This window comes from Ornithorhynchus anatinus, chromosome X1, assembly GCF_004115215.2.
Source record: "Ornithorhynchus anatinus isolate Pmale09 chromosome X1, mOrnAna1.pri.v4, whole genome shotgun sequence".
Taxonomy (NCBI): Eukaryota; Metazoa; Chordata; class Mammalia; order Monotremata; family Ornithorhynchidae; genus Ornithorhynchus; species Ornithorhynchus anatinus.
This window is the reverse complement of record NC_041749.1, coordinates 41,752,703-41,964,494: the sequence shown is the minus strand read 5'-3', so window position 1 is coordinate 41,964,494 and position 211,792 is coordinate 41,752,703. Positions and strand designations below refer to the sequence as shown.

Sequence of the window (211,792 nt, the reverse complement as noted above, 5' to 3'; positions counted from 1 at the left end):
GGCCCTGGGCGTCCGCCTCGACGAGCCGTCCTCCCCCCTGCCGGTCCTTGGCCTGCTCTCCCTCTCCTCTCTGGCTAGAGAAGCGGCCGGGCTCAGTGGAAAGAGCCCGGGCTCGGGAGTCAGAGGGCATGGGTTCGAATCCCGGCTCCGCCACTTCGCTGGGTGGCTGTGGGCAAGTCACTTCTCCGTGCCTCAGTTCCCTCATCTGCAAAATGGGGATTAACTGTGAGCCTCATGTGGGACAACCTGATCACCCTGCATCTCCCCCAGCGCTTAGAACAGTGCTCTGCACATAGTAAGCGCTTAACAGATACCAACATTATTATTTTCCAAGATGATCCTGATCCCGGCTCCGCCACTTGCCAGCTGGGTGATTTTGAGACAGGCACTTCTCCGTGCCTCAGTTCCCTCATCTGTAAAATGGGGATTAACTGTGAGCCTCACATGGCACAACCTGATGACCCTGTGGCCACTCCAGCGCTTAGAACAGTGCTCTGCACATAGTAAGCACTTAACAGATACCAACATTATCATTTTCCAAGATGATCCTGATCCCGGCTCCGCCACTTCCAGCTGGGCGACTTTGAGCCAGTCACTTCTCCGTGACTCAGTTCCCTCATCTAATAATAATAATGTTGGTATTTGTTAAGCGCCTACTATATGCAGAGCACTTTTCTAAGCGCTGGGGGAGACACAAAGGAATCAGGTTGTCCCACGTGGGGCTCACAGTCTTTATCCCCATTTTACAGATGAGGTAACTGAGGCACCGAGAAGTGAAGTGATGCCCACTGTCACACAGCTGACAAGTGGTGGAGCCGGGATTCGAACCCATGACCTCTGACTCCAAAGCCCGTGCTCTTTCCACTGAACCACGCTGCTTCTAGAAAATGGGGATGAAGACTGTGAGCGCCACATGGGACAAACAGTGCTTGGCACATAGTAAGCGCTTAACAGATACTACCATTATTATTATTATCCAGGCCTTTCATTCCTTCAAGCGGATAGAGAAGCAGCGTGGCTCCGGGGAAAGAGCACGGGCTGGGGATTCAGAGGTCATGGGTTCCGCCAATTGTCAGGCAGGTGACTGTGGGCAAGTTACTTCATTTCTCTGTGCCTCAGTTTCCTCATTTGTAAAATGGGGATGAAGACCGTGAGCCTCACGTGGGACAACCTGATCATCTTGTATCTACCCCAGTGCTTGGCACATATTCATTCATTCAATAGTATTTATTGAGCGCTTACTATGGGCAGAGCACTGTACTAAGCGCTTGGAATAAACAAGTCGGCAACAGAAAGAGACAGTCCCTGCCGTTTGACGGGCTTACGGTCTAATCGGGGGAAACGGACAGACGAGAACAATGGCAATAAATAGAGTCAAGGGGAAGAACATCTCGTAAAAACAATGGCAACTAAATAGAATCAAGGCGATGTACAATTCATTAACAAAATAAATAGGGTAACGAAAATATATACAGTTGAGCGGACGAATACAGTGCTGAGGGGATGGGAAGGGAGAGGTGGAGGAGCAGAGGGAAAAGGGGAAAAAGAGGGTTTAGCTGCGGAGAGGTAAAGGGGGGATGGCAGAGGGAGTAGAGGGAGAAGAGGAGCTCAGTCTGGGAATGCCTCTTGGAGGAGGTGAGTTTTAAGTAGGGTTTTGAAGAGGGAAAGAGAATCAGTTTGGCGGAGGTGAGGCGGGAGGGCGTTCCAGGACCGCGGGAGGACGTGACCCGGGGGTCGACGGCGGGATAGGCAAGACCGAGGGGCGGTGAGGAGGTGGGCGGCGGAGAAGCGGAGCGTGCGGGGTGGGTGGTAGAAAGATAGAAGGGAGGAGAGGTAGGAAGGGGCAAGGTGATGGAGAGCCTCGAAGCCTAGAGTGAGGAGTTTTTGTTTGGAGCGGAGGTTGATAGGCAACCACTGGAGTTGTTTAAGAAGGGGAGTGACATACCCAGATCGTTTCTGCAGGAAGATGAGCCGGGCAGCGGAGTGAAGAATAGACTGGAGTGGGGCGAGAGAGGAGGAAGGGAGGTCAGAGAGAAGGCTGACACAGTAGTCTAGCCGGGATATAACGAGAGCCCGTAACAGTAAGGTAGCCGTTTGGGTGGAGAGGAAAGGGCGGATCTTGGCGATATTGTAGAGGTGAAACCGGCAGGTCTCGGTAACGGATAGGATGCGTGGGGTGAACGAGAGAGACGCGTCAAGGATGACACCGAGATTGCGGGCCCGAGAGACGGGAAGGATGGTCGTGCCATCGACGGTGATAGAGAAGTCTGGGAGAGGACCGGGTTTGGGAGGGAAGATGAGGAGCTCAGTCTTGCTCATGTTGAGTTTTAGGTGGCGGGCCGACATCCAGGTGGAGACGTCCTGGAGGCGGGAGGAGATGCGAGCCTGAAGGGAGGGGGAGAGGACAGGGGCAGAGATGTAGATCTGCGTGTCATCTGTGTAGAGATGGTAGTCAAAGCCGTGAGAGTGAATGCGTTCACCGAGGGAGTGAGTGTAAATGGAGAACAGAAGAGGGCCAAGAACTGACCCTTGAGGAACTCCAACAGTTAAAGGATGGGAGGGGGAGGAGGCTCCAGCAAAGGAGACCGAGAATGACCGGCCAGAGAGGTGAGAGGAGAACCGGGAGAGGACAGAGTCCGTGAAGCCAAGGTGAGATAAGGTATGGAGGAGGAGGGGATGGTCGACAGTGTCAAAGGCAGCAGAGAGGTCAAGGAGGATTAGAATGGAGTAGGAGCCATTGGATTTGGCAAGAAGGAGGTCACGGGTGACCTTAGAGAGAGCAGTCTCGGTAGAGTGGAGGGAACGGAAGCCAGATTGGAGGGGGTCTAGGAGAGAATGGGAGTTAAGGAATTCTAAGCATCGATTGTAGACGACTCGTTCTAGGATTTTGGAAAGGAAGGGTAGTAGGGAGATAGGGCAATAACTGGAGGGGGAAGTGGGGTCAAGAGTGGGTTTTTTTAGGATGGGGGAGACGTGGGCATGTTTGAAGGCAGAGGGGAAGGAGCCCTTGGAGATTGAGTGGTTTGTACTGTCCTGAACAAAGAAAAACCGTTCATTTGTATTTTTTTCTACAGTTTACAGTTCACTAAATCACTTAAATGATGAATAACATTAAAAAAAGACCCAAATAAAAGTAATTGTGGTGTTAAGTGCTAACTGCGTGCCAGAAACTGTACTAAGCACTGGGGTAGGTACAAGCAAATCAGGTTGGACACAGTCCCTGTCCCATGAGGGGCTCAGTCTTAACCCCCATTTTACAGATGAGGTAATTGAAGTCCAGAAAAGTCAAGTGACTTGACCAAGGTCACACCGCAGACAAGTGGCAGAGCCAGGTTTAGAACCCACACCTTCCCAGGTGTGAATCCCAGGCCTGTGCTCTATCCACTACGTCATGCTGGTGTAGTCCAGGTCCCACCACAAGCTCTGTGGTCTTAGAAATCTCATACGGCTGGATCTGAACTTAGCAAGATTTATTTTCTGATTTAAAACAGATTTTTCAAATAGAAAAAATATTGTTACACTCTGCAGTAATTCAATGAACGGTATTTACTGTGCACTTCCTGTGTGCAGAGTACTGTTCTAAGCTCTTGGGAGAGGACAATATAAGAGAGTTGGTAGACACATTCCCTAGTTTACAACTTACAGGGGCAGAGCCTCATCATCAATCCAAAATTTGAGGGGGAAGAGCCTTGTATATGCGATGAAGTTTTCTGAAATCCCATTCAAGTCCCACCCCAAAATCCGTGTTCAGGCATCTTGATGTCACCACATCACCCTGATGGACAGCATTTCAGGCTTTTCCAGCATTTCAGGTTTTTGGCCTCTCTCTCCCCACCCAGCTGCCGCTCTCAAGAGCCACAGGAGAGATGGACAGTGTGGTGAGGAGAGTAGCATCGAGGTCCCAGTACTCTTAGGCAGCAGTTGTCAATCACATGGGGAAACAGCATGGCCTAGCAGAAAGAGCACGGGCCTGGGAGTCAGAGAATCTTGGTCCTAATCATATCTCCACCACTTGTTTACTGTGTGAACTTGGCCAAGTCACTTAACTTCTCTGTGGCTCAGTTTCCTCATCTGCCAAATCGTGATTAAATCCTCCTCCCTCCAACATAGACTGTGAACCCCATATGGGACAGGGACTGTGTCTGACCAGATTATCTTGTATCTATGCCAGCAGAACAGTGCCTGGCACTTAACAAGTACCATTAAAAAAAAAAAAAGGGGCCAGTCAAGCTAATCAGCAGGCACACAAGGAACTCGATTTGTGGATGCATAGGCTGGTGCTGAAATACATCACATTGTTTTTCTATTCCCTTTGGGATTGAGTAACGAGGGAGAAGTCACTTTTTAACCTTGGAAACAGGATGGTATGGAATTTGGGAAGGGAAAAAAGAGTGCTTGTTTTGCCATGTGCAGATAGCCTAGGTTCCCATTTCATTATTTGAAAAAGAGATGATAATATTGACTCATGTTGAAGAGGGTGTGGGGAAGTAAAATATAAATTCTTAAAGAGTTTTTCAAATAAAGCTGTTCCCTGACAGTTTATGATTTTAAATTCATTCATACAATTGTATTTACCGAGGGCTTACTGTTTACAAAGCACTGCACTAAGCGCTTGGGACAGTACAATACCACAGTAAACAGACACATTCTCTGCCCACATGAACTTACAGTCTAGAGGGGGAGACAGACATTAATATAAATAAATAAATTACAGATTACAGATATGTGCATAAGTGCTGTGAGCCTGGGAAGGGGAATGAATAAAGGGAGCAAGTCAGGGCGATGCAGAAGGGAGTGGGAAAAGAGGAAAGAAGGGCTTAGTCAAGTCAGGCCTCTTGGAGAGATATACCTTCAATAAGGCTTTGAAGGTGGGGAGAATCACTGTCAGATTTGAGGGAGGGAGGGCGTTCCAGGCCAGAGGCAGGATGTGGGCGAGAGGTCAGCAGCGAGACAAGATCGAGTTACAGCGAGAAGGATAGCATTAGAGGAGTTAAGTGTGCGGGCTGGGTTGTACGGTAGGGGAGTAGCGAGGTGAGATAGGAGAGGGCAAGGTGATTAAGTGCTTTAAAGACAATGGTGAGGAGTTTTTGTCTGATGCGGAGCTGGATGGGCAACCACTGCTTTTTATGTAAAGTATGTGGATTATGAAAAATCGCAATTAATAAATCTACATTGAGAATCCTTGTTAAAGTGCTCTTTTAACTTGGTGACTGGATAAAGCCTGTGATACTGAAAGACTTGTGTTTTTAGACACTCCCCAAACTACCCTGAATCCTCCAGCTTTTCATCCTTGCCCACAGTCCACTTCTTTCAGTGCAGGCCACAGTTCTTGCTGAAAAAATGACATACCACGTCGCCCTTCAGAGCAAGCAACCATTCCAGATCATCCACATTTCTCAATCCCTATTTGTATGTGTGTATGTCTGTATGTGTATATTACTGCGTAGGAAGGTTGGTGTGGGTGCAATCAAAAGGAGAAACACATAAGACGTTTTCATTGTGTGCCAAAACTTTGAACAAAGTCAATTCTGAGTAATTCAATAGGGTGGAGAGGCTGCTTCTGGGCTATCTGAAATTCTTCCTCCCCTTAGGGACTAATACTGAGATGGTCAGTTTCTTTAAAACATAAACCAACTGTTTTACAAACAGATAACCACTTGTATCAAACAGTAAAGAAAACTATTTATTAAAAATATCGCATGTGTAACAGAAATGAAATGTTTGATTAGATAGACCTATTGGCTGAAGTGACAGTAAAAACTCCTTATATATTATACGTGAAACAGTGGTGGATGGGTGGCCAGTGATGGTACTAAAGAAATCGGGACACCTCTTTTCCACCATCATAATGTAACATAAGTAGAGTAACATAATGATATGAAAAACACCCACCCAATATGCTCCTCACCAAAGTTTGCAAAACCTACTTACTTGCTGGAAATGTCACTGGGTATTTATTGAGCACTTACTGTGCACAGAGCACTGCACTAAGCATTCAAGAAAGTACATTACAATGGAGTTGCAGGACACGATCCCTGAGTACGTGGACCTTACTGTCTAGAGGGGGAGATGGACATTAAAATAATTTACAGATAGCAGAATGTAAGAATCGATAAGTACGTAAGTGCACTGGGGCTGAGGACGAGATGAATATGAAGTGCTGAAGGGGTACAGATCTGAGAGCTTAGGCAATGCCGAAAAGAGGATGGGTAGGAAAATAAGGGCTTAGGGAAGAGCTTCGGAATGCTCGGGAATCACTGCTTTCCCTTCCCAGGGCCCTCAGAACTATGAGGGCCACTTCTGAGCTATGGGACTCAGTGGCAGGAGTCAAATCATGAAGAGACTAGGCAATGAAAATAAAATACCAAATATATGTTATGAGATAAGCAGCAGGGGTCTATTGAAAGGGCACAGGAGATCTGGATTCTAATCCTGGCTCCCCGACTGGCCTGTTTTTGTGATCTTGGCCAAGTCTCTCTGCCTCAGTTTCATCATCTATAAAATGGAGATTAAATACCTCTTCTCCCTCCCCCTTAGATTATGAGCCCCATGTGGGACAGGGACTATGTCCAATCTGATATCTTGTATCTGCCCCAATGCTTAGCACAGAATTTGGTGAGGATTTGTTCTTGTCTCTTTTGCTGTTTTAATGTTTTATTGTTTCACTGTTCCCCCTGTTCCTGTCCTCAGTCCTTTCCTCCATCTACATTCATAGATTGTAAACCTCTCGAGGGAGAGGGTCCATGTCTAATCACCACCTATGTACTTTTCCCCAGAGTTTAGGACAGTACTTAACACTACTACTAGGAGTACTCAATTACTGCGAGTACTACTCTTCAGTCATTCATTCAGTCGTATTTACTGAGCACTTACTGTGTGCAGAGCACAGAACCAAGCCCTTGGGAGGGTACAAATCAACAACAGACATTCCCTGTCCAAAATGAGCTTAAAGTCTAGAAGAGGAGAGACAGGCATTACTCTTAATAAATTTCAGATATGTGCCTAAGTCCTTTAGGGCTGGAACAGGAGAAGAACAAAGGGAGCAAGTCAGGGTAACTCAGAAGGGAGTGGGAGAAGAGGAAACAGGGAGAAGGGCAAAGAATTAGAAAGTGTTTTCTCATTATCCACACATTATCATTAAGACATCTGGTGCCACTGCAGACCCAGTGGGAAGGCCAGCTGAAAATCAGGCTGGCAGATATAAAGGAAGAGGAAGAAGAGGAGGAGAAAAAGAATAATTGTGGTATTTGTTAAGCGCTTACTATGTGCCACGTACTGTACTAAGTGCTGGGATAGAAACAATCTAATCAGGACCCACTTGGGGCTCATAGTTTAAGTAGGAGGGGGAGCAGATATTGAACCCCCATTTTTCAGATGAAGTACTGAGGCACAGAGAAGTGACTTGCCTAAGGTCACACAGCGGATACATGGTGGAGTCAGAATTCCATGACTCTTAGGTCCTCTGATTCCCAGGCCTCTGCTCTTTCCACTAGTCCAAACTGCTTCTCCTCTAGTGGTAGCTTTAGGTCAAAAGTAGTACTCTTTATGTATTGCTTTATCTTCAGCTTTCAATCATTTTGGATGTTGTCTGTCATTTCTTTAGACTCTGTTCCAGGACAGTAAATATATATTAAGAGCAATAAGTTGTGAAAGCTTAGTAATAAATGTGGAGGCATTAAGTTGTAAGTACCAGTTTTACCCAGGAAAAAACATCTCCAGTTTAGAATAATTAACCAACATTCATTATCGTATGACTTCTGACTGAAATAATAATATGACCTTTTGCAGTGCTAACAATTCACTATATAACTGTGGAAAAAGCATCTGTCATGCCAGGTGCAGATTATGGGAAATACAAATTTATGATTAAGAGACAAGCGTACCATAGCCATAGGGAACAACTGGATAGGGACCAGTAAGCACTTAATAAATACGACAATTATTAGTGTTATTTGCAGTAGTTAGAAAGCTAACTGTGTGCAGAGAACTGTACTAAGCACTTGGGAAAATGCTATATAACAGAGTGGGTAGTTACATTCCCTGCCCATAAGGAGTTTACAGCCTAGAGGAGGAAGCTTGTTGTAGGCAGGGAACAGGTCTTTCACACTTTGTACAGTGCTCGTACACATTAAGCACTCGATAAATGACTGACTGAGGAGCTTAGAGCCTAGAGAAGCTCCTCATTAATAAATTCAGTCACGCAGACAGACGATCACCTTCTCCCTTTCTGGGATAGATGAGCTAAGAGGGCAGATTGCGAGTGACTCATTGGCTACCAGAACTAAGGATTTCTGTCCAGGGGTGGAACTTTGAACCATGGCATGCGGCCCTCAGCATAAGGTCCTTTTAGGAGTAATAGGGCTCCCCTTTGGATTCCAAATGAGGCACCACTAGTCTATAGCTTCTGGGGCAACTAAACCACTATGGTAGCCTTGAGCAAGCAAGGTAGCTGGAGTGCAGAGGCCCTTTCAAACATCAGCAAACTAAATTTGCAGGCTTAGTTGTTTCAAAGGCTGCAGACAAGAAAGAACAAGCAACTCTACCCTCCATATTACAGCAATCTCACATGCGCTAACTAACCTCTTCCTCAATTCCTCCCAGTTGTGAGTTCAGTCATCTCAATTGCACCTGTGCCGTATATATTTCAAATTATCCTTTTCCCTTCCCAGATGGAAGGCTGCAGGAATCCCTCCAGCCACCGTCAAAAGGACGGGGAATGTGCTTGAGCCAAAGGGCGATCAGATAGGCTGTTGAAAATGTGGGGCTGAATCTATTTGCCAATGGTTATATAGAGTGGGACAGCAAAGGCCTATTTTGGCCCAAGATCAAACAAGCTAATTACTCATGGCCCTTCTAACAAGCAGTGTCCGCCCAGGGATGCATCATTCATACTTTCTTTAGAACTTTTGAAAGGTGCCGAACTCAAGATTATTTGCTTAGATGCTAAGTAGGATGATCACAGGTAGAGGAAATACAAGTTTCTCCATTCTGCAGCATCACTGTGCCTGAACTCTGAGCTGGACGCCCTATCACTAGTGTTGAAAGGATAGTTCTCTTCTCCTCTCCCCTAGTCAATAGTATTGAGTGCTGACTTTGTGCAGAACATTTGTACTAAAGCAGTTGGGAGAGTACAGTACTTTTGATAGGCACAATCCCTGCCTTCAAAGAGTTTACCACCTAGTGGGAGACAGCAGTTAAAATAAATTATCGGGAAGGGAAGGGAAGGAACCAAGGATAAGGATATATACATAAGTGCTGTGGGGGCTGGGAAGGGAGTATCTAAGGGTTTAGGGACTAGGACTAAGTGCATTAGGAGGCAGAAAGGAGAGAAAATAGGGTAGGAGATGAGAGCTTAGTCTGGGGTGGCTAAAATGATACTTCTTACTTTGTGCCCGGTCGAGCTGGGCCTATTTGAAATCCACAACGCCCAATCCTATACTCTATTTAAACCAGTGTTGAGAAGCTTTACTTCATTTGCAATCTCTGAGCCGTCACCCATCCCACTCCCTAGAGCAGACTTCGAAGAATCCTGAAGGGAATGACATGAGAGAACAAAAGCCGATGAAAGAGATATCACCAATTATATATCTAGTATAGAAAGTACCTTCATTGTAATTTATTCAAGGCCATTATAGCTATGCCTTATACTTACTTAAAGGGTGTATTTTATCATATCATCTTGAAGGAGTTCAGAAACAAGCAGGTGCTATCCTGCCCATTAAGAGAGAGGGAGGGTAAGCAATTTTTTGATAGACTCAAGTTTTGCCCATATTAGCAATATGAATTCGGCTGCAGAAGAGAACAGAGAGACATTATTGAAACTATCCTTGTAGAGTTGATATTTAGAAAGACTGGAAGCCAGACCAATATCATCATTATAGGTTGTGGGTTTACCTGAAGTGTTACTAATTGGACAACTCTCAGACTGCTCTCTGTGGTGCAATCTGACTAAAGAATTAGTTGCAGCTTGGAATCTCCCTTCAAGAAGAGGCAATTTAAATATGAAAATAATAAAGCCAATCCAGCTTCCATTCCAAACTTCAAGACCCCTTTTAGGTGACTGATTTGAAACTTACGGTACTAATAATAACAGTTAGTTCCCAGCGCTTAGAACAGTGCTTGGCACAGAGTAAGCACTTAACAAATGCCATCATTATTATTATTACTATTTTTAGGATATTTATCATCATGATCACCAACAATATTTATTGAGTGCATACTGTTTGCAGTTTACTAAGTGCTTGGCAGAGTACAATACAACAGAGTTAGCAGATACATTCCCTGTCCACACTGAGCTTTCAGCTAAGCCCTGAGGCAGATACAAGGTAGTCACATGAGACACAGTCCCTGCTCCACCTGGACTTAAACTAGGAATAGGCTAGGCACATGCCTGGAACCTCATCTTGTCTTATGCTATCGAGTTGTCTCCGACCCATAGCAGCCCCGACACCAATCGTATTTATTGAGCGCTTACTATGCACATCTCTACACTAATCGTATTTATTGAGCGCTTACTATGCACATCTCTCCCAGAACGCCCCACCTCCATCTGCCATCGTTCTGGTAGTGTAGCCATAGAGTTTTCTTGGTAAAAATACAGAAGCAGTTTTACCACTGCTTTCTTCTACACAGTAAACTTGAGTCTCCACCCATGACTCTCTCTCTTGCTGCTGCAGCCCAGCACAAGTGAGTTTTGACTTACAGCAGATTGCCCTCCACTCGCCAGCCATTGGCCAAGCTAGGAATGGAATGGGTAGGCCTCTGTTTGAGTCTCCCTCCCATAGCCGAGACTGGTAGAGTACTGGAAACTCTTCAGGTGCGATCCTGAGAAGGGGTACCTTTAACCTAAGGAGGAGAAAACCTTATATTTTCCTCGAGAAATTGAACTGTCACATTTTGACAGAAAGAGTCAAAGATTCTTTGACAGAAAGATTGAGAGACCAATAAATAGAAAGATTTTCTATTTCCCCTAAGGGCAGATACTAAGGAATATTTGAATGAGCTCCTATTTCTCCAGTCCTTTTCCCTAGAGGAGAGACTGGTCTTAAAGATAGACCATAGGGATCCTTCTGAGTTCCACATCGGGTCTTGTGGCTCCAGATAAATCGTTCGTTTTCTCTGTACCTCAATGTCTCCGCTGCAAAGAGGAGCCAACATCGACCCCCTAATTTCCTGCCTGGAAAGCTGTAAGAATTCATTAGGTGACTAATCGGCGCTGACTGGAGCGCTCCAAAAATGAGCTCGGTATCAGACAGGGTCTAATGTGTGAAAGCAGGACTGTCCCATCGAGATAGTCTCTTAGACCCTAGCTGTGGCTTGTCCTTCGCTCAAAAAGGCTGTGCCTCTGCTCCAACTGGTTTCACTACTAAACGCTTGTTTCTGATTCAGTCTATATGGCTGGAATGGGCAGATCTCCCATTACTAAGTTAAAGGGCCATAAAGCCTTATAAATATATCTGTCATCATTCTGGAGCACAGGTGCACATGCACCTAACTTTGGAGTGCATTGGCCAGGGCCTGACACAACTTGAGAAAACCTGTAAGTTTACGTAGGTGAAACAGCAGACGTTTCAAAATAAGCCGCTCTTCCTCCCGAGGTTTTTAGGAATTAAAATGGAGCCAAAATTGAGCTCATAAAAGTGCATGGGAATATGTGCCACAAACCTTCACCCCTCTCGACACGACTGGTAAGGATGAGAGAACGTGAGCGGTGGTATGGGACCGACATTTTCGTGCTGGACCTCGGCCTTGACGTCTCAGGACGGGGGCCTACGTTCGTTCTCAGCGGGCATCTCAATCATGCTCGCCATAGCCGAGTAACCTGGAATGTTCGCATACCTCTCAGCCAACTCGACCATCTTCTCAGTTGCCACCCTGCTAAGAGTTGCCTGCCAGGGCTGGGCATGTGCCCTCATTCAGTTAATCGTATTTACTGAGTGCTTACTATGTGCAAAGCCCTGTACTAAGCGCTTGTTCAAAATGAAGCAGCGAGGGGTGCAGTACATCAGTCTGACCTCACCGAGAAAATGAATCCTGGATTGTGCCCCCCTACCCCAAATCCAAAAGACATCAGAACATTTCTGAGAATCAGACTTTGGGTCCATTGGGAAATGTATTTCCCCTCCCCTTTTCAATTCTCTTAGTACTTGCTTTTTCCCCAGAATGGGTGCCTGTGGAAACATGATGCCTGTAATGCTTTATGCCAAAGGTGTGGCAACTGGAACACATGCCACAAGTGGGCATTTATGATAGGTAGCATCACTGCATTGGGATGCTGGGAGTACCCAAGTGTCGAAATGCAGGGGATGGGGACACAGCTTCCAACCCCCACCCCTCATCACCACTGCTGCCTTCACTTGGCTAGGAGCTGAGGGCCGTGAGGCTCTGTTATATGGGACTCTCCCAAGTGCTTAGTACAGTGCTGTGTACCCAGTAAGCGCCAATAAATAGAATGAGCAAATGGATGCTAAAGAGTGGAGAAAAAAACAACCCAGGAAACAACACAGCCTTGTCTGATTGTATCTGCTCTCAGTTTCAAGTCAAGAGCTTGGCCTAGAGGAAAGAGCATGGAGTGACTGCTGGTGCATTTGGTTCTAGTCCCAGCTTTGTTGTGTGACCTTGAGGAAGTGACTTAACCTCTCTGGGCTTCTGTTTCCTCATCCGTAAATTGGGGATAAAATACCTGTCCCATCCCCTTTGCTCCACCCCTCTAACCTCTTAGATTATTAGCTCCGGCGGGGGACAGGGATTGAATCTGATCTGATTATCTCACGTCTCTGCCCGGACTGGATTCAATTAAGAGTTCGGTACCATAATCATCATTTTCTCTATGAACACCAGATATTCTTCGGAATTATCATAATGCAGGTTTACTGTGTGATTTCCAGCAGATCGTTTAGTCACATCATTCCCCAGTTTACAAAGTAAACTCCCTCGGTGAACTCATTCGCTCTCACGGCTTTGACTACCATCTCTACGCAGATGACACGCAGATCTACATCTCCGCCCCTGTCCTCTCCCCCTCCCTTCAGGCTCGCATCTCCTCCTGCCTCCAGGATGTCTCCACCTGGATGTCGGCCCGCCACCTAAAACTCAACATGAGCAAGACTGAGCTCCTCATCTTCCCTCCCAAACCCAGTCCTCTCCCAGACTTCTCTATCACCGTCGATGGCACGACCATCCTTCCCGTCTCTCGGGCCCGCAATCTTGGTGTCATCCTTGACGCGTCTCTCTCGTTCACCCCACGCATCCTATCCGTTACCGAGACCTGCCGGTTTCACCTCTACAATATCGCCAAGATCCGCCCTTTCCTCTCCACCCAAATGGCTACCTTACTGTTACGGGCTCTCGTTATATCCCGGCTAGACTACTGTGTCAGCCTTCTCTCTGACCTCCCTTCCTCCTCTCTCGCCCCGCTCCGGTCTATTCTTCACTCCGCTGCCCGGCTCATCTTCCTGCAGAAACGATCTGGGCATGTCACTCCCCTTCTTAAACAACTCCAGTGGTTGCCTATCAACCTCCGCTCCAAACAAAAACTCCTCACTCTAGGCTTCGAGGCTCTCCATCACCTTGCCCCTTCCTACCTCTCCTCCCTTCTCTCTTTCTACCACCCACCCCGCACGCTCCACTCCTCTGCCGCCCACCTCCTCACCGTCCCTCGGTCTCGCCTATCCCGCCGTCGACCCCTGGATCACGTCCTCCCGCGGTCCTGGAACGCCCTCCCTCCTCACCTCCGCCAAACTGATTCTCTTTCCCTCTTCAAAACCCTACTTAAAACTCACCTCCTCCAAGAGGCGTTCCCAGACTGAGCTCCTCTTCTCCCTCTACTCCCTCTGCCATCCCCCCTTTACCTCTCCGCAGCTAAACCCTCTTTTTCCCCTTTTCCCTCTGCTCCTCCACCTCTCCCTTCCCATCCCCTCAGCACTGTATTCGTCCGCTCAACTGTATATATTTTCGTTACCCTATTTATTTTGTTAATGAATTGTACATCGCCTTGATTCTATTTAGTTGCCATTGTTTTTACGAGATGTTCTTCCCCTCGACTCTATTTATTGCCATTGTTCTTGTCTGTCCGTCTCCCCCGATTAGACTGTAAGCCCGTCAAACGGCAGGGACTGTCTCTATCTGTTGCCGACTTGTTCATCCCAAGCGCTTAGTACAGTGCTCTGCACATAGTAAGCGCTCAATAAATACTATTGAATGAATGAATGAAAGTACAAACTGGCACTGGTTCTAACTGCTCATTTGTAAAGCGCTTGAGGATATCTGAACAGAGTAATGCTGGGGATTACCCAATTGCATACCCCAACTGGGACTCTCCGAGCCCCCTCCCTAGGAGCCTTGGCGAAAGGGATGTGCTGCTGGGGGCCCTAAATTAGGAAGCTAATCCTTACTGGGCATATATCTACCTCTGTACCTTCATCGAACACCTTCATACAGAAAGTTCCATCTGCCTATTCAGTTCTCTGGATTTATGTACATATCTTTAAATTATATACTATTAATTATTTATATTTATCTCCCCCTCTAGACTGTAAACTCATTATGGGCAGGCAACTTGTCCACTAATTGTGGAACTGTACCTTCCAAGCGCTTAGTACAGTGCTCTGCACACAGTAAGAACTCAATAAATAACATTGATTGACTGATTTTCACATCATGGTCATTTTTCAAACTTCTCCAGACTTTCTACTTAGGCAGACCAGATAATTCCTCCTCTGGGGACTTCACTGTCTCTCTGAGCAGAGCGAGCCATTTGGTACAATTGTTCTATTGTATTCTCCCAAGAGCTTAGTACAGTGCTCTGCACACAGTAAGCGCTCAGTAAATACAGTTGACTGACTGGTGTATCCCTTCTGGCCTATCATATGCATTAGAAAAACAAGAGCCCACGGCCCTGTTACAGTCACCCCAGAAGCCCTTCAGTAGGGTCTAGTTGCCACTGTTCACTAAGACCACAGGCAAAAATACAAAGTCCATGTGGATAAACCATCAACTTGCTGAATATTTATTTCTTTTAACAACAGAAAAAACTCCCTTAACTATTTCTCCCTGTTATGTATTCCCCCACCTGCCGCTCCGACAGTTGTCAAGTCTCAGGGCCCTGCAACAAAACACACCTGACTCCCATATTTCAGTCGTCAGTGTAAATATTTGACTTTTTTTTTCCTCTACACCTACTTTTCAAGAATGCAATCTTACAAGCGTGTTTCCTCCCCCCCCCTCCCCCCCCCCCCCCCGGAAGAATCTCACCTTTTCCACTAATTATATTGTAGTCTTTCAATTAAGTCTATGTGCATACGGAGCAAAAGGCTTTCGGTTAGTGTGCGAATCAGAACCACCCAGGAAAAGGCCGTGGAAAATCCAATCAAAGCAAACTCTGGCTGTGAGTCATATGATTGTATGAATCATACTTTAATGGGAACCGGCAGTAGGTTTCTGCAGCACAACACCCAATTAAAGCAGCTGCTATTCAGAAAGCTCAAATATGGTAAATATTCTCCCTTGCCATAAACTCTAACAATGGGCACTCTCTTTCTGTAGGATCAGTTGCTGAATGGTTCAGCGCCTTCCCAGCGTTCGCTTCCTATTTGACCAAATTCTTTCTTGGAAAGGCCCTCCTGGCAAATGTGCCGGGAAGCACCAGGGAAAAGCAGATGAAGCCCGCTGCACTGACAAGTTCCACATCTCACACAGTCCTTGGCTACGTAACAAGAGCAGGGCACTTGGAAGGTCACGGAAGAAACTGCTCTTCTAAGAATACGCAGGCAGGAATAAGCAGTGATTTCAGTAGTGTCTTTTTCCCCCAAATACGGTTTTTAATATACCAAACTGAGTTACTTATGGAGGAAGTTTCTGTGAAAGGGGTGGGGTTACTCTCTTGCAGCTTGGGGAAAATCCAGCCAGGAAATTGTATTTATAAATGCTAAACTCAATCTGGCCTGGAGTGGCTTTTTTCCTTACGTAATCTGGAACCATGGAAAGGCTCTGCTGTCTCTCTTTCAGATTTAAAAATGGCCTGCAAACTTCACCACATTCTGCACATAAAATCTGCATCCAGACCAATGGGCTTTGCCTCAGGCTTTGGAACCCCATCGTTCTGAGATGACGGAGGCATTGATTTAAAAAAAACAACAGTTTGGATCCTTTCTGCAGGGTTAGCCAGGGAACGGAACAAACAGGCTCATTAATGATCCCAACACAAACCTTCCGGCAGCAGCCATCCCCTTCACCTACCCGCCTCCAGCTCCACATTAGTTTCTTGTCTCACATCTGATTGATTGCACTGAGGAGACGCACAGAACTTATCTAGTCTGTAAACTCTTTGTGGGCAGGGAATGTGTCTACCAACTCTGTTTATTGTACTCTCCCAAGTGCTTAGTATAGTGCTCTGCACACAGTATGTGCTCAATAAATACAACTGGGGGGTGGGGGGAGTTAGGGAGCCTGGGTCATTGCAAGCCATCGCCTTTAAACCCGATTTCAACTGGCAGCCCTGATAAATCTCTCCACCTAGTTCTTAGGGTTCACTGTTAATAACTACAGTTGATAATAATAATAATAATAATGTTGGTATTTGTTAAGCGCTTACTATGTGCAGAGCACTGTTCTAAGTGCTGGGGTAGACATAGGGGAATCAGGTTGTCCCACGTGGGGCTCACAGTCTTAATCCCCATTTTACAGATGAGGAAACTGAGGCCCAGAGAAGTGAAGTGACTTGCCCACAGTCACACAGCTGACAAGTGGCAGAGCCAGGATTCAAACCCATGACCTCTGACTCCAAAGCCCGTGCTGTTTCCACTGAGCCACACTGCTTCTTTGAGGTGTCTAGGTCAAACCTGCTACTGGGAGGAATAGGAAAAAAAATGAAGTCAACGCCCACTCCAGTTTTTTGATAAAAGCCTCCATGTTCCTACAGATGTTTTTTCAGGACTGTTGGTGATTGTTTCCATTTTTATTGCCCTCAGAAAATAATTAAAACATGAAATGCTATCCCAAAGTCGCTGAAGAAACTTGTCTTCGCAATCAAGCTTTTGCTTTCCAAAACTGACAAGCGAACTTGTCCAGCACATCTGGATAATATGAGTTGAAGGAGCGTGGCCTAGTGGATGGAGGACAGGCCTCAGAGTGGGAAAGACGTGGGTTCTAATCCCTGCTCCGCCACTTGTCTGCTGTGTGACCTTGGACTGGTCACTTAGCTCCCCTGTGCCTCAGTTCCCTATCTGTAAAATAATAATAATGTTGGTATTTGTTAAGTGCTTACCATGTGCAGAGCACTGTTCTAAGTGCTGGGGTAGATACAGGGTAATCAGTTCGTCCCACATGAGGCTCACAGTCTTAATCCCCATTTTACAGATGAGGGAGCTGAAGCCCGGAGAAGTTAAGTGACTTGCCCAAGGTCACCCAGCAGACAAGTGGCAGAGCCAGGATTAGAACCCACGACCTCTGACTCCCCAGCCCGGGCTCTTTCCACTGAGCCACGCTGTGAGCCCCATGTGGGACCTGGACTGAATTCAATTGGATTAGCTTGTATCTTCCCCAGCGCTTAGTACAGTGCCGGGCACGTACTAAGTGCCTAACAAACATCATTTAGAAAACAACAGACTCAAGAGTGCCATGTAATGCTTTGGGGCCAGATAACCAATGAGGCAATTTCCTCCAGCTCATGCTTATTTCTTACAAATCACAAGACTGTTTGTTGACAGGCTTCTCCTCTGCAGTGTAGTTCCCTCTCAGGTTTAACACCCTTTGAAAAAATTTCCCTCAGCACCATGAAATTCCAGCCAAACAGCAGCACAACCCTGAAAGCCCAGTAGGCGTCAGCAAGACACTCCACAGAGTCAAGTACAGTACTCCAAATTCAAAAACCACTTGCAATAGATCCCCTGGCAGGCAGCTGGTAGAAGGGAAGGGGCAGAGGGGTTCTTTGCTGGACTCTGATGCAGCTTCCTTCCTGATGGCTCCACAGCTCTGACCTGCCTCCCTGCATCACGCATCCCTTCTATTCTCCAGTCCCACCCCCTGGGGCTCCTCAAGCAGTAGTAATAATAATGTTGGTATTTGTTAAGCGCTTACTATGTGCAGAGCACCGTTCTAAGCGCTGGGGTGGATACAGGGTAATCAGGTTGCCCCCCATGGGGCTGAGAGTTAATCCCCATTTTACAGATGAGGGAACTGAAGCACAGAGAAGTGAAGTGACCTGCCCGCAGTCACACAGCTGACAAGTGGCCGGGAGCTGGGGAAATCAACGTCCAGAAACGTAAAGTGCCACACGTCAGTTTCCAAGGGCCTCTGAGAAAGAAGGGGGAGTGGAAGTCACGTCTGCGTTCAGAACCTAGCCTTTTCGTCTTTTTTAATACTTCTTGATAAGTGCTTCCTATGTTCCGGGCACGTACTAAGCACTGGGGTAGGTACAAGCTAATCAGATCGGATACAGTCCATAGCCCCATTTTTCAGATGAAGTAACAGAGGTACACAGGTTACATAATAATAATGTTGGTATCTGTTAAGCGCCTACTATGGGCCGAGCACTGTTCTAAGCACTGGGGTAGATACAGGATAATCAGGTTGTCCCACATGAGGCTCACAGTCTTAATCCCCATTTTACAGGTGAGGTAACTGAGGCACCGAGAAGTTAAGTGACTTGTCCAACATCACACAGCAGATACGTGGCGGGGCTGGGGTTAGAACCCAGATCCTTCGGACTCCCAGTACTGTGCTCTGGTCATTAGGCCGTGCTGCTTCTCGAGACTCTTGCTGCTCCACTCCACTGCGATGTCTTATACTCAGCACCCTGGATGCTGTGTTCCGGGTGAGGAGTAGAGGTGTAAAACGTATAGACATTTTGAAGCTGAGGGGGGAGGAATGGTTTTGGGATTCTTTCATCCAGAAAAAAATCCAACCATGAAATTTTAGAAAATGTTTTAATTCAGTACGTGCCATACGTCCCTTATCAAGTCTAATGGTAACCTGAAATTTTAAGATTTTAAGAAGGGAAAATTGATGTTAATACGCAGCACCCAAAATTGTCCATTTTTGCCCTTTGGCCTCAGTTTTCCTCCCTCAGTCAGTAACGACAAAAGGAAAGAAGATATATGGATTAGGCACTGCTCTCCCCTTGGGCACGCCAGGGGGGCCCGGGATCAATCCAATTTAGTTAGCACTGACCCTTTGTGGGGCAGGGTACTGAGCGCTTGACTAAGGAGCAGTGGAGGGCGCAGGGCTTGCCTCCTGCCATCTGGATCCCTGGACCAAAGGCATGCCAGCCAGAACTCCGGGCCCGTGCTGCCTAGGGCACATCCCTTACTTGCCGCACGGCAGCCCCCTCAGGCCTCCCCAGGACTTGGGAGCTCCGAGCCTGGGATCAGCATGGTGGAGTCGATAGAGCACGGTTCTAATCCCGCTCCACCATGTGTCTGCTGGGTAACCTTGGGCAAGTCACTTCACATCTCTGGACCTCAGTTACCTCATCTGCAAAATGGGGATTAAGAGTGTAAGTTCCATGAGGGACAGGGACTGCATCTGACCTGATAACCTCATATCTACCCCAGGACTTAGAACAGTGCTTGGTACGTAGTAAGCACTTAGATACCATCATTATTATTATCACTGCCACCCACTTTTGGGGGGCTACTGCTGGGCCTGGGCAGAGGTGGGGAGGGGGTCCAAGCAGCTACTGCACAAGCAGCAGCATCACCTCAGGTACCTAGTAGTTCCCAGCTTTCAAATATACCCCCAAATGGTACTTAGCATCTGTGCCTGGAGGGGTAGACACCTTGGAGGGCACTACCCCCATCCACACTCCCAGCGCCTCTCATTCCAGATGGAGGGGGATCGGGATCATTGGCATTCCTCGGATGATTGTTCCCAGCAATGTTCCCAGTGTGCACCAGGGTGCACCAGTGTCTCCCAGCTAATGAGTAATGGGAGAAAAATCAAGTTTTAAAAAAGAAACTGTCATCAGTAACCAAAAGGAAGCTTGTATCCTCTGGATTTTGAAAGCCCGCTCCACATCCCCAGCAGTTTGACTCCAGAAAGAGACATGTGGATATTTTTAGCAAATAGGCTCATAATGACCCAAATAAGGCCCATCGTAGCAACATATGGAAACTGTGTTTGTCTTAACAGCAATTTCATTACCCTATGAAAAAATTATTACCTGACTGGGGAAAAAACATTGCCTAAGTTTTCAAATTTCTCCATTAGAAATGAAACATTTTTCCCCAATCTTTCCATTTATTTTTACAGACTTCAAGCCTCTAAATTTGGAGTAAAGAATGGTCAGGAAATGTTTAAATCACTTGGAGGGCTGCTTTGTTGTCTCTACCTACTCTGCTCCTGTCGGGCTCCAGAGGAAAATGAATCCTGCTTCACAACTTCCACAAATCACCACGCCTGGAAAAATCTATTCAGCCTATAAAATCTGCACTGGCTTCATCCTTATTTAGAAATAGAACATCTTTTCCTCCTCGAAAAAGCACTCTCACCCAAACACGGACTTTTCAGCTCATGATTCCTCCCCAAATAGAGATTCCCTAGATGTAATAATAATTGTGGTATTTGTTAAGCGCTCACTACGTACCAGGCACTGTACTAAGCGCTGGGGGGGGATACAAGCAAATCAGGTTGGACAAAGTCCTTGCCCCACATGGGCTCACAGTCTTAATGCCGATATTACAGATGAGGTAACTGAGGCACAGGGAAGTTAAGTGATTTGCCCAAAGCCACGAAGCAGACAAGTGGCTCCGCCAGGATTAGAACCTACAACCTTCTGACTCCAAGGCCCGTACTCTAACCACTATGCCATGCTGCTTGCAAAGGAGAAATATAGCATTCAACCTTTCTTTTCGGTGTCCTATCTTGACCTCTTTCTCCCCCGGGGGGGCAATTTCTTTTAGACCATAGGCAAACGCGGGCAGGGTTGGCAAGATGAAAACTTGGGCTCAGTGTGGAGCATGCCATGCCAAGGAGTTGGGGTGGGTTTAACCCTCCACTCCCAGTTAGCTTTGCGGGCAGGGAAAAGGAAAGGCCTGGGGTCAGATTCTTCTCTTGTATAGAGCAGTAAATGCATTGTGCTTGGAGAGAAGTTCAGGAGGCAAATTGTATGTGTGTGTCTGTGTGTGTACATACATGCACATGTCCACTGGGCTTGCTGGGAATGAATGGCATTAGAAAATATATGGAGCTGCAAATAGGAAACAAAATAGGTTAAGCAAAAAAGAAAAACAAAAAGGCAGGACCCTCTGTGATTAAGGTGAAGCCAGACAGGGTGCTCCAAGAATAACACAGATATGATCTGTCTGGAAAGATATATATTAAGGTGAGTTTAGCTGTGTGGGTGCACACTCATAAAGGTGAGGCAGGAGACCTAAAACCACTCCACAAACCCCACCCTCCAGAGGCGTGCACCAACACACCCAAGAGGAAGATCATAGGTCTAATAAAAGACCGAGAGCCAGTTCGTCAGACACAAAGCTTAGCTAGGGAGGTCTGGTACACCATAAGGGAAAGGGTTTTAATGGGTGGTAAGCATTCGGGTGGATGCCTATGGATTTCATTGCCACAGGATATGAAGGAAGCAGGAAACAGTGATAGGTTTAAGTGGGATTTGGATACATTCTTGAGCAATAAATCCATTATAAGGAAAAAGGGTTGCTGGAATGCTCAGGAATGGTTTATGTACCTTCAAGGTTGATAGGTTGAATGGTTGTTAATGGGAAAATTTACAGATATTCAAAGGTGCAACCCTTAACTACTTCAGGCAAAGCAACCAACACGGTTCTTTCCAGGATCATTTAGGGTCTCCGTTGGGGTCAGAATACTGGGTTGGAAGGACCGTTAGCCCAGTAATGACCTTTCTTAAGATAGGGGAAGCTTGGGCCACAATGGCTTGTGGATAAAAAAAAAGTTACAATTGGCCTACCACACCTATGCTCACATGTGTTGCTTGATGGACAGTAGGACATGCAAAAACCTTCCTAATCAGTGTCAAGGGCTAGCTGGAACTCTGTCTTTGGAACTCTGTTAATCAAATTCTGTGAGTTTCAACAATAAATGTGTTAACCTGTTTTGATATCTGTCCCCCACCTTCTAGATTGTAAACCCGGTGTGGGCAGTGATTGTCCCTCTTGACTGCCAAGCATTTAGTAGTGCTGTGCACATAGTAAGCGCTCAATAAATACTATTGAATGAATGAATGAATGGCTGAATTGTACTTTCCAAGCACTTAGTACAGTGCTCTGAACACAGTAAGTGCTCAATAAATACCCCTCAATGATTGAATGAATTTCCATGTAACCCTCGTTGTCCTTCATATATAAAGATACAACTGTGCTCTTCACACTGTGAAATTCATCTTGGGGTGCATAAGGAACTGAGAAGACTAATGTGGAATCTACAGTCACACCCTCATTTTGCTCATGCAAACACTGTCCCTGTGCGATAGTGGCCTAGTGGGTAGAGCATGGATCTAGGATTCAGAAGGACCTGGGTTCTAATCCCAGCTCCACCACTTGTCTGCTGGGTGACCCTGGGTAAGTTACTTCACTTCTCTGGGCCTCAGTTACCTCATCTGTAAAATGGGAATGTCCATGTGTCCAACCTGATTAACTTGTATCTACCCCAGCACTTACAACAGTGTATAGCACATAGTAAGAGCTTAACAAGTACCATTATGATTATTATTATGTTTATCATTTACAAGCAGCTGACACCATTTTCACTTTTGCCTCTTTGTCTTAATGATTTTTCAGGAATTCTTGCAAAGTAGAACTACTCCTGTCCAGACTGCAGACTGGCTCATCTATCTGCAGCAGTAAATTCCCTGTTTTCAAATAGGATGCAGCATTGTCTGAGGCTCTGTTTTACTCTACCTGAAATGGTTTCCCTGGCCTTCTAGATTTTAGTTTCCCAATGTTTGTTGCCATACAGCAGCTGCTTGGGTGTCACCCATTTTCCTCAAGTGTTCCACCCAGCACAGTTATGTTGCAGCATGCAAAGTTTCTGTGCTAGAAGACTGAGTTTGTTCTAGAACTTCAGGGTATATGAGCTAGTCCTGCCTTTTGATGTTAAGTAGCGCTGGTAACAGGAGAAACAGGGAGGACAAAGAGAAATCAGCAGCAGACGCTGCAAACGTTAAACAACAATAGAAGGGATGGCCTTTGGGTGCGTCCAGGGTATCCAGGACTGTGAACTCAGGACTGACTTTTTCAGTCACAAATGCGCTTCAAGTCTCACCTGATATTTTGCTGCAGCCACAGTCTCTGCTTCCCAAAGAATGGGCTGGCCTTCTTCATTCGGTTTTCCAATTTCTTGCCACCTGTTGCATCATGGCTCAGTGTGCTATCTAGGTAATGTAATTTCACGACAGTAAATGAAGAGCACAGAGTAAATTGTGCAAGAGGGTTACACAAGGCTATCAGGTCCCAGCCTCTGTCACCAGGCAGGTGAATGACTAGTTATGGAAAGTAACTATTCTTTTCTTAAAGAACTCCGGGATGAAGTTATACTGCTATATTGGACTCTCCCAGGTACTTAGTACAGTGCTCTTCACTCAGTAAGCACTCAAATATGATTGATTGACTGATTGATGACGCCTTCACATGGTCCACGTTGGAATGTATTCTTTCTCTAGTAGTCAAGGTACTCTTCCTTATGCCTGACCAAATAATTCCTGTTTTAGTTCACTTCCTATTGTTTTGTCTTTATTAGAAGTAGAGAGCCACTAGTCAGCATCAGCCTCCTCACACGAACCTTTCATGTCGCCGAAGTCTGCATGAACACAGGGTTCGTTTATTTTGAGCCACTTGATTGATTGATTATGGTATTTCTGAAGCGCTGGGTAAGTAGATACATCCTACATGGGGTTCGTGGTCTAAAAAGGAGACTGTGAGCCCATTGCTGGGAAGGGGTTGTCTCTGTTGCCGAATTGTACTTTCCAAGAGCTTAGTACAGTGCTCTGCACACAGTAAGTGCTCAATAAATACAATTGAATGAATGAATTAATGAAAGGAAGGAGAACAGGTATTGCATCCCCATTTTGCAGTAGAGGAAACTGAGGCACAGAAATTAAGTCAATTGCCTAAAGTCATATGGCAGACAAGTGACAGTGTCAGGGTTAGAACCTAGGCCCTTTGACTTCCAGGCCTATGCTCTTTCCACTAGCCCACACTGCTGTTCAGTCATTTATCTGATTTTCACCAAACTAGGATTCAAAATAATAAAAATAGGGTCCATCCTAAATTCAGGGAAATCTATGGGAAAAGATGGGGAAGAGAGGCCAGTCTGGATCCCCTGAAAAGGCCTTTATCACCATGGCTGAGCTAGATTCTCTTTTCTTATGCTGTCGAGGTGTCGGCGGCCCATAGCGGCGCCATGGACACATCTCTCCCAGAATGCCCCAACTCCATCTACAATCGTTCTGGTAATATATCCATAGAGTTTTCTTGGTAAAAGTACGCAAGCAGTTTACCACTGCCTCCTTCCATTCAGTAAACTTGAGTTTCCACCCTTGACTCTCTCCCATGCCACTGCTGCCCAGCACAGGTGGGTTTTGACTTGTAGCAGATCACCTTCCACTCCCCTGCCACTGCCCAAACTAGGAATGGAATGGGTAGGCCTCTGCTTGACTCTCCCTCCCATAGTCAAGTCTGGAACAGTACTGGAACTCTCCAGGTGTGACCTTGAGAGGGGTGAGCCCCATGAGGGACAGGGACTGAGTCCAACCTGATCTGCCTGTAACCATTCCAATGCTTAGTGATGCCTGGCACACAGTAAGCGCTTAATACCATAATTATTGTTATTGCTATTATTATCATCTAGCCATCTAATACTCACCAGCCTTCTTCTCTTCTCCAAGTTGAATGTCCCCATTTTTTTAGCCTTTTCTCAGAAGACCTACTCTCCAGTTCTTTCATCATTTAGCCATCCTTTTCTCTACTTCCTTCATTGCTTATTGGCTCCAGAAATGCTAAATCCCCTGTTTTTAATACTTTTGAGAGTACCGGAGAAAGGAAGCAATCAATCAATAGTATTTACTGATCATTTACTGTGTTCATACGATCTAATGGAAGAGAAGCATAGGGCAGCACTGAGGCAGAGCAAATCGGGAGGTTCCTATAAATGTCTGCAGGCATCATCAATCCCCTCAGAGCACCCACTTCACCAGGAGGGGGAATTTCAAAATCCCAGGAGGACTTGAGATACAAAAGCAGAATACTGTGACAACTACTTAACTTGGGAGGGCTAGCTTTCTCTCCCATCCAGCTGTATGCCAGAATTGGAAAGTCTGGTCACCTTTCATCACTGCTCCATATTTGTTCCTCAGAAAAGAGAGCCTTGTGAAACCCAAAGCCCTGGGAATGGACAGGAAAATCAGTGGTGGGAAAGAGTTGGTGAGAGGGAAAAGGTCCCAATTAAACGAACATTCTTGGCACATGACTAAGCATTACGCTAAAAGGGTTCTCCTGGTTTTGGCTTTCCGTTTTCATTAAGGAAGCAGCGGTCACGGCCGAGAGTATTGTACATGATTTCCTGCAATAATTAGGCTATTTTGCAATTCATTTCAATGGGCTCAGCACTAAGCTCTTCTGTAGCTGGAAGCCCGGGCACTAAGTGCTTCTATGTGGCCCCGTAATCACTACATTCACCAGGGTGTGTAAATATGGTATGAGGGGTTTGGGGTTAATTTTTTAAAATCTGTAGAAATACAGTCCCTGCCCATAAAGGATGGTAGGGAAGAGGGGGGAGGAGAAAATGGAGAGGCAAATATAGAAACAATGAGCAATTACGCATTAAAAATAACATCAACCATTAAAACAGATGCTGCTCCGCAAGATTGTTCAGAGTGGCATGGGCGTCCCCTGCTCTACAACATTCCCGCTTTTCCCTAGCCTAAAACCCAGTGGTATCCCCCAACAAGCTAGGACCAGTGCCAGTCCTGCAATCCTTAGCTTCTTGCCCTCCTGTCCCAGATCCAGGTCAGGTATACCTTTCAAGCGGCTCCTGCTGTGGGTAGCCACCTCGAGGAAGGGAGTCCTTGGCTTTGCCAGCCTGTGATACCCAGACCTTGCAGATCCCATGAATGGATACCCAAGTGGAGGACATGCTGATCTGTGCAACTCCAATCAATCAATCGATCGTACTTATTGAGTGCTTACTGTGTGCAGGACACCGTACTAAACGCTTGGGAGAGTACCACACGACAGAATTGGTCGACGCGTTCCCTGCCCACGACGAGCTTACAAATCCAACTCATGCATGCCGCGTTGCCCAGCAGGAAGAACAAGAGGTTCATTTCTTGGATGGGCCCTGTATGCAGCACCCGTGGAGGATGGGCGCAGGCACAGTTGAAAGCTGCTAGGATGCACACTTGTCTCCGCTTATGCGGTTACGGTCCTTGCTCAGCTGGGCAAGCAACTTGAGGAGGGCAGAAAAGACAGAGGAAAGGGAGTAGTTTTCACAAAGTCATTTAGAGGAACATATATTTGAGCCTGGATTAGATGCCATGTCTTCCGTTATATCTTTTGCTCTTTGTGGTGGTACAACTGGGTACGAAAGTAGCTCTAGGCAAACATATCTGAAAGTAGAGAGGGGACGGTACGTTTCTCTTTAAAGTTTTCTCACTTAAAAAAAAAAATCACATCAGGCAATAAATTGACGTACTGTATTTATTGCACAAATTTTCCCTAAAATTGGGAATGGTTATTATAATACAAGTGCACATTTTGAGAAATATATACAAAACAAGAGATAACAAGTATGTACATTTTACCCAGCATTTTACACAGACCACCATCTAAATAATTTAGAGAAAGCAGAAAATTGTCATAAAACATCTATTGGAGCTAATAGGAAAGAGTATGCAATGTGTAAAATCCTGTTTTTATTTATTTTCTTTTGATTGAGCATCCCAGTGTTTGCTGCTTGCAACAAAAATAACTCTGCTAGAATATATGTTTAGTGCACTTAACCATTTCAGCCTTATAATTAAGACATATTAATGAAGGTAGGGAATATTTTAAATCAAAAAGATTAGTTCATATATAAAGAGCAAACAAATTAAGTCAGTACTATAATGTTGTTAAAAGATCCCTTTTTCATTTGTTTTGGTATGTACCAGTTTCTGTCTGTACCATAAGGGGAAGGTTCGATGACAAAATTTGACCAAACTAGGCTAAAACGTCTTCCAAAGTGGCGGCTCTGTAACCAAGTCGAGCAACTCTCACAGTCCCCAGAAGCTCGGTAATCGGGTCCCACATTGAGAGTTCATGACTCAGTGAAGAACTGGAGCTGACAGCTTGCACCGTTACCTTGGGGGCCCAAGAAATTTCAGAAAGGATTGCCTTCACCAATGAACCTTATTTTCTGTAGTCACTTTTTTGCTTTAAAATTCAGAAATTTGGTTCGTGTTATTTAGCACTACAATCAATTCTGTCACCGCAGGCAAAAAGAAATGAAGAGTACCTAGAATTTCAATCCTTCTCAATATTCTGCATTCTAGCAGAAGGTGATCTGGGTTGACAGTCAGTGTCTGAACGTGTTTTCCAAACCCCAGATGACGGCTAGCACAGAGAATACGAAATAGGTCGGGGAAAAAGTATCTTCAAATAAGATCGCAAAGACCATATCTGGCGCAGTCTAGTTATCTGCATAGATGGGCTTCACGGTTGGCATAAAGATTAGATTTCAACACTCCGTTATGATAAACTTTTATATAAGTAAAAATAATTGCTTATACATGAAACACTTTTAGATCGAAGACTAAAGGAGCCCTATAAATTCAAGGTTAAAGTAACTGCAAACTTTCAGAGACAACTCATTACACAAATCAGCGAGGAGATCTTTAAAGAAAGCGGAGGCTTATTTACAGGAGGGGAAGTGCTTTGGACACCCAATGAGCGGGATATTGAGGGTCTTTTGGACGATCGATCGGCAAGAGGCAATAAAGGGTACACACCTCCCCTCCTCAGTCCGGGGGAGGGTCTGGGAAGCTTTCCCTACCCCCAGAAAACAGAGAAAAGATGGGGAATGGGGTCTCCCTGGAGACCGGTGTTGCTAATGCCCTCCCAGGTGCTGAGGAGGGAATGGAGAACACCAACGGAAGCGTGAGCACAAATGACCAGAATCTGCAACATGGGAGATCAACGAAGTTATGCGACAATGCAGTCTTCGATTACACTGAGGTAGTAGAGCATGTTGAAAACTTTATCCACCCACCTACGGTATTTACATTACTTACAACAGTTTGGTTCCAAGTCGGCTATTCCTACAAGCAACGCACGAGTTTATGGTATATACACAGTCGGTGACATCTGAAGAATGGAAATCCGCTGTAACCGATTAGGATGGTCTGCTGGTAAATTCCAGAGTTTATAGAAAACGATCAGAATAATTTTAGATCCTGGGTTATTAAAACGGTTTCGACATTATTAGAAAACAATGCACTAAAGGTCCAGTTCCCACTCAATTTCGAAGGGGTGACTCTGAAAGACTGATCTCTTTTTTTACCTGAGCATTTTTAAGGATAATAGTCCCTTTATTATTTTTTTATTTTTTGCCGACACTTTGGTACTTTTTGAAATCCCAGTTTTTATTATTCCACTAGCTGCCCCTGCTGTGAAACAATAAGCTGTTCAAGGATGAACTTAAACTGACCAACAGAAACCAAGTTGAACAATAGTATGCTTGCCTTTTGGGGACCCCAAACTCCTCAGCCTTTAAAAAACAAGTTTGCTTTTCTAGTCTCAAAAAAAAAAAGTGAAACAAAAGCATCACCATAAAGTTACATTTCCATGTTAAAAACAATTAATACCAGTTAAAACACCCACAAAAAAGGAAATGATCAATCACATTTACACAATGTTTTTCTCTACTTGTCTCTGCCCTCTAGGAAAACAAATATCAATTTGCACAGACGTGTGTGTGTGTGTGTGTGTGTATTATACTCCAACATATATATTTCTCTAAGCTCAGTGTCATTAACCAGCTGTTTACCGACTTTTAGCTAAGAGCCTTAAACAGCTTAAAAAAAAACACTTGCTTTGAGCAACAGCCAGAAACAGCCAATTTGGTGGAAAAACAAATCAGTGTTCCTTAAGAGTTAAGATTTGAAAACTGTACATCTGGGCACTCAGTCACAAGACGGCTTCCTCCTCCTCCTCCTCTCTTCCTCCTCAGCAAAACTGTAGCAAGCATTTCAGTTTCCATTTTAAATTGTTCATTGTTCTCCAACATTGTAGAAGTTTCCAAGTGACTCTTAACTTGGGTCTCTCCAAATGCTCTTACCACTATTATTAATCCTGGCTAGGTTTTACTTGATTTTTTTTTTAAACTAATGGTCGAGGCAAAAGAAAACAGTCATAAAATATGGTACAATGTGCTGATTAGGAGGCTCAATTGGCTCAACCAGCTGATCGGTTCAGTCGCTCCAGGCAGAGAAGTCAGCACAAGAATACTGTGTGGGTCTGTTTCCTTGTCTTCTAATAAGTAATGTCTTTGCCTTTTGGCATTTTAAAGGAGTATCTGAGCAACATATGGTGAGTGAGTGCTTGCAACAGCTGCCAGAAGAGGAAGGTCACTGGATTCAATTCTAAAACAAAGAGAAAATACGATTGTAAAAATGAGGTTGAACAGTAATAAGTCCGCTAAAAGGGAGATCTACCATAAACGCCAAGTCATTATTCCAACAACTCCAACTGGATGCTGGATTTATAAAGCTTCTGAACTAAAAAAAAAAGATATTTAGAGGTCTATATTATAAAAGCACTTGGGCATTCACCAACAGGGGCAGGGTACCAGGATTTCAGTACTTCAAAGCACCCACCGAGGTGGAATGCTTTCCAAATGGCAAAGGGGGCTGCAAAGTTACTGCCCCAGAGTCAGATCTGACTGCAGCCTAAGGGCAGGACTGCCTTTTCGCTCTGAAAGGGCAACAGTCTCTTGACCTGGACTCACTCCATTTCCAATTCTGAGGTTCTCAGTTCCTGGACTAGAATATATGCACATCCAGGATCTGCTACTCAATCACTGCACAGTGACAGAACTACCACCCTCTTGACTTGGGACCCCAAGGCATCATTCAATCAATTAGTGGTATTATTGAGCGCTCTCTATGTGCACAGCACTGTACTAAGTGCTTAAGAGAGGCCATCCTTCCAGAGCACTCATGAAAACAGGTCTTAATTTCCTAAGCGCTGGGCAGAAGCACCAGCTGCAACCTTCCTCTGCCTCACCTCCTTGGTCAGAGACATTTCAGGAGATGACAACAAGGTTGGCTTTAACCAGAAACATTCTATTTATTATTAAGTGCCGTCGAGTCGTTTCCGATTCTTAGCAACTCCATGGATATACTTTCTCCAGAACGTCCTGTCCTCTGCCATAATCCACAACCTTTCTAATGGTTCCTCCATTATCATTGTTATGGTCTCTATCCATCTAGCTGCCGGTCTGCCTCTTCCACGTTTTCCCTGGACTTTTCCTGGCATTAGTAGTGTCTTCTCCAGAGAATTAGTCCTCCTGATTATGTGTCCAAAATATGCTAATCTAAATCGAGTCATTTGACCTTCCAAAGACCACTTTGGTTTAATTTACTCTAAAATCCATTTGTTTCTCAGGCAGTCCTTGGTAGTCCAACCCTCCAACTTTACAACCAGCATTTCGGAGAAATCAGAGATGAAAAATGTAGAGGGAAAACTCCTGTTCCCTTCGCTCTGTTGACCTCTCCCATTTTGTTCAAGTATGGATACTTGTGGATCCTTATTTCCCGGGCACTGCCCGTTAAGAGCTCCTCTGTGGTTCCCTCTTTCAATACTTTGAGGAAGGAGCAGAGAAAATGGGGGATCCTTATGGGGAAACCTCACAGCATCTTTCTCTAATGAGCTTCCAGTGAGCTGAATACACACAAATAGGATGGCTTGATTTATTGGTGGTGAAGATCTGAGGAACTGTAGCTTTTCCAGAGAATGAGTATGAGGTCACAGGAAGCTAAGTTGGGTGTGTGTGGGGGAGGGTCGGGGGCGAGAGGGGCGCTCAGGGAGTGGTTTAAAATTACAAGCCATGTCCCTACTCTGACATCAGAACAAAATAACCTTTCAGCCACACAAGAGAGAAATTCTGTCAAATAGGGAAGGAAAGTGACCGTAATAAAAGGGCGGGAGGTAGAGATGAGGTTGCTGGAGGTGGATCCGGGGCTAGAGTTTTGAGGTGGGGAAGAAATCAAGATGGCTTCCCCCTCTGTCCCCCACACACCCCATTCCAAAAGAGCTGTGATGCCCTGTTCCTTGAGCCCTAGACTCAAGCCAGAGTAGCCTGTGGTGGCTCGGCATGGCAGTGGACCAGAGCGGGAGGGAGTGGACAGGGCACTGGTCACCCGGCACACCACGCAGATCTGAAAGCATCAGGGAGGATCCTGCCCGGACGCGCCCTCCATCCAGAAACCACATGGCCTAGCCTGATCAGTACCTGTTTGAGGACATAGAGTCCTCAGGAATGGCTCTCTCACCCATTCCCTGAACAAAACAGTTCAGCCTCATCCCTGGGTGTAATTCAGCAAACCAGTCTGTCAATATGCAATCTCCCCTAAGAACGAGGAAGGGGCAGGAAAGCAAATACAGAAATAAAAGAGCTTTTCTCTAGCTGTGCACTTACCCCAGCACCATGCCAAGCTCCTTGACGTGAACTCGCATCTGTCCTTTCAGATACTCGGATAGCATTTTGCTTTTGAAATAGAGCTCTTGCAACCGATCTTCCAGGTGCATGACACACTGTGGCCAAAAGAACAAACAAAACCATTAGGAGAAAAAAGCCCCAGACTCTCTAGAAATTCTCTGTCTGCCATGATGCCAACAGAAACGATTTTTTGAGGAACCAGAGGCCTGATTGGCAAGTTAATTACATTCAGGTTCTGGAAGGGAAGTCCACCTCTGTACAACTTTGCAGCCCACACTTGATCCACTGAAGTGCTTTTCAGTGGCCTTTTCAAATCATTCGCCTTTACAGAACAAAGTTCCTTGAAAGCTGGAAACGGCCACCTTTCTAAGATTTGGTCACAAATGGGAAGCATCTCAACAGCAGATAGACCACAGGCATGGTGGATGGAGGGTCTTCAGCACAGGTGGCCAGGTTTTATATGAGATTCATAATTTTTTTCACAAGGCTACCGCAGCCCATAAAGGGCCATTGTGTAAGAATCACCACCTGGCACACGGCTTGTCTTCTTTTGTTTCCCAGAAGAGAAGACAACGGTTTCCAATGGCGTTTCAGGTCAGCTGCACAACCCTGGTCTAATAAACTACTACCTTAAAACCGGCTTGTTCACTCACAAAATTTGGAGATAAGTTGTGCTTGTATAGCTGAAGGGTGGAATGCAGCAGGCCGGAGACCAGACTGGACACGAGCACTTCCTTTCCCAATCTGTTATCTGTCGCCCGTCTCTGGCTGCTAGCCACTTGCACTGTCCACTTGTCCATGTCTGCGATAATGCAGACAGCTTCCGCAATGGGCTCGTCCAGCACGGGATGCTGGGAACAAAGGGACAAGTGATTAGAGGCTCTGGAGAAGGCAAAAAGACAGGATAATAGTAGTGGAAGGTTCAGAACTTTGGGATGTGGGAAACAAAGGGAGAAAAATCTCATTATAACAACAGGCTGGGCAGTTGTGTAATCTAGCAAAAATGTTCAGATATATCCGACTCATTAAATGGTAGGTCTAAGAGAACATTTAAAATGCAAAATTATGTTTGAAAAGGACACCAAGTACACAAATCCACAGCACTGACATACGCATCGTATACTCTCGCATTGTCCCTATCTGTAATTATTTTTAACTTCTGTCTCCCCATCTAGGCTGTATGTTCTTTTGGGGCAGGGATCAGGCATACCAACTCTACTGTATTTTACTTAATACAGTGCATTGCGCACCAAAAGCACTCAATAAATGACATTGATTGATTGATTAATCCTGTCCAGTTTACAAATACACAAAAATTACCGTACAGTCACCTGAACACCTGAAGGTACTACTTAACGGTCAGCCTCCCTCTCTTGCCTTATGGTGGGAGGATGAGTTCAAGATGAGTTTTAATGGCTGGCTGATTTTTAAGAACAATGTGTATGGCCCCCTAACAAATTAAGAACGATAAACAAATGCAATGGCAATGGTTATAACTCGGTCTCACGGTCACAAATTTAATTTCTCTGTAGGCTCGAGAACATCTTTGTAGCTTAAATGACTGCTTTGGTGTATCTGACCATGCCAGACTGCTTTAGGCTGGGGTGTTTCAAACTCTGGGAAACAGAGCCATTCTACTCAGCTAATTTATGTAACTTTATTTTGCACAGGACCGTTAGCTAAAAAGCACCTCCCCAAATCACCTCTTCAATCACACTGATGGACAACTCCAAGGGTTCATAGCACTCTAAGCAAAACTGGGTAAAGCCAGTAGAAATGATCCCTGCCCTTCTGAGCTGAACATCTAGCAGAATAACTTGGGGTCAGTGATCTCATACATAAGGCATTCATTTCTTTCTAAACACAGCAATTCTTTTCTTTTTTAGAGAGAGGCAAGAAAAATGCTTGTAGTAATAGTAATAATAGTAATACCCTTTTCTCCCAAGTACCCAATGGGAAATACAAAATGAGCAAATGACACATCCTCTGTCCACAAGAAATTTACACTCTAACCAAGGAGACAGACATATCAGCTCTCAGAAACAGAGTACTCAAAATAAACAACTGAATGCACAATTGAAAAGCCACATATACAGAAGTGATGAAGTTGGACATAAATAAGAACCTAATGGGTTTATATGCATTGGAATGCCGGGAAGACACGCTGGACGAGGTGGGCTGTGAGTATTTGAAGAGCTGTGGTCTTTTCAACTTGGGGAAGGAGGTAGTTCCAAGCTGGGAGAAAAGTGTGAGCAAGGGACAGAGATGGGAGAGAAAAGGTCCACTCAGGGCTCACTTAGAAGGTTAGCTTAGCTTAGGAGGAATGAAGAGAGCGGGTTGGAGAGTAACAAATGAATAGAGAAGATATGTAAGGTGGCACAAATTAGTGGGGATCCTTGGAGACATTAAAAGCAAATAAAAGAGCTAGTCTGTAAAGGAATATATTAGTGCTTCAAAATAACAATTATGGAAATATAGCAAGAGTACTTTAATACAGAATGGGACATATCTGGGTGACATCCACTGATGAGTTAGACATTTGCAACCACTTTTTAAAAAATGGGATATCTTTTGAAATTGTCTTTAAATATTCCTCCTATGGTCTCTTCACCACACTATTTTACCAGTTTACATGTTCAAAAAATTGGTCTTTTATGCCCCAAATTCACCTATTAGAATGTGAGCCCCATGTGGGACCTGACCACAGTGCTTTCTCTTACCCCAAGCTGCCCCACCCTTGCTTTCAAAATTCTGACTGATTGTTTATAAGGAAAAGAACCACTGTCCATTGAGAATTTCTTTTATTGGAATGGAACAACATTGATATCTGGGTATCGTTGGGAATACTGACTGCATGCTTTAAACAGTTGTTAATCGGGAGAGTAAGTGCACCACCAAAACTGTATTTGCCCATAATCCGGAGCTCTAGAAGAAAAGTTAGTGGGTTTATAAACTGCAAGGGTCTTGATTTCCCCAAGGTTATATTTGGACACTGTGAGGTCTTCTAGTAAACTTCAAACAATTCACTTAGAAGTGGTCAGCTTGGGGCCTGGCTTTCTGTCTGAGGAATGAATCCCCACTCCCTTTTCAATCAGACCAATTTAGATCATTTGGTCCGTTATTACATTTTTGTTTACTCTAAAAAAGTGAGTTTTAAAATGAATCCTTTTTGATTATGACAATACACCTCGAGCCCAGTGGGGGCAAAGGAAAATCCAGTGAAAATGATCTGGCTTCACAGCATGCCCAGGGAAATCAGCATACTTACACTTGGGGTGGGAGGGGAGAAAAAGGGGTGGGGGAGCATCTCTCTAACCTGGGTCACCTTGAACTAAGCATTAAAGTGTGTAATTGGAGAAATCAAGGATATTCATTTCAGTGGACAGATTGAGATCCTGAACACTTACTGGGGCAAATATTATGAGCATCTGTCCAATCAATAAATCAACCAATGACATTTATTGTGGTATTTGTTAAACGCTTACTGTGTGCCAGGCACTGTACTAAGCAACTAAGCAAATCAGGCTGGGCACAGTCCCTGTCCCACATGGGGCTCAGAGTCTCATCCCCATTTTCCAGATGAGGGAACTGAGGCCCAGAGAAGTAAAGCGAGTTGCCCAAGGTCACGCCGCAGACATGTGTCAGAGCTGGAATTAGAACCCATGACCTTCTGACTCCCAGGCCCTTGCTCCATCCACTATGCCATGCTACTGGGTGCAGTGCACTATACTAAGCACTTGGGAAAGCACAATACAATACGGTCGTGAGACACGATCCCTGCTCACAGGGAACTGACAGAGGGGGAGGCAGGCACTGGAATAAATGACAGATAAAGGAAGTGGCAGAGTATAAGGAGGATGACATGCAAATTCATGAAGCGTTCCATATTTTTATGCCTGTCCACTTTTTTTGTTTTGTTTGCTGTCTCCACCTTGTTGACTGTGAGCCCGTTTTTGGGCAGGGATTGTCTCTATCTGTTGCCGAATCCCTCCCCTCCTCAAAAATCTCCAGGGGTTGTCTATCAACTTTCGCATGAAGCAAAACCTCCTCACTATTGGCTTCAAAGCTCTCCATCCCCTTGCCCCCTTCTACCTCATCTCCCTTCTCTCCTTCTACAGCCCAGCCCGCACACCCTGCTCCTCTGCCGCTAACCTCCTCACTGTGCCTCATTCTCCCCTGTCCTGCTGTTGACGCCTGGCCACATCCTAGCTCTGGCCTGGAATGCCCTCCTTCCTCACATCCACCAAACTAGCTCTTTTCCTCCCTTCAAAGCCCTACTGAGAGCTCACCTCCTTCAGGAGGCCTTCCTAGACTGAGCCCTCCTTTTCCTCTGCCCCTCCTCCCCTCCCCGTTGCCCTTATTCCCTACCTCTGCTCCAGCCCCTCCCTCCACAAGCACTTGTGTATATTTGTACATATTTATTACTCTATTCTATTAAATGATGTGTATATACCTATAATTCTATTTATGTTGATGGAATTGATGCCTCGCTACTTGTTTTATTTTGTTGTCTGTCTCCGCCTTCTAGACTGAGAGCCTGTTGTTGGGTAGGGATTGTCTGTCTCTATCTGTTGCCAAATTATACTTTCCAAGGGCTTAGTACAGTGCTCTGCACACAGTAAGCACTCAGTAAATATGACTGAATGAATTGTACTTTCCAAGTGCTTACTACAGTGCTCTGCACATAGTAAGGGCTCAATAAATAAGATTGAATGAATGGATATGTACATATCTGCTGTGGGACTAAGTGAGTATCCAAATGCTTAAGGGGTACACAGCCAAGAGCCTAGGCTGGGTACCCCTTAAGCCACTTGATGTATAACACTCTACTAGGTCCTTGAGAATATATAAAAAAAAATGAATCAAAGATATTTCCTGTCCACAAAGAGGATATAAGACCAACATGTAAAACTCAAATGTCAAAACTGCCCTAAACTTTCCTCTCCCCACCTCCCAGTGCAGAAACTATCCTAAGGCTTTGAAATAGTCGCTCTGCATCACCTGCCCTCCTCCAGTCTGTCTGAATCCTTCTAGCAAGGTAAAGCAGACTTTCCCATAAACAGCATTTTTGCAATCCCAAATCTGGGAAATGGGGAGAAAATGATCCTAAAATCCCTCCCTTTCACAGAGGGCTGCTGAGAATTGATGAGAAATCACAGAAGAAATCTCTGATTCTTGCCATTTGGAAGTGGTGCACTTTATCAGGCAACCTCTTGTAGATTGAACAGTGATCACTGCCAGAGAGCTGGTCAAGCATGACACTGACAGAGGGGCAGTAAGTGAGACACGGCTGCCCAATTAATCTAATTTGCAGGAAGTTGGTGTAGGGTACATCATTTATTGCATTGGCAAATCACTTCAGGAAAGTGGTAATTAAGTTAAGTGCTCTTCCCATAGCACTTATGTACATATCTTTAAATTATATATTATAAATTACTTCTTTGGTCATAATAACGTCTGTCTCCCCCTCTAGACTGTAAGCTCGTTATTGGCAGGGAACGCGTCCACCGACTCCGTTTTACTGTACTTTTCCAAGAACCTAGTTCAGTGCCCTGCACATAGAAAGCACTCTATAAATACCACTGGCAGATTGATACCTCGTAAAAATATTCATTAGTATCCGAAGATATCCACTAACAGGATTTGATTGTAGTTTTGATATTTTTAATGATACTTATTAAGCGCTTATTATGTGCCAGGCACTGCACTAAGCGCTGGGGTTGATACAAGATAATCAGGTTGGACAGAGTCCCTGCCCCACAAGGGGCTCACAGTATTTTACAGTTTGGATAACTGAGGCATTGAAAAGTGGAGTGATTGGCTCAAGGTCACACAGCAGCCACGTGGCGGAGCCGGGATTAGAATCCAGGTCATCCTGACTGCCAGATTCATGCTCCATCCTTGACCATGCTGATTTATATCTGATTTGCCACCTGATTTCCATCCTTTTTTTTTTTTCCATTTTAAGCTATTTTTACACTTTGGCAGCAGGGTTAGAATGGTGTGTTTTTTTTCCTTCTAAAAAGACACTGGGCAAAGATGTTGTTGGAAGAGATCCTGGCTTCCTTTGACATTAACAACTCCCTACTTTAATACTCACGGTTTCCAAAATTCAACTACAAGAGTATATAAGTGAAATAAGGTATTCCTAACTCTCTTTCTGAGGCCTCCACAAATTATGAATTCTAGCTAGCATAGTAATAATAGTAACAATAATGGCATTTGTTAAACACTTACTATGTGCAAAGCACTGTTCTAAGCACAGGGGAGGATACAAGGTGATCAGGTTGTCCCACGTGGGGCTCACAGTCTTAATCCCCTTTTTACAGATGAGGTAACTGAGGCACAGAGAAGTTAAGTGACTAGGCCACAGTCACACAGCTGACAAGCGGCTGAGCCAGGATTTGAACCCATGACCTCTGACTCCCAAGCCCATGTTCTTTCCACTGAGCCATGCTGCTTGTGACAGCTTCCTGCAAATACACCTGTTCCCCTTTCGCTGACTTTCTCTCCACTTTAAAAGCATATTAAAAGCACATATACAACCCTATTTTCCATCTTAACTGGTAGATGAGTAGAGAGTGCATGTACTCTGAGGGGAAGAGGGACAACAGACCCTAAAAGTACATCATAGTCATAATTTGTCTCTGCTTGCTCATTTGATTCAATAAACGTGTTTTCTTCGGTCGTGTGGTGACATTCCTTCGGGGATGGATCTCATTACCTGAACGGCATGGGACAGGTCGGACACCAAACACTGCCGAAGCTTCTCATCAGATCCCACTCCTTGCAGAACAAAGTCCGGAACGTAAGACGAACAGTAGCCACCCAGTAGGGACCTTCCAAAATTAGCTATGTTGGGTTTGACAGAGTTCACTTCGATTAATTTTGACCTGCAAGGAAGGATTGCAACGGACATGTCTTCACATTCAGTTTGATCCATTAGTTTTTAGTTTCTAGTATCATCATTTTCCTTTCAATAGGCTCAGCCATTTAAGTACAGTGAAGGAAGCTTCAACCCAGGGGCAATTTAAAAGTCCCAAATTCCCCTTCCCATTTTGAACAGGAAAACAGGGTTCATGTTTCATTTTGTAGCTGACGGTGCATTAAGAAAACCTTAATGTTGGACACTGATTAAGTTCTACAAAGACGTTGCCTGACCCATCATCTGTGTAGGATGAAGAAACTAGAATTCCTTGCATTGCTTAGTTGAACGGAACCACTCCGAGTGACAAGCAGCAAAGTAAATAACCCAGAACTTCAAGGCTAGTTCTTAGACCCAGAGTCAGTCCTGGTTGCCCCCTCCTACCTCACCTCACTACTCTCCTGCTATGTCCCAGGCCACACACTTCGCTCCTCTGATGCCAACCTTCTCACTGTACCTCAGTCTCATCTGTGTCACCTTCAATCTCTTGCCCATGTCCTGCCTCTGGCCTGGAATACTTTCCCTCTTCATATCCAAACAGATAACGACTCTCCCCACCTTCAGAGTCTTCCTGAGGGTACATCTCCTCCAGGAGGCCTTCCCTGACAGCCCTCCTTTCCTCTTCATCCACTCCCTTTTGTGTTACCTTGACTTGCTCCCTTTATTCACCCCCTTCCAAGCCCCACAGCACTTATGTATCTATCTGTAATTTCATTTATATTAATGGCTGTCTCCCCCTCTAGACCGAAAGTTTGTTGTGGGCAGGGATTACGTCCGTTATACTGTTACATTTTGTACTCTCCCAAGTGCTTAGTCCAGTGCTCTGCACACAGTAAGCACTCAATAAATACGACTGACTGACTGATTGGCCCAATTATGCCCTAAGCCCTACTTCTGGCCTCAACCCCAGATCGGCTCTGAATCGCATCCCCAGGTCCCTGCATCCAGGGCCTGCATCCTGCCTAACTGTAGCTTTCATTTTACCCTTTCCCCTTCCCAGCATCCTCTGCAAAACCTCCTTTGGGAGCCAAGATAGAGCTGTGGAGCAGAAGCTCTATGAAAAATGTTCCTTAGAGGTGCAATGAGGTATTTTGCTGCCCAGAATTTGGGGTACCCCCACAATCCCCACCTGGGATAGGAGAAGTCCTGACAAACCCGCTGAACTATAGCTGACTCAGGAGGCAGGGCGGGATGGGAGCGGACAGGTGCGCTAATTGCTGCATTTATGCCTCAGGCTATTGTTCCCTCCACTTTTCCCTCACACCGCTCCCCACAGCTGTGCATAACCCTGCGTGGTCCACTGGAATATGTGGATCGTGTAGTCCTATCGCCCATCTTTACTGTAGCCGCTGACCTGAAGGGGACGTGGCATCGCACTTCTCCTAAATGAAAGAAAAGTGACATCCCCGGAGCCCCCGGGGAGAAGTGAAGTTCCTTACCCAGGGAAAGGGATTTCATCCTCTTCTGTCCATTCTTCTTGCTCTCCTCCATAGTAACGGCTGCTCTGCCTGGATACGTCGTGCCCTGCCTCTTCACTCTCGCTGTCCCCCAGGGCACTGTCTGAGCTTTCGTTTCTCGGAATGTCCCAGTCAGTTCCTGTAGCCATTTTTTTCTCTACATTCTCCTTGTCCCCATGGGGGATGTGAATAGAGATCGTGTCTCTTTGGTCCTGCTGAGGAAAGCAGTCTTTGCATGAATCCTGGTGAACAGAGTCCATGAATTTACAAAATCCACTGGGCTGTTGGCTGTTCTTAGTACACAATCTTTTAGAAAAATCTACCCCGCTACAGTGCTCCAAAAGGTCTGTGCTTGTTTTAACTGGAATATCATCGATAGTCCTAGTTTCAATCGAGTCGTCATTGAAATATTCGTCGAATAAACTCATGTTTTCCGTATTTGAATGATTCCAATTTGGAAGTTCCCTGGGGACGCTGGGAAACATTTCATTTATCCCGGGGTCTCTGATTTGGTCCTCAATCATCTGCTTCGTTTCTCGATGCTCGTCGGCAGCTATCCTTTCCTCCTTCGCCGGCTTGACGTGATGCCTCGTGATCTGATCCACCACCGCTTGACTTCGGATCTCGGTATCGGAGTCGGGTGACATGGAATCGCCGATCAGGAACGTCACCTTGGCCTGAGCCGGGTCGCAAGAAAACGCGGCCGACACGAGCTTATCCGGGGGCTTCTTTTCCACTGCTCTACCTGCGGATCGCATCACTTTGACTGCCTGGCTCCCAGAATCCAGTGATTCCTCGGTTCTCCAAGCCTCTGCCGTTGGCCCTGAGCCCGGTTCTGCCATCGCACACTTGTCTAGGGGTGTGGAGCCTGTGCAGACTACGGTCTCTAACTTGGCATCCAGACAGGTTCTCAGTTGATCTCTGCACTGCTTAATGTCCATGGCATTTTCCTGGCAATCAGAAGATGGGATCCTGCACTCCTCTGAAGAAGTTTCCAGCAGCTCCTTTGACGTATTGAGAAAATCTCTCTCTTGCTGCGAAACTCCCTCTAAACTGGGCCCGACAAGGGGGCACTTGCAGTATTTACAGGTACAACTGGGAGTGCCTGTTTCTTCCGAATCTCTGAAGAGTAAGCTGCTCTTGTTTCGGTGCATCGTGACGAGCACGTACTCAGATTCCTCCACTTCGCCTTTCTCCAGGGTGGTGGTGATAACGGTGCCCGGCATGACTATGGCTTCATCCTCGCCGTTCTCCAGAAGGTGGGTCTCTTGGAGCTCGGAGCATCTTATAAAGTAGGTAAGAAAATAAAGCAACCTTTGGACCATATCTTGTCTTTTGCCAACCACCACTGTTCTTGCTAATCTCACGGGTGAGCCGATTGCTCCATACAGGTCTCCTGAAATAGAAAAGGCAGTGAATACAGGCACTCTTCCGCTTCAACTGTAGAGATATCCTAGGGAGACGGTTAGCCAGTTTGGTTTTTTATTTGCGTCTGGTGATTACACTGTGTGTTACCAGTTAGTCTGGTTTTAGGAGTAACGCAGGCTCCTAAAAATTGGGTCCAGGTCTTGCCAGGGGAAAGGCTTCTTGGCTGCTTTCCCAAGGCTCACCACCAGATAGGTGTTGGTCCGGGACCAGGCCTAGGCACTCACTCTGCTCTACCCACCACCCCCAGTCGACGAAGCTTGATGATACAGAGCGATGGCAGCTGGGGGAGTCTTCCCCTGTCCCATCTCTGCCCACACCCCAGAGACAGAGCAGCTCCCCTCCCCACTATGGATTCTAAACTATCTTCTGGACCACAGAAAGGGGAGGGGAGGGAGGAGGTCTTAGAGAAGAGAATTGGAAGCAAGAAGTGAATTTTTCTGAGGAGCGGTCGGAGGGAAGGAGGCAGGGAGAGGTTGTTTGTTCTGTTTTTAAAATTCCCTGCATTTCTGGAGCAACTTGGAAATGGCATTACACCACTAAGGGCAAAGGCCTTCAAGTATATTTGAGTCGTTACCACAGCTCAGATCAGAAAAGGTGATCTATTACTTCAAAGGCCTCAACAAAGATCACCCGGGCCGCTAAAAGCAGCTCCAGAAGAGTGAGCTAAGGAAGGCGAACCAAACTCGATCTGAATCACGTTGCCTTTACAGGCTTGTCGGGACCCAGATTTTCCAATATTCCTGAATGAAACAGACTTTAAATTTTAATCTCACCGTCTAGACGTGTGCTTCCTGAGGGGGATAGAGAAGCTAGTAAGGTTGAAACCGATCAGCATGGTCAGATCATCTCATCCCTGACTAGCCCTCATTTTGGATTTAAATTCTTTGTTCATTTTTAAACAAGGATTACAGATAATGCTGGGATTTAATATATTGAAGTTTCCTGCTTTGTAAAACCACACAGACTAAATCAACTGGGGGAACAGAGGTCACCCAGATCAATCCACTAGCCCTGTGAGCCTGACTGGATTTCCACTAGCCCAGCAGGGTGACCTCCAGTGGAAACACCTCCGGGCCCACTGAAGATTGCTGCGAACCCCAACATCCCTCTCACCCTTCGGCATCTACCTCAGAAGGGGAGGCTGTGACCGAGAACTGACCTAACCCTAAAATGGATGCCACCTAGGGCCCACCTGCTACCTTTTTCTCCTCAGTGATCAGGAAAGCAGATGAAAAACAACAAAGGTAACCTTCCATCCGTCCCTCCTCCCCGCCCCCTGCCCGGCTCCTCCAAGTCCAGCCCCTCTCCAGTTGGTGGATTTCCCTGATGGTAAGTGGAAATCTGAGCTACCTCACAGGATCGGTGGAACCTGAGCTGGGGTGGCAAGGACTGGGAAGCTGACTGACTGAAGGGTGGCAGGTTTTGAGGGGATGGAGTGGGGAATGCTTTGCTCCGAGAAGTTGTGGCCTTACAAATCCTTAACAATACCCTCCTTCGGATGAAGGCTGAATTAGTAAGCCAAAGCTTTCCAGGGCTTACCCAGTTGTGCCCACAGTGGGTTGTAGGGATGAGTCTTTGCCAACATGTCTACGCTCTGCGAGGAATGTTTTTCTAGGAAGATTTTAATGGGTGGCTGGCCATTGGGCATGACTGTGGGGACCCAGGCAAGATGGTTGGTCAGGACTGCGGTCAAGAGAGCTGGTAGGAATCTGAAAAGAATGTTGAGGTCAGTTTTCCTGCTCTGCCCTTGAACACTCTCAATTACATAATATAGCATACATATTTGTCAATTCCACCCAGATCCAGAAAACACAAATCCCCTTGGCATATTTTGAACCATCTAAAAATAGGCACCGGGCCTGAATACGCTTACTGAAAACCTAGAAAGATTACTGCATTTTTCAAAGGGGACTCTACCAGGCCTCCCTTTCCTTTTTTCAATTTCAGAAACTGTACTTTTTCTACATAATTATGCAATTAGAGTCAGAAAATAACTAATCCCCTAGATGATCTAACATGAAATACGGTGGTGAGGGGAGAAAAGGATGATTTCTAATTTTTCCAGATGTATATGTAGCTGTCTTCTCATATAGGGAATATATCCCTTATCGGCAGTATTAGCTATGGAAGGGGAAGGCTAACCTTCCCCAGTGAGGTCAATTCAACTTTATTCTTTTTTCTTTTTTCCATGAGCACAGATTTGAATGTAGTATTTCCAGGGGAAAATGCAATGTTACAACCCTCCAACATTTTATTCCCACCTAGGTGCTCATCAGGTTATCTTCCCTGCAGAAGCTTGATTCAGTTGGAGATGGAGAGCAGGAGTGTGGGAGGAGACACTGGGAGAGAAACACAATGCCGATCCCATCCCAGAGCTTCTCAGAGCTCTGCAGAGATTCTGGCTCCAGAAATCAAGCCCAGGATTCACCCATCTTGCTCCTCGGATCCCTTCCTCCCTTCCCACCACTGGGGCATGTGGCCAGCAAGGGCAAGCAACCAAACTGACTGAAGGTTTTAAGGGATATGAGGGTGGGAAGGATGCATCTCCACAGCCTAGGGTCCTAATAGCTCCTTCAGTGTACAGGAGGGGGCAGGTTTTTTTTTTCTTTATGGTATTTGTTAAGCACATACTACGTACCAGACTCTGTACTAAGTACTGTGTTGACAGAAGCAGCGTGGCTCAGTGGAAGGAGCACAGGCTTGGGCGTCAGAGGTCATGGGTTCTAATCCCGCCTCCTCCACTTATCAGCTGACCCTGGGCAAGTCACTTAACTTCTCTGTGCCTCAGTTACCTCATCTGTAAAATGGGGATTAAGACTGTGAGCTCCACGAGGGACAACCTGATTACCTTGTACCCCCTAGTGATTAGAACAGTGCTTGGCACATAGTAAGCGCTTAACAAATGCCATCATTATTACTACTATTATTATTCAAGCTAATCAGGTTGATGATGATGATGGTATTTGTTAAGTGCTTACTATGTGCCAAGCACTGTTCTAAGTGTTGGGGTAGATACAAAGTAATTAGATTGTCGCACATGCGGCTCACAGTCTCACTTATACTCCCTATTTTAAAGATGAGGGAACTGAGGCAAAAAGAAGTTAAGTGGCTTGCCCAAGGTCACACAGCAGACAGGTGGCGGAGCTGGGATAAGAACCTACGTCTTTTGACTCCCAAGCCCATAATCTCTCCAACTGTTTCCACTAAACCACGCTGCTTCTCTGCTTCAGTCCCTGTCCCACATGGGACTCATAGTCTTAATCCCCACTTCACAGATGAGGTAACTGTGGCACAGAGAAGTTAAGTGATTCACCCAACTTCACAGAGCAGACAAGTGGGGGACTCCCAGGCCCGTGATCTATCCACTAGGCCACGCTGCTTCTCAGTTCCCTTGAAAGGGTCTCGCACTGCTACGGAAACTAGAGCCGGGGAAGAGGGAAACAAAGGAGTTACTCTTTTTTCAGATTCATCAAATTGAAATGGAGCCATACCCTATTACAGCCAAATGTGATGGGTAAAACAACATTATGACATTACAATTCATTTGAAAAAAAACCCATCCGCTTAGGGAGGTTTCTCCAAAGTATTACTCCATTTTTCTGTATATTAATATCAGTAGGGGTCTGGTGGATTTTGTAGTATTTTCATCTGGGGAGCAAGGAAAGAAAAATTAGAGCAGAGAGGGCTTTTCATGCCACCTTTCTAAAGTGTATCATAGAATCCTGAGGTTCTTTCAGATCCTCGCTTAGTGTTGTTGGCAAAAGTCATTATGCATCGACAAATTAAACCAAAAACACTTTGCAACACCTTCTAATGTCCAGCAGCAGCAGCAGCACTGTGGCTCAGAGAGAAGCAGCATTGCCTAATGGCTAGAACATGGGCCTGGGAGTCAGAAGGACCTGGTTCTAATCCTGGTTCTGCCGCTTGTCTGCTGTGTGATGTTGGGTGAGTCGCTTCACTTCTCCCTGTCTCAGTTACCTCATCTACAAAATGGAGATTAAGGCTGTTAGCCCCATGTGGGACATGGACTGTGTCCAACCTAACTACCTTGTATCTATGCCAACGCTTACAGTACAGTGCCTGGCACATAGTGATGCTTAACAAATACCACTAAAAAAAAAAAAAGGCTGAGTTAGAGAGTTCTTTTTCAATTAGCATCCCGTTGTCTTCAGTGAGTAGCAGGGAACATTTAAGACTTGCCACGGACAGTCTGAAAAGCAGCTGGGTGCAGTAGAAAAGCAACTCTTGAAGGTACACTGCTGCATCTGTAACTCTTGAAGCCCACCTTGAAATTGACCTCTCAGAATGGGGGGCTTTGTTGAAAAGAGTTCAGATGGAATCACCACCTCTAACTCTTCCTGGCAGAACGGGCAGGGGGTTCACAGCCCTGGATTTTCCCTCCCGAGCCCTGCGGTTTAAGAGACGCCACCCTCCTGACCCCCTCCACCGTCTTTAGGGTCGTGGTCTGCCCGCTAAAGCAGGGCAGGCAGAAGGAGCAGCAGCAGTCATACCTGCACATGAATGTGGGGAAAGTTGTGACTACGCACGGCTCTGACGGAGCAGTGAAACGCCTGAAAACCTCTTTAACAGTAATGGACCGCAGCTCATGTTGCTTTGGCTGCTGTCATCAAACGTTAAAATGGCAAAAACAATCAATTCATTTTGTTTATGGTATTTGTGAAGTACATACTATGTGCCTAGAACTATACTAAGCCCTGGGTGAGATTCAAGATAATCAGGTTGGACAGAGTCCTTGTCCCACATGGGGCTCACAGCTTTAAACTCTATTTCTGCAGATAAGGGAACTGAGGCACAGAGAAGTGAAACTACTTGCCTAAGGTCACCAAGCACACGAGAGGCAGAGCTGGGATTAAAACCCAGGTCCTTCCTCTGACTCCCAGGCCCACGCTCTATCCGCTAGGTCACGTCGCTTCCCATTCTTCCCCTTACTCTTCTTGGGTGTGATTTTCACCTGAAACTTCCCTGTAGGTCAGGGATGGGGTCAGAATGATTATCCTTGGGCCCTTTTCCAGCGCTCAGTACAGTAAACTGTACAAAGCCCTCAACTGATGATGAGGATAATTATAACAGAAACAAAATCAAGACAAGGGCAGACCACTGAAATCTACAAGCAGCCACTTGCAGAACTGGATCCCTTTCCTGGCCTAACATTTACTAGTGGGCATATCAAGTAATATGTTCCTGCTACTATTAGGTATTACTTATGCAAGTCTTGGGGGAAAAGGCTGTGGTACCTCAGATGAGGCTTCTCAGAAGTTTTGAGGAAGGTACGGCAGCCAAGGCAAAGGTGTGTGCATCTGTACTCACGGTTCATTTCGCGGAAAAGGATGGGGTATTGGGGAATTCTAACACATTACGCATTTGGCGCCCACTGAATGGGTGTAATTCATTTTCAACTGAATTCACTCATCTAGGAAGATCCAGCTGACACATAATAGACTAGGACTATGGTCTCCCCACTACCCTCCACCTCTTTCTCTGAAGTTCTGAAGTTCCTTTTTGGATCTTTTCCTTTGACTTTATTTTGCCCAGAGAACCAGTGTGGCCCGATGAAGAGAGACTGGGACTGGTCTCCACCATCTGTCTGTTGTATGTTCTCTGTGCCTCAGTTTCCTCATTTATAAAATGAGGATTAAATCCAACACCCTCTGACTTGGACCATGAGCCCCATCATCATCAATGGCATTTATTGAGCACTTACTACGTTCAGAACACTTTACTAAGAGCTCGGACATTGCAACAGAGTTGGTAGACAGAGTTGGTAGTTGGTAGACACTAAGAAAAGCAGCGTGGCTTAGTGGAAAGAGCCCGGGCTTGGGAGTCAGAGGTCATGGGTGCTAATCCCGGCTTCTCCACTTATCAGCTGTGTGATCTGGGGTAAGTTAAGACTGTGAGCCCCACATGGGACAACCTGATTACTTGTATCTCCCACCGCGCTTAGAACAGTGTTTTGCACATAGTAAGCACTTAACAAATACCATCATCGTCATCATCACATTTCCTTTCTACAACAAGTTTACAATCTAAAGGGGGAGACAGACATTAATATAAGCCAATAATTCATAATGCCCATGTGGGACAGAAATTGTGTCTAATCCGATTAGGTTGAATCCATCCCAGTGCTTAGTATAGAGTTGGCACAAAGTAAGTGTTTAATACCATAAAAAAAGAGCAACTGCTCTAATAATAGGTTTTTGATTCCCCTCAACCTTGGTTGTTTGGTCTGGACCCCCAGTGAACAGTAAGATTTGCATCTGACGATGAATAAAAAGTGTAAAACAGAATAAATAAAGAGTCATTTTTTAAATGGTCATACTGGTTTCTGGAAGCATTTTCCATTAAAAAGGCAAACTCCTTCATAAAACGATGGCAAAGTTGATTCTTTTCCGGCGTCCCAGACATCATCGTAAGCCAGACCGGTTCTCCAATCCGAGGCATCGTATAAAGGTTACATATTGTTGTTCTAGAGACAAAAAAGAGGAGGGAGGTAAGTAAAGAAAAATACACAGGGTTATGAAATTCCTACCCCTTCCAGGCACATGGGATAAAGGTTAAAAACCTCGTGCTGTCCTCTTTGACCAAAAACCATAAAACCACAAACCAAAGATTTCACTCACCATGAACCTCTCACGTCCCTGATGTGCCAACCAACAGAAAACACGTTTCCCTATTGTCCCGGAAATATAATAAACCCACGCATGTAACAGAGAGCAGATGTCAAATGTAGACATGCCCACTGAGGAAATACAAACTATTTAAACTATTTGAATCTACTGACAAAGGCAACAAAGTCACCCTAAATAATATTTCACACACCGAGAAGAAGATCTCTTCCGGGACAAATGAGTCCTTATAAAGGAGAGCCAAGTGAACACAATTAAGGCTCACCAGATCGGGCAGACTCCAATACCCCTTGTCAATCCCGGACACGATGGTTAAAGGAGAGAAGCAGCGGGTCCTAGTGGAAAGAACTAGGGCCGGGGACTCAGAGGACCTGTGTTGTCGCCCCACTTCTGCCACTTGCTTGCCGTGACATTGGGCAAATCACTTAACGTCTCTCTGCCTCGGTTTCCTCCCCTGTAAAATGGGGACTCAATACCTGTTCTCTTCTTAGACTGTGAGTCCCATGTGGGACAGGGTATGTGCCTAATCTACATATCTGGTATCTTCCCCAGTGCTTAATACAAATTTAATAATTATGGCATTCATTCAGGGCTTACTCTGTGCCAAGCACTGTACTAAACGCTGAACACCATCTGCTGAGAGGTCCATGCCCTCTGAGTCTACCAAGGGGGCTTTGCTGATGTGGTGACAGTGGCAGTGACCACGGATGGCCACTAGATGGCAGGAGGGGCAGTGAGTCATCTAGGGGTTATTTTGGGGGGGGGGGTATTTGTTAAGCGCTTACTATGTGCAGAGCACTGTTCTAAGCGCTGGAGTACATACAGGGTCATCAGGTTGTCCCACGTGAGGCTCACAATCTTAATCCCCATTTTACAGATGAGGGAACTGAGGCACAGAGAAGTGAAGTGACTTGCCCACAGTCACACTGCTGACAAGTGGCAGAGCTGGGATTCGAGCCCATGACTGACTCCCGAGCCTGGGCTCTTTCCACTGAGCCAAACTGCTTCTCTAATCTGGTCCCCGAAGCCACTTGGGTGAGGTGGGGAGCGTTGCCCTGGCTACTTCTACCAATGGCTCCTCACTTCTCCCCATCGACCAGTGCCCCTGGTTCTGGCCATCTGGGCCGTGGTGGCCAGGAAAACTAGATGCAATGGGGACTCCTCCTCCAGGAGGCCTTCCCAGACTCAGCCCTCCCTTTCCCTCTGCTCCTCCTCCCCTTCCCATTCCCCCTACTCCCTCCCTCTGCTCTTTCCCCTTCCCCTCCCCACAGCATTTGTACATATTTGTATACTCTATTTTATTAATGGTTCTATTTATCTATTTTGATGGTACTGCTGCCTATTTGTTTTGTTTGGTTCTCTGTCTCCCCCTTCTAGACTGTGAGCCCGTTGTTGGGTAGGGATTGTCTCTATCTGTTGCCGAATTGTACTTCCCAAGCGCTTAGTGCTCTGCACACAGAAAGCCTTCAATAAATACGATTGAATGAATGACTAGAACACACCTGCAATCGATCGACAGTATTTACCGAGTGCTTACCGTGTGCAGACCACTGTACTATGCTCTTGGAAGAGTACGATATAACAATATAACAGAGGCATTCCCTGCCCACAGCGAGCTTACAGTCTAGAGGGGGAGGCAGACATTAGGAAAAAATAAATTACAGATATTCTATCGTATTTAATGAGCACTTACTGTGTGCAGAGCACTGTACTAAGCGCTTGGAAAGCACAACTCAGCAATAAAGAGAGACAATCCCCGTCCACACCGGGCTTGGACATAAGTGCTGAGGGGCTGGGAGGGGGGACGAATAAAGGGGGCAAATCAGGGTGACGCAGGAGGGAGCTGAAGGAAAAGAGGGCTTAGTCAGGGAGGTGTTGTTCTCATTCCCGCTGGGGTGGCGGAAAGGAGAAAGGGATGGGTTCACCTTGAGGGTATGGAGGGGGAACTGGGTGCCAGCTCTGGATGGCAGGGAAGGAAGGCAGCGATCTCAGCCGCATCGAGGCGGGGCCGAGAGCGCACACGGAGGGCTGGCCGCAAATGCCAGATGCCTCGTTCGGCTCCGAGGGTGAAGATGGCAGATCAGCAGATCAGCAGGCAGATCAGCAGCTTTTACACCCGGCCTGGTGTGCGCGGAGCAGGCTGGGGGCACACGGAGACTTCCTCAGCCACATGGAGGGTCGAGGGTGCTCGGGGCACACATCTCGCTCTGCTGCGATGGAACAGAGGGGCTGGGGAAGCCCAGCAGTTGTTTTTACATTGGACCCGGGGACCTGACTGATCAAGTGGGTTATAACGGGTGGGGAGGGAGGGGGTCCAGGATAATGCCAAGGTTGTGGTTGGTGAGATAGGGAGGGTGGTGGCACTGTCAACAGTTGGATGAGTTGGGCACGTTGAGCTTGAGTTGCTGGGGGGATATCCAACTAGCGATGTCCTGGAGGCAGGAGGATTTGCAAATTTGCAGTGGAGGAGATAGGTCTGGGCTAATGAGGTAGATATGGGAGTCAGCTATTTAGAGATGACTTTGAAGCCATGGGAGTGGATGAACTCCTCATGAGAGTGAGTGTAAACTGAAAAAAGAAGATGGAGAACTGAACCTTGAGGGATCCTCACCATTAGGAAGTGGGAGGCAGAGGAAGAGGCGGTGAAAGAGACCAAGAAGGAACAACCAGAGAGGTAGAAAGAGGACCAGGAGAGAACAGTTCAGAGAAACCAGGGTTACATTTTGTTTCCAGTAAAAGCAGTGATCATCAGTGACAAAGGCTTCTGAGTCGTATCAGACGTTAGAAAGGATTAGAGTCCAACAGATTTGTGAGGAGGAGGTTGGACTGTAAGCTCATTGTCAGCAGGGAATGTGTTTCTTGTTATATTGTACTCTTCCAAGTGCTTAGTATAGTGCTCAGCACATAGTAAGTGCTCAATAAATACAATTAACTACTGACCGCTTGACTTGGAGAGAGTATTTTCAGTGCAATGGTGAAGGTGGGAGAAACCATATCAAAGAGGGTTAAAGAGGAAGTCAGAAGAGGGAAAGTGGAGGCACTTATAAAAAACCCATTCAAAGAATATGGATAAGAATGGTAAGAGGGAGATGGGGCGATAGCTTGCATATGAGACACATGGGTATCTCTGAGAGCAGACGGGAATAGAGCTATTGGAGAGTGAGCAGTTAAAGATGGTGGTCAGGAAGAGAGGAAGAATGCATGCAAGTTTCTTAATAAGAGATGGGGTCAGAGGTGCAGGTGGAGATGATAAATATCGAAAGCAGGCGGAACATTTCCTGTTGAGAAATGGCTGGGAAAGATGAGAGAGTGGATGGGGCCGAGGGAGGAGTTGTCATCCAAGAAGTAGCTGATGAGGTCAGCGGGGGTGAAAGATGGATGCGGCGGGGGCACTGGGGATTTAAGGGGGTAGTTAAAAGCCTAGGAGAGTGGGAATGAGAGCCAATGAGGGAGGAGAAAATTAGTGTCTCCGGACACAGGAGAAAGCAGAGGGGAGGGTAGAGTTACAGCAGGTGAGCATGAATTTAAAATGGATGAAGGTGGCCTGTTGCTTGGATTTCTGGCAAAAGTGCTCTTTGGTGCTTGCACATGAGCAGAAGCATCATCCGTGGAAGTGACTCAGGCCTGTGGGCTGTAAGGTAAGAACAACAGAGAAACAGGAGTGCAAGAAAATTGAGTTTGATGGAAAGGATGGAGTTGACGGCCAGGGCCAATGCTGTTACTCACTGTAATGCTGACAAGTCACTCATTCTCTCTTCCATGGGATGTGATGGAGAGACCAGGAAAAATACCCTGAGACTATAAAAGTGAAATACACAAGGGGGTAATGGTATCCTAGCTCCACATTTTGGTGGCAGGATTCTAAACTAGGATGGCTCTGGGGATCCAAGGCCGGATAAGAGCAGAGAAGCCCTGGACCCAGCATTCTCAGGGCTTAGGCCACCTTGGATTCACACCCAAACTTTTCACCTCAGACCTGGTTGTCGGGAGTAGGGAGATCTCTGGGTCCCCAACTCTCCTGCATAGCTCAGTATTGTCCTTCATGGCCTTTCCTGGACTGTCTCATCAGAACCCCTGATTTCATCCCACCACTCTACCACTTTCTCATCAAAAAATAAAACAATCTGGAACGTAAGTGACCAATCCTTCAAGCTGTGCAGAAAAAATGCTGTCAAAATTGGAGAGCACCCCATTCTGAAGGAAGGAAATCTTAGGTTATGCACATCTGAGACTAGGGGATATACTATTTGTGGGGTGGAGTGGTCCTTGGCCTCGGGGAGGAAGGAATGGTCTGGCCAAAAAAAAATCCTAAAGTGGTGTCAAGAATAATGGCATCAAGTTGCCATGGGCATCCCTTGTGGGTTTTGGGGTGGGGGAGAGAGAAGGAGAGAGGTCCATTCGGAAGGGCTTATAGGACACTTTTGTCCAGAAAATGTACAAGATAGAAATGATATAGAGTAGGGAAAACTGAAGAAAAATTGAAGCCTTAAAAAGTGAGAATAACCACAAAATTGGAAGTCAATACAACATAAGGACAATGGGGATGGTAGTCCCCGACAGCATTTAAGCTGGACTCCCAGACTTGCTCAAGCCCTGAGGGCTTCCATTCAGGGCTCAATACATCCCAAAAAGTGGGTTTCATTCATTCAATAGTATTTATCGAGCGCTTACTATGTGCAGAGCACTGTACTAAGCGCTTGGAATGTACAATTGGGCAACAGATAGAGGCAATCCCTGCCCATTGACGAGTTTCTTAGCTGATGGCTCTCTGAAGCAGTCCCCCACCCACAGGTCCCCTAAAAATCCCTGTACCCATAACACCCCTAGGTACACAATAAGCATGTGGCACCTACGAGCACGTACTAGTCTTACCAAAGTCTCCAATCATATCTGTAATTTCTTCATTTATATTAATGGCTGTCTCTCCCTCTAGACTGCAAGTTCATTGTGGGCAGGGAACATTTCTACCAACTTGTCTTAGTACAGTGCTCTGCACACAGTATGCGCTCAATAAATATAATTGATTAATGATTAATTACTGGCCAAAGGCAGGGAGTTCCTCTTAGACAGTCACTTCAGAAAAAAATCAACACTTGAAAGTTCTGTAGTAGCAACCTTTTCTGTAAGACGTTAAAATGTTCTCACTATTGTTAAGCTTCAAAACTTTCACATGTGGGTGGATATCACAGGAATCCTTCTGCACTGACTGGATTTTCCTAGCACCTTTCCTCCAACGAGTTCAAGATTTGGCCCGAGAAGTGAGCATATTCTCCTCTTAGATCCCAAGGTTTGAGGAAGTTTGGCGTTAGTGCCGAGTAGCGGGGGAAATCACGAAAAGTGAACAGGAAAACCCCGTGCAGAGAGGGATCTGGGAGTGATTTGGGCTCCATTCATTTAACAATTAGAACCCGAGTAGATTCTTTCCCCGATCCATTGATTTTGCTTCTCCTGCGGGAACTCGGCCTGGAATGTAAGCTTGTTGTGGGCAGGGAACATGCCAGCTAATTCTGTTGTACTGTACTCTCCCAAGCGCTTAGTATAATGCTCTGCACCATAGTAAGCGCTCAATAAAAACGACTGACTGATTCATAGAGTAACTTAACTCTTTCAAGGATGAACCCTGATTCATGTTTAGGACTGGTATAGGATCAGGTTTCCCTAGATTAATGCAGCAAACTATGCATTTGTGAGGTGACTGGACAGTCATTTGCAATGGCTCCCTGATGGGGTGGCGAATGCGACAAACAGAGACATATAGGAAACCCAAGGCCGGCTCTAGACTCAGGGGGGATTGCCCCCGCCAAACAACCAATCAACTAATGATATTCATATTGTGTGCAGAACAGGTCTTGACACTGTCCTTAACACCACCCTTCCTTAATGGAGGAACCTGGGAAAGGCAAGGGACCCTGCACCTCTTCTTCTACCTGGTACACTGACCCCAATTTCTGGGAGAATAAAGAACCAGAGACACGTCAGGTTGGAAAGGAATCCGCCGATTCATCTTGTCATCATGCTCTGCTCTGCTGTTTGCCAAGGGACTGCAGTTAGGGAGGGAGCACCTGCTGGCTGGCCTCCAAAAGGAAGCCATGAACAGTACAGTGTCCTCACCGCTGCTACAATCGGGTCCGTGTGCTATTTCCTAGCCCTGTTCAGATGTGAGGCCAGCGTCTATCCAATCAGTCCATCAATGGCGTGGTGTAGTGGATAGAGCCCGGGCCTGGGAGAGAGAAGGCCCACTTGTCTGTTGTGTGACCTTGGGCAAGTCACTTTACTTCTCTATGCCTCAGTTACCTCATCTGTAAAATGGGGATTAAGACTGTGAGCCCTACGGGGGCCAACCTGAGAATCTTGCATCTACTCCAGTGCTTAGAAGAGTGCTTGGCACATAGTAAGTGCTTAACAAATACCAAAATAATAATAATAAAAAATTACAGACAGGAAAAATGGCAGAGTACAGGCATATGCACCTAAGTGCTGTGGAGCTGAGGGAGAGACAGCAGTAAAGTATTTATTAAGCTCTTACTGTGTGCAGAGCCCTGTACTAAGCCCTAGAAAAGAACACATAGTTGGCAATGAGACACAGTTTCTGTCCCTCAGGGGGCTCTTAAATGTAAAGTGCTCAAGAGGAATAGATCTGACTGCACAGGAAACACAGGTAAAGGAGTTTCTGTGCAATGGAGGAGGTGGATGGGCAACCATTGGAGGCTGAGGCATGGGGAGATATGGGCTGAACTTTTTTTCCTTTTTTTTTCCCTCAGAAAAATGATCCGGGCAGTAATAATAATGTTGGTATTTGTTAAGCGCTTACTATGTGCTGAGCACTGTTCTATCCGCTGGGGTAGACACAGGGGAATCAGGTTGTCCCACGTGGGGCTCATAGTCTTAATCCCCATTTTACAGATGAGGGAACTGAGGCACTGAGAAGTTAAGTGACTTGCCCAAAGTCACACAGCTGGCAAGTCGCAGAGCCGGGGTTCGAACCCATGACCTCTGACTCCAAAGCCCGTGCTCTTTCCAGTGAGCCACGCGGCTTCTCGAGTGACGTATAGACTGGAGAAGGGAGAGAGAGGATGCAGGGAGGTCAGCGAGGAGGCTGATGTAGTAGTCAAGGAGGGAAATGATGAGTGCTCAGATCACCGTGGTAACAGTCTGGATGGAGAGGAGAGGGAAAGATACTAGAGACGCTGTGAAGGTAGAACCGACAGGGTTTGGTGACAGACTGAATGTGTGGGTTGAATGAGAAAGATGAGTCGAGAATAATGCCATGGTTACGGGCTTGTGAGATAGGGAGGATCGTGGTGCTGGTACCAGGGAGGGGACAGTCAGCGGGAGGAGAGGGTGTGAGTGGGAAGATGAGGAATTCTGTTTTGTACATGTTAAATTTCAGGTGAGATTCACGTAGAGATGTCCTGAAGGCAGGAGGGAATGTGACACTACAGAGAAGGAGAGAGGTCGGGGCTGGAGAGATGGTCACTGAAGCTGTGGGAGTGAACGAGTTCTCCATGGGTACACATGGAGAATAGAAGGGACCCGAAAACTGAGCCTGGATCTGGGAAGGGAACACAAAGCCTCTGGGGCAAGTGAGAAACCTGGGGTTCCCATTCGATAAATTATCTAGGATCACATGAAACTGGTGTACTTCCACACAACGGCAGGGGCCTAGTGACAAGAGCACGGGCTTGGGAGTCAGAGGACATGGGTTCTAATCCGGATCTGCTAATCGTCTACTGTGTGACCTTGGGCAAGTCACTTCACTGTGCCTCAGTTACCTCATCTGTCAAATGGGGATTAAGACTATGAGATCCAGGTGGGACAACCTGTTCATCCTGTATCTTCCCCAGCGCTTAGAACAATGCTTGGCATATAATAAGAGATTAACAAATATCATTATTATTATTATTACTATTATCATGGTGTGCTGCATGCCTGACATAAGTTGTGACATGGGGTGCGTCCCCTTGTCCGGGATTTGCCAGGGTCACCAGTGGTCACCCTTCTAATGGGGCAACTGGGACCAGAGCAGGGGACTCAGGAGCCGATTCAATAACCTGAGTAAGCTTCTCGAGAAGCAGCATGGCCTAGCAGATAGAGGATGGGCTTTGGAGTCAGAAGGACCTGGGTTCTAATCCCGACTCCGCCATTTGTCTGCTGTGTGACCTCGGGCAAGTTGCTTCACTTCTCTGTACTTCTGTTACCTCGTCTGTAAAATGGGGATTAAGACTGTGAGGCCTCTGTGGGACAGGGACTGTGTCCAACTTGATTAGCTTGTATCCACCCTAGCACTTAGTACAGTGCCTGGCACATAGTAAGCACTTAACGAACACCACTATTATCATTATCGCTCCCACCAATGCTGTCACCGCTTCTGCATTCGGGTCTCCTTTCTCATCAACAGTGCTCTGGCTCCAAACCTCCCACCACACCCTTGCTGCCCACAGGGGTGGGGAGAGTGGCGGAGGAGCCTTCAAGGGATCTCAGGTTTCAGCATTTGGAAATAGCAGCAGCAGCAGCAGGCTGCCGGTTCTGATGAAGGCATCTGTATTCAAGTCCAGCCAAAGGCTGGAAGAAAATTAATCAATAGCATTTACCTCACTATTGTGGGGCTGGGTTGGGGGGCACACTTTGGGTACACAGCCAGGTGCATAGTCAAAGCAGAGAGAAGAGAGAGGGGAAATAAAGGGCTTAGCCTGGGAAGGCATCTTGGAGGAGATGTGACTTTAAGAGGGTTTGGACGGTGGGGAGAGTGAGGGATTAGCTGATACGAAGAGGGAGGGAGTTCTAGGTCCAAGGGAGAACATTCATTTGTTCATTCATTTAATCGGATTAATTGAGCGCTTACTGAGTGCACAGCATGGGCAAGGGGTCAGTGGCAGGAGAGATGAGATCGAGGAAGAGTAGGTTGGTGTTAGAGGAGTGGAGTATGCAGATTGGGTTGTAGTAAATCAGTGAGGTTAGGTAGGAGCCGACTGAATGCCTTAAAGCCGACAGTAACGAGTTTCTGTTTGATGAGGAGGTGGATGGGCAACCACCAGAGGTTTTTGAGGAATGGGGAGATATGGACTGTTGTGGGCAGGGAATGTGTCTGCATACTGTACTCTCCCAAGCACTTAGTACAGTGCTCTGCACACAGTAAGTGCTCAGTAAATATAACTGAACAGTTTCTGCAAAACTCATCTGGTCAGCAAAGTGAAGCATGCATTTGTGAAGGGAGGGACAGAACACAGGGAAGATCAGCGTGGAAGCAGTTTGGATGGAAAGGAAGGGGAAGATTTCAGCGTGTTGTGAAGGTAGAACCAACAGGAATTGGTGATAGAACGTGTGGGGTGGGCGAGAGAGATGAGTTGAGGATAATGGCCAAGGTTACGGGCCCATGAGACAGGAAGGGCAGCGGTCGGGGGGAGGACAGTGTTTGGGTAGGACGATAAGGAGTTCGGCTTTGGCCCTGTTAAGTTTCAGTTGTCGGCTGGACATCCGAGAAGAGGTGTCCTGAAGGAATCCTGGTTGCCTCTTTCTCTAAACTTCGAAGTGAGAGCTTTCCTTCCCTTTGAGATTCCTCTCTTCCAAACTCCTCTCCTCTAATGTAGCTAAGAATTTCACGCTTTCTTTCGACTGAATTTTTGTAGAAACTACAGCACCCATCCCTTATTATCCCATCCCTTGTTATTCCTGGGCCTCAACAGTCCAGATAAATATCACGAGCACATTAATGTGTCTCAATGGCTTGTTCACATTAGCTATTCAAATGGGCACAAATCTCACAAGAAAACCCATTTGTTGTTTTCCAGTCCAGTTATCTAAAATTCTGCGGTCTCCTGAATCATGTAGCAATCTCACTCCCTAGGGGGCTTGCTTAGAGTCCCTGCATTTCAGGGCTGCAAAGAGAAAAACAAAATGAAGTCTGGGTCAGAGTGAAAGAAAGTGCAACAGTCCAATAGGGCTTAAGTGGGCTTCAGAATTCACGCTAGGAACCCTAGCAAATCTTCGATGAATCCTAAGAAGACTCTCAAAGCCTAATTCCAAACCCAGCCCTGCTTCTGTGCCTATCAATACTGGGTCGGTCCCTTTGCAGCTTCTCGAGAATGAGAACACCAAATAATGTAAAATACCACTTTACTAAAACCGAGACATTAAAATACTTGTTTTTCTCTGAAAGGATGGCTGGGTCTTGTGACATTATTTACTATTCTGGTAACCCTGGCTGCATCTGTAACTGATAGAGTTTCCTCAGAGGGAGCTCAGATTCCACTGGCCGCTTGCCAACGAGCATGTGACTGCAGTAAAGGGAACCCTCAATACCAGACCAGTGTAAATAACGGCACTGAAACCAAAGGAGAGGATTAACCCCTCTGCAATTCTGCTAACGAGAAAATTAAATGACCAGGCCTCTTCTCTTTAGCGAGCAAATAAACCGGGGGATTTTTTTTTTTAAAGTAAAGCAGAGTTTGGATGAGAGCTGGGGCGATCTGTAAGGACTGCAAAATTCTCAGACCAAAAAAACCGACTCTCTGTTCCCAGTGAATGAGGCTCCAGGAGGAAAAGAAAACTAGCTCAGACTTCTTTTTATGTTTGCAGCAAAATGCAAAATAGGTGAACTATAGAAAACCTTCCCAGCATTCTGAACTGTGCCCTACCTCTTGCAAATTATTGTGTTTTTGGCTGACACACTGGATACCAGCAAGCTCTGGAGAAGTATTTCTCCAGAATGCTTGGCTAAGTCACTCACAGTCACCAGGGACTGAGACCAGTTTTGCTGGGTAAAAGTTGAGAGTGTGGAAAAGGTGCCATAAAGAGGGGCAAATTACCATTGCATTCTGGTTCATTATGTCTGGACCCCAAACGAACCCCAGCTAGCTGACCTTTACAGACCTTTTCCACAGAGGAAGAATTGACCTCCACAGGTCACATTCCTCTACTTCAAATGAGATGTGAAGATTTTTTTCCCCAAATGAGGAAGAGTCTACTAAAAAAACCTCTCAGGGCTTTAATAGGAAAAACTCAGGAAGTCAGGAACTTTCTGTGGTTTTAAAGATTTCATAAATTTGAAAAATGATAAAAAAAGTCTCAGCTGAATGGAGTACCATGAGCCTTTGGTAGTTCCTCTTTGTACAGTGTCACTTCGGTCCCAGAAAGTTCAAAAGCAAATACCACCACCAATGTGATAAGATTCCAAATGGCCAAATTGAGAGATGAGATGTTTGGCATTAATAGAAACGAGGTTAGATTTAGCTCAATTTCTGGGTCAGTGCCACTTTTTGGGTGTATCTCTGCTTCCTAATCCTCAGAGTGCCCCATTAATGGCAACATTCTTGAGAGTAGGAGAAACCAACACTTGGCTGGGAAGGCTGCCTGGCCCTGGGATCAGAGATCTGACTTTCTTGAGATGGCAAAGGGAGTAAAGCGGAGATGTTGTCTGTGCTCTTTTGCTCCTCTGGCTGGCTCTTCTTAACCCCACAAGGCCACTCTGGAAACGCTAACATGCTCTCGTTCTGAGGAACAGTGAGGAAGTTTTGTGGCTGCAGTGGGTTTAGGAAGACTGAAGTTTAGGTTAGAAGATGGAGAATGGCATTGCCTAACTTTCATTTGCTCACTAGAACATGAAAACCCTTAGCCTCAATCGCATTTACTGAGCACTTACTGTGTGCAGAGCACCGTACTAAGCGCTTGGGAGAGTACAATAAAACAAAGTTAGCAGACACGTTCCCTGCCCATAATAAGCTTACGCCAATTGACCGCAACTCCAGCACAACGGGGGGGAAGTAGCATAGCTGGGTGGAAAAAGCATGGTCCTGGGGATCACAGATCCTGGGTTCTAATCCCAGCTCTGCCACTTGTCTGCTGTGCGAGACCTTGGGCAAGTCACTTAACTTCTTTGTGCCTTAGTTTCCTCAATTGCAAAATGAGGATAAGAGTCCCTGTTCTCTCTTCCCCTTGGACGGTGAACCCCATATTTGTGCAACCTGGTTATTTTGTATCTACCCTTGTGTTTAGTAGAGCACTTGGCGCATAGCAGGAATTTAACAAATATCACACTTGTTGTTGTTAATTATAACAATAGATCCTAAAACCAATGGTAAAGAATTTTACTGAACAACAACCAGTTACACCTAGTAAAACTGACTCCCAAAGAAGCCCCAAATCTGCTAAAAACAGGAAGTAACCATCATTCTACAGTTCAGAAAAATATGGCAAAATACAACTGAAGAGGAATTCCCAATATGTGCAAAATAGTACTATCACTGGCCCCTTACATGGACCTTGGATAGTCTATAAAATCTCAAACTTTATTGTTTCCTAGGGAAAAATCCTTTCAAGGCTTAAAAATAGTTATACTAAAGGGTACTTGTACATTGAGAAGTTTTAGAGGATAAAGTTTCCAAAGGTCAATTCATTCAGTCGGCATTTCTTTGCTGTCATATGAGAGCCACAAATAGCAGATAAATTTTGGAATTACATTCCATGCGAAACACAGTGAGTATCATAAAAATGCCCCTCCCTCTCCCCCTGCAATCCCCTAGGCCAGCAAGGCTTACAATTACACTTTTTAAAAAACACATTTTTAAATTGTGAGCCCCCCACAGTACAGTTACCTTGTCTAATTCCCACCTGTGTATTTTTCCCCAGTGCTTATTACAGCTCTCTGTATACAGTTAAGTGCTTAATAAATACTATGACCACTATTACTGCTAAAAAAATACCTGAAAAATGACCTGCATTAAATGCCACCTAAGATTTATCTTTCTAAAACATGATCAGCATTTTCAATGAACCTAATCAGTACTTTAAAAGTTCACACCGTCATACAGTAAGCACAGGAATTGATATTACATATATTCATACTTAGAAAGAATAAAAACTTAAGAGAAAGGAAAAATATATGGCTTAAGTTGGTGGAAAATGACTCCAGTATAATATCTATTTAAGGCAAATCTGAAGCTTGATGACAATATAAAAACACTCATTAATATTTATGTGTGAGAGCTAGACAGCTTTATCCTCAACTCCTGAAAAATGACTTCTCTTCAAGGAAGAATGCTAGGCACAAAGTCAAAACTGGAACACCTCAAATAAAAAAAAACCCACTAACCTTAAAAAAACCATGTGACAATTTACAATCAAAGTGTCGTGCCCTATTATTTACATGAGAAAAATAAAGGACTAGGAGCAAAAGGGGATTTTTCCCTCCATAAAAATGACTAAAGATAGTAAAGTCCACTATTATTATTAGCCAATTATTCAAACCTGATTTATTTAAAGAAAACAAGAAGGTAAAATGTCCCATCTTAGTTCGGGGGATTTTTAATTGAGACAATGCTATCTGGTGGCCACATGTCACTTTGTTTAATGCCACGGTCATGCGGAACACCTTTTCTCTTTTCTTGCTGATGGAGAATCTGAGTGCTCTCAGAGTGGTAAGAGGAAGGATGTCAAGTACAGTACTTTCTATTTGTTACAGGTATTTCTTCAGGAGTGAGAAGAATGTGAGGAGAGAGAAGAGAAAAAGAACATCAAAACTATATTGAAAGGAAACTCCTAATTCAGACAGGTCACTGTTGATTGATCAGGGAGCTTAGTTTAGCTAATTGATCCTAAAGATAAAACGTGTTCTCAGAATACAACCCAATCAATGGAAGCTACAGAAATGATGTGACTGATCTCCCCGTGTAACCTTAATGCCCCCTTCCTCAAAGTGAAAGTCGGTGTTTTTCATCTGCACCTCTTAATCCCTTGGCCCTCGTCATTAGGATGGATAAAATTCAACAATTTGTTACGCTGCATTTACACAATCACTTTTAGGCGCTCCAAGGTCTCAGACTTAGTAATGCATGAACAAGAGAGCCAGACATCCAAAACAAAACTGAAATGGTAAAAATTTAACATAGCCTCAAGGAAGTCACGAATATGGAAACGCTGGGGTCTTTCATCCAACTATTCTGTTATGGACACATCCTTACACTTCTGATAACTTTATGCAAATGCTCCAGTATGGATATTTTTAGCAGGTAGGTAAGAATAGCATAAGCTTGCCACTCTGTTTTCAGTCTCTGGGTCTTCTAATTTAAAAGGGGGTTTTGGCAATCCCTCCGGCTCTATATCAGTATCTATAATCAGAACCCAAAAGTATATTTTATGAGACCTACACTCAAATGCAGTAGGGAAAAAAACCTAGAGTTAATAGTAAAAATGCTAGCTGTGTAAAACTAAACATTCAAACTTTCTAAAATTCAGTCATTTGTAAAGAAAATGGAATACCTTATGGAATTCCTAAAATGAGACTGAGTGAAAGTGTTCTTAAAACAAATGAAGCACAGGATGCCATTATTTACTATTGTTTTTCTAAAATTTTTTAAGCACTTCCTAGGTGCCAGGCAATGTACTAAGCACTGGGCTGGATACAAGCAGATTGGATTTGACAGTCCCTGTCCCACGCTGGGCTCACAGTCTCAATCCCCATTTCACAGACGAAGTAACTGAGGCCCAGAGAAGTGAAGTGACTTGCTCAAGGTCACACAGCAGACAAGTGGTGAAGCTGGGATTAGAACCCATGACCTTCTGACTCCCACACCAGTGCTCTATCCACTATGCCATGCTGCCTCTCATTTTTATTTTGAATTAGCTGTGCAGGAAGCAACGGGTATAAGTAGTAAAACCAATTCCTCAATGCAATGCACAGTACTAAGAGTTTGGGAAGTACAAAAAAACCAAGGGGCACATTCCCTGCTCACAAGGGGCTTACACTCCAACACGAGACTGAATAATCACAGTAAATGAGTGAACAAGTGATTAAATGTACATACTGAAGGGCTGAAGACAGGTCATAAGTACCAAAGTGCCTAGAGATGACTAGGGGGATTTTATAACTTGTGATGCAGAGAATTAATCAAGGAGGGCATGTTGGTGAAGGTGAGTTTTCAGGACAGACTGATGGGCTTTCAGGGCTTATAAGCAAGAGTAACCCACATAGTCAAAAAGCAGGAAAGAGAAAACTGGGCTGGTATTCGCTGTACATAAAACTGCAAAAAAGCTGGCGGGGAATCCTTACCTGAATTCATTTAGGGCATCGACAATTCGGTTATAAGCCAGACTCCGCTGACTGGCATCAGCTGATCTCCGGCTCATTTTCATAGCCTTGAAAACAGCCAAGGAAAGAAAGTGGAAAACAAAGTCACATGTTTGCTTATCATCTATTCACCCAGGAAGGCAAATATGTATATATTTTTAGATGACAAGTACAGGTACACCGCCAACTTTCATATCTAGGGGAGATATAAACGAGGCACGTTTATTTACGGTCCTTTCTCTTTTGCACTTTTGGTCCCTGAGGGTCATAAAAGGGTTCAAAGTTTCCCTACCTTGACTACTGTGCTGTACCTTTCACTCACATGTGCATGGTCACAGAGGAAAGGAATTAATGTTGACATGGATCCCCGCTTATCATTCCAGGAATGGTGACCTGTAACTCCACCTTTGAGCAGAGATAAAGTTGGGCGGGGGGAGCGGTTGGGGAAGTCTACAGTTGCCCACTGTTTTTTTTTTTTTTTTGAGAATCAAAAAATTTTCCCCGCAGAACCGAGGACCCAAAGAAAATCCCCACAAAGCTACTTTCAAGTTTAACTAACCATAAAAGTGTAAATTCCCCCTCCTTCCTTCTGTAGCCTTTCCTGCCTACCACAGCTGACCAAGGCAGGATGATGCCGCTCTCTAACTGATGAAGTGGCATAGGCACCCCCCGAGACGATTGAAGCGATTTTTCTCAACTGGAAAAGCAGTTCCTGATTTGCTCCTAATGCATCCAGTTTGCTTGAACACAGTCACTTAATATTAGCTGCCAGTGATTTCAGAGATGAGGTTTGGGTTAGTAAAGGAGAGCAACTTTGAAAGCTCGGTGTTTGCCTGAAGTCCCCAAACAGTTGAAACCTTTTCAGGGACGCAGGCCTGGGATTTTTAAATTAATATTTAACAGAACCTGTCAGAAGTATCAGGTGACTCTGTAAATCAGAAGACCGCCTAGGATCAGAGGTGGATCCAAATGTTTAGCATTTTAGCAGCAACTGCCCAAACTGCCCCTTCTCCAATGCAGGAATGGGTCTCCTCAAAGCCAGATTATCCTCCATATGACACACGGAATTGTTTCCAGCTACTCAGTATACCACACGCATGCCACCCTTTCGCGAGCAATTCCTTTCCTTAGGCTCTGCAGAATTTGAATTTCAACCTCCTCCTAATTGTGAACTCTAAACTAGGAAACTGAGAGACTGAAATACCAATCTAGCCCACTCGCTTCTAATAAAACATCTCACGGGTAGAGTTTGAAAAGATTGGTGACCCTTAATCCAGGTGGGCTCCAGGAGTGAACCTAAAATGATCCGATCGCATGACTTCCTTATCCCAGCTCATGATCTCACTTTCTGTCCAATATGGGCAGGGAGGGGTGGGGGGAGCTGATAAGACGACACCTGTGCCCAGAGCACAAAGCTTCCTGTTCCAGACAACATCTTTTTGCTAGCCGTTCCTGGGCTGTGCCCACAATTCTCACCTGACAAATTAAAGCTCTCTGCTTTAAAATACCCAGCCCTGCTTTACTGGGGGAGAAGGGAATGGGTTGAGGATAAGGTAGAAGCAGATGAAGGTGCTACTGAGGACCCCTGACCCTTTTCCACTGGTATTTTCTTCCTTAATTTTACAGAAAATAGACCTAAATGATTCAGGAGCTTCCTAGGCAAACCAAGCTGGTTCTCAAACATGGGGTCCATATTTAAGAGGCTTCTGGATTTAAAAATGGGCCTGATTGTTTCCTGAACATCAACTTAAATTACTCAGCAGTAAAATGCATTACAGAAGAAACAAATAGAAAAACAGTGACCCTGTCTCTACAGGATCAAATGGCAACCTAAAAATTCCAAAATTCAAGAGTCCGCCTACGTTTTAATGACCCTAATGTCGTCTTTGGTTGTTCATTAGCAACAGGGCTATCCTTGTGGTCCTGATTCAGCATGTATTACTAACAACCTAGAGGTGGCTCTCATGCCATCAGAGATGACACAACATTGCATCCCTGGACCTTTTAAATGGCTTACGGATCGCCAGATTAACAATGGGCTGGATCTGTTGCTGGACAGCAGGCAAGGGACAGGACTGAGGAAGTGGGAAGGGGGAAAAGTCTGAAAGGGCATCATCTGTCAGTCATACAGAGGTGCTCACCCCTGCCCCACCAATGGCTATACTTACCTGCTCAATCGCGCTCTTTAGTTTGTTCATGTGGCTCTCGAAGAGAGGAAAGTGCGAAAAAAAAAACTCATTAAATTTGTTATTTTCATCTTCATCTTTGGAGAGTGAGAAGATGACCCCAATTGCAATCTTCTTTTTCCTAACAATGCCTGGGGTAGGGCCACCGCTTTCATCTGAAAGATTAAAGCTCTCCTCGACAGACCTTTAAGGGAAATGCAACATTAATTACTTTAAATGCCAATTCAATTTTCTAAGTAAGAAGGGAACATTAAGCGTAAGGCTTAATGAAACTTAAGACACAACTGTTTTGTTATGTCTGGGGAGGGGGGGATGGCAAAAAAATCTTAACTATCGAATATTCTGGAAGCTTTCATGATATGCTCCCTTGCTTATTTTCCAGAATATCTGGATGTTTCCTGATAGAGAATTTAAAGATTTTTGCCCAAACCAGGCCCATCTTCAGAATCAGAGATTTTCAATTCACATCCAATCTGAAAAGGCTCATTAGTGCCCGACAAAGAGACCTCAAAAACTCCTGGGCTTGTGTCTTCTTTTTTAGTTTCATTTTGCTGATTCCACGACAAGATGCCATGACTACCTTTCAGGAGGAACTCCTACTACCTGCAGTGCATTTCTGCTTTAGCATCAATAATATTTTTCTCATTTCTTTCCAAGAGTGATGGGCTTCAACTGCAGGAGATATTTCATTGAGGGAGTTCGACAACAGTGAAGTTATCCCTGGTTCTCTTGCTCTAAAACGCCCATACTGGGAAATGAAAATTAGCTACATACTGATAACTGATGGAAAAAGGAGTCTCATTCTAAGCTTTCATTTCCAACTCACCACCTAGGAAAGACCCCGTTCTCTAAACTCGTCGTCTGGCTGCGCCGCCATCGCCGTTGATAACTGCTCGCACAGCTTCTGGTCAGTGAGGAGTTTGGGGAGGGAAATGGAGTGATGAGCAAGCTGCTGAGAGAAGCTGTCAGAATAAGGAAAAACCTAATTTACTATAACAGATTGAACCAAGAAACCAAAGAATTTTTACCTGAGTCAGAAGGACTGTGTAAAGGGGAGCCAATTCAAAGCTATAACCGATTCCCTTCCTTAGTCCCCCAAAAGTTACAGTTGCTATTTCTATGTGCACCTCAGAGAGTCGAGAAAAAGACCAAATCAAACCCTTACCTTGGCTTTCTACATTCTGTCACTGAACACCACCAATGAAAGGGGCAGCTTGAATTTTTTCAAGAGATACTGAGGAATTGCAGCATAAAAGGTTTTTGTTTTGTTGTTGCATCTTCTAGAATATGGTTCACTGACTATTTTATTCTCCTCAAAGGCCTCAGATAGAATCAAAAAAGGATAAGATGAATTGTAGGTGGTATGGTGTGCACCAATTAAGGCTACTGATTTTTGTCTTAGTATTCTGAGCTAATTGTACTTGACGTTAAAAATCAGGACCTTAAGAGAGACAGTCTTAGGTCCTGAAGACTGATAATGAGATTTAAATATAGAAAAAAATCATATTTCATAGTAAATTTTGAAAATCAATCCAAGGAAGACCACAACTCAACTGTGGACAATTGTTTCAAAAGGGGAAGAAATGGAATAATTACATTGAGTCATTAGGAAACATATGACAAATAAAAGCATAAATCCCTCATAAAAGAAAAAAGTTATCAAAAGGACTTGGAAATGACCTTGTGCCCAGATGAGGGGCTCCTGAAGTTGAACTCCAAGGGCTCTGGTGCAAGACGTTAAGGAGACAGTTTGAGAGATAACAACCCTCCACATTTGGAAACACTTAGCAAAAGGTTGTTAGCTGAATGTCACCAGCACGGCAGCAATTAAGAAATCAATCAATTGTTGAATGCTTACTGTGTGCAGAGCACTGTACTAAGCACTTGAGAAAGTAAAATACATCCGATTTGGAAGGAGTGATCCCTGCCCACAAGGAGTTTACAGTCTACATGAGATGACAGACATGAAAATAAATTATGGAGACAGGAAATCATAGAGTATAGGGATATTTACATAAGTGCTGCGTGGCTGGAGTATCAAAGTGCTTAACGACATGAAGAGTGGTTAATGGTTAAGAGTATATTAGCTACTTGGGTCCCCTCTAAAAAGGAGTTGTGGAGTTTCAACAGGGAACCTTACAGGTTCACTCCAAAATGAACAGGAAATAAACACGAAAAGGGAAGCAATAAGTTCTACCACCTGACACAAAACAAAGGTGATGGAACTTTGCCTCCTACGATCCTTAAGGTCGGGCTATGTGGGATGTTACAGTGACCCTGGGTTGACATTACCGAGTCAGAGAATACTTTAACAGACTCCCCAGGGAAGAACTGTCCCAACCTCTGTGCTGACCGCTTAGTCAGGGGTCATCCTAGCCACAGTAGCCACCTAGGAAACCAGAGGCTGCTGTAGGAGGACTAGATGTCCCCCCAGATTGTGAGCCTCTCTGACAAGGAGCAGGCAAACTCCCGCAAATCAATCTCCCCCCTCCAGGGCCTCCAGACACTTTCCCCTACCTACCGGGATCATTTCCATCTTGTCTGGATTGAGCCTAAGCCAGCTAGCTTTCATCCAGGCCCAAACCTCTGCCAGGCACTGGGAAAGGCGGAAAGCCAATCGTCAAAATTTAATATGAAGCATGACACGATTTATACAGTCTCTCTACCTCTGCCCTTTCCAAAACAACTCCGGTGTTAGACCTGATACCAGACACTAACGATCTGTCCTTGAAACCAGATGATCAGGTGGGCAGACATTTAATACCAGGCATTCATGCGTTTGATTAAGTTGGATTAATATCCCAACGGGCCATTACCAGAGCGTGCTATGCCGCTGTCTCGATCCTCACTCTGCTCTCTCCCAGGCATGTCCATGGGGTTGCTGTGAACTGAAAAAGACGGCAGGTCTATCAACAATGGAATACATTACTGGCCGGATTTGTGGAACTTACGCCTTTAATTAGCAAAACTAAGACATGCTCATCTCATTCCATTCATCTAGCTTTTTTTTCCACAGCACAGCGCAAGCCCACGCCAACAGCTGTTGCCCAGCTGAACAAGCCTCAAGATTTGTGTGAAAAAACGATATTTTTCTGAGGGGTGATCTTGAAGACCACCACTTATTTAACATCAGTAGAGATAACGCTTAAATTTGTAACCATTGGAGAGTAGCTGAGGGGGGTAAATTTATCAAGACTCTCCTAAAGTTTTAGCCAGGCAACAGTGGCACAAAGGCAGCACTTGGACTTTAAGTGCATGAAAGCAGATTCTCTTCCTGCAAATATCACTGATTTCTAGGAAGTGAAAACATACATGCATATTTTAGAAAAAACATTTCAGTGGTGCTTGTTCAACTAAGCCTCAGCCATCAGAACTGCATTCCGTACAGAAAGAGTGGATCAGCAATTTTGCAAGAATATTCAACAGATTTGTGCTTTGCAATCTGAACTAGGTAACAAGGGTACTCAGCTGTAGAAAGAAGAATTCTCCATATGGAATAAAACTCGGCTCTTTCAAAATGTCTAATTTAAACAAATGGAATGTGACAAGTTGAATTCAACCCTCCCAAATTTCAAACAAACTCGGGAAGATTCTTTCTCAACTGAAATGACATGCAAAAAAGCTTTCCCAAATCCTAAGATCTCTAAGAAAAGAGATCATTCCTTGGAAAGAATAGGAACTCACTTCCACTGAGTCTGGGAACCAAACTGTTGCAAGCCACCTGCTCCTTTAATCTTTCCAGATGGACCTCTTATTTCCACAGCTGGCCCATAAACTCAAGTAGGTTGATCACACCAACTAATCTACCCATCGAGCACATTGCAAACCTGCAAAGAAAGAGGCACTCCTGTTCAGGCGGAGCGGACCTTGCTCAGAGAATGCCCGCCTAGGGCTGCAAAGCTGTGAAAGACCTACGTGGCAAAAACGTAAAATACACATGAAAGAATGAAGTTAGTAAAGCAGACCAGCGACTGGTATAAAAAAGAGGTAAAGCAACATAAGAATAGACCGACAGATACAGAGAAAAACCATTTTTATACTAGATGAGAACGAAAGTTCAAGCTGCAGTATCCAGGTTAAAATGGGATGGTCCCAGTTTGGCCAGGGTGAATTTGAATTGCCAGAGTTATCGATGTAAGTGGCTTGTTCCCAAATAATAACAAAGAGAAACTTGGAATCAGAGAGTTAAAGGTGGATGAAAATTTTCCATCGTGAGTTGTTGAGAGATGTTCTTTTTTTCAGATTCAAAGCTATAAAAGGTGGATCTAAGATTAAAATGAGCCTACACATTTTTTCTTGGTAGGTTAGGCGGGGGTTTTCTGGCATATTCCCCCTTTCAAAAAAGGAAAAAAGACCCCACTATCGCCAAAGAAAACAGAATAAAGTGCATAACAAATGGCGATGGGCAGAAATAGCATATCGCTGACAAACGGAAACGGTAAAACAGAGTAAAAAAATTACTTATTGTCCCCAGGTAAGTTATATGAGGTCACGAGAAAGGTGGGGATGTAGATGCTGGGAATAAGGTTGGGGCACCATGGGCTTTAAGAGCACAGCTGCCCATGCTGGGAGCACTGACCCTGGGTAAGGATCAGGAACCTTTGGGTGGGTGGCAGAGCTGCTCTGCACATAGTAAGCGCTCAATAAATATGACTGAATGAAATATGATTGAAAGTGAATTTAGGCCCCCAGGGTAGGTGACTGCCCAGGGCATTATTTCTCCTTTGACATCACCCAATGAAAGGAGCCATGCACCTGCAATTGGAAGACCTGGGGCGATAGCTCTGCGTAGGTTAGGAGTCCAGAGCTCGGCCACGCACCGAGTTGGGTCCAGAGCGAGTTGAATCAAACGAGGCTTAAAACTCACTTCCTGGAAGTGTTGTTGCAGAAGCTGCCCCAGGGTTCCTGGGAACTATCAATCAGTCGTATTTATTGAGCACTTACTGTGTGCAGAGCACTATACTAAGTACTTGGGAGAGTACAATATGACAGAGTTGGTAGACGTGTTTCCAATTAGAGATCTAACAGCTCAGGGGACAACCATCACCTTCTTGGTAGTAGGTCAACTTGAGTGTCATGGTTCTCCCCAGAGCCAGTTCCTCCTAATGGGCTTGGTTTTGGGCGGCCCTGAGCCAGGAGCCAGGACTGAATTTTCAGGGCTAGCAGACGACTCCTTGGGACTCCATGAAATAATCTTTCTGGTTGGATGAGGCTCATGACGTCCCATTTGCCCATTTCTCACTGAACGTCCCTAGTCAATCAATCAGTAATATTTACTGAGCACCTACCATGTACAGGGCACTGTACTAAGAACTTGGGAAAGAACAATTAGAGGTAGAAAATGACTCGTGCCCTCAAAGAGGTTAAAATCAACACATTACAATGTCAGATGCTATGCTTAGGAATTTATAAGCTTAACAACGATGGTATTTATTGAGCGCTTACTGTGTGCAAAGCACTGTACTAAGCGCTTGGGGGAGTACCAATAGTACATTTTCCTCTTAGCCAACCTACAAACAGACTTTCCCACTGAATGTTTTCTGGGAAATGCTTTTGAATCCCCTACTCAAAGAAGGGGAATCAAAGATAAGGAAACAACCTACAACACCTGACCTAGCAAGCAGTAGCAGTTCTGCTTTTCTTTCTAATTTGTTTTAATTTATGTATTTTAATTTCTATTGAAACATAGTTTCTTCCCTTTCCAAATGAAAAATACAAACATTTTCCTGCTAAAAACCAGGAGCTTACCCATGGTTACCATAGAAACTATTATTAAACTGGGCTCTTCTGCAATACTCTTTTTCTGGAGTTATTAGCAGAATGCACCAGTGATTTCAACCTACAAAGATTATACACTGCAGGGAAGGAAACACGAGGCTCCTTTTCAACACTGGAAAAACACTGTTGACTTGAGTGTTAAGATGGTGCAAAAAGATTCTCCTTGGAGGATGAAAAACAAGTTATTAAATGTGAAGTTCAAAGTGAGTTCAAGTTTTTTTTTTTTGAAGAGTGCGACATTTTCAGGAAAAACATTCAGTCGTGCCTAAACTCCATTTTACCCTGATAAATGTCAAAGTCCAAGTTTTAAATTTGGCCCAGTACTAAAGAAATTGTTTAACTCAGAAGATAAGTCATTGTACTCTCTCAAGCATGTAGTATAGTGCTCTGCACATAGTAAGGGCACAATAAATAGTACTGAATGAATTAATAAATTCGATTGACTGACTGAAGCCCAGAGGTCTAGCCAAATGACAGAGAGAAATGCCAGAGAGCACTCTTGCCCCTCTAGCTGGCTCCCTCCCCAATCCTTCTGTTACTGAATGCTCACTGACCAGAAACTGGTCAGAAACTCCTGACAACGTGCAGGAGTTTCTGACATTCAACAAACTTTCTGAGAACAGAAATCCTTATTACACTAATGAAGCACACACTCAAAAAAAAAAATGTTTTCATTCCTTTAGGATTCCATATTTTCCTTAGAGAGAATGAAAGAGTTATTTGATATCTTCTTTATAATCTCCGGAACAAGGCAGATCCCAAGCAAGGGGAACTGTAGAAAGCAACTATCTGATGAATATTTTCAGGGTTCAGTAACCAAAAGCCTGGCATCACTCATAAAAACGCTGAACTAAATAGGTTACAAGAACAACAAAAGACAGACCGGTGAAAATAGCTGAACAATCTGACTAGCATTGAAATCTCACGGAAATTAGATTTCAAATTCCAATCCCACCATTAATACTGGGATTTATTTTGAAGTGTGAAGAACTGTACAGCTCCTATGAGTGTATATTCAATTTTTATCAGCTCACTCATCCTTCCAAACTACCTTTACCCATACAACTGCCACCTTTGGAACTGATGTACCACGATTTGCCATTTTAAAATAAGCCTCCTTTGGGATTTTTCAAAATGTCTTTTCACTCAATGTACTCCTCAGTACAGTTGTGGCCAAATTCCCATTTTCATTTTTCAGTTTCCATTTCTGACAGGACTTGGGCTAAGTCTGAGGGGCTCTCTTTTCACTTATTTCATCAGCTCTGGAATCATGTGCATCATGTACAACAGAAAGTCTGTTTCCATTTTTCCTTAATCATCTTCTGCTCCAATTTTTCTTTCTGAAGAAATCCTTAAGAAATGGCTTTTCATTGTTAATTATATTGTTAGAGTGTTCGTTTCTGGAATCTTGTGAGTTGGCCAACACTCAATGAGCGAGAAGTCGAGCAAAAGAGAAAAACATTTTTACCTATATTTCCAAATAGCCCATTGATGAGAGTATTATGGTCTGCTTTTAATGTATTATTGTCCTGATTAATGAACTCGAGACTGTCTTGTAACCTAAGGGAAGAAAATAAATTCAATCAATGATGATAATGCTTATTGAACACTCACCGGGTGCAATGTCCCTTACTAAGCACTTGGGAATATAAAACAAAAGCATAAACACAAATTTCCTTCCCCGGGGGAATGAAAATAAATAAGTGAAGTTATAAATAAACATATATACACAAGTGCTACGGATGGTACTAAATAAATACATAAGTGCCAGATGTGGCTGTTGGGTTGTTACATTCCATCGTGTCGGGAATTAGTTGAGAATCATTTGTTATATTTCACTCTCCCAGCAATTTCAAAATCCGTAAGGAATACATCATCACTCAATTTGGAAAATGCAACTGGGGAAAAAATCATTTTCATTCTGAAATATATTACTCAAAAGTATCCCAAGCAAGAATAATGAGGAAGACAGCATTCAACTTTAAAATGCTATCCAAGGCGGAGGATGTTAGAGCTGCCATCAGGAAATCAAAAGTCTTGAAATCAATGACCAGCTCTTACCTGAATTATCTTTACAATGTTATTTTTAATTTCCTTTATATTTAAGCATAAAACATCCTTTCTATACCCAAAAAAATCTAGGGAGGTATATGATGGGAAGAAGATGGAAAAACTCAATATCAGAGCTGAAAATGGAATTCACAAATTTCCCATCTCTGGTTCTAGCTTAGATTCTCTCAAACATCCACTGGTTTTTATAAGACAACCATCTAGCAGAACCTCAGTACCAAGGAGGAAAAGGAACAAGTATCTGAAACTGGGAAAAGGACAACTAAATGGGATTTTTCTTAAAATTTATGGCTATTCTGAAACTAACTACAACTCTGTCTTAATTATCTGCATCATTGAGTCTCATTTAATACGCAGGTACTTACGTGTTTAGGCTTCCATAGATACTGCTTCCAGTTCTTGCAGTAAAAACTTTGCTAAGCATAAGCTGGGGTGGGGAACTGTATGAAAAACATAAGATAAAGTTATGAGTACTAGAATTCTCCTCTCCAAGGCTCTCTATAATCTATATTTTAGCAATCCATGCCAGAGAGTTTAAAAAATCAAATTATTCTATCACTCAAATATCATCAAGCACATACAATATCAAAATGAATACTTTGGTGTTATTTATCAATGCAAACTGAACATTTTCACCTAATAAATCATTTTTTTCATCCTCAACAAAACAAAACAGTGAGTAGGGCTTCACCTAAAATCAGAAACAACCTCACCGGATTTGATGAATCTTTAGAGTAGATCCCTTGTAGCTCATTGCCACAGAGCCAAACATCATTTCTCCAAGCATGTTAGCATCAGAAGAACACCGAGAACCCTAAGAAAATAATTCATCTGTTAATTAAATGGACATTTTCCCAGGTCTAAGCCGGGAAAGTAAGACTCTCTGAACCTAGAGTTACTTTTATTAGCAGAGGGGAGAAGAAACTATTAGCAGAGATGTGATTTTGGTTCTGTAAATTGACTGTAAATTCCTGTGGGCAGGGATAACTTCTATCAACTCTGTTTGTGATGTACTCTCCCAAGTAAGCATTCAATAAATACCACAGATTGATTGATTGATCTAAATATTTTCTTTACCTAAGCAATCTTTTAATCTGGATAATCCAGAGTTGATCAGGTTTCATCATTGGACCATCACCCAAATTTTTCTGGGTCCCAACATGCCTAAATCTCTGCCAGATGCTAAGCTCCCTGTAAGGAATTATAGAGTGGGTCCATTTTACATATGAGGAAACCTGAATTAAGTCTCCCCAAGTGATTTATAAACAATAAATCAGTTGTAGAGCAGAAAAATAATTTAGGTCTCCTGACTACCATTTTGGATCTCTGTTTCCTAGAGAGACACACAATAAAGCCTTATTGAAGGCACAACTCCTCCAAGAGGCACACATCTCCTCCAAGAGGCCTTCCCCAACTAGGTACTCATTTTTTCTTCTCCCCCTCCCTTCTGCATTGCCCTTGGACTTGGACTTGCCCCCTTTATTCACCCCTCCCTAAGCCCCACCGCATTTATGCACATATCCATCATCTGTCTCCCCCTCTAGACTGTAAGCTCATTCCAGAATCTATCAACTCTGTTATACTGTACTCTCCAGAGCGCTTAGGACAGCAGTCTGCACACAGTTAAGTGCTCAATAAAGACAATTGATTGACTGAACTGGACAACCAGGTAACCCCCCATCCATAAGGCATAAGGAAGGTACCCAAACAACATTTTTCCTGGAAGTGACCACAGAGCAGCAGCAGTACCAAGTTTTGAGTATTTTTTTTTTAAATGGTGTTTGTTACACACTTACTACTGTGCCAGGCACTGAACTAAATGCTGGGGTAAATACAATCTAATCAGGTTGGACACAGTCCCTGTTCCACATGAGGCTCATACTCTTTATCCCCATTTTACATATGAGATAACTGAGGCCCAGAAAAGTCAAGAGAATAGTGAAAGGTCACACACACAAGGCAAGTGGCGGAGCCAAGTTTAGAACCCAGGTCCTTCTGATTCCCAGACCCGTGCTCTATCCACTATGCCACGCTGCTTCTCCTTTCTCCTGAGAAGGTACTGCAAGCAAGTCCATCAATCAAACAATTGTATTTACTGACTGCTTATTGAGTGCAGAGCACTGAACTAAGCACTTGGAAGAGTACAATACAAAAGAGTTGGTAGATACATTCATTTCCTGCCCTTCAAGGAGCTTACAGTCTATCTACTAACCTCAAATTCTATCCTCTCACTTCTAGTTTAAATGGACACAGAGCTTTGAAATATCTGTATCCCACTCCTAAAAAGGTTTTTTGCCAGGGAATGAGTTGACTCCAACTCAACTGATCTATATAATTCCCTGGCCAGTGTTTATAATCCTACTGTTGGATTACGAAAATGGCCATATGCCCTGGAAACACATTTGCAACTTCATCCAGGAATATCAACCAGCGGCCTACCTGATCTGTCCAGATCAGTGAAGCGGAAAAACACGGGCTGATCTATTCTCAAGGATCAAAATCCAATCTCAAAGCTCGGGGGTTTTTACATCACAAACCAATTAACTGGCCATGAACGTCTGATTGTTAAAAGGGCAGGGTTAATGAATTATTATGAACATTTTGCAGTGTATGACACTGCAGAGATAGAAAAGCAGCACTGCAGCCTAGTGGAATAAGCATAAGGCTGGGAACCTGGCAACTTGAGTTCTAATTATGGCATCATCACTTGCCTGCTGTGTTATCTTGGGCAATTTACTCAACTTCTCTGTGCCTCAGTTTTCTCATCAGTAAAAACTATGATAAGATACTGGATCTCCCTTGCTTCTAGACTGGGAGCCCCAGGTGGAAGAGGGACCAGGTCCGATCTTATACTGTATCGCCAGAGCGCTTAGCCCAGTGCTTGGTACACAAGAAGTTCGTAACACAACTGTCATTATCATTACTATTGAAAAAGACAGTATGAATTTCTCATTATCAGTGATTAATTACTGAGTCTTTACCTGGGGACTCAGTAATATTTGCTGAACACTCACTCTGTGCAGCGCACTGCTCTAAGCGTTTGGGAGGGTACAACTAGTGCATATGATCCCTCCCTCCAGGAGTGTACGAGATAGTGGGGGACTAATCTGTAGCTCTGACTGGTGATTGTGGCAAGTAAATTACTTCAGCTTATATGTTCTCAAAATCCAATATGTGACAAGTCAGCAAATGTAGAAAGCAATTATTCCGGGGCAAAAAGGAATACTAAATGCTATCAAAATAATATATTTACTACTTGGGCCATCTTAAATCCAACCTAAACCCAGTGATCAATCAGTCATATTTATTAAGTGCTTACTGTGTGCAGAGCATCTTACTAAGGTCTTGGGAAAGTACAATTCAACAGATTTGGTAGATGTATCCCCTGCCCACAGGGAGCGTATTTACGTTCCAAAAAACTGTTGGGCTTTACTTGGGTGGAATCAGTGTTTAATGATAACCTATTTTCCTTTCTACCCAGTTGAAAGTCATGGATTTAAAGAGGTCTATTGTTTACATAGAAATTTACTCATAGGAGTTGTTTCTTAGTATATCTCTGACTGGATACCCCAGATGAAACATGGAAACTCTTCTTTATATTCTTTTACATGAAATCACAACTTTCATATACACTGGATTCTCTACAAATTCACTGTGCAGCCTCAATATGTTTCATAACGCTTAAGAGGAAGCCTTCAATTGTGGAGAAGATCAAAATTTAATAAGGACACAATCTCCTCTTCCCATCCACAAAATCTGCACATAAGGCTTGGGTTAGGCTGAATAGAAGAAATAAGAGTAGAAATTGGGGGGTAAAATATAAGGAAATCCTTAAAACTCCTTTTGGTTATCAATGAATAGTAGCAACTAGATATCCATATGTGTGTCTTGGGGGTGTCTCCACTTTTCTTAGCATTAATCATCTCTGGAACCTGAAGACCTTCCTCATACTTCATATTCTTAAGGCACAATTTTAAAAAGAAAGAGTCCAGATGTGCTGCCAATCAAATTGGATTCAATTTTCCACTACTTCTCATTTAACCGCTTGAACCTGAGCATTCTGGCAATTCATTCTCATCTAGCCTCTTAGAAAAATAGGTTTAAAGACCAACTTCCACCAAAACACAATTACTTCATTACAAAGAAAATAAAATCTCAAGATTCTATTTTGGAGTGACTAAATATAACACACTTGTGATCCATGAAGGCAGAGATGACAGAAATATATTCACATCAGATGACATTGGCTCCTCTCAAAGCCAAACATTCTGCTCTTATGTAAAACCTAAATCCAGTTCACAAAGAAGTCCTGATTTGTTATAAAGGAAAGAGGTTTCTTTCCAGGAACTTTCCCAAAAGTTAAAAGATAGATGTCTTTAAAACCGAAGTGCAATTTCATTTTTGGAGATGAAAATGTATTTTCTACTAGTTTCTGCATTTAAAAGTCTGCAAGATGCTATCATAATAATTTTGACAGTAATATTTTCTGTAGTAGTCAGGATAGGATTGCACGTTTATAGTGTTAAGAGGTAACTGACAGGTTTAAATAGTCTGGCAGCACACTGAGTTTGACCAGGGGTAAAAAAAGGAAATTGAAGAGCAGTCTCACTTGGTATTTGGGACACTGTTCTTTTGTATCCGAAGATGATGAGTTAATGGAACTATCCAAAGAAGAAGAGCTGTCGCCTCCGGGTTTCAGCTGACAACATTTCCCAAAGACTCTCACTTGAGCATCACTACAGAGTTTCTGAAATATAAGCATTATTCTTATTAATAAACCGATTCTTTCAAAATGAAATGAGTTTTGACCAACTGTTATCGACATGCAGAAAACAGGCTGTTTTCCTGAACTTATAATTCCATATCTGAAAAAAAAAATACACACTTCACATTTTACAAGTAAAGAAGACTTTAACTAAAGACTTCAAAATGTTTTACAAATCACGTTAACCACATTAATTGTGTGCGCGTGCATAATTGTCCTTCATAGTTAAAGAAGACACCACCGATGGTGACATTCACTTCTGCGTGTGAGGCCGAAAAGGCCAATGTGGGAGCTGTATTCCCGCCTCCGATTCTTAGACCCCTTACCGGAGATGGCAGTTTTTGGTTTTGTTCGGGTCAGAGATGCGGAACAAAAAGCACGCTGGCAGTCCTGAGCTGGAATAGGTCCAGGAGGAAGAGGGCATAGCCCACACAAGGCCACGCAAAATCTCTCTGCAGACCAAAGTGTAGCACACACTGTCTTCTGGGGCCTCGGTGGTGAGGGTCTTCAGAGTAGCTACTCCAAAATCTGGGCCATAATATTAATGGTTGTGGTATTTGTTAAGTGCTTACTATGTGTCAGGCAGCGTACTAAAAGCTGGGGTAAATACAAGCAAATCGGGTTGGACGCAGTTCCTGTCCCGCCTGGGGCTCACAGTCTTAATTCCCATTTTACAGATGAGGGAAATGAGGCATAGGGAAGTGAAGTGACTTGCCCAAGGCCTCACAGCAGACAAGTGGTGGAGCTGGGATTAGAATGCACGATCCAAGACCTGTAAGTGGGGCCACCCCTTGGAAGAGAAGCATCAATGTTTGAGGTACAGCTAGACAGAGATTGTGAAGCCAACTTGAATGGCCTCATTGTCAGTAATGATCATGGCATTTGCTAAGCACTTACTATGGCCCAAGGACCGTACTAAGTGCTAAGGTAGATACAATACATTCAGATCTGATGTGGTCCTTGTCCTACACAGGCCTTACAATCTAAGGGGGAGGGACAACAGGTATTTTATCCCCAGTGAACAGATGAGGTAACTGAGACCCAGCGGAGTTACGTGACTTATCCAGGGTCCCGCAGCAAACAAGTGGTGGGGCTCAGGTTAGAAAGAACCCTGATCCTCTGACTCTCAGGTCTGTGCTCTTTCCACTATGTAACACTGCTTCTCAAAAATCTTTACCAATACTATTTATCGATGCTAGCTATCGACAGTATTTACTGAGTACCTACTCTATGCAGGGCGCTGTACGAGGCACTTGGTCAACATAAAAAAAGTAAAAGACAATCCTAGCTTTCAAAATGCCTACAGTCTGAAGGGGTAGATAGTAAAAATAAATAGCAATGCTCTAGCACCTATATCAGAAGCTGGAGTGGCCTAGCGAAGCAGCATGGGAAGAGCACCAGGCTGAAAGCCAGAACGCCTGGGTTTTTACCCCAATTCCTGCTGGGTGATCTCAGGGAAGTCACTTAAATTCTCTGTGCCTCAGTTCCCTGATCTGTAAAATAAAGAGTTTAATACCTGATTATCTTCCCCCTTAGAATGGGTGCCAAAAGTGAAACGGGATCGTCTTGTTTTACACTGTCGAGTCGTCTCCGACCCACAGCAACTTCATGGACACATTTCTCCCAGAACAGCCCACCTCCATCTGCAGCTGTTCTGGGAGTGTATCCACAGTTTTCTTGGTAAAAATACGGAAGTGGTTTACCATTCCCTTCTTCCGCGACTGTACTGATCTGGTAGTCGAGGATATACTCCAGGGCCTGGCACATGGTAAACATTTGAAAAACATCTTAATTATTATCATTATTATGAAGTGCAGAGAAAATTGTCAAGGATGCCAGCTTTTGGAGGATATGGGTTGCTCAGTACTATACTAGCTTAGGACAGGGCCTTCCATAGACTAAGCACTTAACAAATACCATTAAAAAAATAATAAGACAAATAATTTTGAAACTAAAGGCCAGTTAAAAAGTTGCCAGCATTACAGAGGCATTGCCGATGCCAGCTCCAAGAAAGGAGAAGTCAATTTAGCGTGGAATAGCTAAAAATATTAGAGATCTCTGCTTCTCTATGTTTTTGCATTTGGCCACATGGACATTTCCTACATGTAAATGAAGAAGGAGAAATTCTACACATGTGCATAACAGGAATATCTCATTTGTAGATTCAGATGAATGCTTGGCGAATTAAGGAAAATATGCCGTATCCAAGAACTGTCAACAGAAGGTCAGACTGCCTGAGCTTGATAACTGCTGCTCTGAAAAACCAAAATTATTCAAACTTTCTCTTCCTACACTTTCCCCTCCTCTCACATATAGTCATTTACATTAAGTAAACACGCTGGAAGGTTTGTTTTTTTTATGGTATTTGTTAAGCACTTACTATGTGCCAGGCACTGTACTAACCAATGGAGTAGATACAAGCTAATCAGGTTGGACACAGTCTCTGTCCCACATGGGGCTCACAGCCTCAATCCTCATTTTACAGATGAGGTAAGTGAGGCACAGAGAAGTGAAGTGACTTTCCCGAGGTCATGCTGCAGACAAGGGTCGGAGCCGGAATTAGAACCCAGGTCCCTCTGACTCCCAGGCCTGTGCTCTATCCACTAGGTCATGCTGTTTCTCAAGTTTTCATATTTGCCACCTTGGGAGGGAGCTTTTCTGCTCCTATGTCTAGGTTTTCGAGTTGAATTCAGAAAGAGGTGCCCAGCTGTGAGCACATGTGCCAGCAGCTGCCAATGACTCACTTAGGCGGCATCTGTTCCCAGGTCCCGGTTTGTTAGCGGCACACAGACGCCACTCTAGCCTCCTGGACCTGGAAGCCAGGGGAGATGGCGCTAGGACACGATGCCAGTTTGCTTAGGGCTGGGTATGAGTTGCTGGTTTTGGACATACACCCATACAGCTCGGGCCGCCAATAAAAGTTGCTCCCGCATGCTCTCGGACCCCTTTGGTGCTGCTGAGAAAAGCACGTGGTGGTAGCCACCCTCCTTCCCATCGCTGAGGGTCCCTACTCCAGGGGCTTGGCATAGGGACAAGAGCCATGGGCTTGCGAGTCAGAGGTCCTGGGTTCTAATTCCAGCTCTGCCACTTGTCTGCTGTGTGACCTTGGGGAAGTCACTTCATTCTCTGTACCTCAGTTACCTCATCTGTAAAATGGTGTTTGAGACTGTGAGTTCTATATGGGACAGGGACTGTGTCCAACCTGATTACCTTGTATCTACCCCAGTGCTTAGAAGAGTGATTGACACACAGTAAGTGCTTAACAAATACCATCATTAGTATCATGTTCTTCGACTCCCCTCTGGTCTCTGAGACTTTGAGCCTATTTTGTCTGCTTCCTTGGGTTAATCAATCAATTGCATCGATTGAGCCATTACTGTGTGCAGAGAACTGCAGTAAACACTGGGGAGAGTTGATGGACACGTTCCCTGCCCACAATCATTGGGTTTTAATACTTCATCCCTCCTGAGGTGTCTGCCTTCCATCTCTTATTCCCATTTCAAACTCTTAGACTGTCAGCCCTACAAAGGCAGGGACCGTATCTAGTTTTCACTTGTGTATTGTTCCCCAGCACTTAGTGCAATGCTTTGCAGACAAGTAAGCGCCTAATAAATATCCCCACTACTCATGGGGAGCAGGAGGCCTGGGGCCAGAGATGGAAGCCAGGCGGGGAGCTTCAGGAAAGAGGCCGTCTGAGCTGGACTCCCCAGGAATGGGAATTGGTTCTGCTGGGGGTTGCGAGGCGCAGTGGGATCCCCCGAGGACACCTGGATCCTCTTCTCTCACTCCCTTCTGAGTTGCCCTGACTTGCTCCCTTTATTCATCCTCCCCCCCAGATCCACAGCACTTATGAACATATCCCTAATTTATTTATTTATATTAATGTCTGTCTCCCCCTCTAGACTGTGAGCTCACTGTGGTTAGGGAATGTGTCTGTTTACTGTTATAGTGTACTCTCCCAAGAGCTTAGTACAGCACTCTGCACATAGTAAGCACTCAATAAATACAACTGACTGACTAGAATAAAATTATGTATTTATTCCTATTGATGTCTGTCTCTCTCTCTAGACCGTAAGCTTGTTATGGGCAGTGAATATGCCTGCTAATTTTGTTGTATTATACCTTTCTAAGTGCTCAGTATAGTGCTCCTTCAAATAGGAAGCACTCAATAAATGCCATTCATTGGTTGATAGAAATGGGCTATCATTTCTAGCCCTCTCCCCAACCTCCAGTACCAGCGGAAACTGTCTTTGGTAATGCAGGTGGGACTCGCTTTTGAACCAGGAATCATCCCAGTCTGACTGGTGTGGAAAATATCACTGGTAGCTTTGGTGGGTCTGTTTGCTTCTAACCTTCTCCCAGAATGAAGGCTTGACTGAAAGAGGTACTCGGGGGGGTCTCCTCTTAAGTGCTTAACAAATACCATTAAAAAACAAACAAAAAAAGTTTACCAAATCAGTCCAATCATATTAACTGAGTACTTACTATGTGCAGAGCACTGTACTGAGCACTTGGGAGAGTACAATATATCAGATACTATCAGCAGCATGGAGTAATGGATAGAGCACAGGCCTAGGAGTTAGGAGGTCAGAGGTTCCTCCACTTGCCTGCTGTGTGACCTTGGGCATGTCACTTCACTTCTCTGTGCCTCAGTTACCTCATCTGGAAAGACTGTGAGCCCCATGTGGGACAGGGACTGTGTCCAAGCTGATTTGCTTGTATTCCTCCCCAGCATTTAGTACCGTGCCTGGCACATAGTAAGCACTTAACAAATATCATAATAATAATAATTATTATTATAATCCCTGCCCACAACAAATTTACAGTCTAGAGGGGGAAGACAGATCTGTCTAGAGACAGATCTTAATATAAATAAATTACAGATATGTACATAAGTACTGTGGGGCTGGGAGGGGAAATGAATAAAGGGAGCAAGTCAGGGCAACACAGAAGGGAGTGGGAGGAGAGGAAAGGAAAGCTTAGTCAGGAGATGTGCCTTCAATAAAGCTTTGAAGCTGGGGAGAACAATTGTCTGTCGGATATGAAGAGGGAGGAGGTTGTATGGTGTCAGCTTCACTCTGGCACCTGAATTACCTGGGAACTCTTCTATGGCATATGATACATTATGGGATCATTTTTCCCCAAACTGAAATAAATACATAGCAATATCTATATAATAATTATTATGGTATTTGTTAAGTGCTTACTATATGCCAAGCACTGTTCTAAGCGCTGGGGTAGATACAAGGTAATCAGGTTGTCCCACATCGGGTTCACAGTCTTAATCCCCATTTTACAGATGAGGTAACTGAAGCATAGAGAAGTTAAGTGGCTTGTCTAACCAAGGTCACACAGCAGACAAGTGGTAGAACCGGGATTTGAAACCTTGTCCTCTGAATCCCAAGCCCATGCTCTTTCCACTAAGTCAAGCTGCTTCTATCTATAAAAACATATAGATATTGAACTGCATCATTGTTTCACATAAAGGTAAAAAGAAAAATTAACTCTCTTTCACAGTGGGAAATACTTGCATAGGGGAGGGCGTTTCTTCTATTTTCTCTGACTTGGCCCCGAACACATTTCAAAAAGGCAAGGCCCAAAATGAAAAATGGCATGTTTCTTTCTCAGCTTGACTACAACATTCAACAGCCAAGTGGTAAACAGCTGACTTCCAAGTTTAGTTTTCCTCCAGGAGCATATTTGTAGACCAACCTTTGCCCTTTTTCTTCCGCCCACTGAACTCAACGAAAGGCTGATTCTTTTGTGTAATGCTATAAACATTTTTGGTTTCAATTTACAGCATTTTCCAACTTGTAGATAGAGAGTTCAATTTCTTAACAGACACAAACATTCATTCATTCAATCACTCATATTTACTGAATGCTTTCTGTGTGCAGAGCACTATACTAAGCCCTTGGCAAGTACAATTCAGCAACAAAGTGACACAATCAGTGCCTACAGCGGGCTCACAGTCTAGAAGACATCAGGAAATCTTGAAAAACAAAACTTTAGACCACCAGGACATGACATCCAAATGACATCTAAAGAGACGCTCACACTCCAGATTTATGAGTGGAACTCATGAAGTAGTAGTAATAGTATTTATTAAGAGCTTAATGTTTTCAGAGCACTGTACTAAACACTGAGACAGAATAGAAGACGACACAGGTGGAGATTAGACTCAGTCCCTGTCTTTCAGAGAGCTCACAATCAACTAACCTCTGCCTGAAACTCAAATGTAAAATTTAATCTCTGATTTAGGTGCTCATCTTTGAAAATTTAGCTCCAATTGTCTTGTGTCATGTGAGAATGTTGAATTTTTGCAATACATGGATTTGCTAATGGGACATACCATTTTATCCCACCACACAATGGCTAAAACATGTGAAAAATCATATGACTTTAGACAAAACTCGTGAACTAGCATTGCATTTTATCTCTGACACAAAAACAATGTCTTGGGATAAGCAGAGCATCATGTGATGAAACCACACTGAATCCACTTGGCTCCAGCAGTTTTCAGTGAAACCACATTTCAACTTGTTTCATATCAAATACTGCAAGTTCCTTATTAAGGCCTGGTAGCCTCGAGATTGTAAATATACTATTTATACTGTATAAAAGAAAGGAGGATGGATTATGTATGTGTAACATACACACTCTACATTGCTCTACACAAGCATGCTACATTGTTCTCAAGACAGACCAGGTAAAAGGTGTGCAGTTATGACACTATCTTTTCTTTTAATTTAATAATGTGGTTTTTCATCATTGGCTAAAAACAAGAAATTCTGTAATAATGCGGCCATATTTGACATACTGCAGTCAAATGTAGGATGCAACAGTCATTCAAGTACATCTACAAAAGCAGTTTTTTTTAGTAAAAATTGAAATTTGAATATTCCTTTAGAAAGCAGCAAACATCACGATTTCAGTTCATTATACATTTTGAAAGCAGCCTCTCTATACCAGAAGATCAAAATGTTGTTTAAAATATCCCAGAGAGAAATCGGAACACCATCCAGGGGCATGCGTAAATTCGGGAAGCCCTTAAGAAAGGTTTCAGAGAGTGTGAAGTATTACTTCTTATAACCAAATCACGAACGTCACTTGGCCTGTTTTTCCAAAATGCTCAAGTGGCTTCTGTTTAAACTGGATAAATTTATAAGGAACAATGCTAGCTACTTTGCTTTCATTGCTTTCAATTTACTTAGGGTGAGAGCAGAACTGCCTTCTTGTTCTCATTTACTACCATTTCCTATAAAGCCTTCAAAGCATTTAACCTTCACTAATCTTAACATCTGACCATCCACTCAAGAGAGTCATTTTATCGCTACTCGGATTGACCAAATATTATCCGAAAACTAGGTAGACTTAGCTCTCCCTTAAAATTTACAAATATCAACTTTCCCTATATAAGGAGATGGGAAACATTTTGCACAATTCTTTTAGGTAATTATTTGGATTGATTCAGATGTCAATTTATGACCTGTTCTGGGTAAATTCTAATTCAGAGGTTGAGGATAAGTGAAACAGAAGGGTAGGATAGAGAGTTCAGAAATCATTCCCTTGAAAAATGCTAAACAAAATCCAACACTTCCATTGAGTGATTTTACAGATTGTTCAGATGCAATCTCTAACCTCTTCCCAAGTCAAGTCAAAATATGAAATTGATAAACACAACACACAGTTGGGAGTACGGGAATTTAACTTCAATCTTAGGCAAACTGTTGACATTTGGAATAAGTCTGTATTGTGCACAAGCTTGGCATATTTTGTAAAAATATTAGTAAAAATAATCTCGATTTGTTCAAACCGCAATTTTTTCTCCAATATTCTGGTGAGACAAAAGTAACTGTTATTGTAAAAGCCTGTGAGAAACTACTGTAGGTTCAGAAGACCAGATGAATTGCTTGCTATTGATAGGAAACTTAATAAATGCATCAGTATGTCCTAGCACGGCATTCAACAACGGAGCATGAGGTTTTACATCGAGGTGATTCCAGGTCTTTCGTTACAAACTTTGGACCAGTAACTTATTTTAGCATCAAAAAAAAAATTACAATACATTTATAGAACAAAAGAGAACGGTTGACTTTACCATACAAAACTACTGCTCTGGGCCTCAGTTCCTTCATCTGTAAAATGGGTATTAAGAGTGTGAGCCCCATGTGGAACAGGGACTGTGCCCAACCTGATTAACCTGTATCTGTCCCAGTGCTTGGGACATAGTAAATGCTTAACAAGTTCCATAATTATTTTGATTATTATCATCATGAATATGTTCAATGTTGCTCAGACCCATAAGTATGGATTCCTCCAGGCTCCCAACCTTCTGATAGAAGTTACTCTTCTACCTACATATTAGACTTATAAATTTCGTATTTAACCAAAGCTTGGCATTTCCCTGGAAAAAGACAAATCTATTATTCAATAAACTCCGATGCTTTTGTGCACCCCCAATAAAAGCCCTCAAAATTCTAGCAGACTTCGTTGTATCCTGCCACAATGTGTAAAAGCATCAAATTTCAACTACAACTTTTTTTTGTAGCTTAACGTGTCATCAGCAGCCATCCTAGTAAAAATAATGGAAAGGCAGAAAAATAGTCCTAAACACAATAAGTTTTATAAAAAGGGCATCCAAAACACAATCAGTTTTATAAAAAGGGCATCCAACAATAACATATCACTTTAAGTTTCTGTGCATCTGTAGGGAGGTGCAAATCAAAAGCAAACTAAAAAACTGGCCGAGCCTTTGACTTTTTGTGGGTGGTAAATAGCTATTCTCTTTCACAGTGAGTGTACTCAGCCCACACAAACTTCTTCCTGCAAAAGGGCAAATGAGCCGAGGAATTTGCTTAGAGCATTTTTCTCCCAGGTTACAAGTTGATGTCTGAAAAATACTTCTTTTCCATACCGAGAACCATGAGCGGTGACTAAACAGGCTTACAAAGAAGTCAGAGTTTTGATTTAACTGTACAATTCCGCAAAAACTTAACAGTCAAACTAGGATACATTTTTGAAAAGCTTCACCAGGACTCATTAAAAGGGAAAATAATGAAATTTCGAAAAATCATTGAGACCACAGTTCCAAACGTCTAAAACGAAAAGAATTCCTCAAAGATGAGAAATGTGCAGTAAATGTTAACAATCTAGCAAAATAAATTACATTTCGGCACCTGTCAAAAGTGGGACAAATTCAGCATTTGCATCCTCATCTTAGGAACTCACAAATAGACTTCCGCTCAGAAATAAAATGAAAATGATTTGTTGATCACCACCAGGAAAAACCATTTCAGTGGCAGCCTTTTGATAACTTTTTGGTGGAAGGCTGTGACTTTTGAAGTCATGCAGAGAAGGGGGAATTGAGTATGCCGAACAAGATCAGGGAGTAGTAGGATTTCCTGAGCACCAGTTGGTGCGGTGAATGTTCTAGGGGCTTGGGAAGTGCAGGATAACAAAGCAACGTGTTCACTGAAAGAAAGACATGAAACTATGTAGCGATCAAAAAGTAAATGAATGAAGCAGACATAGATACATGAGTCTTAAGGAAGGTTCAGAAGTTATCAAGTTGGCCCAGGGTAGTGGGACCTTTTGCCTGCCTGTCCAGTCATTAAGGTGGTGACAGGAGCAGCAGCAGGGATTCAGGTCTGATTCTCTCTCATGAGCCAGCTCAGAATTTCCTTAGTACAGTGCTCTGCACACAATAAGTGCTTAATGAATACAATTGAATGAATCAATGAATGAATTTCCAGATGGTGGGCATTTGGGGACCAGAGCACTGGAAATATCGGTTTTCAAAATATTATCTTCATGAACTCCATTTTGAAGTGAAATAAAATGAATTCATCCCCAAAAGCAGTGCATTTCCTCAAGAACTAGTTTCTAAGGGTAACAGGTTAAGAATGATTATTACAGAGATTTAGAAAAACAAAAAAAACCAACCTCAAATTAAAACCAGGATAATGCAACACTTTTTTGGTTCCTGTAGCATTACAGACACAAAATATCATGCTCCTGATCTCAGTTACCATCTTTAACGTTACAATCATAACAATATGAAATGTAAATTAACAATGCTCACCGACACAGACATGTCCTCAGTTTTTCTTTTAGCGCTGGAATCAAATAAGACATTTCGCCCTCGTCTTTCACAGTCTTGGTACACTATCAGTCGGATCTGACTTGGATCGAACTCCGGTAAAGGCCAGCTTCAGTAAAAAAAAAAAAAAAAAACAATGAAAAAGTCTTTAATTCAAGAAGTACTCGATATAAATGTCTTGTTTCCCCCACATATTCTTAAAGATGAAATCTCAAATATATGACACAAAGATATTGTTAGATTGTGAGTCCACGCGGAACAGGGACTAATAATTCCCTTGTACGTAGTCCAGTGCTTAGGACAGATTAAGCACTTAATAAATCCCGTAGCTACTATTACTAAACCCCCTTCCTGTGACAAATTGTACCAGAATACTAGCCAGTTTGTAAAATATATACATTTAGTTCTGCAAATGAAATGAGACCTTTAGGCTTTAAATAGTAAGAAAAAACTGAAATCCCATGGTAGTAGTTTTCATTTTAGGCTAATCTTGAATTTAAGCAACCAATGTATTCATTACTCATAACGCGGCGAGAAACGTGGGACAGAGTTCACTGACTGTATGGCTATTTTAATACCTTTTAAAGCACGATTCTATGGGCCAGTGGCTTTACAGGAGATTGTCTTAGTGTTTATCCTTGATTCTTTACTTCTTTAAGCAGCTGGGACCAAAGGTATGTTAACTTTGAGAGGAATCGCTTAGTACTCTGAAGTGCTTATCGAAAAACCTGAAAGCAACAAGAATCTGTCAAGAATTCTCTATTGTCTCTCCAGCTTCTGAGAAACAGGAGGTTAGAGAGAAATAAAGATGATGTGGGGCTCCAAGATATGGAAGGCAAAGGAATACGGCTTATGCACCCTCCAATGCTACCCAAAACAGGTATTTTGAAAGATTACACAGAATACATATATATATATGCATGTACATACACATACATATAATGATGATGATGATGGTATTTGTTAAGCACTTATGCGCAAAGCACTGTTCTAAGCACTGGGGGGATACAAGATGATCAGGTTTCCCACGTGGGGTTCACAGTCTCCATCCCCATTTTACAGATGAGGTAACTGAGGCACAGAGAAGTGAAGTGACTTGCCCGAAGTCACACATGGATTAGAACCCATGACCTCAGACTCTCAAGCCAATACTCTTTCCACTAAGCCATGCTGCTTTTTAGCAAGATATTTTTACTCTGGAAAAGAATCAAAATTCACAGTATGGATATATTGAGAGGATGTGAAGAAACTGTATCGATTCATGAACCATCTCCACAGGGCGGCTGGGATGGATCCACACAACCAGTCACTTAACTCTCTGTGCCTCAGTTTCCTCATCCATAAAATGGGGGCTAAATACCTGTTCTACCTCCCCCTTAGACTGTGAGCTCCATGTAGGACAAGGGCAGGGTCTGACCTGGTTATCTTCTATCTACCCCAGCACTTGGTTCACTGCTTGGCATATAGTAAGCACTTAAGTACCTCAATTATTATGATTTTTACCTTCCCTGTGCCAATACCTGACTTTGGAGGAACTGGACTTGACAGTCATTGGTAAAAACACAAAGGGATGTGTGCTGTTTACCAACCTCTCCAAGATCTACTGGCCAGTCTCGGTTTCAGCAGTCAAAATAGGGCCAGAAGTCAGAACCGAGACAGGTTACATTCAAATGTTCCCTAAAATTGTGAATGAGGTTACACACCTGTGTCAGAGAGAGATACAACCAATTATGCAGTCTTATTTTAATGTTTCAAATGCCTAGAAATGGGGATATGTGCTGCTAATATTGGACTTCTGGTCTAGTCATCATTACAGCAGCACAGAGTTTACTGCTTTGTCCACTTGGAAGAACTTAAACAATGAATAGCTATCTTGAGCACCTGGGGAAGGAAGTCAACGTCTTAATCAAGGAAGCAGCATGGCTTAGTGAAAGCAGCATGGCTTAGTGGAAAGAGCATGGGCTTGGGAGTCAGAGGACGTGGGTTCTAATCCCAGCTCTGCCATTTGTCTGCTGTGTGACCTTGAGCAAGCCACTTAATGTCTCTGTGCCACAGTTACCTCATCTGCAAAATGGGGATTAAGACTGTAAGCCCTATGTGGGACAACCTGATTACCTTGAATCTACCCCAGTGTTTAGAACAGTGCTTGACACATAGTAAGCTCTTAACAAATACCATAATTATTATTGTTTTTATAGAACACAGACCTAAGATCAGAAGAACCTGGATTCTCACCCCGGCTCCCTCACTTGCCTATGTGACCTTGGGCAAGTCATTTCACTTCCTCTGTGCCTCAGTTACCTCATCTGTAAAATGGGGAAGAAGACTGCGAGCCCCCTGTGGGTCGGGGGCTGTGTTCAACCTGATTAGATTGTACCTATCCCAGAGCTTAGTACAGTACCTGGCACATAGTAAGTGCTTAACAAATGCCACAGAAACAAAGCAACACCAAAAGAATTAACATTTAGCTATAGAACAGAATAGAGAAACTGTGAAAAAGCGAGAACACATAAAAAATATGAGGCACAGGAAAACGAGACAAATCATGAGGAACAAACTGCTGTCCTGCCTCTAGCCTGGTCCCACCTGCCCCTTCCCATCCGACAGACTGCCGCCATTCTACCCTCCTTCAAAGCCCTATTAAAAATCACATCTCCTCCAGGAGGGCTTCCCTGACTAGGCCCTCATGTCACCACTTCATTCACCCTCCCCTCTGCATCGAGGGTGTGTACCCATTAAGCACTTTGATATGAGTATCCCAGCATTTATGTATGCATCCTTACACTCTGTCACTTGCCCTATCTGTTATTTATTTTGGTGTCTGTTTCTTCCACTCGACTGTAAGCTCTGTGAGGGCAGGAATCTTATGTATTTGGATCCCATATATGTACACTAAAAGATCCCAAGCACTTAGTACAGTACTCTGCAAATAGTAATCAGGCAATGAATATGATTTATTGATTGATGGAAAGAAGGTAAATGCCCAAAGGGCCTAGAATTCTTATCAATACGCAAATAGGGCCACTTAACACAAAAATAGCCCAAATCATTTAGAAATTTTCAGAATAATTGCTTTCTTGTGATCTCATTTTTTTTTCAGTTCAACTTTGACTTTAATGGTATTTATTAAGCACTAAGAGTTAAGTGCTGGTACAGATATATGATAATCATATATGACACAAGGGGTTTGCAAACTAAGAGCAAAGGGCATCAGGCATCTTATCCCCATTTTACAAATATGGGAACTGAAAATATAATAAGTTAAGTGACTTAGCCAAGGTCACACAGCAGGCTACTGAACTAGGACTAGAACTCAGATGTCCTGACCCCAAGACTGATGTTCTTTCTACTAGGTCTAAACTCAGATTTGTGGTTTTTAGGTGCCACATTTTTAGATGTGTGGATAACCACACACACACACCCCGAAGCATCATGCAATAGGCATTCAATAAATATTTGTTGGTCATAATGGCAGTGATAGAGGGGTTTGAGAATTGAGATCATGGGTCTTGTTCCCATTACCAGTTCCCAAGAGCTTAAATTGGTTCTCTGCACATGGTAAATCAATCAATGAATGGTATTCATTGAGTAATTACTGTGTGCAGAACACTGTACTAAGCTCAAGGGAGAGTACCATATGGCAGAGTTGGCAGAAACATTTGCTGACTGATCTTCTGGGTGAGATTCTAAACTGTTTTTCCCTTCCTTTCTCAGTTTACCTTTCAGAAAAGCCATCTCTGGAGTCCCTAATTGAACGGATCACCGATCGATTCCATGATGTCCCGTCTCATGACATCTGAACCGAAACCACGCGATGATAATTAAAACGGCCAAGCCTAGAACCAGAGATCTCTAAGGAGTCCACTGGCAGGGAAGCCTTGGAATTGGGGGGGCATAAATTGAGACTTTGAAGCACATTAGGTTCCCTGGAAGTAAAGTCAATTTGGATCATGGAGGTACTCCAACCTACTGAGCACCAAGAGCCAAATGCAGTGGCTCCCAAATGCAGCCTCCTCGGTCCTCTCCACACTCTGGCGTCACCTGAGCAGCAGAATGCTAAAAACATCTGGCTATGGTGCAGCTCAGGGACACATCTACAATTCCTCTACAACCAAAGGTGAAACACAGAGTTGGAATAGACCCTGTTAGGACTCATTAGTCTTGAAATATTAATTAAATCTTATTTATTGAGCACTTACTATGTGCAAAGCACTATACCAAGCACTTGGGAGAGTACACTGAAACAATACACAGACACATTCCCTGTCCACAATGAGCTGACAGATGTTGTAATACTTCATTTCAAGGATAAATAAGTATTGTCAGAACCGAATAGAGCAACAATATTTATTGTTTTGTTACAGAGTTCTATGCTGAACCTAACTATAAAAGCAGAACAAATTCACTTCCCTCTCAGGATCGTACACTCCTAAGAAGGGCATGATCCCATACTACAGACTTTATGAAAATTTAGTAATGGCATGCTCCACTTCTGCTCAGGAGCAAAACACAAAAAGGAAACAGACATAGCTAACCACTCATGCATAGGTACGTTGACTAGAGTGGTGTGGATTAATCAGGGAAGACTTTTGTGTGTATTTGTGGCATTTATTAAGTTCTTACTATACTAAGCACTGGGGTAGACACAGATTAATCAGGTTGGACACAGTCCATGTCCTATGTGGGGTTTGCAGTATTAATCCCCATTTTACAGATGAGGTCACTGAGGCACAAAGAAGTTAAATGACTTGTTCAAGATCACACAGCATCCAGAAGGAGGGTTTTAATAGACCTTTAACTGAGGGAATGAAATGGATGGAGACCGATAAAAAGGAGGAGGGAGAGCATTCCAGGCAGGAGACATTAGATTGCAAACTCTTTATGGGCAAGGGTCTTGCTACAGTTGTGCTCTCCCAAATGTTTCATACAATGTCTAGCCCTCAGTATGTGCTCAACAGATATCTCTGATTGAAGGCCTTTTGCTAAGGCTCAGAGGGAAGAAATGGTTACAGGATGTTAAGAGGTTTTGCAAGAGCAAAGAGGAAAGAATGAACTGTGGTGTAGCAATACATTAATAGTATTTACTGAGTGCTTACTGTGCACATAGCACTGTACTAAGCACTGAGGAGAGGACAAAAAGTTGCCAGAACCAATCACTACCCTCAGAGTTTACAGACTAGCAATACATGAGAGCAGTTAAGTACAAGGAAGCCAGGTGGTGAAGGGACATAATAATAATAACAGCAATAATAATAGCAGCATTTGTTAAGTGCTTATGGGCCATGCACTGTTCTAAGCGCTGGGGCAGCTACAAGATAATCAGGACGCCCCACATGAGGCCCACAGTCTAAGTAGGAGGAAGAACAAGTATTGAATCCCCATTTTTCTGAAGGGGGAACTGAGGCACAGAGAAGTGAAGTGACTTGCCCAAGGTCACACAGCAAGTAAGTGATGATGATGATGATGGCATTTGTTAAGCACTTATGATGTGCAAAGCACTGTTCTAAGCACTGGGGGTAGATACAAAGTAATCAGGTTGTCCCACGTGGGGCTCACAGTCTTAATTCCCATTTTACAGATGAGGTAACTGAGGCACTGAGAAGGTATGTGACTTGCCCAAAGTCACACAGCTGACAAGTGGCGGCGGCAGGATTAGAACCCATGTCCTCTGACTCCCAAGCCCAGGCTCTTTCCACTGAGCCACGCTGCTTCCCAGTAGGCATGAAACTATTATCAGGAGTTTTAATACAATTAAGGGTCGGGGTTACATGATCTAGTCAAAACTTGATGAAGATCATTCAGCTCTGCAGAGTGTATAGGAGACCAAAATGAAATATTCATAGATTTAAATCTTATTTAACAACTAGGAAAAATCAGAAGAGATCATTACTTTGATGCATTTATTCATTTGAATGTATTTAGAGTTTTTTTAAGCAGCACATTTTTTTTTCCAGTCTTTACCAAAACTTTTAGAACCTGTTGTTCACATTGCATTCCTTTCATAACCTTCATCCTGAGTAGGACACAGTAAATGTGCTCTATATATTTGGGATCGTCTGCTTATAAAAAGCTCCAAGAGCAGATTATGCATTCTTGACAGCACGATAATAAGCTGTGACACACTTGATCCCATTAAAAAAATTCTTAGATTTTCCTTACGTAATTTTACCTTGTTCATTTTCAACATACATAAACTAAATATTTTTATACAAAATACTTCATGCAAAAACTCATACATCTGTACTATGTCATACATACATGAACAAGCATACTAATTATTTTCATGACCATTCCAACCAAGGGTCACCACTCATCATTTTTGTACTGTAAAAAAAAATATTCACGTGCTTCATTCAAATGGTCCTTGAAACAAAACAAACCAGGCCAAGTTTGTTGGAAAAAAAAAAAAGAACATTTAAATAGGAAAGCCTCCACTAGGCCTGGGACAGTAAGAGAGCCAGGACCCTCTGCCTGTACGTCATCAGACATTATGTGGGCAAACCATATAGGAAAACCTACTTTGGATAAGCAGTGTGCCATCAGAGGCTAAGGACCCAGAACAAACCACTCTCTCTCCCTCTTGCTGTAGCCCTCACACATAGGAGCAATTCATTATCGAGATGCTCACTGGAGAGCAATGAAATACAAAAAGGGGCATTCTTTCCAGCTGTCGAATGATATGCTAAATGCAAATTTGAAAAAAAAGGGGCCTTCACTCTTCCAAGTTTTAATTTCTAAGAAAACCTACATTTTGTTAGAGGGCAGTTTCTCCAGTGTAACAGTAGGATGCAGCTTCTTAAGATAACCACATAATAATCTGACTGCTCATAAAAATATCCTTAAGCACTCTGATACTCACCCCAGCTCAACAACACTTTAGTAAATGTCCTTATACTCTATTTTCCCTGTCCATAATTTATTTTAGTACCCGTTTCCTCCTGTAGAATGTAAAATCTTTGTGGCAGGGATCACATCTACCAACTAGGTTTTATTTTACTTTCCAAAGTAACTGCTCAATAAGGAGAAGCAGCAGGGACTAGTAGATGGAGCAACAGTCCTGGGAGTTGGAAGGACCTAGGTTCTAATCCTGGCTCCACCACTTTTCTGTTTTAAGACCTTGGGCAAACCACATCTCATCTGTCAAATGGGATTTAAGACTAAGTCCCGTGTGGGACATGGACTGTGTCCAACCTGATTAGCTTGTATCTATCTCAGTGCTTAGTATGGTGCCTGGTACATATTAAGTACTTAACAAATGGCATAAAAAATACAACTGATTGAATCCATTCCCATCATTTCAGTTATACAAACATTACCATTCCCTGGTGTTGAAAGACTATAAAATCAATCATATGTTTTGAGCACTTACTGAGTGCAGAACACTGTATTAAGCATTTGGGAAGAGTACAATACAACAAAGTCGGCAGACACATTCCCTGCCTACAAAGAGCTCAGTTCAATGGGGGAGACAGACATTAATATAAATAAAATATGGATATGTACATAAGTGCTGTGGGGCTAAGGAAGGAAGAAGCGAATAAAGGGAGCAAGTCAGGGTGACACAGAAGGGAGTGGGAAAAAGAGGAAATCAGGGCTTAATCAGGGAAGGCCTCTTAGGGAAGATGTGCCTTCATTAAGGTTTTGAAGGAGCAGGGGAACGGATATGAAGAGGGAGGGTGTTCCAGGCCAGAGGCAGCATATGGGCAAGGGGTCAGCGGAGAGATTGACGTGATCGAGGTCCAGTGAGTAGGCTAGCATTAGAAAAGCAAAATGTGAAGCCTGGGTTGTAGTAGAGCAGCAAGGTGAGGTAGGAGGGGGCCAAGTGATTGAGTACTTCATAGGACACAGGACAGCCAACTCTTTGCCCCTCAATTCCTCCTCACTGCACTGCCACTGCATGGTGTAGTTTTCATAAAACCAGTATCTACAACAGCCCCAGTGAGCTGAAGAAGAGTTTGGTGCTCACCTTTCCCATATAACCAAACTTGGGGATATCTATGGCCAGCCTAGTGTTTTTCCAAGAATTCCAATCATTTTAAAAGGGTCCTGGGGATAGCTCAATTCCATCACACTTTCCCTCCCACCCCATTCGAAGCCCTCCCCAATATTTATCCTACCCTAATCCCTTCAATGACCCTAGAATGAAATAAGCAAATGCTTTCTGTGAAGGCTGAGTCAAACGGTCCATTTGGGATCTCCCCTAGACTCGGCCCAGGGAAGTCCCAAGGGTCAAGAGTAAGAACTTTCTAAAAATATAGGAGGATCAATTTTAGGATTTGTCCATATCACTGAATTATATTTGTAAATAAGGAAATGCACCAAAAATAGAAGTAACACCTTTTTTCAAAATAAAAATAAAATGGTATTAACTGCTTACTATGAGAAGCACAGTGGCCTAGTGGAAAGAGCATGGACCCACGAGTCAGAGTACCCAGTTTCTAAACCCGTTCTGCCTCTTGCTTGCTGTATCACCCTGGGTAAATCACTTTGCTTCTCTGTGCCTCAGTTCCCTCATCTGTAAAATGGAGATTCAATATCTGTTTTTCCTCCTACTTAGACTGTACGCCCCATGTGGGACCTGATGATCTTCTATCTACCCCAGTGCCAAGTACAGTGCTTGGCACTTAGTAAGAATTAAAATACCACAATTTTGATTATTGTTATAATTATTATATGTCAAGTGGTGTTCTAAGCGCTGGGATAGATATAAATTTATCATGTTGGATGCAGTCCCTGTCCCACACAGGGCTCACAGTCTAAATTGGAAGGAGGATTGAATCCCCATTCTGCAGAGGAGGTAACAAGATACAGAGAAGTGAACTGACTATGCCTATGGGCACATAGCAGACAAATGGTGGCACCGGAATTAGAACCCAAGTCCTGTGACATATCTGTACGTATGGACATATCTGCAACTTTATTTATATTAATGTCTGTCTCTCCCCCAAGACTGTAAATTTACTGTGAGCACAGGGTACATGTCTGCTATAGTCTTATATTACACTCTCCCAAGCACTTAGTTCAGCACTTTGCACACCGTAGGTGCTCAATAAATACGAATGACTGACTGACTCCCACCTGTAACCTTTGGTGTTAAAAAGTGTGTGGTCTTCTCCCTGGGGGCCTGAGAAATCAGAACTGCTGCATAAGGCTTCAGGGCCGGTCTGCCGGGAGGCCTGAGACCTTCTTTGGTGGGTCCAGTCCGCTCTGACTATAGGATCTCTGAGGGACGCAACTGTTCCCTCTTTAGTTTCCCTTTCCCCACAAAAGGAAACACTTGCAACCAACTCCCCCAATCAGTTTCAGGAGACAGTTCTCCAACCTCATTTTTTGGCCGCCAGCAGGGCTTGGGACATAACTCCCCTGCTTGGAAAGTTACCCACATTCCATTAGCCAGCTTGTGGGTGTGTGTTGCAGGGTGCTGGCCTGACGACCCCTGCCTTCTCCCATGCAGCCCTATTTATGCAGGGATGTTGAGGAAGAGGAGTTTCCAAGCCAGGATTTCACTGGCCTATCCAGGCAACTCTGGGGAAACTCCCAACCAGCCCTCTATCCCAGTTTCTCCCATAATACAGTGGATAGAGAAAGGGACAGGGAGTTGGAAGGACCTGGGTTCTCATCCCAGCTCTGCGGCTTATCTGCTATGTGACCTTGGGCAGATCAGTTCACTTCTCTGTGCCTTAGTTCCCTCATCTGTAAAATGGGGATTAAGACTAAACCGCATTTGGGACAGCGAATGTGGGCAACCTGAGTCGCTTACTACTCCAGTGCTTAGAACAGTGTTTGACACATAGTAAGCACTATCATCATTATTATTATTCGATTCACCGGGGCTATTTACTGAAGCTTGGATTCCTGAGGCAAACTGGAAAGGAGACTCAATTGCTGACCTGATGAAACCTCTACCTGCCTTGGAGAAAAATATCATTTTTGCTCAGTGAAATTACAACCACCAGGGAAAAGATTTGGAGGGTTTTACCAACTGGGTCCACTCTTAAAGATTGTAAACATTTCATTCATTCAATAGTGCTTACTGAATAGCTTTGTACAGAGTACTTCGCTAGGTTTATGGAAGACTACAGTGAAAGTAAAAGCCACCATAGCTTCTTCTATAATCTCCTAAGCAAAGTAGGTCTGGCTCTATACTTGTGATGCCAATATGTGCTCAAGGGAAAAATAGTTCTTTCCTAATATTGAAGAAGTCTACAATTAACAAAGCTTCTCCTTCAAATCCTCATTTGTACTACTTCTGAAGATCTCCATCTACTTTTCACCAATCAATGAAATCAAATTTATATGAATTGCCTTCAGACAAAATAAAACTAAAGAATTAATGTATATTGTCCACCATTTTTGATACACTGAAAGAGTCATTCTTATTCGAACAGTGATTATGTTTAAAAAACAACTATCAGATTACATGCAAATATTACACTTAATTTATTGAAATTACATTTCCAAACATAGAAAATTTCTCTTCCATTCAATGATGTGGGAAGGAATAGCATGTCCATAATGATAGGTTTCAGAATAGAATCCCAAACCCTGGTTTGAGATTTGTAGTTGGATGTAGGAGACCTTGAAAATAGCCTACAAATGTGCAGAATTTTCCAATGCACAGAGATGGGAAGGCAGACTTAGCTCCAAAGGATGGTGTTTCATTGCTGAAAAAAATCACGTGGAACACTTTCATCTTTAAAAGGTCAAAAAACGTGGCTGCATCAGCTCTTCTACTAAGTTTCTAAGGAGGCAGGATGAAAGTCATTTTCAAAATACTCTCTAGGAACTGTTTACAAAAGAATCCCAAAAAAAATTTTTTTTACACTATCACCAATTGCATATTGTTTCATCCATTAATCAGTATGTTTTTCTCTACTTGGACACGTTTAAAGAGGATAACCAAGAACACTGAAAAGTTTCTATGACCATCTAGTCAAGGAAACAGATTATTCTTAGGTTATGCAACTACGTAAAAGATATTTTATATATTTATCCACCTACAGAGTGACAAATATTAGTTAAGCAGCAAGTAAAGTATAAACTGTTAGAGATATGGTTCTTGAATGGATCCCTAATATCAGTCAATGGTTACTCAGTAAACATTTGGGGAATAGCACCCTGGATTCCATTATTTCTGGGTGACACTGAAATCCAGAAAGGGAAGCGTGGAAGGTTCAGTATTCTCTTGATTTTTATGAAAACAAAGTGATTTCTCAGGGATTTTTCCAGTGGGACTGCTAGTATGAGGGATAACCTTAAATCTGTCCTCAATACACGGAAAACCATACACCTTCTCCTCATGTTTGCCACTGTCTCTTCTTTTTTTGAACAGTTAGTACTTTCAGTAGCTACTCAAATGTGGAAGTCAAACTCAACAATGCAGTGGGCTGGTAACATAAAAACAGTGACAAATAAGTAATCAGGAATACTGCATAAATAAGAAAACAAATTCCAAATAAAGTAAGGCCCCGTTAGCAGTACTGTTTAGTAAAATGAATTTAAGGTCAAAAGATTATTTTCACCCGTATTTTAACCGTAAGTCTATAAACTGCATGGTGATGAATCACTGCTACCTATTTTTAAAAAGCTCTACGCAAATGATATTTATAGTTTAGGCCAGCTTATCTGTTCTGCATGTTTTTCATGTTAACACCTTTATAGAATGCTGACAGAAAGAGCCTGACAGCCCAGCAGTCAAACTGGGCTATATGGTGCTGAAGATGGTACAAATCAATCAGTCAATCAATGGTATTTATTAAGCATGAACTGTATGAAGAGCACTGTACTATGCGCTTGGGAGGGTACAATAGCACAGACACAATCCCTGTCCCTTAAGGAGCTTACCGGGGTCGGGGGAGAGAGACATTAAAATTAATTATAGGTAGGGGAACTGGCAGACTACAAGGATATGCTCCCCCCCTCTTGAAGCACCAGAAGGTGCGACGATTTCTCCCTGGTTGGTACGGTGTACTCCTATTCTCCCCTGAGAACTTGCATCTGTCTGAAGGCCCCTTATGAGTTGCCTTATCAGGAGAAAAGTGATCAGTACAGATGAAGTGCTGTAAGGGTGGATCCCGTATCCTGTCCCCAAATGGCCCACATCACAGCAGGTTGTCTTGGCAGCCCTCGGCTATACACAGGGGGAGGGTGTAGGAAAGAACAGATACGCTCACCGCCTCACATATACGTATGGACAGACACAATCTCCTCCCGGTGCTCACGATTCAACCACAATCTGTTCTCTTCATCCATTCACTGGGGAAAAGTGGGCACACAGATTATAGTGGTAGAACAGAACCAGAGACGGTTTTGTCCAGAGAGATAGTAAATTTCAAAATTCCCGTCAATCTAGCTTTGCAGAAGGAAATTCTCATTTGGGAAGACACAAGGGCTTCCAGAAATCTTTGAAAACTTACAATGCTGACATTTCTATGACCACTCCCTCTTTTGCTTCAATCCATTCTAAGATTATTTACATGGCTTTGCAGAGATATGACACTCCCACAGCTGGTTGTTGAATTATATGAGGGCTTCTTTAACACCCCGCTTCTGACCACCCAATATCGATTTCTGGATTCTGTTCTCCTAGAAAGACTACCGGGCATAAGGAATGATCACCTTCTTACTTCTGAAAGGGAAGTAATCTCGTGATCTCTCATTTGGTCTCTCATTAAAAATCATCTGAAAGGTGAAGACATTTAGATGGGTTCTAGTAAATTATTTAGTTAATTCATCCCCTATTTTCTGTCTCTCTGAACTAACCTCATAAATGACTTACTAATGTGGATCCAAGGTAACCACTTGATTTCTTCTACCTTGTCACGTCTAATTCGTATTTCGCTTAAGCCACCTTGGTCAAGAGAAATCAACCTGTTTGACCCTAAGTTTTGGAAGTTACTTTTTCCTCATGTACACTGACTTAAAGATCGCTGACCAATATTGTATATTCCACAACTACAGAGACCACTGAGGACCCTCCTGGGTGCCGGAGAAGGTGGGGTGAATGTAATGTCACACACGGCGAAACACAAGAGCATTTCCTGCACCATTTCGTGGAAGGTTGCAGATTCGCATTGACACTAGAGCATTTCTTCTGGGAACACTGCCAGCCTCACCCCCCTACTTCCTCCAGAGTCTTTATTATGTTTCCCTCCCAGACTGACACCCCCCTCTAGACAGTTTAAGCCCACTGTGGGCAGGGATCCTCTCTCTTCCTTGCTGTATTGCACTTTCCAAGTCCTTAGTACAGTGCTCTGCACACAGTAAGCAATCCATAAATACAATTGAATGAATTAATCTGAGCTGTCAAGCTCTACATTGGGGGGAGGGAGCGAGGGGCAAGGGCAGATGAGGCTCGGCTTCCAAAAGATTTTTCACAGTTATAAAGGTGTCCGGTTCCCCAACTGCTACTAGCTGAGGGACCGACCAGGTGAAAACCAGACTGGTGTAAAATCAGACAAAGTGCTTCGTTAACCAGAATGCATGCTCTGAACGCTGCTATTTGTCTTCCATTGAGTCCTGAGAAAAGTCCAGTTGTATCAAGGTTTCAATTCTAACAGTTGACCCATTGTGTCATTTAAAAAAATGTAATAACAATCATGAACAGATCAAGATCTGAGCAGTTAATTTACTTTCAAGCTTATAAAATGTCCCCAAATCCTAATGTTTGGCATAGATATCTGAAAGACAGTTAATCCGGTCACAACCTACAAAAAGCTGATTGACTTCTTTTCCGGGCTCTGGAAAATATTCTACCTCGTATAGAAGAATTACAAACGGGAAAGCTAGAACTTCTCCTATATGCTTAAGATGGAGCCGAACACATCTGATTTTATCGACTGGAGGGGTGGAAACCCAGGAATAGCCAACGACTGCAATCGGCATTTCCTAGACTGTGAGGAAGCACAAATAAAATAACTTTCCAGTGTCTCACTTAACCAGCATTCATGCATTATGAATAGTTAGCGTGCCAGCTCTATACAGGTATACTGTCTCGGTTTAAATACTGTCGAAGAACTAGAAAACATACAATACTGTAAACATTATGGAGTTGAGTAAGAGCTTATTTCATTAAGAGACTCTATTTGGCTTTTGTCATTGGGTAACTCAGCCCAGACACACGTAGGGAAAACACGTAAAACCTAAGAACTGGTTATTCACATTTTTGTTTCTATACTGTAAAAATTTTAAGAACCTTATTCATGTTACATTTCTAATTTCAGTCTTTACAGTATGGCTAAATTGCTTTAAGGGCAATAGCAACCGAAATAAAAAGTTAATTCATATTGTAATTAATAGTATAACACTTAAAATATTTAAACAGTTTAGATGGGTCTAGGGAGAGTGTAAATGGGAAGGTTTAATGGTCTGCATATCAAAATTTCAATTTAAAATGCATTTCTGAAAATAGACTTGTGGCATATTTAAAGGAAGTCATTTTCTAGGCACCTGTTCAATTTCAGGAGGATTTGTCAATTTATGTACAAATGTATGGTGATTCGCATACATACGCTAAAGTGAAAGTAATGTTTTTCTACATGTATGTATAAACAATCCTTAAAATTTGAATTAAAAACACATGCGAGAACAAGGCTCTTCCAGGAAAATAATTCATTAACATAAAGGTAGTGCTTCACAAATCCCAGAGTATACAAACCCCAATTCACCGCAAACATTTTCGGTAAAAAAATATATCACTGATTCCTCTTACTGAGATGAAGATCCACCTTCAAAAATCAGCTCTTACAATATCAATCAGACATTTATGAACAAAAAAGAACATTATCGCCACAGCTAAATTGTACCTTAGTTGCATCTTTGTCCCCTTAGGAGCTCCACTTTCCGAAATCCCTAAAAACTCCAATTATGCACGGCTGCCAGCCCAGGTTAATAATAGCAAGGAACCATATTCATCCAAAACCACAAGACTGTCAGGTGACATACTGAGAGGTCTGAATTTAACTCAAACAAAAGACTCTCCATGCTGCAATGCAAAAAGCTTAATCCTAGCAACAGGACCACAGGGGGGAAAAAAAAAAGCCCTTAAGAAAACAGTTGTCCAGCGCAGAACCTGTGCTTTTGTACAGGGATCCATCTACCCTGCTCTACAGTTTCATGACTAAAATCCTATCCTTTCTTTTCATTGCCGAGTCCACGATTTTTGAGAAAGTCAACATCGCCTGCTTCTCGACTCGTTTCCTCAAGAGAATTACTGCAGAGAAGAGGCGATCAATCTAACTCGACGGAAAGCTAAGTGCTGCTTTGGCAGCTCGCACAGACTATACATGCCAGCTTAATCTATCCTTCTTTTGACGTGAATCCGATATGGGTTGAGCCTCCCGACCAAGGTCCCCCGGCAACTGGGGCAATAGCCCCGGGTCTCGGACGATCCAAATCTGTCCGGAATTTGGACTGATCCAGGGAGAGAGAAAACAGAGTAGCCTCCTCTCAAACTACCACCCTCCTCCCCTTACATTCCTTGAAGCTGCAGGATGCCTGTGTTCAACCCTGCTGACAAGCAAAGCCAGACGACTGGAAAAGCAAGCGCTCACCATCATCATGTGACCCAGAGCTGTCCGTTTTGTGCCACCTGGATCTGCAATGAACCTACCAACCAATCCCAGCTTTACACAAGATCCATGCCCACAGACTTCATCCTTAAAGCCCAGTCTCCAAGTGTGAAAGTCAGTAAAATTATGCTGCATTTCTCGGTGGACGCAGAACTGACATTCTCTCTAAACTGCGGAAGAGATCTTTACTAAAACGTTTCCCTCTTGTAGGGGAGAATCTTTGTAGCTTTGTATTTTCACTAAAATTTTTATCCTTTATTTTTCTGCAGCTGCACGCAGACACTATCCGCTCTCCAATAAGATCAAAGAATGCCCTATAGAACTGTAGAAACAAGAGGAACACCTAACTAGACAGCAATATACAATAGATTGGCAAATACGTGAAATAATACATGAATAATCACTGTACTAAGTACTTGGGAGAGTACAATGAAACAGAAAAAGCAGACACAATCTTGCCCATAATGAGCTAACAGTCTAGAGGGGGGAAAACAGATATTCATATAAATAAATTAGAAATTTATAATACATAATTTAAAGATATACTTAAGTGCTGTGGGGTTGGCACAAATATCAAATATCCAAAGCTTCACAGTCTCTAAATAAGTCTCCAAAGCTAAAACCATCGACTACAACATATAAATCAAACCTCCCTTGCTACAAGGTGCCTCTTGACCCTGCTCAAGAATTCAAGAAAAGGTGAAAGCAAGTACAATAGAAAGCAACCACAAGGTTAAGGCGATCCACATTTGGGTAAATAAGAGTTGGATCATTTAGACTACATTCTAAATAAATGTTGCAATTGATTCATCAAATAGATAAAAATGCACCAACCAGTGGATGCCATTTATGAAACACTGTGTGCAGAGCACTGTACTGTGCCCTTGGAAGAGTACGTTACAACATAGTTGGTACACACACTCCCTGCTCACAACAAGTTGACAGTCTAGATTGGGGTGGGGAATCTATGTTCAAGACGAAGGACAAAAGGGAGATGGAAAAGTAAACACACCATTAGCCACTCTTGGAGAAAACTCCATTTGAGGAATGTCTTCCCCCGGGGAAAAGGAGGAGACATTATAGTAGAGGCTAATAAGTAGGCTGGGAGAAGTAGTGTGGCGTAGTGGAGGGAGCACGGGCCTGGGAGTCAGAAAGACCTGGGTTTAAATCCCGGCTCTGCCAGCTGCTTGTTGTGTATGGTTGGGCAAGTCACTTAACTTCTCTGTGACTCAGTTTCCTCAACTGTAAAATGGGGATACAAGCTCTCCCTCCTACTTGGACTGCGATTCCCATGCAGGACAGGGACTGTGTCTGGCCTAATCAACGTGTTCCGCCCCCAGGGCGTTTGACATTTAGTAACCACTTTACAAATACCATAATAAAATAAGTAAGAGGGCAAGGGTGCTGCTGAAATGTGAGGGGTTCACAGATCTTCATCTGCTAAGGGGGAGAACCTCTTGCTTAGTACCCTGAGAGTTAGAAATTTGATAATTTTAAGGTGAAGAAAACGAAACGATGACCACTAGCTCACCGCCTCTACCAACCTCTCCTGATCCCCACGTCCGGCCTCCCTCCTTTCACTTGAGTCCCCATCTTATCCTCCTGAGGTTTTCGTCTACTGAACCAGAGTCCTGGGGAATTACTAAAAGCCCCAAGAGGCTTACAAGCTGGCAGAGGTGAGCCAGGTCTACCAGGTCCCCTCTGCAATTCCCCGCCCACTCCCAAACAGCCCTGTACGTATCTAACAAGACAGTAGGCAGCCAGGCTATTTTTTTTAACATTCTGGGAAACCTGGGAACAGAGCCTCAGGAGGAGAGCACACTTCATCAACAATCATCATCAACAACGGCGCTTATTGAGCACTTACTGTGTGCAGAGCACTATATTAAGGGTTTGGGAGAGTACACTACAACAGAATTAGTAGACATGTTCCCTGTCCTCAGGGATTTTACAGTCTAGAGTCCAGAGATTCTCTGGATGAAGAATCCACCGCTTGGCTCAAGAGCCTGTCCAAATGTATTCTCTCACTAATAGTCAAGGTGATCTTCCTCAAGTCGATCAAAATTTCCTCCTGCTTTAGTTCAAGCTCACTTCCGGCTCTCTGGTCCTTTGGTTCTATGGAGGACACTTGTTAAAGCATCTTCCTCATAGAAATCCTTCAGAGTTAAACAGCCAGTTTCTCTTTTGGTTAAACAACTGCAATTCATTCAGAGTTTTCAGATCGATAATACTTACTGACTCGCTACTGAGCACTGTATTATGCACTGGGGAAAGCATGGGAATTAATAGGCATAATCCCTGCTCTCAAGGACCTTACAATTTAGTAGGGGGAAAAGACTGGAGAAAGAAATAATACAACTATAATTGAGTATTATTATTTATTATTATTAGTGCTCTGAGCAGGTCATGAGCTCAATGAGAACTTTATATCCAACCCTGAGGAGTTTCTGCTTGGTCATGCAGTGGGGAGGGAAGATGTTCTGCTCGAAGCTGAGGAAAGTGAGACCCATCCCTCTCAGGAGACCTCACTGCAGCCCCTGTGGGGAGGGCAAGGGGCTGGTGAATACAGGCAATGAGGGAGGGGGCGAGCCTCAGCGGCTCATGTGTGACCATTTGAACACAGCCTTCTCCCATCCCTAGGGCAAAGAGAGGAGAGGAGCTAAGAGAGGGAAGTGTGAAGAAACTAACACCTGCCAAGGCTGTCCTGTCCTTTTGCCCACTCCCTTCCTTCCTCTCCATTCTTCTGTTTTCTCATTCCTAGCTCTCCCCTTCCTCACAGCAGCCATAATAATAATAATTATGGTACTCGTTAAATGAGTACTATGTGCCAAGGAATCTACCCCAGCACTTAGTACAGTGTATGAGAAGCAGCATGGCCTTGCGGATAGAGCACGGGCCTGGGAGTCAGAAGGTCCTGGGTTCTAATCCCAATTCTGCCACTTTTCTGCTGTGTAACCCTAGGTAAGTCATTTCACTTCTCTGTGGCTCAGTTACCTCATCTGTAAAATAGGGATTGAGACTGTGAGCCCCACATGGGACAAGGACTGAGTCCAACTTGATTTGCTTACATCCACGCCAATGCTTAGTACAGCGCCTGGCACAGAGTAAGCACTTAACAAATGTGATCATCATCATCACATAGTAAGCGCTTAACAAATACCACAATTATTATTATTAGCAGTAGTAATACCAATGATAAATAAAATTAATTGACTGAATAATTCAGCTGGTTCATCCACATCTATTCGTATTTCTTTCTGATGTATTCTTGCTGTTTCTCCTGGTCACATTACTCGTAAACAATTCTTGTCCATTTCCCCCATTTAAACTCTAAGCATCTTGATCACTAAGACTGTGTCTTGGTTCTCTTGTAATCTCCCAAAGGCATAGCACAGGACATTGCCCTCGGTACTTGCTACAATTACTGACCAGAAATTACTGATCATTGACTGGTTCCAGTTTCTGCTATACAGTGGGGGCAACTGAAACTGGACACAATATACTGTTGTGTTGTACTCTCCCAAGGACTTAGGACAGTGCTCTGAGCACAGTAAGCACTCAGTAAATATGATTGATTGGTTGATGCTAATATGGATCCAGCCAATGCAATCATAGCAGAAGTATTACTTTCGGGCTTGTGTGTCATCCTCTTACTAATACTTCCACAGTTCCACAGTGGCTTTTTTAATAAAAGCATTAAACAGATGACTCATTTGTGGTCCACTATCACTCACCAGGCATTTTTCTGCTATACCTCTGCCAAGTTATTTCTGCAATGGTGTTGCATTTGCATGGCTTTTTTTTGCCCATAAGAGTATTACTTTGCACTTTCTCTATTGAATATCGCCTGATTTTTTAATGAGTCTACTTTATCAAGCTTATTTGGAATTTTATTCCTAGCTTTCAAAGAGCTTGCATCCTTATCCAATTTAGTACACTTGCAAAATTCATGAAGATACACACAATTCCCTTACCGAGGTCATTACTAGATACCAGAATAGAACTGGCTCATTGACCCCATGCTATTGACAGTTACTCTCAAGACGTCACCCCTGAGCTAGTTAGGCAGTTACTTTTCAACTGTGTGGTCAGGACTTCACTTTCCTAGTTGTGAAAGAGAATGCCCTTTAGACTGTAAGCTTGTCATGGGCAGGGAACGTGTCTACTGGCTATTACAGTGTCCCTCCCAAGAGCTTAGTTCAGTGCTCTGCGCACAGTGGGAGCTCAATAAATGTGATTGATTGAAAGTCATATATGGCTTTGGATCAAACGTCCCAAGGAAGTCTAAAGAGATGACATGGCTTCATTTCTGTTGACATATTCATTCAATCGCATTTATTGAACGCTTAACTGTTCTCGCTCTCATGGATGGAAAGTGAATTGGTCTGACATGATCTGCTCTTCAACCAGTGGTTTGTTGTTTTTTTTTGCTTCACTGTATTAATCAATCAGTGGTATCTATTGAGTTCTTTCCTTGGGGAGTACACTGAACTAGGGGCTTGGGAGAATACAATAGAATGGGTAGAAATGATCCCTGACTACATTATGGGCAGGGAATATGTCTGCTAATTCTGTTGTACTGTACTCTTCCAAACACTCAGAGCAGTGCTCTGCACACAGTAAGTGCTTAATAAATACCACTGATTGATCGATAGAGGGGGAGACAGACATTAAAATAAATTACGGATAGGGGAATGGCAGAGCATAGAGACGGGGACATAGGTGCTGAGAGGCTCCTGTGTTTTCTAGATACTTGTAAATCGATTGTTGGTAATTTCTTCTTGTATCTTTCTAGATGCTGATGTTAAGTTGAACCGCTAATTAATTGAACCGTTAATTTCCCCAATCATCACTTTTCCTTTTTCAGTCTAACATTTGCTCTTTTCTGATCCTCTTAAATTCCCTAAATTTTCCAAAAGAACAGCTAGTGACCCTTAAGGGCACAACATCCACCAATTCCCCAATACGGGATCACAGCCGACTCTGCTGACTTAAATACAACCACTGTTTCCCAACGTCCTGTAACTATTTCTTTCCCTAATCTACGTAGGCTTCTCAACCTTCCATTACTATACTCTCTTTATCGTTCGCATTTTCTTTTCTTTTTCTCAGAAAGACCGATGTGGAAAAAGTAGTGATAGCTTCCATCTTTTAAGTCTTCTGTTTGGCAGAAAAAAGTATTCATCAGGGAAGCCACGTTTTTCTTTGGCTGTCCTCCTTGGCTTAAATAATTTTTTTCTCCCTTTTTAAGTACTGGACTAGCTGCTCCCCTTTTAGCTTTGGCTTTTTCAGTTACCCACATGATCATGTTATTTCCTTAGTGGTCAGGACCAACTTCCACTTTTTGCAGTAATAACATTGGTGGTACTAGCAGTAGTAATAACAGTTGAGTGCCCATTTGGTACACTGCACTATTCCAGGCATTTGGAAGGATCAAAATAAAGATAAGACACATTTCTTGTCCACAAGGAGCTTACACTGTATCAGAGGAAAAAAGCATAAAAATATTTACAACTTAGTGGTCAAAATAATTGAGTGTACACACAGAGTGTTAAGGAGGGCATAAGTACATTCACAAGTGCTACACTTGGCTGAAGGAATGATACGGATCCGGGAGCTGGGAAAGTCCTCCGGAGGAGGTGGAATTTAGCTTTCCCACTTGCCCTTGAGGCCTAGTCAGAGTTCTGGATTTAGCTAATTTGTCATGTAAACACTTGCCTTGCCCTCTTGCACAGAATGCTTTGGACTTGATCCTACGAAACTGCCCTTTTGAAAAAACATGCCTTCTCAGACTGCTTTGCCTCTTAGGCTTTCTTTCCACTTGGTTTTTCCTATGTTGCCCTGCTTTCTTAGAGTTTATTTTCTTTATTTTGCTGATTTCTTTCTCCCCTTCTCTTAGGATAGGATCATCTTGTAATCATTTTTTAAATAATAGCTGTTAAGCACTTACTATGTGCCAGGCACTGCACTAAGCACAAACTAATCAGATTGTACACAGTGTCTGCTCCACTTGGGGCTCACAGTCTTAGGCACAGGTAATTTAGGTACAGAGAAGTGAAGTGATTTGCCTAAGGTCACACAGCAGACAAGTGGCTGTGCCAGGATTAGAACCCAGGTTCTTCTGACTCCCAGGACTGTGCTCTATCCACTAGACTACACTGCTTCACCAAGGTTTCCGTCCACCTTTAAATTGACTAATTCTTCCCTTTTAGGGAATAATCCAATCCAGGAGGGCACCTAGAAAAGCTGGGTACGACCAACTGAGCATGTGCACGCGTGCACACACACACACACACACACACCACACACATCCCCCTCCCCCTTGCTCCCCACAGCTCCCGCAATACTTTGACCATTTCCTGAAAATAACTTTAACGGAAACTAAGTGATGGGTAAACCAATTTTCAGTTGCAATAATTCCTGGGGAGGCTTTTGATTCAGGAAAATATAGGAAGTGACAATTAAGTATAGAAAATATTTCTCTATAATAAAACCCACAATTAAAAATAATCATTCTCTTTCAGTTTTGTTTAATTCACTTTATTTCAGCACTTAGTGTAAACCCATAGTACCTTAAAGAACATTTTTTCTAATCCAGAGTTAAATTATGAATAAACTGAAGTCATTTCATTACACCATAGGGGCCATTATTTACCCAACACTCATAAAATATTGACTATATAGGTCATTAAATTGCTTAAAATGGTGGGTCTAGTCCTAAACAAACTTTTACCATGATCATCTTCATGAAAGTACGTAAAGGTACTCATTGACCCAGTTCAGGTAAGTATAGACTGCAGGCTAATGAAAAAAGAAAGAAAATCCTTACAGGGGTTCACATTGAAATCATTCTAGCTATGTGTATGTATTGCTCTTGGAAGAGCTAATGATGTCAAAACTGACCTTTTCCTTTAGTGTAATGGTAAGCAGTGCAGACCACTGCATTCCACACACACTGATTTACAAGGGGTGGGGTAGGGTGAGGGAGATGAGGGGGGAGGACACGCATTACTTGTGTGTACAGGAAAAGTTCAGAGTGGAAAATACACATTCATGGCCTCGTAAATGGTAAATGCACCAAGATGGGAAAATTCTAGTCACTGTATTTTCTAGTCAAATGCACACAGAAGAACAGAAAACCAAAGTGAAAATGAACAACAGAAAGAATATCTAATTTACTTTGGGTGGACTCAGGATCCGTGAATCACCATAGGAACCTCCAAACACATAAACGAATAACACTGATTACTTGATTACTGACTGTACCGATATTCAATCCTATGCCAATCCTGAGGCAAATATGATTCCAAAGGACAATTTAGAATAAGAAAGATTGACCAAAAATCTTTTCTGAATGCGAAAACCTATCAGAGGTTTTGGGTGTGTTTGTTTTCTGGGGTGTGTTTGTTTTCTGGGGTGTGTTTGTGTGTGTGGAGTGTGCAGGGATCAGCATTCTGACACCAGAAAAGAGCCCCCGTGATATCCTGAGGTGCTCTCCGCCTTCCTCATGAATTTAGTGTGGCCCAAGAAAAACAAATTTTGCCAAATTTACGTTAGGCAACACTTATTTGTGATGGGGGTGGAGACGGAGGTAAAAACAAGTTTTGAAAAGTAATTTCTTAAAATCTTCAAAGTGTTCCGCAGGTGACATGATTTTGATCTCTCTCCTGATTTCTGCTAGATGTCTGATAGACAAAAGCATTTGAGCAATGTACCATTACACCATTTGATACCAAATAAACTATATTAAGATATTATCCTGTATAATTTCTAAGAACAGAAAAACTAGCAACACAGGTAACACACCAGATTTCTATTATGAGCGTGTACGGGAGGAACAGTGTCACATTTCCTAATATCGTGTCAACCCCCAGTGCTTAATATGTACTAATCACTCAATTGAGGGTAACTACTGAGTGTTTACTATGTGCAGAGCACTGTTACAAGCACTTGGGAGAGTACAACAGAGTTGATAGATATGTTCCCTGGCCACAGGTAGCTTAAAAACCATACTTTCAATTATTACTTTTACTCTGGCCTATGACATATTCTGACCTTTTCTTCCAGGGTTCCAGTATAAAATTTCAGTGAATATTTGAAAACATTTAGAGCAAAATGTCGGAAATGTTTTTAACCCCTTACAAAAAATAAATCTTCAAAGCCAGTTAAACAGAATAGGTAACTCCTTGGGAAGTGTGGTCTAGTGGATAAATCTCAGTCCTGGGAGCCAGAGGACCTGAGTTCTAGTCCCAGATCCACCGCTTGTCTGCTGTGTGACACAAGGCAAGACACTTACTTTCTCTGGGCCTTAGTTTCCTCATCTGCAAAATTGAGATTCAATACCTGGTCTCCCTCCTACTTGACTGTGAGCCCCTTGTAGGACGGGGACTGTAACTGACCTGATTAACTTGTAGCTACCCCAGTGCTTAGAAGAGAGTCTGACACATAGTTAGGACTTAACAAATAACATAAAAGAATACGCCTTTCAACTGTCTTTCAAAAGTCGACCAACTGGTAATGTAAGAGATTCAACGCTGACAAGTTTCTCATAAAATGACAGGAAACAATGTTGATATTTATGGTAGCCTACAGATAGATAACGAATAGGTTTAATTCAAGAAGCACAAATTTTTAAGTCCACAGAGTCCAAAACTCCGTATCGGAACCGAGAAAGGTATGCCCCTGATCAGTAATGTCCGCGCTAGAAGTTTTGTCGAACTGCTTTCAAACGAATGCCTGGCTATTTGACTCAGGAGATGACTTCCCTAACCGTAACCGATCAAAAGGGCACTCCAAGTGTCAGACGGTTAGACTTTCCAGCAATGAAGCCCTGCCTGTCAGAAAGGGCAAGTGTGAATAGGTGGGTATGAAGGAGGGAAAAGATGACCACCTAAAATTCTTAGGCAGGATCACTCACAAAGTTCTTGGATCTCCATTCAATCTCACATGGTCAATAAATAAAGAAACACAGTCATCTGGTTTATGACCCCACCCCCAACCCCTAGAGCTTCCTTCCTTAAAAGGAAGACAAACCCAGAGGGCTTCTAGAGTCAGGCACAGACCGGTGAAAACCTTTTTTTTTTTCCCTTTGCCTCAGCAAAATGTCCTATTGGGAATTGGAGATCGGAAAGAGTGCTTCTCAGTCTAGGCTTTGGTATGCGAACATACGTTTTCTCACAGACGTCCCTGGGATGTTACAGACTTTAAGGAAAATAAGAGTTAGGCCAAACATGTTGCCAATTTCCTTACAGAGCTTTGTCAACTTTTTAAAGAGAGATATGCCTAAATTAAAAACAAACACTATCAAAGAAAAAAAATCTAATGCATAGTTAAGATGACTGTGGACCATTACTGTTTGTTTTGTATCCAGTTTCCAATTGCAATCGACTATAAATAAGACATGAGACACCCAACAAACCTACGTAATACCAACTGGTACAGCAATACAACAGGGCATTTTCTTCCTGGCAAACAGTTCTTTTATTGTGCATTCTGAGTATCCAGAGGGCTGCATAATTTTTCCTCAAAGCTATTAAAAATAAAGTGTACAGAGATTGGGATTTGTTTACTTAACAGAAGACTGGGGGTTGGGGTGGTGGTGTGGGGAGAGAAGGAGAAGAGGGCCTTGCTACCAACCCAAAGCAACTTTTATACACAGATTAATGCAATAAAATATTACCTATGGTAAACAAGTGCTTAGTACAGTCCTTTACACATAGTAAGAGCTCAATATTTATGATTGAACAAATAAACAGTTCGTTGCTTGTTTGAAAAAAATGGTATGAAGCAATTTCAATCAAAAAATTTGAATATGATATACGAATTTCAGGATTCCAGTTATGTATTACAGTCACTGAAAACTAGGTATATTTTACCAAGGTGCATCTGCTTCTCCTACAACAAAAAACAAGTGTGTTTCACAACATTAAAAGCGGTGTGGCATGGTGGAAAGAGTCTGGGGGCCAGATGACCTGGGTTCTAATCCTGACCCTGTCACTTGCCTGCTGTGTGACCTTGGGCAAGTCACTTGACTTCTCAGTACCTCAGTTGCCTCAAATGTAAAAAAGGGTTTCAATATTTGTTCTCTCTTCTACTATGTCAGAGAAGTGGGGTGACTTAGTGGATAGAGCACGGGTCTGGGAGTCAGAAGGTCGTGGGTTCTAAACTCAGCTCCACCACTTGTCTGCTGTGTGACCCTGGGCAAGTCACTTAACAACTCTGTGCCTCAGTTACCTCATCTGTAAAATGGGGATTGAGACTGTGAGCCCCATGTGGGACAAGCGACTGTGTCCAACCCAATTTGTTTGTTTCCACCCCAGTGCTTAGTAAGTAGAGTGCTTGGCACATAGTAAGTGCTTAAAAAATACCATAATTAATTACTTAGTCTGTGAGCTCCATGTGGGACAGGGACTGTGGCCAATCTTACTGATTTGTATCTACCCCAGTACTTAGAACAGTGATCGACACCTAGTAAACACAACCAGTACCATTAAAAAATAGTATAACTATTAATTAAGTACATTCCCAAACAACAAAATTAAAACTTGAACTCTAAATAGGCAGTTCACCTAGATATCTATGAAGGTAAATAAAAGTGGAACTCTTACAGAGTTTTAAAGTGTCAACCTGCTGACAATTTGAAACACTGAAACCAAAAGGTATTATAAAACAGTTAATTCTTAAATAATGTCAGAATATTGATTTACCAGAATAGCAACTCTTATACAACATTCTAACATTATCAATCCTTCAGAACGTCGGTGCAAATTGCCTCATTCTCTAATCTGACTGATGAAGAGTATTCAATTTTCCAGCAGAAGATAGCCTCCTTCTCGCTCTTTCCATTTAGGTATCTCTAGGCAATTTCTAGAGAACTTTCAACACAAAATGTACTAAAAGTTCAAAGCAACTATATCACGATTAAACAGAACATGCTGTAAATTGTGATAAAAACTGCCACTTTAAACTCTTTTCTGAAAAGACCATAGAATAGGGTGATATGATATAGACATAACTCTGAAAGACTATAACTGTGCAGATGAACAATTTATTTCACTTTATTCGTAATGGCTAGGGATGAAGATGTGGAATTCTTTTTCATGCTTTCCAAGTGACTGAGTCTCTTAAATATCATTTTGAGGAAAATGCTTAAGTGAGGAAGAACTAAAATAAAGACCATCTGGATGGAGCAGTACACTTGAAGTCAATCATAAATGGTCCAGCTCTGACCATTAGAATTTTGTTTTGAAAATTCTTCTAATTTCTGGCTATCACAATTTCTCTTTTTCTATTTTTCAAAAACACATCAGACTGAAGAAGTGGAAATATGGAAGAGGTATTCTGAAGTAACATCCTACAACTATGCTGTCTTCAAACCTAACCTTAGAAAAGAAAATAACGCTACATAATCTGGTTGGCTGAAATTTAATCGATGAAATCCTCGGCACTCATTTTTCAAAAGTAAATTTTCAGTTTCCCTGCAACTGAGAGGAATTTATCTGGGTTGTAAAAATTGTAGGGAGTAATTCCTTTAACCTGTACTCATAACTGTGTTAGGGATTTGGCAGTTAGTAAGAATGCCTGAGAATTCTGTATGCCAAGCATAACTGAAAAGCTATGGTTGCCTACAAGAATGACTGGTAATTGTTAATTGCTTACTATGTGCCGAGCACTGCACTAAGCCTTGATACAAGATAATCGGGTCCCACACGAGGGTTTACAGTCTAAGTAGGAGGAAAAATGGGTACTGAATCCCCATTTTGTAGAGGAGGGAATAGAGGCACAGAGAAGCAAAGTGACTTGCCCAAGGTCACAGAGCGGATAAGCGGCAGATCTGGGATTAGAAGCCAGGTCCCCTGAATCTCCAGTAGGTGCTCTTTCCACTAGGTCTCTGCTTCTCAAGGCCCACCGATGATGATTTGTAGATCTATCTTCTTCAATGGTTATTTTTCACCTATATCTTCCAGTTGAGATTCTCCTTCACAGCAAACAAAGCACATCCCAGCCCCAAACATAAACCCCAAATCGTTCCCTTTAAAAACAGTGATCCTCCCCAAGCACATACATTTTTCCTATGCAATAATCACAGTTGTATCACCTTACACCCAATTTGAAAAAGCAAAACATATACATATAAACCACGTTAGAGGCAGAAATCCCTTAATAGTAACATTCCAAAGATTCACAATTATAATTACATGTGCAGCATTTCAGCCAACCCCCATGTGATTTGCTAATTACGTGTTGATTCATTCAGTCATGAGACAAATCAGATGAGCAACTTCAAAAGCAATACGAAGGCCTGTTCCACCAGTTTCTATATTAGCGAAGCTCAAATAGGAAGTACTTTTCTGGAGAAAAGAAAAAGACACAGCCATTTTTCAGAACCATATCCAAATATTCCGTCCTATCAAATTTAACCAATTTACATTTTACAAAACTGTAGCACTTAAAAGCACCTAAGATTATTCTAGGAAAGACGTTAACTTTTGTCAAGTGTTCTATGAGTTTTAAAAGGTTCATTCTATTTTCTCACATGCAATTCCACTCATTTAATTTTAAGGTCACTAAAAAAATTCCAGTTTGGGTTCAGTAATTAAGTGCACAACATTTTGATGCCTGCCTCCCTGGCTGGGGAACATGTCACTTCTTAATTCTGATTGTCCCAAATATCTAGTACATGATGCAAAATACCAGGTAGATGCTTAATAAATGCTACTACTTCTAATGCTCTTAAGAATTTCAAAATACTGTGCTTTAATTCTGATCAGGGAAACAAAAAAGTTTTAGTTCCCACAACAAAATTTCAATACATAGTAAGAATTTAAAAGTTTTCTCCCTATAAAACCAAGTCTTGCCTAAACAGGGGTTTACATTACTCATTTAGGCTAGGATGCTGTTAGGGCATCAGGGAATGATCACTGTCCAACACCTGAGCCTGTTGGGCTTGCCACAGTGTCGGAAGAAATGGCGTGCCTAAGCCCCAGGCACCATGAGGACATGACGAGACTTCCTTAACGCAGGGATTTTCAAGAACCCAAGCCCACATTTTAGGAGAACTGGGTGCACTTTCTGCATTGGAAGATTACTGACTTCACTGGAAAAACAGCGAGGCCTAGTGAAAAGAACCTGGGCCTGGGAGTGAGAGGACTGAGTTCTAATCCCAGCTCTACCAATTGCTTGCTATGTGATTTCGGGCAAGTCACTGCACTTCTCTGTGCCTCAGTTCTCTTCTTCCCTCCTGCTTAGATTGTGAGCCCCATATGGGACAGGGACCGTGACCAATCTAAATAACTTGTATCTATGTATCGGCCCCAGCGCATACTTTGCTTGACGCACAGTAAGCGAAGAAATACCATTTAAAAAGCTTTCCTAAATACCCCAGGAAGTTACATACCAATTTATAGTAATCACTTCAAAAACATATCATCAGTTTGCAGTTGTTTGTCGCTGTTATGAGGAGTGAAAAGGAGCAAAGGGAGATTCAGAGGGTATGATTTACTACAGATTTTTCTTTCCATTCTGAAATCTCTAATGGGGGATGGGTGATGGAAAGCAGGAGGGAATTGGCATGGTTTTGAAGCAATAAATTAGCCAAAAAAGAATCTCTTTCCAACTAGGAACTCAAAAGCCGTTTACATCAGTCCAAAATCAGGCATCTTTCATGCTACACTCTGCAAAATATTTTAACCGATCTGCAGAATTTTAACAGGGTAATGTAGGGGTTTCTAATGATATAATCTAGAGAAAGAAAACATATTTGTTATAATAAACATCTACCGACAGGCAAGGGGATCCATCTTCATATAGAAAGCCAAGAAAGCCTCAGAATGCAATGCCACAGGCAGCACAAGTGCAACTCCAAGTGGGTGGGTGAGGTGATCCTTTCCAAATATGAATCGTGCGAGCTTACTCATGTGTATGGGTGTATGTGTTAATTCATTTGTGTGTCCCTATGACCGGGTGGAAGAGGACACCCCCTGACACCTCTCTTTCTCCCCCACCGCACAGGCCTTCAGCCAACTTTGCTTTGGGTAGAGCAAGCCACAAGATGAAGAATGGAGGAGGGGTAGAGAGGGGCTGTCAGGAAACCCCAGTGTCACAATGGTGGGGGGAAGGAGGTGTCTCTTGATTTCTAATCCCCTCGGGAACAACCCCTGCAAGAAACATAAGGCAGCCCAGCCTTGGTTGTTCCTGGTTGGGAGGACTGGTTGTGGATGGAGTCTCTTAATCACATCTCAACTTCAAGTCTACCCACTCAAGCACAAAATGCAGAGTTTGAAGCACCAGCCTGCAGGTTGGAGGTGATTTATGCATGGGATCACACGTGTGTGTGCGCATGTGTGTGTGTTTTTCTCATCGTGGTGCTGCTCCACTGCTCTTAGGGGTGTCATTACAACTTGAAGGATGGGAGAGTTTCTCTCGCCACCCCTCTCCCCCCCCGCCACCCACCGCTGTGTTCTCTTTCAAAAGAACAAGCCACCGAGTAAAGCACAGAGAGGGAGGGGGAAGGAGGGACATGTGAGGAAACGTTATGAGGAAATGAGGTGAGCGATGCGAGGATTCTTGACTCCTCTCCTCATCCACCCCTCCCCAAGAGCAAAAGGCCACCCCGATACAGCTGCCAAAGCTACCCACAGCTCCCTCCTAGCTCCACCCGCCACTCTGGCTGGTGGCATTAGGAGAACGGCACCACACCACACCGCACTACACAGAGACATCTGCATCCAGAGTCAAATGAGGGGAGGGAAGGGGCCACTGGGCTGGCCAGCCCCAGGTCTGGGCTCTGGTTCATGGAGCCGGGCCTTTGAACATGCCCTACTGGATAGAGCCCGGGCCTGGGAGTCAGAAGGTCATGGGTTCTAAACCCAGCTCTGCCACTTGTCTACTGTGTGACCTTGGGCAAGTCACTTCATTCTCTGACCCTCAGTTCCCTCATCCATAAAATGGGGATGAAAACTGTGAGCCCTGCGAGGGGCTGTGTCCAACCCAATTATCTTCTAACGACCCCAGCGCTTAGAACAGTGCCTGGCACATTGTAAGCACTTAACACATACCATGATTATTATTATTTGACCTCCCAGGGGGAAAATGGAGATGGAGGACAGGGGCCAACAACAGCAAGCAAAAAGCTTCCAGGAGAGAGGGAATTCCCTTGACCCTCCATTGTTCCAGATGGACAGTTCCTTTTTTTCCATCTTCACTCATGACAGGAAGAGGAGATGAAGGAAGAGTACCTATTTGATTCACAGGGATTCAACCTACGTTACTATCTCAACTACTTCAAAGTTCTGAGAAAAAGAAGTCAGTGGATTGCAAACCATTTGTCACCTGCACTTGAACACACAGAATTAACTTAATCTGATTGGGTCCCACTCGATGTAATTATTTTGATATAATTCTTTTATAGGACTAAGCCAACTGTAAACAACAATGATTAAAAAGGAGTTTTATTTAGTGTATTCCCCTCAGAATTTGTGATACCTACCCCATTTTGTACTTTAAGGACAAGATTGTTCAATCATTCTTCTTTCAGGCTGATGAGAATACAGTAATACAAGTGATGATAACGTGAATGGAGTTAAACTTTTGCTTAGACAGCATACCGAGACGATACACTAAGCTAAGAGTTCAACGGATGATGCGACGGGGAAGGAGGGCACAGGAGAGAGGCAATCTAGAGGAGAGGAGAGACAGGAGGGCTGGGAAGCCTGGCTTGACTGGCTCTCCTTATGATTATTAATCATAATAATAATAATTGTGGTATTCATTAAGCACTTACTATGTGCCAGGCACTGTACTAAGTGCTGGGAGGGAAACAAGCAAATCGAGTTGGACACATTCCCTGTTCCACATGGGGCTCACAATCCTAATCCCCATTTTACAGATGAGGTCACTGAGGCACAAAGAATTGAAGTGAATCACCCAAGGCCACACAACAGACAAGTGGCAGAGCCTGGATTAGAACCCATGACCTTCTGACTCCCAGGTCCAAGCTCTATCCACTAGGCCATAGTGCCCCATGATGCTGAGAAGAGACCGAGTTCTGCAGACTTGGGGGGGGGGGTGCGGTGTTTCTCCCCAGCTCTCCACAATTATGTGTCTCTCCAAATATCTCCCTGCTGCTCCTCTCCAAAGTTGCCCTGAGCTCTCTCCCCACAAGTCCTTTCACCACTCCTCTGGCTAAGTGCTGACTGGTCCCAAATGCCTGAAGTTTTTTTTTTTTTATGGTATTTGTTAAGCGCTGAACACTGTGTCAAGCACTGTTCTAAGCGCTGGGAGAGATGCAAGTCAATCAGGTGGAATACAGTCCCTGGTGCTCTCAAGGGGCTTACAGTCCAAATAGGAGGGAGAACAGGTATTCAATACCCATTTTACAGCTGAGGCTTGCTATATGAATCCGTTCATATTAAATTTGCCCCTCGCATAAAATATGTCATTTATAGCAATTCCAGTTCCCTCACTGCATCTAATTATTCCCTCCTCCATACGCAATACACAAATATTACTTTTCCTCTTGATTCTATCGCACATATTCCTTATGAAATGTCAAAAATGAAAACAAAAATCCAGAATTAAGATAAACTACTGTTTTAACTCTAGAATTCACTTCAGTGAGCTTTATCTTGGTTTACGAGACTCTCTTCATCTCTATCTCAATCTCTCTACAATATTTGCCTCCAGAAGGAATCTCAAAAACTTGGGCCAAAAATGCAGGTCTTTAAGAGCCGTGTGGAGTCTAGCCTTTATAAAAACTAACAAGAGGGAAAAAAGTGAGCTAGTAAGGAAAGATGGCAGATTCTTACAGCCCAAGGATCACCTAGGGACCATACAAAGTGTAAAATGGTTCCAGACTGTAGAACGCTCCAGCCCAGTTCCAGCAAAAGTACGGGAAAGTCTATCATTATCACCAGGCTCGCCTGACGCAACAGGTGACAATATTCAGGCTACGTCATCTAGAACATGGACGCTAGCAAAGTCATTCATTCATTCATTCATTCAATAGTATTTATTGAGCGCTTACTATGTGCAGAGCACTGTACTAAGCGCTTGGGATGAACAAGTCGGCAACAGATAGAGACAGTCCCTGCCGTTTGACCGGCTTACAGTCCCAGATGGGGCGAAAACTGGACCAGTGATACCAACCTGCTTACTATTTGAAAGGCTGATTCAGCTATTGATCCACAACAGTGTATTAGTGAGAGGGAACAGTGTGGAGCAGTATGGCCTAGTGGATAGAGACCAGGCCTGGGAGTCAGAAGGACCTGGGTTCTAATCCCATCTCCATCGCTTGTCTGCTGTGTGCCTCAGGAAAGTCACTTCACTTCTCTGGACCTCAATTATCTCATCTGTAAAATGGGGATTAAGACTGTGAGCCCTAAGGTTACTCTCCTGGTGGGATTGTGATTGGTGAATAGAGAGTAAGGTTAATTCAATGAAGTTAATGAAGATGTGTGATCCAGAAACGCTGTTCCTTTCCTCTAATGCATCTCCCCTTTCCCAGTACCTTTTCTGCTGCTTTCCTGTAAATGTTGTGCTGTACGTACTCTTCTGGTCCATTCCTCTCCCCCCCCCCACGCCCCAGGAAAACCCTAGTTTTCACTTGACACACTCCGGATTCTTTCTTTAGAAGTTTCTGATGTCAGGATAAATCTGCTTCAGCTCGTGGCTCAGTGGAAAGAGCACGGGCTTTGGAGTCAGAGGTCATGGGTTCAAATCCAGGCTCGGCCATTTGTCAGCTGTGTGACTTTGGGCAAGTCACTTAACTTCTCGGTGCCTCATTTACCTCATCTGTAAAATGGGGATTAAGACTGTGAGCCCCACGTGGGACAACCTGATTCCCCTGTGTCTACCCCAGCGCTTAGAACAGTGCTCGGCACATAGTAAGTGCTTAACAAATACCAACATTATTATTATTATTATTATTAAATGGGACATGGGTTGAGTCCACTCTGAGTAGCTTGCATGGACCCCAGAACGCAGCGTGGCTCAGTGGAAAGAGGCCGGGCTTGGGAGTCAGAGGTCATGGGTTCTAATCCCGGCTCTGCCGCTTATCAGCTGTGTGACTTTAGGCAAGTCACTTAACTTCTCTGTGCCTCAGTTCCCTCATCTGTAAAATGGGAATTAAGGCTGTGAGCCCCACGTGGGACAACCTGATCACCTTCTATCCCCCCCAGCGCTTAGAAAGGTGCTTTGCACAGAGTAAGCGCTTAACAAATACCATCATTATTATTATTACAGTGCCTGACACATAGTAAATGCTTAACAAATACCAGTAAAAAAAGGGGGGAGGGGAGCCATTACTGGAGTCTGGACTGAACTACTTAACATTTGTTTTAGGTTAATTATCTTTTTTATTTGTGTCAATTAGAAAACGATGTTTTAGAAAGCTACAATTACAGCTCCATAGCCAAGGCATTAAATTGGATCTTTTTTTTCTTGCATCTGGAAAGCTCTATTCAAAGAGGCTCCAGAGGGAATGGCTTCTTATTCCCTCCCTTGCTATTCTGACACGTAGATTTCTGGGGGAGTCATTTTCCATTCACTAGGATTACACTGCAGCCCATGATGGGAACAAAATCAAAAAGCACCGTGAAGAAATGCATATGAAATGGAAGAGAGTCACAGGGGAACAAACTTCCGATGAGGAGGGAGGGAGGAAAGAGAATGAGTGGAAGAGTAATGAGAAAAGACTGAAAGATATTATGCTAACATTGTTAAAGAGGGGAAATGCAAACCCAGAGATCACATTTGAGAATACAAATGCTAAAAGGGAAAATGAAAAAAGAGGTCCCATTTTAAAACATAAAATGCTTAGCTATTACTGTACAATCAGTTCTTCTCTAAAGCAAGGATTATATTCTTGCGTTATGGAAAACTTACATTATAGTATGAGCAACTTAATGTTGCACACAAGCACACGGCCATTTTTTCCAAAAAAAATTCTTCCCGGAAGGATTTGTGTTGTCAGATGAATATTTGTTACTTCCACAAAAGCCCTCTATCCAAAATACATAGTAAAAGCACAGGTTATAGGAGAATTCCTTAATTTTAATGTTATGAGTCACACAGCTCTAAATGTGTTCTTTTTCCCAGGTTTCATAAAGCATTTTACAAGGGGTATACAAATAATCACTCCATCAACAGAAAAGCATAAACCTTTTTGAAGGGCCAGAATAATGTAGGGCCACATTAAATTAGGATAAAAAAGGGGTGACATCATTTCCAAATGAAATTACAAGGAAAAAGAGAAAGTGGAATCAAGCCAAGAAATCCAGGACACCACCAGCTATGGGATTAATCAAAACCATAACTAGTGAAGAATATGGTTTCACATCCTTTAGAAAGCTAGATGGACAGGACATCTTACCTCAGTCGGTTGGGTCCAAATTGCCTAATTAATTAGACCCCGAAAAGCAGAAAGCATTTACAGAGAAAACCAAAAGACGACAGATCTGATTTAACATCAAGGTTTGAGATGGATGGACCACTTGATGTGAAATGAAATGGTATCTTGTCGATTTCCATCCATGGCAGAACAGAAAAGGACAATTCGGTCAAAAGGATAAAGCTACTGGTCTCCCTAGGAGGTCCGCACTTTGGCCCAGCACTGACTTAGAGGAAAAAAAAAAGTATGGTCCAATGAGGTCTTGACGCAACTTCCTATAATACGGAGGGGTCTGCAACCTTTTCACGTGAAAGATCCTTATTGAATGAATCCTTGGAGAAGGTGGAGTGCAAAAAGCCAACCACACAATTTAAGCAGAAAGCGAGGAGGGGGAGAGGAAGAAAGAAAATAAAGGGGACAGAAGGGACAACACAAGAGAGAGTGAGAATGAGACAGAGAGGACATACTTATTACTGGGTTATTTGGGAAGAGAGGAGGGTGCCAGAGTGGCATAGTTCTGCGCCTGGTCTCATTCACACTCCTGCACCCACCTCCTCCTCCAGGACCTAACTGGAGTTTGATTTCTTCCATGAATTAACATGTGCCCTAATAATCTGACATATACTGATGTATTCAGACCGGCTAAAGGCAGCTGTGTGGGCAGAAGTGTTGAGGTAGCAATAGGGATGGTAGGATCTGAGGGAGAAGAAAATTGAATGGGGAAGGCCTCCTAGAGAAGGTATTTCAGAAGAGCTTTGAAAATGGGGAGAGTTGCGGTCTGGAGGATTTGCGGGGTGGGGAGGGTAAGAGTGTGTGTCCTTTTGTTTGGGATGAATGCTAGAGCATACACTAGAAAGAAGAGTGTCAAGAAAGCATAATAGAAAAGAGAGGGAGAGAAATAGCCGCTAAAGAGCCTTGAAGCCAATGGTCAGTTTTTACTTAATTCCAGAATAGAAAAGTTTATCATCAGAGGTCTCTGAAGAGGGAAAGGCTATGAGCAGAATGATGCTTTAGGAAGACGACCTGAGCTGCAGAGTTTAGTGTAGACTGGAGAGGCGGGGGGACGGTGGAGATTGGAAGTGGAGAGACCCGTGAGGATGCTGTCAACGTAATCCAACTGGGAGATGACAAGCTTGAACCAGGGTGATGGCCATTTTGGGAAGAAAGGAAGAGGCAAATGAGGGGAAAAAAAAAAGATTTGGAGAACAAACCAGAAGGATTTAGCAACAGAATGAACATGAGACTTAAAAGGCAGTGAGTCAAAGATGACACCAAAGCTGCAGGCTTCTGGGAGAAGGAGAGTGGTGATGTTGTCCACAGAGCTGGGGAAGTTAGGAGGAGTGGGGTAAGGAGGTTAGATGAGTTCAGTTTTCAGTGCCGGTGGGACATTAAGTCATCCAGAATCTAGGAGAAGGGTAAGGAGGTTAGATGAGTTCAATTTTCGGTGCCAGTGGGACATTAAGTCATCCAGAACAGTGCGGCTACAAGGTTTCTCTGAGCTCCTCAAAAGAGGCTGGGGGCTCTTCAGCCTCTTGCTGACCTTCTGTGACTCAAGCAACTCTTTGTTAAGGTCAGAGAAGGCCAGCAAGGGGCCAAAGGGGACTGTGGTCTTCAGGCCTTCAGGAGTCTGAGAAACAAAGCTCTGAGTCTGATGGCAAAGGGCCATCTGAGATCGGAGCCAAGTCAGTATTCTCAGGCTATAGCTGGGAATTGAAGGGGATTACGAACGAATACTAATATTATTAATAATAATAATCATTATGGCATTTGTCAAGTGTGTATTATGTGCCAGACACTGTTCTAAGTGCTGGGGTAGATACTTGCTAATCAGGATGGACATGGTCCCTGTCACACACAGGGCTCACAGTCCCACACAGAGAGGCAGCGTGGCTTAGTGGAAAGAGCACGGGTTTGGGAGTAAGAAGTCATGGGTTCTAAACCCGTTTGTCGGCTGTGTGACTTTGGGCAAGTGACAACTTCTCTGGGCCTCAGTTACCTCATCTGTAAAATGGGGATTAAAATTGTGAGCCCTATGTGGGACAACCTGATGACCCTGTATCTCCCCCAGCACTTAGAACAGTGCTTGGTACATAGTAAGTACTTAACAAATACCAACATTATTATTATTATTATTATTATTATTACTAAATCCCCATTTTCTGGATGAGGGAACTGAGGGCCAGAGAAGTGAAGTGATTAGTCCCAGGCCACACTGCAGACAAGTGGCAGATTTGGGTTTAGAACCCATGACCTTCTGACTCCCAGACCCATGCTCTATCCACTAGGCCCAGCTCTGCTGCCGACAGGGTTCACTTATTTCCAAGTCACAAGACCCACACAACTTAAGTTCCTATGTCATTCCCCTTGCCCTCTAGGATCCTGGGACAGTTGCTATCGACGCCCACACTATGTCCCTCTTGTTCCCAATAATATGTATCAATTACCCCGCTTCTACTGCCAGTCAGAGTTGGAATTAGTGGCTAAAACTCCCAACATTCCACAACTGAAAAGCTGGGCTAGGAATGGAGGGGCTTCTGTGTAGGAGTCGAGACAAAACAGAACCAGAAGCCCCAGGAATCTGCGGGTTAGCAACGAGTCCAGATGTCCGAGTACATGAACGATGACGTGCGGAATGTCTATTCTATTATCCACATCCCTGCCCCACTGGCTACAATAATTTAGTTTAACATAGGACTAATGCCAAGAATCATATTTGCTATTTTTGTTTTATTACTACTTGTCCACAGACATTTCTTTTGTGCCTAGGTCTAATTTCTTAGGGGTGCCAACATACCAAAATATCATGATTTTCACCTCTAATTATTCACTAAAGATATTTTATTCTTTTTTTTCCCCTGTTTTCCTATTTTCCCCACCATAGAATTTTCTTTTATTTTAAAAACATGTTTGTGCGTTTGTTTCAATCTTCTCTTCACTAAATGTAAAAATGTATCTACTGTAAATTCATCCTCTAGATGGTAAGCTCGTTATGGGCAGGGAAGGCACCTACCAACTGTTGTACTCGCCCAAGGGCTTAGTACAGTGATCTGCGCACAGAGAGCACGCAATAAATACAATTACTCTCCCCCCTTCAAAGCTTTATTGAAGGCACATCTCTTCCAAGAGGCCTTCCCTGACTAAACCCTCCTTTCCTCTTCATCCATTCCCTTCTGTGTTGCCCTAACTTGCTCCCTTTATTCATCTCCCCTCCCAGCCCCATGGCACTTATGTGCATAGCTGTAATTTCTTCATTTATATGAATGCCTGTCTCCCCCTCTAGACCGTGGATTGGCAATGTGTCTGTTTATTGTTTTTAGTGTACTCTCCCAAGTGCCTAGCACTGTGCACTGCACACAGGAAGTGCTCAATAAATACATCTGAATGAATGACTGATGGCCATTTTGTAGGCGCGAGAGAAGGCATAAGAGATAATCACTGCAGCACAATGATCATACTGTAGCCATGCATGAGCGGAGAGTACAAAGCAGCGTGGCTTAGTGGAAAGAGCACGGGCTTGGGAGTCAGAGGATGTGGGTTCTAATTCCGACTCTGCCACTTGTCTGCTGTGTGACCTTGAGCAAGCCACTTCATTTCTCTGTGCCTCCAGTTCCCTCATCTGTAAAATGGGGATTTAGACTGTGAGCCCATGTGGGGAAACCTTGCACCTACCCCAGCACTTAGAAAAGTGCTTGAAGAGCTTAATAAATACCACTATTATCATTATTATTATGGCTGTGTATGGTACCCAGGGTCAGGGACAGCAGTGGTCAGGAACCTGACAACCGGATCCATGCTCATCCTTTTGCTGGGATGAATAAACAGGGAGCTAGAAATGGTGGGAATGGTGGGAATGCACTCAGTTGGAGGTCTTAGTACCCAGAGGGGCTAATACTAAATGGAGCTAAAATCAGTTATATATTGAGAAATATATATTTCAGCCACGGAGGAAATAATACTGATATTATTATTATGGTATTTCTTAAGTGCTTACTATGTACCAGGCATTGTACTAACCGTTGGGGTGGATACAAGCAAATCGGGTTGGACATGGTCTCTGTCTCAGGTGGGGCTCACAATCTCAATCCCTATTTTACAGATGCGGTAACAGGCCCAGAGAAGTGAAGTGACTTGCCCAACGTCACAAAGCAGACAAGTGGCGGAGCCGGAATTAGAACACATGACCTTCTGAGTCCCGGGCCCATGGACTATGCCGTGTTGCAAATTGACCAGGTAAGAACAATGAAAATAAAATAGCCGTGATATTTAGAGATACACATTCCCTCACCACAGTGAGCTTACAGCCTAGAGGGAGAGACAGACATTAATATACATAAAATTGCAGACAGGTACGTAAGTGCAATGGAGCTGGGAGAGGGGAGGAATAAAGGGAGCAGGTCTAGGTGATGCAGAAGGGAGTGGGAGAAGAGATGGGCCTTCAATAAGGCTTCGAAGGTGGGGAGAGTAAGTGTCTGTAGGATAAGAAGAGGGAGGGTGTTCCAGGCCAGAGGCAGGATGTAGGCAGGAGGTCGGAGGTGAGACAGACAAGATAGAAACCCAGTGAGAAGGTTGGCATTAAATGAGCGAAGTGTGCAGGCTGAGTTGTAGTAGCACAGTAGTGAGGTGAGGGAGGAGGGGGTGAGGTGACTGAGGGCTTCAAAGCCGATGGTAAGGAGTTTCTGATTGATGCGGAGGTGGATGGGCAGTAACGGGAGCTTCTTGAGGAGTGGAGAAAAATAGCCTGAACGTTTCTGTAGAAAAACAATCTGGGCAGCAGAGTAGAGTATGGACTGGAGTGGGGAGAGATACAAAGCAGAAAGGTCAGCAAGGAGGCTGATACAGTCATACAACCAATACTAGTCTTGCATTTATGGAACTCCTTGATATTTCGGCTATTAATTCCCAAGTATTATTTTCAGGTGGTGCTTACAAATATATTTGCCCCTATTTCATCTGAAGTTGAATATTATTTTATGCAGACACCTCTGGCTTTTCCCTTAGCCTAAAGACTGAATTAAAGGTTGATCACAAGCAGTGAGTGTTGAAATGAGGAAAAACACATTCTATAATTCCTGTTTACAAACACAAAAAAACTACCCAATATGAATAATCAACTCCAGGAAAAATGTCCCTGCTGGGATCAATGGGGCTAATTGTATCTCCTTAAGTAGGAGATAACATTGCATCAACTCTAATAATCAGTTTCGTTTTATAGAGCACAATATCAGTAGTTACCTAGATATTTCGGAATTTGAAAATGTCTATTGAAAACCTTTGGGGGAATTAATTAATTCAGCCTGTGCATCTGACTGAATTCAGGAGTACACAAAACAATGCCTGGTTAAGGACTTTGAGTTTTAGTTTTTCATTCAATCGAGAAGCATTCTTTTCATTTCTGTATGCTTACTTTTCCTTGCTACATATCTTGAAAGTGAAAGTGACTCCATTTTGTTTTTAAATAATAAAAATAACCAAATCCCCAAAACCATATCTACTCTTTGCCAATTTCCCAAAGACCTTAAGTTGTTATGTAATGTGAACGATGGACATTTAGATATTTGCTAATTAGTGGAACATGTTTCACAAATGATTTTTTAATGGTATTTGTTAAGCTCTTACTACCTGCTAAGTGTTGTTCTAAGTGCTAGGGTAGATACAAGCCAATCAGATTGGACACAGTCGTGAACTTATAGCTTATATTCAAAGAAATAAGGATACAGCATTCTCCTTTCTTTTCCTTTGGATTTTTCTCCTTCCTTCTCTGAATTCCACAAGTGTAGAGCTTTACTCTAATAAGTACTCTCAGCGATTTTAAGTCAATGCTAACTAAAACCTTTAAAACCCAGCAACTGTCAGTAATTGTTAACTGAAACCTCTTAATTTTTTAGCATTTATTAAATACTATGTGCCAACCACTATACTAAGAACTGGGATAGACCTAAGATAATCAGATAATCAGGTCAGACACAGTCCCCTTCCCACATGGGGCTCACAATCTTAATCCCCATTTTAAAGATGAGGAAACTGAGGCCCAGAGAAGTGAAGTCACTTGCCCAAGGTCACAAGGCAGACAAGTGGCAGAGCTGGGATTAGGATCCAGGTTCTCAGGTCCTCTGACTTCTCTGGTCTGTGCTCTTTCCCCTAGGCCACGCTGCTTCCCAGAAACTAGTTATCTATTTTATAGCTTTTTCCCTTAACACGTTTCTTAGAAAGAGGCAGAAAAATTTAGAGAATTCACTATCTTCATAATGTTCAAAACAGTTAACTCCATCACATCTTCATTTCAAAAATGGTCCTATGGAGAGATGTGATACTCTGCATCCATTCCACTAATAGACATTCATGTGTTCCCTGGGCAAAGGATGCTGAGACTGATTTCATTTGCATTCAAAGCAGTGTAATTTGTCATCAGTTACTAGGATCTTCTGGTAATCTGGAAAGTTGCCATACACTGGTCAACACCACCTATGCAAAAGGATTCCCTCCAGTACTTAACCCAAGAAGTGATGTGCCAAAGCCAGGAATGCATACGGGAGTTATTTACATGTACAGGTTATCCCTAAGCAAAACAGTGAGAAGCGGGGGGACCTAGTCGAAAGAGCATGGGTTTGGGAGTCAGAGGATCTGGGTTCTAAACCCAGCTCTGCCACGTGTGTGCTGGCTGACCTTGGGCAGATCAATTAACTTCCCTGTGCCTCAGTTACCTCATCTGTAAAATGAGGGTTCAGACCATGAGCCACACATGAAACAGGGATTATGTCCAACCTGATTAGCTTGTACCTGCCTCGGAACTGAAAATGGTGTCTGGCATATAGTTAATGCTTAGCGAATTCCATTTAAAAAAAGTGAAAAATCCACCTGAGAAATGAAAGGATTCAGTGCATTTGAAGGGATAAAGTAGAATCTAAAAAAATTACAGTACTTCCTACTGAAATATGACAACATACTGACAGAGCCATGCGATTTAACAAATCAGTGGAAATAGTCAATTCTATAGTGTTCCCGGTAACAATGTATGGATCTGGAAGCTGGATAATGAAAAAACAGAACAGAAAGAACATCAATTCTTCTGAAATGTAGTGTTGGAGAAGGCTTTTGCGAATACAATGGACTGCCCAAAAAACAAATGGATTTTAGAGCAACTTAAGCCAATGTGGCCCTTGGAAGGCCAAATGACTCGACTTAGATTAGCATATTTTGGACACATAAGCAGGAGGACTATTTCTCTGGAGAAGACACAAATGCTAGGAAAAGTCCAGGGAAAACGAGGAAGAGGTAGTCTGGCAGCTAGATGGATAGAGACCATAAAAATGATAACAGAAGAACCGTTAGAAAGGTTGTGGATTAGGGCAGAGGACAGGGAGTTCTGGAGAAACTATATCCATGGAGTCCGCTATGTATCGGAAATGACTCGTTGGCACCTAATAATAATAAGTACTGTGCACAGAGCACTGTACTAAGCACTTGAGAAAATACAATACATTTGAGTTGGTAAACATGATCACTGCCCACAAGACCTGATTATCTTAATAATAATAATTGTGGTATATGTTAGGCGCTTACTATGTGCTAGGCACTGTACTAAGCACAGGGGTGGATACGAGCTTCTCAGGTTGAACACAGTCCCTGTCCCACATAGGGCTCACAGTCTCAATCCCCATTTCACAGATGAGGGAACTGAGGCACAGAGAAGTGAAGTGACTGCTCAAGGCGACCCAGCTGACAAGTGATGGAGTCGGGATTAGAGCCTATGACCTTCTGACTCCCAGGCCCATGTTCTATCCACTATGCTATACCACTTGTATCTATCTTAGTGCTTAGTACAATATCTGGCACACAATTAGCACCTAACAAATACCATTTAAAGAACAACTTAATAGTCAAACCCAAAGTAGATTTTTAAGGCAATATGAACACCACCAAGTAAAGCAAGGCAGAATAAGTACGCCAGAGCAAAACAAACTTCCACAGGTCCACCCTCACTGGTACACTCCAGGGGAATTTAATTCTCTCAAAACTGACAGAAAGTCATAATGGCATAAAAGAATAAATTAAGCAGAGGACTCAAAATCCTGTTCTGAAGCAATTATTTCATCGATGTTATATTATACTGTACTCTCTCAAGGGCTTAGTACAGTGCTCTGCACCCAGTAAGCATTCAGTACATCCAACTGGCTGACTGACTACTAGTAAATCTCGGTTAGAGATGCTCAATACCGCATTAAGTATCAAGTCTGTATCTTGGGCTTCCAATCTCTCTGAAATCTCAGCTCAACCAGAGCAGTCACTGTCATGAATGCCAAAGTCCAGACTGGTCTGCCTTTGTCTGTTGCCTCCCAACGCTTTCCTGCTCTACCTTTCCGTATGAAATTACACTTTCCTGAATTTTTAAAATGTTTTTTCCACCTTTCCCTCTAGACTGCAAACTCAATGTGGATAAGGAATGAACGTGTCTACCAACTCTGCTGTACTGCACTCTCCCAAACGCTTAGTACATTGGGTGCACTTAGAGTGCTCAATAAATAACACTGATTGACTGATTTCCCACTTCCCAAACAGCATGGCGTAGTGGATAGAGCATGAGCCGGGAGTCAGAAGATCATGGATTCTAATCCCAGTGCCCCCACTTGTCTGCTGTGTGACCCTGAGCAAGTTGCTTCACTTCCCTGGGCCTCAGTTACCTCATCTGGGAAATGGAGATTGAGACTGTGAGGCCCACGAGGGACAGGGACTGTGTACAACCCATTCATTCAATAGTATTTATTGAGCGCTTACTATGTGCAGAGCACTGTACTAAGCGCTTGGGATGAACAAGTCGGCAACAGATAGAGACAGTCCCTGCCGTTTGACGGGCTTACAGTCTAATCGGGGGAGACGGACAGACAAGAACAATGGCACTAATGGCACCCGATTTACTTGTATCCATCCCAATGCTTAGTACAGTGCCTAGCTCATAGTAAGCACTTAAATACTATCATCATTATTATTATTACTAATACCATCATAAAGAAGCTGCTTGGGTATCTTGCTACCATTCATTCTCCACACATCTTTCCCCACAAAACTATATCGCCAGGAACACTGCTTCGATACTGGGGAAAGGACTACTTTTCAAGTCCTGTGTTATTAATTATTTCTTGCCAATTAATGTTGAATATATTTTGCAAGTGATGTTGATAAACTGCTTAAGAAGCAGGTGCACTGTGGTAGATCCAGGTTTCACAGTCATATCATGTTGAAAACCACGTCAGTGTTCTTGAGCTTCCGTTAGAGCAGGGAACATACCGGCTGACCGTTATATTGTACTCTCCCAAGTGTTTAGTACAGTGCTCTGCACACAGTTAGTGTTCAATAAATATGATTACGGTAAACCCTGATGTTCTCTCACCACCCTGCAACAGTTGACCAAAGGACACGCTGGCCTTTATCCACTGGAGAAGCAAGCGTGGCTTAATGGACAGAGCCCGGGCTTGGGAGTCAGAGGTCGTGGGTTCTCATCCCACCTCCGTCACTTGGCTGTGCGACCTTGGGCAAGTCACTTAACTTCTCTGTGTCTCAGTTCCCTCATCTGTAAAATGGGGACTAAGACCCTAAGCCCCACTTGGGACAACCTGATTACCTTGTATCTACCCCAGTGCTTAGAACAGTGCTTGGCATATAGTAAGCGCTTAACAAATACCATCATCATTATTATGATTTTCTTCTTTTTTGTCTATCCTGGCTATTCTAATAGTAATAACAAATAATAATAAATGTGGGTTTTTTAAGTGTTTAGTATGTGTCAAGCACTGTTCTGAGTGCTAAGGAAGATATGAGATCATCAGATCAGACATATCCCCATCCCACACAGGGCTCACGATCTCAGTAGGAGGGAGAACAGATGCTGAATCCCCATTTTAAAGTTGAGGAAGCTGAGGCACAGAGAAGTGTAGTACCTTGCCCAAGATCACATAGCAGGCACGTGGCAGAGTGGGAAATAGGATCCAGCCTCTGACTCCCCAGGCCTGTGCTCTTTCCACAGGGCCACACTACTCGTATTATAGATAGACTACTTTAGGCACCGGAAATCAGTGACAGGATTACGTTCCGTGTCCCTGACGAAAACTTTTGATTGCACGTAGGGCTTCCTGGGTGTGGGCCTGTTCATAGCCTTAGTTTTCTTTGGGGTCAGTATCCGGTCATTATCATCGTGCTTACTCTACAAAGTGATTCACAGTCATCTGCATGACTTCTTGTCTGTGTCTGGGGCCCTCAAGATCACAGTCATCTGCATGACTGGATGATGGCCTCAGAGACTTTCAGTGATGCTCTTTGCCTGTTGAGTTGGAAGGATTCCCTGGTGGGATGGAAGCATATTATGACCCTAACTTCCAGGACCCCTGCCACTGCTTCAAGCATAAAGACAGCAAAGAGAAGGCTGAAGGAGCCTCAGCCTACCACCTAGGCTGCTTTATGCCAACAGTGATGAGGAAAGGGAAAGAAACTATTAGGCGTCAACCCCTGAAAATCTCCCCACCCCATCCCCGCCGCACTCCTCCAATTCCATCTTGCTCTTCCCCTCCTATCGACTCTTTCGACCTTCGCAGCCTTCTCTCAAGAGATCGTCCCTCTCCTTTTGAAATCTACCCCGTCCACCTCTGCCTCTGACAGCAACCCGTACCCCTTATTAAAACACTTGCTCCCTTCCCTCCATCTTCAACCACTCACTCTTCAAAGATTCCTTTCCTTCTGCTTTCAAACATGCCTTGACCCCACTGCGCCCTCCAGTTATTAACCCATCTCCCTCCATCTCTTATTTTCCGAACTCCTCAAATTAGTGGTTTACATCTGCTGACACCACTTCCTCTCCCGCAACTAGCCTGTTGTTGGGTAGGGATTGTCTTTATCTGTTGCCAAATTGTACTTTCCAAGCGCTTAGCTCTGCACTGAGTAAGCGCTCAATAAATATGATTGAATGAAAAATGAATAAATCTCCTCGACCTCCTGTGATCTGGCTTCAGCCCTCTCCACTCCATTGAAACTGCTCTCTCCAAAGTCATCAATGTCCTCCTCCTTAACCGCTCAGTGGCCTCTGAAACTGTAGACCACCCCCTTCTCCCAGAAATACTATCTAACCTGGGTTTTACTGACACTGTCCTCTCCTGGTTCTCCAGCTCAGTATCTCTCACTGGCCCCTCTTCTGCCTCCCATCACCTAATTGTGGAGGGTCGCTCAGTTCTGGGTTCCTCCTAGCCTCCATTTACACTCTCTCCCTTAAAGAACTAATTGACTCCCATGGCCTCCACTACCAACTCTACAAGGATGCCTCCCAAATCAACCACTCCAGCACTGACCTTTGTAGTCTGCAATATCACATTTCCTCCTGCTTTCAGAACATCTCTACTTGGATGACCCACTGACATCTCTAACCTAACATGTCCACAACAAAACTCATCATCATCCCACCCAAACCCTTGTCTCCTCCCAATTTTCCCATCACCTGTGGCCACATCAGCATCCTCCCTGTCTCACAAGTTGGCAACCTTGGCATTAGCCTTGACTCATCATCTACCTCCTTTAATCCACATATTCAATCACTTTCAGTCCAATCACAGTTCTATCTTCTCAACATTTCTGTCATCTGTCCAATCCTCCCCATCCAAGCTGGTGCGAGCATTTGCACAACCTGTCTCAAGGACTGCACCACGCTCCATGCCTTTAACCTCTTCCTTCTCCAGGCCACCCTTCATTCTACTGTCCACATCATTTTTCTATAAGAATTGTTCTGTGCATGTCTTCCCATTCCTCAAAAACTTCCAAAGGTTGCCTATCCATCTCCACCTCAAAGAAAAGTTCCCCATCAACAGCTTCAAGGCACACAATTAGCCATATCAATCAATCAATGGCATTTGTTGAGCACTTACTATGTGCAGAGCACTGTTCTAAGGGCTTGAGAGAGTACATTTCACAAAAATTAGCAGAACAGGTTCCCTGCCCACAACGAGCTTACTCTTTGCGTCTCCCTCACTCCAACCCAGCCTGCAAACTTCGCACTCCGATATTAACCTTACTTACTGTGCCTTCTTGCCTGGATCTCCCTCCCCCTTTCATATCTAAGTGTACAACTTTCCCCCATCTTCAAAGCCCTACTAAAATCATATCTCTTCCAGGAAGCCTTTCCTGATTAACTCCTCATCTCCCTATTTCAGTCTCCTTCTCTTGTGCCTCACCTATGACCTCAAGGTGATTAGACTGTAAACCCGTCAAAGGGCAGGGATTGTCTCTATCTGTTGCCAATTTGTACATTCCAAGGGCTTAGTACAGTGCTCTGCACATAGTAAGTGCTCAATAAATACTATTGAATGAAAAGCCCATAACCCCTAAGCACTTTGATCTCACCCCACTCCCACAGCACTTCCCTTATATCCTTATACACTATTGTTTCCTCTATCTGTACTTTATTTTAAATGTCTCCCTCTCCCCCACGAGGGTGTAAGCTCTCTGAGAGCAGGAATCATGTCTTCCAACTCTACCATACTCTCCCAAATGCATACTACAGAACTCAATAAATACCACTGATTGAATGAGTGAATGAAAAGGCACCTTCAACTCTGACATAAATGTTCTTGATGAACTTTTCTGAGCAGGTAACTTTATTCATTCCAACAATCAACAACTTCTCCAGGGCCGCTCCCTAATTCTAGGAAGCAATCTTGGTTGATGCTGTTACCATTCAAAAGCATTTTTGCCTACCCCACATAAAATACGTCCCGCATGGATTTTATTTCTCCCATCCAGTAAAGGTGAGTTTCTATGTGCTTGGGCCACAACAGAGGAGCTGGAGTGAAATGCTTATGAAAGTAATAACCTGATTAGGACTCAATTTTTTGCTGTAGTGAGCTTGATGTTTGAAGAGTGAACTAAGTACTATCTTCTACTATAATAAATTATCCTGAATATTTTATACATACTTTATACTGTGGTTTCACTTGAACTATTAATGCAAGAAGCCAGCAGGTTGGCAGACCACATCAAATGTTCAGTCAAACACCTGGTAATATTCGTAGGGCTTCTATATTCGTAGGGCTTCTTGGATACTTATTTATGGACAGGAGAGAAGGTGAGGTGGAACAGGTCCAGAAGCAGCTCAGCAAGATGGAATGGGAGATGTGAAAATGTCCCGGTCACAAGTCCTGATGCAAAAGTAACAGAGCAGTTGGTGCAGGTTAGATATGGCCTCCTAGATGGATGGGAAACAACATGCCAAACTGTTTTTATCACCTGCTTTTGTCACCAGTGATCACAAATAGTACGGGGCTGGCTTCGTGACAAACTGAGGCGGACACGACTGCTCTGGTGTTCAGGTTGTTCCGGGATTCTGTCAGTGGGATACGGTGCGTTATTCTAGGAGCTCTGGTAGCCACCCGCATGGCCTGCTACAGGTGTTGCTGCCATTACTGTCCCTTGGGTGAGAAGTCTCTCACAATTTATGGTGCTTATTTTGGTATTTGTTAAATGCTATGTGCCAGGCATTGTACTAAGCGCTGGGATAGATACAAGATAATCAGGTCTCACATGAGACTCGCAGTCTAAGTAGGAGGGAGAACAGGTAATGAAACCCCATTTTGCAGATGAGGGAACTGAGGCACAGAGCAGTTAAGTGACTTGCCCAAGGTCACCCAGCAGACAAGGGGCGGAGCCGGGATTAGAACCCAGGTCCTCTGAGTTTCAGGCCCACGCTCTTTCCACTAGACCACACTGCTTCCCTAACTAAGGTAAACCGTAAGCTCCCTCATCAGCTTTATTACTATTTGTGGTAGTTTTTAAGTGCTTACTATGTGTGCTGTTCTAAGTGCTGGGGTAGATACAAGTCAATCAGCTGGACACAGGCCCTGTCCCACATGGAGCTCACAGTCGAAGTACGAAGGAAAAAAAGCACTGACTCCCCATTTTACAGATGAGGAAACTGAAGCCCAGAAAGGGTAAGTGACTTTCCTGCTTTGTGACCATGGGCAACTGGCAGAGCCGGGTTAGAATCCAGTTCCTCTAACTTTCAGTCCTGTTCTCTTTCAGGTCACAGTACTTCTCCTGGTGGAAAGGGATGGCATCTACCAACTCTCTTGTACTGTACTTTCCCAAGCACTTAGTACTGTGCTCAGCACACAGTGGACTCAATAAATATCACCGATTGATTAGTACACTCAAATGGAACAGTTATCCTGTTCTGGTAATTCCTCCCTGGTGATGAATAATGAAGACCAAACTCCAATTGGAATTCCCTGGTCCTCATAACAAGGGAGAAATGGAAAAGCTGTCTCTCAGCTCCGGAGAGGAGACTCTGTTATGTGGACACCGCTTTCCTTTCTCAGATCTGCTATAGTTGGGAGGGCAACACTATGAGAAGAGGCATGGTGTAGTGGATAGAGCACAGGCCTGGGAGTCAGAAGGTCATGGGTTCTAATCCTGACTCTGTCACTTGTATGCTGTGTGACCTTAGGCAAGTCACTTCACTTCTCAGTGCCTCAGTCACCTCATCTGTAAAATAGGGATGGAGACTGTGAGCCCCATGTGGGACAGGGACTGTGTCCAACCCGATTTGCTTGTATCCACCCCAGCGCTTCGTACAGCCCCCGGCACTTAGTAAGTGCTTAACATCATTATTATTATTATTGTTAAGCATTTACTGTGTGCTCAGCACTGGAATAAAGATAATCAGGCCAGACACCATTCCCAGCTCATCTGAGAATCACAGTCTTAAGTGGGAATCATTACTGTTTAGTATGTGCTAACCTGCAACAGTGGCTGGCTTGTCAGCCACCAAAAGTAAAATCTAGCTGTTGCAAAACAAAAGCCCCTGACTCACTTGATCAGTTTATATTAATAGAGAGTATTTATAGTTGCTCCCGCAACCATCTTGGTTGTGGTTTAAAACAATAAAAGTCAGTGTAATTTCCTTCTATGATGGCTTCAAGATTTTTGTGTCTAAATCAAAGGGCTTGAGTCAGTAATTGGTTTTCATAATGGATCCAAATAAGATACAGGATTTAAGTGAGCGATTAGCTTCATAATGAGTTTGTGTAATTTTCTTGCCCTTACTTTCAGAGGTATATTGCTGCTATCATTAAGAGTGAGTCGCAAAATTGTGTTTCTCTTAAAGTTTTTATATGCCAATGATTTCTTTTTCTGTCATGTTATATACATATGCAGAGCTTAGAGAAGTTTGCAGATTGTACTTTTCACTCATTTAGGTTATGATCCTTTTAGTGCTTTGGGGACTCCAAATTAAATATTAGTATTCCAAACATCAGTAGATGCTAAAGTGGCCTGTCAAGACAACTTCTCATTACATTCATCAATCCAGTGGCGCTGTGAATGTTATTTTATTGATGAAAGTTAAAACAAATCCATTTGCAGGCTTCACATATGTACACCTAATTTCCATATGTTTATTCTAAATGCCTACCCACCTACCTTCACACGCTATTTTTGAGTGAACATAGGTATTCACAAATTCGGATACTAACAAAGAACTTGAGCCTTTGTAAAAAATGGACACTTTCTAAATTTAATATTCCGAATGAAAATTTCTGTTAGCAGGTAATACGACACCTAAAAGCTAATACTTTAGAGTTACAGAAATATTACATTGAAATTTTCTCTTTTAAATGACTGTTACAGAAAAATATAACTAAGCTTTCTCCAAATTGTTGCAGTAAAGTCTACTTAATAACTGCTTACAGAATGGAGGAAGTGTCTAAGATCTATTTTTAGGAATAAATAATTAACCTACGAATGGGGCTGCTTCTTCCGAACTCTTTAAGCAACATGCCACAGTTTGAAGCAATTTGCAGGTACATGTATCAAAGGGAATGTTTGGGAACTTTTTCAGTTTATTGGCAAATGGATGGAATATTCTATATCACCAAGAAAACTGATAGAGGGTACCATTAAAGTTTGTGAACTCCACTTTTCGACTTCACTTTTCACAAATGAACATTCATTCAAAGGTAGTTCAGCGCTACAATGGGTAGGATTGAAGTTTTTCAGACAATTTAAACCACATCATTTCTAAAGAAAAAAATATTAAACATGTAGGCCCAAAGGGTCATTCCTCAGCACAGCTGGTACAATCAATCTTTAACGGATTAAAGGGTTTGAGTGGCAGAAAAGATGAACAGAGATGGAATATGGACAATAGTTTTGATTTGAATATTTCATCAGCTTTTAGATTTCTTTTTTGCAATGCATCACTAACAGTACTCAAAGAGCTCAGGACAAATTTCAAAATGTGATCTTAAACTGAGCCAGTATATTCACAACGGGGAAGCCCTGGTGAGATATATCTCATATGAAAAACATTAGGTGTTGCACTGCTCTTAATACACATCTCCTCTTGTTGGGAGTTGACTGCAGGATTACCAGAGGCCTGTTATAACATGTGTTCCACAGGTTTTTATGTAGAACTCTTGTACTAATCAGTCACCTGTCCACTGACAATTTCAGGTCATCCTGCCCTAGTCGCACAGGATGGCTGGGTACTTTCCCACTGAATTGGTGGTTGCCGTAACGTGATTTCCCCTGAACGCGAAATGCTTCGAGAACACATCCCCTGCATTCTAGTGGAAATGACTGGATGTCACCTGGGTTGTCCCTGGTGAAACAGTTAAGAGGCTGGGTCTGAGGCCTCTGGAAGTCTGAGCATTCCAGAAATATACGGGGATGCAGCGTGGCCTAGTGGTAAGAACACAAGGAGTCAGAGGACCTGTGTTCTATTGCCGGCTCCATCGATTGCCAGCTGTGTGGCCTTGGGCAAGCCATTTCACTTTTCAGTGCCTCGGATGCCTCATCTGAAAAATGAGTCCTCTTGGTCTGCGAACCCCATGTGGGACAGGGACCGTGTCCCATGAGATTGACTTGTCTCTACCCCAGCACTTAGAACAGCGCTCGCCACAGAGTATGTGCCGAACAAAGACCATAAAAAGGAGAGAATTTCTTCCAACTGGGATGTGCTTCTGCCTTCCCTGAGGATTATCTCCTCTAGGTCAAGCATCTAACTAATCAAGAACCAAGTTCCCTTCAAGTCTCCACTCTCCCACCTCCCAATTTCCCAGTCCCTCCCATAAACCACCCCTCTCCTGATCCTCAGCTTCCAATAGAGTAATCCCAAGCCATATCATGGGACTGACCTTGCCCCTTCTCCCTAACTCAGCAAGCTCCCAACTGATGACAGGCCACATTGGGGACCTTGCCAAGTCTTGAGCTAGTTTCATCAGAGGACAAGAGTGGAGTCTGACAGACTTCAGTTCAGAAGACTGTCTGGACAGAGTTTTGCACTTCTGTCACAAGACACCTTGCGTCCAACTTGATTAATAACGTCCAACTTGATTAATAATAACAGTTATGGTATTTGTTAAGCGTTTACCAGGTGCCAAGCAATGTTCTAAGCGCTGAAGTAGTTACAAGGCTCTAAGCTTGTCCCAGGTGGGGCTCACAGTCTTAAGCGCTTACTATGTGCCAGGCACTGTACTAAGTGCTGGGTTGGAAACAAGCAGATCAGGTTGGACACAATCCCTTGACCCCCAAGGGGTTCACTGTCGCAATCCCCATTTTACAGATGAGGTAACCGAGGCCCAGAGAAGTGAAGTGACTTGCCCCAGGTCACACAGCAGACAAGCGGCGGAGCCGGGATCAGAACCCATGACCTTCTGACTCAGGCCCGTGCTCTATCCAATGTGCCATGATTAGCTTGTATCTACCCCAGCGCTTAGTACAGTGTCTGGCACATCAGGAACTGTTTAACTCCCAGGGGTGTGCTCTAACCGCAAGTCCACCCTGTTTCTAGTGACCTTCTCTGCGTGGGTTTCCTCACCTGTAAAATGGTGGTTCAACAGCTGTCCTCCCTTTCCTCCTCAGACCGGGAGGGAACATCAACGTCGGACAGGGTCTGTGTCCAACTTGATTATCTTACACCTACTCTGGCGCTCAGTACGGTATCTGACGCATAGTTAGCATTTAATAAATACCAATCATAATAATAATAATAACGACAGAGGTATTCGATAGACACTATTTGTTAAGTGCTACAAGCTAATACCAAAATTATAATTCGATAGATCCAAGAGCCTCGTGACTGCTGCCTAACACTACCGTGATACTTGCAAACAAATCTCTACCTTGATTCTACCTGCTTCTCATCTACAGTTCTACTTTCTCCAGATCAAGTCCCGTTGAAATCGTAACTTACAGGAAAGAGTTAAGATGGGTTGGGATCCTGAGAATTGACCTCACAATCCCCAGGGGCCGAGAAGCCCAGAAGAGCTAATTAAGTCCAATGACAAGTTCCTGCTTGCAAAACTGTTACAGGGCAGATAATTCCAACAATAGAGTGTCTACTGGATGACCCAAGGTTCAGTCCCTACAGCTAAGGGGAGTGGATTGGGGGCTGTCCGAGGTGATGCAAAACCAGAGGTGAGAATTCGAAAGGAAATCAAGGGGCAGAATTGCAAGTTTTGTTTGTTCCCTGAGAGAAATCAGAAAGGTTTCTGCAGGTGAGCAAAAACCAGAGCAGAGATTTGAAATGTTCTGGGCAGTGGCGTGCCCAATCTGTGGAAGTTTCCTGGGCAACTCACAGTGGCAAATAGAGCGACCAAAGGCCAATGCCTTGACTCCCTCTATGGTCACTCCAAAAACCGCAGAGCTTCTGTCGACCCATTACAGTGACCCGTAATCCTTTACACAAGGCAGAGGGGTTAAACAAAATCAAGAAATATTTTGTCTGTAAAGAGGGATTTACCATCCATGATCTTATTTTCAATTTAACTAAAAGGGGGCATGGTTAGGTGAATCCTAGAGTGCACAAGAGTTCACATAAAACCCACCATCTAGGCTGTAAACTCTTTGCGGGCAGGGAACGTGTCTACCAACTCAATTGTACTGAACTTTACCAAGCGTTTAGTACAGTGTTCTGCACACAGTAAGTGCTCCATAAATAGCACTGATTTATTATACACTTCAGGAAAATAGTCTCAAAAAATACAGAACAGCATTTCAGCTTCATTCTCACAAGACATCAGAGCTTAACAACTTCCCACTGGGTCGATAATAAATTGGGAATTTGGGTTCTCATGGTCTCGGCCTTCTTTGAAAACTTAAAAAAGGTTGACAGGTATTAAAGTACAATTCTGAGAACTAAAAGGAGAGGAGGGAGTGGGGAGCAACTATCAAACTCTGTCTCCTATAATTATGGCCTTCATTAAATGATTACTAGGGGCTAGATCCTGGGACAGTTACAGGGGATAAGATTGAACATGGTCCCTTCTCCCACATGGGATTCACAATCTACCTTATGGCTCTTTTACAGATGAGAAAACTAAAGGCCAGGGAGGGTCATTGACTTGCCCAAGGTCACCCAATAGGCCAGCCAGAAATGGGACTCAAAATGGGGTCTACTGACTGCCAGTTCCATGTTCTTTCTACTAGAGCCACTTTTTATCCTCACCTCGGTCTTCTTCCACAGGCTTCTCTAACTCCTCCGCGCCCTTGGGTCAGAACCTCCCGGATATAGTCTTATAGGGGAGACTATGATCTGGGACTGCAGCAAGAGGCAGAAAGGAGGGGGCAGGGGAAGGAGAGAATTTTCACTACACGTCACCACTTCCTTTAGCTAGAGAAACTGGCAAGTCAATGGGGGTTCAGGGCAGCCCCTGGGGTCTAGGCCAAGAGTACTAGCAGGCCAACAGGCAAATGAGCAATTTTTAAATTTCCTTTTAGCATTCGTTTTAATGTAAATGGTTGGCCTCCACATTTTCTCGATGAGGTTTCAACAAAACTTAACAGCCTATGTCATCCTGAGTTTAACAGAAGCTCACTCACCTTACAGCATCAAAGCACTTGATGAAAAAAAGTGTTTTATTTGCTTTTCATTTGCTTCCCCCTCTTCCTGCCCCCCCCCCCCCCCCATTAATCTCCATCTGGATCAAGTTTGAATCTAGCTTTAAGCCACATCTTCTCAGGGTGATGGCTGGTATTTGGCATTTGGGATTTCTGAAGACAAGCTGGGTGAAGTTAAAATATATATCAAAAGGCAGTTGTGTAGTCCAGCCTGGAATCTGTCAGTTTTAGTTGTGTCACTGCTTTGGCATTGTCTTCTGAAAATCGGGACTCACTTTACATAAAAACCTGCATTTGTGCACACTCGTTTTCCCTTTTTTTGTTATTGACTGGTACTTAAGCATTTACTATGTACCAGGCACTGTACTAAGCACTGGGATAGACACAAGCTTATCAGGTTGGACACGGTCCCTGTCCCACACGGGGCTCACAGTCTTAATCCCTATTTTACAAATGGGGAGAGCGAGGGGATGGGGGGAAATTGGGGGTGGGGTGGGGGAGGAGGGTTTGTGAGTGTGTATGTGTGTGTGGTTCGACCACTCCTGGAAAGTGGTGGGAGTAACAGCAGCAGAGGAAAATACTGTAATAGGCAGCCGGGAATCTCTCTCATGTGGTAATGAGGTTATACTCAAAGTTTTTCCTACAACTAAGTGCTTTTCCATATCTGTAGCACTATTAACATTATCGGGCTCTGTTTTTCCCCCCTCACTGAAATGAGAATCTTATTTAAGGCCCTAGCTGTTCCACTGAAGTTTTACTCAACATGGTTCAGCTGGCAAAACCTAGACTGGATTTATTTGAACCTGAGGTCACTCAATCAGCTCTGTCCCTTACTTATCCTTTCTTCTCTCCCACTATTCCCCCACCCCCTCGCCTCAGCTTACACTTTTGGTTCCTTTCATGCCAACCTACTTACTGTGCCTCATTCTTGCCTGTCTTGCTCACATCTTTCCTTCTGTCTGGGACTCCCTCTCCCTTCGTAACTGGCGGACCTCTGCTTTTCCCATCTTCAAGGCTCTTCTGAAACCACATTGTCTCACATCTCTTCGCTCATTAAACTCTCATCCCCACATGCTGTTTTCCTCCCAACTGCCATTTCAACACTTTGTGTCACCTGACCCTTATGGACATCTCTATTGCTTCCTCCTGCCTATAATTTATTTTAGGGTCTGTCTCCCCAACGAGACTATAAGCTTCTCAAGAACGGGTATCATGTCTACTAATTCTACTGTACCTTCCCAAACGCCTAGTACATTACAGAACTAAGAAGCAGCGTAGCCTAGTGGAAAGAGCACAGACCCAGGATCTAATCACGGCAGCACCACTTGCCTGTGGTATGATTTTATAACGTGGTATTTGTTAAGTGCTTACTATGTGACAGGCACCATACTAAGCGCTGGGGTGGATATAAGCAAATCGAGTAGGTCACAGTCCCTGTCCCATGTGGGGCTCACAGTCTCAACCCCCATTTTACAGATGAGGTAACTGAGGCACAGACAAGTGAAGTGACTTGTCCAAAGTCCAAAGCAGACAAGAGGCGGAGCTGGGATTCAAACCCATGTCCTTCTGACTCCCAGCCCTGTGTTCTATCCACTACACCAGGCTAGTCACTCAGCTTCTCCTCTTAAAATGGGAATCCGTTACTTCTCCTCCCTTGTAGTTAGCCTGTGAACCCCACGTGGGACAAGGACTATGTTCTAAATTCTTATAAGTGTTTAACAAATATTAACAAATACCACAATTATTATTACCCTAGTGTTTGGCACTTAATAAGCACAGACCCAATATCACAAGACTATAAGCCTGTCATTGGGCAGGGATTGTATCTATCTGTTGCCTAATTGTACATTCCAAGCACTTAGAACAGTGCTCTGCACATAGTAAGCGCTCAATAAATACTAATGAATGAACTGTTATTGTTATTACTGTGCAGAGAGTCCCCAAAGACTATTTATTGACTGTCTAAAGGAGGTGAGAGCTGGGCACTCTGCAACTCTAACCGCAGCCAGCCTGGGTGGACTTCAGGAATCATCCCGAGGCCATTCATGCCAACAATGGGAAAGCGATTTAGGGGGGAGAGGAGGCGAGCAAAATCCCAGTATATCCTGGTCAGGTGGGCACCATAACCTAGGAATACTGGGGCAGGCTGAGGCAGCACTTGCGGCAAATGACGCCATTATTTTCATCCATATATAAACTCTGCCATTATTGGGTCAGGCCAAAGGTGCAGGCAGCTCAGTATTCTGTCTTATAAATTGGTAACTGGATGCTTGGAGGCACGCCGTAATGGTTTTAGGTCCTGCTGCTGTTAGCTTGGACTTTAAAAGAGGCTTTCTCCAAGAGAGAGAGAAAAAACTATATTTTCTACTAAAAAGAAAAAATCATAAACACACCTTTGGTAGACAGCATCATTAGAAATGTCATCTTAGAAAGTTTTCACAAAAGAAGGAATCTTGAGAATGGAAACGGAGTACATTGGTTAACTTACAAACCCCAAAGTCGATCTTCAGCATGGCTGGGGAGAGGTCTCCTCCGTGGCCGAAGCCTTTTGGGACCCGAGTTACAACAAATTCAATCCTAGTTCATTGCATAATTATCAGGGAGACGCCTGAATGACTTTCTAGCTCTTCAGGCTCTGGAAATTACTGGTAGAATACTGTGCTGCATAAAATGCAAAACTCACCCAAAATGGACTGATGCAACAGGGAGACATGATGAAAATATTCTCAATTCATCCCTTTACTTATAGTGGCCTGGAAAATGTTCAACTGAATGGATAAAACTTAAACCAAATGAAAATACTGACCAATTAAATATGACTCTTCTTAATAATAGTTCCAGATGAGAAAACAGAAGAGACATAACCAGATTACAAGGTCACATCTGGAAAATTTCCAATGGTCGGTTAACTCTTGTTTAACTAAATCCGTTCTTCTACCAGATAGCCCAGCTACCTCTCAGATGTTAACCTCTAAAACAATTCAAATGATTTACTAAGTGTAAATGACTCACATCCAAAGTTTTTTATGTTTTGTTTTTGAAATTAGAACCAAAAAAAAACCCCTTCTCCAGAAAGAAACTGAGCCAGCAGATTCAAAACTTGCAAACTGTGATGATAAAATCAGAGAGGAAAAAAAAAGAAAAAGGGTGCTGCGATATTAAAATGCAGGTCACCTTATCCTGAATAACACGAACCTGTGGCAATTTCTGCGATTACTATAATGCCCCGGCTAATGGAAACATTACAAAACTATCCTAAACTTTTTTTAACAATTAAGAGGCATTTACATCATGCAATCCTTCAGAAAAGTTTTAGAATCTGCTAACAAGCGATGCCATGGAAGGGGTCTGTCCCGTGCCAGCATGGGGGCTTTGTGGCTGGATTTAGCTTGAAGAATCCAGAACCGTAAGAACTGGCTCCAACATCGGTGAATAATAATTATAATAATTACGGTATTTATTAAGCACTTACCATGTGCCTGACCCTGTACTAAGCGCTGGGGGGGAATACTTCCAAATCGGTTAGGACACAGTCCCTAGTCCCACATGGGCTCACAGTCTTAATCCTCATTTTAATAATAATGTTGGTATTTGTTAAGCGCTTACTATGTGCCGAGCACTGTTCTAAGCGCTGGGGTAGACATAGGGGAATCAGGTTGTCCCACGTGGGGCTCACAGTCTTCATCCCCATTTTACAGATGAGGGAACTGAGGCACAGAGAAGTTAAGTGACTTGCCCACAGTCACACAGCCGACAAGTGGCAGAGCTGGGATTCGAACTCATGAGCCCTGACTCCAAAGCCCATGCTCTTTCCACTGAGCCACGCTGCTTCCCAAGGTGAGGTAACTGAGGCCCAGTAACTGAGACCCGACGACGTGAAGTGACTTGCCCAAGGTCACACAGCAGACAAGTGGCAGAGCTGGAATTGGAACCCATGACTTCCTGACTCCCAAACCTGGGCTCTAGCCACTAAGCCAGCCTCTTCCCTGTACTCTCTCAAGTGCTTAGGACAGTGCTTTGCAAACAATAAGCGCTCAATAAACAAGACTGAATGGATTCCCTGGGTTGCAGCAGTTGCTCCAGTCTTGGGATCGACTGTTTGTAATCAATCGTACTTTGGCGTCGCACTCACCGTCTGGGGAGTTGTGCTACAACCTCAGAGGTGGGGCTACACCAAGGACTGAGCTGGCACCTCCACGACTGTGGCTCCGTGGGGAGACCGGGAAGCTCGGACCAGAGCTGGCATGTGATCCACGAAGGTGGGGTCCCTGGGAGTTGGGGGGAGCTCACCCTGCCAGAGGCTAGAATCCTAGATGGAAGGTGGAGAGCAGCTGGATGAGCTGCAATTCCAGTGTGTATATATCTATCATTCTATTTATCTATTTTGATGGTATTGATGCCTGGGGACTTGTTTTGTTGTCTGTCTAACCCTTCTAGACTCTGAGTCCGTTGTTGGGTAGGGATTGTCTCTATCTGTTGCCATATTGAACTTTCCAAGTGCTTAGTAAAATACTCTGCATAAAGTAAGCGCTCAATACATACGACTGAATGAACTGAGGCTACAAAGGTGGGCTGCGGAAGAGCCATTTCCCTACCTGCCGAAAGTCCCAGGACCAGCAGTCGTTTCTCTGGCACCGGTTCTTAGGGTTCTGGATCCTTCAAGCCAAATCCAGTCACAAAGCCTCCATCCTGGCACAGGGCAGACCACGTTACCACTAGACTGTAAACTCGTTGTGAGCCGGGAATGTGTCTGTTTATTGTTATATTGGGGTCTCCCAAGTGCTTAGTACAGTGCTCTGCACACAGTAAACACTCGATACGTATGAATGGATGCTTGACCAAACTGTGGGACCTGGAAGGGACACCGATACAAACGTTTTAATGCAATGCCTATACTCAGTCTACAGGAACACTCCAATTTTCACAGTACTTCAGAGAAACAAGGGAGCATGAAGATTAAGCTCAATGGAAATTTTTGTTCCTCTAAAAAAATGAAAAATATTTCAAAATCCATTCTAGTAATTTTGAAATTAAGAGTTACAGGCTCTGCTAATGAAGTGTTTTCCCCCTTTAACTGATACCATGTCACAAATTATTTCTGAATACAATTACTAGTAAACGTTAGGGTAAAATTCATGACCCGCATGGCTATTAATGGTAACGTATTAGTAATCTGTATTTACATAGTTCAAGAGCTATTCAATTCTCACTTTCCTTTCTATGAGTGTCATTTTGATTTTAAAAAAATCTGAATTCAGTAACTTTTAGTTATGCCACTAAATAAAATATTAGACGATAGCTACGGTCAACTGGGAGACAGGAAGAGTTAAGGTTCTAATCTCGGCTCCGCCACTTACCTGCTAGGTGACCTTGGGCAAATCACTCAGGCTCTCTGGGCCTCACTTTCATCACCTGCAAAATGGGGATTAACACCTCTTCTCCCTCCTCAGACTGTGAGCCTCATGGACGAGGCCCATACCTGATCTAACTGCACTGTAAGCACAGCGTTTAGTACAGTGCTTGGCAATAATAAGCACTTAAATACTATAATTATTATAGTAAGATTATTACCTTCTAAGGAAGGTTTGAAATGATAAATTCTTATTACCTAATGGCAAATTGGGAAACATTAGAAATATATACTATTTCTTGTTTGAAATTCACTACACATCCTATAGGATACTATTCTATTTGAAGATTAGGGTTTACAATTTTTGGGTTTTTAACTGTTTAGTTTGGGAGGGGGGGTTACTGTTAAAACAGGGTCCTAAGAACTGTAATTAATTGAAGGCCAATTAACACATTTTGTTAAGATCAGCTGCAAGGTTTTTGTCTCTGTTCATTACGAGTGGGTTTCTATAAGGTAGTTTCATTAATGAGTTCTCTTAAGACATTCCAAAAGACAGTTCTGCTAGAGTAAATGTTACAAATAAAATATCAGAATATGACCAAATCTCTTGTGCAGGTAAATGAATTATTAAATATCTTAGAGAAAAAAATTCAAAACAAACTTAGTTTTGGCACAGCATTATTGATGCTGAAAGGATAAATTATTTCCTTTTCCCTTCCATTTCTGTTTGGTTTTTTTAATTAAACCATCCCTATTACACCCCCTTGTGTACGGAGTACAGACGCTGATTTTTGCACTAAAGCCCCATTTCCAATAAAAAGTCTAATCAATCAATTAAGCACTGATATTTGAGCACTCACTATGTACAGAGCACAGTACTAAGCGCTTGGGAGAGTAGTCTCCAGCAGTCGAGTAAGGGAAGCCCTTTAATCTTTTCCTAAATCTTAAGCATTTAGATGAAAAGACCAGGGAAAATGAATTCTAAATTTGAGGTTTAATGGTAGAACTGTAGCACTGACTTCCCGCTGCTTCCTACACTACCTGCCTCATCTCCTCAAACCCCTTCTTCATGCGATTTTGCTTGCTTCCCAGATTCCACCTCCCGTGGGCTCTATGCAACAAGCCTCCTCTTCTCTGCCGGCTGGAGAAGTGGCGGCTGGGTTATCTGAATAACTTGGGCAAGACACCGTGGTTGCCGAGGCTCACCCCTAACTTTCAGGCCTTCGTTCACTTGGGCGGAATGCCAATATTCCCAGTTTGCATTGCCGGGGAACCCTGGCTTTTGATTTCTCTAATTCTAGGCTTCGACCTCATTAACTTTTAGGAAATTTAATTCATTTAGGCTGTAAAGGAAAAGGGAATTTGGAGATGAAAATGAAAAAAGGCAAAGGCTCTCCCATTAGGGAACGAGTTCTTCCGGCAGTCTATCCAGTGTAAAATCATTCCCACCTGACACTGTTTTATGGAGGTGATTTCCACGTGTACGAGAAATTCTTAAGTGATAGTACATGAGGTCACTCGGTGCTGGTGACAGGAGAAAAAGGCTGGTCAGTGGCCTACTCTTAAGGCTCTCCGAATTCTTCCTTGGGCATTCTAAGTTTCAAATTCTCAATACAATGCTTTGAGTTCTTCACTGGAAGAAGACTATTTTGTCATCAGTGGTATTTACCGAGGTGCGTACTGTGTGCACAGCACTGTATTAACCGCTCAGGAGAGGACACTTCAACTGAGTTGGCAGACACATGCCCTGTCCACAATGAGTTTACAGTCTAGACTATATATGGCTTTGACAGATAATGTTTCTCAGAGTGAAGTCTGAAATTTGGTTCCAAATATTGATGCTGAAGGAACTGTTAAAATACATTCCCAAACAAAACTGAAAATAATGTGAAAGGCAACTAACTTTCTGAAAGACAAAGGAAAAAGATCAGAAAAGTTAAATTAAGTCATTTCTGTAGCTATTCACAGTTCCCACACTCTTCTGTCCCAAAAATCTCTAAAAGCAAAGTTCATGAGTTCTCACTCTAATACAAAAAGTTGGCATTTTCTACCATATCTGCTTGATGATCCAATACAAAACTTGGAGCATTTTGTAAATTGCCACATTTGCAAAACTGAAGTCTCACATCAGAGAAGTATAAAGCCATTTCCTAGTAAATTTAACACAAGTCCTGATTTCAGTTCATTAAACTGTACCTTTGTAAACTGGCATTCTCTCACCAACTAAAAAAATCCATTTCACTTCCAAATAGGTACCACGATCCAAAATACAAAAAAAAAAAATTAGGATATTTTGCATCCGAGTTTCTTTTACAAACCTCTATCTGATCTCGAAAGATTCACTGGTTTGATTTCCTCAAAATGAGTTGTTCTGGGGGAAAAGTTCCTTTCATTCCCAGTATTGTGTTTGGCATATTTGACGTGATCAGCGTCTGCTGCGGTTAGATCATGACAGATTCAGTAGTAACCTTAGACTGTTACTGGCAGCTCAAGCATTTCTCATTTCTCCTTTGCTCACATTAAGGTCTCACTGTTGAATAATTTCTTCCCCCACACCCTAATTTCCAGGACAGAAGAAGGGATTTTGGAGGGTTTTATTTTTCTCTCTCCTTAAGAGGCTTACTGGGTCTCTCACATTCCAAAATGCAACTCAATGCATTAATCCAAGCAGGGGGCTGGGGGGAATCTCGCGGGGAAGATGGATGGATGGATGGATGGATGGATGGATGGATGGATGGATGGATGGGTGGATGGATGGGTGGATGGATGGACGGGCAGGTGGATGGATGGGTGGGCAGACGGATGGGAAGATGGACGGACGGGCAGATCGGGTGGATAGGTTGACAGATGGGCGGGTGGACGACGGAAGGAGGCACAGACAGGTGGAAGGACGGATGGGCGGAAGGACGGATGGGTGGAAGGACGGACGGGAAGACGGGTGGATAGGTTGACAGACGGACGGGTGGACGGACGGAAGGACAGACAGGTGAAAGGATGGCTGGGTGGAAGGACGGATGGAAAGATGGAAGGACGGATAGATGGATGAGCACACGGGGGGGGGGGGGGAGTGAAGAGGTGACCTTTTAATGAGGACAGAGGCGGGGTTGGGGAGGGGGGAGAAGGGAGCCAACAGGCCGTTTTCTGTCGAGCGAAAGGGGAATGGCCATAAAGGGGCCCGTTCGAAGGAAGCAGAACTCGTCGGCTGGAGTAGTAACCGCAAGGCCCCTTCTGCTTCTATCACCACCCGACTTTCTTTGCAAACAGGAAGGTGATGAAAATGAGATCGACGCGCAGAGATGCCCAGATGGTCCCGACCCGGCAGCCGGTCCTTCTAGCCTAAGCCAGGGTGTGCACCCACCCAGCTGCGCTGCAGAAGGGCTGGCACCAGGGCCCACCACCGACACCCCTTATCTTCTCTCCCCCCCCCCGGGGGACCCCGTTGGGCTACCACCCCAATCCCTCCGCTAGCCCAGGGCCGGGGCGAGCAGCTCCACCTTGGAAGCTCGGGGGCCGAGGGCAAAGGGCGGGCCCACTAAATCTCCTCCCTGGGACTCTCCCGAGCGCTTAGTCCAGCGTTCTGCACACTGCAAACGTTCCACCCATCCCGCTGACCTACCGATGATGATGATGACTCCTACTTAGTGAGCGCTTACTGTGTGCAGGGCGCTGGACTGAGCGCTTGGGAGAGGACACCATTGCCCCCCACCACAACGAGCTCACGGTCGTGGACTCTCCCGAGCGCTCAGTACAGAGTTCCGCACACGGCAAACGTTCCACGAATCCCGCAGACCCACCCATCATCATCAATCCTCTTTATTGAGGGCAAAGCACTGTACTAAGCGTTCGGGAGACGACACCATACAGACATCAGACATTCCCCGCCCCCAACGAGCTCACCATCTGGGACTCTCCCGAGCGCTTAGTCCAGCGCTCTGCACCCGGCAGCCGGTCCTCCCGCCGCGGACCTCCCGATCGTCATCATGATCAGGAATCCTATTTCTTTGTCCGGCGCCTAAAACGGGGCGCTAAGCGCTGGGGCGAGGACAGGCCGTGCCGGCCCGGCGGAGCCCTTCTTCCCCGCCGACCCCGAGCTCGCAGTCTTGGGCTGCCCCGGCCGCTGAGCCCGGCGGGCTTTTCCACCACTGCCGCCGCTCCCTCGGTTGCAGGATGTCCATCGATCGAGCCCATCGAGCCCCACCTGATCGATCCCCATCGCTCGAACCCCTCGATCCCCCACCGCTCGATCCCCTCGATCCCCCACCGATAGATCCCCTCGATCCCCATCCATCGATCTCATTGACCTCCCCGCCCCCCCCATCGATCGATCCCGTTGATCCCCCATCGCTCGATCCCTTTGATCCCCATCAGTCGAACCCATCGGTCCCCCATCGATCGATCCCTTTCATCCCCCGTCCATCGATCTCATTGACCCCCCCCCTCACCGATCGATCCCGTTGATTTTTCCCCCATCGCTCGATCTCACCGATTCCCCCACCGATCGATCCCTCGGATCCCCATCAGTCGATGCCATCGATCTCCCCCTCTCCCCCCCCCTCCCTCGATCGACCTCGTCGATCCCCCATCAATCGATCCCGCCGATGGCCCACCGATCGATCTCATCGATCCCCGCGGGCCCCGAGAAGGGAGAGGCAGAAGGTCGGCGGCGGCCACGGGGGCGGCCAAGAAGGCCACGCCACACGGTCCCTCCGGCCCAACTTGGTGGGGCCGGGAAGGGAAGGAGGAGGGGGAGGAGGAGGGATCGGGAAGGGGGAGAGGGGCCGGGTACCTGAAGACGGCGTCGTCGCGGGCGTCGCGGCCGGGGGACACGAGCCCGCTCCTTTTGTTGAACAGCTTCTGGAAGAGGGTGGGGGGCATCTTGGGGCGGAGGAGGGGAGGGACCCCCTCCCTCGGGACCCGGGGGGGGTCCGTCCGTCCGTGGGTCGGTCGGTCGGTCGGTCGGTCGGTGGGTCCGTGTCCCGCCCGCCCGCTCGGTCCCGGGCGGCAGCGGCAGCGGCGGGCGCCGCGCACCTAGTTCCGCGAAGCCGCCGCCGCCGCCGCCTCCTCCATGGGCGTCCCGGTCATATGACAGAAATTAGTCACTTCAAACTGGCGGAGGGGGGGGGGGGACGGGCCGGGCCGGGAACCCCACATTGGCGCCCGGGAAGGCTCACGTGACCTCGGGGGCGGGGCCGGGGCCAGGGGGGGGCCGGGGGGGAGGGCGCCCGGGGAGCGGCGGGGGCGGCGCCCGAACGCCGCGCCGACACCGCGCAGCCGCACAGCCGCCAACGACGCCACCACCGGGCCGGGGGGACCAGGGAGGGGGCGGGGCCTGGGTCCAATGGGGCCGGGGCCTAGGCGTAGTGGGCGGGGTCTGGGATCGGGGGGCGGGGCCTGCGCGGAGGGGCGGGGCCCGGAGGTGGGAAAGGCGGGGTCTAGGGCCAGGGGGCGGGGCCTGGGCAGGAGGGGGCGGGGCCTGGAGCCGGGGAGGGGAGGGGCCTAGGTCGGGTGGGCGGGGACCGGGTGGAGGGGGCGGGGTCTAGAGCCAGGGGGCGGGGTCTGGGAGCAGGGAGCGGGGCCTGGAGGAGGGGAGGGGCGGGGTCTGGGGCCAGGGGGCGGGAGGGGGCGGGACCTGGATCAGTCGGGGGCGCAGGCGGGGCGGCGCCTGGGGCCAGAGGGACGGGGCCCGGAGCCTGTGGGCGGGGCCCCGTACCCGATGGGCGGGGCCCAGACTCCAGGAGGGGCGGGGTCTAGGGCCGATGGGCGTGGTCTCCGTGCAGGAGATGGCGTGGCCTCGATGGCTGGAGGGGCCGGGGGGCGGGGCCCGACCGGGAGGGGGCGGGGCTTGGAGTCTGGTGGGCGGGGCCTGTTGCCGATGGGGCGTGGTCTAGGGCCGGTGGGCGTGGTCTGGCGCCGGGGGCGGGGCCCGGGGCAGGAGAGGGCGTGGTTCGGAGTAATAATAATGTTGATATTTGTTAAGCGTTTACTAGGTGCAGAGCACCGTTCTCAAAGGAGGAAGAACAAATTGACTCTATTTATTGCCATCGTTCTCGTCTGTCCGTCTCCCCCGATTAGACCGTAAGCCCGTCAAACGGCAGGGACTGGCTCTATCTGTTGCCCACTTGTTCATTCCAAGCGCTTAGTCCAGTGCTCTGCACCTAGTAAGCGCTCAATAAATACTATTGAATGAATGAAAAGGAAGAATTCAGAGTAAAATAAAATCAATTTTTTTAAAAAAGAGCGTCCATTAAACTACAGCATTCTCACTTATTCGTTTTACTAACCACATGCAATTTCATTCAGTGACCCTGATGTCTTCAAAGTTTATGGGTTTTTTAAAATTTACTACTACTATTATTTACTGAGGCCAAGGAGAACAAAACATTTTTAGATGGGGAGCTACATTTCTCTCTAAACACCTACATACTACCCCGATTGTGAAAGGCCCATACCCAGATAATAATAATGTTGGTATTGGTTAAGTGCTTACTCTGTGCCGAGCACTGTTCTAAGCGCTGGGGGAGATACAGGCTCATCAGGTGGTCCCACGTGAGGCTCCCAGTCTTCATCCCCATTTTCCAGATGAGGTCACTGAGGCACCGAGAAGTGAAGGGACTTGCCCGGTCACACAGCTGACAAGTGGCAGAGTCGGGATTCGAACCCGTGACCTCTGACTCCCAAGCCCGGGCTCAGGGGGGAGAGGCCTGGAGCCATGTGGGCGTGGTCCAGGGAGAGTGGGCGACGCCTCACCCTAAAAATAAAACTCCTCCAGTCCGCTTAGGGTACCACCTTGCCAAAGAAGTAATAATGTTGGTATTTGTTAAGCGCTTACTATGTGCAGAGCACTGTTCTAAGCACTGGGGTAGTCACAGGGGAATCAGGTTGTCCCACGTGGGGCTCACAGTCCCCATATTACAGATGAGGTAACTCAGGCCCAGAGAAGTTAAGTGACTTGCCCACAGTCACACAGCTGACAAGTGGCAGAGCTGGGATTCAAACCCATGACCTCTGATGCCAAAGCCCGTGCTCTTTCCCCTGAGCCACCCTAACACCACCAATTTGAGGGTGCCTCAGGGGATGAGCTCCCTTTTCTTCGTTATAATAAAAATCCTGGGGGGTTTTAGGCGCTTACTATGTGCCCGGCACTATACTCACCGATGGGGCGGATGCAGGTAGATCGGGTTGGACATAGTCCCCGTCCTGCGTGGGACTCACAGTCCTCATCCCTATTTTACAGATGAGGTAACTGAGGCATAGAAAAGTGAAGTGATGTGCCCAAAGCCACACAGCGGTCAAGTGGCAGAGGAAGGGATTAGAACTCATGACCTTCTGGCTTCCGGGCCTGTGTGCTATCCACTACACCATGCTGCTTCTGTCTATTAGAGAAGTACAGCACAGCAGTAGTAATTTCCCTCTGCTCCTCCCCCTCTTCCTTCCCCTCCCCTCAGCACTGTGCTCTTCCGCTCATTTGTATAGATTTTTATTACCCTATTTATTTTGTTAATGAGGTGTACATCACCTTGATTCTATTTATTGCTATTGTTTTTGTCTTTCTGTCTCCCCCAATTAGACTATGAGCCCGTCAATGGGCAGGGACTGTCTCTATCTGTTGCCGAATTGTACAGTCCGAGCGCTTAGTCCAGTGCTCTGCACATAGTAAGCGCTCAATAAATACTATTGAATGAATGAATGAATGAATGCTGGGTTAAGCGTAAAGAAAATGAACTGGCAAGATCCTTCCCTCCAAGGAGTTTAGCTTAATAATAACAATAATGTTGGTATTTGTTAAGCACTTACTTTGTGCAGAGCACTGTTCTAACCGCTGGGGTAGATACAGGGTAATCAGGTTGTCCCACGTGAGGCTTACAGTTAATCCCCATTTTACAGATGAGATCACTGAGGCACAGAGAAGTGAAGTGACTTGCCCACAGTCACACAGCTGACAAGTGGCAGAGCCGGGAGTCGAACCCATGACCTCTGACTCTGAAGCCCAGGCTCTTTCCACTGAGCCACGCTGCTTCCCAGCTTAGTGTAGCTACTCCTCATATACTTATTTACCGAATTGCATGTGTATTTTCATCACCTCCAATGTCCTCTCCTCTCTCTACTGGATATTTGTCCATTGGTTTCTCTTTGCTCTCCCATTAACTTCTTTAGGTCAGGGACTGCATCTTTCACCTCTGAAACGCTTCTGGGACACTGTTCTATTCCACAGTCCTATCATGATAATGATGGTGTTTGTTATGTGCTTACTATGTGCCAAGCAGCAGTCTGAGAAGCAGCACGGCTCAGTGGAAAGAGCACGGGCTTGGGAGTCAGAGGCTGTGGGTTCTAATCCCGGCTCTGCCACTTATCAGCTGTGTGACTTTGGGCAAGTCCCTTCACTTCCCTGTGCGTCAGTCACTTCATCTGTAAAATGGGGATTAAGACTGTGAGCCCCACGTGGGACAACCCGATTACCTTATATCTACCCAGCGCTTAGAACAGTGTTTGGCACATAGTAAGCGCATACCAAAATCATTATTATTAAGCACTGTTCTAAGCACGGGACAAATGGTAGATGGTGAAAGCTGAGGTGCTCTAAGTGGCGACTGACTCTAACGTGGCACATTTTTTCAAGTTTTTGTTAAGTGCTTACTATGTGTCGGGCACTGTAGTAAGCAGTGGGGGAGATACAAGATAATCAGGTTGAACCCAATCCGTGTCTCACGTGGGGCTCACAGTCTTAGGCCCCATTTTACAGATGAGGTAACTGGGCCACAGAGAAGCGAAGTGACTTGCTCAAGGTCACACAGCGGACTAAGTGGCGGAGCTGGGATTAGAACCCAAGCCCTCTGACTCCCAGGCCTGTGCTCTTTCCACTAGGCCTCGCTGCTTTTCTAACTTTACCAAAGTTAATGGTCTGTGGCCAGGGTGGCATTTGGAAAGGCAGTGGGATGTCAACCTACAGACCGAGATTGACGTCTATTGTGCTGTTTATCACAACAGTGGCATACGCCGAGAGGCACGGTCACCCTACCGACAGAATGTCAAACAACTGTCTGAAGTGGATCAATCAGACAATCAGTGGTATGTATTGAGTGTGTACTGTGTGCAGAGCACTGTACTAAACACTTGGGAGAGAACAGAACAGAGTCGGTAGACACGTTCTCTGCCCACGACAAGCTTATGGTCTGGAGGGGTGGGAAACAGTCAGTCAGTCAATCGTACTTATTGAGCTCTCACTGTGTGCAGAGCAATGTACTGAGTGGTTGGGTGAGCACAATATAACAGACACATCCCATTACTGTAAATTAATTAATTTCCGATAGGTACATAAGTCCTGCGGGGCAGAGGGTGAGGTGAACAGCAAACGGATAGCCAGTGTAAAATGGTAAGATCAATCCCGAATTACCAAGGTCTTGCAATTTTCCAGGCTTGCCGGACCCGATAACCGGGTCTCAGCTGGGATGCCGTTGTCCACCGCCACAGATGAATGAGAAATGACGCTTTAGGTGATCTTTTATGGAGAGCTCTGCACTGGAACATGCCCCAGAGATAGCCAGAGGGAGGAATACTGAAGGCCAACTTCTAAATGTATGGGGGAACTCAGGCCTCACGACGGGTCCTCCGGGCGACAGATTCTGCCGTTCGGCTGATCGGTCCCTTCGGGACAAACGCATCCCTGCAGCAGAGGAGAAACACTAGGTGAAAGCTTCAAGTGATGCAGAACTCACTGTTGGGAGAGTGTGTGGCGGGCCACATGTTAGACAGTAAGATCACAGGCTTGGCAGAATCCCCAGAATCACTTGCGATGTTTTGCGGGGAGAGGTTGGCTCCTCTGTCAATAGTGGGAAATCTCCACCCCTTCTAGGGATATAGCCAAGTTCTCCCAGGGGGCAGAGAGAAGGGCAGTGAGAGGGCGCTCCCCATTGCCTCTGATCTGTGCACTTGCCTACTCTCCCTGAGACCTGGCAGTAAGAGCTCTTCATATGGTAACCCATCTCTCTCTCTCTGTAAACTACACCCGGGGTAAAAAGAAAGCTACTACAAGTTAATTTGGTCTTGAACCTCTCTCCCGCCTTTTCACCCGAGCAAAGCTTTTAGGCAGTCACCCCCCCCCCCCCCCGGGGGCCGAAGTACACGCCTTTAATCGCATCCTCAGCTCGGCCCTGGCGATCTTGAACCCAGTCCCAACTCCGCCACTTGCCTGCTGTGTGACCTTTGGCAAGTCACTTTACTTCTCTAGAGCTCGGTTGCATTACCTGTAAAATGGGCATAAAATCCTTGGTCTCTGCCCTCTTAGACTGTGAGCCCTTTGTGGAGCTGGGACTATACCCAATCTAGTTCATTTGACCCACCCCGGCACTTAGTCTAATGCTTGGCACATATCGTTTCATTATCATCACTTATTTAAATACTGCGCTAACCTCAACTTTGATTATTTTCTGTGGTGATCTATTCCAATTTGTGGAATCGATTAAAGACTGTCCTCTTCGGGTTTGGGATTCAGGTTTAGTCATAGTTGCTGAGGCCTCCACAAACTCAACCACTTTTTGATGGAAGTTTTAATCCGGTATCTGCCCCTGATGGCCCAAATACAGAATGGCTGATATGGGTCCCGGTTTGGAGTTAGACAGTTAAGTGATCCCAACTTCAATCCTCAGAGGAAAAAGCCTCAGAGTCCAAAATTTCATGCGGATAAGAGGCAGGAGGCTCGAGGGGTTCATGCATTGGCTTCCACGTGCAACTCGAAAGGCCCCATTAGTGACAAGACTGGCTGGCTCTCAATGTTTATGACAATCGAGTCCATCAGGAACTCAATAAATTCAGATGGCAATGATAAAAATAATAAAGGAGCTTGCAATCTAAAATGGGGGAAGACATTCATAGGAAAATATCCACCTTACTGAGATACATCATATAAGAAATACTGACCCCAGACCCCACCTTCTTAGATAGGATCGCAAAAGTTGTGGGGAAAGGGGGAATGTGCTTAGAATACTCTATGTGCTAAAAATGTGCTAAGACAAGCAACGTGAAGGGAATCTGGGTTCTAATCATGACTCTGCCACTTTCCTCCTGGGTGATCTTGAATTTGTCCTTCTCCCTTAGACTGTTTTACTGTTCAATCGTTTCATTACTCCTGATGTGTCTGCCTCAAATCCTCTACCCTGCCTTTATTCACAGATGGTGAGCCCCTTGAGAGACAGGGTCCCTGTCTAATTCCCACATGTATACTCTTTCCCAGCACTTAATACACTGCTCTGCACACACTTAGTGCCTACTAAATACTATTACCACTAATACTACATTTCTCTGTGCCTCAGTTTCCTCATCTGCAAAATGGGATTAAATACCAGTTCTTCCTTAGACTGTGAGCTTCATGTGGGACAGGGACAGTGTCTGACTTGATTATCTTCTATCTTCCCTAGTGCAGTGCTTGGCACATGGTAAGTGCTTAAATAGCACAGTTATTATTATTATTAGATCAAAAAGCTATTCTTTCTTCTGAGCCTATATAATAGAGGCAGTCTAAAAACTTTAACTTGGGTCCTTTTTCAGATCCAATAAAACTGTTCTCTGACTGTTCCTCACCCTCCAGCTTCTCTTGATTTCTCCCCCAAGAACTTCACTGAACCATGGAAAAAATTCCAATCCCCTGATGACATGAAACTCAAGAGACTCAAAGTTGGTACTGTTTTGGTCTCACCATGAATGGTATTTTTTCCTCCAGGCTGAAAGAACTGGATGGGGCATTGTAGCAAATGCCTATTTTTTTTCTTTTTTGGTGCTAATATCAAATTTGAAAACAAGGGTAGTACTAGAGGGAGCACAGAAACATAAAGGATAAGGTAAATTTGTGTTTGTAAAATATGTTCTGGATTAGCTCTAGACCGAATCAAAAGGACTGCTTTAGTGAATAAGCATCACATAATAATAATAATAATAATGCATGAGGTCACACAGCAGACAAATGGCAGAACCAGGATTAGAATCTTGACTCTATTTATTGCCATTGTTCTTGTCTGTCCATCTCCCCCGATTAGACTGTAAGCCCGTCAAACGGCAGGGACTGTCTCTATCTGTTGCCGACTTGTTCATCCCAAGCACTTAGTACAGTGCTCTGCACATAGTAAGCGCTCAATAAATACTATTGAATGAATTGAATGAATGAATCCAGGTCTTCTGACTCCCAGGTCCGTGCTCTTTCCATGACACCGTGCTGCTCCTCTATTTTCATGTCAGAAGTACACAACACGGCTGGCTGTGAACCCAGATGTCTGTCTTCCTATTGGTCCAACTGTCCATCAAGTAAAGCTTTTTTCTCTCATTACTTGCCTTCCACTCCCCCAACCCTAGTCTTATTTTCCTTTACACCATGTCCCTACATCTTCCTCGCTCCCATGAATTTGGGGAAATCCCCACTCATCCTTGCTTCAGCTTCCTTCAAACTAGCAGGCAAAGGACAGAGTGACCCTTCATTCATTCATTGTTCTATTTACTGAGCGCTTACTGTGTGCAGAGCACTGCAGTAAGCATTGGGGAGAGTACAATTAAGTGGACATGAGCCCTGTTCTCAAGGACTTTAATTCTGTCTCTGCCGCTTTTGGAAGACTTGGGCAGTAAAGACCGGGAATGGTAGGAATGAGTTGAGAAGAGCAGCACAAATTTTGCGTTTGTTTTTTAAATAAAAGGGGAGCAAGACAGGTTTGGATGCTTATGAATGGAGAACCAGATTGGTGGGAAGAACATCTCCAAAGCTACAAGAATGGAGACACAAGTTTAAAGAAGGGTTGGATGAGTACTGACAACAAACTTTAGGTGCCAAGGTTAGAGCTAGTTAGTGTGTTCATCTGACGTTCTCCTGGAAATGTAAGTGTAAGCGTAGAATTTATTAAATTTTTTTTCCTTCAAATTACTGTGCTGTTTTCCCCATGTAAAAAAAACCAACACTGTGTGATGTATATGATGCCATCATCAAATTCTAACAATTAATGAAAAAAGTAGTGATGGCATGTATACATTTTGCCAAAAAGAAAAGAACACCACATGAAAACCACTAGCTCACCTCACTTAGAGCTAAGAAGAGTATAGTTAATAAAAATCAGACAGTAGGCCTAATCAAGTGGGCATTCCAAACGTTCACTGGACAGACTATTTTTATTTTGAAAAAATCCTTAGAGGCTTCATTAATATAGTAATTAACAGAATGGAATTCATCTTCACAAGGATTTCAACTGACCCCAGACACAAGGCATTAACATCCAGAGAATTTCTTTTTGACAAGTCCTAATAGTCATACACTAGCTGCAACCAGACTATAGAGTGCATGATGATTAAAATTAAAGCTCATTATTGCTATATACTATCAAAAGATCCTCTGTGTTGCTTGTTTTTATGGTATTTGTTAAGCACTTACTATGAGCCAGGCACTGTATTAAGCATTGGGGCAGATAAAAGCTAATCAGGTTGGACACAGTCCATGTCCCATATGGGGCTCACAGCTTCAATCCCCAATTTACAGGTGAGTTAAATGAGGCACCCAGAAGAAGTGAAGTGACTTATCCAAGGTCACACAGCAAACATGTGGCGGAGATGGGATTAGAACCCAGTTCCTCCTAACTCCCAGACCTGTGCTCTTTCCAGGAGGCCCTGCTGTTTCTGACTGTCAAAGAAGAAACAAGGAGATCTTATATAGAGCCTGTACCTGACTGGTCCACCTGGGAGTAACTCCCCAGAATATAACATGCCAGTTCATTCCCAGTGATCCTCATTTCTCCAGCAGGCACATGAGCAATTCCAGACATCAGTCACTTACAAGGTGGCCAAAGTTGGAGAGGCCCCACTTGCTTTCCCTTTGCCCCACTGTCACCTACTTGGGAACTAACCTTTACAGCATTACACAGATGTCATAAATGAATTCTAGAACCAAGATGTCTAGCTATCCATTTAACCTAGCTTCAGATCATGTTCAGGGCAGGGTTTTGAAATGCTTGTCTTAAAAAATAACTTAATGAAAGCTTCTTTGTCCTGAGCCATCCCTGAAATTCAGGCATTCTACAAATAGCCTCCACAACGCTCCTAATCTTCAGACAAACCGTGGAACCGCCATCAACGGGCTTACGTTAAACCTCGACTAAGGCCTCATTTGGCAGAGCAGACAACTCCCGTGCTTATTGGCTCACATAATGCTTTTGCCTGAAATAGGATTTTGAGAAATAAAAGAAACTGATCTAATGTGTGTCCTTCTTAATACGAAGTCTAGATTTACCCGGCGAGAGGTTGCTCTTGTAGCTGCTTCGTTAATGAGATCATAACAGTGCTATCCTGACAATGTAGCTGTGTTTACGCCATCGGTATAGACGAGGTCCATGTTTCAGGAGGGGAAAATTTTACAGTGACCTTGTGTCACTAAGTATTAGGGAAAAGTTACATCATAGACACTTATAGTCAAGTGTACTGGGAAGAACTTTACAACCTTTAAGTGACTTTCTAATTTGTAATGTTCTGAAATGGCCTACATAATATAAATCACAGATAAAACTGTATTCGGTCAAGGTGGCACTATTAGGTCAAGTTGTATAATTATAATTATATTTTTCCCCAGTATGGCTTACATTTTTCCCTTAAGGTTGCTTAGGGCCGTGCCATAGTGCAAGGTTAGGCAACAAACATTTTGGGTTAGAAGCATCTATAAAATCAATCTGATAGATCCTGTACCTCTGGGTAATTAAAAAAAAAATCAAAGTGATTTTTAAATGGTAAATTTCCCTGTATAAAAAGAGAAAAAAAGGCAGTTCACATTAATAACACATAAAATACAAATCAAACTTGAGATTAATTATTACAAAGCGTAATGTCAGTGAGAAGGAAGAGCCTGTTTATTGTGACACAAAAATAATTTTAGTCACTAACTAGCTTCGATTTGAAATCTGTAGTAGTGCTTAATCTTGATCAGTGTTGGAGAAGAAAGTCCAGTATGACATAGGTAGTGGAAAAAGGACTCCACATTCTGGGCAAGGGCAGTGGCTTTTATGTCTAAAACAGAATTCCTTAACTCCACACCCAAACCCTGTCCTCCCCCTGATTTTCTTGTCACTGTAGAACCACCATCTTTCTTACCTCACAAGCCTGTAACTTTGAACCCACATGAAGCATGGGTTTAATAGAGCACCGACCTGGGAGTCAGAAGGTCTTGGGTTCTATTCCCAGTTGCACTACTTGTCTGTGGTGTGAACTCGGGCAAGTCACTTTCATTCATTCATTCATTCAATAGTATTTATTGAGCGCTTACTATGTGCAGAGCACTGTACTAAGCGCTTGGGATGAACAAGTCGGCAACAGATAGAGACAGTCCCTGCCATTTGACGGGCTTACAGTCTTCACTGGGCCTCAGTTACCTCATCTGTAAAATGGGGATTGAGGTGGAAACTGAGGACAGTGAAGTGATTTGCTCGAGGTTACAAAGCAGGGGCATCTCAGAGCTGGGCGTACCATATTCTTTCATTCATTCATTCAGTGAAATTTATTGAGCGCTTACTGCGCACAGAGCACTGTACTAAGCACTTGGGAGAATACAACAATAGACAAACACGTTCCCCGCCCACACAGAGCTATCAGTCTAGCTTCCCGCTTGGCCACGCTGCTTTCTTTAGGACGTCGTACCTCGATCTCGTCTATCTCACCACAGCCCCTCGCCCACATCCTACTCCTGGCCTGGTACACCCTCCCTCCTCATAACGGACAGATAATTGCTCTCCCCAACTTCAAAATCTTATTGAAGGCACATCTCCTCCAAGAAGCCCTCCTCTCCTCTTCTCCCATGCCCTTCTGCGTCACCCTGACTTGCTTCTTCATTTATCCTCCCTCCCACCCCTATAGCACTTATATCTTCTAGACTGTGAGGTCATTAGGGGTTATAGTGTACTCTCCCAAGAGTTTAGTAACAGTGTTTTGCACATAGTAAGTGTTCAATAAGTACAACTGAATGAATGAATGACTGAGTGGAGTGTGCTCCCCCAAGTACCGAATATAGTACCCTCTATCTCCAGGGAAGCTCATTGAAATAACTCACCCTCCCTGCCATATCTTCTCTTACTCCTTTCTCCATCGCCACTGCAACCGCTCATCTGTGCCGTAGGCTGGGCTTCTCACCACCACAGCCCTTGAGAAAAGTCGACGAGAGTTGTCGGGGAAGCTCTGGACACTCTGGGGGGCAGACCGCCTCTATGCCCCTTTTGGGGGGTCGGCCCAAGGGAAGTCACCTGAGCTAGAGTCACCACCGCAGCTTGACCGATGACAGGAAGGGGCACAGACACTTCCCCGTCCCTTGTGGCTTCAACAGTTTTGGCAACAGCTCTAGATGACTCATTATCTGTTGCCGAATTGTACATTCCAAGCCCTTAGTACAGTGCTCTGCACATAGTAAGTGCTCAATAAATACTATTGAATGAATGAGTTGAATGAATTCTCTAAAGATTTGAGAAGCAGCATGGCGTAGTGAATAGAGCAAGGACCTGGGAGTCAGAAGGTCATCGGTTCTAATCCCAGCTCTGCCACTTGGCTGCTGTGTGACCTGGGAGTCAGAAGGTCATGGGTTCTAATCCCAGTTCCGCCACTTGGCTGCTGTGTGACCTTAGGCAAGTCATTTCACTTCTCTGTGCCTCAGTTATATCATCTCTAAAATGGGGATTGAAATTGTGAGCCCCATGTGGAACAGGGACTATGTCTAACCTGATTCAGTTGGACCCCAGTGCTTAATACAGTGCCTGGCGCATAGTAAGAGCTTAACAAATACCGTAACTAAATACCATAACTATTTCCAGGCCACGGTAATCTCTGGGCCAACTCTGGTCACCGAGGGTGACCAGAACCCTCCAGATACTGGTGCCTTGTCTTGCTAGACTGCAAACTCTTCTCTAGACTGCAAGCTCCTTGAGGGCAGAGGACATATCTACCAACTCTGTAATACTGAACTCTCCCAAATGTTTAGTACAGTGCTCTCTCTATACAGTAAGCACTCAATAAATGATTGATTGAGGAAAGAGGTGCAGTCAACAGCCCAGCTCCACCTCTGAGCCCAGCTCCACCTCTGACCCTTTCCGATCCCAGGAGGCAGAGTGGCTTAGCTGCAGTTGCCCACCCTGTCCCCAAATCAATGGGAACAAAGTTAATGGTCTCAACCCCATGATGCCAAGCCCATGGAGGTGATGACATTCTCATTCCAATAGAAACAGCCCCATAGCACTTAAGTACATATCTGTAATTTATTCCTTTATATTAATGTCCATCTTCCCCTCTAGACTGAAAGCTTGTTGTGGTCCGGGAAAGTGTCTGTTATATCGTACTCTCCCAAGCGCTTAGTACAGTGCTCTGCGTACAGTAAGCGCTCAATAAATACGATTGACTCACTGTTTGACTGAGCTTTTGAGGGCAGGACCCCTCCTGCCCTACAGGCACTAGTTTCTCCTGGAAGTAGGTCAAAGGGTGGCATTATCGCTACACATATCCATGGTCCTTTCTCAGAGTACTGTCAAATGGGAAACTGGGAAAACTCTAATAAATTTCAAATCTGACCCGTCCACTTTGGGGGAAACACTCTCAAAATGTTTTTCAAACTTTTGCAAATGGTCAATTAAATACATTTTGACAGTTCTCCTCAATTGTCCTATTAGTCATACTATCAAGACTTCTTGCAACATTCTTTAGCAGTCCACGTTTCTCAGAATGAGATTCAACTCGTGCTCCTTAATCATATGATCTATTTTGCCCTGCACACTGAAAGACACTTAGGCTTTGACCCTGAAATCATACTTGTTACAAAGAGAAAAATGGTCAGCCAAAGGCTAATTTCTGAATCCAGAGTTCTCCAAATATTAAGTTATTCAAAGAGATGGTCCTTAAAAAATTGTACCTCACGCTCAACCCAACAGTGCCTCATCATCAGTCATCATCGAGGGTATTAATTGAGCACTTAATGTATTCAGAGCACTGTACTAAGCACTTGGGAGAGTATATACATTACAAGTTAATAATACTAATAATAATAATGTTGGTATTTGTTAAGTGCTTACTATGCGCCGAGCACTGTTCTAAGCACTGGGGTAGATAAAGGGTAATCAGGTTGTCCCACATGAGGCTCACAGACTTCATCCCTATTTTACAGATGAGGTAACTGAGGCACCGAGAAGTTAAGTGACTTGCCCAAAGTCACACAGCTGATAGGTGGCGGCGCCGGGATTAGAACCCATGACCCCTGACTTCTAAGCCCGGGCTCTTTCCCACTAAACCACACTGCTTCTCACGTGTTAGCAGACACCGCAGAGACGGTCCCTGCCTACAACAAGCTTACAGCATCCACAACCCTCTCTATCATCTCACAACCCAGAGAGGGCTCACAGTCTACGTAGAAGGGATAACAGCTATTGAACCCCCATTTTACAGATGAGGAAACTGAGGCATAGAGAAGTTAAGCGACTTGCCCAAAGTCGCACAGCAGGCAAGTGACAGAGCCAGGATTGGCAACCAGGTCCTCTGCTTCCCAGGTTCATGCTCTTTCCACTAGACTGAGCTGCCTCTTCCATGGGATTAAGCATCCACAGGCAGGGAAAATGTCTACCAAATCTGCTGTATTGCATTCTCCCAACTGCTTAGTGCAGTGCTCAGTAAGCACGCAATAAATACCACTGATTGGTCAAAGCGGCTTTATTTCTCAGAACCCTGAGGAGAGGCCGACCTTGCCTCTGTGTGACAAACATGGGCAATCTTTCTCTGTTTTTCGGAAGTTTGTGGAATGGATCCGAGCTTAGAAGGGACCTCTAGGTTTCCTGAAACTGGCCACCCACTGAACGGGCAGGAAGAAGTTGTTCCCCGTGCCATGAGTGTCTCATGTCTGTCAGCTGATAAAGTGGAAGTTCCTCTCTTTCACTTACTCTTGTTCAGCCTAGGTCATGCTCACAACATCTATTCTTAGTCTTGGGAAAAGACCCTTTGACCCTGTGCTGACCAGCTCATCCGAGAAAGCTGAGGTGGCCACAGGCTCTGGAGGAAAGCAACCGTGATCCACCCACTGGAGAAAACGAATTGTCTCTATGAAGGTCATGACGATTATGGTATTTAAATGCCTACTAAATGCTAAACACTATTCTAAGTGCTACGGTAGGTACAAGTTGATCTGGTTGGACATGGTCCCTGTCCCACATGGGGCTCGCATTCTAATTAAGAGGGAGGATAGGTATCGAATCCACATTTTATAATCGAAGTCAATGAGGCACAGAGCAGTTCAGTGACTTGCCCAAGGCCCACCAGCAGGCAAGTGGCAGGGCTGGAGTTAGAAGCAAGGTCCTGGGATTCCCACTCTCTGCTCAGTTGATGCACAGCCTTGGGGACCTGGAAGTTCGGCTGTATCCACAATGTACTCAGAGGGGTTCATGGCACAGAGGAGCCCTTGTGTGCATAGAAGCCCTTCTGTGCAGAAGGAAGGCCGCCCATACTCAGTAGGAGGCCAGATGAGGGTAAAGCCAGGCAGAAACTTCTCACGATTGGACTCAGGCCAGTCAGCTCTCTCCTCCTAACTTGTGCTCACTTCTCTCCCAGAACAACCCAGCCCACACATTTCGATCCTCTAATACCAGCTTACTCACTGTCCCTCACTCTTTCCTCACCCACTGTCGGACCTTTACTCTTTAACGTCATGGTGTAGTGGACAGAGAATGGGCCTGGGAGTCAGAAGGTCATGGGTTCTAACCCCAGCTCCACAGGGTCTGCTGTGTGACCTTGGGCAAGTCACTGAACTTCTCTGGGCCTCATTTTACCAACACCATAATTATTATTATTTCATGTCTGACAGAACAGCACTTTCTCCATCCTCAAAGTCTGACTGAAAGCATATGTCCTCTGAACCACAACTGAACAGCGAAAGGCTTGAAATAATCAATATCATTCCTTGAATTCTGATGCAGTGTCTCTGATTCGAGAAAGTATCTGTTTAGGACAACCCTAAACTCTCCTTATCTGTTTCCAATTTAGAGAGTGGGAAGAGCCATCAAAAAACAAACAGTCAGAGCTGCCATTTCTTTCTTATGAATACTTTCCAGACTAAAGAGATCTGATTGGTCTATGTCTAGGGAAAAACAACAACACTGTATAAATCCAGTAACTTTCCAATTCCTGCATTTATGAAAGATGCCAGACTCATATTGACCGGTGATTAAAGGCTTCGGCATTTTATTACTCTAACAGGTGCATATGTCTTCACAAAAGGATTTATGAATTGTAACATGCGACCAGGTTTAAGGTAATGTATGAACTGGAGGCTCAAAATAGCTACCTGTTAAAATGGAGATCTTCTAAAATTCACTTCAGCCACCACTCCTTTTTACTTCTCCTACCCTACCAAAACTTAATCATTAGAGATGTCTACTTAGCGGGTTTGTCACTGTTCAAAATAACAAACGTGAACATTACTAGTTTTAATGCTCTGCTTCAGTTTTCTGCTCATTTGGTTGCCAAACGTTTACACTCTGACTTTGCTTTCTTCAGAGTCCTTGTGTCTTGAACTATTCCTGCGAATTTTATTGCATAAAAACACTGAAAATTACTTCATACTGAGCTAATACTAAATGGTTTTAGCATAAGGGCTTAGCAAGGTCAGGTTTAACAAAGAAGAGTACTGGGAGAAAGGCTGTTTTTACAGATTAGCACAAGGAGAAGATTACAACCATTTCCCAAAAGCCTTAGGAAAACAACTCTCTACTCTCTGCCTCCCCAAGGCATCCACACAGCTGCATATCCTGAGTACTTTTCCAGGTGGAAAAGTCATCAGGCACACATATGAGTTTCATAGTCAATAAGGAAATATACAATTGTGGAATGGGGACATAGAATATCTTGCAATTAAGACAGAGCTTGACATAAATTAACAGCATCCAAACTATTTTCAAATGGATAAGCTATAACTTGCAAAAATCAGCATTTATGGATATTTTTGACAACTGAGAGAGTAGCCTTTGTTTAGAAAATGGCTAGGAAAAATAAATTTAATTCTATTCATGTAAATACAAGGGCTTGGTGAGGCAGCATCACCATTTACTTTTAGAAACTAAGTAAACATTACAGAAGGGTTAAGCTGAAAAATGTAATGTCTTTTCCCAAGGATATGATCAGCCAATGAAAGCTTTTTCAGATGATGTAATATATGGAATATTTGGTATGTCACTGGTTGGATGGGCCAGGCTTTCGCTGCTTTAGCGAGCTGTGGAGGAGAATTCCTTGGAGCCAAAAAGAACTGGAATTAGGTCTCTTTCTTTCTCTCTCTCTCCCACTCATGCAGGTTCAATTAAATTCAGTTAAATATAGCTCTTAATAAAAAGGTTCTCATTTTCTAATTCTTCAAGTTTTTATCACATTTAATTGAAATACAGCAAAGCAAAAATAAGCTGACAACAATTTAATCCAACACAAATATTTTTACAAATTCCTTTCAACCATTTTAAATGTCATACATACTTTTTTAAACTTTTGCTTTTAAGACAATATTTAGCACTCAACTTGACTACTCAAAATGAAATAGCTATTTAAGGTATGGAACATTTTAGAACAAGATTCAACCTACTTTGAGCTACAAAAATATTAATAATATTTATCAGTTTTAATATTTTTATTTTACGTTTCAAATTTCAACCAGGCAGACTTTTTCAGTGTATTTTGCTTCCCCTGTCATTTGACTTTTGAAGGAAACTGAAAGATTCAGTCATAACTCTCATGCCCTCGGTCAATCCATCATGACTCCATCTGTGGGGAAAAGGAGATAGGGAATATCACAGTTTTAATCTGAAGGCATTCTAGTCTTAAATATGGGTCCCTGAATTAGTATAGGAATACCAAAAATGGCTACTTAAGTGTCCCTTTCAACATCCATTTGAACATTTTGATTACATATGCTCAAGGTTTGCCAAATGGGCTCAGAGGAAAAAGTTCGTACACGTGAAAAATTCATTTGAACACACAGTTTTTTGGGCAATTCTCAAGTTTTAAATCTATGCTATATATGAAAGGAAAATAGAAATACTGAGTGTTCATTTCTCTCTTTGTGAGTGGAATTTATTATGGCATTATGATGGCATACATTATTCCATATATGTAAATGATGATATAATGTAAAGAGATCATTTATGTCAAATTCCAAGAACATTTCACACAGTGAGATTTACTAGTTATGGAATATTTTTCCAAAGAATGAGCTGTGATAAAGATAGTAACTTAACCTAGGGATAAACTTACATCGGAAAAGAGTGGCTAAACGACTGAATGAGGCTTTAACAGATTCAAAATTAAAGATGAAATCTTCCCATGCAATGAACAGCCAGGAAGCTCAACTCCATAACACTGTATTATCCAAGGGACAAATTCACTGTGAAAACTTTACTAGGAAAGAAATCCATTCTCAGAGATCCCTCTGGTTAGAATTCACAGCTTTAAAAAAATTAAACTGCATAAACAAGCAATCTATTGTTCTTGGGGGAAATGGGAGATGCTAGTTGATAAAGAAACTTTGCTTAACTACCAGTCACTACTGCCAAGAGTGGGGCAAAGTCACAGAGAGCTAGAGTGCTTCTCAGAAGGAGGACCATTGGCCAATCAAATGAACAACCTTCACCGGTTGCTTACGGTAAAGTCAATTTCCTCTTTGCAGGCACACCTGTCGGGCCAGGTATGTTTAATTACTTTTTATCTTCTCTCATGCTTCCTTCCACCCCACCCTCCTTTAAACCACCAGACTCAGTGCTCCCCTGAGAGGCCGTTCTTCCTCTAAGCTCCAGAATCCCACACACTTGTTCTCTCCATCCCAGCAGCTGGGACCTGCACAGGGGAGGAAGCCTGGTGCCATGTGGCCCCTATGGCTTTGATGATCTTGGGTGGAGGGAACCGGATGTGAGGAACTCTTACAGCAGGGAAAGGGACAAGCAGTTTAAAGTTGAAAAAGAAGGGTGGGGAGAAGCCACTAAGGGCAGGTCCAGGGAAAGGGATTTAAAGGATTAAAGAAGCAGGAAAAAATGAAAAAAAGTAAACCTGGGACAGGGGGCAATGTCATGGTGCCCTAGTTTGGGCCCACTACAGCAGGAAGTCAAAGATACCCAGCTGTCATGGACATTTTCTGCCTAACCTGCGGCCCAAGACTCCCAGGGAGGACAAAGCTCTTGGGAAAGTAGAATAATTTGACTGGGTCATTGTCCTATCTCAGAAGGAGGAGTCAAGCAGGCTAATCCTTTGTAAACTCTCCTTGCTGTGTTCCTCTCATAAGGATCAATGGGCAAAACTGCCATGTTTGATGGGAAAGTGTGAAATCAGGCAGGTTCAACTGTATTTTTGGTTCATATTTTTGTGGGCTAACCATGGTTTGTTAGTGACTAACCACTGCTGAAGCCTAAGGAAAATATGACCTATCTTTTTCTGTGAAATATAGTGAAGACCTCATTTAAGGTGTTCATTAAGTACTTTAGTATCCAACACTGTCCTAAGTGATAGGGAAGATATGAGATAATCACATTAGACACAGTCCTAATCCTACAAAATGGGGTTACAATTTGAGTGCAGATATCATCCCCATTTTACTGATGAGCAAACTGAGCTCCAGAGAGGGTTATTTCTAACTGAGGAACAAGACACTTACTCAACAAAGGGGGAAATGAAATATTTCATTTAGAATGCAATTTTGAAAAAGATCACACAGGAAGCCAAGACATCTGGAAATTTACTTCTAAGGACCTTTAATAAACTGAGTACCATATCAGGTTCCATTAATATTAAACAAGTTCTGTCATTGCGATCATTTTAATTAAGTAGTGATTAATCAGGTTTGCTAAATGTAAATATTTCATTTTTAAAGAGAAAACAGGGACAACCAATTATCTCAATTTTTTTCTAAAATGGAATTTGTTAAGCACTTATGTGCCAGGCATGGTACTAAGCACTGAGGTAGATACAAACTAATCAGGTTGGACACAGTTCATGTCCCACAAGGGGCTCACAGTCTTAATCCCCATTTTACCGATGCGGCAACTGAGGCCCAGAGAAATTAAGTGATTTGTCAAGGTCACACAGCAGTCAAGTGGTGAAGCCAGGATTAGAACCCACGGCCTGTGATTCCCAGGCCTGTGTTCTTTCCACTAGGCACACTGTTTCTCTTTATTGCCTTCAATGCTCTTCAATTCTCTCCTTCCTACAAATCTGCTCCTTTGATCAGATACTCCTCAGCTCTGTGCTCTTTGCTCCTCCTACGTTTTATCACTCTGTTTCACTCTCAACACTTCCGATTCCAACCCCTTGCTCACACCCTTCCCCCTTCCTGGCATTCACGTCCCGTGCAAATCTCCCAGATCACAAACCCTTCTGAAATCCAAACTCCTCCGATAAGCAGTCCCAGATTTATATCATCCTAGGTCATTTAATAATAATAATAATAATAATAATAATAATAGTGTTTGTTAAGTACTTACTATATGCCAAGCACTGTTCTAAGAGCCGGGGTAGATACAAGGTAATCAGGTTGGCCCATGTGGGGTTCACAGTTTTCATCCCCATTTTACAGATGAGGTAACTGAAGCCCAGAGAAGTGAAGTGGCTACCCCAAGGTCACACAGCAGACAAGTGGAAGAGTCGGGATAAGAACCCATGTCCTCTGACTCCCAAGCCCAGGCTCTTGCCACTACGCCACACTGCTTCTCTTTTCATCTACATACATGACCAAGGGTGGTATACATGTAGAAAAGCAGCATGGCCTAGTGGAAAAAGCACTGGCCTAGGGGGCGGAGGATCTGGGTTACAATAAATAATAATAATAATAATAATAATAATAATAATAATGTTGGTATTTGTTAAGCGCTTACTACATGCAGAGCACTGTTCTAAGCGCTGGGTTAGATACAGGGTAATCAGGTTGTCCCATGGGAGGCTCACAGTTAATCCCCATTTTACAGATGAGGCACAGAGAAGTGAAGTGACTTGCCCACAGTCACACAGCTGACAAGTGGCAGAGCCGGAATTCGAACCCATGATCTCTGACTTCCAAGCCCAGGCTCTTTCCACTGAGCCACGCTGCTTCTCTTCTAGTCCCAGATCCGCCACTTGTCTGCTGTATGACCTCAGGTTAAACAACATGACAATTTTTCCTAATTCTTAGACTGTGAGCCCCATGTGAGACCTGATCATCTTGTATCTACCCCAGTATTTAGTACAATGTTTGGCACATAGTAAGCACTTAAATACCACAGTTATCATTACTTAATTTACTTATCTTTCTACATCTTTGATATGACCAGCTGGATTCTTGTTTTTCTTCCTGCTTCTACTACTTGAATCTATCACAACGTCTTTCTTTAGACTGTAAGTTTCTTGAGGGAGGAACCATGTCTTTTATTTCCATCGTACTTTTCCAAACACTTACTGCAGCAGCCTGCACACACGAGGTGCTCAATAAATACTACTGGGGATTGACTTTACTCCTTCACTCCTCATGCTAGCTCAACTTCTGCTCTCTGCAAAGCTGGAATGAGAGACTCCAGAGAGTCTCAGCAAAGGGCCAGAAGTAGACATGGGTCTCTTATAAATCAATGAGCTGCATTCTGGCAAAATCCGGCATTATGGAAAATTCACAATATAGTAATCACCCCTGTATCTGCTGCTGCACATATGCACACAATCATCATTAGGCTCCCAAGACAGCCACAGAACAGCTCTACTAAGTCGCCAGGAGAATGTTATATTATAACCATCCCTCCAAATAAAATAACCAGGGAGGCTCAATGAAGATTTATTTTTTTTTTTTTAGTGGTATTTGTTAAGCTCTTACTATTTGCCAAGCACTGCACTAAATGCAGAGGTAGATCAAGTTTAGACACAGTCCATGTCTCACGTGGGGCTCAGTCTTAATCCCCCATTTACAGAGGAGGGAACTGAGGCTCAGAGAAGTGAAGTTATCGTCACTTGGGGGTGACTTGCCCAGGGTCACGCAGCAGCCAAGTGGCGGAGCTGGGATTAGAACCCAGGTCCTTCCGAATTCCAGGAGCGTGGCTCAGTGGAGAGAGCCCGGGCGTGGAAGTCAGAGGTCATGGGTTTGAATCCCCACTCTGCCACTTGTCAGCTGCGCGACCGTGGGCAAGTCACTTCTCTGTGCCTCGGTTACCTCATCTGTAAAATGGGGATTAACTGTGAGCCTCACGTGGGATAACCTGATTACCCTGTATCTATCCCAGCGCTTAGATCAGTGCTCTGCACATAGTAAGCGCTTAACAAATACCAACATTATTATTATATTATCCACTAAGTCACGCTGGTTTGATTCTGAAGGAATTACAATGTAACACAAGTTAAATGGCCATATGGCTACCGACCGACCACTTGAAGAAAAATGTATTAAAGTCTGATGATTGCAAATGAAAACTTACGTTAAAATTTTCCCCCTTTTAATTCACAATGTCTCTGGCCCTGAGGAAGCTCCAAGGATTGACTAATGGTCACATGAGCCTTTTGCCTGGAAGGAGTTTGCTGCCGCCCAGTGGCTGAATTTAGACTAGGTCTCGTTTAATTAACTTAATTTAATGTTGGTATCTGTTAAGCGCTTACTATGTGCAGAGCACTGTTCTAAGCGCTGGGGCAGATACAGGGGAATCAGATTGTCCCGCGTGAGGCTCTCAGCTAATCCCCATTTTACAGATGAGGTCACTGAGGCACAGAGAAGGGAAGTGACTTGCCCACAGTCACACGTCTGACAAATGGCAGAGCCGGGATTCGAACCCATAGTAATAATAATGTTGGTATTTGCTAAGCGCTTACTATGTGCAGAGCACTGTTCTAGGCGCTGGGGGCAGATACAGGGTAATCAGGTTGTCCCCCATGGGGCTCAGAGTTAATCTCCATTTTACAGATGAGGTCACTGAGGCACAGAGAAGGGAAGTGACTTGCCCACAGTCACACAGCTGACAAATGGCAGAGCTGGGATTCGAACCCATGACCTCCGACTCCCAAACCCGGGCTCTTTCCACTGAGCCACGCTGCTGAAAACCCCAATTTGCTGACCACCCCGTCATGAGAGAGTCTGGGTAAAAAATCAGTCAAGTCCAACGGATTTTTTTTTTAAGGTCCTGAAAAGGCCCCGGTCATTCACCTGACTAGCAGCTTATCCTGGTAAGGAGGGATTCAAAAGATCACTTAGCCATCATAGAGAGAGCTCATGCCCAGTAGAGAAGCAGCGTAGCTCAGTGGAAAGAGCCCATGCTTGGGAGTCGGAGGTCATGGGTTCGAATCCCAGCTCTGCCATGTCAGCTGTGTGACTGTGGGCAAGACACTTCACTTCTCTGTGCCTCAGTTACCTCATCTGTAAAATGGGGATTAAGACTGTGAGCCTCACGTGGGACAACCTGATGAGCCTGTATCTCCCCCAGCGCTTAGAACAGTGCTCTGCACATAGTAAGCGTTTAACAAATACCAACGTTATTATTACTACGGTTCTGAACCCGGCTCTGCCACTTGTCAGCTGTGTGACTATGGGCGAGTCACTTCACTGCTCTGTGCCTCGGTGACCTCATCTGTAAAATGGGGATGAAGACGGTGAGCCCCACGTGGGACAACCTGATCACCCTGCATCTCCCCCAGCGCTTAGAACAGTGCTCTGCACATAGTAAGCGTTTAACAAATACCAACGGGATTATGAAAAGGGAGGTTGGCTGAAAGGGCGTCGCTGGAAAGGCAGAAAAATCAGATGATCAGAAGTCAAAATGCTACTGGGCACGATGTGAGAAAAGAAGGCTCGCTTCCCAATCAGCCAAAGGGGAGCTGGCAGCCGGAATTCCCAGGAGAATTCCCTGGATTGCAGGCCGAGAACCACGCTTGCTCCCGGGAGTCTCCGCACACTGCCATCTGCTGGGGACTTGCGATCATTACAAGGCCACAACTGCTACCGCCAAGAAACCGCCTTAAGCACTTACTATGTGCAGAGCACTGTTCTAAGTGCTGGGGTAGATACAATGATAATAATGTTGGTATTTGTTAAGCGCTTACTAAGTGCAGAGCACTGTTCTAAGCGCTGGGGTAGATATAGGGTAATCAGGTTGTCCCACGTGAGGCTCACTGTTAATCCCCATTTTTACAGATGAGGTAACTGAGGCACAGAGAAGTGAAGTCACTTGCCCACAGTCACACAGATGACAAGTGGCAGAGCCGGGAGTCGAACCCATGACCTCTGACTCCAAAGCCCAGGCTCTTTCCACCGAGCCACGCTGCTTCCCCAGATACAAGGGTAATCAGGTTGTCCCACGGGAGGCTCACAGTCCTAATCCCCATTTTACAGGTGAGGTAACTGAGGCCAAAGAAGTTAAGTGACTTGCCCACAGTCATTGTTATCGCCAAGAAACTGCCACCAGATGGAGACATAATAATAATAATGGCAATTGTTAAGCGCTTACTACTGTTCTAAGCACTGTTCTAAGCGCTGGGGTAGATACGAGGTAATCAGGTTGGCCCATGTGGGGCTCACAGTCTTCATCCCCATTTTACAGGTGAGGTAACTGAGGCCAAAGAAGTTAAGTGACTTGCCCACAGTCATTGCTATCGCCAAGAAACTGCCACCAGATGGAGACATAATAATAATAATAATAATGGCAATTGTTAAGCGCTTACTACTGTTCTAAGCACTGTTCTAAGCGCTGGGGTAGATACGAGGTAATCAGGTTGGCCCATGTGGGGCTCACAGTCTTCATCCCTATTTTATAGATGCGGTAACTGAGGCACAGAGAAGTTAAGTGACTTGCCCAAAGTCACACAGCTAAGTGGCGGGGGCCAGGATTAGAACCCTCGACCTCTGACTCCCGAGCCCGGGCTCTTTCCACTACGCCATGCTGCTTCTCTCCCACTATCTCTATCAGGAGCACAACTATTCTGTGCATTTTACCAAATGCAAGGTGAAAAAAGAGACACGTTATGGTGAAATACCCCCACTCCCCACCTCTTCCCATTACCTTTAGGCTCTTTTTTAAGGTGGGATTTTTTTTTGGTAACATATTTGATCTTCCCCATTCTAGATCCTGGTGAAGCTCTAAGAATGCAGCATATTTCAGGTGCATTAGGTGGAATCTAAGAAAAAAAATACAGAGCTTTGTTAGAGCATTATAAGAGGATTTATTTCAAAAGCCATCTTCCTCTAAGAATAGGGCAGCATGTCACTAACAATAGACTGTGATGTACCACCTCCTCCCCCAACCCAATCCTTTAAGGGATTTGGGGTTAATTGTGCATGGGCTTAGGAGTGCTGCGTTTTTCTTCCCCAGTTGGAGCAAAAAAGAACTTTCCAAGTTCAGCAGGAGTCTTGAAAGTGGGAACTATACAATCCTGATCCCTGTGGGACCCCCGGGAGTAATGCAATAAGACTAGAGTGCTTGAAAATGCCAAGCTAACAAATGAAGCCAATGCCCTGCCACTATGTTTGCCAAAGACAGACAGGCAAGTTGTCAGGTTCAACTCTTTTTTTTTTTAATCAGAGAGAGAGTTTGGTTTGCCAAGGCCCTTCAACAAATGAGAGCCAAAGTTATAATTAAAGTTTAATTTACTAAGTATGACTTTGTTATAAATTTCAGTAGTCAGTTCTTCCAGAACACATGTTTTCAGTGCACATTTTAGATGGAACATGACAGGAGAACTAGGTAACATTCTTCTGAAAATAAGGATTTTATCCAGGCTGTTGTTATACAAAGAAAGAGAGTGTATATATGTGTGTGGCATCAGGCATATGGGGAACACTAAAAGGTGAGGTTTTTCCAAGAACACAACCTCTGCATTATATTATAAAGTGTCTGGGGAAAACTAAGGAAAAAATTCTAAAAGGATTGTAACCTGATAAGGAAGGCCTTCTTCGGAACTTAAGGATGTAGGAACGATTTCATCTGAGTTTACAAAACAGCTCACGTTTGGTAATAATTCCTCCTCCAAAGATGATTTTTTCACAGGCGATAAATCAAGCTACATTACATCAAAAGGAAGAATTCAGAGTAAAATAAGATTAGTCCATTTTTTAAAAAAAGTTATCCATTAAACTACACCATTCTCCCTTATTCTTTTTACTAACCACATGCAATTTCAATCAGTAACCCTGATGTCTTCAAAGTTTATGGGTTTTTTATTTACTGAGGCTAAGGAGAGCAACACATTTTTAGATGGGGAGCTACATTTCTCTCTAAACACTTACATATTACCTCGATTGTGAAAGGCCGACACCCAAATGAATGAATGAATTTGAAATGCTTAAACAATTCAAAAATACATACCCTGTTTATGATCTATTACATTCAAGGATCCCTCTTTATCCATTGGGAAAGCCTCCTAGAAAGCTGTGGGTTAGCTAGTTCAAACTATACACTAGTTGCTAGACTCTGGGGCCACCCTGAGAGTACGGGAGGGAACTGGGAAGACAGGTTGATCAAAACTCTAGGAGGACTGAAAATTGACCTCAAAAGACCAGGTACCCTTTAAATGGGTTGGCATTCTTTACAGTCCAAGGGAAGTCTTCCTAAATCACACCAGTCCCATGTTCTCTGGAACGCTGTCCAGAGCAGACTGCTCAGGTCTGGCCTCCCAGATCTGCCTTTGCCCAGACTTGAATCCCTGGAGTGGGTCTGCCAAACCTGGAACTAATTTGGGCTCAAAATGCTTCTTAAATTCCAAAGTGTTTCACTGGTGCCATGTGGTATTAATGCTCATCCGACCAATGTGGCATTTGCATTCCACCAAAATCAGGCCAAAAAAGCAAAGTAGTGGTCCATTCAGGAGTCCCCGGGGAGAAGCTAGAGATGCATATTTCAATTTATAAAATAATCACTGGTGGTTTTGAATGCTTACAAAGCAATTCCATTTAGATATAGCAGAATGTCATTCCTTTTGCTACACAGTTCTATACACAACCCCAACCTCCCCCACACACATGAGCAAGAAGAGCAAACAAGATCACAATGGGGATACTTCATCACTGTGTGAGCTATGACCAAGAAAACCCTATTCCACATTTCAGAAATATAGTTAGGAATTTTTCTACTGTTTTTAATCAGTGACATTTAATGAGCAGTTATTGTGGGCAGAACACCGTATGAAGAGCCATATAACTGAGTTAAGAGAGACGTTCCTGGATCACAAGAAGTTTATAGTCTGTAGAATGTTTTGGCTAGAAGGGGTGAACAATGTTTTCGTAAATACGGCTGTTCAGACGACAGAGGGTATTGCCAAGAAGTGCTGTTGCCTCTTCATCAAAGATGGATTCAATTTTTCCTAAATTGAGTAACTCTGCTGCCAGTCAAGTGACATGAGCAAGGTCCTGGAAATCAGAAGACCTGGGCTCTTGTCCTGGCTCTGCCAGCAAAGAAATGACTGCGGGGGGGTGGGGGGGGGGGAGGGTATGCCACAAGCGGTTTCAGACTGAAGAGCCACCTACGGCATTCAGTGAGGGGGACAGGGTCCAACAGAAATCCTGAAAAAATAGCTGGCTAATGTGGGTGGCAAAGATTGCACTGGCTACAGAGATGCCTCTTCTCCCTCCCACTTAGACTGTGAGCCCCATGTGGGACAGGGACTCTGTCTGACCTAATTAACACTTACCTACCCCAGCGCTTAGAACACCGCTTGACACAAAGTACTCATTAGGTACCATAATAAAAATTAATAACTGCCACTGACAACATTCAGCGGTAGGCTGCAGTCACTTCAATTATACATGGATCTGCAGGCTGAAAACCTCCATTTGTGTTTCACAATGTGCTGCAATTCACTTCCCTGGGCCTCAGTTATTTTATCTGTAAAGTGGGGATTAAGAGTGTGAGCCCCATGTTGGAGAGGGTCTGTGTCTAATCTGATTAATTTGTACCTACTTCAGTGCTTATAACAGGGCTTGGTACACGGTAAGCACTTAACAAGTACCATAACTACTATCACTGCCTGCTTGCTCCTACTCTGTGTCCCATTGGAAATAGCTGACAGGGTGTGAATGGTCCCAGGCAAATCACTGGCACTGCAATCAGTTTTCTCATGCAGAGCCAATCAATCAGTGGTATTTATTGACTGCTTACGATGTGCAAAACACTGCACTAAGTACTTGGGAGAGGAAAATGCAGAGTAAGCGGATATGTTCTCTGCTCAAAATGTGCCTCCACTCTAGATTCACAGTCCTGAAACCTCGAGATCAGGGGTCATCTGGTGTTAAAGGGAGACTCCATTAATTTTCTAAATCTACTTTATGACAGGAAGAAATAAAGGAAAAATGAAAGGTTCTCCTTTTATAGAAGTGCATTAGCCTTCACGTTATTCAGCAAAATGTCTTACTCTAACCCATCCCCATTACATTTTGTTATAAGACTGCAGCACCCTTATTCAGAGCAGACATATAAACTCTGAAAAAAATGCATCAGGGAGCCATTATTTCTTGAAATGACTACTGTCTGGTCACTAAAAGGATACCTCCAATTTCAAACACTAACACTTACCACGAGGTCACCTGCCTCTATGCATGGAGTGCTTGTTCGCAATCTCTTATTTTTCTTAGGGAGTGGAATCCAGGAATTTGTTTGCCATAAGGTGTATGCAAATAAATTAAGGAATTGAAGTGTACAAAGAAATGTTTACTTGAATAGCAAAATATAATAATTTGGTCTAAACAGAAAACACTAAAAATAATGCCTGGCTACAACCACAAATCTGGTGTTCAGCTACTAACAGCAAGTCCATATTCTAGAATGAGCTAGGTCAAATAAAAGAAGCCAATTTAGGGAACCTTTTAATGGTGTAGACCCTATTATTTCCTACATAATTTCCCCAGACTCTATTAGTCATGCCATGTGTCAGTTTTTTATTCAATTACTTACTTTTGTTTTTATCATTTATATCTATTTATGCACTTACTATCTTTCCTAATTGATTTAAACAATTTACGCCCACTTTAACCATCCTCCCTACCCACTCCACGACTGTAAATTCCCTAAGGACAGGGAATCTGACTTTTCCTTTTATTGCACATCACCATGTGCCTAGTACAGCTTGCTCCTGACAACAGGTGCTCATCAGATGTTAATCTGATGATGACGACGACACTGGTCCAACATCAAGGAAGGTTTTTTTTTTTTAAGCCTATCTATTTAGCATTAACAAACTTCTTCTTGAAATCTCCACATAAGCAATTACACTTTAATTCTCTAAAGCAGAGACAAGTCCAATCTCCCTCTCAGAAGCAAATATTATGGCTGTTTTTTCGCTAAAGACCACAGAATGTAAACAAATGACACAACAATAATAATAATTATTATGGCACTTGTCAAGCGCTTACTATGTGCCAAGCATTGTTCTAAGCACTGGGGTAGATACAATTTGTTTAGGTTGGATACAGTCCCTATCCCACATGGGGCTCACACTCTTAATCCCCATTTAACAGATGAGGGAAACGAGGCATGGAGAAGTGAAGTGACTTACCCAAGGTCACCCAGCAGATTTGTGACAGAGCCAGGATTAGAACCCAGATCCTTTTGATTCTCCCAGGCCTATGATCTATCCAATAAACCATGCTGCTTTTCAATATATTTTTATTACACTATTTAGTTTGTTAATGAGGTGTACATCCCTTTGATTCTATTTATCGTGATTAAGTTGTCTCGTTTTTTGTCCGTCCGTCTCCCCCTATTAGACTGTAAGCCCGTCAATGGGCAGGGATTGTCTCTATCTGTTGCCGAATTGTACATTCCAAGCGCTTAGTACAGTGCTCTGCACATAGTAAGCGCTCAATAAATACTACTGAATGAATGAATGAAAGTACACAAAGTACATAGGGCTGCTCATGTCGTTTTCTATTCTCAGCTTTTTCTCCTATAGGGTCTTTCTGGCTAGCTCTTATCTCTGCATTTATCTATACATGTCTACTCAACTGATGATTCAGTCATTTATTTTGATTCCACCATCTGTGAATAGTATTATGCCTTCATGTCCACTAAGGTGGAAGATTCTTGCAGGAAGAAAATGCATCTCGTGCTTCTGTTGTACTTTCCCAAATGCTTAGTACAGTGCATCTCACTCAGTAGGGTGCTCAATAAATAACCTAACTACTTTTCTGCCTTTGCCTCTGCTGGCAATAGCAATCCCAATCAGACATCTTTCCTCCCCTCCTCCTAACTCTGGGGTTCTGCATGATGGATTCTAATCCCTTCTGGTGCCAATACTCTCTGGTTCTCATCATTAGTCCTTCTCTCATCCTTTCGCAACTACACTTTCATTAGGGGAAAGGGACAGAACCTGGCAGAGAGTCCTGGATATATTATTATTATTTTAGAGATGCACTGGTTTTGTAACATCAGTGTTGGGGAAGAAGAGGCAATTTCTGAGCACTAAGAAATAGGTCCCACTGCAGAAGTAGCCTACTCCTTCATGAATTAATGTATCCAAAGACATACCATCCACATCAGAAACAGATGTACAGATCCTTTACCATATCTTAAGAAGGATTGGATAGAACTGGGGAAGATACAGAGAAGGCAAACTAAGATCACTAGAGGAACAGAGCAAGGAAACTGTGGGCAGGGATTGGGCCTTCCAACTCTACTATAGTGTACTCTGCCAAGTGCTCAGTACAACACTGCACACACAAGTGCTCAATAAATACCACTGATTAATTGAAAACATTAATCTGCGCGATAGAGAGAGGAACAGGTAACCATTGCAGGTTTTTTGGGGAGTGGAGAGAATTGTGAAGAATAAAGTTTTAGACTTTATTGGATATGATATGATCCAAGAAGCAGAGTAAAGTGTGGACCGGAGAAGGGAGAAATTGAAGGAAGGGAGAGGCTGCCAAGTGAGGAGGCTGCTGTGTAATAGTCCTGCCAGGATATGACACACAATTGGTACAGTGTAGTAGTCTTTTGGATAGAGGGATAGAGAAAGAGCCTGGAAATACTGCAAAGAAAAAAACCTGACAAAATTTGATGACTAACTGAATATAGAGAATACAAAATTAAGAGAGTGGCCGGAACTGAAACTACCGAGTTCCACAAAAGAATTAAAGGAGGACCCACTGAATCTTAAAGGCGGTAAACTCAAAATAAACAATTCTTCTCCCAGCTGCCATCTAAAATGTCTTGCCACTGGGAGTTGTGTAGGCTGAAGATAATAAGCTAAAAATGGTTTGGATCAATTAAAGGATTAGCAGTCCAAATGAGGGGAAAGGGAGAGGATGAGGGCAGGGTCGGGGAGGAGGAAGAACAGTTCCAGTTCTTCCAGCCACCCAGTGGGAATGGTAGAATCCTAACTGGTCCTTGGACCAGACTGGGTTGCATCCAGGTGGAAGAAGGCAAAGAGTCATGCTACAATCTTGACTCCCGCTTCATCCCTTTCCAGGCCAAAGGGGAAGGCAAGTTACTTCCAGATCGAAAATCTATTAGGGAGGTGATGACTCAGTGGATAGAGCATGGGCCAGGGATTCAGAAGGACCTGGGTTCTAATCCCAGCTCCACCACTTGTCTGCTGTGTAACCCTGAGCAAGACATTTCACTTCTCTGTGCCTCAATTATCTCACCTGTAAAATGGGGATTAAGACTGCGCCCCATGTGGGATAAGGACCGCGTCCAACCTAATTAGTTTGGATCTACCCCAGCCCTTTAGAACAGTGTCTGGCACATAGTAAGTGCTTAACCAATACCATAAAAAATAAATAATTCCATTTATTTATATTGATGCCTGTTTACTTGTTTTGATGTCTGTCTTCCCCACTCTAGACTGTAAACCCGGTGTGGGCAGGGATGGTCTCTCTTTATTGCTGAATTGTACTTACCAAGTGCATAGTACAGTGCTCTTCACACAGTAAGTGCTCAATAAAGGATTGAATGAATGAATGAAATTTAAAAAAAAGGTGATGATAGTACCCTCACTCTGAGTCTCCCCACAGAGTGGAAGCCTATTTTCAAGAGCCTCGTCTTTTTGGATGAAGAGTCACATGTAGGTCAGAAGCCACAGGTTCCTGACCCTAATGTTTGAGGATTGCACTGCTGAATAATAAGAGGGATGTCAAAGAGGCCAATCACCAGGTTTCCTCTGCGCATTCCGTTGTCACACTCAGACAGAATACTGGGCCGACTAGACCGTTCACTTGAGTCGATAATGGATTTCACATTCTTATCACATAATTGTCACCATAAATATTTGCTGAGCACCTGCTTCGTGTAGAGAACTCTAGTAACTAAGGACCATGAATCACTAATTCCGTGTAGCTCTCAAAGAGCCTAATAGAGTTTGCTACCTAGGGAGACAAGGAGTGGAAGTATTGCAACTTTTAAAATTTTTACATTTAACAATCCACCATAACATTAGATCAAGTAAGAGATGATTATTAGGGTTTCTCAGGGTGACTATGATCCTCAAATAGTCTCAAGATCCACTGAACACAGGTTATTTTTTTAATACTGCCAGAGATTCTGGAACCATTAGATGCTCATAGACACAATGAACCCAATTCTTCATTGCCCAAACTCACTTGCTATTAGGCATCACTTTTTTCAGATCACCAAGGAACCATTTAGTGCATTAGAGAAGCAGTGTGACCTAGTTGATAGAGCATGGGCCTGGGAGTCAGAAGGGGCTGCTATGTGACCTTAGAAAAGTCATTTAACTTCTCTGGGCCTCATTTACCTCATGTGTAGAATGGGGATTAAGACTGTGAGCCCTATGTGGGGCAGGGACTGTATTTGTTAATTCTGCAGTATTGTACTCCCTCAAGCGCTTAGTACAGTGCTCTGCACCTCAATAAATACCATTGATTGATTGTGAGCAAACTGCCCTTGAGGCAGGAAACATGTGTCTTATTACAGTTATACTCTTCCAAGCACTTAGTAGGCAGTTTAGCTTTCTATAGGCACTTAAATACCATTAAATGATCAACTGGTCTCCTTTGTAGTCTGAGAAGCCTACATGCTCATCCCAAAGTGCCCAATTTACTACCATGGAGTAATTTAGGCACCCAAGGTATGCAATGAAACACCAGCTTCCTTCCTGTAACACAGACCATGAACATAAAAATCCTTTTTTGACATCTAAACAAAAAACATCACCAGGCCTCTTGACTTCAGTCTGTAGTTTAAAACTTTACCCTAGCCCTCTCCATTCACAAAAGTCTATTCTAGGCAATACTTACCTTTTTACTTTCCAGGTGATCAGCTGGAAGCATCTCTGCACTCGATGTACTTGGAGTAACTTGGGTGGCCGATCTCTGGTTACATGGAGTCTTTGCTTTTAAATCACGGGAAAAATTTATCCTCGTTTTAAAATGAGTATTTCTGGGTTCAGAATGCACTCTAGGCTGAAAAATTTACAATGAGAAGATATTGCACAGCACTTGACATGGACAACAATTGGATCTGGCTTAAAAAAAGACAAAAAAAGCTCCAAAAAGTGCCCATTTTAGTAAAAAAATGAGTCCTGAACTGAATTTTCAAGCTTTTCATATTCTGAAAAAAAAATCCTCACATTATCAAATGCCAAAAACCTTGGCACTCATAGCTTACTAAAACTCACACCCAAAACACCTGAAAGCATAATTTCCTTGAAAATTTAATAAATCCTTTAACAAAGTTGGAAAAGAGCAAATTAAGCAAAAACACTTACTTTTTTCTTTGGCTTGGCAGGTGCCGAAGAACATATTCTGGACTTTGTGTCTGGAGTTTTCTCCTCAGCAGGTGAAATCTTATAAACTTTCTTACCTGATAATAAAAACACACATATTTGATAAGAATGACAATTGCTCATCAAAAGTAGACTGAAGGAATTACTTAATTTTATGGCTAATCCATCGGTAGTATTGATTGAGCTTTGACTGCAGGCTGAGCACTGTTCTAAGTGCTTGGGAGAGTACAGCGGAGAAGAGAGACATGGTTCCTGTCCTCAAAGTGTTTATAATCTCTTTCTGATTTTAAAAAAGTTATTTTATAGTGTAAGTATTCCTGCCAGAATGCAATGTTTGAGAATGTGATTTGGACAGAACATAATGGAAGGGGAAAAGCTACCAAAACTCACCTTGAATTGGCTATAACCCGATGCGGTACTGGGCAAGAATTTTTTGAAGCTTGCTTTATTCAGTATCACATTGTTTATTGAAGGCAGTAAATTTAGAGCAGTTGCAAATTAGTATAAATTGATTATTAAGGTCACATCTTCTCCAGGAGGCCTTCCCCGATTAAGCCCTCTTTTCCCCAGCTTGCTCTCCCTTTTGCATTGCCTGCGTACTTGGATCTGTGACCTTTGGACACTTGATATTCACCCCACCTCAACCCCACTGCATTTACGTTCATATCTTTAAGTTATATTATAAATTACTTATTTATTCATATGTCTCCCCTTCTAGACTGTAAGCTCATTAACGACAGGTAGTGCATCTATTTCTGTTGTATCGTACTCTCCCAAGTGCTTACTGCAGTGTTCTACACATAGTAAACTCTTAAATACCATTTATTGATCGATGCTAATTAACTAAAAATAAGGTGACAGACCATGCAGAATGTCTGAAATACACTTTTGTATTTTTCCACAACCTCCTTGAATGAGCAATCAGTATGGCCTAGTGGATAGAGCACCACCATGGGAGTCAGAAGGACCTGGATTCTAATCTCAGCTCCACTCGTTTGCAGTGTGACCTTGGGCAAATCACTTCATTTCTCTGTGTCTCAGTTCCCTCATCTGTAAAATGCAGATAAAGACTGTGAGCCCCATGTGGGAGAGAGATGGATTCCAACCTGATTTGCTTGTATTTATCCCAGAGCTTAGAACATTGCTTGACACATAGTAAGCACTTAACCAATACCATCATTATGTCCCGTTACAATTGGCTTTAACCTATCATCCCCCGAAACCCTTATTTTCCATTTAAATAGTTGACACTCAATTTTTTTTATTAAAACATGAGCATTTGAGGGAATAGTTACCCTGCCTGCAGGGACTTGCTTTAGAATTTTATGGAGAAAACAAAGTATTAATATTTGCTATGATTACAATCTTGAAAAGCCAGAATTATCATCCTTAGTCTTCCAAATGAAACTCCAACAGTGCTACATTATGGAGAGGAAAGCAAATTCCCTCCACTTCCCCTATTCTCTGCTTGAAAAAGGTGCTTTTGAGAGTTTTTTATGGTATTTGTTAGGAGCTTACTATGTGCCAATCAATCAATCATATTTACTGAGCACTTACTGTGTGCAGAGTACTGTACTAAGCATTTAGGACAGTAATGCAACAGTGTAACAGACACTATCCCTTCCCACAATGAGGTTATGGGCACTGTTCTAAGCGCTGGGGTAGATACAAGCTAATCAGATTGGACTCTGTCCATGTTCCACATGGGGCTCATGGTCTTAAATCCCATTTTCTAGATGAGGTAACTGAGGCACAGAGAAGTTAAATGACTTGCGCAAGGTCACACTGCAAACGAGTGGAGCTGAGATTAGAACCCAGGCCCTTTGACTCACAAGCCTACATTCTTTCCACTAGTCCATGCTGCTTCTCAATAGCCACAATACATGACTCTTTCATAAACAAATATGATATTCAGAGTAGACATTCTGAAAACTGTTCGAAAGTGAAATGAAAAGAAGAAATCAATAAAACAATTTTAAGTATGATAAGTCTTCATATACATTATAACCTGCTTTCCCAAAGTCAAATCACACCCTTATGTCAGTGAGGTCAAAGGTCCAAAGACTAACTGCCTGACAAAATTTACTGGCAGTTTCTGAAAGTTCCTTTTATCTCTGCCACACATGAGATTTTCATAGTTTCTTGCTTTTAGAATGGACTTTAGATAGAGCCCGGATGTAAACATACTAATTAATCTTCAAGAAATCTCTGAACAAGGAAAATAGACCTTTGAAAGCAATTAGCATAAAACAAAAAAATTATAGAAAGCAAAAAAATTCTAAAAGTCTGAAAACTGGATAGAACTACTAAGACACTTTATTTACTAAATATATTCAAATAAAAATTATTCAGTTTTACACTGACCATTTCCTATTGCACATCAGTGAATGAATAAAATAACAGTGAAAACTGAAAATATTCTATTTTATTTACTAAGATTTACCAGTTTCTGGAGTTAAAATGTTCTTCGATTTAGGAGCATTTTTTTCATCATCTGACGATCCCTTTCTAAGATAAACAGATGAAAGTTTCCAGTGAAGATCAATGAAATGATTTGGAAACTCAGAGGTAGCTAAGGATATAGACATTCTAGGGACATTTTCATGTGTGCAGGTGTAGCTAATCTTCCAACTGGGTGTAAATCAGGATAGGCCCTTATTGCATTGTTGAAATTTTACCTATCGCCCCTGATTCTTCCTCTTGGTGTCTTCATCTTCCTGCAGCTTTTCTAAATGACAGTTACTCGATTTATAACTATATATAAGCACATAGTCTCTCAGTCACAGTCAAACTCTCCAATTGGCTTGGAGAAGCTCTTGGGCCGTGACAGAAACAGGGGCAAAGGGGAGTGTCAAGGAGTGAGTGGGAGGATAGAGGTGGGGTCCAAGAGCCTAGAGAAAACAGGACAGTTTGGGAGAAGAGCAGCAGGTTCAGCCCTGAGGTGGGAGTAGAAGGGAACAGGAAGCAGGACAAGGCGCATTGACAGGAAAATTGGTGCGCAAATCAGGTATTTTTGCTATTGTATTAGTAATGATAGCAAAATCTCCACCCAGTAAACTTATCAAGTTCATTGGCCCCCAAAAGGACACAAAACAACACTCAGTTGCACCCATCAGTGGGGAATCATAAAATATCTATATTTTAATGCAAAACATTCCCTTAAAAGAAAACAAAAAGCGAAAATTTTGAAGAAAATAAAGTTAGTGACTAAAGGATAAAGGAGAGGTAGCAGGGAAAAAAACACTTATGAAAGATCTATTTAAAAAGACAAGAAGCAAGCCAAAAATAATGCTTTGAAAGGTAGAGAGGGACTTAAAGACTTAAAAGGAAAAAAAGATTATGACTGTTTCAGGGATTACTGCTTATTAACTACACTGACAAAAATGCAACTTTGATTATAAAATGAATAACTTCAAAAAATGATGTAAAATCATGATCATGGCTGCAACAATCAACTCACATTATCGATTTCATCAGTCAGTAGGATTTACTGAGCACCCACTGTATATAGAGCTCTCTACTAAGCACTTGAGAGTTTGTGAACAGTAACCTTGCCTTCAAGGGCTTACATTCTAGAAGAGGAGTGAGACACTAAAATAAATTACAGGTAAGGAGGAAGAACAAGAAGTGGGTAGGGGGATAAGTACGTGAGTTAGTCTAAATAGGGTGTTTTGGAAAACAGAGTAAACAAGTGCACGGATGGTGCAGAAGTGAAGTGGCCATTAGGTGGGGGATTATAACCTGGGGAGATGAGAAATTAATTGGGGAAGGCCTCCAGGAAGAGATGTGATTTCAAAAGGGCTTTGAAGATGGAGTAGTGTAGAGTGTTAGATATGAAGGGATAGGTAGTTACAGGCAAAGATCAGGATCAGAGGAAGAGGTCACGGTGGGAGAAAGGAGAATGAGGTCCAGGGAGTATGCTGGTTTCAGAAGTACAAAGAGTGCAAGTTGGGGTGTATAGGGTGAAGAGATTGGATTGTACTACATTCTACCAAGCACTTACCATGGTGCTCTGTACTTACTAAGCACTCAATAAATCTCATTATTGATGATGATTGATGATAAATAGGAGGGAGAGAGCAGATGGAGTGTCTTAAAGCTAATAGGAGTTTCTGCTTGAGCCAGAGAGGAATGTGCAACCATTGCAGATTTTTGAGGAGAGGGGTGATGAACAGAATGATGGTTTAGAAAAATGATCTAAGCAGCAGAGTGAAGTACAGATTGGAGAGGCAAGAGAATGGGATGCAGGGAGAGAAGATGAGGCAGGAATCAAGCCTGTATATGATAAGTGCCTGGTGGTCAACTGTATGGAAAGAAAGGGTGGATCTGGGAAATATGGTTGTGGGGGGGTGGACTGATGGAATTTGGTGAAAAACATTCAATCTAGGGGTTGATAAAGAAGGAGTCATGGATAATGCCAAGGTTCTGGGCTTCAGAGATTGAAAGGATGGTGGGATTACCAACTGGAAAAGTTAGCTGGAGAAGATGATGATATGACAGGGAAGATGAGGAATTCAGTTTTGGACAGAATAAGCATAAGCAGAATGAGCTATGGGGCTAGTGGGGCATTTAAGCAAAGATGTTCTTGAGGCAGGAGTTGTGAGATTGCAGAGAAGCAGAGATCAGGGTTAGTGAGGTAGACTTGGAAAACATTTGCATAGAGGTGGTAGGCACTGTGGGAGCAGTTGAGCTCCCCAAGTGTGTGGAAAGTGGAAAAAAAAGCGGATGCATTAAAAGAGCACTGAGGGACACCCTAGCAAGTTCAGTTCAATCATATTTATTGAGCACTTACTGTGCACAAAGCTAGGGGTTGGGAGGCAGAGGAAGAGTGGGACAAAGGGACTTGGAAAAACTGGCCAGAGAGGTAAAAGGAGTACAAGAAGAGAAATAAAGAAGAAGAAGAATGAGAGAAGTAAAACCAAAAGTTATATAGTATTTTAAAGTTATGGGGTAGTGTTATTAAAAAAAAAACGATTCTCACCTCTTGCTAGGCTGTTCCTTACAGTCCCCTGAAACAGTCCCTAGGATTGTGGAAAAAAATCAGTCTGATAACTATTTGTATTTTATATATTTATATATAATATATATACATTTTATATATATACAATCTATATATTTTACTTGTTGCCAAATTAAATGTACTCATATCCCTTTTAAAATCTAGTTACAGATGAGAATGTACCTCTAATTGCAGAAAGATTTGAAAATTGTTGAACGTCCTCTATGGCTATGGCTTTGCTGGTGTCCAGAAGAGTAGAATTCTTATATTTGAGACAGTTTTGGGCATTCGAGTCATCAAAATCTAAAAATGAAAGGAGAATTACAATTAAAAACTAACTGCAAAAACAACTCTGTTAGACTATTCTCATATATGTGGCATTCCTGGTTTAAAGAACAGACACGAACAAGAAAGTAAAAAAAAATCACTTGAATTGGATCCAGGAAGTTTAAGGAACCAGTTTGTTTAAAATGACTTCGAGTCACACACTTTAATTTCTCCATTAGAAAGTTTTTTCAGGTGGATAAAATGAACACTATTTGAAGATTTCTGAAAAACTAAATTCTTGAAACTGATCAATATTTACGTGTTAAGTAACAGAATTTGTATAGACAGTAAATTCTGCATTTACTAAACCTGGTTTACGCTTGTTCTAAAATCCAAACTTTTCTCTCTTTACAAACTGCTACAGTCACTTATTTCCCACCTTGACTACTGCACTGGCCTCCTCACCGACCTTTGCATCCTGTCTCTCCCTTCTCCAGTCCACACTTCACTCTGCTACCCAGATAATTTTTCTAAAAAGCAGTTCATTCCATACCTCCCCACTCCTCAAGAATCTCCAGTGGTTACCCACCCACCTCTGCAAACAGAAGCTCCTTACCATCAGCTTGAAAACTATTCAATCAGCTCTCTCCTTAACCTAATCTCACTGATCTCCTACTACAACCCAACTTGCACACTCCACTCCTCTAACATCAACCTACTCTCTGTACCTCAATCCTGTTTGTCCCACTGATGACTTGCCCACCTTTTCCCCAGGCCTGAAACTCCTTTCTCCTTCATATCTGGCAGCCTACTCTTCCCTCTTTCAAAACCCTCCTAAAACCACACCTTCTCCAAGAGGTCCTCACAGACTAAGGTCTTTATTTCCCCTAACTGCTCTTTCCTCTGCATCAGCTGCATGCCTCATAAGTAATTTGATGCTATTTCTCCTACTCCTAATCTATTTTAATGTCAATCTCCTCCTGTAGACTTTAAGCTCCAGGGACCGCATCTACCAACTCTGTTGAATTCCCCAAGTGCTTAGGACAAAGCTCTGCATATAGTAAGGACTCAATAAATACCCTTGATTGATTGACAGAGGTCTGTCATCAACAGGACTCCGAGGGTACTTGGGTGTCAGCTTCATGACTAGTCACCCCCATCTCCATCTACACCATCATGGGTGAGAAGCCCCAACTTCTGCAGTTGCAGAGGATGGGTAGAACTCCCTGTCATAATGTTAAGAACATTGGGAAAGGTGTGACAGTTAAGATGGGGCAGCAGTGAGAAGTCGGAAGAGACAAGGAATTAACTATTTTTTTACTGTTGCTGTTTCTGACTAGTTTAACTTCTTATTTTTTTCCCCATGTGTATATACTCCCCTTTCTTAGATTAAGATCTTGTTGTAGGCCAGGGACTGCTTCATTGTTGCCCGTGTACTATTCCTACAAATTAGTGTTTTAAGCACTTAACATTATTATTGGTTGATTAGCCATTTTCTGTTTTTCCCCTTTACCTGTTTTCAAGTATAATCTTTTTTAGAACTTTCTAGGGAGTGTGTGTGTTGGTGGGGGGCTAGAGGGAGGAGGAAAGAGAATTCCCCTCTGTAAAGGGAATTTCTAATTCCTTTTTTTTTTTTTTTTTTGAAAAGTAGGCCTTGAGGTTTGGGGTATTACTTTAGTGGACCTTGCCACAAATGTCAAGAACTATAACCAGGGCATAAAAATACAATTAGTTTCCTGTACCCTCAGAATTCCCCTCTGTAAAGAGAATTTCTAATTTCTTTCTTTTTTTTTTTTGAAAGCTAGGCCTTAAGGTTTGGGGTATTACTTCAGTGGCCCTTGCCACAAATGCCAAGAACTATATCTAAGGCATAAAAATATGATTAGTTTCTTGTACCCTCAGGTTTCTCAACCCCAAACAATGTCAGGGTCCATATGCCTGCAGACATCAAGTTCAAAGACCAATGAAAGGACCTGGACTTTGGAAAAGCCAGAACCTGGTGGTGGAGAGACCATAAGACAATTGTCAAAGTCTTTTTGGCTAAGTAAAACTGCAAACCAGAAAACCTTCAATAAGGGGCTCTAGCTGCATCATGATAGTGAAGTTCAAAGTTTTAATTTGAGAATGGAATAGCTTGCTACTTTTCTTCCTATACTGGGCATCTATCCTCTTTTAAAGACTGCCAGGCTCTAGGGTGCGAAGTGCAATGCTATCTCACAGTGATAATAAAAGTGTGCAGTCCCCAGCAGTCCTTATAATGGTCCTCTCTGGGGTATATTTGGACCAATTCTTTTAATGAATAAAAAATGATCTACCAAATTAAAACCTAGAAAGTATACATTAAAACCTAGAAAGTATACTCATACCTATGCAATCTGCTTCCCTGAACACTTCAGGTGATGGGTAGCTACTTAAATCTTCAGAATCTTCAGAGAAATCCAAGTCAGAATAACTCAGAAATGAGGGAGTATCAATAGTGGTTGTCACTTCTGAAAAATAAGTAAACAACAAAGATGAAATACTGTATAAAAGGAACCTCAAATAAATGCTTAAATCATTAATAAATATTAACACAAGATCCTACTCACTTTTCTGCATTTACAAGAAGTGATAGTCTAACACAAATATTTATGAGGCAATTTTTTTTTTTTTACTATTTTTCCTCAAATGAACAACGTCATAGTGTTATTGCTATTTACCAGGGAGGCTATTAGCTACAATATGCACAGAGTCTTATAAGAACTTCAATAAAGTGAAGGGAAAAAAGGTATTGTCAAAACACACGTGTTAGACGTGTGTGCTACTTTTGAATAAAGGGAGCACCCATTACTTGATTATTTTGAAATCCCTTCTTTTTTTTTTTTAATAGTACTTGTCAAGTGCTTACAATGTGCTGGACACTGTACTAAACACTGGGGTAGATACAAGATGATCAAGTTGGACACAGTCCATATCCCAGGTGGGACTCAGAGTCTTAATCCCCAGAAGCAGCGTGGCTCAGTGGAAAGAGCCTGGGCTTGGGAGTCAGAGGTCGTGGGTTCGACCTCTGGCACACTTGGCAGCTGTGTGACTGTGGGCAAGTCACTTAACTTCTCTGTGCCTGTTACCTCATCTGTAAAATGGGGATTAAGAATGTGAGCCTCACATGGGACAACCTGATTACCCTGTATCCACCCCAGCGCTTAGAACAGTGTTCTGCATATAGTAAGCACTTAACAAATACCAACATTTTATAGATGAGGTCACTGAGGTGCAAGTCACACAGCAGACAAGTGGCAGAGCCAGGATTAGAACCCAGGTCCTCCGACTCCCAGGTCTGGAGTCCAGATTTTGCTAAGGGGGTCTTGGAGTGCCTTTTTCCTGAGTTCCTGCTAACTTGCTCCCCCAAAACTACATGATTTTGATTTTTTAAAATGTGAAATCCGAGTCAAATTTACCTGTAGTTGTTGGACTGCTTCTCAGACTCTCTTTACTTTTTAAGTTAACCATTTTTGATTCCTATTTGGAGTAAGAAAACATGAATTATAGTAGCAACAGGACAATGGGAATAATAGATTCTTTATAGGAACAGTTTGATTTATGAAGAATAGTACAGTATTATCAATGATTAAAAACAAGATCTTGCTTCAGTTATTTTTAATCCTAATGGATGGCAGGTAATAAAAACAGCTAAGATCTGCAGTTTTCAAGGGAAAAATCTGAACTGTGTGTATTAACTTTCCAAAAATTAGCTTGGCACATTGCTATACACAGAATTTGTATTTAGAGTAAGAGGACATTCTACTGCTAGTTAAAATCATTTGAAAGAATATTGTATGGCACCATGTTTATCTTACTTCTATTGTCTCAACACAGCCATTTCATCTTACTCTTATTTTAGGAGTAAGATAAATTGATGGTGCCACACCTGCTCACCCTCAGGAAAAGGGTTCCCCCTCTAGACTGGGGCCAGATAGCGTGTCTGCTTTTTGTTGTGTTGTACTCTCCCAAGCGCTTAATATAGTGCTCTGCACACAGTAAGTGCTTGATAAAATACGACTGACTGATTCTGCTGCTGGGAAGTATTCTAGGCTGTGTATTTTGAAGCTTGAAACTGGGGCATATTATAAGGCAGCAAAGACAATGGATCCTGCTGTTGTCAGACCCTTTCATATCCTGCAGTCATGGAGCTGAAACTGCTATTACTGGGTTGGGCAGAAAAAGCTTAAAAAAAATAGGTGGACCTCTGGTTCTGAATAATCATAATAGGTAAAATTTGGAGGTACATTACTAATTTCTGACACATCCAAGATCTGATCCCAATCACTGCTGGGAATCTCATCTCTTTACCTGGCTTCTCTCCCACCTCACGGGACATGAAGTAAAAGCTGGCTATTTTGTTCTATCCAAAAGCAGCAGAGAATTGCAGTGCAGTAGAATAGGGTGTCTAAATCTGCCTGAAAATCTCTGCATTTCTACCTCACCCTGATTCTGACCTGTTTTCTGATGAGGTGGAGATACCCCTATTTCCTGTTGAGTGGAGGAGGTTGTCATGGCTGTCATTAATGCTACACTCTCTGCTCCTCTACTAGCTATACCACTTTCAGATTATAAAAATCTATATCAATTTTTAAGAAAGCAGATGAACTTTTAAAATGACTAAATAAGACCCTGATAAAGATTATCAGATGTCTCCTACTACAAAGAGCTTTAAGAAGTTGTTGTTCAACCTAAATTTGGCATTTTTTTCACTGATATTGCAAAAACACACCCACAGGTATCCAAGAGAGCTTCTACTTCTCGAGCATCTTGCGAAAACTAATAATTTCATTTCAACTCCCTATTTAAAGTTAACTTTGAATTACTCTTAGAGGGAAAAAAAGAGTTCAGTGATGTTTAGTGCTACAGAAAATTGCACATATAGGAATTCTGAATTATTTTTCCAAAGGTTCTGGAACAGATTCCAATTGATAACATGTAAGTCTATAATAAAATACCTCATGATGCAGCCATTTATGAACTATCCATGTTTTTTAAGGAATATATTATGGCAGTATCATGGGTATGCCTGAAGTTCCAGTGGATTAAGATACATGAGCTAGGGTTTAAGACATGTAGAAATGGTGCCAGAGACTACTTAGGTTAACACTCTGGCTCAATCCATGTATCTGATGACTGGAAAAGGGTGAGGGGATAAGAGAGAGTGAGGGGTTTCAATTGAGTGCATAAACAGAATCTCATTGCCTAACATCATATCACTTTTTACTCATCGGCAGTTGTAAAATAATCAAACCAGTAAAAGATATATATAAACACACCAGTAACTGCCCCAAAAGACCCTACTCCATCCTCCATTATGAAGTTAAAATCCTTCCCAACTCAAAGTTCTTAAGTGCTCTACACAAAGCAGGTATGGATAATGATGACCCTATGTTTCTACTCAACATCTGTAAAATGGGGATTAAGACTGTGAGCCCCACGTGGGACAGGGACTGCGTCTAACCTGATTTGCTTGTATTGACCCCAGCACCTGGCACAGAATAAGCATTTAACAAGTACCACAGTTATTGTTATTATTCTGAATCCCAAGGCTTTGGTTGATGATGGGGAAACTGGAGAAGCAGGGTGGTCTAGTGGAATAGAGCATAGGTCTGGGAGTCAGAAGGACCTGACTGTGAGCCCGTCACTGGGCAGGGATTGTCTCTATCTGTTGCCGAATTGTACATTCCAAGCGCTTAGTACAGTGCTCTGCACATAGTAAGCACTCAATAAATACTATTGAATGATTGAATGAATAATATTCACATGAAACCATTACAGTGATTTATTCCTATCAATGTCATTAATGTTTATAATTCAAGGCTACCAAAACCAGTGCAATTTATTTTAATTAATTTAATTTATTCACTCCAAGCTTAATAATAATGATTAATAATAATTATGGTATTTGTTAAGCCCTTATTATGTGCTGAGCACTGTTCTAAGCACTGGGGCAGATACAAGGTAATCAGGTTGTCCCACGTGAGGCTCACAGTTTAATCCCCATTTTATAGATGATGTAACTGAGGGACAGAGAAGTTAAGTGACTTGCCCAAGGTCACACAGCAGACAAGTGGCAGAGCCGGGATTAGAATTTACATCCTCTGACTCCCAAGCCCGTGATCTTTCCACCGAGCCACGCTGCTTCTTGACTTCTTAATCAACTGAGAGTTTTAAATACTTACTTTCTGCAGAACCTTGTTCTTGGCATCTTCAATATTTTCTTCCATTGTCCTTTTTTCTGTAATATTTAACTGTACACTATGTCAAAATCCAAAAATAATGTGAATGAGCTAGCAAACTTTGGAACTCAAATATCCCTATATTTTGTTTAAAATATCCATTTAGCTAAGAAAATTATTTTAGGAACCATCAGAGATGTTTTAAAGTGTGATACCCCCTAAGTGCAGGCATAATATTACTGCTGCTATATTTTCTAAAACATTCATCATCATTTTTAATGAAGGACTACACATCTAGTTACAAACTCTTATTATGTAGGTTCAATAATGATAGGGTTAGAAATGTGATTATTCTATTCTGGCTGTCATTTAAAATGTTAAAGGAAAATAATTGCCTTCTAAATAGAAAAATACTAAATACAGGATTTTGCAAGGGAGTAGTTTAATCAACTTATGAAGTAAAGTTGAATTCATATGCACTGTGGTACAAACTTGAGGATACTTTTGAAAGCCCAAATTTTTTGAATTCTTGGGATTAGTGAAAAAATTGGCTAAAACAATTTCCACTACAACCATTTTTTTAATCATAAAGACATTTGTTGTAAAAAAAAAAATAGGGGTGAAGGAAGCTACACTCACATAGAGGGGAGGGATCACCTCTTACCATTCTGTTGTACATCGTTTAGCACTCAATCCACAGTAAACACTCAATAAATGCCTTTGATGGACACAAATTTGGGGATTACTTTTGTGAGAAAGCACTATCATACTTATAAAAAATTGTTTTCACAGAATACCATTTATTACATACTGGACAAAAGAAAATGGGTAGCCTTACTTAAAAGCTTGTCAAATATAAAATCAGTTGGTCGTTCCTTTTCTTGGCATATTTTTGAAACATATTTTGACTACAGAAACTGTTTTTTGATTTTATGAGTTTCTCTTTGGGGCTAAATAGCGAGGAGAAATCGACTGCAATCCTAGTGGTTTGTGCAGCCCCGCTTGCACTCTTTCTTTGGAAGTCATGTTCCCACTATGGCATAGATTGCAACAAGTGAGCAGGAAGTCATTGCAAAGTGCACATAGGATTGCCCACATGCAAGACCAGTTCACTGTTGATGTTCTAACCACAGCACCATAGCACCATACGTTTGGCAGGCTCCTTTACAGTCTTTTTTTTTTAAAAAATAGTATTTGTTAAGTGCTTGATTTGTGCCAGGTGCTGTACTAAATGCTGGGGCAGATGCAAGACAAATCAGGTTGGTTATCCTGCCCCGCACTGGGAGTACAGTCTTAATCCCCATTTTTCAGATGAAGTAACTGAGGCACAGAGAAGTTAAATGACTTGCCCAAGGTCACACAGCAGACAAATGGCAGAGCTGGGATTACAACCAAGGTCCTACTAACTCCCAGGCCAGTGCTCTAGCCACTAAGCCATGCTGCTTCTCTCTTTGTTGCCCAAATTAGCCAGACTTCACCAATATCCAGTTGAGTCTGTCCAACTCATGAAACAAACTGCATAGTTCTTTAATCAGAGTGATCGGTGGTGAAAGTTTAGTCCTAACAGGCAAAAAGGGGACTACGACAAATGTCTCCCACTTCCCAAAGCAATGTTTTTTTCCACTGGACTAACAGCTGTGATCAATTTTTTGTTTTCTGCTCACCATAACTGCCGCCGCCGCCTCCTCCTCCCACCTGTGGCCACTAGGTTTTAGGTCTTCCCTTACTGGACCACTCTCAACTTCTAACTCTTCCCTTATCAAGACAACCCAAGGGACCCCTTACCATAAAAAGTCTGTATAAATTTATAATGTAAAAATCACATGGGTTCCTCCATCCCTAGCACTTTATTCTTTACAAATTAAGCACTTCACTCCTCCAATACTAACATTCTCTCTTGTACCTCTATTCCAGGTCTCTCCACCCATCCCTTGCCCATATCCTGCCTCTGGCCTAAGACCACCCCACCCCCATTCCTTTTCTCCCACTCCCTTCTGCATCACCCTGATTTGCTCCCTTCGTTCTTCCCCCGACCCAGTCCCACGGCACTTTTGTATGTATCTCAAGTTTTTTAAAATTAAAGTACATCTCCCTCACCCCACTGGATTATAAACTCATTGTGGGCAGGGAATGACTGCTTAGTTTTGTAATGTACTCTCCCAAGCACTTAGTACAGTGGTCTGCACACAGTAAGCAATCAATAAATGCAATTGAATGAATAAATGAAATTGATGAAAACACACTGTACTAAGTGCTAGGGTAGATACAAAGTAATCAGGTTGGACAAAGTCCCTGCCCTACATTGGGTTTACAGTCTTAATCCCCATTTTATAGATGAGGTACCGAGGCACTGAGAAGTTAAGTGACTTGTCCAAGGTCAAACAGCAGACAAATGTTTTCCTCAGTTGGGGTGCAGGAGCTGGGAGGATGGGCAGAGACCACCCTTCATCAACTCCAGTCATCAGCCCCAGCTGAGGGCCATTCCCATCACAAATCAACACTGCCTTCAATTTAAAAAAGTAATCTCATGACCTTCAAAAATCTAGCATTATTCTGGCTGAACCAAGACATACTGTCAGCCTAGTGTAAATATTTATGACATCTTCAAAATTTATTACTGTTACCGACCTCTGTGAGGTAGAAGGAGTCTCATCTAGTTGGGTCAGCTCGGCATTTTCTTTAACCTTTGGTAAAGCTTTCACTTTGAGTTTTCCCTTTAGGCCTAGAAGAAAATTGACCTTAATTCAAACTACACTCTGCAAGTCTACCTAATGGGGAGAAATGAAAGAGCGACTATCAACCTGCTTTAACTTAGTCTTATTTGCCAGAGACCTAGTGCTACAAACTTGATTTCTTTTTCTGGTTAGTAAGCTTCAACTTTTATCAACATGTACAATTTCCCTCAAAATGAATAAAGGTCCAACTTCAGAACCTTGTAAAGTACTAGTGGAATCCAGGAACATCGCAATCTCAGTGCCTGCTGATGCTATACAGCAGGAGAGGGATGAGGCCCTTGAGGGAGGAAAATCCTCAGCTGATTTACATTACCACATATTCCTAACTGAATTCAATCAGAAGGAGAAGACATAAGGGTTGTGAGGAGGCCCCAAACTACTAGTTTAGAGTGCTTGGTTTGCAAGCCTATTAAAACTTTCTAAAGGGCTTGTTCCATCTCTCCCTAAAAGGTTTTAAAATTTGCCCCCAGCTTTCCTTCCTCCTTGTCAAGGAAGCCCTTTCTCTTCTGTCACCCCTTGCTATTGCATGCTACATGTAGCCTATTCCTTATTCTAGACTCTGAGTTAGTTGTGGGCAGGGATTGTCTCTCTTTATTGCTGAATAGTACTTTCTAAGCATTTATTACAGTGCTCTGCACATAGTTAGCGCTCAATAAACACTATTGAATGAATATTCCTGTTTTCCTCCAGTTAGAAGCTCAGTGGTCTCTGCAGCCTTCAGAGTTGGTCCACCTCCAGGTTCTGTGTGTGGGTCTGTCTGTCTCTCTGCTGGTGTGCACATCTCTCTGCTTGTGTGTGTATATATGTCTCTCTCCCTGTGTGTCTCTTTCTCTGCCTGTATGTGTGCATGTGTCTCTCTCTTGCTCTGCCTGTGTATGCATGTCTCTCTGCCTGTGTGTGTGCCTGTCTCTCTCTCTCTCTCTGCCTGTGTGTCTCTCTCTCGTCTCATCTTTCTTTCAGGTCTCCTGGACAGCTCCTGATCTAATGGTCGCCCCTTGCAGGCCAGTTTAGGGGAAGTGGAGGAGGAAGAAGAAGACTTGGAGGAGAAGGAGGAAGAAGAAGACTTGGAGGAGAAGGAGGAAGAAGAAGAATTGGAGGAGAAGGAGGAAGAAGAAGAATTGGAGGAGAAGGAGGAAGAAGAAGAATTGGAGGAGAAGGAGGAAGAAGAAGAATTGGAGGAGAAGGAGGAAGAAGAAGAATTGGAGGAGAAGGAGGAAGAACAAGAATTGGAGGAGAAGGAGGAAGAACAAGAATTGGAGGAGAAGGAGGAAGAACAAGAATTGGAGGAGAAGGAGGAAGAACAAGAATTGGAGGAGAAGGAGGAGGAACAAGAATTGGAGGAGAAGGAGGAGGAACAAGAATTGGAGGAGAAGGAGGAAGAACAAGAATTGGAGGAGAAGGAGGAAGAACAAGAATTGGAGGAGAAGGAGGAGGAACAAGAATTGGAGGAGAAGGAGGAGGAACAAGAATTGGAGGAGAGGAGGAGGAAGAAGAATTGGAGGAGAGGAGGAGGAAGAAGAATTGGCGGAGAAGGAGGAGGAAGAAGAATTGGAGGAGAAGGAGGAGGAAGAAGAATTGGAGGAGAAGGAAGAGGAAGAAGAATTGGAGGAGAAGGAGGAGGAGGAAGATTGGAAGAGGAGGAGAAGAAGATTGGAGGAGGAGGAGGAGAAGAAGATTGGAGGAGGAGGAGGAGGAAGAAGATTGGAGGAGGAAGAAGAAGATTGGAGGAGGAGGAGGAGGAAGAAGATTGGAGGAGGAGGAAGAAGATTGGAGGAGGAAGAAGAAGATTGGAGGAGGAGGAGGAGGAAGAAGATTGGAGGAGGAAGAAGAAGATTGGAGGAGGAGGAAGAAGAAGAATTGGAGGAGGAGGAGGAAGAAGAATTGGAGGAGGAGGAAGAAGAAGATTGGAGGAGGAGGAAGAAGATTGGAGGAGGAGGAGGAAGAGGAAGATTGGAGGAGGAGGAAGAAGAAGATTGGAGGAGGAGGAAGAAGATTGGAGGAGGAGGAAGAAGAAGAATTGAAGGAGGAGGAGGAAGAAGAATTGGAGGAGGAGGAGGAGGAGGAAGAAGGAGAAGCAGCGTGGCTCAGTGGAAAGAGCACGGGCTTTGGAGTCAGGGCTCGTGAGTTCGAATCCCAGCTCTGCCACTTGTCGGCTGTGTGACTGTGGGCAAGTCACTTAACTTCTCTGTGCCTCAGTTCCCTCATCTGTAAAATGGGGATTAAGACTGTGAGCCCCACGTGGGACAACCTGATTCCCCTATGTCTACCCCAGCGCTTAGAACAGTGCTCGGCACATAGTAAGCACTTAACAAATACCAACATTATCATTATTATTAAGATTGGAGGAGGAGGAAGAACAAGAATTGGAGGAGGAGGAGGAAGAAGAAGAACTGGAGGAGGAGGAAGAAGAAGAAGAATTGGAGGAGGAGGAGGAGGAAGAAGAAGAATTGGAGGAGGAGGAGGAAGAAGAAGAATTGGAGGAGGAGGAGAAAGGAGAAGAATTGGAGGAGGAGGAGAAAGGAGAAGAATTGGAGGAGGAGGAGAAAGGAGAAGAATTGGAGGAGAAGGAGAAAGGACAGGAATTGGAGGAGAAGGAGAAAGGAGAAGAATTGGAGAAGGAGAAAGGAGAAGAATTGGAGGAGGAGGAGGAGGAAGAGAAGGAGGGCGCTTAGGAGGCTACTGTAGGCGGCTGCTGGGGCGGCTCCTGGGCAAGGCGGGGAGGTCTGGACAGGACGGTCTCGACCGGGCACTGGGGTGGAGATGGGCTTAGCCCCCGTCCGTTTTCTCGGCTGAAACACCCGCAGTTTCCACAGTTCCATTTTCTGGCGGTGCCTGGAAAAAGGGAGAAGAAAGTTACAGGATCAGCCCGGGGCGGCCGGCGGGGTCCAAAACGGGAAAGGAAGAAAGGAAGGGCGGTTTGGTTTTTTCATTCCCCCCGACCTACAGATGGTCTCCGTCCCGGCCGAAGCCCCCTTGCCCCGCACCTCTGCTGAGAAGAGAAGGGGGAGGGAAGCGACACTCGGCTGCTGAAATGGTTTCGACAGACGCCACCTTCCTCTTGCCCTCGAGGGCCAGAGAAAGGCCGGCCCCCAGAGCGGGGTGGGCGGGCTTTATAGTAGTCAGGCTCAGGCGGCTTGAGGTGGGGAGGAAGGAGGCCTATGGGAAAGGCCGCCCTGCCCCAGGAAAAGGGCCTCAGCCTCCGGGGAAGAAGGAGGCCCCCAATTCCCGGATGTAACGGCTAACCTATCCCACCCCATTCTTTCATTCGAATCCTATTTGAGGATGGTGGGGTTTGTTAAACGCTCACAATGTGCCCAGCACTCTTCAAAGCGCTGGGGAAGACGCAAGGCCAGCCGGTTGTCCCACGTAGGCCTCCGGGGCTTCATCCCCTTTTGACAGATGAGGCTAGGGAGGGGCAGGGAAGGGAAGTGACTTGCCCAAAGTCAGGCAGCTGTCAAGTGGCGGAGTCGGGATTAGAACCCACGACCTTAGCTCCCAAGCCCGGGCGCTTTCCACAGAGCCGCCGTGCTTGGGGTGAAGGGCTTATTTGTGAAGCGCTGTGTAAGTAGATAGGGGTTAATCAGGTTGGACACAGTCTCCGTCCATCATGGGGTTCATGGTCTAAGGAGGAATTTATTGATCATTTACTGTGTGCAGAGCACTGTACGAAGCACTTGGGAAAGTATCTCATTGGTAAAGTGGGGATTAAGACTGTGGGCCCCAGGTGGGACAACCTCATTACCTTATATCAACCCTGCACTTAGAAGGGGCTTGGCACATAGTAAGCGCTTAACAAATACAATAATAGTAATAACATTATTATTCACAATATTATTATGAACAATAAACATCAGCATTCCCTGCCCGCAACGAGCTTACAGTCTAGAGGGGGACTTGAAGCAGCGTGGCTTAGTGGAAAGAGCACGGGCTTGGGAGTCAGGGGTCATGGGTTCTAGTCCCAACTCTACCACTTGTCAGCTGTGTGACTTGGGGCAAGTCACTTCACTTCTCTGTGCCTCAGTTACCTCATCTGTAAAACAGGGATTAAGGCTGTAAGCCTCACATGAGACAACCTGATTACCTTGTAACCCCCCAGCGCTTAGAACAATGCTTGGCACATAGTAAGCACGTAATAAATAACATCATCATTATTATTATTACAAATAAATAAAATGACAGATATGTACATAAGTGCTGTGGGACGGGGAGGAGGGGAAAAACCAAGGGAGCAAGTCAGGGCAATGCAGGAGGGAGTGGAAGATGAGGAAAAGTGGGGCTTAGTCAGGGAAGGCCTCTTGGAAGAGATGTGCCTTCAATAAGCCTTTGAAAGGGGAGAGAGTTATTGTCTGGCAGATTTGAGGAGGCAGGGCATGGGCCAAGTAGAAACTGAGATGGACAAAAGCTTTCCCCACTCCTGGGGCCGTGAGGGGGGCTACTCTTCAACCACAGGACCCTCAGAAAACAAATATGTGTGAAACAACTACAATCCTTCCCTCAGACCGCCCTCCCCCAACACTTAGGTACATCCTTATAAATTATTTTTATTAATGTCTGCCCCTCTAGACTGAAAATTCACTGTGGTCAGGGGACGTGCCTACCAACTCTGTTGTTATCAGACTCTCCAAAGCGCTTAATACAGCGCTCTGCATACATTAAGCACTCACTAAATGCAATTGTTGATTACCATGGGAAAGAGGGTGGCTCAAACTGGCCCCTAGGCCCTATCCAAATGAAATCTCCTGAAAAGGTGCCAGTCGGGGCTGGGGTGGGGGTGGGTGGTTGGGTCCTTTTTAATGGTATTTGTTCATTGCTTACTACGTACTGGACACTGTAATAATAATAATTATGGTATTTGTTAAGCACTTACTATGTGCAGAGCACTGTCCTAAGCGCTGGGGTAGATACAGGGTAATCAGATTGTCCCACCTGGGGCTCACATTTTTTTAACCCTATATTTACAGATGAGGTAACTGAGGCATAGAGAAGTTAAGTGACTTGCCCAAGGTCACACAGCAGACAAGTGCCGGAGCTGGGATTAGAACCCACGACCTCTGACTTCCAAGCCCGGGCTCTTTCCACTGAGCCACGCTGTGAAGCGCTAGGGTAGATATATGGTTGAGAGGTTGGACACAGTCCCTGTCTCACATGGGGCTCACAATCTTAATGTCCATTCTACAGATGAGGAAACTGAGGCCCAGAAAAGTGAAGCGATTTGTCCAAGGTCACACGGAAGACAAGTGGCGGAGCCAGGATTTGCCGTAAAACCAAGATCTGTCGAAGTCCAAAGCGCTCCGCTGAGAGATAACCGAGGCACCTCCGTTACGCCCCCCCCCCCCACTACACACTTATACAACACACACATACACACATTTTGGCACGTTTATGAAAAATGCTCGGTCGATTTCTTTATAAAAGTCGTTGGGTAATTTTGCTTTGAACGGTAGTTGGCGCTGTGGAGGCTCTCGAGAACCGGAGCTTCGCGCGCCCCATAGGCCTAACCGAAGTTTGGATACCCAACTGCCCGACAAACTCCTCTCCCCCAGGCTGGGCCCATCATTTCATTATTTCTGACACCAACTCTCTCAATATAGAGGATTGAGCCCTTCCTAGATCTTAGTCAACACCCAATACTTGCACCTCGGCATGAACCAAAGGATATCTGACTGCCCACTGGATGAATGGTCCTCTTGGACCCATCCAAGACTGTATTTTCTCTTGGATACTCTCTCCTCAAGATGCCCACCCTATAGATTCAAGTGCTTGGCACATAGTAAGCGCTTAACAAATACCAACATTATTATTATTATTATTCACACACTATCAAGCAGTTTCAGGCAACGCATTAATTCTTAATAGAGACAAATACCAAAAATCAAATTAATCAGTACACAAGACTAGTTGTTGGGTAGTAACACTTCCGAAGGCTCAAAGGTGTTTCAGTAACTCTTTGAATTCAGTAATCAATAATAACAATAATCAATTTTTCCAAAGTTAGCAATGCACAGTTACTACTTACCGTACTTCAAATGAATCCATCGTTTTTCAGCTCTTTTTGGGTCGTCACTAGGGTGGTCAACTGTCCAGGGTTATACCGGACAGTGTTTTTCAGTTGGTCTGACCTCTTGCTCGGTTTTAGTAGGTATTAGAAGTCTTTTCGCCTCTTCTTGGTTCCAACTCCCAGGTTCCCCGTGACACAGCACCTATCACTTAGCCTGGACACTGAACCAGTCTTCAGACCGATTTGGGAGAAGAAGCGAAGGCAATGAAGCAAGTGGGGAACTGAGATGGTCCCTCGAGAAACTTGTTCTGGGATTGCATGGAATCCACAGAGTTCCACAAAATGGCGTGCGTGACATCATGTAATGCTGGGTGCCTCTGATAAACCAAGTGACGTCATATGTGTCTCTTTGTTTGGTGTATGGGAGGGTCATCAGTGGTCTCCCCAGTTTTTACATATTGAAAATTAGATTCCTTGTTTTTAATAAAATCAAATGAATGGCAATAATTCTGGAGTAGCATAAAAACAAGGCATTTTTCCTTAATTCCAGAGCCTTGAATTCATCTAAAACTGGTAACATTTTATGTGATTTTTCCCAAAGTGATGAATGGTTGCAAGCAAAATACTGTAGACCAATGTGAACAGGGGCACTTGTTAATCACCCAGGAGAGGGTTGAAATTGAAATTTATCTTGCTTTGCACAAGATGGATGGAAAGTTGGGCCTTAATGCCCTTTTATGGATGATGATACTTAAATCCTGTGGAAATATATTGAGCATTTGGAATGACCAACAACAAAGTAAACAAGAGTCTGGTCATTTTAAAATTTTAGTGTTTTAAACAGAGTACTGAAGAAATATTATTGAGCCCTTGTAGATTTTTATTATTCAGGTATATTTATTTACTTGGTCTTCCCACTGCTGTCTGTTGAACAATAATGGACTAAAACTATTACAGAAATTCAGTTTAATAGAATAATAGAAACTTATGTAAGATGTAATAATAATAGAAACTTCAAACATGATAAAAAAGTACGTAGTCTTTGAAGATCGTTATGAAAGTTCTTCAGTTATGGGGCTCCTTGAGTTTTTTTAAAGCATATTTAGTATAGGAACATATTCTAAGTGGCTAATTTGTGATTAAATGAACATAATGTTTGTGCAATAAGACTATAAAATTTTATTATAGGCTATTCAAAAATAATCTTTTTGAGCGTCTCTGAGATTTGAAAGGTCTTTATTTCTTTACAAAAATTTTCATAAATGCTTTTTTAAAATTTTATACATGCTATTCCAAAACAACTGAAAAAGTATTACAATTAAGATATCTTACAAATATTTGTCATATTTTAATCTGTGCACTTTTTGGAAGTTGAAAATAGAATAAGCAATACTTAGGAAGATATCTGATTTCATTCTTTGTGTTGTGTCACTTGTGTGGTGACAGCTTGGATGGGGAGGAAGGGGGTGAATCTTGGAAATGCTGTGAAGAAAGAACCAACAGGAGTTGATGAAAGACTGAAAGGTCAAAATAAAATATGATCAGTCAAATGAAGGGTTTAAAAACAACTATTACCGCTTGTAACTTTTCAGTTTGGGAGCAGTGTTTGATGTCTCTAATTTAGGTTTTCATATATCCTCTTTGTGTTTTTAATGGTAAATTGTTCTCCATTAAAAGTTTCAGCTGTGTGACTATGGGCAAGTCACTTCACTTCTTGGTGCCTCAGTTACCTCATCTGTAAAATGGGGATTAACTGTGAGCCTCACGTGGGACAACCTGATTACCCTGTATCTACCCCAGCGCTTAGAACAGTGCTCTGCAAACAGTAAACGCTTAACAAATACCAACATTATTATTATTTCTCACTTGAATTATTAATTCCATGCTTCCTGTATTGTCATCACTTCTTAGGGAGGACTTTACAGTAAAATGGAGGAGCTTTTGAACAATCAAGATTTTATTTTGTTTCTTTTTTCCTAGGCAAGTGTACTTCTATAATAAAAAATGAGCAAAAGAAATACAGCAAGTATATACAAATGAATACATCTTAATCAATTAATGAATGAGGTATAAGCAGCTCCTAAGTGGTCTCTTTTCATGCAAAAATAGTAGATTTCTAGCAGCTTGTATTACATGAATATGTTTGTACATACATATATATATATATTTAGCAAATTTGTGCTTTTCATTCATTCAGTCAGTCATATTTATTGAGCGCTTACTGTGTGCAGAGCGCTGTACTAAGCGCTGAACACATGGAAAAATAAAGGTCTCATAATTTCCTTGATTCCAGAAGAATTCTTATAGACAACTCATCCTTTGCTATAGTAAAATCACATCTTAAGGAGTTATTTCATATTGGGTCTTATTATTAAAATGTTAATACCCAATGAAGATATTCAGTGAGATGTAAAAATAAAAATTACATAAGCAATCAAGGCTTTATTTTCTCTTTTTTTCCAGTTTCGTGTGGTCGGAGTTCAGAGATAAAGTCTTGTGTTCTCTGCATGCATTCTGTATGTCAGATTTTTGTGCAAGGCAAAGTGGGATCTTTGGATTGCAAAGAATTTTGACTTAACAAGCATATGCTATAGGAAGCATCTGGCCACTCTGCACTTCCTTTGATGGCACAAGTTGGCATGTTTGAAAACTAAAACATAACAGTTCTTCTGTTTTAAGTGGGTTAATCTTTCAATGTTACCTTGTATATCAGAACTGAGAATTCCCATAAGGTACAAACACCCTTTTTCTCTTTCATCTTCAAAGAAATCAATGGACAGTGTAACCTGCAACAAATATACTGATGTAAAAGGAGGTGGGAAATGCAAAATTTTAATAGATAGCTATAATTCATTTTGTTTAAGTTATTAGAATTGCATTTAAATGAGAAAAGCTGTGAAAAATAAGGTTAATACTTATATGTTAACAGGGTTATGTACAAATATAGAAGATAGAACTTTTAAAATGATATCAAACTCAGTGAAGTTTAGAAAAAATTGCTAAGGGTATTCTCCCCCTCTAGGCTGTAAACTCATTATGGACAGGGAACGTGTCTGCTAATTCTGTTCTATTTTACTCTCCCAAGCACTTAGTATATGTTCTGAACATAGTAAGTGCTCAATAAATACCAATGATTGATTTACTTTCCCAATGAATGCAGGTTTTGATCGCTGTGCTCTTTTCCTATCTTGCCAAATAAGTGATTTATTTGGAAACAAGACATTCTTTATGCAGTATTTACACAGCAAATTCCTTTAAATATATCAATCAATGGTATTTATTGAGCGCTTACTGTCTGCAGAGTAATGTACTAAGCACATGGGAGAGTACAATACCACAGAGATGGTAGACATGTTCACTGCCCACCACAAGTATTTGTTCTGATTTGAAAAATCTGCTGAAATTGAGTAAAGGGGTAAGGCATACTCTTTTCTGTACCCAGTTTGTCTTGCCCCTTTCCCTGTGATTTATCTTCTTTCATCGAGTTTCAGGAAGGAAAATAGGTACATCAGGTCCTTTAAATGAGAGTAAAGCATTACTCATTTTTTTTTAAATTTTGAAGAAACAGAACATAAGGTATGTTGGCCCCGAGTAGAATCAAGTAGAGCCCTCATTGTTCATACAGAAATATTTTGGTACTATCTACTTAGGTTAGATAGATTAAAATTCTCTTAGAAACAAGACAAATAATGAACTTCATGCTATGGTGGAAGGATATTGGAAAATAATTTCTTTTTAATTTTATTTTAGAGAACAAGCTACTTGCCTTTAAAAAAGCAACAGTATCCAATTCAAACAATGACTTAGTATTTGCTTAGTCAAATGTACATTATATATGAGAAGATAAATGCATATCGATGCAGTCTATTTTACATTCGTGGTATTCCTTAATCAAAAATGACTTTACTACACCAGTCGGTATATAAGCAGTTCATTACTTCAATTTATTAAACCTGTAAATGCATGCAATGGAATTTCAGAGAGAATGTGTTAAAGTCTGTGACAGATTACATAAATACACTGACTGTAGTCTGACAATCTGGCAGTAAAAGAAATGTAAAATTACTGCACCAGAAAGCAGTGTTATCAAGCAGGCCCACTCATGTAAGTGGTTTGGCTTTGATGGTGTTTATTTACAAAAAATTAGGACACCGTCTGCTTGAAAGGAGCCTCCATGGTCACTGGGTTGGTCAAGCTGCCAGCATCTCTTTGATTCCAGAGTTGCAGAATTTATTTATTCTGAGAAGCAGCATGGCCTAGTGGATAAAGCATGGGCCTAGGAGTCAGAAGGACCCGGGTTCTAATCCCAGTTCTGCCACTTTTCTACTAGGTGACCTCGAGTAAGTTACTTAACTTCTCTGTGCCTCAGTTGCCTCATTTGCAAAATGGGGATTGAGACTGTGAGCCCCATGTGGGACTCAGACCATATCCAACATAACTTGTATCTACCCCAGCGCTTAGTACAATGCCTGGCACACAGAAAGCATTTAACAGATACCATAAAAAATTTAAAAAAACCCAGAATCTGCCCTTTCTATGGGCTATTCTCTTCCCAGAAGCAGAGTATTTAACTCCAGTCTTACTCGTCATAAACAGTAACTGGGTTCATAATGGAAGTGAACTCCAGTGTCCAAGTATAGGGCAAATTCTTCCAAATTCAATAGAGGAGGACCTTTAGGGGTATAAAAATCCAAGTATTGAACCTCCTTAGTTTATTTTTGATCAGCCAAAGAGCAGAATAAGTGATGCAAGGCCTAAAGATAATATTCCCATACGAAATTCTAAAAATGCATATTGAAAATTCAAGGTGAGTGTCCAGATGAAGTGTGAAAGATGTTTCTCAGTGCTATCCCTTGAGGATGGAAACCAGGATTCCCTTCTATAGCAGGCTATGCAAAAGAATTAGAATCTCCTTTCGCAAGCCCATTACATTATGGTATTTTGTAGTCTCACAAGAACATAAATAACTGGCCTTATCTGGAACATTTACTGTTTTCTCCCTGGTGCTGGTATCTGAGTTTTCTGGTACTAACAGCGTGTCTGAACAGATTAATAATCTAGAAAGTGCTTTCCACCATTTTCTGAAAGTGTTTCTAGGGAAATATTTGGTAACACTTATATTTGTGAACCACTTAACACCAATCATCAATGGTATTTATTGAGGGGTTACTGGGTGCAGAGAACTGTACTACACACTTGGGAAAGTATAATGCAGTGGGAGAGGACAATAGCTGATGGGTTTAGAATGGAGCACTTCCATGGTTATAGTAAAATTTAGTTGTAAAAAGCCCCTTTGCACTGAAGACACTCAATACTTTCCTATAGTTAACTAGAAAGCAAATTTATTTCCTCTTCCCTTAGTAAAGCAAGCACTGTGGTGGCTACAAAGTACCACCCGATGGTGTTGAAAAGCTCTCTTGAAGATGGGAAAAGTTAATTTACTCCCATAAGAAGTTTATTTTATGAAGTTTCTTCACCCTGAAATTATTTTTAAAGTGTTTCCAAAGGATAAGCTATGGATCCAGCAATCACAGCCTTTTACAGTTCCTGCCTCTCAAAATCCCTGAAAATAATATACTATGGTGGAACTCTGATCTCACGTTTTCTTGGCAATTCCTGCAGGACTGAAGCTATTCACATTCTGCATTTTTTCACAGTATGTAAATAAAGGTGAAATG

The 211,792-nt window shown here is 43.5% G+C and overlaps 2 protein-coding genes, 1 long non-coding RNA gene and 1 other non-coding gene across 6 annotated transcripts; all 4 read right to left on the bottom strand.

Moving 5' to 3' along the window:
• Nucleotides 1–10,696: 10,696 nt before the first annotated feature.
• Nucleotides 10,697–10,834, bottom strand: LOC114806711. The gene has a single exon (XR_003754773.1). It is a non-coding gene; the product is annotated as a small nucleolar RNA SNORA7 (small nucleolar RNA).
• A 15,814-nt stretch (nt 10,835–26,648) lies between these two features.
• FNIP1 (folliculin interacting protein 1) lies at nt 26,649–153,188 on the bottom strand. Of its 3 annotated transcripts, none has more exons than XM_029050282.2 (18): nt 153,040–153,188; nt 88,064–88,190; nt 77,824–77,961; nt 73,928–74,028; nt 73,580–73,654; nt 72,613–72,704; nt 69,194–69,277; nt 68,183–68,254; nt 66,193–66,328; nt 65,349–65,550; nt 63,163–63,248; nt 47,813–47,959; nt 43,015–43,184; nt 40,030–41,443; nt 38,390–38,558; nt 32,319–32,516; nt 31,645–31,760; nt 26,649–29,587 (listed from the first exon to the last, which is right to left on the bottom strand). In XM_029050282.2, exons 1-18 carry the CDS (start codon nt 153,126–153,128, stop codon nt 29,509–29,511), a joined length of 3,495 nt encoding a protein of 1,164 aa, XP_028906115.1. In that variant the 5' UTR covers nt 153,129–153,188; the 3' UTR covers nt 26,649–29,508. The 3 variants fall into 3 exon arrangements, with proteins under 3 accessions (XP_028906115.1, XP_007653553.1, XP_028906114.1); XM_007655363.4 differs by lacking the exon at nt 153,040–153,188 and adding an exon at nt 102,886–103,531; XM_029050281.2 differs by lacking the exon at nt 69,194–69,277 and having other exon boundaries at nt 153,040–153,186.
• Nucleotides 153,189–157,537: 4,349 nt separating this feature from the next.
• LOC114806643 lies at nt 157,538–162,094 on the bottom strand. Its single transcript, XR_003754706.2, has 2 exons — nt 161,941–162,094; nt 157,538–157,914 (listed from the first exon to the last, which is right to left on the bottom strand). It is a non-coding gene; the product is annotated as an uncharacterized LOC114806643 (long non-coding RNA).
• Nucleotides 162,095–169,615: 7,521 nt separating this feature from the next.
• Nucleotides 169,616–206,436, bottom strand: MEIKIN (meiotic kinetochore factor). Its single transcript, XM_007655366.3, has 14 exons — nt 206,133–206,436; nt 202,797–202,948; nt 200,010–200,103; nt 197,385–197,460; nt 194,619–194,679; nt 193,548–193,670; nt 191,098–191,217; nt 190,897–190,936; nt 188,359–188,423; nt 185,898–185,992; nt 185,428–185,592; nt 178,116–178,241; nt 177,245–177,359; nt 169,616–170,024 (listed from the first exon to the last, which is right to left on the bottom strand). Exons 1-14 carry the CDS (start codon nt 206,150–206,152, stop codon nt 170,005–170,007), a joined length of 1,272 nt encoding a protein of 423 aa, XP_007653556.2. The 5' UTR covers nt 206,153–206,436; the 3' UTR covers nt 169,616–170,004.
• Nucleotides 206,437–211,792: the final 5,356 nt, after the last annotated feature.

What these genes read in the sequence shown, in the direction of transcription:
- MEIKIN (XM_007655366.3), bottom strand. Translation starts at nt 206,152, where the DNA reads ATGGATTCATTTGAAGTACG. An exon ending in ATCACCTGGAAAGTAAAAAG is followed by an intron (nt 178,242 to 185,427) that starts GTAAGTATTGCC and finishes GATGTAATGTAG; the next exon opens with CTTGATTTATCGCCTGTGAA. An exon ending in AAGAAGGCCTTCCTTATCAG is followed by an intron (nt 177,360 to 178,115) that starts GTTACAATCCTT and finishes TTTTTTTCTTAG; the next exon opens with ATTCCACCTAATGCACCTGA.
- FNIP1 (XM_029050282.2), bottom strand. Translation starts at nt 153,128, where the DNA reads ATGCCCCCCACCCTCTTCCAGAAGCTGTTCAACAAAAGGAGCGGGCTC. An exon ending in TGGGCTATTTGGAAATATAG is followed by an intron (nt 69,278 to 72,612) that starts GTAAAAATGTTT and finishes TTTGCCACGTAG; the next exon opens with GTCTTTCACAGCTTTGCAGC. An exon ending in GATGAAATCCCTTTCCCTGG is followed by an intron (nt 38,559 to 40,029) that starts GTAAGGAACTTC and finishes CCTTCCTTGCAG; the next exon opens with GTCAAAATTAATCGAAGTGA.